Source organism: Misgurnus anguillicaudatus, chromosome 3 (genome assembly GCF_027580225.2).
Source record: "Misgurnus anguillicaudatus chromosome 3, ASM2758022v2, whole genome shotgun sequence".
NCBI classification, from domain to species: domain Eukaryota; kingdom Metazoa; phylum Chordata; class Actinopteri; order Cypriniformes; family Cobitidae; genus Misgurnus; species Misgurnus anguillicaudatus.
Window position 1 is genome coordinate 37,357,037 of NC_073339.2, and position 288,358 is coordinate 37,645,394.

Below are 288,358 nucleotides of genomic sequence, written 5' to 3' on the forward strand. Positions count from 1 at the left end.
CATCACATACAGAAAGCGCGCACGCATATAGATATGTTGATTGTGTTTCAATGGCTTATAATAACTTGTTTTAAAACTTTAATACATGTACAAACGTTACGTTTCCATGACCACACGCACAGGAGCGGGACTTGAGACGATAGTCCAAAATCTCTACGGTTGACAAATTTCTACCGGTTAATTATGTCTACCGGTTTATCACCCACCCCTACTCGCGCATTTCCCGCAGCAACGCTCAATTCGCACCATTCGCGAGAACTAGACGCGTGTCAACGCATCTTCACATTGACTAACATTAAAATCACTCACGCTTGACGTCTCTGCCATGGCTGGTCTGAACGCAGCATTACTGTGGGTTCATACCAGCTGTGTTTGAGGCGTCAAATTCGCATCTACCACGTCTAGTTTGCCGCTTGAACATTTTGAGTTTACTTGCTTCATTCACGTGTGAAAGCCGTGCATGAAATTCTAGTCATCGACATTCACGCAGAAATTCGCGTCATGGGAGGGGCTCGATCGCTTTCTGTAATCACATCATTACTAGAGCAAGCTCCTGATTGGTTAACACGGCGCGTTTTTCTGCCAAAGTTCAAATTTTTCAATTCACGCGTTTCCCGCGGCAAACGGTGAATTCGTGCGACCGACACGTGCAAATGAGGCGGAATTGTGTCTACCGCGGCAACGCTAAACGCCTCATTCCTCGAGACGCGCATCTACACATTGACTTAACATTGAAATCACTCACGCTTGACGCCTCTAACGCGGCTGGTCTGAACGCAGCATTACTGTGGGTTCATACCAGCCACGTTTGAGGCGTCAAATTTGTGTCTACCACGTCTAGTTTGCCGCTTGAACATTTAGATTTACTCGCTTCATTCACGCATGAAAGCTGCACATGAAATTCTAGTCATCGAGACTAGAGCAAGCTCCTGATTGGTTAACACGGCGCATTTTTCCACCAAAGTTCAAATTTTTCAATTCGCACGTTTTCCTCGGCAAATCTGAATTTGCGCATACTACACATGCAAATGAGGCGGAATTGTGTCTACCGTGGCAACGCTAAACGCCTCATTCTAAACGCCTTGCGCGTCTACACATTGACTTAACATAGAAATCACTAACGCTTGACGCCTCTACCGCGGCTGGTCTGAACGCAGCATTACTGTGGGTTCACACCAGCCGCGTTCAAATTTTTCAATTCGCACGTTTCCCACGGCAACGCTGAATTTGCGCATACTACACTTGCAAATGAGGTGGAATTGTGCCTACTGCGCCACGCTAAATGCCTCATATGTGCTGTGAGACCTCCAGACGCGCGTCTACACATTGACTTAACATTGAAATCACTCGCGCTTGGCGCCTCGGCCGCGGCTGGTGTGAACGCAGCATTAGACCTTTCCAATTAATTATATATATTTTATCATGGTTAAATAAAAATGTAATAGTGATAAATTAAAGTAAACCTAGGTGGTACACAGGGGTGGGCATTGCTGGTCCTGGAGGGCCACTTTCCTGCAAAGTTTAGCTGCATCCCTGATCAAACACACCTGAATGTCATTTCCAAGTAATCATGCAGCCTTTTATTAGATTTGTCAGCTGTAAACTTTGCAGGACAGTGTCCCTTCAGGACCAGGAATGCCCTCCTCTAGAAAAACGGTAAAGGTTAAATACACAAAGCATTGTTAGAAAAGTAAAAACATGTGCATGCTATTCTTTAGAAGGAAATGGGAAATGCCCAGTAAAAAAGATAAACTTTTCAGACAGTGTGAGTCAGATACACATATTAGCTTTTGGATTAACCAGTAAGGAGTGTGGGTGAGATGAAGATAAATTGGATGACATCAGTCCCGGAATGAAATCAGTGGAATGAAAAATGTTAGCAAAGGTCTGTCTGTGAGGGCTGTGACCTAAGACCTGAAAAAATACTTGTGTATGTGACTCCAACAGCAGACCTTCTTTTGAGGCTGTTTACACTTGGCATTAACATGCGTTTTGGTCGATCGGATCAAAAGTGGACAACATTAATGCCAGGTGTAAACGGTGTTCAAAGCGTTTTGAACGCGTGCACTTTCGACCACTTTCAACCACATTCAGAGGTAGTCGAAACCACTTTCGATCGGATCGCTTTGGAGTTGCGGAATGCACATGTGGTTGAATGTGTTCGAACAGCCACACGCAACCACCTTCTCTCCGCCCATTTATCTTATCTGAGATACTGAACACAATGTTTTATGTCTTTTCTGACATCTGGCGAGAACTCACAGTGAAAAGCGCTATTTTTAGCCTTTCATTGATAAAACTAAAGCGGCTGATCTCAACAGTTTCATTTTGCAAGCGTGTGAAAGTTGCGCAATCCTATTTCATCAATTGCGCTGAAAATTCAGAGAAAGCTCTAATATAAACATGTACAAATCACTGTGCAGCATGTTTACTTGCTAAACAAGCAGTGGACTCTGACATAATATTAGTTTGCGTCCATATAAACTCAGAATTACTCCCGCTCGCGTTTGTATGACAGCAGAGCGACTCGCCCACCGTCTCACAGACTACCCACTCACAGTATTCAGGACAGAAGCGGTCAAGGCCGCCTTAATGCACGGGCTTACCTGGGCTGAAGCCCAGGGGCCTCCGAAGTTCAGGGGCCTCCAATGTTCGCGTTCATGATGAGCTGAAAATGTCATTTTGTTTTGTTACTTGTCAGGTTTCTGTCAATCACTCTGCACGTTACATGTCTGCTGATTGGTCCGTGGTAACTTACAGTGAAATAAAATGTCAGATGTAACAGTCAGATTTTTCTATTCCACATAATGTATTAAGTGCCCGTTGTCAACTTGGCATTCCTGCATGTTAGACCAGTGAGGTGCAGGTCTCTCTCTTTCGCGCGCATGCTCGCTCTCTCTCTTTTTCGCGCGCGCTCTCGCTCTCTCTCTCTCTGTGCTCGAGTCTCTGGCATGCAGAAGTCTTTCCAACCGTGCGCAAGAAACTGTGCCGCCAAATAGAGAAAATAGTTCCCGCACATAAGGCTGTTAGTTGTTATAAAGTTTAAGTTTAAAGGTGCAAGTCTTAGAAAGTAAAGAGAGACAAGACCATCTCAAAACAGACTCCATGATCATCCCCTGATAGCACCATTCATATTTATAATCTCCTTATCTAAAGATATATACAGGTATGTTCCCTGTCTGTTTTGTGCATTTTCATGCTTGTTCGTTTTACATGCTTATGTATGCATAAATACTAAATACAATGCAGTCTATATCTTCAATATTCTAAAAGCTAAATAACTGTTTAAAAAATAAGATTTTGTCTATAAAGACTTATCTTTTGTTATCATTAATGCATTTTCACTTTAAAACTAACTTTAACTTATTATATTTTTAAAACTGTGCTGAGCATTTGGTTAGTGAGTGGCAATGAATTTTCTGCAAATTTGTATATTCCAAAACTATATAAACATAAAGCTTATAAACATATATACTTTCACACATTTTGGTTTTATTATCACCACAAGTTGCTGTGTATGGTTGTTAAATAAAGTGTCTTGTGTTTATGCTCAAGTAGGCTCAGTGATATGTTAATAATAATGATATTATGGTGTTTTCTGGGTCAAAGAGGGAAAACTCACTGTTGTATGTCTCAAAAGAAACTAATGCATTTTGTGATATAGATTACCTAAATATTACACTTTAAAAAAAAAAATAAGACTATAAATCGAGGGTATGGGGGGCCTACAAAACCTCTCAGCCCCAGGGCCTCACATTAGGTTAAGGCGGCCCTGGAAGCGGTCAAAAGTGGACAAAAGAGAGGGATTTAAATACCAGGTGTAAACGTAATGTGTGTCTCTCTCTCGTCCACTTGTGATCGGATCGACGAAAACACATCTTAATACCAAGTGTAAACAGCCTCTTTAAATCATTTTGATTTTGTACAGAAATTCACGAATTGAATTAGTCTAATACTTTACAATGATATCAACAGCTGTGTATCTCTGGAGCATGACACAAAAGGGGCATTAGACAAGGCTGCAACAGCTCACCCTTATTTGCTGAACTGCTGTCTTTTATGATTAAAGGGAACAACTCTGAGGGCTTTATCATTATGGGAAAACACATCATAACAACTTAATTTGCAGACGACACTAATGAACATTAATGCATGTGAAATTCTTGCGTTGCATAGGTGTGTGTGTGCGTGGTAATTATCACGTTGTGGGGACCAAATTTCTCCACAAAGACAGGAATACCAGTAAATTTGTGACCTTTTGGGGACATTTTGAGGTCCCGATGAGGAAACAAGCTTATAAAACAAACAGAATGATGTTTCTTAGAAAAAATCGGAAACACAGTTCCGTGATGGTTGGGGTTAGGGTTTGGGTTAGGGGAAGGGAATAAATTATACAGTTTGAAATGCATTACGTCTATGGAATGTCCCCACAAAACATGGAAACCAGAATGTGTTTGTGTGTTCACTACTTGCAGTGTGTGTGTTCATTTCGAGTATGGTTTTGACAAGCATGTCACATTTTCACTTTCAAATATTTGGGCATAGCGGTGACCAGAAATAAAGACATTGTTAGAAATATTAATAAAGGTAAAAATACTGAATTTGTGGCTATAAGGACATAAACATTTTCCGCAGGGTTTTACTATCCAAGATGGAGAGTATATCAAGAGCCCTTTACAGTACCCTGCCTTTTCATTGGAAATTTCAGAAAGCATGATTAAATAATTAAAGGATTAGTCAATTTTCTTAAAAATAAAAAAATCCAGATAATTTACTTACCACCATGTCATCCAAAATGTTGATGTCTTTCTTTATTCAGTCGAGAAGAAATTATGTTTTTTGAGGAAAACATTCCAGAGTTTTTCTCATTTTAATGGACTTTAATGGACACCAACACCCAACACTCAACTCAACACTTTTCCAACGGAGTTTCAAAGGACTCCAAACGATCCCAAACGAGGCACAAGGGTCCCATCCAGCGAAACAACTGTCATTTTTGACAAGAAAAATATGCACTTTTAGGCTATGTCCACACGAAGCCGGTGCATTCCCTATCCGATCATTTTTTTTCCTTGCTCTAAAAAAATAATCCGTAAACACGAAACCACTGAAACCGACTGAAAGCGGTGTAGTATATATGCCGGACCAGTATGGGGCGCTGTAATTCTGCCACAGATATACACTATACACGGAGAAGAAGACTTTGAGCATGCGCATACCCAACGTATGGTGTTGTCCATTATCGCTTGTTGGTCACCACAATTGCACAGAAGCAATAGATTTTGCTGTAATAAAGCTAGTAGGCTTTAGTAGCTTCTGTAACACGAACACAATCACGTAGTCCGCCGTTATTGTTGTTGCTGTTACGTGTGACGCTTCCGGCACGTGACGTGATGACGTTTTCGCTTCACAAAATATACGGATTGGCTGTACAGACGAAACCGCAAGGGTGTCGGTTTCAGATTTATCCACTTTAGGACCCGGTTTCAAAAAATAGCGGATTCAGTCTCCAAAAACGCCGGATCAGTGTGGATGAAACGCCAATACGATAACAAATTTATACGTATACGGTGATACGCGTCTCCGTGTGGACAGCCCCTTAAACTACAACTTCTCGTCAATCGACATCTGCATATTTTAAATGTTTTGGTGCGGTTTGCAGACAAAATGTGTTATTTTGAACATGAGTGCCACTGTTTAGCTGTGTTAACTGTTTTGAAAATGTGGAATTTAAGTTGACAACTGCGTCAAAGCAATCAAGAAAAACTGTAAATACACAAAAAAGTAAATAAAGTCTTGTCATTAGGGAAATGGCAGACTGAATGATAGTGTCTCTGTCATGACTTGACATGAAATGACTTGACTTGGCAAATGTAGACTTCACAGCAAGGCTACAAAGCTGGGGCAACAGGTCAGGGGAATAGAAGAATAACAAGATAATTAACGTAACGACAGTGTTGGTGGTCCGTAAGCACTGCCTTACACACTTCTTCTGTCAGTCCGATTTTTTACTAGTTGTTAGATTATTTATTGCAGAGAGATAAGAAAAATATTCCCATCAGGGCCAGGCTTCCAGGGAACTTTGCTTAAAACAAAACTGCCATGAAAATGACATGCTTGATGATCATACTGTATTGTTTGGAGTGAGCAGTGCGCTAAACAGATAACGTACAAAGTTATCTGAGGCAACATCCTTTAATACTGTACTTTAACAGTCATTAACTGCAATGGTGCATTTTAAAAGGAAGTATTATTAACATATTTAAGCAGATTATATACACATCTGCCAGAACCAGACGGGAATGATGGGAATGACTCATAAATGTGAGACATTATCTACTATTGTAGATAAAATGAATTGCTTCAATGTTTTTCTTATTTTTTAGCATTTCCTTAATGCCAGAGCTAAGGTCTTAAACGTGTCTATTCTAGATAAAGAATGTGCATGTTTGGTCCTATCCATATCATTATTAGGAAATGGGAAATACCCAGTAAAGCAGTGACACTGCGTGGCTGTAAATGTGAATCAGAAGTGTATCTGACAGATGGGTCATTCTACAGAAAAGGTGGAATTCGGGTGATGGAAATTTGCTTAAATGAACTTCTTTCAACATACCCAAAACTTCTTTAATAGCATTAATTAACTTGTCAAATCTATGAATCCGAAAAACGGGGAGCTTAATCTATTTTTAACTTTTTAATACATTTTAATAAAGAATCAATGAGTCATTTATTTGTCATTGGTGTTACCTTTGATTTAAACAACATTAATGTTGATACTAAATATTATTTCTTATTACAGCTTGTGTATTTAGTTAAAGGTTGAGTAGAGGAATGATAACAGCAATGAAAATAATTGATTATTAATATTTGTTTAATTAAATTCTTCATCTTTACCCAGCATTGTATGAAATTATTTGATTCTCAGATTGACTTTTTTCTTTAAAACCAACAAAAACAAAAATATTCAACCAAAAAGGCTTTAATGCAAAGACTGAAATATCAACAATGTCTTACATTCCATATCAACAACAAAATATTACTAGAAAGTACAAGAAAATACATTCATAACACCAAAACTTGATTTAACACCAATGACACAATGTAACACCAATGACAAAATTAGAATATAATAATAGATAATGAATATGATAAAACTTAAAAAAATTTCCATCTTGTTTTGTTTTTATGCTTTTATGTTTGTTCAGTTAAAGGAATAGTGCTTAGGAAGTACTCATTAGAGAAGTAACACTAATGACAGTAACACCAATGATGGTAACGCCAATGACAATTTACAGAAAAAAAATATATTTTAACAAAATGGCTGTTGTACATTTCATGAGAGATGTAACAATCACATACTTATTCAGTATAATGTATTTTTATGTAAAGATCTTAACACTCCCAGCTATAAAAAAGAGTAACACTAATGACATCCAAAAAATCTTAACTCAAAATTCTTAGATATATCATGATATTTTAGACAAATAAGGTAAGACATCTCAAAAACCTTTTGCCTTCCTCCACTGCACTTCTTTCACTGACCTCTTGACCCATGAAAAACTTCAAAGAGCTGATGCATTGTTTCAAAATAAAAGTGCTTTGGGTACGGTAACACCAATGACATAAATTTGGGGGAAAAATATTTATTTGATATTATTATAGTGTATTTTTACCATTTCAGTGTTGTAGTAAATTCATACAGGGTTAAAGGGAAATATAAATTAGATTTGTTTTATAAAAAACATGGTTTTAAATAATAAGTACACAGTTCAACTTCCATGTATGATCAAAAGGGACAGGTCAATTTTCAGGACCAGACATATAAAAAAAAGTTTCAAAAAAGGAAAAACAAAAAAATTAAATAAATAAACTCTTTCGTCATTTCAAGGACAGTCTATATTTATTAAATATATATCATTATGGGATTATTGGGTCAAATTAAATGATTAAGGGGTCTGCAAGGGACAAGCATTTCCACCTTTTTTGTAGAATGACCCAGATGTCCGTTTCTCTTAGACTATATTCATATTCGGCACATGCTCATTCAATAGATTTATAAAATAAGAATACATTTTTGGCTGATGTTTGTTTGATTGCTTATTGTGTTTTTAATGAACATTCTTAGTTTAATAGTATTTTTAGTAAATATACTGAAGTTGTTTTATTGTTATTTAAATATGTACTTTTGTACTCTGGCATATCGGCTTAAATATTTATTAATATGCATTGTCCCTGTAATAAATAAATAAATAAAATAAAAAATAAAATAAAATGGATTTTACAATTACAACCTTTTTTATATATATTTTTGTTGAAGCATAAAATGTTTAATATATGGTCAGATATATGGTCATGTGAGGTCCTTTTAATAACGTAAGTAATAATCAGTGTTGGGGAAAGTTACTTTTAAAAGTAATGCATTACAATATTAAGTTACTCCCCCAAAAAAAGTAACTATTGCATTACTTAGTTTTTCATGGAAAGTAATGCTTAAGTTACTTTTAAGTTACTTTTGCGTTACTTTTCCTTACTTGGCTGAGACCTGATCTCTTTCAGGCATTTTATGTGTTTTTTATAACTGAGAAGTTTGGCATTCAGAAATTGCATTTTCCATCGCAAAAATGTCAAGCTCTGACCTGCCATCTCTGTTTTTGATTCAAACTATTCCCACTCGGGCGGGCACGCATAGTGTGCGTTATTCTACATGACTATGTTCAGTTTAATTCAGTACATTATATATGTTTTTGTAATTGAATTAATTAAACTGAAAAGTAACTTGCATTATTTTTTTAAAAGTGACTCAAATATTAATGTGTGCATTTATAAAGTAATGCATTACTTTACTCGTTCAGAAAAAGTAATATTAATATGTAATGCACGTTACTTGTAATGCATTACACCCAACACTGGTAATAATGACTAACATTGTTGTTATATGATGACACTGCCACCAGTTTCCCTATATTTTCCCCGAAACATGAGGAAGTGAAACTTTGAAAATTGCTTATGCCCAAAAAATGCAGTTCCTCTGTATGGTATATTTGTTGAAGCTTGAAATGTTTGATTATTGATATACAGTCATATATGGTCCTTTTCCGATGTAAATGAGTAATAATAACTAACATTGTTGTTATATGATGACACTGGCCACCAATTTCCTTTTAATTTTCCACGAAACATGAAGAAGTGAAACTTTAAAAAATAGCTTATGTCAAAAAATGCAATTCCTTTGAATATTATATTTGAAGCATAACATGTTTGATTGGGTAATGGTCAGATTTGGTTCTTTTTTATTTAAAAGAGTAATAATGAGATTGTTGTTATATCACACTGCCCACCAATTTCCCTTTATTTTTCCCCGAAACATGAGGAAGTGAAACTTTTTGAAAACAGCTGTCAAATTTGGCCTAGATATGGCATGGCTGAACAGATGTGGGCCAAAGTGTATATTTGTTTTGCCAAATGTTCTCTTGGTTCATTTTGAAAATACATGAGAACCACATCTGTTTTAGATATGGCACACCGTTGTGGTTAACATTTGGGTTGCACATTGAAAACACATTTTTGTAAACCAACCCCAGAAGTTATAGCGGGCCACTGCTTTTCTCATCAAAAAGCCTATCTGTTTGCCTCCACAGCAATATAGACTATCCTCATATATGCTCCTGTGGCTATAGAGCATTGAGCTTGCAACGCAAAGATTGTGGATTCAATCTCTAGGAAACAAACATTAATGTACCCCTTGAATGCAGTGTATTAGATCACAGTCAAATATCGATTTGCCAAATGTGTATTTTGGTTGTCAAGTACAGAGATGAGGAAGGGTGGTAGGGTGAATAAAGATACATTTAGAGACATATGTTTCTGAGAGTAATCAAAAATATGAGCAATATGTGAATGCTCCATAAACTGGCCTTTGTGGGCTTAACAATAATGCCATCTTGTGGTGAAAAAACAGTACTGCAGGAAATGCGCTCGTCATATAATTTAATTATAATTATTGAGTAGGTGCTTCCATTAGAAAATAATAATACTTGAGAAAATTGCAATGTTACGATTTTTTACCTTGTTACACAAAATCATTGGTTTAATCCCCGGAAACACATTTTTACTATAGGTAAATTCGCATTTGTGATTTTGGGGGCACCTACAGGCAGACAAGGGTACTGCAATACTTTGAGATGAGAGAAAGAGTGTTTTGAATGAATTAAAACTATTTAGCATTAAGTTACTCAGTCTATCGATTAAAGTATTAAGATTAGACAAATAAATAACGAATCATGATTTCTATTTCATCCATAATTCAGACAAAATCACGGCTCTGGTCTGGGGGGGGCAAACTCCGCCTAATATCTTTAGAGTAAACCTTTGAATGAACGGCAGCATCTGCCAAACACAGTACAAAATACTGTATCGTATTTTGGTTGTTCAAGTGCATGGACTATGAAAGTGGTAGGGTGAATAAAGATACATATAAAGACACCCTTTTCTGAGAGAAATTAAAAATGTGAGTGCAAGTGTATTGAGCGGATAACTGTTTTCCTACGACGTGAAAAAGATACTGAAAAATTACCATAAATGAATCTTCAGCAAGCTGATTGAAATTTTTAAGATTGCCTTCACAACAAGGACCTCGTGTGGTGAAAATACAGTACTGCAAATACATTGGCGCTCTGCACGTGGGCTTCACAAAACATGATAACAGCAAGGATGTTCAACTTCATGCAGCGCTGCGTAGACACACTGTAGTTTGACATCTAAGTATCGCGAGAAGCACGGCTCTCGAATCACTCTCGCTTTGCTTTGATGTCGTACTGCGATCGGTCTGCGCAGAATCGCATGGAGTCAACCCGCCAGGTGTCATGTGTGCGTCATCTGCATGTGCGTTGAGGTCATCAGTTGAAGTCAATATATACAACTTTTAAACATAATATTATGTTCAAAAAGTCGTTGGAATTTTTTTTTAGATGTGATGTATTTCACATTTGCCTGTGTTTTGTTCAAATTCGAAAACTTATTTATTTTTCGTGCATTAGAGATACACGAACCAATGCCGAGTACACGTTAATTTATTATTAATAGATAACATAAAGATTCATTTTTCTTATTTTCAAAAAAAAAAAAAAAAAGAATTTAAGTTACACTATTGACCACCAAGACTTTTATTTTTAATATTCCGTTTTTTACAGTTTTTGAAAATATATCCCTACTTCGATAAGTTTCTCAATTAATATTAATGATGTCATATAATTTGCATGCATAAACTAGATACTATATTATTACAAATTTTTAAGGAATAAATAAAACATTATAATGCCTTGTTTGAAAAATAACGCAAAAAATGATGTAAAACTTCAAAGTTATGCATAGTCTATGATGACCTCACACCTTTTTTGTTTTAATTTTATCATTAATTATTTTATCAGTTTTGTTATGCCATATTTTAGTGGTTATTGGTCATAAGTTGAGCTGGCAATAAAAACGCTACATTATATTTACACATTTGACCCTGTTCCATTTTATTACAATCATGCACTAAACTCCACATATAATATGATCTTTGAGAAGGCGGAGCATTGCTTTTAAGGGAGGGGAGAAGGGGAAGAGGTGCTGTATGTGAACACGTCCAAAAGAGAGATGGCAACGTCAACGCGCATAATGATGAGCCCATGGACCCGTCGGATGTGAACGCGCTTTTTCTTCCCGTTGCCGATCGACCCCTACGTGAACATATCTGATCATCTGACATCGATCGGCGCATCTCACCTCAAGTGACCAGAAACCCTAGCCGACCACAAGGACATTTCTTCAAGTGCTCTCCTTTCGGCGTTTAGGAGGGACGAGAGGAGACCGTCTGCGCTTCTCCGCATCATCCTGCGATTCCCCATCACAATGGCTCTGACCATTTGCACCAGATTTACGGACGAATATCAGCTTTATGAGGAGCTCGGAAAGTGAGTGCTGTGTTTTCCCGTGCATTATTATTGTGTGCATGTGCATTTGATGTTTAATATGCCACGCAGATGTTGCATTTCTTGCGAAATGTATGTGTTTATTAACCGAGGTCTTGGCATCATGCTGAACGCACAATGAAATCATGCCATTGCGAAGCGTCTTCTATTGGACAGCTCCGCTATAATTAAAGCCTACGCTTATAATAACCTTGCCACGGGCGCTTGGTTGCATCTGCAGGGTCTCAAAACCTAGTCAGCTGCCTTTGCAGATATGATTTTTGGCCATTACAGGCGCGTTTGACCGTGATGATGCCCAAAAATGCTGCCTGGATAGGCAGACTGCTGGTTTAAGACTCAAACCATCACGTCAGCTGGAATAATGTACATTTTTTGGAGATTAAGTGGTCACAATTTATCACATTTTTTTGGGGGGAAGGGGGTGGGTATCGGCATTTTTCCCCGGAGACAGAAATACTCATGGCAATGCGACAGCGCAGACACATGCATTCCCGTGCTGTTAATTATCGCGTTGGGGATTCCTCGCGTTCCGTTTGTCAAAGGGGAGGGGGCTGTGGGAAGAGGGGGCTGTATGGTCAGAGGAGGGACATGTAATGTGAGGGGATGGATCTGGCTGTAAGGTAAGGAAGGGGGGCTATAGGGTAAAAAGATGGGTCTTTATGTTGAGAGGAGTCTGTAGAATGAGGGGAGTGGTCTGTTGGATGAGGGGAGGGGCTGTAGGGTGGGAGGAGGGGTCTGTAGGGAAAGGGAGGGGTCAAGGTGAGCGGGCTGTAGAGTAAAGCCCTGGATATAGTCCTTTTTCTTACGCATACGCGACAGTCGAAAGCACAGCCTTTTCAAAGCATAGTTCATTTGACTCATACACATGCCCTAACGTTCCACGCCTGTGCGTTGCGACAAATTGCAATACCTCTTCTGGCCTACATACTCCTGTAGCCGCATACGTGACCTACACGTACAATGTACGCAAGGTTCCAAAAATCCAGCTTTTCTCATGACGAAAACTGCATCACTTGCACTGAACGCGGACCCTTGCGTACACGCAAAAAACTGGACCATACTTTAACCTTAAGATTGAGAGGGCAATAGGGTAAGAAGTATCGTAACATGAGGGGCTGATAGGGTGAGGGGATGGATCTGTAGGGCGTGGGGACTGTAGGGTAAGGGGAGGAGTCTGTAGGGTAAATGGATATGTCTGTAGTGTAAGGAGAGGGGTCTATAGCATATAAGAGGAGGGATTTAGAGTAAAAGGGGAGGGGTCTATAGGGTGAGGGTGGGTCTGTAGGGTTAGGGGAGGGGTATGTAGTATAAGAGGAGGGGTCTACAGGATAAAGGGAGGGGTCTATAGGGTGAGTAGATATGTCTGTAGGGTTAGGGGAAGGGTATGTAGTGTAAGGGGAGGGTCTATAGGGTGAGGGGATGGGTCTGTAGAGTTAGAGGAGGGATATCTAGTGTAAGAGGAGTGGTCTATAGGGTGAGTGTCTGTAGGGTTAGAGGAGGAGAATGTAGTGTAAGTGGAGGAGTCTAAAGCATGAGATGAGGTCTACAGGATAAAGGGAGTGGTCTTTAGGGTGAGTGGATATGTCTGTAGGGTTAGGGGAGGGGTATGTAGTGAAAGGGGAGGGTCTATAGGGTAAGGGGATGGGTCTGTAGGGTTAGAGGACGGATATGTAGTGTAAGGGGAGGGGTCTATAGCATAAGAGGATGGGTCTACAGTATAATGGGATGGGTCTATTGGGTGAGGGGGTGGGTCTGTAGGGTTAGGGGAGGGGTATGTAGTGTAAGAGAAGGGGTTTATAGCATAAGATATGGGTCTACAGTATAATGGGAGGGGTCTATTGGGTGAGAAGGTGGGTCTGTAGGGTTAGGGGAGGGGGATGTAGTGTAAGGGGAGGGGTCTATAGCATAAGATGGGGTTTACAGGATAAAGGGAGTGGTCTATAGGGTAAGTGGAGATATATGTAGGATTAGGGGAGGGGGATGTAGTGTAAGGGGAGGGGTATATAGCATAAGAGAAGGGGTCTACAGGATAAAGGGAGGGGTCTATAGGTTGAGGAGTGGTTGTGTAGGTTAAGGGGAGGGGGATGTAGTGCAAGAGGAAGGGTCTATAGAATAAGAGGATGGGTCTATAGGGTTAGGGAAGGTATCTGTAGATGAGTGGAGGGAGCTGTTGTTTAATTCACCCTGCATGCAAGTGAAACTGACACACCAGAGGGTGTATTTAAGGTGATGTGTAATTAACCCCTCATTTCCAAAGAGTACAGAGATGGGTTCCGTATGCATGCGGCCAATGATTATGCAAAACAATTGAAAACACCCCCACACGCTCATCAACCACCCACACTCGTGAACAAACAACCATTGAAAACCATAGTTGTGTAACCTTGGAATCGCTTAGGCTGAGTCTCCATCATGGCACACATTTGACTCTCTGTGCCATATGCTCTATCCTTTCGGCATTGTGCCCATTTTTCCTCACAGTTTCTTCTCTTTGTATCTCTCTTCTTCAGGGGAGCGTTTTCTGTTGTGAGACGATGCGTGAAAATATCATCCGGCCAAGAGTATGCAGCCAAAATCATCAACACCAAGAAGCTGTCAGCCAGGGGTACGTCACCATTTTTATTTAGGACACTCCTCCTGGTGGTAAAAAACAAACAAATGATTTGAGTATAACTGATGGAGATTATAGTGTAGCCAAACGTGACAAGGTTCTGATGTAAGATTTACAGTAAAGTACAGTTAAACCGAGATAACGCGTGATCCTTTACGTCCAAGCCTCATCTGTGCTGACGTAACATTTGATTGTGTTTAAGGTCGCTGTGAAAAGTGCCTGTCAATATCAATATTTGTGTCTTGTCAGTGGACACTCATTGTTTACATATACATATATGTGTACAGTAGGCGTATGAGTACAGGGATATAAATACACTGCGCTTACATTTGTATTATACTGTATGTGTGTGCTTTTAAAGGCTTTGGCTGGCCTTATCCCCTATTGGAAAGTGTGGGCATAGAGCGACCCAGTTCTTTCAGATCCGTCACTGTAATTGTTGCTGTTGGCCTGTTTGCCTGCAGGCTCTGCTGCTATAGGGCAAAACAACCAATGGGTTATCTTCCTACCCCCAGTTCAACCAATCAAATCTTTTCTTCACAGCATCTTTTATCCTAAGAGCCAGTCATGTCTGTCATGTTGCCTTTTCTCTGAATCGCAATTATATAATTTCACGTAACGTTTCATTTGGGTGTGAAAATAAGAGTATTATCTGGATCATTAGGCTTGAATTACAACCCCCTCCTCTTTTTGCACAGTGGAGTCGAAATGGACACCTAGATTCTGGGATCAGTATCACGGCACTGATGCATGCTGGGATAGCGTTTCCAAAAATACAGCATTGGGTGCTGTGGTCGTTTATGTTGTCTCTCTCTCTCGCTCTCTCGCTCTTTGATACTCGGCACTGCGGTGCTGTGCTACACTGGATGCTGTGATGTCAGAGATGGTCTTAACCTCTTTTTGACGATAAGCTTAAGAATCTGAATTGAGATTGTGACCTTTAGCTCTTGATTATAGGATGGTAAAGGGTGACATTTAAGGAGGATATGGTTATTGACAGGTTCAAATCTTGCTGGTCTTTATGGATACCCTTCGAAAACAGCAATAATCAATATATTTTCTTTTCGTGTACGTGTAAAAAGGGATAAATTATATGTAAAACTGAGTACAATTAAAAAAATCTTGTTTTCAGAGAATGTATCATTAAGTTCAGAATATTTCTTGAATATTTGTCATAGTTACAAGTTTTTTTCACTCATGTGATGTTTGTGAAGAGATCTTTGATCATCTTTAAAATATCCAGTCCTTAACATTCTGCCATTTGCATTTTATGAAAGAAATATTCATAGATTTTTGGGCAAACTATCCCTTTAAGACATATTCTCTGATTATGTCTTATAATTAGGGCTGTCAAAAGATTCGCGATTAGTCACATACAAAATAAACGTTTGTGTTTGCAAAATATATTTGTGTGTGTAATGTGTGTAATTATTATGTATATATAAATACACACATATATGTATACATTTAAGAAAAAGTTTATTTATGTATAATTTTTTAAAAATTTATATATAATATAAAAAATATAAATAAATAAATACATGCATGTAAATGTTTCTTAAATACATATATGCATGTGTGTGTATTAATATATACAAAATAATTACACACAGTGCACACACATATACACTCACCTAAAGGATTATTAGAAACACCTGTTCAATATGTTCAATATAATTATGGTGTGGGGGATGTTTTCTTGGCACACTTTAGGCTCCTTAGTGCCAATTGGCCATTGTTTCAATGCCACGGCCTACCTGAGCATTGTTTCTGACCATGTCCATCCCTTTATGACCACCATGTACCCATCCTCTGATGGCTACGTCCAGCAGGATAATGCACCATTTCAAATTCGAATCATTTCAAATTGGTTTCTTGAACATGACAATGAGTTCACTGTACTAAAACGGCCCCCACAGTCACCGGATCTCAAACCAATAAAGCATCTTTGGGATGTGGTGGAACGGGAGCTTCATGTCCTGGATGTGCATCCCACAGATCTCCATCAACTGCAAAATGCTATCCTATCAATATGGGCCAAAATTTCTAAAGAATGCTTTCAGCACCTTGTTGAATCAATGCCACGTAGAATTAAGGCAGTTCAGAAGGCGAAAGGGGGTCAAACACAGTATTAGTATGGTGTTCCTAATAATCCTTTAGGTGAGTGTATTTTGCAAAAACAAACTTTTTTTGTATGCGATTAATCGCGGTTAATCTTTTGACAGCCCTACTTATAATCTTATTCCTTTTTTCCTGGTTAAAATAAACACTTGTGAAAAGAGGAGAAAAGGGCAGACTGTAAACAAGAGAACTAGACTAAGAAAAAGGCAAAAGAGAGGTCAACAGACAAGCGGCACACAGATGCATTACGTAAGGTAAATGCTGCACAGAACCGCAGCATGAAATGAAGAAGACCTCAAAGAAAAGAAGATATGAAGTGGAGCTGGATGAAGAGGAGGAGACAAAATGATCAAGCAGAAATGAAGCAGACCGATGTCTGATAAGAAAAATAAGATGTACAGTGTTCATGTAATAGTGCTATGTGTTTGTTTTATGTCAAATGAATATTAAAACAAAATCTGCTCGTTTATTATAAATATGTTCATAACAATGAGACAAATATGACCTCACCTGGCCCTATTTAGTACTCTTGCAGCAGCATTGTGCATTGCAGTACACTCACAAAAAATATAAAAAATGGTGCTAAATAGTACTAAGTGCCCATAATCATAGAGGAACCATTTTTAGCGCTACATATCACCTAACTAGCACCTCTGTAGAGCCATAAGTGGTGCTAAAGCATGACTAGAGCACCACTTATGGTTCAACATAGCACAATATGGTTCTACCAAGGTGCTACATAGCTACCCAGTCTCATGAAATTATGTACCTATAGTCACGTAATTTTTTTATTTTTTTTCGTGATACTGTCACGAATTCCCATGTTTCTATTGTGATCATCACGAATTTCTGTTTATGTGTCATTGTCACATTTTTTCTGATTTTTAGATATTTTATGATTTTTAAACCACTGTCACCTGGCGTTAGAGTTGGGTTTGGGTAAGGATGTCATTTAATGTAAATCTAACCCTAAACCGAAGCAACAATGGTAAGAAACAGTTGAGTAACCAATATTTGACAATGACACATGAATAGAAATTTGTGATACAATCACAAAAAACATGGAAATTCGTGACAGTATCATGAAAAAGAATAAAAAAACTATGTGACTATAGGTAATTTCGTGAGACTGGGTTGTACATACTGTAGATGATGCTTAGCACTTAAAATGGTTCCCCTATGATTACGAGCCAGTGAATCACTTTTGGTGCTATTTAGCATCATTTTGTAGAGTGTATAATGTGCTCAGATGCACCTGTATTTTTATAATCATTAGTTTATTGTAATATGACATTTAGGGCCAGATTTACTAATAGAGGGAAATTAGTGCGAGAGCGCAATTCCAAAAAAATAGATGCAGATGGGAGTGGTAATATCTGCAGGTTATTTACTAAAAAGGCCCAATTAATTAAAGGCGCAACAGCTGATTTCCATAATGACCAACACAATCTGCTTAGAGCAGCGCAAATTAGTTCAGGGTCGCAAATAAGCAGAGCTGATGAGGTGCGGGGTGATCTACTAACGCCTGATGCCCTTGAGTTCAGCACCACGAACATCCCAGCAAACAAAGCCATAGGACATTAAAAATAACTAAAGGACAAAAAGATGAAGGTTTACAGGAAGTTTTAAAACAACTTTATTGTGTGAGTTCTCCTTCTCTTTTATTTTATCCAGCAAAAAATATGTTATTTAAAGAATATGTTTCTTTGGCATTCCAAATAAACTCTTATGTGTGGTAAAAATCCTCTGCCTTGTACCACGCACTCTCAGATCTCTGCCAAGCCTCCTATTATCAGCTACACTTGCAGCTGCAAGTTAAGACATGCTTTTTTTGGTGTCAAATAGTGCAAATACCAGTACTATCACACACGCAAACATTAGTAAATCGCGTTGCGTGAGTCATTTGAATAATCTCCTCCCATAAATTTGGCGCCTGAAAGCGAAACTCCTAGAAATGCATATGCAATAATGTCCGTCACAAAAATAAATAGACCACACCTTTTTAGTGCTAATTATCCACTGAGCATCTTTAGTAAATCCCGTCATTCGTTATTTAATGCCAAATTATGGTTTTTCGCTGACGCAAGCTGTTAGTAAATCTAGCCCTCAGTCAAACAAAAAAAAAGTTGTTCTGTTGTTTTACATGGGGTCAAATGTTAAGTTTCCTATAGTATATACCGTATTTTGGCGGACTATCCACACTATTCCTGACGTAAATGCGGGCGACGCCATTTTGAGCTCAGATGGGTAAAACTTCCGGTGAGCCACTACAGCTCCTATTGCGAGGGATACGAGTCTGCCGTTTTGACTGGCATTTTAATGCTAATTATGAAATCCAAGAAGACCGGCATAATTTGTGCAGTTAGGAGTTGCCATAATAGATGATACAAACGCAGTAAATCTTTACAAAACAATTGTTTTAACTATAATACACGCACAAGAACTGAATGTTTATGTGGCGCACGTGCATCTATTAACTGTATCCACACATCCATCCAGTAAAAGCTTTCATAGAAACTGACAGTAAACAATAAATACAATAATTATTCAAAAACAACATATTATGCTGATAAAAATGTGCTGATTAATTTATTCTGCTACTATATATTATTACAAAAATGAGATTACAGTATATAATATTATAGCCTACGACATTAACTGCTTATTAGTTAATGTTTAAAATAGTTTGTGATGTGTTTATGCATACCGTTACTTTTGTTATGTTTTAAATTATTTTTTAAGCAAATAATTTCATAAGCTCATGTCTTATTTACTGTATAATATTTTCATAAAACGAAAACAATACTGAAAACATGTAATAGGAGTTTATTAATTATTATGGTTTGTTTAAATAACTTACATTGTGTTGAATGAGAAGCGTAAGTTACTGATGCTGTTGGAACGCGTGAAGCTTGATGTGTAGCCATAAAAACTCGATAAGTCGATTAAAAATTGCCGTATTAAAAAAACCTCACACCAGGGACAGTTGTGACATTTTAAAACATCACCTGAAAAGGTAAAAACAACACTGTAGAGATACGGCATGTCTCTGTGCTTTTATATTTGCACATTGAAGACCCGTCACCCCTGAGGAACAACATGAAACGATTGAATATATCTTGATGTATTAGGACACTTCTTAATTTCATCCTCACACTGCTTCATACATGAAATTATGACCGTAATCATCATGGAAATCGCCGGCTCTGGTTCAGTGACAGTATGCGCCGGTAATCGCACCCATAATTCGCGCAAAGCGTCATGGGGCGTAGGAATAGTGTGGATAAGGGTCACACTTTTTTTCATAGTTTGGCTGGTCCTGCGACTTATAGTCAGGTGTGACTTGAATGTCAAAATAAATTCAAACTGACTAACATGAACCCAAAGAAAACATTGCCATCTACAGCCACGAGAGGGCGCTATATGTTGCTCATGTAACTGTTACTACCGAAACATTAACTTAAAGACAACAAAAAAAGACTAAACAAATAAAAAAAAGTTTTCTAAATAAATGCGACTTATAGTCCAGTGCGACTTATATATGTTTTTTTCCTCTTCACGATGCATTTTTTGTCTGATGCGACTTATACTCCGGAGCGACTTATAGTCCGGAAATTACGATAGTAGCTCATTTGGTAGAGCTTGGTGCTACCAACGACAAGGTTATATGTTCAAGTCTCTGTACTGTAAATATTAGGATATCAAGCAAAGATGTTCCATCAAGATATTTAAATTTCTACCATAAATATATATAAAACTATTTTTATCATTAGTAATATGTGTTGCTAAGGACTTAATTTGGACAACTTCTTCTCAATATTTTAATTTTTTTGCACCCTCAGATTCCAGATTTTAATTAGTCTTATCTTTACAAACCATACATCAACGTAAAGCTTATTTATTCAGCTTTCAGATTATAAATCTCAATTTAAAAAAGACCCTTAAGACTAGTTTTGTGGTCCAGGGTCACAATTTTCACACTGAAAATGACATTTTATAGGATCTTAAGACAATGCAACCCAACCCGCCTAATCCATAATACTAACAAAAATTGGGAAAACCGCTAGCAAAGCCATTCCTATGCAAATTGACACATCAATCTGAACGGACAATTTACATAAGAATGGGTTTGCGAACAAATGAAACAAAATAATTTTTGAGTTTCATGGATGAGCCCGATTGAACGAATTGTATTCTATACCTGACAGCCTATAAAAACAATATTCTCCAGGTATCAGCCAGTGAAAACTGTTTATAATTATGATCGTTTTTTTTTAGCATTCAGCACACAAATACAAAAGAGGCAATGGTAGACTGAGTAGTTCAGTACTACTGTAATTTTATTTTTAAATGAAAATTAATTGACATTGTCACATGAGTCATGTTAAAAACTACATTCTCTTTACCTATTTATATCATCCATCAGATCCAGAGTATGCCAAAGACATTTTTCACATTTCATCATTCTTTAAAAGATCATTTGACAGAGGAGTCTGTATTTTTTTTCACATAATAAATTCATAACAAGTGATTTGCATTAGTCTTGACGTTTCTTCAACACAGGCAATAAGGGTCAGAGATGGTATTAAACAAGACATGAAATGAGCTTTGTCGGAAATGTTGTTCAAGAAGCAACATTCACCACCTCTGAATCTCCTTGACCTACAATGAGTCATTCACTCTTGGGGGGAGAGAGAGAGAGAGAGAGAGAGAGCGAGAGAGAGTATGATCACATGAGAGGATGGTGCTGCAAAGCTAAAAATAAACTCATTGGTTTCACAGACAGCACCTTGTTCACGTCCACACACACACATACGCGCACGAATGCAAGAATGCATCCTCGATAACCTCAATACATGGATGAACTTTGTCAGATATTCTGGGCCGTTTGTGCAAAACTAGTAGGTCAATGCTTAGACACGTACTGTAGAAGTAAAAACTGCACACTTTCATAAACTAGGCCAATGAATTCTGAGGAGAGTTAGCTAGGGCACTTTTAATTAGAGACACGTTCTCCCTGTTCCTATCTCTCAGGTGCTCTTTGACCAGTGGTTCAGATTCTCTAATGGGCTTTAACTCGCTGGAGTGTCTGTGGTCTCGTAAGGTTGAAGGGTCACTCACCTGAGGGTTCTTCACCTCTGTCCCCGAGCCAGGAAAGAAAGGAACTAATCACAGTTTGCCGAATAGCGTTTGTGATGTTTCTCTCTGCACCAGCAATTCATGTAGGACTGAATGTTCTGTCCTAAGCTCTTGCCTGGGTGGATGCAGTAGTACATCCTTAGTGTGCCGTGTCCTTAATTGTAATGTGCAATGCATGTATATCATTTTATATAGTGATAGCACAGCCATATGAATAGTTAATTTAGGTGATCTGATACCAGTTTTTAAGTTGAATCAACTTGAATTTACAATTAATTTCAACTTTCTTGACTAGTGAGGAGTAGGGTTGTGCCGTTAGACGATGTTGTGCATCGACGATCATCAGACTTATCGCTTATAGCGGGCTTTCATGACGATAGTTGGCGATAGTTATAATTGTTATCATCATAGTTTCACATTAACATGCGCATTGCATGCTTTTCCTTGCATAAGAGGGTTTGTGGGCTTCACTTTGTGCGAGAGAGTTTGTAATGTGCGCAGATTCTTTCTCGCACGCACGTGGACTTAATGTGCGGCTCTTGGACTCTTGCTCGGACCTGAATGCTTGCGGCATGGACTCCTCCTTGGACCTGAACTTGTAATATGCGCGGCTCGGACATGTTCTTGCACTAGAGAGGTTATTAGGTGCGCAAAGGGTTAAAACCAGCCAGTTTGTTGTTCCCACTCCTTGGAACGCAGGAAATTTTAGAGCACCTGGACTTAATGACGCGGATGGATTAATGGCATCAGTTATAAGAAGGTTGCGGTCATGACAGTGTTGCCCTTGCTTCTTTTTTGTCCACCAATCATAGACTGTAAGAAAAGATGGACGGCGCCCTTTCGCTCTTTTCCATTGGTGAAAAGTGAAGCCGTCAGTGTCCCGATACGGCGCTGACATCTTGGGTCTTGAGTCTGCGCAGTAGCGAATTTTGGGACCAGTCCAGCGCAGTAGTGAGCAGGAAGAAAAGCCGCGAAATCAAGTCCCCGCCCTCGCTCTCGCAGAATGCGCATATTACAGCTGTCAATCATGACGTGACACCACTGTTTTTATAGCATTTAATAATTAACTAAAAACAAACTTCTTTTATAAACAAACACTTGAATTTAAATCAGCGTGATAAAAACTACAGTAAATGACAAAAACCAGCTTCGAAAAAAAGATAATTGAAGTGTAGTTAAATTGTTTAGTTGGTCTCAAGTCCCATTGAATAACATGGGGAAGGCGGGGTTCTTGACCTATACTGGGACCAGTCACTGGGGGGCGATCGAGAAGTTTTGGCTTCACTTTTCAGGGCTTGGGCGGCACGGTTGCCACCAATTAAGTGACTTGTCATAAATAAGTAAAAATAAATAAATAAGTAAACTACTGCCCCGCCCCGCAATACTATCGCGTATCTGTGTTCTCACAGGCTGACAATAGGACGATCTCAAAATGGGGCATATCGTCCAACACTAGTAAGGAGTTGCTTTAGTTTAAATAATTTTAACTTCAATAATTTATAAAAATTTCAAATTGTAACTTCAAATTTATTCAACTAAAAAATTGAAGTGCAACAACGAGTTTTTACAGTGTATGCTTAACCGTAACCGTATCCTGGTATGGTAGAGGTGGTCTCTAGTTCGGATAACCATGCCGGGGGGTGGATCTAAAAGCTTGACGTCAGATAAATTCTCTTCAAACAGCACTTTGGTCCCAGAACTTTTCCGTAAAATTGGCAGAGAGGATTCTGTCTGAACAAAAATACGTCCCGTAAATGTCCCGGGATCGCTCCCATAAAGAGGACCTAGTAACATTTACAGAATACATCCTGTGTGTACAATACAGGTAGAAATAATGTGTGCCATCACAATGGTTCAGCTCTTTGACACAGGGATTTAAACACAGATCAACATTCACTACCAGAAATGTCGGCAAATTGGCCTGAAGCAGAGATCGGGTAGTCACTATCCGTGCTGTAGCTGAGATCATTAACCAGCATGATAAAACGGCGCATCAGGCTTAGGCTCCTTATAATCTTGTCATAAACAAAAATGCACGCATGTGGTTTCTCAAGAGAGAAATCACGGATAATTACCAAACTTCAGATGCTGTGGAAAAAACCTACCAAGGGCAGGACATTGTATAAGTCATGTGACTTTAGGGGATCTTTACAGCATTCCATATTCAGATTCTGGAAAATCATTGGCAGTGTGAATGAACCAAAACACGATCTCGACATATCCCGGATGCATTTTCTGTGTATTTTCCGTAATCTCTGTGTGAAAAGGCTGTTATGCGACTGTTTATATCCTCCCTCAACTTCAACTGTCACAATAAAATCTCTCCTCATACGTACAGCATGATTACGTGCAACCGCACATCTAAATCGACCCCAAATAATAGTTCGACTTCATGCGTTGCTGCACAGACCGAATGGTTTATGACATTAAATAAACACGCAAGAGAGATTTAAAAGCACACCAGTCTGCTCTCGAATCACTCTCATGTTACTTGAGAAATAAATTTGCACAGCGCTGCATGAAGCCAAATACACTCAATAAACCGCAAACGTATAATTATAATAAACTCCAATGGGCTGACTCTGATGAGAGAGAAAGCTGAATATCTTACAGTTTTTGTCCACTTGCATCAAAATGCACCGTAATACCAAGTTTAAACAGCCCCATAAAGTGTAGTAGAGGGGGGACAACGGCATTTGGGTACAGTTCGGTACCATACAGTAAAAAGATGTATTCAACTACTTATGTTTGACTGAAATTTAGACTCATATTAGGAATATAAATGCTCAGTCCGAAGTCAAATGTAAATAATAAGTAAAAGTTTACAATACATCACAGTTTTGACTAACTATACTACATGCTAACCATAAATATTGCAATCATATCATGACCCAAGTATTCATAAAATATTTTAGCGCTTTGTCGATTCCTGCTCCTTGTGTGTGTGCATTTGTGATGCTTTTCTGTCATCTAATCAAAAGTATCAAAAAACAATATCTTATCAATCATATTTTGTGATTTTAAATTGTTCTGCATTGGCAGATTAACAGAACAGCTGTTTGTGCCAGTATGCTTTAAGTTTTTAATATTTTTTAAAGAGTAAGCATTTGTAAAATATGTTACATTTCTGCATAGACATGCACATTTATTACTTTAATAAATTGCAATCACACAGAACATTTTACTGTAGTGATTGCATAGCAACAATCTTAAGAGGTGAGATCACCCTACATGTAGCAACTGCATTGTAATTTTTTGTAAGTAATATAAATAAATGTAAGAAACTGCAGCGTTTTGCCTTTGCACTTGAATTATGTCATAATATATTCATGCACAAATAAATGCAAATGGAATGGAAATAAATGCAATAGCAAAAACCATTTTCAGTTCCTTATGAACGTGGATTTAAATTAAGCAGTACTTATTGTTAAAGTGCTACGATTTGTCCCTAAATCTGCATGTGCACTGTATGTGTGTGATAGAGGTAAGATAAAATATTGATATTTTTTTAAATATAAAATATAGGGGAGAGTGGGGCACAACTTAACGCTTTTTGGTTTTGGGCCAAACATTAAAAAAAATATTTAAGTTTGATTTATTATATTTTCACACACGCAACACACACATCTCTGCTACAAATTAACATTTGAAGTTTGTTTCTAGTACTTACCATTCTTGGAAAATTACACCAAACATGACAGAAGTGCAAACGTTACAACTTACCCCATGGGTGGGATTAACAGGCAGGGGGTTAGATGTAACACTTGCTAAAAAATTAAGTTCGCAGGCAAATATTTCAAAACTAATTTGTCAATATACTTGAAGTGGATATTGTTTATATATCTGTCTATAATAAGTCCCTTTCACACATACAGTCTTTACTGGTAATTTACTGGTAAATTGCAGTTAACATGTCATGTGTGAACAGAACCTTTCCGGTAAATCAGTTCTCCCAATTTACCAGTAAGACAGGTTGTAAGATTAACGGTAATTTACCGGTAAGCGCTGTGTGTGAACGAAAAATATAGCATTTTTACAATTTACCAGAATTATTGTGTGAAAGAGGCTATAGACAGGTGTCTACACTATTCATCCCTCATCTAACAATAGTTTAATTATAAATAGATACAAATGTCTAAATATGTGAGAAAAAGCAGCACAATTATGACAAAAAAATTAAATGTGACCCAGTCGGTAAAAACCATACAAAAGTCTCAAAATCAAATTCTGAAATAATGAAAATCAAAGTCTGATTTTAGCCATTCATTTCATTATGATTTCAATCTTTGACGTGACCTTATTCAATCAATATTAAAGATATGAACAAAAGTTTATTTTGACAAAATTTTTGAAAAGACAGGCACATTTATTTAGTTGGCAGCCAGCAATCATTAGTGTGTAGACTATTTAAAACAACGGCAAGAATTATGCTAACGTTAGCAGTTTTCATATCGTAAGTGCTGAGGGGTTAGTTGTAACACAGCGTTACAATTAACCCCGCTGGGTCAAAATATTTTAAAGCCTACCAAAAAAAGTTGCTAAGAGCTGCAGACATATTTCAAAATGATGATATGTTTCAGTCAACAATAGGGCTGGGTTTCGATTCAGATATTCCGGATCGATTCTTGGTTCGATTCCGATTCTCTGACCGATTATTATACTCGATTCTCGATTCAGCTCAATATAGATTCAATACAAATACTTTATTTATATAAAAAAACCTGTGAAAAATAAGTTGGTAAGTTGGTAAGGTGGGTAATTAATAAAAAGAAATTAAGAGCCACCAATCTGTATATTACACTTTTTTATTTTAGGTACACTTGGGTACAGTAAAACAGAACCCATCTCTAATTTTCAAATGCATACAATTATGTTAAATACAATAACATTTTGATGCAAGATGAAAAATGTATGCTGAAAAAAGTCAAAACAGTCCTTGATCAAACAGGATCAGGTTATTTCATAAAAAAAAAAATCGATTCGTGGCCTTTGAGAATCGATTTTTAATCGACCACTTTTAAAAAAACAATTCATCGAAAAATCCATTTTTTTTGCCCAGCCCTAGTCAACAAGACAATGATTAAGATGACATAACATTGGTTTTGGTATCTAACACACCCAACTCAGAAACTGAAAAATCATATGATGAAAATATTTACTTACATGCCACCAACAGTCTTTCATTAATAACTCTATTGAAAAACATTATACCTTTCCATAAATTTGCGGGAGACCGTCTTTTGGCAGCGTGAAAACAATACGGAAAAAACAAATTGCATAATCCTGTGCAACAATGTAAACAGTCCGTGTTACAACTAATCCTCTTTTAGTTTTTGCCCTGCGCACCCCTACAGTTTTTTGCAATTTATTCATGCACAAATGCAACAAATGCAATGGAGATTCATGCAAATGCAGACAATTCCTTATGAATGTTGATGGGATTCAAATTAAAGTGATAGTTCACCCAAAAATGAAAATTCTGTCATATTTTTCTCACTCTCATGTTGTTACAAACCTGTATAAATGATTTTTTTACTGATAAACATAAAGGAAGATATTTTGAGGAATGTTTGTAACCAAATGAAAAAAAAATACTGTGGAAGTAAATGGGGCTTATGGACAGTTTGGTTATAAACATTCCTCAAAATATCTTTGTGTTTATCAAAACAAATTTATACAGGTTTGTAACAACATGAGGGTGAGTAAATGATGACCGAATTTTCATTTTTGGGTGAACTATCCCTTTAAGCAGTACATATTGTTATTAATAAAATGTCACTGTTTGCTATTTTTAACTGGTGCAGAACGTAAATCGATCGTAATCTGTGATATAAAGAAAGCTCTGGGTGAACTTCTGTTATTTCACATCAGAAGTGAACCACCCTTTTATTTATTTATTTATCAAGCATGATTGCTAGAGCCAAGCCAGAGGATGAGGTTTGGTCATTCTTGTCTCTCTCTCTCTCTCTCTCTCTCTCTCTCTCTCTCTCTCTGCCTCTCCCTGATGATCTCAAATCTCTCATTAATCTCCTGGAAAAACAGTACCAAACATGAAGGAATACTCTCTATCACACACACACACACACACACACACACACACACACACACACACACACACACACACACACACACACACACACACACACACACACACTGCTGCAGTGCGGAAGGCTTCATATAGCAAGTGAAAAAGAGAACAGCTGAAATGTGTGTTTATGTGTAGGGGGTGCTACTGTCAAATATAGGCCTTTTCTACAGTCTCTGTTATAGACATATTAATTATAAATGTGTATTATTCATTATATAAGTTCATTATAGACACACCTAGTTTTACTCTATATAGTGTTGTTCAGTATACCACAGTACACAATGACGGGACCCACAAGACTGCTGTCTTCCTGCTGTCATGTCACACGTATTCATAGCTTTGTTTGTGGTTTAGATAATGCAATGATTGATAGCCTGGTTGTTTGGCCTTGTCAATTTGAACAGAGCGTGCTAGTGGCACGATAGCAGCGCATATCAGTGAAGCGCGGTCACATGGTTGCCCATACATGTCATGTGATGTTGGTATACAGGTGAAAGCCTACCACTTTTAATAGCAAGATAACATGTTTTGGCTGTGGAGAATATGCTGAATATACAATTAAAAATGTAAAATAGTATGCATTATGCAACGATAAACATCCATGCCATTGTCAAATAACTTTATACATTTGTATCAGATGGATAGATAATAGGATGGTTAGTTGACTGTGTACAAAATGTTATTTTATTCGATTCTGGTGGGTGTTCTTGTCCAAAGCCACATTAATAGTACTGATATTGTTCAGCAGCGTATAAAAAACTGGCCATCTGTTACAGATCTGAGCATTTTTCAGTTTTTGGATGCAGTTCCTGCCTCAAAATGTTGTTTTATTATGAAACACAAGAATTAATTTGACATGTAATTGTGAGTGTTAAGTTATAATAGTTTTAGTGTCATTTATTTTGACACTTTTACTCTGAGATGGTTTTAAAGTTTGAATAATAACTTTAAAAGTTGTGCTGGTGTTGAGATCTGGAGTGCTCTTATATTTGCATGCAGGCCTGGTTCCACTGCGGAGGGGAAGAGAGGCCTTTGCCTTCTGATTGGTGGAATGGTTGCTAGACAACAGATGTCTGGCCGGTTGGTAGGTGGGCTACCTGTGGAGCTTGAGGGTGATGGGGGCGTTTATTAGTGATAGAAAGTGAGAGAGGGAGAGAGAGAGAGAGAGAGAGACAGTTGTGCGGGACTGAAGTGAAAGATTGCAAATGAAGATAGACCTCAGCTGATACCTGATAAACTCAAATGACTGTTCTTCACTTAAAATGAGTGATTATGCATCTTATTTATCCCCCTCATCCCCTCTCAAATTAATTTATTCTATCCACCCTAACAAAAATCAGAAAAGGAATTTAATGTGGCCTGGGATTGATCATCTATGCTCCAAATCCTCATTTAAATTTGAATAAGTTTTATTTTTTGTATGATTGACTGGATTTCATTTCATTATGAATCAGCTGTGACCTTGCTATTTTTGGATATCATAGTACCATACTATACATACGAGTTTTACAGTAAATATGCAGTAGTATGTTGTGCACAGTATGTGATTTTTAATAATCTGTTATAAATAGAATATATGATGTGGAATATTTATTTGAATATATAAATATTAAAGGTGCAATGTGGGGTTTTAGCAACATCTAGCAGTGAGATTGCGAATTGCAGCCAACAGCTCCGTCCAGAGCTCACCCTCAATTTCGAAACGAATACGGTAGCTGCCACATGACAAACATAACATATTGTCGGAGGGGACAAAACGCGCTCTATAGAGCAGATTTTCCATTAAAGGAATAGTCTACTCATTTTCAATATTAAAATATGTTATTACCTTAACTAAGAATTGTTGATACATCCCTCTATCATCTGTGTGCGTGCACGTAAGCGCTGGAGCGCGCTGCGACGCTACGATAGCATTTAGCTTAGCCCCATTCATTCAATGGTACTATTTAGAGATAAAGTTAGAAGTGACCAAACACATCAACGTTTTTCCTATTTAAGACGAGTAGTTATACGAGCAAGTTTGGTGGTACAAAATAAAACGTAGCGCTTTTCTAAGCGGATTTAAAAGAGGAACTATATTTTATGGCGTAATAGCACTTTTGGGAGTACTTCGACTTGGCGCAGTAACACCCTCCCTCTCCCATTATGAGAGTGAGAAGGGGAGCGGACTTTTCAGGCGAGTCGAAGTACTCCCAAAAGTGCTATTACGCCATAAAATAGAAACATGTAGAAACATGGCGGTGTATGCAGATAAAAACGGCTCATACTAAGGTAATAAAAACAATGCAGTTCATTATTTAAGGTCTTTATACGCCAGTCTAAATATAGTTTTGAATTAAATATTGCATTTGTGTCAAGAGATCCTTTTAGAAGTCCTACATTGCACATATAAAGACAAAAATATATATTAACTCATTAACTTATATTTTGAAAAGTTCCCTGCCAGCATTTGTTTGTGATTTTCACAAAGGTTTCACAAAATGCCTTCCAGGAAAAATTTCTTATAAAAAATATATAAACATACAAATATATCAAATGAAAGAACAGACCACCTGCTTTCAAACAAACAAACAAAACGGGGAAAAAACGTTTCATCCTATCTATATTTTTTCTCTGCTTAAAAACTCTTAAATATGGGTATTTTTCTTTAAAAGTAAAATTTTTCTAGCAAAAGCTGAAATAATTGCATTTTTGTGAAGGAATTTTGTTAGAGATCAGATTCATAATGTTTATCAAAACCAACCCATTCTCACCAAGATGCGTACAAATGACACGCAGTGTTATTATCGTGCAATAGATACGCCAAATTCTGCTTTTGCGTGCATATGATATGCCAGTCCTTCCCATTCAGTTATATGGCGAATCGTTTCGTTTCGTGTTGTTTTATTTATTGTTTTCTCATTTGTTTTCTGTTTTTTTGCTTGGGTTTAGGGTTAGAACAACTTTGTGTTATATAAAAACGACATCCTAACCCAAATCCCATCTCTAACCCCAACTCCAAGCGACAATAGCTTAAATGTAGACAAAAACATAGAGAAACCTGTATATTAAATAACCTGCTTAAACAAATCTGAAATCTAACCCTAAACCCAAGCGAAAATGGTTTAAAAACAGAAAACAAATGAGAAAACAATAAATAAAATGACACGAAACGATTCGCCATATAAGTGAATGAGAAGGACTGGCGTATCATATGCACGCAAAAGCAGAATTTGGCGTATCTATTGCACGATAATCACACTGCGTGTCATTTGTACGCATCTTGGTGAGAATGGGTAGATCAAAACATACACAGAGTTTAAAATGAGTTAATAACGTTTTGGCTTCAGTTTTTTCATAAATTGGGTAAGTCGCGGTATTGCAGATTAACATAAAAATTCACCAGGAACACGTTTTTTATTCAAATGATTTCTTGGCATGTGTATTATGTGCATGCTAGGTCACACACAGACCATTTACTTTAAGAATAAATGGGAAGCAAATGAGAAGAATGGAGAGGTAGGATGTCTGTGTCTTAAAAAGATATTAATATGCATTTTCAAATAATAAGAGGCTTTTGTAAAGTCAGTCAAATAAGTTTCAGAGGTGGAGCAAAATATTTTATCAAAAAAGAAAAAAAAATCTGATCACAATAGGAATGTGTATCAATTAGGTACAAATAAATACATTTGATAAAATGTTGATCACTAAAAGGGATTTTTTCAAAGAATTATGGTTTTTTAAGAGTTAAGTTTAGTTTTTTTTTAAACATCGGATTAGTACAGAAAAGAGAAGAGAGCATGTGATTATTTATTTATAGTATTCTGCAGGTCAGGGTTCCATCTGCCTGGCATACACACTTACAGATATCTGGCACTGTCCCCTGGTGGCTGAGCAAAGATCTGCAGACATGTGCTCTGACAGAAAGAATAACACGTGATGAAGCGCCTTTTCACGAACAAATCTGTTCACAGTTTAGATACATGCAGCGAAAAATATGCCCCATATGTCAGCCATTGTCATAAACAAATCTGTTTTTGGACTTGCTTTCAGATCACCAGAAGTTGGAGAGAGAGGCCAGAATTTGCCGTCTCTTGAAACACCCGAATATCGGTAATCTCTTTAAAGACATCCTTACTGTCATTTGTATTGCCTCATGGTAACTAAATATGAGAAAATGACCAAGACAATTTTTTTTTTTTTTTAGTGCGACTTCATGACAGCATATCGGAGGAGGGCTTCCATTATCTCGTTTTTGATCTGTGAGTATACAAAATAACATTAAGCTAGTCTTTATATGTTTATACAAGTTTATAATATATTTGGTTAGTATTAGATTTTCCCATTTATAAGTGCTACAATTTATGTGATAGCAGGATGAGGCCCAGTGGGCTAACCTCATGAGACCACCCTTTCATTTTTAACTTTAAGGTCAAAGGTCATTGTATGTTGCTATGCTGGTCTGGTGCTGGACCAGCTGGTAAACCAGCGTAGCTTTCATGTACACTGGCAAATACTTATAATAACTGCATAGTGTATGAGGTGGCTGACTGGAAATTTCTTATTAACGTCCTGATTTTCTAGTTATGCAAATACGATTCCGGTCAGCTTGAATGCTCTTCCATTTTCCAAGTTTTGTTTTTTATAACGTACCAAATAACACTAAATATTTCCAATAAAATTAAATGCCTTTATTTTACCTCATATAAGAGCCCATATTGAACATGTGATATTAATATTCACCTGTTATACCATCTAACATTACCTAGCTAACCTCCTTTATCCTCCGAAAACTCACTATTGTGGAGATCCCTGCAATTTCTGTTTCCATGGTAACGGCGACATCTCTGATTGGTGGATTTAGCTTTATCATTTAACAAGCTGAGAGCTCATTGTCGTTCTGCCTTGCCTTTAAATCTAAAAATCAATTTGAACCTTTGACTTCAGGGTTACCGGAGGTGAGCTGTTTGAAGATATCGTAGCACGGGAATACTATAGCGAAGCCGATGCCAGGTAAGAACACACACGCATACACAAATAGCCAAAGGTAGTTTATTATTAGATTCATTAATGTCAAATTTTTTTTGCTTACGGGCGTTTTTTTTAGGTCGCATAATTCTGTTATAGGGTCCGAGGTACCTGTTTTTCTTTTTTAACGAAGTTATTTATATAGATGATAAATTATACACTACGTCCTCCTTACGAACAAGCAGAAGTGTAATTTTGCATGTGTATAGGGAATTGTGTGTGCGTGTCTTCGGGCTGGGCATAATGAAAAGAAGTAGCGGTGTTATTTATAGATGATTAATGATGGCTTGCATACACGCAACATACAGCAATTTATTCAATAATAAGAGGGTGGATGTAGTTGCTTTTCTCTCTGTCTTTTTACTGATTGTGTTTCTTTTTTCCCTATTGTCCTTTCTGTCTTTCATCATTGTATTCCTGTCTGTCTTACCTTTAATTGCCTCTCTCTCTTTCTCTCTTTCAGTCACTGCATTCAGCAGATTTTGGAGAGCGTTCATCACTGCCATGTCAATGGGATTGTCCACCGAGACCTGAAGGTCAGGACATACACACACACTTATGCTGCTCCAGACAGCGCCAATGAGTGTGGCCGAGTGCAGTGCCAAATTTAGCACCATCTGACGTGGCCGGATCCTGTATTGTCTGTATTGAAAATAGCTTTTTATTGAATGCTGCTGTGTCTGAGAGTATATGATATTTTATGCTTTAGTCTACTGAAATCTGCACAAAAGCCTTTTAGTTTGAGATAATCAATCTGCATTTGTGCGGGAACGGTTCTGACTATGTGACAGATTTAGCTTTTGTTGTAATTCTTACAAAATGTCCTGTCTTTCACCCTGGAGAGAAGAAGCGAGTCATTACAGCCCGGGCCCGCTATTGAATAAACCAAAAGAATCTTTTGTTCAATCAATAGCTGCTTTCAGAACAGCCCATTAGCTAGTGAGAATGAATATTATTCACATATATACATACATGTGTGTGTGTGTGTGATTTTTATAGCCTGAAAATTTGCTGTTGGCCAGTAAGATGAAGGGAGCTGCAGTTAAGCTTGCTGACTTTGGTTTGGCCATAGAGGTCCAAGGTGATCAGCAGGCATGGTTTGGTAAGTATCATTATTATTTAGATATAATCAGGCTGATCTATCCTGGTTAGTCCTAATTTAGCTTGTAGACCCTCGTTCGTAGCCATGCTATTAACTGTGAGATCTTTACTGCAAAACTGATTGATGAAAGAAGTTTTGTTGGTTATATAAGAGCTCAGATGCAAAAGCCATTTAATGCAACCTTCATGAAAAATGAGATAATGATATTAGCCTCTTTCACACAATAATTTCGGTAAATTACCATGAATTTACTAGAATGAATTACCAGATATCATTCACACATCAGTAACAAAATATCATTAAACTCGGAGAAAAAGGGGAAGTTAGTGGCGCACGGCGAGCTCAGTGTTGTATTTGTAAACAATGGCGGGTTATGACTTCATATCCACAGTCCGTATTTTGTTGTTTTCACATCTGTGGCAAACGCTGACGGTCACAAAGTCGCTCAGGAGCAAACAACATTACATTAGGCGTCGTCAAACGAAACCTGCGTCTTAAACAACAGTACTGTTTACATATTAGGCTTCACAGAGGGTGTGCCAAGGAGGACGTTGGCAATTCGGCAAATAGATGGTAAGCTGTTTTAAACAACTTTGGTGAAGAAATGTGGACGTTAACTTCCAGGTGTGCTCGACTTTTAATCAATGTCTTTACACAGTGCGGGGGTAAACGCGTCATCTGTATCAAAACATTATGATTGGACCAAACCGGTCAGTGCAGTCCGACGTTGTCCGTTCTAAATGCCGGTAATCTAAATTTTTTGTTCACACATAGCGCTTACCGGTAAATTAGTGGTAATCTTACAACCTCTCTTACTGGTAAATTGGCAGCACTGATTTACCAGAAAGGTTCTGTTCACACAAGACCTGTTAACTGCAATTTAACCACCAGTAAAGACTGTGGGCCCTATTTTAACGATCTAAGCACATGGTCTAAAGCGCACGGCGCACGGTCTAAACGGGCGTTTCCGAACCAACTTTTGCTCATTTAACGACCGAAAAAATTGTTTATGTGCCAAGCGCATGGCCTAAAAGGGTTGTTCCTATTTTCGTAATGAGTGATGGGTGTGTTTTGGTTGTAACTTACAATAAACCAATGACAGTCTCAGCTCTCATCCCCTGTAAAAGCCAGTTGCGCCTGGCGCCATGCCTAATACCTATATAGGAAGCGGAAATTATAAACTGAAAAACTAAGCGGAGGTAGAAGACCACCAGTTTAAGATTAATGTTAAAAAATTGTGTTGTTTTTATTTGTATTGAAATTATTATTATTTTTGGATTAAAAAAGAGGTTTTCTTCAGTCATGGAAGTAAAAATAGAAGGCTTTTAATTGCTATAAATGTATTGATATCCTACATAATCATTGTAATCTCATAAAATAATTTGCAAATGTGCAAGAAAAGGTTTGTACTGTAAAAATACATTATTTGTAACAAACAGAAGATAAAGAATTTACAAACGTGCGGAAAGCCTTCAACACTCAGATAACGCCATGGGTTTTTTAAAAGCATTACTTAAAAATGTTTCTCATCTCACCATATCCACAGGTATGATTGTCATCATATACAATAAATCTGTGTGATAGCATTTAAAAAAACATTTAAAAATAGATGCTGTTTAAAGCAAAGCATTTATTTACTTACCAGGTTACAGGTGAAGCAGCTCTTTACGCCTCATAACAGACAGTGTCTCATAATCGGTGCTCATTTATGTCCAAGAGACTCAATAATAATATTTTATTTAATTTTTCGTATTTAAAAGCGTTTTTGTGCTGTTGCGCATCCAGTGTGTGATCCCGTTTATAGACGCATATTTCTAACACGCTCATTATTGTGCCATAGACTTTAGACCATGTTTTTGTTGGTCAATGGCGTAGTCTATTTTAGTTGCTTCAAAATAGCAACGCGCCAACAATGTGCCTGAAAACACCTCGTTTTCAGACCAGAACGTCCATGGGTGCAAAATTGGGCGCAAATGCATTTGCTATTTAAAAAACGTCGCACTAAACGTGAAAATGATCATTGCGCTGGGTTGAAACTAGCAAAAGATACTTGCGTTGCGAATTGCGCTGCATTGCGCCGGGTGTATGATAGGGCCCTGTATGTGTGAAAGGAATTAATGACTGAATGCTCTACTTTTGAGATAATCCATTAAACGCCACAGCAATTTTTCAGCATAGTCCTCTTAGTGCATGAAAGATGAATTGGATGAACAACGCTGTGCGTGCGTCATGGCGCAAGTGTTTTTTTCCACGTTTGAAGGAAGTTTACAGAATATATTACGATAATGACCCTATATTTTTGAGCCTTTTATCTTTTTCAGAAAGTTTTTTTTAGATTTTTGAATGTGTATTTAGAAGGTTTTGCAGTGAAAGACCAGTGAAATGACTAAAGTGGCAGAAAAGTACACACACTGCAGGATTTTTAAAACCCCTGCTTACATTGTATGCGTTGGTCGCGCATGCGCTTACAGGAGAATGTAGCATGTGGCCAAGGAGATGCATTGCAATTTGTCGCAATGCGCACGCGTCAAATAAACTATACTTTGCAAGGCTATGCGTTCGACCATGCATGTGCGTTTGCATACCCATAAAAACAGACTATACTCTATGTGTCGAATTTATCGAAACTTTTGCTTTATTTTGCTTAACCCCTTTCTCTCCAGGTTTTGCTGGTACACCAGGTTATCTGTCTCCAGAGGTTTTGAGGAAAGATCCTTATGGCAAACCCGTAGACATGTGGGCCTGTGGTAAGTGAATCACAGCCTCATCACTTTGAGTTGCTTTGATGGATGTCATTGTTAAAGCTCATTTACTGATTATTAAATTATTGCAGGCTGATAGAGTTTTTGAGCAGCGTTAAATCTAATCAGCTAAATGGAGTGCCTCTGCTAAATCGTCTTTCTGTTTTTAGGCGCAAAACTAGTTAGTCTCTTTCAAGCAGTAGAATTAACGTCTGGATTTAGTGTTGATAAAATTAAAATCTGTGAAAATATATCTTTAATATTGACTGAGTAGGGCCATGTTAAAAATTTAAATTAAAGTGAAATAAAATATTTATGCTCCGAATTGAGACGTTAGCCTGGTAGGGTGACATAAAATTAATTAATTAAATAAATAAAATATATACATATATAGAAAATACATCACAGATGCAGTCACCTTTTGATTCATCTTCAGCCAAGTGGATTCAACCGTACTCATCTCTCAAATTAAATTACTTTTATATTTAGACTTTAAAGCGGCGTCCAATAGTATCTGTACAATTCCCCTGTGATCGTTCCGGTAATAGGGGCTCTGTTTCATATAGGTGTAATTCTCTACATCCTGCTGGTTGGATATCCGCCATTTTGGGATGAAGACCAGCATCGCCTATACCAGCAGATCAAGGCTGGCGCCTATGACGTGAGTCTGGCTAACTAAATTTCATTTGATTTTTGCAGCCTGCAGAGTATAGGCACACTTAAAAGAGCTGACTATGTTTATCCTTATTGTATTGTATTGTATATGAAAACTCAATTTCCTTCATTCATAAGAAAACATCTGATAAATTATGATGTGTACATGCAAATTCAAAATCAGATCAGATCAATCATTTCTACAGTTTTAGTTTGATGAGGTTACTAATAACTCTGATAATGATCTGCAAATCGTCCGACTCTCTCTGATGATAAATTGATGTAATTAATTTTCAGTATCTTTGGTTCCCACCCTGACAACTCATGCATAGTCATTAACTGATTCATTACTTATGTTTTGATAGTTTCCCTCCCCGGAGTGGGACACAGTGACCCCTGAAGCGAAGGACTTGATTAATAAGATGTTGACCATCAACCCTTCCAAACGCATAACGGCTTCCGAAGCTCTCAAACACCCCTGGATCTGCGTATGTCTTTCGACACGCATACACAAACACACACAAAAGCAACATTTCCTAATCTTTACTAAACCATTACATGTGTTTCTCTCGCTCTATAGCAACGTTCAACCGTAGCCTCGATGATGCACAGACAGGAGACCGTTGAGTGCTTGAAGAAGTTTAATGCCAGAAGAAAGCTCAAGGTTTGGTTGTTTTTGATTTTCTTACCTCCTCCTAAAACACATTTTTGCAATGTCGACCTTTTGCACTTCTGTCTTACTCACACTCCCATTTTTTTTACTGCAACCAGGGTGCAATTTTGACCACTCTGCTGGTCACAAGAAACTTTTCAGGTATGTTTGATCTGTTTATGTGAATGTTCATGAATTACTTGGGCATTTTTCCAGCATAAATTTAAACTTTATTTTATTGCATTGGAAAAATAATGCAAACGTTTGTATATATCTTTTAGTTTTTTATTTATTTATTTGGTGTTTACTTTTGATGAAGGGTGTTTTAAAGTGAAATCTTTTCAGAGTTTTCATTTAACATTTCTTTCCTGTTCATCGTTGCTTTGTCTCTTTTTTGGGGGGGTCCTGTGTTTCGTGTGAGGTAAGAGTCTAACTGGACTTTAGAAGGGGATGTGTTTTTACTCTAACCAGTCAGCTGGTTTGCTTGTTTGACACACTTCCCTGTTCCTCAGATAACCGTACCTTTGTTTGCATGTAACCAAACAGATTACATTCATAAAGTCTACCAACGTGTAATCTGAAGTGTAAGATCTTTTTTAAAATAAAACAAATAAATCAATGCAGCAGAAAATGTCAATGAAGTGTTTCATTTAATAACATTATAGCAGTGCTTTATGAATGTAATCACATTAATAATATACAGTAGCCTATTTAAATAATCTGAAATAAATGTTTCCTGTCTTGCATATAGAATAAATATGCTTGCTCATTCTCTGGTTACATTTCCATCTGGATATTATGTTCATTTATATCATGGAATGAAACATTTAATTATATATGTTATATTGTTCAAGTTTAACGTTTATATCAGCTGTTAGCCAAAATGTTGTTTAACTGTATGTTATAATCGAATGATAGATTAGCTTTGAACTAACTTAAAGTTGTATGGTTGTCTGCACTGAATTTGAGATAATCTGTCTTCAAAGCAACTCTTTCTTCGAGGGCAAATGTGTGTGTGAGACTATATAAAATCTCAACTACAATAAAAACTAATATAAAACTACAAACTAAAAAAAATATAATACTTTTACTATTATATAAAACACCATATACCATATGATGTTTACAGTTGGTCACCACATTTATGTACAAGTAGTGCTTGTGTCATTACGGTAAAACTTGACCTCTCTAACTATAAGAATAACACAAGATAATATATTTATTTATTCAGTAATAATAATAACAAAATTTATTATATTGCTTTCCAAAATAGGCATTTTATGTGTGGGAACTCAAGCTTGGAAATTATTAATAATAAGATTTTTCATTTTAGAAAATAAATTGGTATCTTGCACTAAATATATTTACTGCAAAATGTATAAAAAATGCATGTAAGTAAATGGGTCAGTGACAAAAACGGTTTGGCAAGATGAGAAATTCAAAAATATTTTTCAAAAACTTGTTTTAAAAGCACGCATCAGGTTTATTTCAATGCACATAGTGTATTTATGTTGATTTCATGCAATAAAAATAAAAGTTAAGACTGAATGGACCTGAAAATGTCAAATAACCACCAATTGCGCCAAAGAATGAGAAATATATATAAAAAAAATTCAATTTGATGGCATGTAAGCGTAATCATAAAATCATTTTAAAATATCGCTTTAATTATTTCTAAATGTATATTTAATGCGTCTTTGTAATAATTGTCCTGACATGTTGAAAACAGCTTTGTTTTCTAAATAATCTTTGAGAAATGATGTAAAGATTTATGTAAAAAAAAAACATATTACACTAAACTAGATGATTTTATTTAATACCACATTTTTTATGAATATATTTATATTTTCATTAAAAAAAATACTAGATACACCAATTGACACAGACCGGTTACACCACATTTTTGCAACTATCCCCCAAATATTCTTTCAAAATGAAATAAAACCAGAAATTTTTGACTTGGTCCTTAAAAAAATGTATGCAAGTAATCTGCAAATTTATTTTGAAATTTTAACCCTTTTAATTAAACCATACGGACACAAAATAATTAACGTCAAGTTATTGACCCAAATACAGAGATAACAATATGTTAAAAGTGTCATCTGAAGACAAATGCTAGACGTATTTTATTTATAATATATTTTATATTAGTTATAAGCAGTGGGATATTTGTATACCTTTTTAAACACAGACACACATCTCTAAGAATAGAGTTGCTTACGTCTGGTTTTGAATGAGACCTGGGTTTAATCTTTTTGATCCCTTAGCATTGCTTTATGTGTGCCGAGCAATAGAGATCCTAAAAACGAATGATTTGTATGACTGTGTGAAGTGTTTCCTGCCCGAGGTTTTGTGACACAATAAGGAGAACGAAAAATCCCAGAATGCCTGCTGCATGCGTCTTCATGGATTTGCAATGTTTTAATATGTAAATATTCACATTTTCCTTTCGCTTTAATCTAACAGCAGCCAAAAGCTTGCTGAACAAGAAGCAAGATGGTGTGAAGGTGGGTTAAATCTGTTTCCTGTTAATCTTTTGGCTAACCAAGATGTATAAAGCACATCGGTACTTGGCAATGTAGAGCAGGAACGTTGTGCATCCTACAGATTTGCTTTTTTGTTTGTTAGATGTTTTAATTGGATCACTTTACAATTCAACAACAATGTAGTTTCAATAAGAGATATTTAATTCCGGATCAATTCTAATTTTTGGGTTCGAATAAGGAAATTTGGATTCAAAAAACGAATCTGGATCTTTTAGTCATTAATGGAATGTTCAGTTAATTCCAGAATTTGCTGGAAATTCCAACGCTATCTCACGACAATTCGTACATATTTTACGAGTTTGCTAAATCGTATTAATTCATACCACCACATTCGTAAGTTTTGGTTATGATTTGCCTTGACCCCTGTGACGTTAGGGTTAGGTGCGGGGTTAGGGGTTCGGTTTCGTTGTTTTTATTTTAATGAAAATTGTAAGATTTTGCAAGATTAACTTCGTATGAATTGATACGAATTAGCCAACTCGTAAAATATGTTTGTTTCTCGTGAGATCAGGCTGGAAACTCTCGTTTTTTATTTATGTGTTTTGATATTTTTAAAACTGACTATATGGGGGAAACTTACCAAATCAAAATAGTTAGTTATTTCAATGTACTGTTGCATTGTTTTGCAAAATTAAAGTCTAATTTGGGAGATGTGTTTGCAGATAGCCAGTGACTAAATGTTCCCTTTCAGTCGGTCACTACGACGTCACGTCGTGACCGACGAATTGGGAACTCGCTTAGAGAGACCAATCTGCTTCGAATACTACTAAAACGCCAATGAACTTGGCATTGAGATATTTGCATAATGCTGGCGCCGCCCCGCCAGGTGCGTATATAAGGAGCACGTGCAAATAGGGAAATCAGCTTTTTATCGCTTCGAAAGCCGACAGTATCTGCTACTGAGAAGCTACTTTACTCTGTTGGGATCGATTGCGGAAGTTGGTTGGACTGGCAGTACCACAGCGGACGCTTCGCAGTATTCCACAGGCTCTACATCTTTTTTGTTTTGAGTTTAGTGTGTGCGTTGCCTTTCCCTGTGCGCATCATCAACTGAGCATCTGAGTGAATTTCCCTAAAAGAGTGATACGGAGAGCTTTGTGCCTTGTTAAAGGCAGCCACTCTCTCGTATATCCGGAGATCAGCGTCCTTTTCAGGATGGCTTTTCGTCCGTGCGATCTTGGATGCGGAAAGTATATGGGTCCGAAGGACGGTCACGAGCGTTGTCTTTCATGCTTGGGCATCGAGCATGCGGAGGCAGCGTTTGCTGGGGGTAAGTGTTCTCACTGCGAGAACATGTCCCTTGTGGATTTGCGGAGACGGTTGTCTTTCCTTCGGGAAAAACGCAACCCGCGTCCGACGAGTTCCGGACGCCGCCACGGAGCGGCCGTGAGGCTCTCGAAGGATGATCTCCGCATCACTGTGCTAAGCTGGTCGGGGGATTCGTCCTCCGGCTCTCAGCCTCCTCATCCACAGCCGGTTGATGTGCCGATGGAGACTTCAGCGTCGTGTTCTGCGATGTCTGTAGAATCTGTCGTGCCTCCCTCTGGATCCACGGAAACCGCAGCATCCGAGGGTGGGCCCCCTCCCTCTGAGGACCCCGATGTCCTTCCTCCCTCCGGTCGGGTCGTGACGCCGGAGTTTGATCCAGAGATGGTGGCCGTGCTCGCTCGAGCGGCGGAGACCGTAGGGTTAGAGTGGGTTCACCCCCCTCAGCCCGAACCGTCCCGCCTGGATGATTGGTTCTTTGGAGCTGCCCGGGTTTCACAACCCTCTCCGCCGGTGCCATTCTTCTCCGAGGTGGGAGAGGAGCTGACTAGAACCTGGAAGTCGCCGTTTTCTACGAGATTACGGCCGTTTCAGCCCTCCCCCCTCACCTCCCTCACCGATGGAGCCGCTAAGGGTTATTCGGGGATCCCCCCGTGGAGCGTGCGGTCGCGATGCAGTTGTGTCCGGCCACCGCTCCCTCCTGGAAGGACCGCCCAACCCTCCCCTCCTGTGCTTGCAGACAGTCCTCCGGTTTAACGGGTGCTGCCCACCAGGCATGCGGAGAGGCGGCTTCAGCCCTGCACGCAATGGCGTTGCTGCAGGTTCATCAAGCCAAGGCCTTGAGGGATCTGCACGAGGGAGGACACGACTCGCCTGTCCTTTCGGAGCTCCGGGCCGCTACGGATCTGGCTCTCCGCGCTACTAAGGTCACAGCGCAGGCGATTGGTCGTGCCATGTCCACGATGGTGGTCCAGGAACGCCACTTATGGCTATGTCTGGCGGACATGTCGGACGTGGAGAAGAACAAGTTCTTAGACGCTCCCATGTCCCAGGCTGGTCTTTTCGGTGAGTCGGTGGAGTCTTTCGCCCAGCAGTTCTCCGCCGCCCAGAAGCAGATGGAGGCGATCGCTCAGATCATGCCCCGGCGCAAGCGACCTGCATCTCACCCTCCAGCGCCGGCTGCCCCGTCTGCTCCTCGCCGAGGGCGCCCTCCGGCGGCTGCCTCCGCCCCCCCCCCGCTAGAACATCTTCCAGGCCACGGAGGGGGAACAGCCATCGGCAGCCCGCCCCGCCCGCCCCACCCGCTTCCCGTGGCAAACGGAAATCGAAGCGGCCCTGAGACGGGCGACCTGGATTTGGATGGGATCACTCAGCGGGAGACGGTGATGGCACCGCTCCTTCCACCGGTAGAGGGCCGGGTGGAAAATCTTTGGTTTCGTTTTGTTTCTGTTCCGCCGGCTTCTCAGCCGGCACCCACAAAACCACAAAAAGAGTGCATTCCTATTCCTTCTCCAGGTCTCCAGAGGATCGAGAGAGATGTGAGCGGGCAGTCAGATGCTCTTCCTCCCTCTCCTCTATCGCCAGCGGGTGTTCTGAGGAGTTCGAGTTCTCCACTGCGGAGACCGGACCACCAGCAACCCCTTCGGAGTCTGCGTCCTCCGCTGAGGAGACCAGACGACCGTCTCCCTCAGCGGGCTCAGGTCAGTGTCACACACACACATACTGTAGATGCTTATGCTGTCACAGCAGACGCACCGGCAGTCCCACCTGTCTCGCTTCGCTGGCCCACCGCGGGTACACCGGTAGTGCCGTTAATTCCTCTCGTACGGTCTCTGGGGGCTTGTCTTCAGCTTCCCAGCCCGTCTCATTGGGTTTTACGCACGATCCGCCTCGGTTACGAAATTCAATTCAACCGGCACACACCCAAATTCTCGGGCGTACGTTTCACCACGGTGAAAGCGTCCAATGCACATGTACTGCGTGCAGAGGTCGCAGTCCTATTGGCGAAGGATGCGATTCAGCCGGTCCCTCTTACCGAGATGAGATCGGGTTTTTACAGCCCGTATTTCATAGTACCCAAGAAGAGCGGCGGATTACGACCAATTTTGGATTTGCGCGTCCTGAACAAATCTCTTCAGAAGAGGTCTTTCAGGATGATTACACCGAAGCAAATATTCAGTTCAATACGCCCCCAAGATTGGTTTGCAGCAATAGACCTGAAAGACGCGTACTTTCATGTGTCCATTCTCACGGCTTCGGGGGTGTGGACAGCACCCCAGTTGCATTGGCATATCAATTGCCGCGAGTTATGGGCAGTATATCTGGGACTCGTACGCTTCGCTACGGAGCTGCGAGGGAAGGATGTACTAATACGCTCAGACAACACTGCGACTGTAGCGTATATCAACCGTCAAGGCGGTTTGCGCTCCCGTCACCTGTCGCATCTCGCTCGTCATCTCCTCCTTTGGAGTCAGAAGCATCTGAGGTCCCTTCGTGCCATGTACATCCCGGGCTCGCTTAACACAGCGGCAGATGCGCTTTCCCAAGGTGCGCGCCCCGGCGAATGGCGACTCCACCCCCAGACGGTCCAGCTGATTTGGAGGAAGTTCGGTTGTGCGCAGATAGACCTATTTGCGTCGCCGGACGATACCCACTGTCGCCTATTTTATTCACTAACCGAGGGCAGCCTCTGCGTGGATGCGTTGGCACACAGCTGGCCGCGGGGCATGTGCAAATACGCGTTCCCCCCAGTGAGCCTAATAGCACAGACCCTGTGCAAAGTCAGGCAGGACGAGGAGAGCCTTTTAATGATCGCCCCATATTGGACGACCAGGAATTGGTTTCCGAGTCTACGAGACGGGCTTACGCGTTTAAATGGAACCTTTTCGTCACTTGGTGCTCTTCGCAACGCGAGGACCCCAGAGAATGCCCTATTAACATCGTGCTTTTATATCTTCAACATAGGTTAGACGGTAGGCTGTCACCCTCCACTATTAAAGTTGATATCGCCGCTATATCTGCTCATCACTCACTTATTAACGGCAGATCAGTTGGCCAGCATGATTTGGTTATTAGATTCCTGAGAGGCGCTCGTAGGCTAAACCCCTCGTGCCCTCCTTCTATTCCTCCCTGGGACTTGTCCATGGTGCTGAAAGCACTCCAAGGACCGCCATTCAAGCCTTTGCAGTCTGCGAGTCTGAAGCTTTTATCAATGAAAGCTCTGACCCTGCTAGCATTGGCCTCAGTGAAAAGAGTAGGGGATTTACATGCATTCTCTGTTGACGATTCGTGCCTTCAGTTTGGTCCTGCTGTCTCGAGCGTGACATTGAGACCCAGACCAGGCTACGTGCCCAAAGTTCCCACCACTCCCTTCAGAGATCAGGTGGTGAGCTTGCAAGCGTTGCCTTTGGAGCAGGCAAACCCAACCGAGGCTTTGTTGTGCCCCGTACGCGCACTGCGATTCTACGTGGACCGCACGCAAAGCCTCAGGACCTCAGACCAGCTCTTTGTTTGTTATGGTGGCCAGCAGAAAGGGAAAGCTGTCACTAAGCAGAGGATGTCTCATTGGATAGTTCATACTATCGCCCTGGCTTATAATCTTCAGGGTATCCCTTGCCCTTTTAATTTAAGAGCGCAGTCCACACGGAGTGTTGGCTCATCTTGGGCTCTCGCTCGTGGTTCCTCGCTAACAGACATCTGTAGAGCTGCTGGTTGGGTGACACCTAATACGTTCATTAGATTTTACAGTGTTCGTATCGAGCCTGTATCCTCTCGTGTCCTTTCCTCTCCAGGAAGGGCACGGAGAGCAGACTCGCAAGTCGGCTTGCAGCCTCCGACTGAGGCTCCAAATTGAGTTTCAGTATGGAAGGCCATCAGAGCAAAAATGCTCTTCCTCCACTGCCTTGGCAGCCTTTGTTGCGGAGCATTGGCTGTCAGCCTTTCACTAGCTGTATTCTTACGAACCTACGTGTTTGGCCAGCGCCCCACATTGTGTCCCATCGGGTTCCTTTGTGAGTATTATTCCGTGGGGTTAATCCTACCAGCCCACGTTTCCCTTAGCAGAGCACTGCTTTGCTGACACAGCCACGGCTGTCCTTATTACTGTTTATTAGTCCACCATTAGCCCTTAAGAGGGGCGGTGGCTTCCGCAGCGTTCCTATCCCGCTCTGGTAGGGCGCTTCCCAGTCGCTGGCACTACTGTGGGGTTAAAGGAACATCTAGTGCCCGGCCTTTCTGCCTTATCCTATTCTCCATTCCCTTAAGGGGATTTGGAGGGCTTTTTGCAGACACTGGAAGAGGTCAGCCCCTAGTGGCGTTTTGGTAGGGATTCCCAATTCGTCGGTCACGACGTGACGTCGTAGTGACCGACTGAAAGGGAACGTCTCGGTTACGGATGTAACCCTCGTTCCCTGAAGGAGGGAACGGAGACGTCACGTCCCATCGCCACAGGTGCTGCCACCTGCTGTTACGGCCGGTCACCTTTCCGGCTTTCTCAGCGAACAGAAGCTGATTTCCCTATTTGCACGTGCTCCTTATATACGCACCTAGCGGAGCGGCGCCAGCATTATGCAAATATCTCAATGCCAAGTTCATTGGCGTTTTAGTAGTATTCGAAGCAGATTGGTCTCTCTAAGCGAGTTCCCAATTCGTCGGTCACGACGTGACGTCTCCGTTCCCTCCTTCAGGGAACGAGGGTTACATCCGTAACCGAGACGTTTTTTGTGCTTCAATATTGCACAAAAATGGTGCAGTTTTTTTTTATTTTCCCCTATTTTTATGCAGTGTTTCAGTTTTTTGTCCAACTCGGTTGTCAGATGACAACAAATTTTAATGGCATGAGTAACAAAAGTGGTTTTACACACTGTCCTGTCATCATGCGTCTTCTGTGTTTACTTTTTTGTGTCTAATACTGAAGTAAAAAAGAAAGCTTTCAAAGGTTGATTTAAAGTTAATATTTTATGCATGTTTTATAGATAAGAATTAGAAAAAATGTCAATATATATCAGTATAATATCTTACTTTAATATACCTTTAATTTGTTTATTATTTGTGGTGCATTATAAATGTATAGTTATGTTCATCACGTGAAGTGTAGGATTCTGTTGTATTCATTTCATAAATTGACCCCATCCTATCATACACCCTTAGCTCCTGCATGTGTATCTGTGTCCGTCGGTATATCTGTCTGTTTCTATTCGTGAACCTTCTCCACAACTCCTTTCTTCCCAGTCTTGTCTTGTTATCTTGCGCTAGTATAATACAGTAGATCCCTCAGTGTGATTTTTGGTAATGTGTGATCTACTCCTCATCCCACTTACAGGTTAACAACAAAACCAACCTAGCCAGCAGCCCCAAAGAAACAGGGCCTGCCCCAGCACTGGTACCCACGACAACAGCCCCACCCCATGCATGTCATCTCCCCATGTAGTCCCTCTACTTTTAACCACTGAGCCATAGTTGTATAACCTTTTCTAAGGGAATTGACCAAACCAGTACCCTGCTGACTAAATAGACAGCTAACTAATAAGGAAACGTTGTATATAACGTAAAAATATTGGCGTAAATACTTTTGTATTCAAATTGATTCTATCAATATTGTTTAGTGTTATCTTTAGTCAACTATATTCTTAGGTTTGTGTGGCATATTCATGGCCGGACTTACCATTGGGCTTGAGTGGGCTTGAGCCCAGGGGCCCCGGCCAATAGGGGCCTCCGTCCCGGCTTGCGTTCGTTTGATTTGTTCAGTCGTTTTCATTTTTTATTTTACAGCCTATTGGTTGGTGCTGCATTTAATTCGTTAATATATGTCAGTCATCTTGGTGCTGAATATGAAGCGCCGAGTTTACTGCTTTTGAAACCCATAGATGCTAGCGAATACGCAAAATGAGAGTCATAATGAGCTTTACAGATAACGAGAAAAGAGCAACGCGAAAATGAAGCGCTCCGTGTGAAAGATTACTAGAGTAGGTCTTGTAACTCTGTTTTTTCTTGTTTGTTTGTAATCTAACGTGATACGCAGCAGGTATACGCAGTATACCCACTAGTAAGGGTCAAGGATTTCCGTATACCCATTTAAAAAAGCGTGAAAATACTTAACAGTGTGTGACAAACCTTTGACACTTTCATTCATAAATTGACATCTGAATCACTCACCATTCGCATGCTCCATATACAGTCGGCTATTTGATATTTGGTACATTTGACTTCATGCGGCACTGCGCGATCCAATCATTATATGAAATCAAATTATCACGGCGCAAAAGTGACTGTAAAGCAGACGGGTGTATTCATGTGGTTCAACAACAGCCAAAAGAATGACATCAGAGTACCGCGAGAGCGCTTCGAGAAATCACACGGAGAAGTCTGCCTTCTAATCGCTCTCGCGGTACTTTGACATCATCACCAAGCGGTCTGCGTAGCGCCAAATGAAATCCAATCTGCTCGCAGTCTGCAGCTCACACGACACTGTAACCAAACTGTGAACGAGTGGAGCAGAGCTACGAAACATAACAAAATCCGGAGAATTAACCATGCACATATGATTATGTCAACATTTAAATCATCAGTCCAGTTTATTACTTCATCTGGAGGTGAGGATTCACTAAATCATGGCCATGTTGATGTCCTGATGCTTTTTGATATAATCCACTAGCTAGCCTACCTGTAGTTTCTCTTTCAGCATGTTTGCTTGTGCTTAACAGAATCACAGTTTAAACTTCTGAAAAGTGTTCATTTTTATATCTACGTTCAAGGTTTTAATGTATTAACGTTCATATCAGACGCAAAAATTAATGAATGATCATCTTCTCCACTTTGGTTTTTGGTGTCTAATATTACATGATGGTCTTGTCATAATTATTAAATAACATCCTAAAATCTTTTCTTTTCACTGCACCACTTAGGCTATATGCACAAAATACGCTTGTTGATTATGTTTATAACTTTATATGGTGTGTAATAAGGTGAATGTTAATGAAAACATATCATTCTCTTCTTAAGCTAAGTCTAAGCACAATGATTTTAAATGTTGTTATGGGGTATTTTTAATGTGCATGATTAATTTGGATTTGTGAATACATGATTTAATTTTAGGTTTATGTTCTGCTATAGAGATATAGGGGCAGTTTCCTAGTCTGGTCTTATCCTAGTCCAAGACTAAAATGCATGTTTGATCTGTCTTAATTTAAACACATCTTGCACTGATATATCTTAACATATATCATTGTCATTGTTTTGTCTCAAGACGCACACCAGTGATGTTTTTTGTAAGGTTTGTTTGTAAAAACTAATTGAATGCCCTAATATAACCTAGCAATAGGCCTAGTGCTATGTTAATCTAAACCCTGTGGGGAAACTTCCCTAAAATATAGTTCTATGATATATTATTTATTAGGGATGCACCGATAGGATTTTTTTGGGCCGATACCGATACCGATTTAAACAGATAACTTCTGGCCGACACCGATGCCGATACCGATTTTTAACACTTGTATACAATACTATACAGTTGGTCTTTTAGCTAGTTTATTTCTGCATCAAATTATTTTTACTGAACATGGATTGGATCTAATTAACATTCAACTGACCAACATAATAAGAGAGGCACAAATTAAGCTAAAACAAATATAATAAGACAGCATGACAACCTTCAAAGGTGGTTTTTGCTATTCAGCATTTATTTTATTAACAAACTTTAACTAATTTTTTACATATAATGGATTTCTTTATGCAGTTAATTAATAAACGGTATCGGCCTTTCTTGTGCTATTGCCGATATGCCGATGGTTTCAAATTTATCAAAAATCGGCCGATAAATATCGGCGGCCGATACATCGGTGCATCACTATTATTTATTTTAGGTTGTTTACTGTATGTGCACTCTCAGAAGATAATTTACACAAGCTGTCACTGGGGTGGTACCCTTTCAAACAGTACACCTTTGTACCTAAAGAGTGCATATAATGGGTACAAATTTACCTATATCTGTACCTAAATGGTAAATATTAGGACCCATTTAAAGGGTACCGTCCCAGTGACAGCTTTTGTACCTTTTGTTCTGATAGTGTAGGGCCCAAAATTTATTCAAGCCCAGGGGCCTCCACCCTGTTAAGTCCTGCCCTGGGCATATTGGATGCATTTTTCACAGAGTGCCTTATAAATGAAAGATGTGCAAAGCTGCGTTCGAATTTGGCCTTAACTAAATATCTTCGAAGGTTGCATAAAGTTGCCTTAAAGAAACACGCCGACTTTTTGGGACTTTAGCTTATTCACTGTATCCCCCAGAGTTAGATAAGTCTAGATATACCTTTATCATCTCTGTGTGTGCCGTAACTCTTTTTGACGCACCCACCGCTAGGCTAGCTTAGCACAAAGACTGGAAGTAAATGGCTCCAGCTAGCATAATGCTCCCAATAAGTGACAAAATAACGTACAAATGACAAGATTATATGAGACACAGCCATCTTTTAACCGTATACATACTGGGAACCCCAGTATTGGATAAATTTTTCACAGAGTGCCTTATTAATAAAAGATGTGCAAAGATGCATTCGAATTTGGCCCAAACAAAATATCTTATGTTGCGTTTGCACCAGCAGCGGTAGAGGCGGCAAAAACGTGCTATTCACGCGTAGTTGGACGCTTGAACATTTGAGTTTACTCGCTTCATTTGCGCCTGAAATTCTAGTCATTCGAGACATTCACGTGAAATCCGCGTCATGGGAGGGGCTTCTGCGACTCTACTGAGATCCGCCGAAGTTCAGATTTTTCAACTCACGCGTTTCCCGCGGCAATGCTCAATTCGCGTTCCGCGCCGCACCTACCGCGTGTACCACGCAACAGGATGCCTAATCGCGTCTTTGCATTAACTTAACATGTAAATCACCCACACTTGCCGCCTCTACCGCGGCTGGTGTAAACGCAGCATTAGAAGCTTGCATAAAGTTGACTTAAAGGACATGCTGACTTTTTGGAACTTTAGCTTATTCACCGTATCCCCCAGAGTTAGATAAGTCCATATATACCTTTGTCATCTCTGTGTGTGCCTAACTCTGTCTGGCGCACCCACCGCTGGCCTGGCTTGGCACAAAGACGAAAGGAGGTAGATGGCTCCAGCTGGCATGGTGCTCCCAATAAGTGACAAAATAACGTACAAATGACAAGACCATATGAGACACAGCCATCTTTTAACCGTGTACATACTGGGTACTATATTCTCAGAAGGTGAAGGACTGCTATTTGGGCGGAGTGATTTGCTCGCAGCATCTGAAAAGCCCCGTGGTCAGGAGGTGAGAGTTTGCGCAAGTGTTGTGCTATCACCCCGCCCAAGTAGCAGTGCTTATTTTGTAACTTATTGGGAGCGGTGTGCTGGCTGGAGCCGTTTGCTTCCGGTCTTTGTGCTAAGCTATAGCTACAGTAGTGGTGGGTGCGTCAGACAGAGTTACGGGACGCACGGAGATGAAAAGCGTATGTATGGACTTATAGTCCCAAAAAGTCGCCGTGTTCCTTTAAAGGAACAGTTCACCCAAAAATGAAAATTCTGTCATGATTTGCTCTTTATTTCTTTACTCTGTTGAACACAAAAGAAAATATTTTGATAAATGATGGTAAGCACCATTTTTTTTCCTACTATAAAAGTCAATGGGTACCGTCAACTGTGTGAATACTGTGCCATTATTTATCAAATATCTTCTTTAAGTTCAACAAAATAACGGAACTTAGGTTTGGAAAAACATGAATTTGGGATAAACTATCCCTTTAAATTGACGTGTGATGCCTTAAAATGTAAATGCGTCTCTTTTATCTCATTGCAAAACAAGTCCTGTATTTTCTTGAAAAATATTAAGTCTCACAATAACATGTATCCTGTCAAATTATTTAAAATGTATGCAAATGTGTGCCAAAAATAAAACAAACAGGTGCTTAATAAATAAAGGATTATACATCTGGCTCTTTTGGTTTATCCTCCTATTCAAAGTTCCCAAAGCATGATAGCCCTCATATCACCTTTTTATCACATATACGTGTTGTGATTCTATTTAATTACACAAAATTCAAGTCAAATAATCTCTGAAACATCAGAAGCAACAGCTTCTTATTGATGTTTTGTAGCTGTATCTCTTTATAGCATCTCAAACTATAATGCTTGTGGCTTTGCATCACAGTCATGGTGCATTGCCATTAGTCTGCTGCTGCTCCCCTCCTCCATTTTCATTCATTTAAAATCGAAATCTTGTTGAATCAGGTCCCAGCTCTGTTTTTTGGCAAAGGCATATTTGAAATGCTTGGAGTGATTGCTTTGTAGTGCATGGCTGGTGTTGGCATTGCTTTGATGGGTCATGCGGCTTTCCAATGTGTGTGGCTTATCGTGGCTTGCCCCGCCTAATGACGCAGGCTTACGCATAAACATGCATGTCTGTCTGAGTGACGACTCCGTGACGCACTTGGACTGACTCTTTGGCACACACACACGCACACACACACACACACACACACATATTCAGAAGGTGATGTTTCTTAGACAACTGACATGCGCTTGTGTGTAATCTTCTCTAATCTGGTGCTGATTAGACAAAACATTACGATCAATTCAGCTTAGTCCCACTTAAACACCACCAGGCCCATTAATTACACAGCCCCATTGGGTATGTATGTAGGATTTAGAAATGACATCACAGCAGTGAGAAAAGAGCTTATTGCGGGAGAAAACAGATCTGACGCTTTTATATTTTTTGTGTTTTAAGTCAGATACTGTATGTGACAACACTTTTAGAAATAAAACTTCTTAAATGCAATGTCTAATCATATCCTTGTTAAAGGGAAACCACTGTTTTTCAATATTTTACTATGTTCTTACCTCAACTTAGACTTATTAATACATGCCTATCTTTTTTCAATGTGTGCACTTAATCTTTGTAGGGGAGACCGGGGTTGGCTGTCACAATTTTTACTCATGCATGAATTGCTCATCTTCAAAAAATCTTTCAGCAGTAATTCCTACATGAAATGAAACTTTGGAGTCTTGGCTTTAAATGTGTATACTGTTTACTTTTATAATGTATTGTAACAGGAAGTAATTAACCATCAAAGACACTCTGACACAATCACGGGGTTGGTTGTCACAGGGTATGGGGTTGGTTGTCCCTATAGAGTTTCAATAGGATTTCAGTGATAAATTGGGATCTGAAAAGATAATGTGTAATTTTTTTGTTTTTTAAGCTAGAAACTGCAAATAAGTTTTAATATGAATCCACCCCTATGATAGTTGTTATTAATGCCCCTTATGTTTAAACAATGGGATTAAAGTGGGTGATCAGTTACTTGAATTGGCTTTATGCCCAGCTGCACTATGAACTTCAGCCAGCTCCTTGCTTCCCGCCTGCCACCACCGGACAAACTGATCAATCCAGGCGTGTCTGATTATTGTTGTTGTGACTACTGAGGTCAGGCACACCTGGATTAATCAGCCCGTCCAACAATGGCAGACAGGAAACAAGAAGCCGGCCGAAGTTCAGGAAGTAGTGCAGCTGGGCATAAAGCCCATTGTCTACTGTGTTGAGAAATAAAATGAAATAATTTTTAGTGTTAAAACCTCTTTATTTAATGCTTTATTTATTTTATTTTAACAGCAAACAAAAACAAACAAACACACAAACAGTCTTAAAAGGTCTACATGTCCAATATTCTTATGTGACAACCAACCTCGCAAGCTATGTGACAACCATCCCCAACTGACTTCTTGACAAACATGATAAGCTAGCTGCCACACGGCTTTAACTTGATAGCTAAAAGATGACTCAAAATAAAGCTACTACTTTTAGCTTTTTAATGAGTGTTTTGTTTTTGAATGACTAATATCCTACAAGATCTCAACACAAAAACAACACCAACATGAAAATTTACTCTGACCCATAAAAATAAAAAATTGTCTCCTAACCTCAATGTTTTGTGTCTGCTCAGCAAAATTTCAAGTGCAAATGAGTAAGCTATTAAAGGCTAACAAATTGATATCAAAATTGTACCACAGTGCCATGTAGTATGTCTGGAATAAGCAGTGTGACAACCAACCCATGAGACAACCAGCCTCGGTCTCCCCTACAGCGCGTCGTGAATGTGTTGGCATTTGGCCTGGCCCCGTTCATTCCTTGGGATCCGGACGGGGATGAATTTGGGGGCCACCAGGCGCTTCCATGTTTTCCCTGTTTGGGGACTGTTACATGAGTAGTTACACAGGTGTGGTTGAACAAAATAAAATGTTGCGGGTTTTTTAAGCTGATAAAAATGAGAACTATATTGTATGGCGGAAGAGCACTTTTATCCTTTAAAAAAGTCGCCACGTTTTATTTTGTGCCACCATACTTACTCGTGTGGCTACTCATGTAACAGTCTTTGAATGGAGAGGGCGTGGAGGTGTTTGGTGGCTTCTGGATTCATTCCTGTTTGGATCCTAAGGAATGAATAGGGCTAGGCTAAATGCTAACACATTCACGACGCGTTATACAAAAATTAGGTGCACGCATTGAAGGACGATGGGTTTGTGTTTGTTTGTCTGGGTTGAGGTAAGAACATAGTCAAATATCGAAAAATGGTTGTGTTTTCCTTTAAGTATGATGTCATGCACTGCTTCCGGGTCCAACCAATCTCAAATGCGTTAGGGAAAAAAATCACACTAATATACACTCGTATCATTATGCAAAACTACCAAAAACATCTGATCCTAATTTATATCTCCATAAAAAAATCCAAGATGACCAGAAATGGACTCATGGTCACGGATTTGATTTATTTACAAATTATTATTATATTGCTTTCTCTGATTACATGATACTCGAGAAATCAGTGAACACTGAGTTTATACATTTATTCGCGTAAATATGTAAAAAAAATAAATAGTGCTTATAAATGGCTGTTTAAATAATATTCTCTATTGAAATGAGTGGAAACAGTATTTCTTACGTCACGACTTAACAAGCCTATAGTAGGACTAAATGCTATTTTGTGCTTTTGGTAGATTATATTAAGATATTAGAGATTGGCCAATAAATCAATCAACTTCTAAAATATTAGACAAACAGGACACACAGAGGTTTCAGATACTGCAGGTTTATTTATAGAGTACTGTGTTTGCTGAAGTATTAGCAGAGGTACATCATCTGTTCTCCGAAAACACACACATGCTGTATAAAGATCACAGCACATACACTACATGATTTCATCATTGGTGGTTCGTTGCTGTTCATGATAATACATTCTATTTTGATTTTAATTGGTGATTTTTTTTATTTATTTACGCTTACATGCATGTGGTGTGAGTTGCATGAGCAACATGCTTATTTATTAATGTGTACAATAATATTAATTTCCATTTTTTTACCTCAATTAATTTATTTAGGAGCCACAAACTACCGTGATTCACAACCCAGTGGATAGAAACAAGGTAATTATTTTTTATGAGTTTATGTACTTTTCCAATAATTTATTTTCAGAGGTGGAAAGTAACAAATTACATTTACTCACGTTACTGTAATTTATTAGTTTTTTTGTGTACTTTTACTTTTTTGAGTAGTTTTTAAAATCTGTACTTTTACTTTTACTTAAATATGTTTTATTTAAAGTATTGTACTTCGCTACATTTTAAATCATATCCGTTACTGAGTAAAAAAATAAAAAAGCAAGGTGATAAAGATGCAACGGATGATTGATGGGCGGGGGGACGCGCAAAAAGAACCATGGAGACAGACAAGACAGGTGCGGCGCTAATGCAGACCCGCCTCAGTTTAAATCTTATGAAAGAAACCCCTGGCCATATTTAAGCGACCACTGACGCGAAAGCGAGTGTTTCTTTCATATGAAAGGTAGGATTCATGCTCTTGAGTACGAAATTGCAGACCGAGTTTTTACCGCTCATTTGCACGACGCGTTTTAATAACATGCGCCTTATCTTCCGAGGTCTAGCAGCTTCGCGTCAAGTCAAACACAACTTCAGAACGTCCTCGAGAATGCGCAGGTCATCAAACATTGCAGAGAGAGAGAGAGAGAGAGAGAGAGAGAGAGAGAGAGAGAGAGAGAGAGAGAGAGAGAGAGAAGAATAAAGGTCTGACATCAAGTACCCAGGTCAGGGAAGCTGGAAGACAATAAACGTCAAAAGTATATAGCCATGGCACTCATCTCATTATGCTAATTTAAACCATATGTAACATGAGGGTTCCTTCTAAACTTTACAGTATATATAGTTTAATAAAATAATGTATGTTACCAGCAATACATCAATTACAACCTTACTATAGTGATTGTATTTACTAGCTGCTGACCACCTTCAAAAGTGCATAACTCACATGTAAAAATCATTAAACAATTCCGTAAATGTTTCTAGTTTAAAAAAGCTTTTTATTTTATTAACTTTTTGTTGTTGCACTTTAATTGTAAAGATGTTCCTACAATTAAAAACAACTAGTTTTGAACTATACTAGAATCCTCCACCTCTCCCCGCTTTTTACTTTTACTTGAGTAGATTTTTAGACCAGTAACTTTACTTTTACTTAAGTAAAATATTATTAAAGTAACTTTACTTTTACTTGAGTACAATATTTTATTACTCTTTCCACCTCTGTTTATTTTCATACAAATTCGCCACCTCGTAAAATAATTACAAATTCCTATGATATCAGGTTGTCTGTTTTGTGCCTCACATATTTGACCTTGGACCACAAAAACAGTCATAAGTAGCACGGGCAGTGGCGACTGGTGACTTCTTTTTTCGAGTGCGCTCAATGGGAAGTTCATCACAAAATGTATGTAGCCCGTCATGTGTGTGGTTCGTAATTTCAAAATATGTGTTCTGCGCGTCGAGTGATCCTGTGTGCATCACGTGTCTTGTCAAAATAAGTGCCTGCTGCAGACGCGTCCAAAGGGTTTATGATAAAAGAGACGCTCGCGTTTACCAGACACTTGCATAATCGCGTAATCAGAGTTTACTGTTAAGGGAGTGTCTTGCGTGTATTTTGTGAACATGAGGGTCTCTTTTATCATAAACGGTTTTGACGCGTGTGCAGCAGGCACTTATTTTGACAAAACACGTGATGCACATGTTTCACATGACGCAACAAACACATATTTTGAAAACACAAGCAACACATATTTTGAATTTGCGCCCCTCGGAAGAGCAGTCGCAAGCCGCCACTGGAAAAGTCCTTAGCAACACAGAGGCAATTACTAATGATAAATAAATTTTTGATACAGTATATTTACGGTAGGAAATTTGTAAAATATCCGAATGATTTTTGGCATAAAATAAAAAAATATTTTAATTAATAATTTTGACCCATACAATGTATTTTTGGCTATTACTACAAATATACCCATGCTCAGTGGGGGCTCGTGACTGCTTATCCGAGGGGCACAAATTCAAAATAAGTGTTCAGAGTGTCATGTTTGTTGCTTGTGTTTTCAAAATATGTGTTTGCTGCGTCATGTGCATCACGTGTTTTGTCAAAATAAGTGCCTGCCGCACACGCGCCAAAACCATTTATGATACAAGTTTACAAAATGCACACAAGACACTCCCTTAACAGTACAATCTGATTACGCATGAGATTATGCAAGTATCTGGCAAACGCGAGCGTCTGTTTTGTCATAAACCCTTTAGTCGCATCTGCAGCAGCTTATTTTGACAAGACACGTGATGCACATAGGATCACTCGACACGCGGAACACCTATTTTTTAAAATTACGAACCACACACATGACGGGCTACATACATGTTGTGACGAATTTCGCATTGTGAGCCCTCGAAATAAGAAGTCACCGGCCGCCACTGGACTTTTCTCAAAAGGGCGATTTTCTCAATATTTTGCACCCTGAGTGCCAAATATTGGTATAACAAACTGTACATGAATAGAAAGCTTATTTATTCAGCTTTCAGATTTATAAATCTCAATTTCAAAAATGTACACTCATGACTGGTCCTTTTGCGATCCAGGGTCACATATACAGTATTATTTTTTATTTCCCCAGGAATCTACAGAGAGTGCCAATACTACTATTGAGGATGAGGACCTCAAAGGTAAGACTCAATGTATCTCCGCTTATCCGTATACATCTGTCTATAGATCTGCCGTTGTCCCTCCTCATTGTGTCTTTCACATGTGCTTCTTCTTAGTCACGCGTACGCTCTTGTTTATTTCCACCACCCGTTCGTATTCATAATCTGCCCGTTGCTGAGCGCTCCATCCTCCCCTTCCCTCCCAGTTTATTTTCATTCTTCGGGTTGTCTGATTCTGTAAGTCTTGTGTTAGTGTGCTATTTGAAATGTGTTCTTTTTCGTTTGTCCTGCTCCTGTTGTTTCTTCCTCTCATTGGTTCAATGTACAGCCAGACGATTTGGAAACCTCTGCATTAATTCAATCTGGCAACCCGCGGGGCGCCCACAAAACTCCGAGCCCAAGCAGGCGCCCAGCTCCTCGGCGCAGCGTAAGGAAAGAAAACCACCCGGTCCTCCCCCCGACATTGTTCAAATGCTCGACCCCTCCTATGAATGAGAGCGCCCCTCAACTACTCAGATTTACCCTAAGGATCCTCAAACTTCATCGCTCATCAATGCTCGGAGTATTTTAATCCATCCAGCTATTCTATAAAACGCACGTTTGCTTCTCTCTGTCACTCACCGAATGTGCTTTTTAGGATTTTTGAAAGCCTACGAGATAAATCGTCATAAATAGAGAACATTTGGCGTTAGCATTAAGATGATTTTTTTAATCTAGTTTAATACATTTCAATAAAGCACAGCGAGCTCCAATCTGTGAAGGACAGGGGGTGTATATGTGTGTAGCATGTGTAGAAAGGCTTGATGGGTTAAAAGAAAATCTCTAAATCAATAGAAAGATGCTCAAGTAAATGGGAAAATACTAAAACGCTGCTAAATATGTTTTTCTTTAAATGCCCTCGATATCAGAGAAAAACCCCTTTTGCCACTAGCGTTGTTCAGTTTTGACCGAATTGCCCTTAAAGGGATAGTTCACCCAAACATGAAAATTATGTCATCATTTACTCACTCAACATGTATGAGTTTCTTTATTCTATTGAACAAAAGAAGATATTTACAATGATTTAAATGATACCACATAGTTGACGGCACCCATAGTTTTCCTCCTATGGAAGTCAGTGGTTACCGTCAGCTGTGATTGAACAAAATATTTTATTTTGTGTTCTACAAAATTTTCATTTTTGGGTGAACTATCCCTTTAAGCTCTCTATTGGCACTTTTCCATTGCACAGTGCCCCACAGTTTGGTTTGGGTCAGCTTACTTTTGTGAGATTTTCCACTGGGTGCAGTATGTAGTACCCCATACTTTTTTTAGTACCACCTCGGTCGGGGTTCTAAGCGACCCGAGCTGATACCTAAACGTGACACGAAAACACTGTTGATCACTGATTGGTCTGAGAGAATCGTCACTACCATCGCTATAATGTAAAAGATTAGCTTTACCTTCATGCTAGCTTGCACTGTCTCGAGCAAACCTGTTGTCATCTGTGCTCTGCTATAAGTTTCCAAACTCCATTTTAGCGAAGAAAAACATCCACAGGTTGAGAATCAGTAACACCATACTAAGTTTTTCCAGACTTGCAGTTTGTGGCGGCACATTCGCGACGGGCACGTCCCCATATATGCTTAAATGCAACTTAAAAAAGGCACAGCGGACCGCGTCGACTGATGCCACGGGTGTTTGTACAGAAACTGTCATGTGAGACAGAGGTGGTGATAAACACGATGTGCAAACATCTATTTGTGGTGGTCAATTTTAATCTTGTGGCGGACTGAGAAATAAATAAATGTATGGAAATGTACAACAACGCTCTCACTTATGATGTCACAGCGCAAATATAACGACACGCCTATAATCCCTCCCACTTCGAAGTGTTACTAAACTTGATGGAAAAGCTAACCAAGCCAAAGTGAGGTGAGCTGACCTGACCCAAACCAAACCGTGGGGTGCTGTGCAATTGAAAAGCGCAATATTAGTGCTGCTAGGGAACGTCTGATGGCAACACAAGAGATTCAACATACATGTATATTTAGTTACTGCATTATCCTGTATTGCACCCAACATTCCTGTTATGGATATATCCGCTGGACCTTGAATGTGCTTGCTGTAGCTCCCCAAACCCGCTTCATGCCTGAGATCCCCCAACCTGACTAATAAATACATATTTAATTTAAATATCTTTCTAGTTGGTGATAGTTCACCGGTAGAGTCACTTTGAATTGTTAAACATCAGTAATATGGAATGAACCCAAACTAGTATTGAAAGGACACAAGATTGTTTTTCAACGTCAGATATTTTTTGAAATCGAATATTTAATGTCGACGTGATCGTACCACATAATATTATACACTTTCCGTTTTTTGTGTTTCTGTCATTAAAAACACTCACAAAGCTCATTATGCTGAAGAATGAAAATGATGTTGAAAAAAGTCCCATGTTACAAAGCATGTCCATTGTAAGAGAAAAGAAGCATTGGATGAAATGCTTTTCTGAAGAAAAGTGAAGCCCTCTTTTTCTCATTTGAAAGCCGCAGACCCTTTTCCATCTCATTTGTCTTTCGGTGCCTTCCGGGCAAAAAACATCAGCTAGAAAACGAAACCATTTCTTTTATCTTTTCATTTATTAATTAGCAGACACCACAAACCCAATGCTGGAGAATGACTGATTTAATGATACAATTAATAATTCACATTAAATGAGCTGTTAAATATTAAAAGTACAAAGTACATTTAACGTCTTTTTGCCCGGTGGCCTGCAGTTATTATGTCATCATCAGTAGAATTAGAGACATTGCACTAGTTTTATTTGGTGCTTTCATAAGAAATTGCCTTTTTTTGACCAATTATGAGCCATCTCTTTGCTGTCCCTTAGCTTGCCAAGCTATCAATAAAGGTAAATTTAAACTTTAATACTTTGAATGAAAGTGTTACCTGTGACTTTCTACCAGTAAACACTGCTCATTCTGAAAGTCAACATGAAGAACTGGAAATAGTGGGGTACGATTTCCTTTAGGTGCCCTCTGTTGTAAAGTGACACAATATCAAAGACAAGATATTTTAAAGTCCCCCTGTGGTGAAAATGATGTTTTTATTGTTGTTTATGTCTATGTGGTGTTTGCAAATTCATCATTCAACACCATTGCTGAGTGTTTTCTCCATAAAATTGGAGTTTTCCAAAGGCTTGAAATGGCCAAAAACATGTAACCAATCACAGTTGAATGAGTGAATCAGACCTATCGCTAAGCAAACACAAAAGAGGATCGCTGATTACGTTTCCCTCTAGTGGGCGCAATTCTACTAATAGTAGTACTCTGAAAAGTTGCCTGCATCCACTTTTGTGTCTTTAAACGCTTGTTTTTTGGGGTCGACAGCTTATAAAAACTTATTTCGGGGTTTTTTGGCTTGTTAGCTGTACACCGTGTCACAAAACAGCGTTTAGGCATTATTCTATTTTTTATTATAAGCCAGAAATGACAAGGAGGCGGCCTCTTGCAATACAAAAGTCGATGGAGACGGATGGATTGTTTTCCCCCCGGTGGGTGTAGTATTTAGGTTATGACGTGTTGCGCTACTTCTGTGATGCTCACATGTGCAGTATTAATATAAAGAAAATAAAGATAAAGATAATTTATATGCATTTATATGCATCGTGTGAAACCGGACTTAGCAGTTGTGTGTCTTAAACTGCCAAATTTAGCATCTATTTACATGTAGGGACTAATTCACATATTCATGTTTTAAAGGATTAGTCCATTTTCTTAAAAACAAATCCAGATAATTTACTCACCACCGTGTCATCCAAAACGTTGGTGGGTTTTTTTGTTCAGTCGAGAAGAAATTGTGTTTTTTGTGGGGAACATTCCAGGATTTTTCTCGTTTTGATGGACTTTAGTGGGCCCCAGCACTTGACAGTTTTAATGCGAAACGATTGTCATTTTTGCAAGAACAGTGAAAATATGCACTTTTGAACCACAGCTTCTCGTCTTGCTCCGGTCCTGCGCCAGCGCTACCTCACATAATACGTCATCACGTCAAGAGGTCAAGGATGACGTATCGAAACCATAAACTGTAAAAAAACATAGATGACGCGACGTCGCCTCCCTCCATTGTAATGAATTGAAGCCAAAAATGTCCGACCATGGTCGCCGCCATGTTACGTAAAAACGTCAGTTTGGAGCCAAGGCATGTGCAGAAGAAATCATCCGTGGAACCAGAGGCGGAGGCATGGTATTAAACTTTTGCCCAAATGCTCGCGCGACCAATTCAACCACGCCAATCATAACGGCACGCCCCGTTTCTATAGCATCAAATTACTACATAAAATTAGGGCTGTCAATAGACTAAAATATTTAATCTAGATTAATCGCATGATTTCATGAGTTAGGTCACTTGCTGCGCCTCAATTCATGCAGCTGTGGGACAAACAGAAATTATGTGTTGCAGTTAATCGTGCGTTAATAAAATTAGTGCCGTTAAAATGAATTTGCGTTAACGCATTATTAACACGTTCATTTTGACAGCCCTAGCTAAAATTAAACTTATCAGAAAAATGAACACTTGAACATCATATCAGTGTGATAACAACTACTTAAAAGGACCAAAACCATCTTTCGGAAAGTTTTATTGGAAGTGTAAATAACTGTTTTATTTAGAGCAAAGTCCCGTTTGTTTGAATGGAGAGGGTGGGGTTTATGACTTGTACTGCAGCCAGCCACCAGGGGGCGATCAAAGAGCCACCGGCGAGAGTGTCAAAGTGGCCGGAAGTCATTCATTTTCAATGAGAGCCAGCGGCGAGCTCCGGCGAGCAGCGGCGCGTCATGCACAGCGGGAGCATCGAGGAGAGTTGAAATCAGCTCAACTTTATGGTAATGAGATATGACCCGGTTCGGCGGCAACCAATCGGAAGGCGGAAATGTTCGGCGGCAACCAATCGGAAGGCGGAAACCTCCGCCTGAGAGGAATTCAGAGAATGCATTCGAGTGTCCACTATACCTTTTCTTTAGCGTCGTTGGCAGGGCAGCCAGAGCTTTTATTGATGCTCTGACGTCTGAATGCACAGTTATGAGGCACACCTGATCGAAAATAAGCCCCAGTGTTTTCAAGTGTGGAGAAAGAGGAAGGTTCCAACGTTGTTGTATGTCAAATGATACTAATTAATGTCTTTGTGTCAGTTTATTGTTTCAAATGGTCCGCAAATATGCATTTCACAATAGAACACATGACCTTTCGACGTCATTACGCAATTACGCGAGGTCGCGCTGCTTCGTCAAACAGCTGGAGGAAGACGAGAAGTTGTGGTTTAGAAGTGGATATTTTTTATTTGTCTTGCCAAGGATGACAGTCGTTTCGCTGGATGGGACTCTTGTGCCTCGTTTGGGATCGTTTAGAGTCCTTTGAGGCTGCGTTGAAACTGCAAATTTTAACCGCATTAAAGCTGTTAAGTGTTGGGGTCCATTAAAGTCTAGGACTAATTATTTAAAACACAAAGTTACTGTCACAGGAAAAACTTTTACATATGGTATTTTAATACTCAATGATGAGTTTAAAGCGATAACATTGACTACAGGGGGACTTTAAAACTTTGTGTATTGTCATTATGTAATGTGTTTAACCTCAGCATAAGCCAGCTAGGGCTGGGCGATAGGTTTATGTCAATACTTTATATATAGCACTGTCAAAATGAATGGTCAAAAATGGTCCAGGCTGTCACTGTACCCTTTGAAAAGGTCCTTATATGTACCATTTAGGTACAGCTATGTATACATTTGTTACTAATATCTGAGGTACTCTTTAGGTGCAAAGGTGTACTTTACGAAAGGGTACCGTCCCAGTGACAGCTAAAAACCATTTTTAACCATTTTTTGACAGTGTACAGTTTAAATGTTTAGAGTCACTTACTTTTTTCATGTTTTTTCACATTTTAAACTATCGTATTTTCTGCCAAACTATGATAAAAGTGCGACTTATAGTCCGGAAAATACGGTATGTTAATTTTGCACCTTTGCCTATGAATTTTAAAAAATGTAGGCCTACTCTTTGGATTTTTTTCAAGCAGTTTGAGATATCACCTTAAGATGCTTTTTAAAGTCTTCAAAGCTTAATTCAAACATGACCTCAGTTTAAGTGACCTTAAACCTTTGAACGTTAATGTATATATTATTTTTATTAGTTTATATTATTTTAGTTTATACTGTGTACATCATATATATCTGTCTGTCTGTCCGTCTATCTATCTGTCTGTCTCTCTCTCTCTCTCTCTCTTTCTCGTTTATTGATTCTTAACTGATTTACTAAATACAGATAAATTTTACAGTATTTTACTGTAGATCAGCAAAGTCATTGGAAATATATCTTAAAAAGTTGATAAATAGCAGATCTCTAAAACCGACCAATGACATAAAAGACCGAAGCCTTGTGGGTGCAGTATAAACTTAAAAATGTTATAAACGTATACATTTTGTTTCCTGGATTTTTTGGACTGCGTCATTTCGTACACCTATGTTAATGAATCATTTGAATTGTCGTGCTGGGAGGACAGCCGCCTTATGCCATTGACTCTCTGTGTGTTTCAGCCCGAAAGCAGGAAATCATCAAGGTGACCGAACAGTTGATTGAATCCATCAACAACGGCGACTTTGAGGCTTACGCGTGAGTGAACGCTCAGACCCGTCTCCATGACAACCACATCACCTCCGAGGAACACTGACGCATTGCTTTATTTTTCTTTGATTACTGAGATTATACTTAATGGTCACCTGTCCTGTTCGCAACAGGTGCTTGGTCTATAATTAGTACCAAGCCTCACTTCATTACAGCTTTTGATTGGCAGATAAGCGACCAGAAGAAAATTCATGTCTACATTGCAGATGCTTTGATTCTTAATAGTTTCCAAATTGTGAATCACACCATGCGTGTTTGTTTTTGGCTCTTATTTCCACAGAAAGATTTGCGATCCTGGTTTAACTTCATTTGAGCCCGAGGCACTGGGAAACCTGGTGGAGGGACATGATTTCCACCGGTTCTACTTTGATAACGGTATGTAGATCAATAACGTTTCATATCATTTAAAAACCACAGTCACTAAAAACCTGAATATATAGAGTAAGACACATTATCTGTTTTTATTTTTAGCATTGTCCAAAGGTAATAAACCTGTCCACACCATCCTGCTGAACCCCCACGTGCATCTAATTGGTGAGGATGCTGCGTGCATCGCGTACATCCGTCTGACTCAATACATGGACGGGAGCGGGATGCCACGCACCATGCAGTCCGAGGAGACTCGCGTCTGGCACCGCCGAGACGGAAAGTGGCTGAACATTCACTTTCATCGCTCTGGAGCCCCCAGTGTGCCCATCAATTAAGACTCAAAGTGCATCCCTACTGAGATACAGAGATAAATGCTAATTAAACGGCAATCCTGTCTTTTTTCTGTGTATTTCTGTATAGTTAAGCTTCAGTTTCCCCAACCGAGGAGTACCATCAGCAAAAACCCAACTGTCTGTCAATCAAGCTGGAGGTGTGTCACATAAGCCACACCCACTTCCCTACAACCACACCCCCTTCCTCTTCGAGAGTCGTTTACTTTTATCGCACATGGACCAGAGAGTTCAAACATTTTGCTGGAGGTCATCACCTACACCAAAAGCCGTGGGCCATTCGCATATATGGACATTAATAAAAAGGAGTGTATTTTTAACATTTTATTTCCGTTTCTTTTTTTAAGCCGTTTTGGTATGCATTTTAAATGTATAGATATGTAAAGAGAATCACCTTTCCCCAAGTCTGTACTGTATTTTTATGTCTATTTATGTGTGTGCAATATATCACATTTTGAAAGATACGAATGTTAATATCGAGCTTGCTATCGTTCTGGTGATGTACATATGTTGTGATCGTTCAGATAAAAACGATAAAATAAAAAAACTTTATCTTTAAAAATATGGCTTACAGCTAACTGAGAACATTTTAGTAAACGCCGTCGAAGAGCTTTGTTTATATTCGCTAGCTTACAATGTTTGGCTCTTTAACGATTCCAATTTACTTGATTTATGACAAATGCAAAATACTAATACGAACTGTATGTTTACCTTTATGTCATAGAATATGAAAAAAACAGATATCGAAGAGAATGTAGCATATATGATACATCAAACTGACAAGTATTGGGTATTGCATGGAGGACTATTTTTCATCATTTATTTATTTATTTATTTGTTATTTTTGCTCTTATGATATGTAATTGTTTCCTTATATTTAATGTTTTTTATCAGTAACAAACAGATCTGTCACGGTAATGATAATGGTGACTATATTATCATTATGACCAACATATCTACAGATCTGCGTAGCTTAATTTTCCTATAATAGGTGTGTGTGTGAAAATATTATCCTTTGACTTTATATCATGGCTTGTATGAGAAACCAAGTAGCTTATGAGAAACCACGTGTATCATTTTCACGCATATTTGTGCTTTTTATTTATCCTGACGTTGTTTTGCCAATAGCAAAAAGAGCAAGATTGAGCCAAGGCCGATATTCAAGCATGCACACTGCCCCTAGTGGCGACATTGTGTCTGTGCGCCACTACATTGGAAGATGATGATGTCATAGATGGTGATGTCAGATGGTCTTCCTTGAGGAAAAACCTCACCACTACTGGACTATGCCAATGCCATTTCTGACATCTCATTTCCTTTTTCTCTCTTCTTAAAAGGATATTTCCTCTGCTGATATCTACGGAAACCTCAAGGCCAATATGAGGGTGTGAACTACCATAATTCGTTGCCATGCTGGCACTAGCAAATCAACATATTTAATGAAAAATACAATAAAAGTGTGATATGTACTGAATATATGTGATGTCATGAAGTTATTAAGTGTTGTCCCATCACACACAAACAGACAGATGATGCTTCTTTAAAGGGGACATATCACGAAAATCTGACGTTTAAGTGCTATAGTTGGGTCTCCAGTGCTTGTATAATCTTAGAAAAAGTGAAAAAGAAAAACCCAGTAAATTAGTTTTGGTAAACCATTCTCTGCAAGCATGTGAAAAAATAGGGCATTGAAATTTGGCTCCCTTTGTGATGTCAGAAGGAGATAATACCGCCCAGTAATCTGCACTATCCAACCACAGCGCAGCCATTTAGTGCAGAGATCAGCTCATTTGCACTTAAAAGGACACACAAAGTGGCAATTTTAACATGTTATTATAAATTATCTGTTCGGTATATTGAGCTAAAACTTCACGTATGCACTCTAAGGACACCAAAGATTTATTTTACATCTTTAAAATGTCTGAAATGTCCCCTTTAACTAACTAAAAAAAAAATGCTGGGTCAAAAGGGGACAAACCCAGCCATTGGGTTAAATTAACCCAAAAAATGTTTACAGTTGAAACCCAGAAAATGTTTACAGTTGACCCAAACAACCCAGCATTAAACATCTATTAAGTTGCCCATTAAGTTAAAGGATTAGTCAATTTCTTAAAAAAAAAAAAATCCAGATAATTTACTCACCACCATGTCATCCAAAATGTTGATGTCTTTCTTTGTTCATTCGAGGGGGAATTGTGTTTTTTGAGGAAAACATTCCAGGATTTTTCTCATTTTAATGGACTTTAATGGACCCCAACACTTAACAGTTTTAATGCAGTTTAAAATTCCAGTTTCAAAGGACTCTAAACGATCTCAAACGAAGCATAAGGGTCTTATCTAGCGAAACAATTGTCATTTTTGGCAAGAAAAAAAAAAATGCACTTTTAAACCACAACTTCTCGTATTTCTCTGGTCCTGTGACAAGCCAGCGCAACCTCACGTAATTGTGTAATGACGTGGAAAGGTCACGTGTTACATATATGAAACGCACATTTGCTGACGATTTTAAACAATAAACGGACACAGAGACATTAATTAGTATCATTCGACATACAACAACGTCAGAACGGTTCTCTTTCTCCACACTTGTAAACACTGGGGCGTAGTTTCGCATATATCATCCGTGACCTGTTGACGTGATGACGTATTACGTCGCATTACAGGACAGAAGGAAGACGAGAAGTTGTGGTTTAAAAGTATTATTTTTAATATTTTTAATTTTTCTTGCCAAAAATGACAATCGTTTCGCTAGATAAGACCTTATTCCTCGTTTGGGATCGTTTAGAGTTCTTTAAATTTGCAATTTTAAAACTGTTAAGTGTTGGGGTCCATTAAAGTCCATTAAAATGAGAAAAATCCTGGAACGTTTTCCTCAAAAAACATAATTTCTTCTCGACAGAACAAAGAAAGACCTTAACATTTTGGATGACATGGTGGTGAGTAAATTTTCTGGATTTTTTTAAAGAAAATTGACTAATCCTTTAATATACCAACAGAAAAAGAAAAACCACCATAACATGCAGGTTATGACACTTGTACACCTTTATTCTCGTTCAGCCATATACACACATTGCAGCCAATGTATAGCGTTTAAATGTCTTTTTTAAAAGTTGTATAGTAAACTAATACATGCCTTTATGGATAGATATATATATATATATATAATATATATATATATGTACTATATATATATTTATGCATATTCTTATCTCCACAGACACAGAATGCAGATTCAGTAAATCAAACGTGGGCCAGTCACAGTGAAAGTACAGTAGTAGCAGTGTTCAACCTATTTCAAGGATGACATTCGACACTGTTCCGGGGCCAGTTGTCCACATCAAAATTTCTAATTTTAACTATTATGAGGGAAAAAGCACAGCTGGCCTGGGATCAGCACCAAAAGGAAAAACCTCTACTGATACAGCTGCATTCAGAAAAACAAGCTACTAGATAAGTGGACGCCAACTTTTAATGTTGAATCATAAAGGGCACGTGAAGTGTACATTAAAATGCACAGATTCATTCAGTTTCTATCTGACATTTAGTTTAAATAAACTAAAGCATCTTTTTAAAAACCAACAAAAAAATTGTAAGCATTCACCATCACAAATACCTCAGAGCAAGATACTTGACTCTGACAATATACTGATATTGAGCAATATATACACAACAGTGAAAGAAATATAAATTTTTTTAAATAAAATCTCAAATGTATCTTTCTAACATTCACAAGCACACTCGCACATACCCATAAAGAAAAATAAAAGGGTCATTTCACAAAAATATTCAAATCTGAGAACATTCCAGATTTCCAAATCCCTCTTTAAACTGCCACGTTGCCTGCGTTGAAAACCGTAATAATACTGTATTATAAGAAAAAATGAAATATTTGACCTTCGATGATGATGATAATGATCAAGCTAGGATTGCTACAGATCACAGACACACACACATAGCGAGGGGTGAGATAAAAGATACGACAGGTGTCTAACAATAGAAAGAGCTCGACATTAGTAAGTGAATGCTGCTAGCTAAGCATGCCTGCTAATATCCTTACAGGTGGCTAATGTGCTCTATACTGTCGTTTAAAAATGCATATATATATACTTTCTATGGACAGATTACACAGACGCACGATACCCCGACAGCTGATAAAGAAGGCAAAGTTTCAGATCTCAACGGATGAGATCAACAGAGCATGTGTTGATATAATGTGGTGATGATAAGTTTAATAGTTGTGTTAGGCAGTGCAATACAACTTTTTTAAATTCAAGCTTAAATGTTTGAGTATGAACAACTTAAAAAAAAAATCATTTTATGATCGTGTTTGTTTGTTTGTTTGCATACACTATAGCTACTGATTCATGAGAAGAAGAAAATATGGAAAGAAAGAACACCCATTGGTCACAGAGTAAAAGGCAGAAGATAGACGCACTTATGGGGAAATAAAGTGAGCAGGAATATCGTCCATTTACTTGAATACAGTTTGACTGGACGGGAAGACTGTGTTAAGTGGCAGGAAGGAAAAGTGCATTCTGGGATTGCATGAGCATGGTGCATAGGAGAGGTAAGGAGAGATGGAATATAAGGAGAGGAAAATAAAGGGGAGGAATCCATCACTCCTTCTCTTCTGCTTCCTCCCTTTCTTCCTCTCTGTTGTTTTGGGCACAGTAGTGGTGAATGAAGTGATGGAGGCGATGCTGTAGGTTGTCATGGTGCTCGGAACGATCGTCTATCTGCTCCATGCGCACTCTCTTCTGTCCTCCAGCATCCCTCACTGCTGTCCTCCTCCTGGTCCTAGACTTCTGCATCTTCGTCCTATAGGTCAACAAAAAAATGTGATTCTTACGAGACTGAAATTAAGATCATTCATTGTTTGTTTTAGCTCCTCCTCCAAGCGGTTGCTTTTTTAAGTATTTGGGGTAAAAGGCATCCTTATTATGCACCCTGATCATGGAAGATTTCAATCTGAATTTGTTTTTGATTTGATAAGGCAACCTTGGCCCTTGTGAAAGAGATTATAGATCTAAATGGGACTTTTTGTAGTTTTTGTAACCTCATAGAATTGTAATGTGGAGGTGACATGGTACAGTGATGGTTCTGGTGGTAATACTGTGGTACTTTAATATGTACCATTGTACTGGATAATTATATTGTTTATTTATGGTATTTATTGTACATCACACTCCAAGGCGCTTAAAAATATCATGATATTAGCGTGGTATAAAGTCCAAAAACTTGGTAATAATATGAAACATTTGTAAGTGTAAAGTCAAAAGACTGATAAGAAAAAGACAATCAAGCGAAATGCACAGCAAAAATGTCAGTCAATCCGAAATAAGTAAAAAATAACTAAAGACATGCCTTGTTAGTACAGTACACACATCACACGATATTTATAAAACCTTTAAAAACTGTAACCGTGACTTTTATAATAATTAATTACCATGTACACTTATTTAAAGGTGCATTGTGGGACTTTTAGCAGCATCTAGTGGTGAGACTGTGAATGGCAATCAATGGGACACCCCTCGAAGCGCATAGTGAAGCTACGAAAGCCGCCACAGGACAAACACATCATTGTCTGAGACAAAGTAGTGACAAAACGCTCTATTGAACACTCTTGTTTGTCCTTTTAGGGTTGCTACAGAAACATGAGGGCGCAAAATGGCAACCTACATGTAAGCGGACATGCAGTGTATATAGATAAGGTAATAAAAAACCGATATAATTATTATGTAAGGTCTGAATACACCACCATGGGTGCGACGAATCACAAAAGTCACGGTGCAGATCACATTATGGTTTTTGAGGCACGGATTGTATCCTTTTTAAGATCAGCAAAAAAAAAAAAAAGGATGGGAAAAATCAACAAATCAAGAAATTACAAACATTTATAAAAAAGAACAAAGTTGCACATTAAGTAAGGTGTAAAATTATCATTCGGTACAGAAATCGAATCAAATGAATAATAACACTGTCTTAAATGCATTAATTAAATGTAATTATTATTTTTTAGAGCTTCAGAAGTGTTTTTCTCTTCGTCTTTGGTTGTTTGATTAACATTAATGACACAAACTTAGGTAGGTTAATTGAGGTTACTGTCTCTTTAAGAAGAAATAGGCACAGACTGGTTTCTGACTGTAATCTATAAACCATTTCAAAATTCATTTTGTTTGTATGTGCCCTGTCAATAACAAAAAGATTTTATGTTCTCTTGCTTTTTGAAACGCGTCTCTCCGTGTGTGCAGTAATGAGCACCCACACACAGACAGAGGGCGAATTACAAACGGTGCAGCATAAACAGTCGTCCCACATAAAAAACTCTACGTTGTTTTTCAGTGCTCTATTAACCAAATGTATTTTAAAGGTGCTGTGTGTAAATTTAAAATTGAATTGCTTTTGAAACGCATAGAAAACCTATGGTAGCCACCATCCGGAAAAACATGTCATAGTTGGAGACAACTTAGTAAAAAAAGTTTGTCCGTTAAGGGATTCTGTAGAAACATGGCGGCACAAAATGGCGACTTCCCATTGGCGTGTCCCCAAAAAATTACTGGTATTACTATCTTTGTTGGGACATTTGGTCCCCACACTATAGGGATTACTAGGCACACACACACACACAGCAAGCTTGTTTCCCAAACCTCCTGATCACAGATCCATCAGGCTGCAGTATTTCCTGCTCTATCACATGAGGAATCAAAACCTTCCTAAAGCCACCAACGTAGCCTAGAGCCTGATGGAATGAGGCAGAAACTACATTAACACCAAATGATTCATAAGTGCATGCGTTAGACTCATCTTGGACTTAAGTATCAATAGCAAGGGTACTATAGGTTCTGTAAATTTGTGTTTATTAACTCATACTCCTAAATTGGCAAGGTATGACAGGTCATGAGGATCTGGGAGAAGTCCCAAGCTAAAAAAGTAGGAATCTTCATCATAAATGTAGATTTTATGAGGGGGGGGGCTATCTTTTAAAAGCAATCATAATACTACGACCCTTTATTTTTAACTCTTGATTACAAAGCAAAAATAACAGGCATGATGTTAGGATTGAATAAATGTACCATTATAATAATGATAATTTTCATCATATGATGTTGTAATGATGGAAAGGACTGACTGCTGTGATTGACAGCTCACCTGGGTGAAGTCATCCCGGGCAGAAGAGATGTCTGCAGCGAGCTCAGCATCACCCTCTTGTTTCTCCAGATGTTCTCCATGTACCACTGTCGTCTGGAACACCTGCCTGACCTGTGAACCTCCAGCAGTCTCCTCCTTTGAAGATGACGTGACATCTCGTTCATGAAAAGTAACCTGAAACAATCAAAAATGGTTAAAACGTGTCTGCAAAACTATTACCACATTTGGATTATGTTAATTTAGTTTAAATTTATTTAGTTTAGTGGGTTTTTAGCGGCATCTAGTGGTAAGATTGTAAATTGCAACCAACAGCTACGTTTACAGCCCATTCCTCAATTTCAAAAAGTATAGTGAAGCTACAGTAGCTGCCACAGGACAAACATGACGTTGTCTGAGACAATGTAGGGACGAAACATGCCCTGTAGAGCAGTTGGTCCGTTTAGGGCTACTGTAGAAACATGAAGGGACTTTGGCCCTGGCCCAAATGGCACACTCTGGACATGTGGACTTCCTCAGACTCCACACTTTGATGACATCATGTAGTGCAGACTTTAGGGACCCTTGACACAAGTTCAAGAGGGTGCACCAGAGTCGTATTTTTGGACCGACTCGAGCGTCACGCCGGAAATAGGAAGAGAGATTGCCCATCAGCGTGAACTCTTTCCATCTGTCATCTGATTGCTCTTTCTCAAGGACTTCTGGGTTGGTAAAGTGCGTGGAGCGTGCAACAGTGCAGGCTTCACCGAAGACCGAATCAAGGATGCAAAGGTGGTGTTGATGAGCACACTTCGGAGCGTAAAAATGACAGGTGGGACACCCTACGGACTCGTAGACTAAGCGAGCACGCACAATTTAAAGCCACGTGACCGAAAGCCCACATGCCAATTTGGTACAGGGCCTTTCATGTAAGGAGACCCGCTCTGTATGTAGATAAAAACGGCTCATTCTAAGGTGATAAAAAACAAATACAGTTCATTATATTAGGTCTTTATACATCACTGATAACATAGTTTTGTATATTATATTGCATTTCTGTCAAGGTATCCTTCTAAAAGTCCCACATTAAATTAAGATTACGTTGATTTAGTGTAATTTACTTTAATTAAATTATAATTTAGTCATCTTGTTCCTCATTATGAGCAGCAGCAGCATGATTTAACATTACATGTCAGAATTTATATCTGTCACCTTTACAACTCAACTAGTATGGACATTGATCAGTGAATGGGTTCTGCTTTAACTAGTCATGGATTGCTCAATTTCAGTTACACTTGCTCTATGTATGGTAAGCAGTGGATAACATTTTTATATGATAACCCAACCTGATCTCAGGGGAAACGAAATGTGTTTAGAGGGTTGATTTCGTATGAAATCATATAAAATGCATATAATTTTTTTAGAACAAAGCAAGAAAAAAATCAACATAAAATCAAGACATGCATGTTTACCCCTGTAAATGCAAGATTGGACTCTGTAAAGACTACTATTTTTGCATGGAGTATTACAAAAAGGTAAATATTTACCTACTACCCACTAGTCTACTAAAAACAATCAGTCCCTAATTTTAATTGTGTATTTTCTTATATTCCAGATCTTTTCTAATAGCACTTTATAAACTAAGAGATTTTATTTTTTCCAATATAGATGCAGAAGAGCTCGATCACACACCTCTGTCTGATGTCCTTCACTCTTAAGTACTGTCCTCTTCATCACTCTGGAGTATCCATCCCCCTGCTCCACAATGACAGGGTGTTGTTCAGAGCCCTCCACCCTCACCTGCTCTCTCTCCACCCCATCAGATGAAACACAACGACGAATCACCTTCCTGGTTACCTGAACAGGTAAAGAGTGTTTATTTAGAAGAACATGATTCAATGTAGATGGATCTGGTATGATTTAGTATATTTAGTATATATCATGAATTTATATTTGAACGGTTGAAAGCAATGAAATTTAGACCTTTAAATACAAAAGAGCTGAAATTGAAAGAGAAATTAATGAGCTGTTAGTATGTGCTGTACAACATTTGTAATGGATGGATATAAGCAGGTAGCAAACAGGTAAGCAAAGCAAGATTTATTGTTTATGTAGTACAATATTATTATACACTAACCTAAAGGATTATTAGGAACACCATACTAATACTGTGTTTGACCCCCTTTCACCTTCAGTACTGGCTTAATTCTACGTGGCATTGATTCAACAAGGTGCTGAAAGGCCCATATTGATAGGATAGCATCTTGCAGTTGATGGAGATTTGTGGGATGCACATTCAGGGCACGATGCTCCCGTTACACCATATCCCAAAGATGCTTTATTGGGTTGAGTTCTGGTGACTGTGGGGGCCATTTTAGTACAGGGAACTCATTGTCATGTTCAAGAAACCAATTTGAAATGATTTGAGCTTTGTGACATGGTGCATTATCCTGCTGGAAGTAGCCATCAGAGGACATGGTGGTCATAAAGGGAGGACATGGTCAGAAACAATGCTCAGGTAGGCCGTGGCATTTAAACGATGCCCAATTGGCAATAAGGGGCCCAAAGTGTGCAAAGAAAACATCCCCCACACCATTACACCACCACCAGCCTGCACAGTGGTAACAAGACATGATGGATCCATGTTCTCATTCTGTTTATGCCAAATTCTGACTCTACCATCTGAATGTCTCAACAGAAATCGAGACTCATCAGAACAGGCAACATTTTTCCAGTCTTCAACTGTCCAATTTTGGTGAGCTTGTGCAAATTGTAGCCTCTTTTTTCTATTTATACTGGAGATGAGTGGTACCTGGTGGGGTCTTCTGCTGTTGTAGCCCATTTGCCTCAAGGTTGTGCGTGTTGTGGCTTCACAAATGCCTTGCTGCATACCTCGGTTGTAACAAGTGGTTATTTCAGTCAAAGTTGCTCTTCTATCAGCTTGAATAATTTTCGTCCACAGAACCGCCGCATACTGGATGCTTTTCCCTTTTCACACCATTCTTTGTAAACCCTAGAAATGGTTGTGTGTGAAAATCCCAGTGACTGGGCAGACTGAGAAATACTCAGACCGGGCCGGCTGGCACCAACAACCATGCTACGCTCAAAATTGCTTAAATCACCTTTCTTTCCCATTCTGACATTCAGTTTGGGGTTCAGGAGATTTTCTTGACCAGGACCACACCCCTAAATGCATTGAAGCAACTGCCATGTGATTGATTGATTAGATAATTGCATTAATGAGAAATTAAACAGGTGTTCCTTATAATCTTTTAAGTGAGCGTATATATCATGAGTCAGTGTTTGTATATGAAAAGTATTTGTGATGGATAGATCAATGTACCTTCTTCACTACTAGGTTTCCCTGTGCATCTGTATATTGCTCTTCTGTCACGGACTGTGGAGGAATATCTGGAACATCGTCGCCCTATTTAAGAGACAGATCAATCAATCAGTACATGTCACCAGCTAAAGCAGTGTACTCCATATGCCAGCTTCCCCTGGAGTTGGGTAAAGGTTAGGGTTAGCAAAAGTAAAAATGATACTAAAAATAGTATTACAATTATATAAAAAGGTGCACACTTCTCATAGAAGTTGTCCATTTTATGGTGCTCAGGGTCAACAACCTCATTACAGTGTTCTCAGGTTAACTCAAATAACATTTCATTTGAGTAAAAAATGGACAAATTCTACCAAAAACTGAAGAGCAGGGAGGTTAAGCCACAGTTGCAGGATTTTAAAGTAGTTTCAGTTTCAGAAAAAGACATTAGCGCTGTAGACATCAAAGAAAACAAAAAAACATCAAGGGAATAGACACATTTGAATACAGTCCTCCAGACGGTCTCTAACTGCTCTGTAATATAACCATGTCCAATTATTTGTTACCCAACATTTCATTTTTGATCTCCACCCCTTTATCCCCCAAATTAAATATTGTTTGATAGCTCATTCCATTAAAACTGCACCAATGACAGTTTGGAAACACTAGAGATCAGTTAGAGACCATTGTGCAACAGTTTGAGGAAGGGTTAGTGAGTAGGCTTTGGCAGCCAAACTTATTATCTAGTGTACTAAGTTAGAACACCTTTGAAACAACTGAACCTCCAACATGGAGCAACCAACTCCCAGTCCCAATTCTAAGAGCCCGGTTTTCAAGGTCTGTACCTGTATAATGACTCTTCTTCGCACCACTCTGGTGGTCAGCACATCTTCATCAGAACTATCTGACAGCACACCTAATGCCTCATCAATCTCCTAACCAAGCAGTATGTGTTAACAGTCATGATTTTATTCAAGAATAAATGTTTGAAACATACAACATCTAAGATAAAACATGCACTGCTGGGTTGTTTTAACCCATGGTTGGGTAAAATATGCACTCCATAAAATGCTGGGTTATTTTAATCTTTGGTTTGGTTGGTTGGTTGGTTAACAATCTTAAAGAAAACAGGACAACAAAACCCTTATATGCATGTAAAATATAGAGATATATCAAGAAAATGTTATATTATGCATCACAAATGCAACTATTGTTATCTTATTTCTTGCTGTAATAATCTGCAATGTCAAATATTATACTTGCAGCACCACACACAAGCCTCAACATCAAGCCTTAAAGTAAGCCATCTACTTTGCTGTTAAGTTGTGAATGTGACATGACCATCTGTTTATTTCTTGCAACGCAAGTCGACAAAAATCAATCTAGTGAGTGAAATCAATCACCATCCCTATACTGTAGAGCAAACTCAATCAGCCGGAAATAAAACAGGGTAGCTCAGTGAAGGATGGGGAATGGGAGGTCATGCTTAGGACTCTTACCCTCCTCAGACCACCATCATCATCATCATCATTATACTCAGCCCCTCCTCGAGGAGGAAGCTCCTGAGGAGGTTGTGAAGAAGAATCCCGAGTTGAAAAGTAAACATCTTTCTCCTCCTCACTGGGTTCATGGATGGTAGGGGAATCCTCAAAATCGTCACTATCTGAAGACTTTATAGACCAGTGAGGGCTCTCATCAGATGGCACATGTGCTGAGGGACCACTAAGATCTACTTGTTGTTTCAGTTCTTCAACAGTAGACTTCAGGACATTCTTACTAAGGGCTATTGGGTTTTTCCATGGCTCGTCTTCCTCTTGTTCAGAGTAGTCTGATGTGGTCTGTTTGCAGTCGAAAAATGTCTCCAGATCAGAGTCATCATGTTGATCAATGAGTTTTGGTGTTGCATCTTTGCATGGCTTTGGTACATCAGTGGTGGAATCCATCTCTGTGCCCTCCTCTAAGTTTTTGTTTTCAGGCAGTTGAGATATAGTATCCTCCACTGATTCTTTTGATGTTTTTTCAATATATGAATCCTCTTGATATACACCAAGATGGCATTTTGCACTTTCAAATTCAAAAACTGGTAAAACATCCACCTCTGAGATGGCAGGTTGATCAGATGATGAGTTCTCTGTTTGAGCCATATTCTGCAGTTCATCAAGCAGTGGATTATTAACACTGTAGGGTTCAGAGGTCTCAGAGAGAAAACGACCAGAACAACTTTCTGACGGTTGGGATGTTAAACCACACATATCTGATTCAGACAGTGGCCGTTTTGAACTTTGGGAAATTGAAACTTTACTTTTATCATCCTCAGAAGAAGTCCCCGAACTTTCTTGAGAAAGCATTGGTTTCACATTTACAGTTTCTATCAAGTGTTCAAAGAACCCAGAAAAAGGTTTTTCTTCTGACTGTGGGGATGTTTCACCGGACATAAACGATTCTGACTCTGGGTGTCCTGAGTCTTTTTCAATTAATGCCTTGCCACTGTCATCCTGGGAAACAGGTTCCTCGAGCACTGACTTGGTGAGACTACGTGCCAAGGATTCAGAAGTCCCAGAGAGACACTGGTCAAAAAGTTTTTCTTCTGAAAATAAATTCTCCTGGGATAAAGGTTCCTCAAATGCTGAATTCATGTTTACCAGAGGTTGAGAAGAGTCAGATAGACTACGACCAAAATGCTTTTCATCTAGCTGATGGAATGATGCACCAGACATAAATGATTCTGACTGTGGCCGTATTGAACATTGGGGTGCTGTGGGCTTGCCAGGCATTGAGTCTTCTGAAACAGGGTTTTCAATACTTCCTGATCTGAGTTCAGAGGATTGCTCCTCGAAGTCAAAATGTTCAAAAGCTATGACTGTTTCTGGTGTTTGTGGACTGATGTCAGAGCTAAAGAAAGGAGACGATTCACTCAACTGTGTTTTTCCAGATTGAATCCATGTGTCTGAGTCAGTTTCAGACTGGGACAACAGTTCAGTTCTGAAGCCGTGAGTGTCATCTTTAAGAGGTTCATGAGTTAAATTCAATTGTGTATCTATTTCATGCTCTTCTTCAGGACAATAGCAATCTTCATTCTCATCCCAGTATTCTCCTAAGGTTTCTGTTTGCTCTCCGGGAGAATCTGATAGTTCATGAGAATCAGTCTTGGGATCAGCTTTAGACAAAATTAGCTCAGAGGGTTGCTGTGAAAAGCTGATGTTTTCAGATTGCTCTTGATTCAAAATTGTAATTTCATTATTGGTAGATGATAGCAGCGATGCAGTTGCAAGAAAAGTTTCAGCAACATTTTGCTGTTCTACCTCATAGCTTTGCAATAATGCTGATGTGTCTAAATCACTGAACTTTTCTTTGTTGTCAAACACCTGATCTGATTCTGGAGAGGACTTAATAAGGTCTGGAGTAACTCTGGAGACTTCTTGATATGTTTCAGGCCTCTGTAAAAAAGTGTTATCAGCCTCATTTATGGTACCAGTAAGAGCATGAAGAGAAGAAGGAGGACTGATATTTTGGTCAGACATTTGGATTCTCTCAGGAAGCAAACTATCACTTTCAGATGATCTGCTTTCATGACATGGAGAGGACTGTGGGGTGTCTGACATTTCACTGGATTCAGAGAGTTTTGTCTTTAATGACTTTTCATTACTTTCTAAATCACTTTTTTCATACACAGGTGACACTTGATCTAAAACAACAGAACTTTCATCCTGACACTTTGGTACTTGGAGTTGAGATTCTTCATCTTGACTGTCTGGTGAAGTGTGTTTCAGTAGGTCGGGTACTATGTTGCCAGTTTCAACTGTTGGCGAAACAGCTGCATTATCACTTGATGAAAATCTGGCAATAGTTACCTGACTAAAATCAAAAACATTTTGAGATGCCTCTGATTGATTTAGTTGAGGAATTTCTGACAAACTGTTCAAACCCATGGGTGATGGAGATGGACAGACATTTTCATGGTCTGAAAGTTCACACTCAGCTTCAATATCCTCCTCAGATGATGAAACCTAGGGCATAAATTATATGAGGTATGGAAAGTATGATAAAAGAAAACAAGAAATTGAAGGGATATTTTGAATATTGAATGAGAGATAAACAAGAAACCAAAACAGAATATGCAACAGGTTCAGTTAATAGAGGCAAGTTCAGAAACATTTCCATGTGCAAGAATCCTGCAATCATAAATAATTAATGAGAGTCAGAAGAAAGCTGTCTGTTATCATTGTTGCACCCATTGGCTTTAGAGAATGATCATGATTTTGCCAAGTAGGATGGGTTTCTAGGTCAACATGTTTTTAGGTCATGTATCAACACTGGTGTAAAAAAACACTATCCCAAACCTTTGTCTTGTCCAATCTATTACTGTAGCTTACAAGGGAACTGACAGGCATTGATGGAGCAATAAAAACAATAAATCAGCAATAAACCCAAAACTCTATTAGTAAAATGTTGTTCAAGAATAAAAGAAAGATGTTGATCACACCCAAGCTTGTCAAAATCATAATTATCAGCTGTATAGAGGCCAAGTAATGGTTAAGGATAACATGTTATTATGTTAACTACGGTATGACCCTATACTATGAATGTTCCCAAAGTCAATGTCTGCTCAAGCTAAATGGTAAAAATTAAAGACCCAAAACAAAATGTTTTCCCAAGACTTGACAAAATTAGCTGTTTATGAGGGTTGTAAATGAATGTGATTCTGAGTCTTCCCTAAGACTTTAAACATATCCAATGACTGGAAAACCTGATTGTACTAGTTTCATATCTGTGGTATTTGAAACATCCTGTTTTATTTCACCTTCACCAAGTAAGAAACTTACTTCTGCAGCTTCATTTGTAGGTTCTTTCTTGAGTTCTTGGGATGGCCACTGATTGGTGAAGTTGTCCCTGGGAAATATAGACAGGAAAGTTGTAAGGCTAATTTCCTGAAAGAAGCCTGTAAAGATAGCCCCTCACCAAAGAGCACAGCATGGTTGCCCAATGGGGGCCCTGGGAAAACAGCTCTCTACGGATTACAGTGTACTTCCCACAGAGACCAAATTTGGTTTTCAAACATCACTGATACTCTCAGAACAGAACAAACTGTATATGAAATGCTACATTTTACATGCACAAATAATCTGAAACTGGTCTTGTCTGATATCATTGGAAATGTCTCAGTGCAAATAGTACAATGGGCTCATTCATATAACAACAGAATTCAATGTTAAAGTGAAACAGTACATTAAGCAAACTTCACTTAATGTTGATAGACACCTCCCACCTTAGACATAAACCAATTACCCTCTGTATGCAAATTAAGGAAAGCTCTGAGTTTACAACAACCAATCTGTACCAAATTCCTATATGCTTTGTCCATTCTGTATATTTAAGGAAAGTTTGTAAATGGTTCAGGTGGGATTTTCTATATTTAGAAATGTACCCCATGTAATTTTATTTTGCTTCGAGGAATCTGCAGCCAGATCTTTATCGTTTGGCCAGGTATGCAATGTTTTTTCGTTTGATTGTTTCATAATTGAATTGGATTGTAAATTGGCTTCTGAATTATGATTTTCCTACCTGGCTAATAAATTGTTACATTATTGACTCTTCTAATTTACTCTAAAGTATTACGAAATATCCTTTGTCACCATAAATATACAACCGGGGTATAAATTCATGCTAATTGTCTACAGCGCTTACTAAGATGTCCAGCAATTGCATTACTGTGGGCTATCAGGTGATAAGTCAGGACCTCTGATCATGATCTCTACTATAATTAAGTTGTTGTATAGTATATGATTCACTATATCAAGCTAGATGGTGCTAGCTTGAACCTCTGATCATCGTATGGGCTTTGCACTAAGTTGTATATAGATGATTACAGTGACCAGTGTTGCCAGACCTAAGTGTTTCCAACAATATAAAACGTATAATTCCGTAGACATGAATTGATTACCATAGATGTAATTACCCAATAGTCTCTCTACTCAAAAGTAAATGTGCATATCACTCACTGGATGATCTCCAGTTCCTCCATTAGATCCCCATGAATGCTCTCTGAATGAGCATTTCCCATTGTTTCAGCCCATGATGGAATGTCAAGGAGAGAGGCCACAGATAAGTCTTCTTCTGACACAGCTGGAGGATGCCTTTGTGATGTCTCCACCCTCCGCACCATCCGAACACTGTCAACATCCTCTTGAACTGAGGAGAGAGCTACAAAGACAAAGTACTCTCACTGATAATCCAAGACCTTGAATCTCTATATTATTCAAGAATGTGTTAATGCATTGCTCTACCTTCACTGTGGTCCAGGGTTTTCTCGATCTCTGCATATGTTCTTGAGGTTTGCTCTTGGACTGACTTGTGCATTTGAATCTCAATAAGATGAACAATGTCCATGCGGTTTATTTTGGTAAGTCTTTTAATCAAAGTATCTTCTGTGGAATTTAAGACAATTAAGGGATATTTAAATATTATGATTTTAAATTAATTTGAGCACTCAAATAGCAAATTTTTACTTGACTGTAAAGGCTCACCAGTTGCATGCTTTCCTTCTCTCTCTACCCAGCGCTGTAAAAGGGCATGACTCTGTTCTTGTAGTGAGTTTGGGTTTTCAGCACGCACTTGCTGAATCTCGTCCACATTAAACTCCAACTCTTTGGCTAGCTCTGTAAATATTTTGAGAATTTAAGAGTTCATGCTGGTGAAAGACACTTGTACCACACGTCACTTAGCATCTTGTTGTTTCACAAAGAAAAAATTACAATGTTAGACCACTACACATTCTAAACTATATATTTGATAAATAAACTTCATCTTTATAGATTTTGAAGAGATTGTCAGAGGTGCCACCCTCTCTTTTTACTTATTTCTCATTGAAAGTCATTATCATGCACCAAGCAAAAACCTTAACTCTTTAAAAACCTGCAGCATGTATACTACTTTGTGCTAGGGTAAAAAAATACCCTATTAAAATGATATGGGCGGCACAGTGACTCAATGGGTAGCATCGTCGCCTCACAGCAAGAAGGTCCTTGGTTCAAGTCCTGGCTGGGTTAGGTGACCTTTCTGTGCATGTTCTCACTGTGTCAGCGTGGGTTTACTCTGGTTCCCTCCCACAGGCCAAAAACATGCAGGTTAGGTGAATTAGATATGACAAATTGCGCTTCCCCCAACTTGTGTGGATTAACTTGTGTGTAGATTACCCAGCTATCGGCATGAAAATACCAATAGATGCTAAAATGGGGTTAAGAATAAAATGTAAGTGTTGGTCTGCTATTAACTTACCTGTCCAGCTAAAACCTAGAAGGTCAGCAATGATGGCCAAAGTTTCTTCTTTCCTATCTGCATCATCATGCCAATCCGCTGTAAACATTAGTTAAAGTAGAAACAACAAATAACATAAAAACAAGAAATTCCCTTTGATTTGCTATCTGGATTATTTGAAGTTGATAGTGGTCCTTATCACCCTGCCTAAAATGTCTAATAATAGAGCATAATCAACTATTGTGTCAGCATTTTGCAGCAGCATGAATGAAAAGTGACTAAGTATCCACTGTAATAATTGACAATATGTTAAATTAATTCTTTAAACATATCCTCCATACGACAGCATAGGTTGTTTGTCAATTCCCTCAGATTCGATCCATAGGAGCGTTCACAAAATGAGCACTCCTATAGACTGCGCAGGCAATGCCACATTAGCTATTGCTTTAAACCAATGTGGTGTTTAATCTGCAAGATAATTGGGCATTGCTGTGGCTTAACTGGTTGAGCACTTTGTTAGCAGCATCAAAATCGTGGGTTCGATCCCACATGACACATACTGATACCGTACAAGGTAAACCTTAAATGCAATGCAAGTCTCTTATCCAAAGTGTCTGACTAATGCATAAATGTAACAGCAAATTTTGAGAACTATTGGGAAATTGGTGAGTAGGGGACTGTGTAAAAAGTTCAGACACTGCATATAAATGAACCCACATTTTGATGGACAGGTACGGTCAAACATCTTTTCATCATGACACACCACTGTCATTTTATGTAAACTAGATGGTACCTTAAAATGTAACTATAGGTAATAATAAGCTGCTTGTACAAACAAAATATGAGGTCGTTTTATGGAGGAGGAAAACCCCAATTATTTTGGAATTATAAAAAATTTTTTTTTAGATTTCATTGAACTTTTAATTTTTTGCTACTTCTCTATAAAACATGCAGCAGTGGGCATGCATTGCACAGGAATTATTAGCCAACAAATGCAGAGACTGTCAATCTTGAGATTTCAGTTCATGTAAACATTGATATACAAATGGATAACATGACATAGAAAGTTACAAAACATAAGACACACACAAATATTAGGATAAGACAAAATACAGCACAAACCACAGGACAAAAAAATAACAAAAAAGACATCACAAAAGACAACAAGACACAGCAAAGAAAATACAACAAACTTAAAAGAGGAAACTTGTATGGAAATAAGGTACAATTTGGAGTAAAGATTAGGGGGGCAAGAGCCAAGTAGAGATACCTTTACATTGGTCTGGAGTGGTGCTGTCTGAGATTCTCTGCATCTGTGTCTCCACACTATCTTCCCAGTTGGGTCTTGTCTCAAAGACATCCTCACCTATAGATGGGGGTCGAACTATTTTCAAATTACTTTCTATGTCTGAGTCAAAAGAAGCTCTGTCTCCCTTGATTTTTTCATACTCTGTCTTTGTTAGGTCCAATTCCTGAGAGCATTCAAAAGAAGGTTCGGGTTGATTGGATGGCTGTGGTAAATCATCTTGATCCTGTGGAAAAGGCAGCTGAGAGGATAAAGTCTTTGGTTTGGGGAAATCTATATTAATGTGATCTTCTGCGACATACATGGACCATTCTGAATGATCAATATCAGCCTCAGATTTAGGCCTTTGACTTCGCTCAGTAGAGTCTCCTTGCCCTAAAGTTCTGTCAAAACTAGCTGCTTTTATGTGTATTTTTGGTTTGGGGGTTATGTCTTCCATTTCAGTAACAATTTCTTTGGACTCTGTGGAAAACGAAGATAATGACTGCTTCTGATTGACAGTACGGTCTGAAACACTAGTTGAATCAACAGATTCTTGAGTGAACATGGGCATTTCAACAACAGAATGCTGATCATCTTCCACTGAAGAGTCAGAGGATTCCAGATCTTGCTCAGAATACACAGTTCGTGTTACTGTAGATGTGGCAGTGTCAATATTTGGTATAAGCGTGTCCTCATAGATTAAACGATTCTCTGTGGGACTCTCTTGTTCACTTTGCATGGAAAAATCGATTGGGTCCTGAAATTTGGACTGCACAAGATCCTCAGTTTCAGTTTCACTAAAGGCTTCAGATTTTGAATCAGCCTCATCTGTAATGTGGTCTTGCTGCATTATACCATCTAAGGGCAGCTCAAAAGAAGCAACAGATTCACTGGTATTGGATGTTGCTTGTTCAAATGTATCTTGCTCAGTTGGATCTTCATTTATTTGGAAAAAGACTCTTTCTTCATTGTCCTCTACGGTCCTTCTGGTCATGTCAATAGCTCCACCTCTAGTCATTTCAAACAATTTTCCCTCTTGGAAAAGGAATGGATTTGGTGTCCCTTCTTCAGTAGGTGTTCGTCCTGGAGTTGTGTCAGGTGTGGTTTCACGAGATCGTCTGTCCGTACACAAAGCAAGTATTTTCTGCTCTTCAGCCTCGATTCGTGCATCAAATGCTTCATCATCTTCTATTTCAGCACTCCAGGGAACTAAGTCTCTTGGTGATGATGGCATTTCTATTGATATTCCTTTATGGTCCTCTTCATAAATGCATGCAACTGCTTGGGTTTCATCCAGCACTTTATTTTCAGCAGTATTAGTACACATAAGATCAAGTGGGGAAATTGGTTCAGTGATATTTTCAGATGTTTGGCTCTCACCAGGAGACTTATTTTCAACATCACTGGCTATCTCAATTTCCATTTTGATCTGTAATTGTGATGTAACAACTACATCCTGCTCTGTTGCATCAGTAGTGTAAACCTCACCAATTACTGCATTATAGTACTCTGAATGGATCTTTTCATAATCTTCCTCATTTTCTATGTGTGTTTGCACAGATGGTCTATATGTGCATGGTTGTAAATCAACAGTCCCCAAATGGCTATGATCCTGTTCATCTTCGTCCATGGTTTTTAAAACCTGGATGGTTTCTTCTGAGACCTTGTGTGATGACTTAGCTAAATTAGGGCTGTCATATTCATCACCTGATGATGAGGAAAAAAAGGGTGATACTGGGCCAGGTGGGTCAGATTCAGTAAGGTTCTCTATCCACTGTTCTTGTGATTCATTGGTTAACACTGTGTTAAAGTCCAATGGACTTTGTTGTGGTGATAGCACTTCTTCTTTTGGTTCTTTAGAAATACAATCAAAATCAAATTTGACTTTTTTCTTTTTTGCTTGATCTTTTTCCATTTCATCAAATGTTTTGATCTTTGCAGCCATCTTAAACATCTGCTCTTCTGGAGTAAATTGTCTCTGTAAGGCATCAGTATCCTCAAGCTCATCACTGTCGCTTTCTTTTGGATCCAAGGTCATAGAAACATCCTCCATATTTGAGGTCTGCTTAAACATCTGCTCTTCTGGAGTAAATTGTCTGTGTAAGGCATCAGTATCCTCAAGCTCATCACTGTCACTTTCTTTTGGATCCAAGGTCATAGAAACATCCTCCATATCTGAGGTCTGCTTAAACATCTGCTCTTCTGGAGTAAATTGTCTGTGTAAGGCATCAGTATCCTCAAGCTCATCACTGTCACTTTCTTTTGGATCCAAGGTCATAGAAACATCCTCCATATCTGAGGTCTGCTTAAACATCTGCTCTTCTGGAGTAAATTGTCTCTGTAAGGCATCGGTATCCTCAAGTTCATCACTGTCGCTTTCTTTTGGATGCAAGGTCATAGAAACATCTTCCATATCTGAGGTCTGCAAGGTCCCTAATGATTGGAATGATTCACTTTTCTTTTGACTTTCTGCATTTTCTACAGAATCTGCAGTATGTGAAATTGAAGTCTGACTCGTTGAGAAGACCCTTTCAATATAACCCAATTGTCCAGATACCTGAAGATCATGCCCTTGCCCTGTGGGACTTCCATCTAAAGAGTCTGGACATGGGGACTCCTTGATTGGACTTGGCTCAATAGAGTCTGGGCTTTTATGAGATGACGAATCTTCTTTCACGGGACTAGTTTCAAGTGAGTCCATTTGACAGAAAGTTTTGGAGTCAGTCATGGTTTTAAACTCCAGTGAATCCAAATTAAGAGGTCTATTTGGTGCATCTTCACTGTGAAGACTATACTGAAGTATCCCCTCAGGCTCAGTGATTATCTCAGAATCTTTAGACTTCCTACTTTCACTACAGACCGAAGTACTTTCTGTATATGTACTTTCTGTACTTTTCTGTATGGTTGTTTCACCGCCCATAGACTCCATATAGCTGTACTGCTTAACTTGAATTGTGTCTTGAATTATGATGTTAGAATCATCAGGGGATGGTAAATCAGCTTTGGTAAATGATAAGAGTGAATCAATTTTAGAATCATTAGGGGAGGGTGACTCAGTCTTTGTGGATGGAGATGGTAAATCAGTCCTGGAGTCATCAAGAAATGGTGATTCAGTTTTGTTTTCTAGGGAGATTACTCCACATATAAAATCACTCTTGTCACTCTCCACTCTTTCATAAGATGTTACAATAATTGCCTGTTTATTTGTACTTTCTGTCTTCCCAGTTTCCATTCTGTCTCCAGTCAGGGTTTCTACAACTCTAGGAGACACATGAACTGATCCGAAAACGGGTTCAGATATACCAATGACTGCATCTTCATCTAAAGACTCTTCAGACTGACTCCTACTCATTCTTTCCAAATCAGCCTCTGAAGTGCCACTTCCAAACTCTCTTGCTGGCATTTTTACTTCTCCCAGATGATCATGGGTCAGAAAATCCTCTTCAAAGCTTTCTTGAACAATATCTACATCTTGTAGATGGCTAACTGGTATTGGTGTTTCTTTAAGACACTGTTCTAAATCACTGCTGAGATGTGAAACCATATCTGACATATCCCTTTTAGGAGGAGAAGAGAGTATAGTGTCTCGTTGGATTCTGACTTCCTGTTCAGTTGTGTCTTCAGTCTCCATGGTCTCTGGATGTCTGTCTTCTGGGTTTTCAATTTGAGTTTCTACAACTCTTGAAGACACAGAAACTGATCCAAAATCAGGTATTGATTCACCAATCACTGCATCTTCATCTAAAGACTCTTCAGACTCACTCCTACTCATTCTTTCTAAATCATCCTCTGAATTGCCACTTCCAGACTCTTTTGCTGGCATTTTTACTTCTCCCAGATGATGTTTACTATCATGGGTCAGAAAATCCTCTTCACAACTTTCTTGAACAATAACAACTTCTTGTAGATGGCTAACTGGTATTGGTGTTTCTTTAAGACATTGTTCTAAATCACTGCTGAGATGTGAAACCATATCTGACATATCCCTTTTAGGGGGAGAAGAGAGTATAGTGTCTCGTTGGATTCGGACTTCCTGTTCAGTTGTGTCCTCAGTCTTCATGGTCTCTGGATGTCTGTCTTCTGGGTTTTCAATTTGAGTTTCTACAACTCTTGAAGACACAGAAACTGATCCAAAATCAGGTATTGATTCACCAATCACTGCATCTTCATCTAAAGACTCGTCAGACTGACTCCTACTCATTCTTTCCAAATCAGCCTCTGAAATGCCACTTCCAAACTCTCTTGCTGGCATTTTCACATCTCCTGAATGATGTTTACTATCATGGGTCAGAAAATCCTCTTCAAAGCTTTCTTGAACAATATCTACATTTTGTAGATAGCTAACTGGTACTGGTGTTTCTTTAAGACACTGTTCTAAGTCACTGCTGAGATGTGAAACCATATCTGACATATCCCTTTTAGGAGGAGAAGAGAGTATAGTGTCTCGTTGGATTCGGACTTCCTGTTCAGTTGTGTCCTCAGTCTCCAGAGTCCCTGGATGTCTGTCTTCTGGGTTTTCAGTTGGAGTTTCTACAACTCTTGAAGACACAGAAATTGATCCAAAAACAGATATTGATTCACCAATCACTGCATCTTCATCTAAAGACTCCTCAGACTGACACCTACTCATTCTTTCCAAATCAGCCTCTGAAGTGCCACTTCCAAACTCTCTTGCTGGCATTTTTACTTCTTCCAAATGATGTTTACTATCATGGGTCAGAAAATCCACTTCAAAGCTTTCTTGAACAATATCTACATCTTGTAGATGGCTAACTGGTATTGGTGTTTCTTTAAGACACTGTTCTAAGTCACTGCTGAGATGTGAAACCATATCTGACATATCCCTTTTAGGAGGAGAAGAGAGTATAGTGTCTCGTTGGAATCGGACCTCCTGTTTAGTTGTGTCCTCAGTCTCCATGGTCTCTGGCCGTCTGTCTTTTGGGTTTTCAATTTGAGTGTCTACAACTCTTGAAGACACAGAAACTGATCCAAAATCATGTATCGATTCACCAATCAACGCATCTTCATCTAAAGACTCGTCAGACTGACTCCTACTCATTCTTTCCAAATCATCCTCTAAACTGCCACTTCCAAACTCTCTTGCTGGCATTTTTACTTCTCCCAGATGATGTTTACTATCATGGGTCAGAAAATCCTCTTCACAACTTTCTTGAACAATAACTACATCTTGTAGATGGCTAACTGGTATTTGTGTTTCTTTAAGACACTGTTCTAAGTCACTGCTGAAATGTGAAACCATATCTGACATATCCCGTTTAGGAGGAGAAGAGAGTATAGTGTCTTGTTTGATTCGGACTTCCTGTTCAGTTGTGTCCTTTGTCTCCAGAGTCCCTGGATGTCTGTCTTCTGGGTTTTCAATTGGAGTTTCTACAACTCTTGAAGACACAGAAACTGATCCAAAATCATGTATCGATTCACCAATCACTGCATCTTCATCTAAAGACTCGTCAGACTGACTCCTACTCATTCTTTCCAAATCAGCCTCTGAAGTGCCACTTCCAAACTCTCTTGCTGGCATTTTCACTTCTCCCAAATGATGTTTACTACCATGGGTCAGAAAATCCTCTTCAAAACTGTCTTGAACAATATCTACATCTTGTAGATGGCTAACTGGTATTGGTGTTTCTTTAAGACATTGTTCTAAGTCACTGCTGAAATGTGAAACCATATCTGGCACATCCCTTTTAGGAGGAGAAGAGAATATAGTGTCTCGTTTGATTTGGACTTTCTGTTCAGTTGTGTCCTCGATCTCCAGAGTCCCTGGATGTCTGTCTTCTGGGTTTTCAATTGTAGTTTCTACAACTCTTGAAGACACAGAAACTGATCCAAAAACAGGTATTGATTCACAAATCACTGCATCTTCATCTAAAGACTCCTCAGATTGACTCCTACTCTTTCTTTCAAAATCATCCTTTAAATTGCCACTCCCAAATTCTCTGGCTGGCATTTTTACTTCTGTTTGATAATATTTACTACCATGGGTCAGAACAACCTCTTTAAAGCTTTCTTGAACTAGATCTACATTTTGTGGATGGCTAACTGGTACTGCTGTTTCTTCAAGGCACTTTACTAAGTCACTGCTGAGATGTGAAACCATATCTGACATATCCCTTTTAGGAGGAGAAGAGAATATAGTGTCTCGTTTGATTCGGATTTCCTGTTCAGTTGTACCCCCAGTCTCCAGAGTCCCAGGATGTCTGTCTTCTGGGTTTTCAGTTGGGGTTTCTACAACTTTTGAGAACACAGAAACTGATCCAAAAACAGGTATCGATTTACCAATCACTGCATCTTCATCTAAAGACTCTTCAGACTGACTCCTACTCATTCTTTCTAAATCATCCTCTAAATTGCCACTTCCAAACTCTCTGGCTGGCATTTTTACTTCTGTTTCATGATATTTACTACGATGGGTCAGAACAACCTCTTTAAAGCTGTCTTGAACTATATCTACATTTTGTGGATGGCTAACTGGTACTGCAGTTTCTTCAAGGCACTGTACTAAGTCACTGCTGAGATGTGAAATCATATCTGACATATCCCTTTTAGGAGGAGAAAAGAGTATAGCGCCCTGTTTGACTCTGACTTCTTGTTCAGTTGTACTCTCCAGAGTTCCTGGATGTCTGTCTTCTGGGTTTTCAATCATGGTTTCTACAACTCTAGGAGACACAAAAACTGATCCAAAAACAGGTACAGATCCCCCACTAACTGCATTTTCATCTAAAGACTCATCAGAATGACTCCTAGTTATTTTTTCTAAATCCTCTTCTAAACTGCAACTTCCAAACTCTCTTGCTGCCATTTTTATTTCTACCGAACGGTGTTTACTATCACAGGTCAGAACAACTTCTTTACAGCTTTCTTGAACAATATCTACATCTTGTGGATGGCTAACTGGTACTGGTGTTTCTTTAAGACACTGTTCTAGATCACTGCTAAGATGTGAAACCATACCTGACATATGCCTTTTAGGTGGAGAAGAGAGTCTAGTGTCTCGTATGATTTGGATTTCCTGTTCAGTTATACTCTCCAGAGTCCCTGGATGTCTATCTTCTGGGTTTTCAGTCAGGGTTTCTACAACTCTAGGAGATACAGAAACTGATCCAAAAACAGGTACAGATCCACCACTAACTGCATTTTCATCTAAAGACTCTTCAGACTGACTCCTGCTTATTCCTTCCAAATTATCCTCTAAACTACATCTTGCAAACTCTCTTCCTGGAGTTTTAATTTCTGCTGCACGTGTCAGAACAACCTCTATAAAGCTTTCTTGAACAATATCTGCATCTTGTTGATGGCTAACTGGTGTTGCTGTTTCTTTTAGACACTGTTCTAAGTCACTGCTGAGATGTGAAACCATATCTGACATATCCCTTTTAGAATGAGAACAGAGTATAGTGTTTTGTCTGATTCGAACGTCCTGCTCAAATGCATACTCTATGTCTTCTGCTGTAGTATCCAAAAAAGAAACATGGATTTCAGGATTAGTTTGAGGGGTTTCAGCAAGTCCCTCATGTTTGTCACTGTCCCCTGTGCTGGAGTGAGGTGTCTTGGTCCCTGTACTATTGACAGGAGAGTCTGCCAAAGCCTCGTGTTTGTCACTATCAGGGCTTTCTTTCAATTCTTCATCATGCATTTCACTCAGAAGTAAGGGCTCACCTTGCACCACTTTACTAGTAAATTCAATGTTTGCGTCTGCATCATATGAATAAGAATCCATAGTTGCCTGGTGTGTTTGTTCTTCCTCATCCTCTGCAGAAATACCATCACTGCACATTACATATTGCTTATTTACTGCACCAGAGATTTGCTTAAAGAGCTGATATTCTGCATTGTCCTCTAGTTCTGCCTTAATGTCCGCACTGAAGTCCTCTGACGGTTTCCTGTTTGGGCTGATCTGGGGTTCTACAGACAATCTTCGGTCTTGGGATATGATATAATTTACTCTCTCAGACATCAACCCCACGTCTTCATTTATAACCATTTTTGAAGTTTTTTGCAGTTCCTCACTCTCAAATCTGACTGGTTCCTGAGATGGTTTTTCATTATGATCAACCATTTCATTCGTAGACTGGTTTTCTGGGGGGCTTTGCTTTCCAAAATTAAAAATTACTTCTGAAATAAATTCAGCTTGATCACTTGCTTTATTTTGGCTGGGCTGCGTACTATCTAGGGTCATCACTGGTGTTCCGTGATCCAATATCGTTGACTCATTATATTCAGTTGTGTCAATAACACTTGATTCTTTGCAGATCTTGTTATCTGCTACAATTTCGTCTTGTAAATGTTGGGTTGTAACTGTCATTTGGTTATCGTGTGGGGGACCTTGAATTACAACAGACCTTGCAGTTTCAGAGGTTACCGTCGTAATTGCTTTATGTTCAAAAAGTCCAGACTTGCATTTTGATGGGTCCTGCCCAGTCTGAAATGCCCTCATCAGGTCTTTAACAGACATGGTTTCTTCTAGCCTTTCTGTCTGAGATCTTGGAGACTTGGGGGATTTTGGAGAAATTTCAGTCTCTGTCACATAAACCTTCCCTTGAGAAGCACTCACTTTTTGAGGTTTCCATTTTTGAGTCTCCACGTCCTTCTCCTCTTCAACCTTGTTTTGCAATGCCTTAATCTTGTCTTTAATGGATCCAATCGGGGTTTCTACAACTTTGGGAGACACAGGAACTGATCCGAAAACAGGTACAGATATGCCAATAATTGCATCTTCATCTAAAGACTCCTCAGACTGACTCCTACTCATCCTTTCCAAATCATCTTCTGAACTGCCACTTGCAAACTCTCCCTCTATACGTTTTCTTCTTGCTGGCTTTTTGATTTTAGCTGGACGGTGTTTACTACCACGGGTCAGAATAACCTCTTTAAAGCTTTGTTGAACAATTTCTGCATCTTGTGGATGGCTAACTTGTACCGGGATTTCTGTAAAGCACTGCTCTAAATCAGTGCTGAGATCTGAAACCATCCCTGACATATCTCTTTTAGGAGGAGAACCGAGTATAGTGTCTCGTTTGATTTGCACCTCCTGAAAGACCGTCTCTGGAGCCTTTGTGATATTTTTGCTTTCTAATTCATCAACATCTGCTTTACTGAGAAGTATCCACTCTTCATTATCAATGCTTATGGATTTCCCAGCTGCACCTCCTCTTGTTTCATCCCTTGTTCCTTTACAGAGGATCTCTTCTACCTTCTCCAAATCCTTTTTCACTTTTTCAACAATCACAAAGGGCTCATCCGCCTCCTCATTCCCTGTTTTTTCTGATTGCTGTCCTGATTCTGTGGAAAACGAATGTTCTGATTTTTCAGAGGTCAGAAGGACTGACATTTTAATCAAGTCTTGCTTCATATCAGACACATCCGAAAGCAGATCTGGACTTGCAAGTGTAGCAGGATCATGGACGATTTGCAGCATGGAAAATTCTGTTGACTCAGATCCATCATTGTCTTCCATTTGAACAGCAAATGGGGTTTGTAAAGAATAAAGGGGAACATGAAGAGGACAAAAGACATTGGAAAAGTAGTCAGGGCAGGAGCATACAAACTGTCTTCAGTTTAGATGATGAGGAAACTATCTGACAAAATGAAGATGACTAGGCTTAACTAGACTGGATCCAAAGAATTTCGGGAGGCATGGGAGCAGTTAAGCAAAGCAAAAGAGAGTTACAGAGTGAGGGGACAGAATAGGCAGGAAATAACTTGCTTAAACATGTCATACTGTCTCAAGTATCCACTCATACACTTACACAAGAGGGGAAAGTATAAAGAAAAACAAAGTATAATAAAAAGTAACATAAAAATCTGTGCACAAAGAACAAATGGTAAAAGTATCATAACACAGAGTGGAACCGCACCAATGATGCATCTCAAGATTGTTTTCAGCATGAAGACCTCATGTCAACAACACAAAGACAGATACATTAAAGCAACTTAAGCCCTTAACAGCTGCACTGAGATATTGTAAGATCAGGGGCTTATAGATTATGAAATGCTATGGCTTATTTAATCATGTAAATCATTGAATCTATCATGGAGTTCTTCAACAGAGGAACATTGTTATAAGGCTAAGGTAAATGAGAAAAATAAACACAAATGTGAACCATAATAACGAAAAAGGTGACAAATAAATCATGTATTCACAAAAATGATATCCACACATCCAGGCTAAGCAGACACATTCACACACATATACAATAATATAATATGTGTAAGTCAAGTTATTTCCATGCAATGGAAATGATCCATGCAAAGGTGAATTTTGGGACAAGCAGGTGATTTCATTACAGGCAAAAATATGTGGAGTTGCCTGATCAGTATGACTTTGTTGTCAGGGAAAATGATTTGGTTTCCAGTATCGTCTTTGGCATGTATTCCATTTTACTGTAAACTGCATTAAACATTTAAAAAAAAAAAACTTCATGCCAGAAGTAGATACTGTTGGGGAATTGATTGAAATTGAATGTAATGTTTTTTAACAGCAGACCATTCAAATTAAAATTGAAGAATGAAAGGGATGTGTACACACCACTAAAAATAAAGGTTCTAAAAAGGGTTCTCTTCAGTGATGCCATAGAAAAAACATTTTTGGTTCCACAAGAAAAAAAAACGTTGAAGCAACGTTTCTTAACCATTTTCTTTTCCATTAATCTTTACAACCTGACAAAGAACCTTTCAGAAACCTTTATTTTTAAGAATGTATCAGCCATAGCACAGCAATTAAGGATCCACAAATACAATTTCTGTAAGTAAATCAGATAATAAAGACATCTTCCACATTATTTTACCAGTGTGCTTATTCTGTGGAGACTAACAGCCTTGCTTATACTTACAAGACAAGTAGTAAGAATGGAAGAAAAAGCAGTGTATATCATTTAATGCACTGCAATATTGCTTACATTTCTCTTGAGTCTTGTCACTCTGCAAACGATTAAGATACAGAAAACATTAATACAGAAAATAGTCAGGATTTTAAAAAGAAAAAATGATGTAATCTATAAGAAAATTTTATTTAAAATAGGATTTTACCTCTTCATCTCCATCTTGGTCTGAATCAGAGTCCTTTAATAGAATAAATTAATTCAATTAATGGCAACTTAAGTACAATACAACTTAAATAAAAATAAACTCGAGTTTATGTGGCTGTTATTGTAGGATTTTTGTATGTGTTTACCTTTGAGTAGACAGGCAGGCAGATGTTCAAATTGCATATTGCATTGAGGTTTAGTGTGCGATATGTTCGTGGCTCTTTTGTAAAAGATAATCTGCCACATGGTTCTTGATTGCTGTCACGAATCTGTTAAAAAAACACAGCCCTTGGATAGTTAGAGGCATGATAATGTTGACACCAGTACACTAGTTATCTTTTATTTGCTACTAAACTACCAGAATGCCAGATAACAAATGCTACAGAAGACAAAAAACAGATTCCTTATTTATATATGACTCTACAAATAGGTTGTTTACAATGCATGGTATGATGCGCTGTGATTTGCTGAGCGGATTTATTGCATTCTGCAGAGGAGGACTGCCGTTTATTCCGTTTTGGGAAAAAGGAGAAAAGATGAAAGAATAACACGGCGGATATCAGATTTTGCGTAAAATTAAGAATTTACTTTTTAATACTGACCTGATACAATACTGATTTTGGTGGTAACAAATTTGTTTTAATTGGCGTTTATCGCATTTTTAAATATTTAATACTGAAAAATACACATCCCCTTTAATCCATTATAATAATAAATGTGTGGCATCAGAAATGTGTGCTTACTTTGATAAAGAGAGAAAGACGGTTTTCCTTAAAGGCATAGAAACTGAAGACGTGGTGCTGTCCACTTTTGGTCAGCGGTACAAGATTGCCAAAGCAGTCAGCAAAGATTGGCTTTCCTTCTAGTACCTCAAAAATAAAAACAAACAAAATATAGGTACTTTTATCTGTGACACTTGGACAATAATACCAAATTCTGGGTCTGCAGATACAGTAGATCTCCAGAGTCAAGATTTTTTTCTGCTGTAAATCAAGAAGCATGTGGCCGTACCTCAACATCTCGGCTTCGGGCCACCTCAGTAAAGTTTTCCTGCTGCTCCAGGGTTTTATCCATCTTATCATCTGTCATACAGAAGCAGCGGAGTCGTGCTTCAATGGGGTCCAGTGTTTTGGCAAATATGACAAATTTGGCCATATAGGGAACACAGATGATCTCACGATACAACTGGCTAGAGAAGTTCACAGATTCTTGGATCTGACGGCAATCTATGAGCCAGAACCTGTGAGGACAAACAATAAATTAAATCAAGTACACTTCAGAGTCCTTTTAAGTTAGAGATTTTAACAGTCTTTTAATTCTCTGTAATTAAATCTGGCGTTGTTAACCCCTGATAAAATCTCAGTCGGTAAATACTCACCTTGCTGAGACATTAGTGGTAAATGAGACACACTGGTTTATGAATGTTAGAGGCGTAGATCCAGTTATGTCTTCCCATTGAGCTGGAGTTGTCCCGCCTAAAAATGCCACATTATTAGATATAGTCGCATTTTCTAAGAATGTAAGCATTTTAAGTTTAAATCTTATTTTTGTCCTCACATACCAGTAATGCTACATAGCAATCGCAGGGTGGGTGTATTGTTGGTCCCGTCACTGGTTTGGCTTTTGGGGACAGGAATTGTCATGGTGATAGGCTTGTGAAACTTGCGTCTTCTGGGCTCCAAGGTAACAATTGGGCTAAATGTGGCCTTGCTGCCCAAAATCTTCCTTACCAGCTCCTCACTGATTGGTTGGGACTGTGAGAGGATATATATATAAAATAAGCTTCTATCTTTCCATATGTCTCTACTGCCTGTACGTATACATAAGGGTGTCACGATCGAAATTAAGTCACAACCTTGAACTTTGAATAAAAAAATGGAATCGCCAATGCTACCACGCCCCCATGTCACGACCGGCCGGCTTGTCAAGCGAAAAAAAACACTTGTTGAGTGCTGCGAGTCAACCTCCTCTAACTTAGCTAGCTACAGCCAGTCAAAAGATAGCATGGCAGATGCAGAAGACACCACGCGAGCTGCTCTTTACATGGGAAACCAAACAAAAGCAAGCACCTCCCGCCTTCAGCTTATGTCAGTTGCTTAAGAGTTATGAAAACAGCATTTAAACATGAGTTATTGGGGTATAGTCTCACAATCTCGTCTGATAAAAAAATAAAAGCGCGTTTTTTAAATTTCAAAGTACTGACAGGAATGTTCATCTGACAGGACGACTAACACGGCAGGGCATCTCAGGGTTCAAGGTCAGATATTATATTTCATAAAAGTTTAGTGAAAAATCGAGAATCGAATCGAATCATGACCTTAGAATCGAAAATGTAATTGAATCGAGGATTCAGAGAATCGTGACATCCCTACGTATATAGTACATATTTACTGTAAAGCTTTTTTCCAAACAATGCAAAACTATGAAAAATGCTATAGAAATAGATCTGAGTTGAACTGAATTGAATGAGAGATCTAACAGATTTCCCTTGATCTGTGTACTGTGGTGTACCAACCAGCTGTGATCTGAAATCTATACATTTTTATTTCATCCTTACATAAGCCACAGTTTTAGGATATACAGTACACATCAATCTCCATGACACTAAAAAGCCCATACAGTACATGCTGTTAGTAGCATTGATCTAAATAAAATGAGCCCAATTGGGAAAAGCACTTAAAAATGCACACATCAGGGCACATCATGCCATGACACCAATAATAAAGTTTGCATGGCACATCTGAACACTGTACCTGTAGTCCCACCCGTATTCGTTTGGTTAATGCTCCCTCTGGGAACACAGCCTGAACCTGTGGAACAAGCGTGCTGCTGAGCACTCCACCCTCTGGACCAATCAGGTGACTGTCCTGCTTAATTCGAGAAACCACTGCAAAGTATTGCGGGAAATCTCTTGTGATGATGCGGCAGATTCGCTTTTTCTCCAGCTCCTCGGGCGGGTCTAGTTCTGGTGTAAAAGTGATGAGTATTAATAAGTATTAATTTGTCAGTATAGCAAGATGCTGACATCACACTTTGCTGGAATTGACTACAGTATGATTGCTAGTTAAGTCATAGAGTGCCGCAGGGATGACATATTTTTGTAGGCAAAACCCGGAAGCGAGTTAGCATTTTACACTGAAAAAATGACTTTCTTTCTTCGTATTTTTCCCTTGTTTTTAGTTAAAATATAAAAATAAATAAAAACAAGCAAAAAAATCTGGCAATGGGGTAAGCAAAAAAATCTTGAACATTTTTCCTAAACACTAAATTCAAGAAAAATTTAAGAAAAATTTGCTTAACCCCATTGGCAATTTTTTTTTGCTTGTTTTATGCCCAAAATCACTTAAATTTGATATTTTTGGTCTAAAAAGGAGACTTATTTTCTTGGGATGTTTTGCTCATCAAGAAAAGCATCTTGGTTGAGGAATTTTTGGATATTTTTGCTGAAAGCCGGACAAAGATACTAGGATTTTTTTCTTGAAAATCATTTTTCAAAATCAAAGTTAATGGTTTTTTAACCATTTTTATATATTTTTTTTTGGTTAAACTCCTTAAATAAGACATTGGGTTAACATAAAACCAAGACATTTTCATGTTTTATTCTATAACATAAAACACATATTTTTAAAGCTTTATGTGTTTTTTAAAGGGTGGTTGCTAACAAATTGCTACATGGGACTACAGACTTTGTTTCAAAGATGCTTCTGTGGTGATGACGTTGATGTCGAGAGACTGTGGTGTAGTTGCTTGGAGCCAAAGGTTAGCTTCTGATTTCTAATAAATGCATTTAGACTTTAAAATTCATAAAAGTTGTATTCATCAAAGAAGATTATGTTGTTGGACAAGGCGAGCAAGCATCATAAACTTTTGTTAAATGCAGAGCTTATTCTTTGCTATAATCCAAATGTCTATGGGTAAAATAAATGGGATTTTGGCAAGGAAACCAGTGTCCTAGCCTACAAAATACAGTCATCCCTGCGACACTTGATTAGTCCACTTTACAATTCTAGCTCTATGTGCAGTACAAGTAACAAGTAGACAACAAGGCGGCTTAATAGGTTAAGGAACAGAGCTAATGATATACAGTATAAAAAACACACAATATATAAATACACTATCAGTATTCACTTACCCTACATGGTGGACATTTATGCTATTAGATGCTTTAATCCAAAGTGACTTACGGTATTATGCATTCAAGCTATACATTTTATCAGTACTTTAGTGTGCTTTATCATTTTATCACCCTGGAAATCTAACAAATGACCTTTGTACTGTTAGCGCACTTTCATTGTCATATTATTCATCACTTTGGTATGAATCACTTCTTCGTTTTCCTCTTAAATAAGTCGCATTTGGATAAAACAATCTGTTAAATGCCTAAATGTAGCTGCAATTATTTTGACTGAAGCAGTAAATTCAATGTAGATCAGACAGGTGGCTTTACACACTTACCCTCGTCCATTCCATTGAGTATCTGATTGAGATCTTCTTCTGTGTGTTCACAGTGATGTTCCCTCCAGCTCTCGCCCGTCTCACTTCTCAAAATCACCAGCTCTCTTTCTATACCTCGCAATGCGGCAAAGTGGGGAATCTCCACTATTACAGGCCTGAAAAACAATACAGTACTTCATTCAACAGACGGCAAAAACAAATGTATGGGTTGCAGTGTCACTTCATCATAAAGCATTCAGAAACAAAGTAAAGTACATTTGTGGAGTTGCATTTAAAAGGGAATAAATAAGGTGAAAATAAGGTAAACATGCGATAAAAGTTTAACTCTAAAAACTACACAGTTTAAACCTAAAAACACTTTAAACCACAAACATTCATTAAATAACCAAATTAAATTCCAATATCTAAAAGAAACAAGGGAGAAAGGTAATTTCATAAATCAGGTTTGAAATAAAAACCAAAAAATAAAAAAGACATGACATCATACAAACATAAGACAGATGGATATACAAAAATAAGTTGGGGAAGATTTGTAACTTGTATCCAATGGATACAGTACGTGGGATTACGATCTCTCCTACCCGAGGAATTTGGTGCCGGGTGGACCCAGCTGCAGAATTCTGCTGACAAGACTCTCGCCCTCATTTAGAGGAGGAGGAGCTGTAGGGAGGTGGAGTTTACTGTTCCGATCGCAGCGATTCAAAAAGATTCAAAAAGACAACCGGAACATTGTTGTTATTCCTCTGAACTAGTGGTGACACACAGTGTTGTTGTTTTTTTAAGGAAAACAAAATAGAGAACACAAACTAACCGGCTCTAAATACAGATACACACACGCATAAGTAGACAAAAACGTTCATGGTGATACTAAACATTTCTTAATGCTCTCTCCCTTACCCAAGAAACTGGGCTCCAGTGGGTCCAACCTCAATGATCTTGCCTGCGAGCCCTTCACCCTCCACCATAGGGGGCATGGAGGCCAACCTGTGCCTCTTTACCAGGCGACATGTTACCCGTGTGGGGGCCGAGCACTTTCTAGGCGGCACAATAATCCGAAGTCCGTTGTGACGACAGCCACGCATGGCTCCGCCACGGGCATCCACCATGAAACTAACAAGGAAGCTGATTACAAGAATAAAAGAAAGTAGAAATAGAGTAATTTGACACTATGAACACCACAGATGATGCAGCTCCATTATCGCTATGTTGAGACCAATGACTGCAATAAATACAGTACGTTAGTATTTAAAGGCACACTCCACCTTTTCAAAAAATATGCTCACTTTCAAGCCCCCCCAGCGTTAGACATTTGATTTTTACCGTTTTGAGATACATTCAGCTGGTCTCCGGGTCTGGCGGTACTACTTTTGGCATGGCTTGGTATAATCCGTTGGGTCTGATTGGACCATTAGCATCGTGCTAAAAAATAACCAAAGTGCCTGAAATAACTTGCAGTGCCCGAAAATAGTCCCCTTGGTTACTTTCAATAGCAGGGGGCTATTTTCAGGCGGTGCATAATATCATTGTGCCTGCTCCAGCCATTTTACAGCAGCACATCCTTGATTATTACGCCAGAATGAGAGTATAGTCCTAGCCATATCTGCCTAGAAAATCCCAACTTTTCATTTTCAGTCAGTCTTAGTACACAATATAACTACAGAAGAGTCAATTTTTAAAACGGAAAAATATCAAACTCTTTGGGGGTTTTTAGCGCGATGCTAATGGTCTAATCACATTCAATGGATTATGCTAAGCTATGCTAAAAGTGGTACCACCAGACCCGGAGATCAGCTGAATGGATTTCAAAATGGTAAAAATCAAATGTTTAACTTTAGGGGAGCTGGAAAATGAGCATATTTTTAAAAAAGTGGAGTGTCCCTTTAATAAAAATAAGACTGGTCAAGTGGAACAGTCTACCCAAAAATGAAAATTATGTCATTTATGCGTCGTTCCAAACCCATATGACCTTTAGTCATTTTACTAAATGTCCTAGCCTCTTTTCTCCATCATATACCAAATATGAAATTGCCGAAGTCTATATACATTTAAATATATAGTGCTTGGACACACGTATCCGTCCCTTCCACATAAAAAAGCCATATCAGTTTGGAACGACTTTAGAGTTAACTTTTTTAAAGATGGTGTTTACATTCAAGTTGCCAAACTTATGAAAGCCAGTTGAGGTTTTACATTACTATTATCTTTATCTTATGGCTTCGGTTGGCTTTCATATGTTTGGAAATAGTCATTATAGCTACTGTATGTCGCATTACATCTCTACAGCTAATGCTGTAGTAGTAATCAAACCATCAACATTACATTACTGTCTAAAATAGCAATGTTTTTGGTGTTGGTTAATGTACGTATTGTTCATGATGCTTCCATAAGCTCCTGCTGATTCAGCATAGAGTAAGAATGAAAACTTTGCACATGCTCAGTAAAGGTTATAAAGGAATGCAATGTGTCCAGTTTCATTCCAGCCCTGACACATACTAAATGTTATTCATGGGGTTCTCTATGAAGACTGAAACATGTCAAACATGCTTGTTACAATTTCAATAGACACAAGGGCCTATTTGGAAAATTCAGTCTGTCATTAAAACGCATGCAATATTATAATAAAAGTAGATGAAGAGAAGAAGCAAAAAGGGCAGAGAGAAGAGAAGTGAAGGATCACCTGCTGTTGTCATGGTCTAGGCATGGGGTTGATCTACTAAAAGCAAAACATAGGACACACATCACAAACACCAGAGAGAGAGAGAGAGACAGAGAGAGAGACAGAGTGATTGAGGGAGATGAAGTGAATAAGACAAAGAAAGACAGAAAGAAAGAAAGAAAGAAAAAAGAAAAGATGGTGACTATAGTTGCCTATTGCATGCAATGAAATGACATCAGAACCAGTGTTGGGGAAAGTTACTTTTAAAAGTAATGCATTACAATATTAAGTTACTCCCAAAAAAGTAACTAATTGCGTTACTTAGTTACTTTTCATGGAAAGTAATACTTAGTTACTTTTGCGTTACTTTTGCATTACTTTTTCTTTCTTGGCTGAGGCTTGATCTCTTTCAGGCCTTGCAGTTGTTTTTTTAAGAAGTTCTGCATTCAGAAATTGCATATTTCCATTGCAAAATTAGTCAAGCTCCGGCCTGCCATCTCAGTTTCTGACTCAAACTGTTCCCGCATAGAGTGTGTAATTCTACATGACTACGTTCAGTTTAATTCAGTACATATATTTTTTAAATCGAATTAATTAAACTGAAAAGTAACTAGCATTACTTTTTTTTTTAAAAGTAACTCAAATATTAATGTATACATTTATAGAGTTATCATTACTTTACTCGTTACTTCAGAAAATTTATATTATTACATAATGCACGTTACTTGTAATGCGTTACCCACAACACTGATCAGAACACTATATTTATACAGTGAAGGTGAAGGCAGGGTGCATCTCTGTGCATGGTCACTTACATTTATACTACATGTGTTTAAGTCAGTGTAAGACCTATACTGACCCTGACTGCAGAAGAGTGCTGGTGAGCACCACATTATCCAGATGTTCAGTACCCCAGCTCAGTCGATACGAGTCTTTTTCATTCTCTCGAGCGAAAGCAGACACCTGACAAACAAATCCGTTACATAACATCAAAAAAATACAAATAATAGGCTGATGATGTGTACATATGTACATATGGGATGTATTGGTTCACCCTGCTAAGCTGGTGACTGGTGATCATCTCCTCAATCAAAATTCCTTCACTTCTGTAACCAAGATGACTGGGGGTCTCATGCGACCTGATGTGGGATGACAAAAAACAACCAGCAAGATGACACACTGTGTGCATACTTGTTAATTTAAACATAAACTGATGAAGTTTGTAAAAATGTCCACACATTTTCAATATAATAAAACGTGACAATGTACACAGTGTACACCAGTGGTTCACCCCACGCGAGAACGCATCTGTTGCGTCTTTGCATTGACTTTGTATGTAATCTACTCGCGCAAATCGTTGAACTCGCGTAACAGTAATGCTACATACACACCAAACGCGCGGCATCGCATTACTCGCGGGATTTAACTTCGTGTCATGCAAATTTTTAGCTTGAGTTAAATATTTTCAACTTTGACGAAGCATGTTTGACGGGAGAAGCATGTGTTTTTGCTGGAAACACGCCGCCCATATCGCGTCACTTGCATCGCCCATGCGAAGAAGCGTCTGATCGCGTCTTTGCATTGACTTTGTATGTAATCTACTAGCGCAAATCGTTGAACTCGCGTAACAGTAATGCTACGTACACACCAAACGCGAGGCATCGCATTACTCGCGGGATTTAACTTCGTGCAAATTTTTTGAATGCAAAATTTTTTGTTTTGCTTGAGTTAAATATTTTCAACTTTGGTGAAGCATGTTTGACGGGTATAGCGCGTGTTTTTGCTGGAAACACAGCGCCCATATCGCGTCATTCGCATCACCCCACGCGAGGACGCGTCTGATCGCGTCTGCATTGACTTTGTATGTAATCTACTCGAACAAATCGTTGAACTCGCGCATCACGTTACTCACTCTAAGGCTGCGTTCACACGGTGCCATAATACGGTTGTCAAACCCGCATTTGATTCCTTAAGACGGTTCCGTTCACACGCAGTTCGGTCATTTACAGGTTTGACAACCGCATTCTATAACCGACCTCACACCCGTAACTTTTCGGGTTTTACAACCGTATTTACAGAGAAGCTGTGCCATGTGAACGGAATCGCACTGGACAACCAGTTGTCCGTTACGTCATTTATTGCTCTCTGTTTTAAGATAACGTTACAGTGCAAGAAAATGACTGCAAACTATGCAGCAGCATTGCTCCATAAGGTTAATGTGATATTATATTAACTTCATAGACGCCACAGAACATATTACATAACGCATAGAATTGCGTGCAGCCCAGTAAGTGAGATATGTAAAGTTTAAACCTTAAACGTGGACAGTTAATATAATGTTAAGTGTATAATAAAAGGGATATAAAAATTAGCTGTTTATTTACTCACCTTTTATCTTCAGTGAAGCAATAAAGAAGATATTTGGCAAAAAACCCATCTGTGATTCATATAATTTAAGGCAAAAGATCCGTCCCTTTGAGAGCTCAAAAAGCAGATATATCCAATACAAAAATAATTCCCCTCGACTCCTGGCGACATTTTTTGCACCTTGTAAAGCAAATCGGTTGGTTTTTGCAGGATAATAACATTATTTACAACATTATTAGTGTCCATACAGAACCATGGAAACATATAAAGTGCGCTTTTACACTCCCGCTCTGTAGGTGGCGCTAAGAGGCTGGTTTTGCCTGCAGTTGGCAAACCACACTCTCTGCGCCACCTACAGAGCGGGAGCGTAAGCGCACTTCCTATTTGGCTGCGTTAATGCTTTAAATAAAGTTCAATTTCTTGCAAAAACGGATCATTATGATTACTTTTGTATTGGATATATCTGCTTTGGTAAAACGTCCAGTTGCTGACACTGATTTTATGTTCATTCATTTTGGAAATTAAAACTTTAATAAGGAACCACCCTTGTTTAATTTTCTCTGCACAAGCCAGCTGTTTTTGTTAATTACATAAATAAAGTTTTGCCCATGGCATAAATAATACTTTTTTAAATATTTACGTCCATCACTATGGTTACAGGCGCCGCGTGTAACTAGCATACGGGTTTGAGGTCGGTTGCTCGTTCATACAGGCAGTGTTCTATTTGTGTCTTTAATTTGCTGTGTGAACAGGACACTTCCAGACTCACACCTATAAGTAAATACGGTTGTCACTCCCAAAATTTTGTCGTGTGAAAGCATCCTAAACTACTCGCGGGATTTAACTTTTTTGCTCGAGTTGAATATTTTCAACTTGGGCGAAGATGTGTTTGAGGCGAAAAGCCTGTTTACGCTGGAAACGTCAGCCCATATTGGTAATTCGCATTGCCCCACGCGAGGGCGCGTCTGATCATGTCTTTGCATTGACTTTGTATGTAATCTACTTGCGCAAATCGTTGAACTTGCGTCTGGTGTGAGCCCAAAGTAAAGGTTTTCATAAAGGTTAATGTAGAACCAATAAAGGTAAGACTGTAAGCACAGCTTATGTGTGTTTCTGTGGGGCTTGTACATACCGGTCTAGGTTGTGGTTGTAGCTCATGCCGTCCAGGTAGTGTCCAGGCAGGGAGTCATCACCCAGTTCTCTCAGGTCTTCTGCTCTGAGATACTCACCTCCATCACCTGTCATTGTGTCCTCACCTGTACAATCACATGCAAATGACAGACTCTGTGATTGACTGACTGGCTAAGTGACTTTTGGCTGTAGTTTACTAAACATCCCAAATCTTAATTCATTTGTATTTCCATATACTGTATCTGGGCATGCTGCACAAACAATCATTCCTGACCCCACTTAAATGCATATTAAACAGCGTGCTTTGTTAACACATATTTGGGTCTATTTACATTTAATTAATTATTTTTATTATGTTATCTTAGTTAGGAAGATTAGTCAACAACAACTTTAATCTCACTTAACTTCATGCTACGTTATGGGTGTGGTTGCTGTGGCATTACTACTGTATGCAGTGGTTGTTAGCGTACTTCTACAGTATGTGGTTGCTTAATTGCAATTGGTTGCCTGCTTCAAGTAAAAAGAGCCCATACCACATCCTCAGTGGTCCTAAGTTTGATCCCTGAATAACACATAAGGGCGCACTTATATTATCCTTAACCCAACCAAACTGTGCACGACCGTCCCCCCCTCTACTCCACTACTACTGTATATACGTAGCAGGATTGCTACGTATATACAGTAGTAGGGGAGTAGAGGGGGGGACAATCACAATCGAGCACAGACCTTACAGTGATTTTTAAGTTTTTTGACATCCGAACATTAGTTAAAAACTGAGTGCAAAGTTAGTTATCCACATACAACTCGTGCCTCGATCCATTAGCACAAAAACTACAAACCGCACGTTTAAATATATACAGAACAAACTGCGTCAGATCTGATCACTCGATATCTATACCCTATATACCTTTACATTCCATAGAGACTTCAGTTATAGCTTCCTTCTCCATCTCATGTAGGGCTATAGAGGCACATGAGCTTTAACACAAATGCATAAAGTCCATAACGAATTCTTTAAACGTTAAAAAAAAAACAGTACACTTTACCTTCCTCATCAGACACATCCAGAACTTCTGTCATCGTTTCTGGGACGTTCATTTTGTGTTTCTCTGTCACCGTCTAGAATAGTGCAGATTAATCTTATGCATAAATCTGCATAACTTAATATGCATGTTCTTAATATACAAAGGCATGTTTACGCACTGTTGTGGTTGTGACGATTTCCTCAGTGACAACTTTCAAAGTGTCCACTACTGAGATGTACCCAAGACGCTTAGCGATAGAGAGTGCAGTGTTTCCATTCTGAGAAAAAAAAATTATATTAAATAAAAATTATACAAAATGAATATTATTTCTGCATATAAGTATCTATTGTATGTTTCTGAGTGTCTCTTACCATGGTGACAGCATTAGGTTTGGCCCCATTCTGCAGTAGGACATTGATAATGTGTGTGTTTCCCTGTTGAGCAGCTTGGTGAAGTGGTGTGTAACCATTCTGAAATATAAAAAAATGACATTTAAATTCTGCAGATCTGTTTATTCATTAATGTACAGTAGGGCTGTCAAACGATTAATCGCAATTAATTGCATACAAAATAAAAGTTTGTGTTTGCATAATTTATGTGTGTACATATATACATGTAATATATAGGGGTGTCCTCGACTAAGAATTTACATACTCAAATCAGAATTGTCGAATCTTTCCATAGTCGACCGATAGTCGAATCATCTATGTGTGTGTGTGTGCATGGGTTGGGAGGGGGCCAGACCAGGTACAAATGGTTAACTTTTATTTTCTTTCACAAGCAGCACACAGAAACAACTTTCTGATAAAGTGACCAAAACTGTCTTTCAAGTGATAAACAAAGACAAAATTGACGATGCATTTATATATTTTTAAGGTAAAATGAAAAGCAACATAAACATTTGTTAAATGATTCTTCATAACATTTTAAAGCTACGATCTACGGAACATCACACAAAGATATAACAAAAAAATTTGATAACTAAACCTAAAAAAATAACAAATGTGATCCTGCCTTGGAAACCCAAGCTACAATTCAGTGTTTTTATTTAATTTTACGATTTAGCGCGTCAAAGCAGTCATGACCAAAAAAGACAAATGACATATAATTTGTGATTGTTACAGTAAATGATAAAAACTAAGCTTAATATACAATTCATTAAACGTTAATTTATAACAAGAAAAACACAGAAATTAATGATTTTATAGACACTACGCATTATTATTTAGCACAGAAATACCTGCTTGCTTACTTTGACTTTGATCATCTCTATTCACTTAAGGTACAGAAACACCTAATAATTTTTATATTATTTATTTCAGGAATCTCTTTTCTATCATTTGAAAGTGGACACTGACTTAATATTAAATCACAAGAAAGACAGTCGTAAATATAGGTGCGGTACAGATATTTTTTGTGTGTCATCACCGAAATTTTAAGAAACGGCTTACCTGTTTTGTAGTTTAACTTTTGCCAAAATAACCACCCTGTTTTAAATAAATTTTAAAACTTATACCCGTCGAAAAACATCCGTTTTTTATGTTTAGTTTGATGAACTCCTAAATATGAGACGCAGAGGTACCTAGCATGTTCGGCTAAATTGCATGCGCCAGCATCATGGCCAGAACGCAACAGCGCAACATCGATGCAATCCAAAATGTACAGACTTAACTTAGATCAGAATTCATGTTTATAATAAATAAAACATTTTAATAAAATAAGGTCAGAAGTAACAAGGTGCAGAACATTTGTGCAAAATGCCTGAAGTGCACTGGAAACAAAACACAAGCCAAATAGTTAAATCAGATAACCCAGATTTATAATTAAAATAAAATAAAGAAATTATTAAAATAACGAAAGTATAACCAGAATTGCCAGCTTTGTCTTTTAAATGTAGAAACAAAGAGGCAATGGTTTATTAACATAGAAACCTCTGGACGTGTCACAGGAGTTGTTGGAGTTGTTTATAAATGCATTTCAAAAATATTTATTGAAAAGTTGTTGGAGTTGTTTGTAAACGCATTTCAAAAATATTTATTGAAAACTACTTCTTCACATATTATTTGCATATATGTGGTATATTAATATATTGGGAGAAAGCTGTTATATGTGAAATCAGATAATGTGCACCCATATATGGCCAAAATTTTATGATCCTCATTTCATAACACATATGAGACGATTCGACTGTGAGATTGATAGTCAAAACAGGCTTCTTCTATCGATGCATCGAATCTTCAACTATTCGGGGTCACCCCAAGTAATATACATAAATGTTTCTGTATTTATATATACATAATAATATCACAAAGTTCACACACATTTATTATGCAAACAACTTTTATTTTGTCTGCGATTAATCGTGATTAATCGTTTGACAGGCCTAATGTAAAGTTATTAGAATTTTCAAATTATGTGCTTTTAAATAATTGGGTTATAGCACAAAGATTAAATAATAATGAAATAGATATATTACCTTCGTTTTCCCATTGACATTAGCACCGTTTTGCAAAAGGAAGTTCACCATTTTGACATTTCCATAGTGACAAGCCACAATGAGAGGTGTGTAGCCCAGCTGAAAGAAACAAGCAGTATTCAATTCAACTTAAGTACAATACAGAGCACATGTTTTTTTTCCTCTCTAAATGGTTCTTTAAGCTTACTTTAGTCTGCTGGTCTACGTTTGCCTCATGCTTGACTAGTATTTCTGCCACCTGGACCCTGTCCTCCTGTGCAGCTAGATGAAGTGGAGTAAGACCACTCTGAAAACAAAAACATTAATAACCTTTAGTGTATTTGGAATACACTTTAATCCGAAGCCTTTACCCGATATACAGTGTTTCTCTACGTATGATGCATACCTTAGTGGCAGCACTGACATGTGCACCTCTCTCCAGCAGCAGGGATGCCATCTCTGTGTGGCCCTCCTGAGATGCCAGGTGTAAAGGACTCACACCCTGCTTGGTCAATGCGTTGGTCTCTGCTCCATACTGCAGCAGGGCAGTGGCGATCTGAGTCTGGTTCTTCTTGGCCGCAATGTGGAGTGGTGTATAGCCATTCTGCAAAGAGATAGAGATTTAGCAAAAATAGATTTGGTATGGAATAAAGGTTCTATCTAAACTATTCCTTTAAATAAGATTGGCACCTTGGCAGTAGCATGGGGTGAGGCTCCTTTGTCTAACAGCAGCATCGCCACCTGCTGGTTATCATAGTGAGCGGCTACATGCAAAGGTGTGAGACCATACTGTCGAGCCGACGAAAGAAAATAAATGTCAATAGTGAATACTTATATGTAAACTTAAGAAAACCAAAGCACTGGATATTTTTGTTTTTTCACCTTTCCAGGATCATCCAGTACTGCTCTGCGTTGTAGGAGGAGTTTTGCCACATCCAGGCTTCCATACTTAGCAGCAACATGTAGGGGAGTGAACCCTTTCTATTTGAGGGAACATACATTTTTAGTATTGCATGAAATTATAGTGGACATAATTGAGTGCACTCATTCAACCCCACAATGCACTGCAAATGAACTCATTCACTAAGGCTCGCGCCGAATGAATTCTCACATCTCGGCGTAAAATGACGCCCACAGTTCTTCTAGAGAGCTCAAGTGTCTGAATTCACTCACGCAAGTGAACTATATAAGTAGTCAACTAATGTAGGGAATAGTGAATGAGGGTATATAGGGGGTCTAGGAGGGTATAGGTCTAACTGTGTTGAAGAAATATTCTTATGTGTGTAACTTTAAATAAATGTGTTTATTTCAGATGCAGTCTGACCTTTGTGGCAAGAGAGTGAGATGCTCCAGCCTCCAGCAGCACCGCGGCTGTCTCCAGCTGCCCTTCGCGGGCAGCGATGTGAAGAGGTGTGTATCCATTAGTGGTGGAGGCATCAGGGTGTGCCATGTGTTGCAGTAGCAATTGCACAATCTCTGTTTGGCCCAGACGCGACGCGATGTGTAGAGGGGTCTGGTCCTCCTGGAGGAAGGAGAACACATACAGAAAAGTAAGACACAGAAAACACTTTGATGTTATACTAATACATTTACTGAATTTATATAGGGATTCTCATTAATATCTGTGTTTCAGGGTCAGAAATGAACCAGGGCTCAGGAAAAATAACACAAACAAAACAATTACATTAGAAAGCTATATAATCTGTCATAATGACTTTTGAATACAATGTAAATTAGATATTTGGTCCCGTAACAACCATAATTCTTTAAATTGAGAATTATGTTAAATAAAAGGATTAGTCCACTTTTTATAAAAAAAAATCCAGATAATTTACTCACCACCATGTCATCCAAAATGTTGATGTCTTTCTTTGTTCCGTCGAGAAGAAATTATGTTTTTTTAGTAAAACATTCCAGGATTTTTCTCATTTTAATGGACTTTAATGGACCCCAATACTTAACAGTTTTAATGCAGTTTAATATTGCAGTTTTAAAGGACTCTAAACGATCCCAAAAGAGGCATAAGGGTCTTATCTAGCGAAACGATGGTCATTTTTGGCAAGAAAAATAAAAAATATGCACGTTTAAACCACAACTTCTCATCTTCCTCCTTACGTAATACGTCACGTAATGCAAAACTACGCCCCAGTGTTTACAAGTGTGGAGAAAGAGGACCATTCTGACGTTGTTGTATGTCAAATGATACCAATTAATGTCTTCATGTCAGTTTATTGTTTAAAATGGTCCACAAATGTGCGTTTCATATATGCAACACGTGACCTTTCTACGTCATTACGCAATTACGTGAAGTCGCGCTGGCTCGTCACACAGCCGGAGGAACACGAGAAGTTGTGGTTTAAAAGTGCATTTTTTTTCTCTTGCCAAAAATGACAATCGTTTCGCTAGATAAGACCCTTATGCCTTGTTTGAAATCGTTTAGATTCCTTTAAAACTGCAATTTTAAACTGCATTAAAACTGTTAAGTATTAAGTGTTGGGGTCCATTAAAGTCCATTAAAATGAGAAAAATCCCGGAATGTTTTCCTCAAAAAACACAATTTCTTCTTGACTGAACAAAGAAAGACATCAACATTTTGGATGACAAGGTGGTGAGTAAATTATCTGAATTTTTTTAAGAAAATGGACTAATCCTTTAATTGATTCAGCAAAATTATTTGATGGACAGCCAAGCTTTTTTAAATATAGATGTTTTTTATATGGCTGTGGATTTAATTATGTGACGTGGTGTTAATGAGGTATTCAGTCATTCAGTTTGATTGGAAATTGATGATTCTTCACTGTGATTGATCATGTTATCATTTTAAATATAATGGAGTTTGAATAGTATGTTTATGCCTGATGAAGATCATGCGATCGAATACATTTTATATGGTTTTGCAAGCAGATAGTGTGCAAATATTTCCCTAATACATACATTTCTGACCCTGGAATGTGTTGTTTATATTTTGTGTTGTTTATTATGTTTAATGTTAACTGACTCTGGCCATGGCATCCACTAGAGCGCCGTTTCTCAGCAAGCATCGCACCACCTCCATCTGTCCTGCCCTTGCAGCCATGTGCAACGCCGTCTCTCCACGCTTGAGGACACACACACAACAATCAGAACTACAGGTGTAAAAATTTTATATAATATACAACTTTTTATAAGCTCTCAAAAACAAAAATTACTATGATTTTCTTAAGTTAAAAGAATTCATTTTTTTTTTGCTAGCAAGGTGTTAAGAGAGGAAACCCAGATTTGTATTATCACAACTTATAAGTTCATAATGATAATGATGTACAGTACTCACGAATATTACAGATATCAGGTGAGGCTCCATTCTGTAGCAACAGGAGGACAATATTGAGGTGTCCCATAAATGCCGCAACATGAATTGGGGTCAGACCAGACTAAAAAAAAGAGTAATGCAAGAGCTTCAATAATGACATGAGCAGGTTGCAGTTGAGTCAGCAGAACAACAAGAGAAAGTCCTCAATGTGTTTTAAATAAAAGTGAGTCTAAACTTGGTGTAGGCTTGCCATAAAAAACTCATTCAAACTCTAAATAATTCTTGGTTAAGTTAAATTAATGGTTCAGTAATATATAGACAACCACAACCGATGGGTTTAAATCAGGGTTGTTTCAACCCATGGTTGGGTAAAATTTTAAGTGTACTATTAAAACTCTACTAAGTCATATGCTGTGTCCTAATTCAGATACTATCTATCCAAAAGAGTAGAAAATATTAGAATAATATCCAAATTACATTGTGATGGACAACGAAAGGGTGTCCAAATAATACAATTGAGGAGCTCAAATGCAAAATGCGATAAACGGCACCTCTGTCAAAAATTAGATAATGATAAGTGGGTCCTCCCCTTTTAAAAGTGCAAAATGATGTCACAAATATTGTTTATCCGTATTAGAGGTTTTGAATGTCTTTATGCATAGCAGACTGGTATACCAAATACCAAAAATCTTAAATGCATGTATTGTTTATTTCACTTATGAGTCAAATCATTCTGTTGATAATTGCTAAAATTATAAAAATGATTACATTAATATTAAAATTAGACTTACACAATTAAAATAAAAAGACTGTTGTATGTCCCAAAACTTTGCACTTTCTTTTCTTAATATTTGCCAGTCCAACCCAAATTTTTTGGTGATTGTTGCGGGCAAAAATCCCTGATCTTGCGAAAAATGCGATGGAATATGCGGGATATTTATGCAATTTTATGCGATGAAATTGCAGGAACTTGCAAAAATTGTGGGAACTTGCAAAAACTGTTTGCAGCTTTTGTAGCTTTTCAATGATGTTCACATAAACACGCCACTTCATAACGTTCCCATGGCTGCGCTTGTGTGAAGTAAATGCAACATTTTTTAACTTTCTGCTAAGATATATATGATTTTTCCTACGAAAATGCGGGGATTATGAAATCATGCAAGCCTCGCATATTCGCATATTTTGCGCACGGAAATCTGCAATTTATGCTGCAAAAGTGTGGCGTATTTTAAAAAAATGCGGCCCTTGCATAAATATGCAGACTTTGGCTGATTATGCGTTGAATCATGCGATCGCATAATCGTGTTTTTTCTGGAGGGACTGACATGTACATTCAACTTCTCTATCAGTTTCCCATCAGTTATCATTGCACAGACTACTACAAATACACTCCTACCTCAGTGATAGCTTGAATTGATGCACCATATTTAACCAGCAGTTCCATGACTTTCACTCTGTTCTTTTTGCAGGCAATATGTAGTGGAGTGAAGCCATTCTGATAATAAAAAATAAAACAGTCAGACTGATCAACTGACATACACATATTTAATTACTAGGCCTCAATTATAAAAAATAAATAAAAATACCAGCGCTCTGGCATTAGGGTTAGCTTTCTTATCCAGCAGTAATTTGGTGACTCTGTAGTGTCCACAGTGGGCAGCAACATGGAGGGCGGTCAGGTAGTCCAGTGTGACATCATCAACCGGTGCTTTGTGTTGCAGGAGGTGTTTAACACACTCGACGTGATCACCCTGGGCGGACATGTGCAGTGGGGACAACCCGTTCTTGTGTGCGAATGCGTTTTGAGAGAAACAAACACAGATCAACACATACAAAGATTAAAAAGCATTTTATTTACTATATATATTAGGATAACCATATAAAATCTGCAGTGGTTTAAACACAATTAAAATCAGCAGGGATTATATTTTTACCAACTACAGTAAGAAAGAGCGGGGTAAGTTGTCACACTTTTAACATTTACTGAGCACATCAGAATGGTATAAATCTCATACCAAATGAAAGAAGGAAGTCTTGGACACATATGTTGTATTCATTGCATTTTCTTATCTTATCTCATTACGGAGTTATAGAATAATGAATAGAGAATGTTCACTTGAGACAATTGCTCCATTGGCGGGTAAGTTGTCACTAGATTATCCAAAAAGAACACAATTTAATTGTGATTACTGATTTTAATTTTTAAATTCAAACCAGAACTGAAAATATTAACCCTGGGTTATCTTCGTTCTAAACCCTGCTTTTAACCCTAGGTTAAGGATCGTTTCACACTTGTAATTTAGAAGCGGGGTTATTCCTGAAATTAAAATTATCAAAAGACACATTATTGTCTCATCTACTTTGTGCAAAATAATAGTTTTTAACATTCATACCTGGGTCAATGATGTGACGTTAATTATTTTGTGTCCTTATGGTTCAATTAAAAGTAAAAGGGTTAAAATTTCAAAATAAATGTTCAGATTACTTGCATACATTCTCTTTTTTGAGGACCAAGACTAAAATTTCTGGTTTTATCTCATATTTGTGGAATATTTGGGGATAATTGCAAAAATTTCAATGTGGTGTAACCGGTGTGTGTCAATTGTGTAACTAGTATTTTTTTTATTAAAACATAAATACATTCATTCAAAAAGGTGGAATAAAATATAATCATCTAGTTTAGTGTAATATGTTTTTTTACATACATTTTTACATCATTTGTCAAAGATTATTTAGAAAACAGAGCTGTTTTCAGCATATGTCAGGACAAATATTACAAAAACGCATTAAAATTTACATTTAGAAATAACTAATAAAATGATATTTTAAAATTATTTATTTTTTGATTACACTTACCATGAAGGTGGATAAAATATTTAATATTTCTCATTCATTGGCGCAATTGGCGGTTACACCATTTGACATTTTCAGGTCCATTCAGTCTTAACCTTCATAAAAATTGTGCAAATGTATTTTTTATTGCATAAAAATAACATAAATACACTATGTGCATTGAAATAAACCTGTTGCGTGCTTTTAAAACAAGGTTTTTAAAAAGATTTTTGAATTTCTCATCTTGCCAAACCGTTTTAGTCACTGACCCACCTAATAAAGTTGTATTGCATAAAATTTAAAGTGCATATTTTTTATTTTATAAATACAGAATTGTGCTAAAGTCAGATTAGAGTGATCTTGACCACGCATGTGTGAACACGAAGTTTACTATAAAAGAAGTCGTCACACAAAGTGGCTATTTGATACAACTTATCCAAGTGACAACTAACCATGCTCTCCTCTACATGTCCCAAAAATCATACCAAGGTATTTTAATCATGCACAGTACCTTTGTCCTGGCCAGTATAGGAGCTCCTCTCTCCAGCAGTATCTCAACAGCCAGGTCATGTCCACTCCTGGCTGCACAATGCAGAGGTGTCAATCCATCTCTGTTTATCCAACACAAGAGGCAAATACTGACAAAACTGCATATCACAAAACACACCACATACACTTTATACATAACTAGTGAAAAAAACGCATATTTTACAGTTAACAGTCGATATTAGTATTTATGTTTTATAAAAAGTGTGAAAATCTGTCATATAAATCACCAAATGTACATATTAAATATGTCTTATTAGCTTTAGCTTCTCTGCTACAGAAATGAGTTCCTTCTCTTGCCCTATGTGAACTGAAATTGAGGCACTAGGCGGTGTGTGATACACACTTGTTTAATAGTAGATAAACTAAAAAATACTCACTCTGGTTTTGGCATCAATCTGAGCAGTCCTATCCAGCAGCAGGGCAATCATATTGTTATTTCCCCGTTTGGAGGCCACATGGAGAGGGGTTATGCCATTCTAAACAAAACAAAAAAGAGTACATTTTGTAACCATGAACAAATACAATATTTTGAAATCAGAGACTGAAAAACAGTTTATACAAATAGTTTAAACTACAACCACTATCTGCTAAAATAACAGAAAAGTAAAATGTCCAAAAAATGAACTGCGGATAGTCATTTGCTTTGAGTAAAAGACAACATATTTAAACATAAACAGATTCAATGTACTTGGTGTTAGCTGCAAAGGCAATTCTATCATCAACTTTTTATACTCATGCTCATAGTTCTTAATTTTTTTTACTATTGGATTGTTTTAGTGTTACACCATCGCCAATACACCAATGACAAATATCAAAGATTGCATAATATTAGTACCTCAAAGATACATATTGGTACCAAATGTATGTACATATCTATACCTAAATTGTATTTAAAGGAACAGTATGTAGGATTGTGGCCAAAACTGGTATTGCAATCACAAAACTTGTGGCTAAAACTGGTACTGCAATCACACAACTGGTGGCCAATACCCAAAATGACAATATAAACATCTGTTGAGGGCTGCAACTCCACTTTTTAAATGACAATATCCTGGCCAGACCACTGTTGTCAGTGATATAAGTATTTGAAATAAAAATTATTTCTTAATGTCTAGTGACATATAAGGGCCATTTTATGATTAATTGATATAAATTTCTTACATACTGTTCCTTTAATTGTGATGTGCCCTTTTTAAAGTGTACTGTCCCTGTAACAGCGTGGGACAATTTTTTGACCATATTTTTTGATATATGATGTATACAAAACGTAACATTTCTGTTTAAAGGTGCACTGTGTAACTTTTAAAAAGATCTCTATAATCTTCATAACTATATTATGGGTGCAAAAAGACTTACAAAATGAACTGTATTGTTTTTATTTTCCTTAGAATGAGACGTTTTTATCTACATACACTGTCGGACCCCTTACATGGAAGTCGCCATTTTGCACCGCCATATTTCTACAGTGGCCCTAAACGGACAAACTGCTCTATAAAGCGTTTTGTCATTACGTTGACTTAAACGACATCATGTTTATCTTGCGGTGGCTACCGTAGTTTCTCTATGCGTTCCGAAAGGGAGGGGTGAGTTATGGACTTAGCCATTGCTTACAATTAATAGTCTCACCACTAGAGGCCACTAAACGCTAAAAATCTTCACAGTGGACCTTTAAACTGTACTTGTAATGTACAAATGTTACAGTATGTATACTATTTACCCTATTGGAATAAGTGCATTTAAATTCATAGTGCTGTTTGTGCGTGCTTCAAAATTTATATTACCCACATTCGCTTGCACCACGAGCATGAAAATACAGTAGGTTATGTACTATTCAATGAATAGGGGATGTAACTAAAGCACAATTTTGAAAAATAATTAAAGGTGACATAGAATGAGTGAACAGAGTATTTATCCTTGTTCTGTGATGTGACATGTAGACAAACATTTTTTTGTTTGGGTCTGTAATGCCTTAGAAGCTTCCTAAAAACCTCTCTCAGATAGCTCTATTGGGGTGGGGGATTTTAAACAAGTAGTTTTGCACCTATTTGGCTCCCCCTACTGGCTTAACTTGCAATCTCATTACTGATTGGCTGACTTTGCTGCCACTCAAAAAATGTAGCCAATTATTTTAAAGTGGATGGGCAGTTAGATGCCTGTGATGTCATTAGCATCAGTTTTTCAGATTGGGCTGTTTTCTGGCTGACATTTCTAAAAGAGTCATTTCTATGAGACTGAGATGTTTAGCATGTCTAGCACTTTTTGTATGTATGTGAATGTGGGTAGACTACCATTATTCAACAAAGACAAGGTAAGAATGGTTTTTCATTCTCTGTCCCCTTTAATTAATTTACTTATAATTTTATTTTTTAAAGGAAAACACCACCGTTTATTAATATTTGACTATGTTCTTACCTCAACTTAGACAAATTAATACAAACCTATCTTTTTTCAATGCGTGCACTTTGTACAGCGCGTCATGAATGTGTTAGCACTTAGCCTAGCCCCATTCATTCCTTGAATCATCCCTTCTAAAATCATCCCTGTTTGGATCCTAAGGAATGAATGGGGCTAGGCTAAATGCTAACACATTCACAACGCGCTGTGCAAAGATGAAGTGCATGCATTGAAAAAAGATAGGTATGTATTAATTTGTCTAAGCTGAGGTAAGAACATAGTCAAATATAAAAAAACTGTGGTGTTTTCCTTTAATAATTTTTAAAAAAATTTAACTTCTCTTTCGCGTTTAAAATGAGTTCAAATTTAACAAGAGGTGACCCAGCTGACGTTGATCTTACTGTCACATGTTAAAAACAGAAAGAGAAAAGGAAAAAGTGTTCTGAAGCACAGAACAGATAAAGAAAGAAGTAATGTTATTATACTACTACTAGTCGATTTATAAAGGTGATTGTAGTAGCAGGTGATCGTACCCTGGCTGTGAAATCGACAGCAGCCCCTCTGTTAAGCAGCAGAGTCGCTACATTTACATTGCCATAGTGAGCAGCAATGTGCAGCGGAGTGAAGCCACTCTGTTACAGAACAATAAGGGAAAAAAGAGAAAGAATAAAGTGAAGGACAGAACAAGAAAAGGAGACAACGAGAATAAAGGGAAGTGTAAACATTTGACAACTGATTTAAGACTCGTCTTCTGTGATCTACCATGCAGCATTCCCATGATTCATCACATTTGTGCAAAAACTAAAGGAAAGAATGGAAAAGTATATCAATGGATTCTCAGCTGCTACTGTACAGATGGATCCAACCACAGCATGCACTATAGCGAGAAAGAAAGACATTGATAAAATAGAAGAAAAGAAAAAGAGTGCGTTCGTAATCAAATAATTCATATATGAACACAATCCCGGTGCCATATGTGGTTTTGAGAAAGATGAGAAGTTACAATAAAGAAAGATGAAAAAACAAAACTCTGAAACTGATCTGAAAATTCATCAGCAACTACTCACTACATGATGAACGTATAGAAAGGGGTTTTACATAGATAGGTGTCTGTCTTACTGAGTTTGTTTAATGATGAAATTTTTTCCTTACCTTTCCATTCTGACAGACATGGTGCAATTTAAAAAACAGAATTAACAAAAAAGTGCAGCACAATGTTGACTTCTACACAGATGGTATGATTGACAACACTAGTAAGTATAAGTAAGCATGCATTGCTACAAATTTCTGTAAATCTTGTTAGTAAAATTGGGTAAATAAACTCTTAACTTCTGCTCAAAATGTCAATGAAAATAAAAATAGCATAAAAATATTTAATGATCAACTGCAATCTGCCGTAATAAGGAAAAGCTGTCGAAGAAGCAAGATGTTCCTGCTAAAACAAAGACAATGTATCATGCACTACATCAGTGTTTCTCAACCGGGGGGCCGTGGCCTCGACAAATTTCCAGTGGACCTCGAGGTGAATGATTAAAAATAAGACAAAACAAGCATAAAAATATACATCTACATTGTCTCTATTATATTTTTACTTTTTTGTGAAAAGGGGGGCCTTCAATATTGCTGTGGGCAATAGGTGGGCCTTAAAGTGAAAAAGGTTGAGAACCACCGAACTACATCATTTGAAAGGAAAATGACTTTTTTCTTTCATGCATTTAATACCTCTGTAGTCCTGTTGACCATCATCTGAAGGTGTCACACATAGGAGGAGGAAGAAAATATGGCACAACATTTTTATCTTAGAGCAATTAAAATATAAGCAAGGGATGGAAAAAGTCAAGCAAGTGGTTTAAAAAGTGAATTCACCCAAAAAAGACATTTATGGCATCCACTAAATTAAGTTGCCCTCTACCTTAGATCCTAAATATCACACAACATGTAGGCCTACAGCACAGACTTATGTTCTAAGACAGAAGAACTAAAGATATATGGTGCCATTGAATTAAAACTTTTATTTTAAACACGCAATATTGGAAATGTGCATATCTAAAAATGTGCATATCTTAAAATGTTATTATTTTGTGCTTCACAGATTATATAACAAAATTTTCCTTTTTGGATGAACTATATCTTTAACTCTTTCCCCGCCACTGACGAGTTATCTTGTCAATTAATAGAAAACATTTGCATTAAAAAAAATGCATTCCTGATTAATTTTTATGTTAATCTTCAATACCGTGATTATCCACTAGATGACGCATTTACTCAGTTTATGAAAAAACTGAAGCCAAAACTTTATTTAATAATTTTAAACTATGTGTATGTTTTGATAATCAATATGAATGGGATTTCTTACAAAATTCCTTTACAAAAATGTAATTATTTAATAGCTTTTTGCTAAATCATTTGTATTTTTAAAGAAAAATACCCATATTTAATAGTTTGTAAGCAGAGAAAAAAATACTGATTATGTTTGTTTGTTTATTGTTTGTTTGAAAGCAGAGGGTCTGTTCTTTCATTTGAAATATTTGCATATTTATATAATTTTACAAGAAAATTTTCCTGGAAGGCATTTTGTGAAACTTTTGTGAAAATCACAAAAAATGCTGATGGGAAACTTTTCAAAAAATGGCTGGCGAGGAATGAGTTAATATAACTGCCAAGAGGCATTATTTTAAAATGCCTAATGTGAGATTGCATAAAATTATACAGATTTATCATCAAATAAATTATTCTGTATGTACATTCCCAATTCCTTAAAGGAATAGTCTACTCATTTTCAATATTAAAATATGTTATTACCTTAACTAAGAATTGTTGATACATCCCTCTATCATCTGTGTGCGTGCACGTAAGCGCTGGAGCGCGCTGCGACGCTTCGATAGCATTTAGCTTAGCCCCATTCATTCAATGGTACCATTTAGAGATAAAGTTAGAAGTGACCAAACACATCAACGTTTTTCCTATTTAAGACGAGTAGTTATACGAGCAAGTTTGGTGGTACAAAATAAAACGTAGCGCTTTTCTAAGCGGATTTAAAAGAGGAGCTATGTTTTGTGGCGTGGTGGCACTTTTGGGAGTACTTCGACTCGCCTGAAAAGTCCGCTCCCCTTCTCCCTCTCATAATGGGAGAGGGAGGGTGTTACTGCGCCGAGTCGAGGTGCTCCCAAAGGTGCTGTTGCGCCATAAAATATAGCTCCTCTTTTAAATCGCTTAGAAAAGCGATACGTTTTATTTTGTACCACCAAACTTGCTCGTATAACTACTCGTCTTAAATAGGAAAAACGTTGATGTTTGGTCACTTCTAACTTTATCTCTAAATGGTACCATTGAATGAATGGGGCTAAGCTAAATGCTATTGAAGCGTCGCAGCGCACTCCAGCGCTTACGTGCACGCACACAGATGATAGAGGGATGTATCAACAATTCTTAGTTAAGGTAATAACATATTTTAATATTGAAAATGAGTAGACTATTCTTTTAAAAAAACATTGTGGTCTAAATAACACGTCTTAAAATTACAAAAATACCATTTTGCATTTAATTAAATGTATGAGATAGTTCACCCAAAAATAAAAATTCTGTCATAATTTACTCACTCTCATATTGTTACAAACCTGTATGAATTTCTTTGTTCTGATGACCACAAAGCAAGTTATTTTGAGGAACCCCATTGACATCCATTGCAGAAAAAACAATACTATAGAATGGGGCTCATGATCAGTTTGGTTTCAAACATTCCTCAAAATATCTTCTTTTGTGGTTATCGAAACAAAGAAAATTATACAGGTTCGAAACAACATTAAAGTAAGTAAATAATGACAGAGTTTACATTTTTGGGTGAACCATTTCTTTAACAAAGCATTCTAGTCTTTTTCTCTGATAATAATTGCGGTGACGAATACAGGCACAAGGGGGAGCTGTGGTACAGACTTTAAGCATAACTTATTGATGTTATTGACAGAAAAATCCCATATCCTTGCTCTCTCACCTTGGACTGGACATCAGCATTATGGTCGTTCTGGAGCAGCAAAGCAGCAGACTTTGTGTCATCTTTACGGGCAGCGATGTGAAGGGCAGGCAGGCGGACTTTGCCTTTGGTGTCATGTTCCAGAAGAAGAGAGACCACCTGATTGTGACCCTGCTGCAGAGCAATGGCCAGAGGAGTGAAACCATCCTAAAATCAGAAAGAATTTATATGAGCACATATAGACGAGCTTCATATAAACAACAAGCTCACTGGAAAGAAAATGCATTGCAGCGCATATCAACTTATAAAGATTTATGGAACATGATAGCTGGTTCACCCTCCATAACTTGCCTAACAAAGCTTTGCCAGGCTAATAGGCAGGCTAAGTATGTTAAAAGTTCTTTAGTATGTAAAGCACTGTCAATCAACAGCTTAAAAATGCCACATTTTGTCTCAAAGAGATATAAGCCATATCAATGAAGCGTGCATCACTAGAGCAGACTTTTAATGCAGGGCTTTGAGAAGAAAGACGACAAAGAGCCGCAGCAGTAAAATTGTGAGGGAGACAGACTTAACTGTGCAGTAATATTAAAGCAACACTATGTAGTTTCTATGTAAAAATGACTTGCAGCTCCCCCATGTGGTTGAAAAGCGCAACAGTGCCTGGTATCAGACACTCTTCTAGTGGTAGTGGCTCTACCCAGGTAGTGGCTCTACCCTCCACCGCCACTTTCAGAGTGTGCTTGTATCAGCTAGGAGGCTGCTCAGGTTGCAGCAACAGTACAATTTGTCCAGTTAAAAGTTGTTCTATCACTGAAATAATTTTAGAGACATTATTTAAAGGTAAAAAAACTACATAGTGTTGCTTTAAAAATTGAGGATGCAAGCATTGTGATGCTTTGTATACTATTGTGTTCTTTAGTATTAACTATAATTAGGAATTAGGAACCCAAATACTGTAGTATACTTATATTTACTATATTATGCTATGGTAAGTATCTTTTATTTTTGGCAGAACAGACGCACAATAGAGATCAACAGCACAGATATGTGATGACAAACCTCTGTGGCCGTGCTCTGGTTGCCACCATTTTCCAGAAGGTATCGCACAACCTCCAAGTGATTCTCTTGAGCAGCCATGTAAAGTGGAGTGAAGCCATTCTGAATGAACAAACATACCGGATTCATATTAAAACATGGAAATATTGAAACATTTACTATTAGACCAGTTTATTTGGTATTAGACCTGCGATTGGGCGTTAACATCGGCTGCTCGTTTCACCAACAGTTTTGCAACTTGCTTCTGTCCAGCCAGACAGGCGATGTGCAAAGCAGTGTTTCCTTTCTGAAAGAGCCAGTCAAAGCAGAGACATATTGGTTACATCAAAAAAAGAAAAAAGAAAAGACGGCTGTGCACCTTGAAACATGCCAAAGCAAGAGACAGATGGACAAAATACACCCATACTGTAGTCAAAAAGTTTCCCTTTCTACCCTTTAACTGCCCGGGACACTGACCTGATTCACTCATTGGTTGCATTGTAAAAAAAAAATAGAAGTATCTTGTTCTTAAATATCACATAAAAAACTATCACGTTTCTTACTAAAATAAACTCAACGCAAAGCGTTCAAATGTCATCTTTGGATATACAGTATCAGATGCTTAATGCAGTAGTTTGCTGGTCATGTGTGTTATGTGTCTCTTTCTGTTTCACCATGTGCATCAGATGACAGGAGTGGCCAAAATCACTCCTGTAGTACTTATCATACCATAGTGTTGGATGACTGGCATTCCTCTCTTAGACTAACTCTGTCCCACCAACTGGTGCCACATGCCCCTCCCTCAAAACATTTTGTAAGTGTTTATGTGTATTAAGCACCTTGGTTGCAGAATCCACAGCCGCACCCCTGTCCAGAAGTTCCTCTACCAGCTCCACATGGCCCTCTTTTGCTGCTAGATGAAGAGCATTGAGTCCATTCTTCATGCAGAGGGAGACATAATCAATATCATTAACATCAGTGCACGTTTGCATAAATCCTCTTATTAGTGAATTATAACCCATAGTTATAATGGCAAAATCAGCTTAAATGTCTGAGATATTCTTGTTTCTAATGACTAATAGGCTACTGTATGCGTCAATATGATATTTTACAGAGGAAGTCCTATACAGTTGGGCTTTTCATAATGGAGTGACCTTGTGTCTGTATGATTACAGTGCCTAAAATGGGAGATATTATGAAATAGTGTGCACATTAACTGAGATTGTATTAAAGGTATACAGTGTGATAAATATCTTCAAGTGACAATACTAAAAAAGTTACTAAAAGTAGATTTTAGATATAAGTGTGCACTTTTTTCACTTAAGATGTACAGTATTTTTGTCAATTATGGGTAAATAGAATAACAAATTATTATGAGCTGGACTCATCCATGGAGCGCACACCGTCAGAAATATTTTTGTCAAAAAGTGGTACTTAGCTGTTACCGGGGCAGTACCCTTTCAAAAAGTACATTGGTACCAAATGTATACTCATCTATATCTAAATAGTACATATTAGGAATTTTTAAAGGGCACATATTATGCCCATTTTAACAAGATGTAATTTAGGTGTCAGGTGTGCCTCGAATGTGTCTGTGAAGTTTCAGCTTAAAATACCCAACAGATATTTTTATAGCGTGTCCAAAATGCCCATATTGGAGTGGGAGCAAAAAAGCGCTGTGTATCTTTTAATTGTGTGTATCTTTAAATGCAAATGAGCTTCAGCTCCTCACTCCCTTCCCAACAGACAGTGAGAGATTTTGGTTAAAAATAGATCTGATTCCTGTGAATACAGTCTCAGACAATAGTATATTTAGTGCTAACAAACACATTTAGAAAAGCTTTTGGGTAAAATTAACCAGTCAGTCAGGGGCCGTGGACAGGGCTTTATCAGTGTGATGTCACATTAACAAGAGAAACAAAACAGCATGTCTAATGAGACTGCTTTGGTTTAATGGGGATTAAAATAGAAGGAAAGGGTGTTTTTTTATTGTAGGCAACACACGTTTATGTCCAAACACCTTGTAAAAGTAGATTTTGCATAATTTGTGCCCTTTAAAGGTACTGCCCCAATGACAGCTTCTGCCATTTTGGACCATTTTTTCTGACAGTGTACTGTGGTTTAATGTGTTGAAGCCACATCTGCTGGGCCAAATCTCTAATGTTTCTAATCTTAAATCCTTTATCAGAAATCTACTCTAATGTTTCTAATCTTAAATCCTTTATCAGAAATCTACTGTACATAAGCATTGGATACACGTTAGATATAAGCAAAGCATGATCTAACATAAAAAAACAATGGTAATAAATGGTAATAAAGTTGTGTTTGTTAAAGGGAACATTTCAAAAAACCTTTTTTAAGATGTAAAATAAATCATTGGTGTCCCTAGAGTAGGTATGTGAAGTTTTAGCTCAAAATACCATATAGATAATTTATTATAACATGTTAAAATTGCCACTTTGTATGTATGTAGCAACAATTTGGGGTTTTTGGGTGTGTCCTTTTAAATGCAAATGAGCTGATCTCTGCACTAAATGGCAGTGCCGTGGTTGGATAGTGCAGATTAAGGGGCGGTATTATCCCCTTCTGACATCACAATGAGAGCCAAATTTCAATGACTTATTTTTTCACATGCTTGCAGAGAATGGTTTACCAAAACTAAGATCTTTTTCACATTTTCTAGGTTGACAGAAGCACCGGAGACTCAATTATAGCACTTAAACATGGAAAAGTCAGATTTTCATGATATGTCCTCTTTAACATTAAAGGGGGGGTTTAATGGTATTTCAAGCATTCTGACTTATTAACACAGTTATAGAGTTGTTTCCTCATGCTAAACGTAGGCAAAGTGTCAAAACCGCAGTTGGGCGTGTTTCAGAGTATTTCTGTGCCGAATGCACTTCGCCAGGGTTCGTACAAGTTTCGGCTAGTTTTTTCGATTACAGTTCTAACTGACGTTTCAGGGGTTTTCGATACGTATCACTTCTTTATATGGGCTTCCGCCGGAAAACTTCCCCCGGAAAACCCCGCCCAGCCGTCAGTCAGCGGGAGACGCTAGAGCTTGCTAACAGCTTATCACGCCACTCAGCTTTGTTTAATTTCAAAAGTCAACAATGGCACAACAAGAAGTGTGTTTTTGGATGTAAGGAGAAGACATCCAGCCTTATGGAAACAATGGATATACTTTATTATCCGGATTAGCAGCGGAGTTTTGCGTGTGTGTTTGATGCTGTGGATTTTCAGAACCGGGTCATGACGAGTTACACATGGTAAGTAAGACTTCTGTCTTATGTTGGAAATAAGCGCGTGTATATTATATAAATGACACGAACATGTAGTGAATCATAAGTTAAAACAGTGTTGTATAGTGTTGCATGACTCGTACTCGCTCCTCCTGCGGTAGTAACTCCTCCTTCTTCATTTTTTCGTACGTTATCGGAAAGATTCGGTAAAGCTAATCTTTCTTTTATAAATCTGATTAAACTAAAGACTCTTCAGAGATATAAAGGATGTCATACTACTCTATAGGTACTCCAGATTAACATCAGAAATGCAGAAACAGCGTGTGTTACGTGAGCTTTAACATTAAGTAAAGTAACAATAAGCAATATAGGTTTTCATCATTTATTAATGTTTAAAAATGTGTTAGTAAATGTTGAAATTAACATGAACTAAGACTAAATGCTGTAGAAGTATTGCTCAGTTGTAGTCCATGCTAATGCATCAACTAATGTTAACAAAGTGTTACTAAAACAATTCAATTATTCATTTACCCATATCTCAGAAGTTACTTATTTTACTAAAAATATAACAGGGGATTCTGTATTTAATATCTTTTGTTTAAGCTGTAAATGAGCATTTCCCCTTGTTTAAACATCACAATCTGTCATAATAATTTAGTAATGAACCCTATTGTCTGTCTGATGGGGAAATCGTGACACAGTGAATGCTGTGCAGCTGCAGCCGGTCACACACATCAGCTTGAGCAGAGAAAATTAATGGGACAAACTCTAATCTCATTTATTTGGATTATGAAAGCTGGAGGAGGTTTTTTTGCATCAGGCGAGAGGGATTCTAGCAAAAGGGCGGAAAGAGGCAACAGATAAAATGTGCAGATTAGATTTCAATATCACTTAGAGAGGATCACAACAGCAGGTTTTCAGAGAGAACAGCATATAGACAGAGAGAGAGAGAGAGAGAGAGAGAGAGAGAGAGAGAGAGAGAGAGAGAGAGAGAGAGAGAGAGAGAGAGAGAGAGAGAGTCACCGTTGTACTGGCAGACCCCTTTACTGGTGACTCCTGATGACATCATATTGGATAACGTTACAGTAAAAGCTATTATACATCAGAACAAGGTCAAACTTAACCTATTACATAATTATACGTAATCCTTTCAATAAATAGTTTAGGTTTTTACCATAGACTGTAAAAAAGATGAATTTAGTGTCCGTGACGTCGCCTATAGGTTTCTGAAGATAATCTTAGTACTGTTAGCAGAATGTATTTTGTCTGCCGTGCATTTCACTGCAATATACAGTATATGGCATAATCAATGCATTTTAATGGTAAGTTGGTAAGTGTAACGGAGGCCAGCTATTGTGTAAAATCAGTGCAGTGCATAAAATATCACTTTGCAATCTTAGGTACTGTTTTTTGTGACAGACACTAAAGGCTGTGGCTTTAAACCTCCTTGTTGGATCAATCACTGGTACCTGCTGGGAGTGCGTTCGGTTAGGCCTGGTTACATCAGGACAAGGTATGGATAAAATTAGCAGTGTTGTGTGTATGAAGGAGTGTTTGACTATGCAGAAGTTACAGAAGGTCGAGGTGTGAACAGCTGTTGGAGACAAACAAGCGAACTGCTTTGAAATGGAAAGAATTCCTGCACAGTGCAGGGTGAGGATGTCAAGAAAGCAATAAAGATTTTTTTTAATGAATCAGAGGTAAATAAATCTCTCTTTGGCATAATAAGAATGTTGTTGTCTGGTTAAAACAAAAAAATAAATAAATTCTCCTAATCTTAATTCTTCTTCTTACAAGAATTGAGTCCAAAAATGTCTAAAGTGAGCATACTTTAGATCAGTGGTTCCCAAACTTTTTCAGCGTGCGGCCCCCCCTTGTGTACGGAGCATTCCTTCGCGGCCCCCCAAAGAAAATTTGTGACAAAAAACTGTTCTAAAACACAACATTTTAATTAAAAATCATTAAATTGTACAAAAAGTAGTGCTTTTGGTTAGTAGCCTTATTTTTTTAGGTTTAATTACACAGAATTCATGATAAATTAATGTATTTCATAAAATGTCATAAAACTGGGGCCCCCCTAGCATCATCTCGCGGCCCCCAGTTTGAAAACCACTGCTTTAGATAAAATGCAGTTGATGCAGAACGTCTCTTGAAGTGAAAAACAAAATGCGTCCATGTCTGTGAAATCCAGACTAGTCTCATAATCTATTTATGAGATGCTTAGGAGCATAAAAGTTTGATTTAAATCATTGATTTCAGTTTTTGACATGGCCTTACTCAGTCAATATTACAGATATCAAGGTTATATTTTTTCCAGAATGTTCTGTACATGAAGAGTTTCGTTGCAAATTATTGTTTTGGTTGTGCATTCCAATTAATATCAATTCAACTGCAGTTGGTTTGTTTTGATTTAAACCTTCATAACTTAAAAAATACAGCTAAGTAGCACTATAAAACAAAATAATAACATGATAACATAATAATAAACATGTTTTGACAAAAATGTTAAAAACAGATTTGTCTCGTTTTGCAATTAAACTTTTTACATTATGTAAAATAAATGGTTTTCACAGGCAGGGTCACAATTTGGGGTCACTCGCTGCTTTGAAAACAGTGGCCTTAATTCAGCATAGCCCATCAGAGGCTAATAAGAGCCTGCACAGTTTAAAATTATACAACCGATCTAAACAATGTAGAAAACAGCAACCTGATGGATGTCCACAGTAAATGACAGAAGAGAGCAACTGTAAACATAAATTAGGTTTTTTTAGGAATAATCTATACAGTAATTCACACACAGCTTACAGTATTTCACTTTATTATGATTTTGTCAAAATATTGCATGTGAAGTTACCTGGTTGCAGGTGGAAATATCCTGTCCGCCCTTAAGGAACTCCAGAACCTTTTCGATGTTACCTGCCCGGGCTGCTCTCAGGAAGCTGGTGTTACTGTCCGACTACAAAAATAAAAACAGGAACAATTAGAAAACAACAAACATTTTTGTTCTGGTTGATATGTACAGTTATATAACTGTGGTGTAATACAGAAGTACCACAGCCAGGTCCACACATAAATGTGCTCAAAAGGTTTGTCACAGCGATGGCACAGAAATTCTTTCATACCATTTTATAACCTAAAGAAGTTTTTTGGAAACAGAAAGGCTCTTGGATGTTAAAGGGGTGGTTCAATGGTATTTCATGCATTCTGGCTTATTAAAGGAATATTCCATTTTCTTAAAAGAAAAATCCAGATAATTTACTCACCACCATGTCATCCAAAATGTTGATGTCTTTCTTTGTTCAGTCAAGAAGAAATTATGTTTTTTGAGGAAAACATTGCAGGATTTTTCTCATTTTAATGGACTTTAATGGACACCAACACTTAACACTTAACTCAACATGTAGCAGTTTTTTTCAACAGAGTTTCAAAGGACTATAACTTTTTGTCTAGGTCCGGTCCAGCGCGACCTAACGTAAATGCGTAGTGACTTAGGGAGGTCACGTGTTACATATATAAAACGCAAATTTGCGGACCATTGTAAACAATAAACTGACACAAAGACATTAATTAGTATCAGTTGACATACAACAACGTAGAAACGGTTCTCTTTCAACACACTTGTAAACACTGGAGCGGAGTTTCGCGTTCGTCCTCTGGGGCCCCTTTTGACGTCATGACGTATTGCGTGGGGTCACGATGGCGCATCACGACCGGATCTGGCCGAGAAGTTGTGGTTTAAAAGTGCATATTTTTCTTGTCAGAAGTTACGGTGGTTTCGCTGGGTGGGACCCTTGTGCCTCGTTTGGGATTGTTTAGAGTCCTTTGAAACTCCGTTGAAAAAAACTGTTAAGTGTTAAGCATTAAATGTTGGGCTCTATTGAAGTCCATTATTAATTGAGAAAAATCCTGCAATGTTTTCCTCAAAAAACAAAATTTCTTCTCGACTGAACAAAGAAAGACATCAACATTTTGGATGACATGGTGGTGAGTAAATTATCTGGACTTTTCTTTTTAAAAAAATTGAATATTCCTTTAACACAACTATACAGTTGTTTTCTCATGCTAAATGTAGGCAAAGTGTCAAAAAAGCATTTGGCCGCGTTACAGAGTATTTCCGAATGTTTCGGAACACGTTTCTAAATTTTTTTCGATCACGAGTCCAGTTGACGTTTCAGGGGTTTCTAGACGTATCACTTCTTTTTATGGGCACTTCCCCCGGAAAACCCCGCCCACCCGCCAATCAGCGGGAGACGCTAGAACTTACAAACATCACATCACGCGACAGCTTTGTTTAATTTCAAAACTCAACAATGGTATGAAAGAAGAAGTGTGTTTTTGGATGTAAGGAGAAGAAAGCCAGCCTTATGGAAACGCAAGTTTTGCGTGTGTGATTGATGCGCTGGATTTCATTGAAAAGTCCCAACGGGTCATGAGTTGCAAGCGGCAAGTAAGACTTCTGTTTCAATTCAATTCAATTCAATTCAATTTTATTTATATAGCGCTTTTCACAATACTCAATTGTTTCAAAGCAGCTTTACATTAATAGAAGCAGTAAAAGCACAGAAAAATTACAGATAGCACAACATAATACACAATAGCATAAGTTGTCAAATTTGCTGAGGCTATGACTCGACATTATGAACGAGCGTATTACTAATGTAACGTCTAGGAGAAGAAGCTAAATTAAGCCCAAGCAGGCTACCTCCCCGGGGTAAAAAACCCCCTAGGAGAAAAAAAACAAAAACCCCGGGTTGTTGAGCCGAGGAAAAAAAAATAAAAAGTCCTAGGAGGGAAAAACCCTTGGGAGATATATATGTATATAAACACATATAGACGGATAAGGAGATTAAGCGGGGATTAAGCGGGGTTTAAGCGGGTTCTGCCGGTGGTCGTTGGTCAGGCATCAGCTGGGCATCACAGTGATGGACGACCAGTAGATCAGAGGTGAGTCGACTTTCACATCTACCGGAACTGGGTCTGTTTGTCCCATTGTCCTCAGGGTCGAGGACAGGACAGGGAGAGAAAAACAAAATCATATTAGAGTAGGGGCCGTTCACATGTAATGCAAGTGTCACACAGTGATGTGGTTTAAACAGCTTAGTTTCAGACAGACTAACTATTGCTGCATAATTATATTATCCACAGTTGAGGATTTTGCATATTGGGGGCCCACTGCGACGGTATATATGGTAACTAAGGGTCACCTTCTGATTTTTAAGAGAAAGAGAAAATGAAACCTGTCGACCCGTTTGACTAAGGCCTGTAACCCCACTGTCGTCGTTAATGCAGGTTCAGTGGCAAACGGGTCTATATTGCATGCTATTTACAAGATCACGAGAAAACGCCAACATCGCAACCTGACCATACGTGCCAACCCGTTTGACTAAGGCTGGAAGCCCCACTGTCGTCGTTAATGCAGGTTCAGTGGCAAACGGGTCTGTATGGCATACTATTCACAAGACACAAAAAAGCGCCAAAATCGCAACCCGACCATACGTGCCAACCCGTTTGACTAAGGCTGGAAGCCCCACTGTCGTCGTTAATGCAGGTTCAGTGGCAAACGGGTCTGTATGGCATAGTATTCGCAATATAAAGAAAGCGCCAAAAGCCCAACCCAACCGTACGTGCCAACCCGTTTGACTAAGGCCGGATGCCCCACTGTCGTCGTTAATGCAGGTTCAGTGGCAAACGGGTTTGTATGGCATACTATTCACAAGAACACGAAAGTTCCAAAATCGCAATCCGACTATACGTTAAGATAAGGTTTTTATTTATTTATTTGGTTGGTCTGTTTTATGACCGCGAGTGCTTTGTTCGGTACAAATAACTATTTCGAGTTAAGTACTTTTACTAGACAAATTATGCGAATGCTTTGTTGAAGAGAAAAGTTTTAAGTCTAGATTTAAAATTATCGACTGTGTCTGATTCTCGGACATCGGTTGGTAAATCATTCCAGAGCTTAGGGGCTAAGTAGGAAAATGACCTTCCACTTTTAGACACTTTTGATAGTCTAGGGATAATCAAGAGACCAGAATTTTGTGACCGTAGTGTGCGTGATGGATTGTATTCTGATAGTAATTCTCTAAGGTATGAGGGTGCTAGGCCATTTAAAGCTTTGTAGGTGAGTAGTGATATTTTAAATTGTATGCGATATTTAACTGGTAGCCAGTTTAAAGATGCCAGAATTGGGCTTATGTGGTCGTACTTTTTAGATCGAGTAAGTACCCTTGCGGAAGCGTTTTGAACTAGCTGAAGCTTGTTTACTTGATTTGCATGGCATCCCCCGAGTAGCGAGTTACAATAGTCTATTCTAGAGGTCATAAAAGCATGGATAAGCTTCTCTGCGTCAGATGTAGACAGTATATGGCGTATTTTCGAGATATTTCTAAGGTGGAAGAAAGCTGTACGGCAGACGTTGGCGATATGACTATCGAAGGATAAGTTGCTGTCGAACATCACACCTAAGTTCCTTACCGTGGAAGATGGCACCACAGTGCAGCCATCTATGTGCAACGTGTAATCTGACATATTATGTTTGTAGCGATTCGGTTCAATAATAAGTATCTCTGTCTTATTGGAGTTCAGCTTAAGAAAGTTATGTGCCATCCAGTCACTAACATCGCTAAGGCAGTCTGTTAGCTTAGAAAACGTGTGTGTTTCGCTGGGATGTGAGGAGATGTAAAGCTGGGTATCATCCGCATAGCAGTGAAAACTTATGTTATGTTTCCTGATAATGTCTCCTAGAGGTAACATGTATAACGAGAACAGGATAGGACCTAAAACCGATCCCTGCGGTACACCGTATTTAACCAGGGAGTGATATGACTCTTCCTCGTTTACATAAACAAAGTGATAGCGATTGGTTAGATACGACCTAAACCATGCTAGCGCCTGACCACTGATACCAACATAGTTTTCTAGTCTATTGAGTAAGATTGTATGATCTATTGTGTCAAAGGCTGCACTAAGGTCTAATAATATAAGAATTGAGATTTCACCACGATCGGATGTTAATAGGAGGTCATTTGTAACTCTAGGCAACGCTGTCTCTGTGCTATGGTGGGGCCTGAATCCTGATTGGAACTTTTCATATGTACTATTATTTGTCAAAAATGTGCGTAACTGGCTTGCCACTACCTTTTCTAATATTTTCGAAAGAAAAGGGAGATTTGAGATTGGTCTAAAGTTATTAAGCTCTCCCTGATCAAGCTGTGGTTTTTTAATCAGCGGTTTAATAACTGCTAGTTTGAAAGATGTTGGAACGTATCCTATTTCTAGCGATGAGTTAAAGATATTTAGAACCGGGGTTGACACTACAGGAAATACCTCTTTAAGTAGTTTTGTGGGAACGGGGTCTAATATACAGGACGATGATTTGGATGACGTTACTAGTTTAGAGAGCTCTTCTATTGTAGTAGGTTTAATGTTATGTTGGAAATAGTCGCGTGCATATTATATAAATGACACGAACATGTATTGAATCATAAGTTAAACAGTGTTGTATAGTGTTGCATGACTCGTACTCGCTCCTCCCGCGGTAGTAACTCCTCCTTCTTAATTTTTTCGTACGTTATCGGAAAGATTCGGTAAAGCTAATCTTTCTTTTACCAATCTGATTAAACTAAAGACTCTTCGGAGATAAAGGATGTAATGCTACTCTATAGGTACTCCAGATTAACATCAGAAATGCAGAAACAGCGTGTGTTATGTGAGCTTTAAAGGTTCTTTATGCAACCATTCTAACAAAATTGGTTCTTCTATGGCATGGTGAAGCCCCCCTATTTTTAAGAGTGCGGGTTTCTAAATCAAAGTTATTTTAAGCATTTTTGTTCTCAGAAATATAATGAAACATACTGGGTCAGTTTCCCGGCCAGGGTTTAGTTAATTCAAGACAAAAAACAATATTCGTGTGCATCTTGAGACAAACAATGGAACGGATATATGACAAGATATTGATGTTAACATGTTTTTAAATTAAGGCAGCATTTTAGTCTGGTACTAGGATAAGCCCTCTCTGGGAAACCACCCCTATAGAGTAACATAAACAAAGGCTCCTAAATAGTTCATGCTTTTAAACATATTTGAATTACTGTAAGCTTGGGGGTGGTGTAGGCATATAGTAATAATATCTGTGTATGTATGTGCCAGAGAGTGGGTGCATTTTATCGGAAATGTGTGTTTGACTATGACTGCTAAATATAGACAGCAAACAGAAAGACAGCTGACAACAAAACACAAACAGAGAAAGCCTTGTGCAATTATGTGCGAGTGTCCAATTATGCACCAACACGTTTGTGACAAACCACATAAACATCACAACGCTTGTTTGTACTGTTTCAAGTTTCATCAACATGGCTCTTTTATTAGACCAGCAAAACCTGAACACATTACCATAGTAAACACTGACAATATATTCTTAAACGCACTGTGTTAACATCTAATCTGCACTATTTGTTATATTTTATTGTGATACTTTTGGTAAAACTTGACAATAAAGATGCTTTTGTGAATATTAGTAAATACAGAAACATGATCTAACAATGAGCAATATAGTTTTCACCATTTATTATCTTTATAAGCATTGTTAAAGGGATAGTTTACCCCAAAATTAAATTCTGTCATCATTTACAAACCCTCACGTTGTTACAAACTTGTATATATTTCTTTGTTCTGATGAACACAAGGAAAGATATTTTGAGAAGAAAAAATAATACAATGGAAGTGAATGGGGCTTCTAATCGGTTTGGTTACAAACATTCCTCAAAATATCTTCCCGCGTGTTCATTAGAAAAATTATACAGTTTTGAAATATCATGAGAATGAGTAAATGATGACACAATAATTGTTGTGTTTACTACGGTATCTAACTGTTAGTTCATGGAAATACAATTGTTCATGTTCACTGTGCATTGCTAATGCTAAAAGTTACAACTTTTGCTTTGAAAACATTAGTAAATGCTAAAATTAACATGAACTAAGATACGTAAATAATGTAGCAGTATTGTTCATTGTTAGCTAATGCATTAACTAATGTTAACAAATACAACCTTATTAGAAAGTGTTATCAAACTTTCAAATTAGGGAGACCTTTGTAACACAAACAGTTTTTCAAGTTTACACTGTAAAAAATGTCTGTAAATTGAACAGTAAAATACCGTGTAAATGCTACAGAATATATGTGATAATCGTAGGATTCACTGTAAAAAACGGTAATTCGTTTTACAGACTAAGACCTTAAATTAAACAGTTAAAACATATAAAAATACGGTTTATTGCAGTAAAATTAACAATATACTGTATTACCATAAAATGAAAACTTTTTTTTTGAGCAATTTCAGCGTAATAGATATGATATTATGCGTTATTGATGTAACATAAAAATTCCTAGAGAATATATTTGTAACTGATATACTGAATCATCTGTTTATATTTTACTAAATCCTTGTTAACGGAAAAGGTACTAATAATTTATTTTACTGATTTTTTTTACAGTGTAGCATTTAAAGGCGGAGTCCACGATGTTTGAAAAACCCTTTGGAAAAGGAGACGGGCCGACTACCAAAACACACTTATAGCCAATCAGCAGTAAGGAGCGTGTCTACTAACCGACATCCTTGCCGGGTTGCGTATGTGTGGGGCGGGTCTATCAACAGAAGGTCCAGATTCTATTGGGGTAGGGGCGTGTTTGTTTAGGTGATTTCAAATATCAACATTGGCTTTCAAACATCATTGACTCCGGCTTTAAATTAGACAGTTCTGAGCTGTAAAATAGATGGTAATGAACCGTAATTATTACAACATAAACCTTTACATTACACAGTAAATATTACAATGTAAACGCAGGAATTTGACAGATATATACTGTGTGTTTAGCAACATAAACATGTTAAATGTTTATATATACAGTTATAAACCGTAAAAATGCAATCCCGTAAAACCAATAATGTTGCCACTGTATTTTTGACGGTGAAGTTTTGGCAACTACAGCTGCCAGTTTTCTACCGCAAAATGTACATTTTATTTTTAAAAGTGTACAAAGCTGAAGTATTTTAATTGAAACATGAATTCATCGGATAAAATAGAATTCAAAGGTTTGGTGGATGTACAATATTTAAGATTACACATTAATTTCACTTGATGAAAACCAGCCTCTCTGTGGTCGCGTGGAGAGTAACACGTGAATGTGTCAGGTCACCACAGGCTTTTCAACACAGTGACCTTTCCCACGGCTGGGTGAAGAAATCACACCAATACGTGGCACCTCAATAACCAGCATCCCACACCAAGACCTACACACTGGCAATGCACACTAAACTCCAAAAAGTTTTTGTTTTTAACCCAGGGCTGGGTCAATTTTGGACCGCACACACTGCTGGGTTAAAGTGACCCAATGCTGGGTCAATGCTGGGTTGTTTCAAGCCATGGTTGAGTAACAACAACTCAGCACTTTTTAGAGTATACAAAACTGCTAAAGAAGTCATCCTGCATTTACAGTGTGCATTAAGATATTGAGCCCTGGCATTCATGCGGGTGACACAAGGTTGAAAAATGTCTGCTGCATTTCAATAAACAGCTTTACTGAGTCTAGAGCTTTTTGACCTTACCAGAATGTCCTCCACAGAGCAGTAGTAATGGTCCAGGTATGGATCGCTTCCAATGGTCCGCAGGCCTTTATCTGAACTGCATGCCTTACACATTGCTGCATTGCCCATGGTAAAATTTACTCCAAAGCTTTTACACAAAAATCAAACTGCTCTTTACATCAGTGATGGACCCTCTGTGAGATAATGCACTCGCTGAGTCTTTTCCAACAATAACCAACCGCTGAACATCAAATCACTCCTCTTCAGATTGCTACCAATGTGCTTACATGCACTTAGCTTTATGGCTTTGCATTATCCTTAGTCTTCAGGTTGAAACCAGGAGACCATTCAATTATAACTATAAGAGCATCTATCCAGCTAATGCAAATCTCCCCAACTTTCATGTCTTCCTTTGGCTCCCCAGGTTTCTAGCATCATCTCTTATTTGCTCCCTCCAATCCTTGTCCTGTTTTTCTGTGAACATCAATGTCCTGTATGAGTGCAATAGATCCTCTGTACTCCTCTTCTTCCGTCTTCCCGCCTGTCTGTGGGATCAACAACTGTGGCCGTAAATGTGCCATTGCTATATCAGGCCGAATGTCTGCCTATCCAGGATCCAGCCCTGGGTTATTTTTAACCCATCCAGGTCCAATGTTAGGGAGCCGAGCTCAGCAAGTGGCAGCCCTGCTGGGGAAGAGCCAGCTGGAAAACCTGTCATTTCCCTTTTGAACTCCAGGAATGAAGAATTTTAAGGACAACTGAAGTCAAAAATGTCCTACAATTGCAATACTATGGAGCAACATATTCTCATGCCTGCTCATGAGTATGAATAAAAGCATCAGCTAATGTGAAGCAGCTCAAAGTTTATACAGCTTAAGTACTGTGAATGAGAGATTCCTCGTCTCTGGGTCATCTTTGGCCTGAGGGTGAACGCATTGACTGCATCATGCTGTAGCATCAATGCAGATCTGGCTTCGACTACAGACATCTGACATTTTGAACTTCCATTGACTGGCCTGCTCAGTGGCATGCCACTGTTATTAACATATAAAACTTTCACTGCCATTAATGGGGCAATAATGATGAATGAGTGAAGTTGAAAGGCACAGACCACAACAGGCCTTTAAAAAGTGAACTGTTATTGTGCAGGTCCAGACTTGATTAAGCTGTGTTTTACATGTATTACAGACCGCTCTAGACTTAAGTACAGTAAATGGGTCATTTTCAGGAAACAACCATTTGTAAATCAATTGTGTCACTACAACTTACTACTGATTTAATTAACACGATATTGAACTGTGTCACATGAGTTAATGGATACATTTCTTTGTATGTCGTGTAATGCCAAATAAATGTTAAAATGTTTTGTTGTAAACTAAGTTGCTGTAACTTAAATGTAACTTTATTTTATAAGTTACAAAAACATTACTAGTCAAGATAAAAAAATAAAAGTTGAAATGACTTGTTGATTATAATTAAAAATTAGTGCTGCCTGCACGATTAGTTGCGAATAATTGTTTGTAGAATAAAAGTTTTTGTTTACATAATATATGTGTGTGTTCTGTTTTTAATAATTATGTATATATAAATACACACACATACATGTATAATTTTAAGAAAAAATATATTTATATAATAAATATTTATGTGTGTATTTATACATAATTATTATACACAGTACACCCACATATATTGTGTAAACAAAAACTTTTATTCTGCAAATGATTAGTCGCGACTAATCGTGAAATGCAAAATGTAAAAATGTAAGTGAAAAAAATGTTTTACAGTATATATATATATATATACACTTTAATTCGTTTATTTATTACCGAGCCCCTAAGGTGACATTGGAGTAAAACAAAATCAAAAGTTTCGTTTCATGTGCTCACGCGAAACCGTCATGTGCAGATTTTTTTTTATGTTTAGTTTCGCATGCTCATGTGAAAATTTTGCGTGCTCATGTGAAACTTTCGCGTGCGCACATGATAGCTTCACATGCGCACACAAAACTAAACTTTATTTTATTTTTGCTCCATGTCCCCTTAGGGGCTCCGTAATTTATAGTGTATACCTTTTTCACTTTAATTTAGCACATAAAATAATGTACTACAAATCTACTTTTAAGTGTACTTTACACTGTAAAATTAAAGATTACATTGATTATTTAAGTTTTAAATAAAAAAATCAATTTATATGTTTAAAGGGACACTCCACTTTCGACTTTTCACAATCGATTTTTACCGTTTTGGAATGCATTCAGCCAATCTCCGGGTCTGGCGCTACCACTTTTAGCATAGCTTAGCACAATCCATTGAATCTGATTAGACCATTTAGCATCGCGCCCAAAAATAACCAAAGAGTTTCAATATTTTTCCTATTTAAAACTTGACTCTTTTGAATTTTGTACTAAGTTTTGCACTCGGGCGCGTTTGAACCCCAAAGCCTGGTTTGTTTGACTAGTGTGATCGTTCTGTTCCGCGCCCGGGCGCGGATTGGTTAATCGCACCGCGGCCGGGTTGCAGAGGTGGGCTGGAGCGCGGTTCACTTGGGCTCAGGCGCGGAAGGCTGTGGTGTGAGCGCAATCGCGCCTGAGCGCGATTCAAAAGGTGAAGACGTCAGTTGCATGACCACTCACCTTCATCTGCCTCCGTAAAAACCTTTTGATGCGCGCAGCGGGGTTACGTGAATGTCCGAGCTGCGCACGTGACAGATCAACTAAGCAATATGATGACATGTGAGAGGGCTGTCTGTAATCGCGCACCAAACAATTCCAAATAAAAAACACAGACTTATCATTGCGGTGGGTTCCAGTGTTAAGAGAGAGCTTTACTTCCTGCTTTTTTCAAAACAATCGCATCTTAATGACGAAAGCGCGCCCGGACTCGGATCGATAAAAAGTACAGTGTGAGTGCGTGCACCTGGGGTAGTAGGGAGGGGTGACAATCGCGCTGGGGCATGGTTTGGTTTGGTTTGGATAATGTGAGTGCACCCTAAGATCGACAGAAAATACTTTAAGTTAAAAATTTAAGTTAAAAGAAGTTAAAAAAAGTTGAACCAACTTTTTAAGTTGATCCAATGTTTCACTTTTTGCCATGTATTTGTACCTGGGTTTTCTGGGGAAATGTATTTTTAACTCTAAAAGTTCAACAAAAAAGTGATGTCATCACATATTTAGCAAATGGAATTCTGCTCTAGAGACAACTCTGCATACAACATGATCCTATTTTCCTAAGCCTCTTCCAGTATCTATGCTCAAAACAGGTGGAGAACAGCTGACTACAGGACAAAACCACAAAGCTCAACCGCAAAACAGTAAATACTAAAAAAAAATGCAATCATATAGAGAAACGAAAGATACCATTGGAATTATATTTAAATGCAGTATGGAATTAAATGCACTTTAAATAATTTAATTATGCACAAAAAATTAAGCAACAATAAATAAACAATAAGCAAAAGTAAGCTGATGTTTTCAGAATATACATTTAATTACTATATTTATGGTGAAAGTATGTGTGATTTGTTGTGTGACTTTGGAGATAAGTTTTAGAATTTTATAATAAAGAATGAGACATATGATTATGGCAATGCAAAAAAAAATGTTATATAAAGCATCCATGTGGGCTTCAGGGAAAATGTTACTGATTGGAATTAACTTATGCAACATTTGACATTCTCACATCCATTGACCTCCATGAACCTCTCGTGCATAACCTGCATGTGAGAGATTAACTTTCCAGGTTAACATCTGTTACACTCAGCACCAGAACTAACAATTCACAACAAACACATACAAATGGAGAACTACATGAATGGATTACTAGATGTAACATTTGCATCCTACGAAAGATATTATTCACAGAGCAGGGTCCAAAAAATAAAAACCAGGCTTTGTTTCATGTAAAGAACCAGTATATAGTTTTGAAAAACATTTATGACGTAATATCAAGAAGACAATAAAAAGATTCTGCTTTTTTACAAATGCAAATATATTTTAAAGGGATAGTTCACTTTAAAATGAAAATTCAGTCATCATTTACTCATCCTCATGTTGTTCTAAACCTGTATGAAATTTTTGAGATATTTTGAGAAATGATGGTAAACACACAGCAGTAAGTGACCGTTGACTTCCATAGTAGGAAAAAAATATTTTGGAAGAATTGTGATAATTGATAAAGAAGATATTTTTATAAATGATGGTAAGCACACAGTTGACGGTACCATTAAATTCCATCATATTTTTTTATTCCTACTATGGAAGTCTATGGTCACTATCTGCTGTGTGTTTACCATCATTTCTCAAAATATCTTTTGTGTTCATCAGAAAAAAGAAATTCATACAGGTTTAAAACAACATGGATGAGAAAATGATGACAGAATTTTCATTTTAAAGTGAACTATCCCTTTAAAGCATTTTAACTTCATACAAAAAGGTCAAACTTCCTTGTGGCCATAAAAAGCACATACAAATCAGTACATTTTCCGATCTGGATTTTAAAACATGGATCATAAAGTTTTGCAATTTATATAAAAACTTATTTGCATTTATATATGTGTCAACTCAAGTGCATACTCTCATTAAAGGTTAAGATGTGAATGCAGGCACATGGAAAAATTGTTGTGTCAGACTTTTGGATCCAACAGTAAATTTTAAAGTTAGTATTTTGTCTGTGTTTTGTCTTTGGCTTGACTTGATTACTCAAATTGTAAAGATTTATATGTTCTCATTTTTATGATTTTATATTTTTAAATTTTTATTTCTAATCTATGGTGTTGGTAAGGATTTGTAAATATCCGTACCTTGCGTTTCCGCTCTGCTCTTTCTCTATGTCTTTTGCGTCTCTCTCTGGCTTTGGCGAGAGCCTTTAGCTCAGGGAGTTGTTCCAGTTCCCGAGCCTTTTTCAGGTGTGCCGCTGCATGTGCCATAATTCCAAAACAATGCCGAACCTCAAACGTCAAGTTAACCACAGGTGCAAAGATCCCATGTTACAAAAAAGTAAGTCCCTTGCGATGCTTTTCCAGATGGTTCATATCTGCCATATCTATCCAAAAATCTCTCTAAATATATCTCTTTTTAACTTTGCTGCTCTACAGTCAAACTCTGTGACATCACTGGTTGTTAGATAAAAGAAAGCCACGCTTGCTGAATCCGGATTTCTATCTTCATGTGTGAACAGGGGACTGAGAGGCTGAATGAGAAAGATCAAAAGAGAGAGTGGATGGGAGTAGACCCTGCCTGTCCAGATTGCAGATGTGTGTAGTGCTGAGTAAAGCTTAAGGTTTGAGTATGTGTGCGTTCAGGAATGTATGAGTGTGCATAAAATAGGAAACATAAATAATGCATAAGCTTTCATTTCAGAGAAAAATAATGAAAGTTACAATAGTGAGAGCATGACAAACACCTAGTCTACTGGGAGACATGTGGCACACCGTGTGCTCCTTGGGGAGGAGTTTGGGGGAAGACCACAGTGGAGAACTCAGGGAAGAGCAAGACACAATGCACTACAGCATTACAAATGGACACAAATCCAGCTAGAGAAAATGGTACACCTCGAGATGCAGTTACATTGCAGTATAAGCATCATATGGTGGTGTGGTCTAATGATAAGTGAAAGTTTACGTAGCCAATCATATTTTACACTATGCTCTCTCTCTCTCTCTCTCTCTCTCTCTCTCTCTCTCTCTCTCTCTCTCTCTCTCTCTCTCTCTCTCTCCATAGATTTGTGTTAACAGTTGTCTGTACCAATCAAAATGTATGTACCCCACCTTTTGGCCTCCATGAGTAACTACATCTCTGTAAATAAGATATCAGCACACTGACATCTGGTGGTTCAGTGGTCAGCAGACACACTGTTAAAGTCTTATACTGTACTACATAGATTTGTAAGTGGGTTCCTCCTTAAAAGCTCCTCTGGTGTCCCATTAGTTTATTTAAGCAGGAAGTGTACTTGTTAACATTAGTAAATGCATTTGCTAACATGAATTAACAATAAGCAATATAGTTTTTCCAGCGTTTATTCGTTTTTGTTAATGTAAGTTAATGCCAGTACAATTGTTCATGTTTGTTCATTGTGCATTAACTAATTACAACTTTTGCTAAAATCAACAAGAACTAAGATTAAAAAGCTGCAGAAGTATTATTTTATATACTTTGTGCTAATGCATTAACTAATGTTAATACAACAAACAATTTTTGTAAAAAATGTAAATCAAATTTGAGTTTTCCCTGAGCTGTCTGTGAACATTTTCTGAAGGTTGCAAATCATTGGAATTGGAAACAGCTCAGTTTCCTAATACTTAACAAAAGCTTAATTACTAACATTAATGCATTAGCTATCATTAACTAACAAAACAGACATTTTACAGTACTTACTTATCTTTCCTCATTTTAGTTAACTTAATACAAATACAATTGTTCATTGTTCAATTATTTCTCTGTGCATTAAGTAAGAGATAATATTATTATCGAAGTAAAAAGCCCCAACAGATTAGTATCAGTGTCTTGTATCACACTGAAGGGGTTTATTTCGCAAAAACAACCGGCAGCCTGTACATTAACCTGCTTATTACATGGCTATTTACCTTTGAAGTAAGGTAAGAAACATTAAATATTGACGTGAAATATTTTATTTACTCAACAAATGCAGACCCTCTGTGAGGAAAACCTTTCAAATGGCTTTTAAATGTCACAAACACACTATTTGGTTTAATCATTTGTAAATATAGGGCTCTATCTTACACCCTGCCACAATGCAGCGCAATGTGTCTTTTGCTAGTTTCCACCCTGCGCAATTATTATTTTCACGTTTAGGGCCACGTTTTTTAAAAAGCAAATGCATTTGCGCCACCTTTTGCGCCCATGGGTGTTCTGGTCTGAAAATGAGGTGTGTTCAGGGCAGGCGCATTGTTGGCGCGTTGCTATTTTGAGGCAACTAAAATAGACTACGCCATTGACCAACAAAAACCTGGTCTAAAGTCTAAAGTCAATTTGCAATAGGTTTTTTTGTTATTTAAAGAGCGCATTAGTAATATGCGCCTATAAACGGGACGACAAGCGGCTTTACTTATCACATACATGAATGCGCAGCAGCACAAAAACGCTTTTAAATATGAAAGATTAAAGGATTGAATGTAAAAGATTATTATTGAGTCTCTTGGACATAATTGAGGACCAATTATGAGACGTTAGAAGGCGCAAAGAGCTGCTTTACCTGTGGCCTGGTAAGTAAATAAATGCTTTGCTTTAAACAAATGCATGTTTAAAAAATATATATATCTTAAATGCTACCTCACAGATTTATTGTATATGATGACTCTGTACCTGTGGATATGGTGAGATGAGAAACATTTTTAAGTAATGAAAAAAAAACTCTGCTTAAAAAAACGCTGTCCAAGTGCTGAAACGTGCGGAGAGCCGTTTGTAAAATCTTTATCTCCTGTTTACAAAGTATTTTTAGAGTACAAACCTTTTCTCTTATACTTGTAAATAATTTTTATGATATTGGATAGCCATACATTTAAAGCAAGGTAAAGCCTGCTTTTTTACCTCCATGACTAAAAGAAAACGGGTTTTTAGGTTTTAATAAAAAAATAACAATTTCAATACAAGTGAAAAACAACACAATTATTTAACATTAATCTTAAACTGGGGATCTTCTTCCTCCGCTTAGTTTTTCAGTTTACAAAGTCTGTCAACTAAATAGGGATTAGACATAGCGTCAGCGCAACAGGCTTTTAAAGGGGATGAGAGATAAGATTCTCATTGGTTTATTGCACGTTACCCCCAAAATACTCCCATTACTCATTAAAAAAATAGGACCAACCCTTTTCGACCATGCGCCCTGCACTGAAAAAAATGATTCATTGAATTTAATCAATTTTTTAAGGTAAGTGGTTGCAATCAATTTATTTAAGCTACATTTAAACAAAAAAGATTAGTAACGTAAAATAAAATATAAAACTTTTGTTTAAATGTAGCTTAAATAAAATGATTGCAACCACTTACCTTAAAAAAATTGATTAAATTCAATGAATCATTTTTTTCAGTGTGCGCACAAACCTTTTTTCCTGTCGTGGATTCGGACACGCCCATTTAGACGTTGCGCTGTGTGCTCTAGACAATGCGCTTAGATCGTTAAAATAAGGCCCATAATGTTATATATGTTATTAAACTGGCCAATCAGAATCAAGCATGTCAACGAGCCATGTACTAATCAACAAATACAGCGTTTTATTTTTAATATGTACAAATAAATATTGAAATTAACGTAAGAAGATTAATAAATGCTGTAGACGTATTGTTCATTCTTAGTTTTTGTTCATTCTCTAATGTTATCAAATGAAACCTTATTGTAAAAGTATAACAACATTTTCTGGCAAAACACTAAATTTGGTGTTAAATATTTATTATAAATATATATATATATATATAAATAAATTTAATGTTTAATATTATATTTGTAAAACACCATAAACATATTGTATATGTCACGATCGGTATTAACCGGATTGTGGAAATGAAAGGAAGAACCCAAATGCAAAAGATGTATGAAAATATAACTATGATTTAATAAAACAGAACAAAACAAACCCACGTGGGGGTAAAACATAGACACTGATATACAACAACGCACGCACACCACACAGAGAACATGAGGGCATTAAATAGACAGCACATCAATGGGGAACAGGTGAACATAATTAATCACTTAAGACACAAGTACATAAGGGAGTAGGGTAAAAGTGACAAGACACTGGGAACACGTGTTACACATACATGATGTGAAACAACACGTATTCCCACATAAACACCATGCTGCCATAGTCTTGCCCTCTAACATACCACCTGGATAATAACCAGGGTCAGGCAAGACTATGACAGCCACAAAACACTGGGAACACGTGTTACACAGACATAACGTGAAACACACGTGTTCCCATGTAGACACAATGCTGTCATGATCTTGCCCTCTAACATAGACCTGAACTTATACTAAGGTCTGGCAAGATCACGACAGCAACAAGACACCGGGAACATGTGGAAGCCACACACACAATGTGATTCCACATGCGCCCACACAGAACATGATACTGCCACGGTCCTGTCAGATGCACTCAGATCAACATCTAGCACAGATGTCTGACAAGACCGTGACAGTATATTGATAAATTCCATATTAGATTCCTGTAAAGGATTTTCTCCATCTCGCATTATTTATATTTAACCTCCTAAGACCTGGTGTGTCCACATCACATCACATTTTTTGTTGTTTGCACCATAATACTTAATTCTGTGTAACTGGAACCTTTTGTACACAAACGTGGACAATTACACTGCTTCATGTTAAAAAAAATGTTGTTTATTATATTTATTGGTTCTTCCTAACCCCATATAGTTGGAAGAAATCTGAAAAAAAAGACAAACCAAAGCTCGGGTCTTAGGAGGTTAAATAGACCGAACGGCAGCAGGTCAGAAAAATCTATAAAACATTGATCCTGTATGACAACTGATCCTCTCCAGAGCAAAGCAAGAGCTAAGCAGCTAGCACAAATATACAGTAAAGTAGGGCAAATAGAGGGAAGATCAATCAAGTCCTCCAACCTGCCTATTGATCATTAGCTTTTAGATAGAGGCGGTCATATCCAACGATATATACTGAGGCATATATCAGTACTAACCTTATATGATATTGTTTTGTTACTTGATATAATAGCTTTTTGTAAGTGGGGATTGCCTATTAAAAACGGTGACCACTATGGTATTTGAGGTGTTTTCCAGAGTGTTCTCCTTCACATGCCACATGGTTTGATGTATCATGTCTGAAACAGTAAGGTGTGTTTTTTTCTCATTTTATGATGATGCTTCCATTAGCAAACACCACTTAAAATAAATCACTGTGATGGGGTGAAAATATTACAGTGACATCTGTATGGTGACATCATACTGCAAGTATAATGATATCATGATGCAGCAAATTACAATCAGGCTGTAAACACTGTGTAAACATGTTAAAACCACCAGAGAGAAAGATTATATCTGACATATTGTTCATTTGAGCTTAAACAGGCCCTGTAAGATCTGTTGTGCTGATAAATGGACAAGCACAGGACATAATCAATAAAGTGATAAACATGAGCAGTTTGTGTGCAGGCGCCAAGTATCACATATCGGTGCTGAGCGGCCGGAGCTCTCACGGGACTCCAACTTATTATCATCCTTACATTTACTGAACATCATTACACAGTATTGCCCATCATACAATAGTTCTGTTTGTGCTAAGGCTGGTAAATTGTGCCGTGTAAGCAGAAAAACAATAAGAGCTTTCTGCATGCGAGCGTGTGTACTAAGTAGTCATTTAGTGGATGACTTTTATCCAAAGTGACTTACAGTAAACCTTGGAGTAACCTTCAGTTAAGTGCTGTACTCAAAACACAATGTTTGCAGTTTATAGATTAACCCTTGCCAGTATATTCCAACAGCCTTTTAGTAACTATATCTGTGTATTGATGTATATTTGTGCCTGTGCTCTAAAAGTTCCCACTAAATGTTTTGGATGCAGAATAATTGAAATCCCAATGAAATCAGAAATTGATGGACGTGTTTTAATGCAGGCCATATGCAAGCTTACAGCTGAGTCTGCACTTTTCAACAAACATCATCTGTATCCTATTTAGTCTTGGACTTCTTACAGGCATTTGACATTAAGCCATTAGTCAACACATCGATCTTTCATAAGCGCACACTGAGAACTGCTTCGGATCTCTTTACTTAAATGTACAAAATGTACAAACATGCACTGATACAGAAATGGATGACAATATAGGCAATATATATTTTTAAACATAGTGACTTATATTACTTTATGTTGGTACCCAAAAACTGCAGGCCCCTAGAAGTTATAGTTTAGTATATTTAAAACCTAGCCCAGGTGAAAAAGTAGTACATTGTCATAATGTACTTAAAGTGCTCTATTTTCATGCACTAATTTTGTATTTAATATACTAAAAAATCCAATTTAATCTTAAGAATATCTTTTATTTTGAGATACCATGAATATGAACTAAAATGTGTTTTTAACCAACATGATTTCATGAAAAGTCGTGTTATAGTCACGCAAAATTTGGCACGAAATTCAGCTTTTTTCGTGACTTGAGCACAAATGTCTTTTTCATGACACTCGCATGAATTTCTATAAATAGTTTCATGTGTCTATGGCACGACTTTCTTTCTCATGTAATTTTATGTATTGTTTCCTCTCTTTTTTTCCTATTTTTAAATCATATTCGCTTGGGGTTGGGGTTAGATTTGGGGTTTGGGTTAAGATGTACTTTTATGTATTGGTTTCTACATGTTTTCTTCCGCTTTTAAAACTATTCTCGCCTGTAGTTGGGGTTAGAGTTGGGGTTTGGGTTAAGATGTCTAAAAATGAAACAGAAAGTGATTCTAACCCCAACCCAAAGTGACAATACCCTCTTTCACACAGTAATTCTGGTAAATTACCATGAATTTACCAGAATGGATTTACCAGTAAATACAAAAATGTGCTGTTCACACATGCAGTGACGTTCCGTCTTTTTACCAGTAAGACATCATTCACAAATCAGTATCAAAATACCGGTAAACTCAGAGAGAAAGCGGAAGTTACCTGTGGCGCGCGGCCGGCGAGCTCCGTCCGTGTCGTATTTGTAAACGGCGGGTTATGACTTAATATCCACGGTCCGTATTTTGTTGTTTTCACATCTGTGGCAAACGGTCGCGAAGTTGCTCGTGACCAAACAACATTGCGTTAGGCGGCGTCAAACGGATGCGCGTTTGCACATTAGGCTTCACAGATGGTGTGCTAAGGACGTCGGCAATTTGGCAATTAGATGGTAAGCTGTTTTTAACAACTTTGGTGAAGAAATGTGGATGTTAACATCAGGTGTGCTCGACTTTTAAGCAACAAGTGTGTGGAAACGTCCGTAAACAGTCTGGGGGAAACCGCGTCACCTGTATAAAAAACTTTCTGATTGGCCCGCCCGATCTGTCAGTGCGGTCTGACGTCATCTAAATGCCGGTAATGCTATATTTTTCGTTCACACACAGCGCTTACCGGCAAATTACCGTTAATCTTACAACCTGTCTAAAACCCCATTCACACAGACCTCTGGTCCCAGAAAATACCCGTAAAATTGCCAGACAAGCGTCTGTGTGAACAAAAACTCGTTCCGTTTATCTTCTGGGATCGTTGCCGGAAAGAGGACCTAGTAAGATACGCGGGTAACCCTCTGTGTGAACAAGAATGCCGTAATGGGCGTGTCGAAGTGAGGACGCGCGCGTCATCATCACAACACAAGTTATGGTTCAGCTCCTTACAACGACAGATAACATGCATATAAACATTTACCACGAGAAATGTTGCAAACTAGATTGAAGCAGTTATCAGGAAATGATATATGAGACGCATAAACAATGACGCACGTGCTGTAGTGAGGACGCGCGTGTCATGGCAACATGAAGTTGGTTCAACTCTTTAAAATAAGGGATTTACAACATTCCCTACGAGAAATGTCAGCAAACTGGACTGAAGCAGATATCAGGTAAGTTAGCTCTTTACTTACTGCGTTGAAACGGAGATCGATCAGCAGCATAAAAGAATATCGCGTCACGTGCTCATTTGAGCTATAATAAACGAAAATACCCGCATGTCATTCCAACGAGATATATTGTCCAGCTCCTCAAAATGCGGGTTTTAAATGTATATAAACAATCACGATGAGAAATGTCTGAAAACTGTATCAAAGCAGAAATCAGGGAGCTCGTCAAATATCCACTCTGAAGCTGAGATCATTCACCAGAATAGAACTGTGCGTTCACGCACTCCTTTGTAGTCTTATTATAAACAAAAATGCACGCGAGTTGTTTCTGGAGAGAGAAATAATATATAATATGCAAACTTCAGACGCTGCGTAGAAGAGAGGGCGGGACTTTCAACATGTCACGTGTCTTTCCGGGACCATCAGATGCCGTGTAATCTTGGCAGTGTGAACAAACAAAAACTCTAACTATTCCGGAAAAATCCAGGATGCATTTTACGTGTATTTTATGGAATTTCTGTGTGAAAAGGGCTTTACTGGTAAATTGGGAGCACTGATTTACCGGAAAGGTTCTGTTCACACATGACATGTCAACGGCAATTTACCAGTAAATTACCAGTAAAGACTGAATAGCCCTTTTCACACAGAAATTCCGTAAAATACACGTAAAATGCATCCTGGATTTTTCCGGAATAGTTAGAGTTTTTGTTCGTTCACACTGCCAAGATTACACGGCATCTGATGGTCCCGGAAAGACACGTGACATGTTGAAAGTCCCGCCCTCTCTTCCACGCAGCGTCTGAAGTTTGCATATTATATATTATTTCTCTCTCCAGAAACAACTCGCGTGCATTTTTGTTTATGATAAGATTATAAAGGAGCGCGTGAATGCACAGTTCTATTCTGGTGAATGATCTCAGCTTTAGAGTGGATATTTGACAAGCTCCCTGATTTCTGCTTTGATACAGTTTTCAGACATTTCTCATCGTGATTGTTTATATGCATTTAAAACCCGCATTTTGAGGAGCTGAACAATATATCTCGTTGGGATGACATGCGGGTATTTTCGTTTATTATAGCTCAAATGAGCACGTGACGCGATATTCTTTTATGCTGCTGAATGATCTCCGTTTCAACGCAGTAAGTAACGAGCTAACTTACCTGATATCTGCTTCAGTCTAGTTTGCTGACATTTCTCGTAGTGAATGTTGTAAATCCCTCATTTTAAAGAGTTGAACCAACTTCATGTTGCCATGACACGCGCGTCCTTACTACGGCACATGCGTCATTGTTTATGCGTCTCATATATCATTTTCTGATAACTGCTTCAATCTAGTTTGCAACATTTCTCGTGGTGAATTTTTATATGCATGTAATCTCTCGTTGTAAGGAGCTGAACCATAACTTGTGTTGTGATGATGACGCGCGCGTCCTCACTTCGACACGCCCTTTACGGCATTCTTGTTCACACAGAGGGTTACCCGCGTATCTTACTAGGTCCTCTTTCCGGCAACGATCGCAGAAGATTAACGGAACGAGTTTTTGTTCACACAGACGCTTGTCTGGCAATTTTACGGGTATTTTCTGGGACCAGAGGTCTGTGTGAAAGGGGTTTATGTGTGAAAGGGACTATTGGTAAGAAAACAGGAAAATGGTTAGGAAAAAACTATGAATAAAATTTTGCGTGACTATAACACAACTTGAGATTGTGAGATCAGTCTGTTTTTAACATACTATCTATGTTAAAAAAAAAAAATTAGGCACTTTTTATACAAAGATGGGTTCAAATTTACTACAAGTGGCAACTAAATAATTTTTTTATATAAATATTAGCACATTTTAGTTCATATTCATGGCATCTCAAAATCGCACAGATTGGTACACTTAGATGTTCTTAAGATTGTATTAAGAAATACTAAAGAAGAGTTTTTAGTATAGACCGTTTCAGCAGTAACAACATAAACAAGCGGCTGTCGCGGTGAGCACGTAACTTCCGGTAAACTCCGCTAAGAATAAATAACAACAAAGTTCTTTAAACATAGTTTATTTATATAACAAGCAAAAAATAACACATAGATTACCTAGGAAACCAAAACATTTGTTATTTTCGATGAGGCATTTGTTCAAGAGATCAGTTTAGCAACTAGTCAGACCATTAAAAAAAAAATGAAACCGGAGGTAAGGTTCGGATCCAGACGTGTATCACGTGCGTCCGATGAAACCGTCTATATTAAGTACAAAATTTGTCAAATTTAAGTATATTAAGGAAATGTACTTTTTTAACCGGGGCTATATATTTTTAGCCTGGCTCCGCCCTCCTACGTGCTTCCACTTTTCATTTCGCTTCAGTACTACGTCTGGGAGTGCTGTGTAGAGTTTCATTTTCTCCTTAAAAAATCTGGAGGTCCAATCAGCGAACAGAGGGGGGTGGCTAAGAACGATGCCGTTGAGGTCGTGCGTCAGTTTGAGTTGTAGTTCAGTAATGGCAGCAGAGAAAGACGTGAGAAAAGCTATTCGGTCCGCTGTTGCAAAACTGCCGAATATACAGAAATTAAAGCTGGAGCAAGAACATTGTTTGCTAAGTTTTGTTGGTCTGATCATTCTGACTTGTTGTTTCCGACCGGTTTCGGCGCATGATATACGTCACGACCACACGTTAGCGATTGACTATGGCAGATCCTGAGTGACTCTGGGCAGATCCAATAGTTTTAAACTTCAGCAGAGGGACCCTCCTTAACGGAAATAACGCTTTGCAATGCAGCGTGGCCAGAATCTCTGTACAAATTAAATGAATGTACGAGAGTCTGGTTGGACCAGAATTTTGCATTAAAATATTCAAAAATCACTAGTGTTCACATGTGTACTCGCAGTATCTCAAATGTTTTCAACAATGTTTGAATTCAGAGAATTCAAAGTCTTTTTGACAAAAATACAGATTTTGAGGAACAACTAATTGTTTGAAGATTGTTAGTGGACGTTTCTGAGTAGTAAGTTTGTGTTTTTTTCAGTATGGACCTGCAAAATGTAACTGTAAAGTAGAACTTCAGCCTAAATGCTAGCATATAGCACTAATTAGCATGTAGCGCTAACTCAGCAGTCACAACTTTGATTTTAGTATTTTAACACATTTGTACTTAACTTAATGTGAAATTTAATGTTGAGGTGTACATCTCAACTGCGAAGTCACAGTTGGTGATATGTTGAGATTGGCCTGTTTTACAGCAGTCTTTTGCGTGCATAAGGTTTACATAAAAATTAGGAAACAAATGCGTTTGAGGCTCACAATATGTCATTACTTTGTACAGAGCTCTTATTATTCATCTATGCCTAGATAAATAGTTTTTATTCTATGGCACCTTTAATGTCACATATTCTTTGCATCCATATTAACAGACAGGTTTGTAAAACTGAAGCACCCAGACCCAAAGACATTTTGGATCAGTCTGAGACCTTTTAATGAGCTGCGTGCCTAGACAGCATTTTTGCCGCAATCCCTAAATACACCCCAAAATAACTTTTGGCTAAAATTAGAGTCAATAACTCCTTTGTGATTTCACACCGCTTCGCAAGTCTGTGTGCAAATACTGCTCAAAGAAATCTAACCAGAATTGAATTGGTGGATAACCCCTTGATAATGTAATGTAGACAGATGCCTTCCTCTCGATCCCTCTGTTTGAAGTGTAAATGTCATAAAGTTGGCGAGGGATCAGTCCCGACGCTTTTTACCCTGCTCATCCACACACAAACACAGACATGAAAATCCCAATAATTAATTTTTCATGCTAGAACATTGAGCAGAAACCTTTCTTTGCCTTTTCAAATGTCACAGACACACAAAAACCAATTATCACAGACTCATCCATATTAGCAGAGACCACACCCAAACGCACCCTGACAGATGCACAAAGAGAGAGAGAAGAATCAGTAAAGAGCAACATTTTAGTTTAAAACTACTGGACCTGCACCATTAATACAACATTCACTAAGACATTTCATTTCCTATACACTTCATTAATGTGCCAAGCTACATAAATATGATAATTAATCAGTACTATAGTATTAACATCTGATGGTTGCATTGTATTTATAGTATGTGTTCTTACCCAACAAAACACTGCCTACATATACATAACATATAGGTTTGGGATTAGTTTTATAGCTGAAAGCTAGTAATTACACAGTTCCACTTTAAGTATATGGTACGTTTAAGAAGAACAGGATTGTACCCATCTGATCCCATCACATTTTTGTAGGAGAGGAGCAATTTAAAGACAAGAGATTAATCATCCATGGCATATACTTTAATATTTGTCATCTGTTCTTTACTGCATTAAAAACCATTGAATCAGGCCTGAATTATAATGCATTAAGTCAGAGCCCGCGGTTGCTCTCTAAATCCAAGACATTCATTTACGGGAAACAAACAGCAGTAAAGCAGGTGACTCTGAAGTTAATTTCTCTTCCCAGCTCATTTCATTCTCCATGTACTCTGCTAAAAAGGCCATGTGCAATTTAAACAAGTGAGGACTCTATAATATATTATGCATGGTACATTTTTTAAAGATTGGTTTTTAGTTTCCATGCATTTGATAGAAGCTTCTGTCCAAATATCAGTATGTAAGTTTACCGGGAATCAAACCTTATGAATTTTTGCGCTGCTAACACGATGCTCTACCAACTGAACTGCAAAAACAACAGTGGCATTAAAGGCACAATATGTAGGATTTTTACCACTAGGGGTCTTTATGACTTTATGTTAAGAAGGGAAGTGGAATAATGGGAGATGTTGTTTTCACCTAAAATTGACATTGCTTTGAAGACACAGAGGGAGAAAGGAAGCAGGTGTTTAATATATTCCAATTTCAAATACTTGATATTTCAATACAAGCAAGCATATGTCTCCCATTCAGAGGCATATGGAATTCATATTTATGAATGAGGTAAAGAATTAATGTTATAAAACGGGCAGTTCTTGTTCTTCATTATGATTGGATGAATCGGGTTCTAAGCCGTGATAAAATACACCGGTAACATCACGGTTCAGACCTCATTACATAATTTAAGTATAACTGTTCCACTGTTGCTGCGTACTGATTTATGAAAATAAAACCCACAGTCCTTAATCATATTTTTAATTTGTCTACAATTGCACAATTAATGGCGATATCCAGATAAATGTCAATAAATATTGTTGAGTCATCTCGTCGATAAAGAGAAAACGTTGTCTGAGGAGTTTATAACTCAAGTTCATACGTCCGCTATTATCCACTGGGTGGCGATCTTACCCAACTTAAACACTGACGCATTTACTCAACAACACTTAAAACAGCGTGTTTTCATCTGGCTCTTAATCTTATCTCTTACAAAAGTTCTTCAAAAAATTGGATTTATCTCCGCTTTTAGCTAATAAATTTTATTGGTTATAAGAGAAAAAACGAAGGTAGGATGAAACGTTTTTTGTTTGTTTTTTTGTTTGAAAGCGGATGGTCTGTTCTTTCATTTGATATTTTATGTTTATTTAAAGAAGATAATTTTTCTGTAAGGCATTAAACTAAAACTGGGTGGCAACTTAAAAAAAAAAAAAACGCTGACGGGGAAAGAGCTCAGCATGCTTCCAAGCATATTTGATCATCACTTCAACAGTTACACGATATAAATGTTAATGTATAAATTAGATGAATGGTGATTTATAAAAATAAACACCACAGTCTTAAATCATATTTTCATTGTGTCTTTGCTGCATCTCTGTTGGTTGTGAACTGCGCTCTGTTTCAGTCACACTTGATTCTGAACTACTACTTTGTTTGGTGGAAGAGTAATATTTGTACTAATATAATTACAACTTATTTGTGTTTTATTTTATAAAATCCCGCTAACGTTATATGAAGTAACCGTTTTATAAACGCAATAAACCCCTCGAAGCGTTGGGTTACCAGTACATTTTATAACATCTAAGGGGGTTTTAGGCACTCCGCTTCGCATCGTGCCTAACAACACCCCTTAGCTGTTATAAAATGCACTGGTAACCCACTGCTTCTTGGGGTTTATTGCTTTATTTTATTACCTGTACGTTTAATCACATTCTTTTATACCATCGTAACAAAATAGCTGCGTGTTAGATGTTGCATGATGGCCACTTTACTGTAAAAAATTACTTGTTGCATTAAATTTTTTTTAAGTAGAATAAAGTTGAAATCTTTTGTAATTTATAGCAAATCCTCACTAGTCAAGTAAATTCAAGTTGATTAAACTCTAAAATGTAATAAAATGCAAAAAAGGATTTTGTATACAGTGTTCTCTTTTGTCTTATCGTGTTGCCATTGTTTCTACACCCAGAAACTAAGGATAGCGTGAATGCTAATTCACTGAAAGGGTTGCAAGGGCCTCAAGGGTGACAATTACTCTCTAAGAAAGGATGTGTTTATTTTTTACACATTTTTGTGTTATGCTATTTAACACATTGGGCCCTATTTTAACGATCTGAAACGCAAGTGCGAAGCGCAAATCGCATTTGACTTTGTGGGCGGATCTGGGCGCTGTTGCTATTTTCCCGGCAGGAGAAATAACTCTTGCGCCAGGCGCAAATCAATAAGGGGTTGTTCTGAAGTAGGTTCATTATTCATAGATGTGGTTTGGGCGTAACGTCAAATAAACCAATCAGAACGTCATCCAACATTCCCTTTAAACGCAAGTGCGCAAGTTCCATGGCGGGTTGCTATTATTATGACGGATTTACCAGGCGCACGCCAGGAGCGGTTCACAGCGGAGGAGCACGACGTTTTTGTAAGAGCAGTCAAAGACAGAGAAGTTGTTTTGTATGGGGATGGGAGAAACCCGCCCAAATCAGCGTCGGCGTGGAAGGAAATAGCCACAATTGTCTCATCAGCTGGCATCCCCAGGACGTTGCGCCGCAAGCGCTACGATGATGTCAGGAGACGGGGGAATCCCAAGCTTGCCAGCATAAATCGGGCACGCCGTGTAACGGGAGGTGGATCTGCCTTTACACAGGACCTGATGCCAGCAGAGGACATTGCTGCATCCACCCTCACCGCTGAGGGTGGACGCAGCGTTGAAGGGTTTGGGGGCTTTGAAATCGGCACCCAAGAAACGCAAGCATTCCAAGCCCAAGGTACACTTACAAATCAAGTTCACATACATTAAGGTTTCTTATGAAAACATTTTAAATTATTATTTACACAAAATAAACGTAATACAGCCACACAACAAACTTATGAAAATATTTTAATCGTTATTTGCACAAGAATTTTTTAACGCAGCCACACAATAAATAAAAACTATCACCACAATGCTCACCACAATGATTTCCCTTATCTCATGTGTTAATATTTTTTATTGTAACAATTTATGATTTGCAAAAATAACTGTTGCATCTGTGTAGATTAGAAAAGTAAAGTGTGTGCATCAGGGATGGTTTGCGCCGGAACACGCCTCCTTTTTGCGCTGAACCGCCCATGGAGCGCAAGTTCATTCCCTAGTTTGCCGACGTGCGTCTGTGGAGGGAAAAACCCGCTGTGCGCCGGTGCAAAATACGAATGATACATGCGTCACTGACAAAGTCAATTGCGCTGGGAGCAAGATAGGGCCCATTGTCTCATTTTAACACATGATGTATTGTTTTTGTTTTTTTGTTAAACAAATTTGTATTTAAAGTAACACAAAATGTGTTGTTCCAATAATAACACAGAGATGTGTGTATTCTGTGATAACGCATTTAGTGTTTTGTCCCTAAACTAACAATGATTGTGTTGTTTTTAAGATGTACAAAGGAGAAAATGGAAAAGCCATTATTTAAAATAGGAATTTCTCAGGATTTAAAAATCCTTGGGAACTTTTGGGATAATGCAAGTACACAACTCCATGAAATAGATTACACTGTCCAAGTGTTTTTTGGATATTTTATTACAAAAATGTTACATATTGTGCCTTTAATAGCACCTACTTCACTCTAGCAAAGGCTCAAAATGGGACGAACCCAACCCATTGGGTTGTAATGTAACCTATGTTGGGTTGTTTCAACTATAAACATTTTCTGGGTTAATTTATCCCAATGGCCGGCAAACAATATAACATACTGCAGTGTAGCTAACGTTATATGTTTATATGAAGTTTTTGTGAATGAAAATGCAATTTTTAAGAGTGTACACATTTCCCTTTTTTTAAATATACATGCAAAATAATTAGAGATGCACTTATATTAAAATTGTCCTCCGATAACCGATAATTCAAACTGATATCTGCTTATACCGATAGTTTGGTGGTTTATTAACTTGCATTAACTAAATTCTGAAGATTACGTTTGCTGAATGTTATTCATTTATATAATGCCCATAAATATTGAACATTAAACTGGTGATGTTTACATTTTCTATACACAGAGCTCACCTGACACCAATTATTGACCAATATATCGATGCATCTCTATAATTCAAAATTATTACTTTTTGAAAAACTACAAAGTAGACAGATATTAATAAAGCTAAATTCCTAAAGCACAGCAGTTTTGTTTTGCAACCTGATTTTGACTCAGCAATTCTCAGATATCACTAATGTATCAAGTCATATTGATTTCAAATTTGTGAATTTTTTAAAAGACCTTTTTCCCCTTTACACTATGATAATAGTGTTTGCTGACTAAATGTTCTGCAGTGATGTGAGATGGTTTACAAAAACATCAAAAGGTTTTAGTGATCCATTGAGCAGCTGAGAGAGCCGCACCCTAAAACAGCTGATAAATAATAAATCACATGACCTAAAACTACATTGCCTGCATAAACCTGACGAATAATGACAAAATAACTAAATGTACCTGCCATTTTTTAGTGGAATAATGGAAAAAGTGCAGGGCATTATTGGAGAGAGAGAGCGAGTGAGCGAGAGCGAGAGAGTGAGAGAGAGAGAGAGAAGGACGGATCAATAAAAGTATGCAGACAGCAGACGGGACAGCAATCACATCAGAGCATCAGGAAGCCTTCGTAAACACACTCAACTCAATTAGCTCTCTGGTAAGGACATGATATTGTGCACGCGTGCAGTGAGCCATTCAGTCTGACCTCTCCTTACAAATAACTACTGCAACACTGTGCATCACCTTGGCAGACAAATAAGTCATGGGATGTTTTACATCTGTGGAGGGGTCTTAGTGTAACCTGTCTTTAGCTTAATATGCACTAGGCGGGTCTTACCTCACATGAAGAAAACTGACCCAAAAACTTTCATTCTAGTGGCATAGTATCCATTTGAAACTTTTTCAGAGACTAAGGGAGTGTTATCTTATGCCCTGTGAAATTTAGCATTGGCCCTGGATCAAGGCCCATTGCGTTTATGCATCCACAACAACTTCAAATCATACCTACACCTGATCCATCCATCTGTTTATATCCATCCTCAAGCCATTATTGATCTCATCCATTTTCTACTCTTGCAGAAAGCCCTCATTGGTGTTTCATAAATATTTAAAAGCATGAAATACATTTCCCAGCCATCCCCCAACTCGAACAAAAAAATAGCAAATCAAAGGACTCCATTAGCTAATACACACAAAATAGACTTCTGTATACTCTACAAGATTATACACAAGCCTTTAAATACACCATAACATATGGTGTAGCATGATGTTTAAACAACTTAATTATGTCAATTCAACCTACTTTTTTAAGTTTTGACATAATTTAGAAAAACAATAGTGGCGGCCGGTGACTTCTTTTTTCGAGGGCAAAAGCCCGTCATGTGTGTGGTTCCTTTTTTCAAAATATGTGTTCTCCGCATCGAGAGATCCTGTGTGCATCACATGTCTTGTCAAAATAAGTGCCTGCTGCAGATGCGTATAAAGGGTTTATGATAAAAGAGACGCTCATGTTTGCCAAATACTTGCATAATCTCATGCGTTTCTCATCAGAGTTTACTGTTAAGGGAGTGTCTTGCGTGTATTTTGTGAACGTGAGCGCCTCTTTTATCATAAACGGCTTTGACGCGTGTGCAGCAGGCACTTATTTTAAAAAACGCAAGCAACACACAAAACACTCCGAACACATATTTTAAATTTGCGCCCCAGGGATGAGCAGTCACGAGCCGCCACTGAAAACAAGTTAGAATTGTTTAACTTAATTTGTAAAGTTATAGTAACATAAAAAATATATGAGATCATTTTTTACAGTGTCGGCTTTTTATGCTTTTTTCTTGATTGAAATCCTCGGCTGTGGCGTGATTTAAAAAAAGAAAAAATTATCACTGTTCTTGGTACAGTATAGTTTCATTATATTAGCAGTAAATACACAAAGAAATGTTACAGCCCAGTCAACTTATAAAGGTAAGAATCGTCTTTAAATTTGTCCTTGGTGTCACGTGTGGCAAACACATGTATATTTTAACCTACTGCGGCTAATGTCAACACGCCTTTATAAAACATTTTTGTGAATTAAAAAACGATGATAATAGATGATCATGGTCAATAATAATGACTGTTTTAGAACATGCAGAACAGCACAGTTGAAATGGAAACAATCTTCAGAGGGCAAATTCGGCCGGGCACCCACTACCCACAATGCAACAGTGTGCGGCTGGGTAATGTAATAAAATCCTACTGCTCCATTACAGGCTCCTTCCTGTATATCACATCATACCACTCCCATAGAGAGAAAAGGGAGAGAGAGAGAGAAAGAAAAAGAAAGAGACTATTATAGACAGACAGCAAAAATTAGAAGGTGAGCAAAAAAAAACACTACTAAAACACAAACATATTGGGACCCGTCCGGTTAGATTTTTTGGCATACAATAAGTCACGGTCATGTCAAAAGTGATTCGAAAGGTTTAATGCAGCATGAATGAATGAATGAATGAACGAACGAACGTTGACAGATGGAAAGGGTGTGGCACATGGCTGTTCCTATATAGCAGCAATGACATAATATTCTCTGCATATTATGTGTACTATGCAAACATTTTGACAATATTATTCCTTTTTGATCTGACTTTTTGGTGTTAAATTACATGACTGAGTTTTTCCTCTGCTGTCTATTTTTTGTTTCAGTAACTTCACACCCAAACACGGCGTAAACAAACATCTTTCTGTCTACATAGATCTTGTCAAATAAGATGCTAAGTGGACCAAAGTTTATACTGACAATCAAAAGTATGGCTGTGCACAATGATCACATTAATAAACACATGGAAATTTTGTGAATCCAGTTCACCTGTAGTTCACTTGGTTTCATGTAATTAAACATTGCCGGCTCATGACTCATCCGAGGGACGCTAATTCAAAATAAGTGTTCGGGGTGTCGTGTGTTGCTTCCGTTTTCAAAATATGTGTTTGTTGCATCATGTAAACCATGTGTTTTGTCAAAATAAGTGCCTGCTACACACGTGTCAAAACCGTTTATGATAAAAGAGACACTCACGTTCACAAAATACACACAAGATACTCCCTTAACAGTAAACTCTGATTACGCATGAGATTATGCGAGTATCTGGCAAACACGAGCGTCTCTTTTATAATAAACCCTTTAGACGCTTCTGCAGCACGCACTCATTTTGACAAGACACATGATGCACACAGGATCACTCGTTGCAACGTACACATATTTTGGAAAAAGGAACCACACACATGACGGGCTAGTGACGAACATTGCATCGAGCGCCTTCGAAAAAAGAACTCACCGGCCGCCACTGTAATTAAAGTGTCCCAGGTACATCCCAGGTAGATGAGTACCGCAAAAATTTCTCTGCTGGTACAAATACACTACCCACTCCTAAAGGGGAACCAGAGAATAAAAGCAACTAAACTGATGGTAGCCTTGCAACACTGGATGACCTATCTACCCCTCTGGAACGCACCTCCCTATGCTTTTGTTTAAACAGCATTTTAGGAAGCGCACACAGGCTAGTACACCAAATTTGGGCAAAGACTGCTTTAAAATCGAATTGGATAAATTCAGTATTACTTCAAGTATTGACATCATCATCATCGCACAGTAACACACCTGTCAGGGACATCCATGTTGGATATATAGCCATACGCAGGTAAGTCTTAGCCAGGGTACAAAGACTTTATGAGTGCTAAAATGGGTTTCATGCAATAAGGTGACGCCTGTGGGTATGTGTATGCGTGTGCTTTCAGTTCTTGGTCCATTACCGGAATCAAATTATCCAGAGAGAGCCTGACAGCACTCCCTCATTTCATAACTCATGCAGGACCCAATAGGAAACTGCATTAATGTGTGTGAGTGACTTTGTGTATGTGTGTAGACTAGAGACAAAGATATTGTGTGTGTGTTTTCTTATGACAAACAGGAAACAGCATTAAGTTTCACAATTGACAGCAGGTAACAGGCACATGCGGGCATCTGTAACAATATTATACTCCTTGTCTATATTACGCACCCATGCAAAGCATTGTTAAGTTCGAATGATACAACTGTGACCGTCTACGTCTTTCATCAGTTCCATCAGCATTTGGCACAGAATCAAAGAATGATGTCAGAGATGAAGGATCGAGACTACTTATGTAGGATATGGCAAAACAGAGAGATTTGGTGTATAAATGTAGCTTAAAATTCTCTATAGGCATGACGTTCTGACAGCTCTGATAGTAAAAGAATAAAATAGTGAAAAAGATATCTAGGATGGCTCAAAGGAACAAATCACACCGACTACACATCATCTCAAGTTTGAATGACATAGTAGGGCATCTATGCATTCATGCAGACAAACTAATGTCCTACATGACTCAGCCAAGTCATCACTTATTTATATATAAATTGGCTGATAAAATTGCGAAGAAGTACACGTACTGGCTGTATTACCAAAAGGCAATGTTAGTAGTGCTACTGTTCGGACATTCTTTCAAGTCTGTGATTCACGAACAAAGACACATTGGTTGATGAATCTTAAGCAGGAGCACTTGGGCAACATGCCAGAATGGCACTGTGAACCCTAACAGTCTAAACAAACAGCATCTTCTCTAACTGTGCAGTTTGTAGGTGCTAAACCTCACTGGCAGTCTACACACTGTCGCAGTTTCGACCCGGCCTGAGAAAGAATGTGGCAAAAAATGGGTGAAAGCAGACAGACTGACAGATATACGGGAATTAACCATTATTTTTTTGTTTATATTTCAAGTAAAATCATAGTGATCTGGTCTCACAATTAACGTCTCACTACAGGAAACACAGTGTAACCAGGACATTTATAGTTGAACTGTGGTCATACAAATGGCATCTGAGATAGATTAAAATAGACAGATTTACAAAAACAAGCTACAAGGCTACATTGCGATAGTCAAAGGATGCGTTAAAAAAAATTGGTAACCAGGACAACGCCTCTCATCCTCCGCATCATGGACCACAAGACGCGAGTCGTCGGTGTCAAGCTCCCCCACAAACATTTAACACCAAAAACCGGTACGTTTCGTCCAGTTCACACACTGACCTGACGGATCCGGTTCTGGTGGGGCGGAGAACCTCCTTCAGGCGAGGAATTGTTTGAAGCCATCCTCACATCTCGGACGGAGCCGCCCCTGCTCTGACTTTCTATCGAGCTTCTTGACATTACGACTTAGCGCGTGACGACGTCCACAAAAGGTACCAGATGATATAGTCAGTTCGGTTGTCGTCGAGACCCGTGCTCCGGCCTCAGTTATCGGGGCTGAAGCTCCAAAACATGTTTTTTTGACTGAGTGGGCTCGAAACAGTCAAGTGTCCGGTGGCGTGAGCGCGCGGTGCGGGTCTGCGCAGGAGGAGATGCGACACTCCTGCTCTGTTCACGTGCAGCGATAACGCAGCAATTCAGGTTTTCAACACTGACCAAGTAAAGAATAAATGAATGAATGTCTCTACCGAAAAGGCTGAGGTAAACATATGATGAGAGACGCTATATGAGCAATGTTCTCATCGCTGTGTTGAGTAACCTCCTCCTGTTGTACCCCCTCTCTCTCTCTTTCACTCACCCACCCCCTCCCCTCCTTTAAAGCCAAACCTTCACTTACACATGACGAGGCAAAATCAAAACGGCCTGAAAATACGGTGGCCTCAAAAATATAGTTTGGTAACTGAATTTCACGCATCAGATGCAATTTATCAAAATAAAGCCCCGTTCACAGACGATGACTGTAAATTCTTAATTTCTGTCTATTTGGCAATACAGGACAATGCACATTCAGCTGGTTGGCATCTCAAAATTAATTTCTCTAGGGTAATACAAGAGTAACAATACCACTCAATACCAATTACCTGACTTTATCCATTATTAAACGGCTCATTGGAATGCTTGATTCTGATTGGCCAGTTGCAACATTTGCAAGTTTATTATTACACAAAAATTATATTATGTCTTACAACATATGACATTATTTTTTACAAATTATTAAACCAGAAAAAAAACTGAATGTAAATGGGTTTTCCCAGGGTTCCCATGGGTCTATGAAATCCTTAAAGGTTTGTGAATCTGGAGGGAAAAATTCAAGGCCCTGGGAAGTTTTTGAAAATATACATACATAGATACAGGTCATTGAAAGAGCTTGAATTTATTTTATGCAAGTTTTTTTGGGGGGGGGATCCATATTATTCCTTGTGTAGTGTAGGATAATATCTTTTAAGCACTTTTTAGACTGTTTAAGCACACGTGCTAAATTGTTCACTTTAAATGCTTATATCTTCTGTATGCGAATGTTGATTCATACCAAAATGCTATTTTGCATAGTTGTGTTTGACACATGAAAATGTCTTGAGTTACGTGTGTTACTGTTGTTCCCTGAGAAGGCCTTTATGCTTATTTCTACGATAAGAACCTTCTGCCTATGCATACCTCTTAATTATTAAACTATAGATGCAAAAAGTCCCTTAATATTTATGTATAAAATATGCATAGCTTAGATGCTACTACATAAAGATGGAAATTTCCACATTTTAAAGTAAAACCCCACGACAAAGTCACTGCGTGGTATAGACTCATTCACCCCATTTCCTAAATATAGTTATCCTGCTTTGTGTGAACAGGCCTTAAATAATGGCACATTTTCATCTAACATTCAGGCCCACTTGATGTGGTTACAACCCTCATTTAACAAATCCCTCCCTAGGCAATTTGAGTGAATGTATGCGACTAGTTAACCTTAAGTTCATAAAATCACGCTAGAAGAGTAACCACAGGTGTAGACCACCAAGTTAACAAGAGCCATAAGATCTGTATCACGTACATTGTAATAAATAATCAAACTGTTGAGAATGTATGACCACTAGCATATAGTCAGAACATTAACACATGGCTGTTGAATGCTTTATTCTGATTGGTTGAGAAATCTTCCATGGGTGTTGATTATTTTTCTGTAAATCATACAACTTGTAAAATGTCTTAGAAATAGGCACCAGAGCAATGTTTGTGGTAACTGTGGTATAAGCCGAATAATTAACTCCGGTCCTTTTAATCAGGGTTACTTCCCACACCTTAGTTAACTTCAAATTCAGGGACCTTTCAAGGACTTTCCAGGTCCAATACCCTCAAATTCAAGGACTAAATGTGTGGACACATTTCAAGTGAGAGCAAGGTTACATCGTGTTACCTTTTAAGATACATTGTTAAAGGGAACTCACGCTGCGTCACTGCGATGACACCTTGGGGACGCCTCCAGGGGTAAGTGCGTCTTAATGTGTATATTAAATTCAACCAATGATGCGCCTTAATGACAAAGACAGGGTGACGTGAGAGCCAGGAAGTATATCGCTATCTGAAATATTGCCAAAGACTGTTACAGGAATGCAGGAAGTATGGCAAGGGAGACGCAGTGTCTCGTTCCCTTCTCAGGGAACAACAGTTACATACTTAACCAGAGATGTTTTCATGTGTCAAACACAACTATGCAAAAAAGCATTTTGGGATGAATCAACATTCGCATACAGAAGATATAGGCATTTAAAGCGAACAGTTTAGCACATGTGCTTAAAAGTCTAGAATTTTTATGATATTATCCTACACTACACAGGGAATAATATGAATTTTTTTTTCAGAAAACTTCTTGCATAAAATATATTCAAGCACTTTCAATGACCTGTATCTATGTATGCATATTTTCAAAAACTTCCCAGAGCCTTGAATTTTTTCCTCCAGATTCACAAACTTACAAGGATTTCAAGGACACGTGGGAACCCTGTTTTAATTATTCGAAAGAAAAAAAATGCACACCCGGAGTGCATTACCAACTTGGGTGTGCATTATTTTCTTATAATTCATCGACCTGTTGTTAATCATTCCTTACATAATACTGACAATAGTCTTGTTTGGGCATCTGGCTGTGTTAAACAGATAATACCTTGAATATATTTTTAAATTCACTTAAATTCAATTATGGCAATTGATTAGTTTGGACTGTAAATGTATTTTAAGTGTATTTTAGATATATATCAGTTTAAGTTTCTATTTTCAAGCAACACAGGAAAAAGGGACACCCGTAAAAATATACACTTTATTAAACATCTACTTTACAACAAGAATAAGTACTGGGTGACAATAAGGGAATATCAATACTCAACAAAACTTTTACACTCTTTGGGTACCTTTACAATCATAAGCATTAAGCAGGCAACAATAGGGCCAAGATTCAAACTGATAATTAATAATTAAAGTACAGAACATTCTTGTTTTCGTACTAATAAACTTAAACGAAACATGTGATGCTGTATGAAACAACAGTTCCCAAGTTGCTGATCAGCACTGCAGAAATCTGGATTTGCCTTACAGATAAATCTTTACATAAGAACCTTTTGCTTTTAAGCAAGTGGGTTATGCTAAATATGTTAATGGTAGGGGTGTCACGATTTCGATTTTAAATCGAAATCGATCGAAATTAAATCACAGCTTCGAACTTCGAATTAAAAAATGGGATCGTCGATGCTGCCACGCCCCCATTTCACGTCCGGTCGGCTTGCCAAGCGAGGAAAAAAACTCTCAGAGATGCCTTTAAAAACATCTGTCCAGCGGAACGCGATCATATTTTAAAGACGAGGGATGCTACAACTCATTGAAATGCATATCATAAACAGGATTACCAGTGATCTGACTTTGGACAGAGCGCAGCTCTCTGCACGTGCGCGATAGTGAGGGAGGCGCAAAGATGCAGCGGGTTATATTAAACAAAAGGATAGTTTGCCTCAGCTTGCATGAAACGCATAAAACTGAACAAATACGTAAGGATTACTACTTTAGTTTATGTTCAGACGTCGGACAGATGCGAGCACGTGCACGTGAGACAGAGAGAAGCGCAGCTGCTTATTATGCTGGATTTATTTCAGATGCTATGAGTCCAAGACACGCGCATTAAGTCCATGTTAGAGATGCGCGGATGGACTATTATTTCATAGCCTGCACTGGTGTCATCCTGATTTACCACGTTGTAAAACTTATTCCAGGCAACCCTTTCTCACATTCTATTTCCTTTGTTTTTAATTCTCATTTTTTGAGTTTGTCACGTTCCTCCTTCGCCGGCGTTGATAAGAGCTGTGTCAAAATGCGTCCTCATTTCTCCGCGCTGTTAAAGAACGAATGGATCCTTAACAGCCGAGGATTTCCCAAACAATTAAAAGCTTTATTAAATAAAAGTGTGTATTTATTAGAAAACTTTTTCTTGTCACTGTTTTAGTATTATAAGTTATGTTTTGTGTTAATATTATTCTGTTTATGTTGCGTATATTTCTAGGTTGATTATTTGATATGCTGTTAAATAGATTAATCTACATCAATGTGTCATATGTTCTGAAATAAATTAATATTTTTCTGATTACATATTTATTTTAATAAGTCAGAAATGTCTCCGCTGTTTTCTGCTGAGAGGCGCGGTGGGCGCTACTGGGGGCGTGTGCAGCAGGTGACGCAAATTTTGGGTCCTCAGAAGGCTAGACCGTCTCATTTCAGTTATCTTCTTGAACTTCTGAGGCTGCCACTATGAAAGACAGAGATGTCGCATGCTTAGAAGGACAGAGCTAATAACTAGCAGTCAATTCGGCACCCGCCCGAATTTAATTAAAATATTATTTTTCGTCACGTCATCCGCCCGATCCATGTAACTGCCAACCGCGCATAGTCATGTGCGTGCAAGAAGGAATCCTCTCTCTACAAGCTCTCGCGTTAAGTGAAGCCCACAAACCCCAATGCGAGTTTTGCAATGTGCATGTTAATGTTAAAGTATTATAATAATAATAATAATAATAAATAATGGCATATAATTTTTGTCTAAATTATATGCCATATAAAAAATATGTAAAAATCGAGAATCGGATCGAATCGTGACCTTAGAATCGAAAATGTAATCGAATCGAGGATTTGGAGAATCGTGACACCCCTAGTTAATGGATATGGAGAAAGCATACTCTTAAATAAGTAATGTAACACCACTGAACTTCCAGGAGTCATAGTTCATTTCTCTACGGTGCAGTGGACTGACAGTATATTATAAAAATGAGGTAAAGACTAAAGAGCATCTTATCGTGTAAATCTAAACCTTTGTGAATAAACTAAACCAATTAAAATTATGCTTGAGAAAATATTCAATTGAATGCATAAAATAATCAGCTGTCGCACCTTTAATATAAGTAAGAGTAATTTGTGGGTTGGAGAAAATAATGCTTTTCAACGTAGTCTTGGGCTTCACATCGTTTTCAATTGAGAACACCTACCGGCAGAATTTAGTGCAGTGTAATATCTGTCACAGCCACCACCCCAACATGTTTTACTGCAAGTCATTCTGAACACAGCCTATCATCTTCTCGCAATACATCAGACAACGGCGAGCTGGTCAAGGTTGTCGTGGGAACGACTGGTGAGATGCGCCTCCAGTATCTCTCCAAACAGACCTCTCTTCAGCAGACTGTATGCCATTGGGAGCAGCTGACGTACCACTTTATAAAAATAGTGCCAAAAAAGAAAAAAAACTGTAATAGCAATTTCTGATTTTTAATAAAGTCTTTGCGAAATACTAAAACACAATATACGAATAATACTTTTAAGTTACCGTATTGTCCCTAATACAATTTTTTTTTACGAAAATGCTTCTTAATAAACAATTTTGTCTTATATTCAAGTTCTAAATGATTATATGTAAATCATGCTGTACAGATGCAAAAATGTGGTAGGTTGGACTGAAGCAACCAGATAAACTCCAGTCGTTAACAGTAAGACAGACTTCTACAGTTAATGACATATTAACTGGCTATGGGGTGGTTTCCCAGACAGGGATTACCTTAAACCAGGACTAGGCCTCAATTTGATAAGAAAATATAACTATTTTTAACAAACATGGCCTTACTAAAAACACTACTTGTGTGCATTTTGAGGCAAAACAAAGGGCACTGATGTATTTTTTTAAGATATGTCAGTGCAAGTTGTTTTCAGTTTGGACAGCTCTTAAATTTATTTTAGTCTTGGACTAGTCTAATCCCTGTCCGGGAAACCGCCACTATGTGTTTTATCACAATGAGCTGGACAACCTAAGATCATTTTAATTATATCCAGATGAACTGCAGGTTATATATGGTACTGTATGCCATATGAAAAGTATTAAAGAATGTGGGGAACCAAACTGGTCCCCTTTGACTTGTGAAAAGTATTTTCAAATTTAATTTTCTTCATAAAAGACAAGAGTTGGTCTTCAAAAAAGTACACTTTGAAAAGGGGGGCCGGCTTATAATCAGGGTTGTCTTATATTCGGGACAATACAGTAGATTAGATTAGTTTTTGGAAAATGTTCCCCCTTTTTCTATTGGCCTTACTTGCAATTTTTTTATTTGCGCAATTTAAATGGTAATGGAAATGCACCTATAGATCACTTTAATTTGTCTCTTGATTCATTAAAGGATTAGTCCATTTCCTTAAATGAAAAATCCAGATAATTTACTCACCACCATGTCATCCAAAGTGTTGATGTCTTTCTTTGTTCAGTCAAGAAGAAATTATGTTTTTTGAGGAAAACATTGCAGGATTTTTCTAATTTTAATGGACTTCAATAGAACACAACATTTAATACTTAACTCAACACTTAACCGTTTTTTCAACGGAGTTTCAAAGGACTATAAACAATCCCAAACTAGGGCGGAGTTTCGCGTTCATCCTCTGTGACCTCTTGACGTGATGACGTATTGCTTCGGGTCACGCTAGCACATCACGACCAGATCTAGACAAGAAGTTGTGCTTTAAAAGTGTATATTTGTCATTTTTATTGTCAAAAATGACAATCGTTTTGCTAGATAAGACCCTTATGCCTCATTTAGGATCGTTTAGAGTCCTTTGAAACTCCGTTGAAAAAAACTGTTATGTGTTGAGTCAAGCATTAAATGTTGGGCTCTATTAAAGTCCATGAAAATTAGAAAAATCCTGCAATGTTCTCCTCAAAAAACACAACTTCGTCTCGACTGAACAAAGAAAGACATCAACATTTTGGATGACATGGTGGTGAGTAAATTATCTGGATTTTTCTTTTAAGAAAATGGACTAATCCTTTAAGGGGGCATGTACACCAAAGCATTTAAAACGGTAGAAACGCCAGGCGGATGCCAACTGTGGGTGCTTGCCAGCATTTTTCAGGTGGGCGTGTTGGGCTGCGTTTACACTTGGCATTAACATGTGACCCTCTATCTGGATGTTGTCCACATACACATTGAAAACACAAGTGTAATCGCGAATGTTATCCGATCAGTGGGTCCTGATGCAGAAGTAGTCGAGGACGCTTTGTGATCGAATCTCAGTGTAATGTAAACGCAATCCAGCCATCGTATCTGCATTTACAGGTCAACGTCACAAAAAAACCAATCCACTATTATTACTCCTCTCGTCTCACTGACAGCTGTCAAAAATAAAGAAAGTTAGGTCATGAAGTGCAGGTGAGAGACGCACAAATTCATATGTGTGTAGGAATGCTAGCTAAGCTTGAAAGTATCTTGAAATAAATCCATATGCAAAAGGCATTACGTGAATGTTGCGCTTCTTTCTGGTCAGTCAGTAGTTTCTTGAAAACACGTATAAACCATAATAACATTATCCAAATACATTTATTCAGTGTTGGTTTTATGCAAAGTAAGTTACTTATAAATGCGTTTGTAAATTACATTACTTCACCTGCGTGGCGCTTTCATTGGAAACAATTGAAAACATACATCATGCTTTGGTGTACACACCCCCTAATACATAAGAGTGAGATGTACATCGTTTACATGTTTCTGTATTTGCTTCACAGTAGAAAGTCATAACCTAAATGACTGAATAATACCTTTTGGTTGAAGCATTCAATTATTCAATTAATACCCCTGTAATAAGCTGTTGGTTAATTTTTTTTTGGTGCAAAGTGGTGTTATGTGTGCATTTTAAATCTTACGTGCGAGCCGTAACAGAAGAGGTCGATCCCAAGCTCATAGCCCATGCCGTAATCACATTCATCATTGGCAAACTGAACATATGTGATCATTTCCTGGATGGGTGCGAAGGCCTTTATTCTTTCCTCATCGTTTTTGGCCTCTGCAATTGCTTTGCAAATCTTCTTCAGACTTGCTAAAAGTCAAGCAAATTTAGAAACAATCCATTTGTGTGTCATTTTATATTAGCAAGACATGTTTTTCATGAGATTTCTAGACTTACAATCGGTTTCTGGTAATTCTCTGTATCCAACATCATTTTTATCTACTGGAACCACAATTCCTGCTCCATGAAATGTCTTTGTGACCACCTGTAAAAAGCGAAAAAGTGACAAGATTGTCAACAATGCTGACCCAGAAATGTAACCTCTGCATTTAACCCTTCCCAGTGAGTAGCAAATAATGCATTGCAAGTCATGAACACATAGACACCAAAAGCAGTCTTTTTTTTACAATTCATCAACTGTTGACACAAGCAAAGCTAAAAATGCACATTACCTCCAAAACATTCTAGAGATAATGCGAAATTATTTTAAATAATTGACATCACATTATTACAGGTACCTTTTTCTCTCTTTGTTTCATTGCTTTAGTTTTCTGGTCCAGAGGCAAGCCCAACCTCTCTGCTTCTTGTTTCAAATCTTCTTCTAAACTTTCCAAAGGCGCTTCATCCTTCTGGCATCCCTTCTCCTTTCTTTTCTTCTGCAAAAACAGCCTGATTGGTGTGGTGGGAGACATAATAAAAAGGGAAATTTAAAAGGCTTTCCATATCATTAGCATTTTTTAATTACATTTCAAAAACATCTGGTTAATTTATGGTCTGAAATTATCATAAACCTAAATTTACTGTGACAAATACTATATACTATATAGATTGAATATAATTTTACCTCTCCTAGACACTTACAGAACTGCCGCAAATATGTTGTCCCCCATCTGTGTGATTGTATAGCCCTTCTTGGCTTCATTCTCCCCAATGAAAACAGGCAAAGCATCAGGTGAATCTCTGAACAGGGAGGCAAAATGACATTTAAAGGTTAATGAAGTTTGCACACAGAGACTTATATTTTTGACGTTAAGGGTGACGATAAAAACGCATGCAAAAATTTCTGATTTCAGTGTGCAAAGATCTTAAGAGTTCACAGAAATTATCCATTCTCTTATGCACATTAGACATAAAGGTTTACTGTTAAAAATATAGCAATCTACAATCTCAAAGGACATTTTGACCATCCATTAATCTTATTATAAATTAATAAAAACTAATTATGCCTGATGAAACACATAATCACTCTAAAATATTGTCAAATGTTATTAATACGCTGCCTGTTTGCTCTGCTATTTTAAGGTAATGAGTCACCTAAAGTAGCCCATGTGATGTTGTGTGTCTGCGTTGCCCTGTATGATCGTCTGGAATTCTGGGGGATCGTAAAAGTAACGCCAATGTAGATTGAAGTTGGGCTGGGTTGAAGATGACCGTTTGTGCTTTTTGGCCAGGATATCAAATGGACCGACTAACTGAAGCCCGAGCGTTTCCTTTAGGGCATCTGTAAAGTACAAAAACACAACATGCCAAGTAAATAACATGCTGAGTAAAATGTTGCTCTGCAGGACACCGGCCCTCCAGCACAGAGTTTGGCACCCATGGTATAAAGCAAGATGGAAACAAACATGACTTGTCATCAATGCAAAAACATACCTTGTGGACAGTCTGCACAAAGTCCCTTGCAAAATTTCCAAAACTGGTAGAAATCCTCAGGCATGCGTAGTTTGTATAACCTCTCCACCTCCTCTCTCAACTCTTCTTCAACCATCTTTCCATCCGTCTGGTCTTCTTTTGCTTTTTTTACATATCCATTCAGCGTTTCTGTCTACAACGGACAATATCTAAAGTTAAAACTGTTTTAGAAATAAGCCAACTTTGTGGTTCATATAAACACGTAAGAAATAACGTACATTACCTATATAACCTAACATAATTTTCTTATAACCATCCTGCTCCTTTCAATGTAAGTTAAGTGCTCCTTTTCAAATGTAATTTATGTCATTGAAGCAACCCGTCTAAGATTATCAGGTCTGATCAAATAATTGTATAGTATAATGTACAGAAATGTTAAATCCACTCAGCAAAACATAAAGTGATTAATTATATGGTTATTTTCACCACATATTTGAATAGTCTGGTAACTTAATGATATTGTGTGCCTCAAGACTTTGTGGTAGACTATCAATGAGTCCAGCTAGTGAACACACGTGTTGAAAAACAGATTTAAAACGAAAAATAAGATTTACATGGTGATTACTTGCATACTGTTAAATCAAAACAGTTGCTGAGTTAGATGCATAAGTTAAACAAGTGCATTTACAATACAAGGCAAAGGTACCGAGTTGTGAGTCACGGCCGCTGCCAACATCCAACAATGACTTAAATTATACATTTAAATATATTACAATAACACAATATTCGTGCACCGATAAGTGTAAAGTGACTTTGTTATGTACCTGGGGCAAAGATTTGGGTTTCCTTTTCCCGCGTCCCGCCATGCCTGTTGTTGTTTTTTCCGCGCGAAATTTCCGACCGCTGCAACCATAGAAAAGTTCTCAACTTCCGGTAGATTTAGAAGCAAGTTCAAAATAAAAGTTTCGAATCTCTTACAATATGTAGAGTTGTGGACAAAAAAACTGGCACTCTTGGTAAAAATGAGCAAAGAAAGCTGGGTGAAATAAATTTGCATTGTTTCTCCGTTTTATATTTAATTTTAAAAATTAAAAAAGTCCGATGTTTTTTTAATGAAATATATTTATCACATCATAATTAGTTTTTTCTCAAATACGCATTGGCCACAGTTATTGCCCCTTTCATTTTATACTCTTTTTTTTTCATTTTATACTATTTGATGCCTCCATTTGCAAGGATAATAGCTCAGAGTTAGAGTCTTATTTATATTTTCTGATGATATTTATTGCAAGTGATCTTATATTATTCATCCATAAAGAAATTTCTCCAGACCCTTCAGATGTTGGTGCTCTCTCTTCTTTAGTTCACCACAGTCGTTTTCTGTCCAGTCATTCAACCTTGATGTTTTGTTGATTTTGATGTTTGTTTTAAACCAATGTCTTGATTAAAGATTTCACCATCACCTATTATAAGATTTATAGGAGAGCAAGTCAGGATTTGTGCACGAATGCCATCTTTTGTTCCTGCTGCAAAGAAACTATTTTTTGTGTCATATGACCGCAGACGCTGTCCTGTTAAAAATTTCAGTACAGCAAATAAATATGATGGAGTTTTGCATGAGAGCCGATGTTTTTCTGATTTAAAAGCTTTCTGATTTTTTTAAAGCTAACTGATTTCTAAAGTTCTCCATCTGTTATCCGCGGAGAGTCTTTGGCCATTAAAATTATTCTCCTTGCTGAGCATTAAGACAATATAGAGAATTGTCCTCTTTCAGGCAGATTTGCAACATCTCCAATGGTTTAAAACTTCTTCATTATTGCACTGATTGAGGAAATTGATTTTTTTATGGTTTTAAGTATTTCCTTACAGCCACTTTCTACTTTGTCTAGCTCAACAATCTTTTGCTGCACATCAAAACTATATGTGGTTTTATCCATTGTGGTGAATGATAAAGGGGATTTGGACTTAGTGTTATGACTGGACAACATCAAATTTTTTTAGTCACTTTGGTGTGCTAAGAAAATGTTAATATCAATAGGAATACATTTCAGAGATATTTTACTCATAAAAATGTCTAGGGATGCCAATAACTGTGTCCAGTGTGTATTAGAGAAAAACATTTATTTTATAATGTAAACCACCCACACATCATTTTAAAGGTGACATAGATACGGGGTATTTATCCTTGTTCTGTGATGTGACATGTAGACAAAAATTTTTTTGTTTGGGTCTGTAATGCCTTAGAAGCTTCCTAAAAACCTCTCTCAGATAGCTCTATTAGGGTGTGGGATTTTAAACAAGTGGTTTTGTACCTATTTGGCTCCCCCTACTGGCTTAACTTGCAATCTCATTACTGATTGGCTGACTTTGCTGCCACTCCAAAAATGTAGCCAATTATTTTAAAGTGGAGGGGCAGTTAGATGCCTGTGATGTCATAAGCATCAGTTTTTTAGACTTGGCTGTTTCCTGGCTGACATTTCTAAAAGAGGAATTTCTATGAGACTGAGATGTTTAGCATGTTTAGCACTTTTTGTATGTTTGTGAATGTGGGTAGACTACGATTATTCAACAAAGACAAGGTAAACATGTTTTTTCATTCTCTGTCCCCTTTAATTGTTTTACTTCAATAAAACATAAAAAATAAGCTTGAAAGTAGAAACATTGTAGATGTATTTATTTGCTCATATTTACAAACAATGCCAATATTTTTGTCCACAACTCCACTGCCTATCTGTTCATACATATGGTTAGTGCTGCCTATCCATACAGTATTTATTGGTAATTATACATACACAATAATAATAATATTGCCAGATTTTTTGTAGCTTTATGAATTCTGCAATAAAAGTGTCTGTTTCATTGATTGTATGGTCATTAATGTTGTCAATGCACTAAATAAAGTGGCAAAAACAGATTTTTTTACACAGCATAAATCCTTTGCGATTTGTAGTTCAATACAAAAGTAAAACTGCTAAATATACTCAAAAACTAAATGTTTAATGTTATTTTTAGCTTATAGAGAGCAATACTACTACTAATATTATTCAAAACCATTTAATATTTTTGACCTAACTAAACTAACAGTTCACTGCATTTGTAATCACTAACAAAAACATCTTTACATTGTGTTAATATTATTTCTAGAGCACGTGTAAATAATGCATGACGTGTAATAAAGAATCATAAAACTTTTTATAATATTTGTTTTAATATTTGTTAATATTGTTATAAAATTATTGATGTAACTAAAACATGTTTCTGCATTTTTGGCAACCGACAAAGCATTTTTACAGTGTGTTTATAGTATTATTTCCAGAGCATGTGTACATAATGCATGACGAAAGAGGGAGGTGACAGTAGGATCTAATAGGATCAGGCTCGCTCAGTCAAAAACTCTTATTGCAGCTGTGACGATGTTCTGCAGAACGACCTGGGCCAGGCTCGCACCTCTGACACGCAAAACACTCTCAAATGGTAAGAAACAACTATTTATCTAACCATAAATCACTCTCATTATTCAATACATTTTCATCTTTAAAAATGAAATGCACAAATAAATAGCCTTTTATGGATTGATCCAAATCCAAGTATAAAATATATGGAAAGAACTTGATTAAAATGTTTTGAAATATTTGGATCAATGTAAGTAGTAAAGGGTGTATCAATGCTGTTCCATTTTACCCCAACCCAGGACATTGAGTTCTGGTGTTTGTGTTATGTAACAAGTGAGATACACTTTTCAAATCTGTCTTGACATACGTTAAATATCATAAATGTAACTCAAAGTCAGTTTACCATTGCAGACAGCCGGGGTGTGCATACTAAACCCTGCATGCTTCAGTGCATCTGTGGGAAATTGCTGGATTTGATCTTGTTTAAATTTAATTTCCTGTAAACAGATGTACTCAGTTTGAACTGGCTCCAGCCTTTATTCTTTTAGCATACCCGTCATTGTTGAAACAAAATATCAAGATGTTTAAAAAAATGTTAAAATGGCGCTTTTACCTCTGAGGTCTAATCAGTTTATGTGCTGGTGCACTGTATGCATGATTGAACTAAACTGATGTATTCACACAACCTGCTCAGGCATTTCCTAAAATTATCCAGATAGTTGAAAATGGCCACAGGGTTTACTGCCAACATGGGTTCTGCCACCCACTGTATTAAACCAATATACTAACCCTAACATAAGCTAGTGTTTGTGTGTACAAACATATAACCAGTAATGCAACTAATTTTGTCGAATTGGAAACTTGTATATTGACACCATGACTGCACATGTTGTTCAGATGTCCTGCAAGGAAACTATCTTCTAATAATCTGTTGATGCACGAATAAATGAGATTAAGTGTATTGCTGCAGTCGCCTTGTTATTGCAATAGCTTTGAAGCAGCAGATCCCAAGCAGAAATTAGTGGCATTAAAGACAGAAACGGGTACTTTATGTGGGCAAGGTCAGAAGTCATTGTAAAAGATTTTTAACCTGAAGGCTTGCGAAATAAAATATGTAGATGTATATGGAGATAATTGTTCTACTCATAAAAATACATAGGAACCATTTGAAGTGTAAAGCTTTCTGGCAGGCCTGCTTGTTGCTGATATGGGCTTCTCTTTTATCTTCAGCAGCTGTCCCAAAACGACAGATGTCCTCCGGGCTGCCTGTATCAGGTACAAACATCGCCTTTATGGTACTTGGTGGAGGCTCACTGACGGCTGCTCTTTATGTGAGTATTTTTATTTTCTCTGCCCTGTGCCACAGTATTTCAGAATGCTTTGATAGCAAGGAGTCAGATTTGTACTTTTCAATGCATACACTGTAAAATGCAAAAGTTGGATCTACTTAAAAAAATTAAGTGAAAAATTAAAGAGTAAAAACCTTTTAAAAATTACACTGTAAAAAAAATCTGTAGAAATTACAATGTTATTGCAGCTGGGTTGCCGGTAATTTACCGTAGATTTAAATTGATGTTATTTACTGGCAAGAGTTTGTTCAAAGTTAAATACATTTTAAATATTAACAAGTCTTTATCTTTACAGAATAAAACTATACAACAGCCTCATGCAAAGCATTCTGGGAACCAGAAATCATCATCAACCTTTTTCTGTTTTTTGCTTCAGATTTTGTTTCCCAGAATGCTTTGCTTGATGCTGTTTTTTTTTAGTTTTACTCTGTAAAGACAAAGACTTGTAAATTTTTAATGTTCATTTAACTTTGAACAAAATGTTCCCAGTAAAAACATAAATTTATACCTACGGTAAGTTACCGGCAACCCAGCTGCAATTTCTACTGAATTTTTTTTACAGATAAAAAAACATAAGTGAGAAATTTTAAGTTAAAAAAATTCAATTTGTAGGTGTTACCATTTGAAAAAATTGAAGTTAATCCAGTTTATATAAAAATGCATCATTTCTTCTACTCCTGTGTATTTACCTCCCACCTTTCTTCATACAGGCTTATAAAACAATAAACTCTGACAGTGCGAGGTATAATGACAAAATCGCACAATATAAAGCCAAATCTAAAAGTAAGTACAGACAAATCCTGGATTTATTTATTTAGTTGGTTAAGGTAACTTGTAAATATCAATAATACACTGTCAGAAGAATGGGCAAAAATGCTCCATATGGGGCAGTACACTTTTAAAAGTTGCAATATGTACCATTGAGATACTAATATGAACTCTTTAGGTGCAGATCTGCAATTTTTGAAAGTGTACCTCCCCAGTGACAACTAGGGGCCATTTTTTATCTTTTTCTGACAATGTATCAGTGTAAAGGTTTTTGTTTCTGGGTTTTTCAGTTAGTCGTCACCATTAGTCTTTGAACAGTAGTGATGTGGAATAATTTATACTGACAGCTTAGATTAAATCTTATTGAGAGTTATTTTACTTTTGGATTCACATTGGATTGACAAGGGCTATGTGGCTGCCTTTGTTAATGTTCTGGTATGTCTGGTTCCTGTTACTGTATGCCTAGATTATCTCTCTCTGGGTTTTGCGGACATTTAAGGTGCAGTGTGTAATTTTTAGAAGGATCTCTTGACAGAAATGCAAAATATTATACAAAACTATATTATCAGGGGTATGTAAAGACCTTTCATAATGAACCGTTATGTTTTTATTATAATGAGACGTTTTTATCTACATACACCGAGGGTCCCCTTACACGGAAGACACCATTTTGTGCCGCCATGTTTCTACAGAAGGTCTTAATGGACAAACTTTTTTATTAAGTTGTCTCCAACAATGACATGTTTGTCCTGTGTCGGCTACGTAGCTTCTCTATGCGTTTCAAAAGCAAGGGCTGAGCTATGAACTGAGCTGTTGCTTGCAATTTTCAACCTCACAACTAGATGCCGCTAAAATTTACACACTGCACCTTTAAACTAGCCAGCTATACATTTAGAGGTGGTTTTCACCTCTTTACGTCTTTTGATTACATGTTATTAACTAACTTTTTGTTCTTCCATTAGGTGAGGGGGGTAAGTATAATTTTTTTAAATAAATGTTGTCATAACAGCATGTCTGTCTTTGTGTGTTTGATAACACGATTCAATTTTATTTAGAATAAATACATCTGTTGCATGCAGTTTGAAATTAAATTCAAAATATTAGAGAGGCTTTACCCTGCCCCTTCTTGGGTTGCCAGACACATACATGAGCGCAACTGCTTTTGTTGTCTGCAAATGACAAACCTGCTCATGTGGACTTTTGTAACTTAAAGGCGGGGTGCATGATTTTTGAAAAACACTTTGGAAAAGCGAGTCGAGCCGAGTACCAAAACACACTTGTAGCCAATCAGCAGTAAAGGGCGTGTCTACTAACTAACATAATTTCCTGGGTTGTGTATGTGTGGGGCGGGTCTATCAAAAGAAGGTCCAGATTCTATTGGGGTAGGGGCGTGTTTGTTAAGGTGATTTCAAATGTCAACATTGGCTTTCAGAGATCATACCCTGCCTTTAATCTGCATTTCAATTCGAAAGATGCGTCCACCAGAGAGGTCACTTTTATGGGCCACACACAGACCAAACAAATCGACCAAGCAAGAAGACTTTAGTTTTGATTTCAAAAACAGGGTCACATTTATATACCGAAAATTTCATTACCATTACATAAATCACATGTTGAGGAACATTGCTTTCCCTATTGTGCAATAAGGAAAAACTTTTTTTAATGCTGCTGCATTATCTTTCTGTATTTTGTATAGGAGCAAAGGTTGCAGTTACAGCAGCAGAAGCAGTTGCAGAAACTGCAGCAGTTGAACTCACCACTGTTGAAGCTGCAGCAGAAGAACTGATATCTGGGGTGCTTGCTGCTGCAGGTTCTCCTGCAGAACATTCGGCTGCTGCGGCAGTGGAGGTCGAGGTGGCAACACCTACTGTTGCAGAGGCGGGGACACCTGTTGCAGAGGAACCTGCTACACCTGTTGCTGAGGATGTTGCTGCTGATGCTGCCCCTCCAGTTGCCGTGACGATGGGTGAAACATCTTCTGCTGAGGAAGCTGGCTGAATTTGCATCAAACTATATGTTTATGTGAAATCAGCATGAACTGTCTTCAGCTGGAGACTTAGCACAGCTGTGCTCCTTTAAATTGAATAATTATGTGGTCTGTGTCCTCAAAAGTAGTGTCCTGTATCTCACTGTGAAGGGAATGAGAAGGAGAGATTTAGAAAATAAGAGTTGAAGAATTCAATAAAATATTTTAATAAAGAAATATTTTATTTCTTTTAACTGTGTTAAACTGTTTTTATAAATGGTTTTTAACACTTAAGTGCTGATCTTGACTTCTTTAGCCCTACTGTTTGTGCATCCTTGTTTGTGTATACATGTGCAGTAAAGCATGTTCTCTCAAATAACTTTTTGGTAATTTTTCATTTGGAAATATACACACGTGCCCTAATCTAAATGTATAGTTATTTTGGAGCTTCTTCCCTCCAAAATGGCTCCTGTAATTCTGTAAAAAAGCTTTTAAGTTTCCTGTACATGCTTTACAAACCGCTTTGGCCTTATAAGCATTATTTTGTTGTATCACATATTTTTCCTGTATCACAAGAAACATAAAGACAACTGTTGTTTATTATAACCTTTTGTAATGATAACTCAATAACTTTTGTTTGTTTAAACGTGCTTGACCAAATCTTAAAATGTAAGCGGATTAAATATGGGGAAGTGTTTAGAATAAAGACTTAAAATGTGATTTTACTCTGACTATGCTGTTTTTCTGTATCATTAGAGGAATTTCTGCATGAAGTGTTAGTTTAGCTTATCTGCTATACATTTTTCCCTTACCAGGCTTCTATAAATATTAAAGGAACAGCGTGTAAGAAATGTATATCAATTAATATCAAATACTTATATCACTGACAACAGTGGTCCAGCCAGGATATTGTCATTTTAAAAGTGGAGTTGCACCCCTAAACTGATGTTTATGTTGTCATGTTGTGTATTGGCCACCAGTTGTGTGATTGCAGTACCAGTTTTGGCCACAATCCTACATACTGTTCCTTTAAAGCTCACGTAACACACACTGCTTCTGCATTTCTGATGTTAATCTAGAGTACCTATAGAGTAGTATTACATCCTTTTTATATCCGAAGAGTCTTAAGTTTAATCAAATTTATAAAAGAAAGATTAGCTTTACCGAATCTTTCCGATAACGTACGAAAAAATGAAGAAGGAGGAGTTACTACCGCGGGTGGAGCGAGTACGAGTCATGCAACACTATGCAACACTGTTTTAACTCATGATGCACTACATGTTCGTGTCATTTATAATACGCGCCTATTTCCAACATAAAACAGAAGTCTTACTTACCGCGTGCAACTCATGACCCGGTTGGGGAAATCCAGCTCATCAAACACACACGCAAAATTCCGCTGCTACCCCCGATTATATCCATTGTTTCCATAAGGCTGACTTTCTTCTCCTTACATCCAAAAACACACTTCTTCTTTCGTGCCATTGTCGAGTTTTGAAATTAAACAAAGCTGTCTCGCGTGATGTGATGTTTCCAAGTTCTAGCGTCTCCCGCTGATTGACGGGTGGGCGGGGTTTTCCGGGGGAAGTGCCCATATAAAGAAGTGATACGTATAGAAAACCCCTGAAACATCAGCTGGACCTGTAATCGAAAAAAACTTTCCGAAACTTGTACGAACCCTGGCGAAGTGCATTTGGCACAGAAATACTCTGTAACAGGCCCAACTGCTTTTTTGACACTTTGCCTACGTTTAGCATGAGGAAACAACTCTATAACTGTGTTAATAAGTCAGAATGCTTGAAATACCATTTAACCTCCCCTTTAAGATATTCCTTATGTTACCACAAGCATCCTAAATGTTGCTTTTAAAAGTCTATTGCATCCTATGGCATCATGCTGTGGTGTCTTATACAGTAATTGTTTTGATAGCAGAGGCAATAAACATCTCTTACGGTTATTCTCTGCAAATTACTAGTCTTAGAGGATTATTATACATAGGGTTATCTATGTTTAAACCAAATAAACAACAGCTATCCCTGTGTCTGACCTGTGTCCTGAGAGCACTGTGAAAATCATTGCTGCATTGTTAAAAATATTTGAGTCGACTATTATTTTTATGTCAAATCATCTTAAAATTTTAAGGCAAATCAGTTAACTTACTTTTAACTAACGAAGCATCATGTCATAAGACATCCTCATAAGATATTAATACAGCATCATCAGCAACCCTGGCTGGAAGAAGATCTGCAGGGCACACCAGATCCTGGATCTCCACACATGCATTTTATTATGTACACCGCCAGATGTCACCATTAACACTGTGTCTTATGTAGCGTACAGTGTAGTAGGAAAAAATATAGAAATATAGAAATCACATAATTGTGCATCCACTTGTTGCCTTTATAAAAAAGTGAGAATATAATATTGTAAAAGTATTGGTTGGCAAAAAATTAAACAAGGCTTACATCATGATGTAACATCGGATCTTCATTTTTTCTGTAATAATTGCAAATAGTTTCTGGACGAATACCGGTTCTTTGTTCAAAGACTCCAAGCAATATTAAAATATCAAGATTTTCATTAACCCTTTGGCAAACAGCTTTTTCCTGATTTAAGCAAAACCATCACACAATTCTTTTAGTTTTCTTTGAAATGAATACATAAAATATACTATTATATAATTTCTCTTCTTTAGATAATCGTGTTGGATAGAATATAAAATAAATGTGCTATCAATTACTCAAATGACAATTTATATGAATATAAAATGAACAGAAGATACACATAGATCCTTCCTCTGACCCCAATCTACTGCAAACACAAGCTTCTGGTTTATCAGTGCTGTGTGCGCGCGCGAGCGTGTGGGATTGTTTGTGTGTATGTCGATCAGGTGCTTAGCTGCTAGCAGTCAGTGTGACGGGCTCTCATACATCCACCTCATCTTATATCTGTCCAAACTGAGAAGGGTTTTCCTGCGGATTTCATTTGGACAAACGACTTTTCAAGGTAAGTAATCCATTTTTACGTTTTCATTTTTTTTATTGAACTTTTAACAGAAACTGTGCGGTTATGCTAGCCTAGCTCTGTGGTATGAAGCTAAAAGGAAACTGGCGCTGTAAAGGTGCTTTATTTAGTTTTGCTTTATATTAAAATGAGAATTCTGGCATAGTGACATGTGTCAATGTGTTGTATCGTTTATCTAATTAAAAGTGTTAATATTTGTCGTGTTTTAGCTCATCTGCCTCCTATTTGCTAGCTTACTAAGCTAAATGCTAGCAGTGAGTTGATAACTGAGCAGACTTGTTAGCTGTCTTTTGGGGTTGCATGAATTTAATGCAATTTAAAACGTAGTTTTTCGCACCTTCCTGTTAGATGCTTGTATTATTAAATTATAAATGTATGTATAGACAGACAGACAGACAGACAGACAGATCGATAGATGCATATATTCATAGATGGATGTATAGATTCATAGATAGATTGACAGACAGACAGATGATGGAAAGGTGAAATCAGGTTGTCTGGGACAGCTTTTGACAGTCATCTCAATATATGTTTAACTTATTGTTAATTATTTACATACTGAACTTAAAGACACACACAACATGTAAACTCATGAGTTGTTTTAATACATTTACAGAACACAATAGTACTTTAAATTGTGCTTTAAAAAAAAAACTGAGATACTCATACTGTACTGTTGCTGTGTTTCCTCCAGTGTTTATATTGTAATGCTCCCTGATTTGGACAGAGTACAACAAGATCAACTTTGTTGTAATCACTGCTATGGTGTATGTGTACTCTTACTATACTGTATGTAGATCTGTGTTTGCAGCAGCAGTCACAATAAACCTGCATCAATGATTACATGACGTGTGAAACGTCAGTATTTCTAAATTTTTTAGTAAGGGATTAAATTGAACTTTCCATGCCCCTGATCCTTATGTTTACACTGCTGAGAGTGAAGTGAAGATAACAGCATGGACTTGCACAGGACTTTGGTCTATCTAATCAGCAGTTGCTGATTTTATAAGATAAGTTGTGTGAAAGTGCCAGGCCATAAAAGCATCTGAATAGATTTCCACAGCATGGTTGTAAGTGTTGCTTTAGGCTAAGGGAAAAGTGGAGGGATGAAGTCAAATAGGGTGGAGTGTAAAAGCAGGTTGGTGTATGCAAACATAGTGGCTGTCCTTATGAGTAAGGCGAGTCTGTTTATGCAGAAATGAGCTCAGTTTTTTACTTACTGGCATAGTAATCACTGGTTGTTGTTTCACTGGATGGCTGATGACAAATTATCCCGTGCTGTCATGGAAGAATAGAGAACCTTTCCCATGAAAAATAACTACAGTTGACTTGCTCTGGAAAGTTAAAATTAAGACTGGAATAATGTGGACTTCCCTGCTCTTTGAAATGTTCAGAAATGAATAAACATGATAGATTTAATGCTCCTGATTTTGAAACATTATTCTTAAACGCCTGCTCAACGTAGATTTACATCTGTGCCAGACTCTTTTGCTAAATTAATTATTTAGCTGAGCTCTAATAGATATTTCATGAATAAGAAATCTTCAGTCCCCTGCTTGGGCTTTCAGTTACATACATGTAATTATAAAGTTTCTTGGTTTACTTGGTCTTTTAATACTTTACTACTTAAGCTATGCCGCAATAATTACTTTTTTCCAACTCATTTAAGCCCATAGCTGATAATTAATATATAAGCTAGGGATGCACGATAATTTGCATGCGATATCATGCGCATCTCCTCAGTAAAGCCGGTAGGGCTGTAACGGTGGCGGTTTTTTACCACCGCGATTGTAACGCAGAAATTCACTGCGGTGGTTATAGATTTTGTGTGTGTGTGTGCGTGCATGCACGTATGTGCACGTGCACATTGATGCATATATGTCTTATACATAATGCATACATATGAAGAGCTCTTTTCCAAAACGCTATAAATCCATTTCAATAGTTTTCAGAAAAAGTAAATTTTTAACCTAGACCCACAAATTTTGTGAATATTCAATTTATTCTGTTATTCTGAACATGTTGAATAATGATTATTAAATCAAACAACAATATTGTTGATTATAAATTCAAAGTTAATTTAATTTTTTTTCAAAACGCTATAAATCCATAAATGTTTTCCATAAATTGATGTTTTTTCTTTAAAAGACAAAAATAAGAGAACATGCAACATATACTCAGGGACTCTTCATACTATAAATAAGTAAATTATTCAGATTGTGATATACATTGGAGCCAGTATGAAATAAACAGAATTACACATAACTAACTTGCTATTACTCCCTCCACCATTTCAGTTTTCTCCTTAGCAGGGCGTTAGGAACCTCTTTTGCTTAAGATATTTCACATATCTCTCTCTCTCTCTCTCTCTCTCTCTCTCTCTCTCTCTCTCTCTCTCTCTCTCTCTCTCTCTCTCTCTCTCGTCTACACACAGTTTGTAACCTCACACGCACACACAGCGAGCTCCCCTCGATCTGCTCTCAATGACATACCATGTAAAAACGCGTTCATAATGTCCAATCCAAAAAGCACAACTTTACAGATGTCCCTGCATTGTTCACTAGACAAATTTTGTACTTTTCCACTACACACAATCTACAATAGCAGCTTATCATGGTCAATGTATCAAACGCCAGTCTGTCTATCAGCAGCCTATCGAACTATTCAGTAGTTTTCATGTTACGTTAGCAGGCTTCTTCACAGGAAAAAAACTTTATCGCGAACGTACAAAACGGTATTAAACGAGCCAGTTCTGAAACGAAAGTTTTACATACCAAACACTTTGATGAAGATCGCCTTGCAAACAGGTACCTTCTCCGGATGATGTATTAACATGACATTAATCCTCATTTTGATGAATGAATGAACATAAACAAACAGAGCGCCGCCATTGAATTGCGTCGAACGCTCGTCGAATTCTGATTGGTCGAGAGGATAAATCGCGTTTAGGCTAAAAATAGACTCCGGGGCTATCGCGTTTTGGAAAAGAACGGCATCTTGTACCTACATTTTAACAAGGAAATGTAGTGATTTGGCATGAAACGTTCATGGAGCAGTGAATAGGTTCAGTACACAGCCAAATGACATGACAAACTCATTTTTAAAAAAATGGCGTTTATCACGTTTTGGAAAAGAGCTCTTCATATATAAATTTAAACGAGGATCAGATATACAGTTCTTAACAAATGTGCGTGTTCTTAGGAGTCAAATTCTTTCTCCGCCGGTGGGTGCTTGTCACAGTGACAAGCAATGATTAGGTTACTTAGCAACAAAAGACGCTCTGAAGCACCCACGCGATTTGAAGGGGAGGTAAGCGGCGCTGTCACATTTTCAGCGTGGTTTTAGATGCAAAATGTGAAGCAACTGTGCGTATGTGCTTGGCCATTTCGGTGACTGCTCGAGCCGAGCTCCGGAGGACCCACTGGATCGGCGCCTATCTGCGTGTTTATTGGAACACTTTCTTTTGTCAAACAACAAGTGAGAAACCTTTTAGGGGTTATGTTTCCAGCCTGACTATAAACGCGTTCTGATGGTGTACTGGTAGCGCAGATCAGAGTCCTGCACGGGTCCATTTTTGGAGACCCGTTCCCGTCCGTACCCGCAAAGTTCAGCACCAGATCCGTCCCGTCACCCGTGATAATATCACAATTCAATCCGCACCCGCCCGGACCCGTTAATATTTGGCCCGTTACCCGACCCGTACCCGCATAAATCACACACGCTAAAATCATTCCAATTAAAGTGCTTTCTTTTTTTATCTCGTACTTCTCTCAACATCACAACAGCGTCATGAATAGGCTAATGAAACAGGCTAAAGTGTGCTCTGTTTTGTGCCATTTAACTCTTTCACCGCCAGCATTTTTAAAAAAAGTTGCCAGCCAGTGCCAGCGTTTAATGTCTTCCAGAAAATGTTCTTCTTTATATAAACATACAATATACCAAATGAAAGAACAGACCCTCTAGGGCTGCAACGATTCGTCGACGTTGTCGACAAAAATCGATAATAGAAATAGTCGACAATGAATATCGTTGTCGACGTTGTCGCCAGACATGTTTTTTTTTTCGACCGAATGAGGCATCTCTCTTCATTACAATCTCTGCCGAGAGTCGCACATGCACATTAGCTTCTCTGCTCATCGATAACACACAGAAATGGCAGCGTCCAACGTAGCAGCTGCGCGTACCAAAACATCTGAGGTTTGGGAGCATTTTAGCCTGGATACGGCGAATAAAAAGATTACCTGCATGGTTTGCATAGCAGTCTTTGCGTTTCACGGCAGCACCTCGGTCATGCACTAACATTTAAAGAGAAAGCACGCCGGACAGTTGAATGAAAGAGTTTGACTCGCCTCGGTAAGATTTAAATAACATGGAAGCCAATACGTTTTGTTTTGGATGTACATTGTACATTTTATATGCGTATTTTCGCTTTAAAATAAATAAATAAAGGATTTAACGTTATGCCCGACTGTGCCTGACAAAATTTTAAATTAAATGCATGCAGTCTGAAGAAGAGAGCCACGGACGCCTTTCTGCAAAAGAAGCAGACGTGCACCCCACAACAGGCGAATGCCCTCACTGATATATATATATATATATATATATATATATATATATATATATATAACTCTGTTTTTTTTATTTTTCAGAAATCTCGTTTTTTGGTTGTGCATTCAAATTAATATCAATTCAACTGCAGTTGGTTTGTTTTGATTTAAACCTTCAAAACTTTAAAAATACAGCATATATATATTTATATATATAAATATTAGGGCTGTCAAAATAAACGCGTTAACGCAAATTCATTTTAACGGCACTAATTTTATTAACGCGCGATTAACGCAACACGCAATTTCTGTTTGACCCACAGCTGGATGAATTGAGAAGCAGCAAGTAACCGGCGCTGTCTAGATGTTCGGAGCTTTTCATAAAAATAAGAACATTAAGCTCTCGTCTAGCGAATCCAATGCTCTAAATGGTCAGTAAACATCTAAAATTATCTTTATCTGCACGTTTCCTGAGAGGTGTACCGTCCCAAATCCATATAAAGCAAAGATGCGTCTTCTTTCACTTTTTAGTTTCGTTTTTAAAGCATTCAGAAATGATAGAAAATAGACTGCAGGACTTGCTTGATGTTAAAATAATTTTTAAGAGAGATAAAGTTCGGGACCTGATTGATGTTAAAAGATTTATTAAGAGTGACAAGGCTCAAAAGCGATGTCTGACGCAGACGTCTGAAGCGCATGCACACAAACATGCGAGTGCGCGACCCAGATATATATAGACATCTTGCACCGAAGTGAATGTTCGGTTAACTGTTAAGGAAAAGTATCTGTTGTGTCATTATGTTAAACCCTTGCATTAGCCTACAGGATCTTAAAGCGGTCTGTCTCAATGTCAAAATTAAACAATAAAAGAAAAACATATATGTAACATATATTGATATTGTTTTTGCTCTGCGTAAACAGGTGTAGTTATGTCATGCTTTGTCAGATTCCAACAATTGTTCCAATGGTTTTGAAGTTTTTTAATAGAGAATGTTAAAATATAAATGACTAATTTTTGAAAATTTGCACAGGTCACAAATGATGCAGCAGCAAACAGAAATAAAGAAAGAACATGGTCTTCTAAAGGGAAAATCATGTATAAAACTATGGCTGATGGTTCTGTTGAAAATGTAAACAGGCTGTTGTAGACATACATTTTCATATAGCATATATATTGACCAAATCCATGCTGATTAGAGCATTAAAAACTTGAAAAGTGTTACATTTAGGTAAATTTAGAACAGATAAAAATAATTTATTGACAGCCCTAATAAATATATATTAAAATAGCTGAAATACATAACTTCGTTTTGGTAAAATCATAGTAGCTGCAATTATTAAAAATGTAAAACTTGTTTTCATTAAATGTAAAAAATGTTCTTTGAACTACCCCCTTCTTTCTTGTTTACTATCATTTTCCACAGAATTAAAGCAATATCATGCTAAATTTTTAGAAAAAAAAATTATTATTCGATTAGTCGACTAATCGTTTCAATAGTCGGTGACTAGTCGACTATTAAAATAGTCGTTAGTTGCAGCCCTACTTTCAAACAAAAAAAAGTTTCATCCTACCTTCAGTGGTTCTTTTGTAATCAGCTTTTGAATATGGGTAGGTTTCTGCAAAAACACCACATTTTGAGCAAAAAGCAGGGATAATTCCATTTTTGTGACAGACTTTTCATAGAGATCCCATTCAGAGCGATCTTTAAAACAGACACGGACATGCAGGCGCTTGCCATAGGGCAATACTTCCGGAAGTTGCGGAAGGGCGCCACCTGGTGGATAATAGCGGTATTGCGGAAAGACGGAAAATCTCGTCATTGGCGGGGAAGCGTTTTCTCTTAATAGACGAGATATCTCATCAATGGCGGTGAAAGGGTTGAGTAGCCTATCGGCACAAATGGAACCTGATAACTATACACAAATAGACATATTAATAAAAAAACCAAGAAAAAGAACAACCTACCTACACAACCCCTGCTGTGCTCCTAAGTCTCGTCTTGAAATGCTTTCTAAGAGAAGACGTTCAGCTTCCGGCTATCAACAGCAAAACTTTATGCCAGAGTCCTGCAATGCTCGCTCCAACTAGGCTACGAGAAGAATCAACAAAGGACGCGCACTGTTGTAGTGGTGGTGACGTGATGGGTCAAATGTCATATGTTGAGCGTGTAATGGTAATTAGGGCGTGCACACCAAAGCTTTTACCCCCGCAGCCGTTTTTCAAATAAGCTGGCGGTCAGCAATTTTTCCGTGCTCGGCACTGAGCGTCGATAGTTGAAAGAGATTCAAGTTTGGGTGAAATGCTCAGCTCGTCAATGTCAGTTCTTACACGGCTGTCCAAACACGGTGGAGAAGGGGCGGGACAAGTATCACAACAACCAACCGGCTCACAGCTTAAGTATCACAGCTAAAAAGCGATTGTCTGAAAAAAAAGACGTGTATAAAAGTTTGGTGTGCACATCCTTAGACATAAAAATTTTGCACATATTTTCATTTGCACTACTACCCGCCCACGGGTACCCGACCCGTTGCAGGACTCTGGCGCAGATTGATACTATTCGCAACTTTGAGTGACCAAGAGAGAACGGCCGTTTCTCAATACGAAGGTGGCTATGTTAAGAAATAAGACAGTCTTGATGTATGCAGCTTACAAATGCGACCTCAGGAGGCTGCAGCCTTCGGATTGAGAAACGGCCAATATCTTGCCTCATTGTTCCGCCCCCAGTTGCCTTCCTTTCGGCTGGCCGTTTGCATTAACACGAACCTGAAGACATCTCACTGGGCGAGATTGTAGTTTATATTTTTCATAGTTTGTGACGTGCACACCACGACAGGGCTCACTTCCCCACCGCGGGTTGCACTTCACGTCCACGGTGGTTATTACAACCGTCCCAGTCCTAAATGCCGGTTCCTTGATTAGTAGTAAATCGCCATCACTTGCTATTCAGATGGAGTGACATTTACTACACAAAATGTTTGTCAGTGAACTACGGCTTTGTGTAGTAAATGCCACTCCATCTGAAAGCAGGGCAACTTATAAAACCCGGAAGTATCGCCCTAGGGCAAACAGCTGTATGTCCGTGTAAGTTTTGAGGATTGCTCTGAATCTGATCTCTATGAAAAGTCCTTCACAAAAATTCTATTATCTCAGCTTTTTGCTCAAACTTTTGTGATTTTGAAAAAACTTACCAATATTTGAGAGGTGATAAAAATAGAACTAACAAAGGTAGGATGAAACATTTTTGTTTGAAAGCAGTGGGTCTCTTTCATTTGAGGGGTTCACAAACCAGAAACAACTTCCCTGCATTCAAGGCCTGCTATCTGAAGACAAAACATGAAGGAAGATTCAGGTACAGAGGATGGTAACATCACATTGCCTTCCACATATATATATGAAGGAAGATTCAGGTACAGAGGATGGTAACATCACATTGCCTTCCACATATAGACCGTTTCAGCAGTAACAACATAAACAAGCGGCTGCACGTAACTTCCGGTAAAATCCGCTAAGAATAAATAACAACAAAGTCCTTTAAACGTAGTTTATTTATATAACAAGCAAAAAAACAACACATAGATTACCTAGGAAACCAAAACATTTGTTATTTTTCGACGAGGCATTTGTTCAAGAGATCAGTTTAGCAACTAGTCAGACCTTAAAAAACGAAACCGGAAGTAAGGTTAGGATCACGTGCGTCCGATGAAACCGTCTATATATATATGAAGGAAGATTCAGGTACAGAGGATGGTAACATCACATTGCCTTCCACATATATATATGAAGGAAGATTCAGGTACAGAGGATGGTAACATCAAATTGCCTTCCACATATATATATGAAGGAAGATTCAGGTACAGAGGATGGTAACATCACATTGCCTTCCACATATATATATATATGTATGTATATGTATATATATGTATATGTATGTATATGTATGTATATGTATGTATATGTATGTATATGTGTATGTATATGTGTATGTATATGTGTATGTATATGTATGTATATGTATATATATGTGTATATATATGTGTATATATATGTATATATATATTTATGTATATATATATATGTATGTATATATATATATATATATATATATATATATGTATGTATGTGTATATATATATATATATATATATGTATGTATATATATATATATATATGTATGTATGTATATATATATATTATGTATGTATGTACGTATATATATGTATATGTATATATGTATATATGTATATATGTATATGTACATATATATATATATATATATATATATATATATATGTGGAAGGCAATGTGATGTTACCATCCTCTGTACCTGAATCTTCCTTCATGTTTTGTCTTCAGATAGCAGGCCTTGAATGCAGGGAAGTTGTTTCTGGTTTGTGAACCCCTTTTGTTCCAGGTCAGTTAACAGTTGCCCTGTGTTTGACTCAAATATTGACCCATCTTGTGTGCCATCTGAACTTGTGTATAATTTGGTGTTCTTTACATAAAAAGTGAATGACCGTATATGTCTTGCTGTTGTTAACATTTCATTTCGACCTTACAGTATTTTGTAAAACTGCCATATCTTCAAGGGATGCACCAAACACAATTCAGTCGAATAAAGCAAATAAAGTGTCCTGGTTTGCCTTGGAATTAATGGGTCCCTAATGAACAATTCACCCCAAAAATAAAACTCATTTACTCGCCCTTATGTCATTTCAAACCAGTATGATTTTCTTTCGTGAAACCCAAAACATGATGTTGCTGTTTCCGACCACGGGAGGAAAACCTCAAAGAAGATTCTCCGAAAACACCATAAATGTTACACAAATCATACAAATTGGAAATAATAATCTGTTAATAATGTTTTAAGTGTTTTGGCCATTTAAAGTAAGAAATGAATCTTGTAAAAGCAGAAGTGGTTTTGGTCAGTGCAGTGACTTGCGTTTTGACGGATGGCTGATGCAAGCAGTCTCCCGTTGAGTAATAATTTGTTGCATCTGAAGGGCGGTTGGGTGGAGGCTGGATTTTGGCGTCCGTTGCAAGTGTGTGTGTGTGTGTGTGCGTGCGTGTGTTTAAAGGTGGGACATTGCATCACTGGAGAGTCTGTTGAGGACACAAAAGCAGCTTTGTGCATTGGTCATGTGATGCCTGTTCGGAAAGCACAGACCATGTGATCGTGTCTCACAGAATGCTGAGTCGAACTTACAAACTCTGCCTAAGCCTGTAGACACGAGAAGATAGATTGCAAAGAAACTGAATCTTCAAAGAATGTAGAGAAACAGGTGTGGAAGATACAAGAAACAGAAAACGAAAGCGTTAGGCTGTACATCAGCTCTAAAAAAAAATACAGGCTGTTATTCGCTGTACATTACTCAGTATTTCTTTGATGGTGTCCTGGGCAAAACGTCTGGATTCTGTGGTGTCAGGTTGTTGGAATGCAGAGATTTTGGAAGAACAGGGAACCATGGTTGAAGTGGACCGGATACCTTTGTTTACGGGAATGTCTTGGACTGTTTCCTGGGAATTGGAATGCATCTTGGAGGGGGAACATTGTGGGATTTTTACAGCTGCACCAGAAACTAAAGGTGGGAAATGGATGAATTCCTCAAGCTTTCATGGTAACATCTAATAGCGCAACTTTTGTGGAATTGATACTTGAAGTAATACTATACCCATCATCAGAAATGACGATCAGACTGTGGTCTTGTATGCTAAAACCTCATATAGTTTGCAAATTATTTGGTCTGTTTTAGATTTGCCACATGGTTTGTGAATGTCATGTAATTGTCAGTACTTAAGACATGTGGTGCTAATCATTGGTTTTGGGGGAAGGTGTGATCATGGGGAGTTGAAAAATACTTGTCATTTTGTGATTCGCTGATAAAACAATCCAGATGCATACGTGAGGAAGTGTGTGTATCAGATTTAGTCGTCACACCCCCATCGTCCCTGTGCAGATTTTGTGACTGCTTGCTATAGTAACAGGGCAGGACCTAACAAAGCATTTTAACAATGTAACAGTCTGACCTGCTAGTTTGTAACAGTAACTGCTAGACTGTCACTATGGGTGGTGCAATTACTTTAATTAACCAATGATGGTACTGTAATTGTGTGTGCCCTTAAAAGTTTAGGCCTATTTCAACTTAAAATATTTTGGATTAACTTTCTTAAAGGTCACGTTCTTCCTGATCCCATTTTTTAAACTTTAGTTAATGCAGTGCTTCTCAAATAGTGGGGCGGGACCCCCAGGGGGGGCTTGAAGCGACACCAGGGGGGGCGCACGAGCCCCCGGGGAAGTGATTTTTTTTGCACCGTCACTTAAAGACATTACACCCCAATCACGCTGATAAGCCACTTGATTTTTTTATTATTATGTATTGATTATATTTAATTTAATTTCTCAGTATCAAATGGTCAAAAAATATTATACTTTATAAGGATTGATTTTTTTATTTCAGGCAAATTGATGCATTTTAAGTCTTTTCTGTTACAGACTAAAAAACAATGTTATTCTTTGTTGTAAGTTGATCGATATTTCTTTTTGTGTTTTCTCAATGTTAATAAGGATACAATGTTTTGCAGATGTGTAATTTTATAGACAAATTATACTATTTACAGTTGTGGCGGAGAGTTCGGGGGGCACGAAATGTTTACTTCTTCTTAGGGGGGGCGTGACAGAAAGTAATTGAGAAGCACTGAGTTAAGGGCTCGTTATAGTCGTGCGTAGGTCCTACGGCGTAGGTTCCGCGTCGGTTTTCATTTATACTTTTGCGTCGTCGTCCGCGTCGACGTGCAAACACGCGCGCAGGCCGCTGGTAGGCAGTAACTTGGCCAATCTTTGTTTTCACCATCGCAAACGGAAATACCTATGACGCAGTTTTTTTACCTGACGGGAGGGGTTCTGGTGGACCAATCACAGCTCTTGCGGTCCACGTAGAATTGACGCGCTGTTAAAAATTTTGCGCGTCAGGCTACGCTGAGCTACGCACAGGCTACGGATAGCCTACGCCGTAGAACCTACGCACGACTATAAATCACCCTTTAGTGTGTAATGTTGCTGTTAAAGTAGGGATGCACAATATATTGGCCGACATATCGTTATCGGCCGATAACTGCTTATTTGTAATATTATCGGTTATCGGTCTGATAGCAAAATTAGGCCGATAAATGAAAGCCGATAAATGATGGATTATTTTGGTTTGTTGAACCACTTCACTTGCTCATTGCTGCTGGCCATGTGGAGTTTTGATTGGTGCTTTCTGTGACATAGCACGAAGATGACACGTGTTGCGGGCTTAAGAAGAGTATGCTAGTCTAGCGCAAAGACAAGATGTCCGCAGTCTGGGAGTTTTTCATTGTGAAAATAATATGAATATTTATCGGCCCATATATATTGGTTATCGGCCCCCAAATATAAAGAGTTATCGTATCGGCCAAAATTTCCATATCGGTGCATCCCTATGTTAAAGCATAAGTAATACCTGCAAAATGATAAAGCTCAAAGTTCACTTTCAGCGCTATATTTTCTTTAACAGAATATCCCCAGATATTTTTAATAGGAAATGAGATGCATCGTCACAGCCCTAAAAACTGTAAATACTAAGTACATAGTACAAGTAGGCAAATACGGATGCAGCAGTAGTAGTATTGATGACTTTACAGGTATTCTAAACAATGCAGTTTTTTAAACCCATTTTTATCATCCAATCATTATAATATTACAATTGTACAGCAATTACAGTGAAGTCACTCAATAATTCAGCTATCAGACCCCAGTTGTCTCCTGTCCTTTGTTTCTTTAATGAAATTGTAATGAGGAGGAGGACTCAAAATTTGGGAGTGCCCTGCTGCTTTGAGTGTTCACTTCACAAAGCAAAGCATGTTGGTTGTTACCATGGTGTCAGTGTTCTGTAGACAGGCTTCCTGTTTTGGTGTTCTGTTCCTTAGCAAGGGTTTCCTGTTTGACCCAGACAAGCAGACAGAGAGGAGGTCAAAAAGCTTTGGCTTTGCTTGTAACATCTATGGATTTCAGGAATATGCTGTATGAGTTGTAACTTGCCAATTGCACAGTGATTGTATTATTTACATTTTTAAATTGCTAATTGAGTATTACATTTATACAAAACTAATTTTTTGTGCTCTTTGTCTGCAGTTCTGGAGGTTGCCACAGGGGGTCAGCAGAGCGTGGGGTATGAGTCATGACATCTGTGGTGCTCGTAGACAGTGGAGGAGCTGTGGTGGAGTACGTCACTGCAGTGGATGACCATTTACCGGTAAGTTTACAGCTACAAAGGTCCAGTTTTAGGCTTTACATGCTGTTGTTGAATGTCTCAGTCCCAGATGGCTCGCCTACAAAACGGTCACATTATGTGTGAGTCATGATGCCCAGGTTTTCATCAGTTAAATGATAAACAAAGTTATGTAAACTTGACATCATGTTGTTACAATTAGCTCAGAAGAAGATCTAGTCACTGGATCTGATACTTTGCAAATGTGACGTTTTGGTACCATTGGATATTTAAAGTATGCTTGAGTAAACTTCTTATTTATTTTAGTTTGTTCTCAGTGTTATTTCCAATTTACCTGCCGGTATATAAAATCTATGATTGTTTGTTTACAAGAATTGGGAAGAATGCTTTGCAGTCCTCCGTTAATGACAAGCTTGCTTAGCTTATAAGAGCTCAGATGCAAAAGCCGCTAAACACCACCTCGGTCAAAAATTAGGTAATGAAAATGACTGAATGCTCCGTCCCGGCATGTATTATATGTTTATCAAATACTTCAAATCCCCTTAAACCCGGCCTCAGGCTATTAAGAATTAACGTTTTTTTTACCTGGTTGAAGTGTTAAATACTAAATTTATTAGGATATTGACAGATTTTTTTTGTCTTTTACCTTTATTTAGAAAAGGACAGCGAAGAGTGACTTTTTTGGAGTGAAAATTCTTGCATGATGATTTTGCAGTGAAGAACCAAATTTGTTAAATATCAATTGACATTTGTAAAATTAAAGCATTTTAATTACCAACTATTAACATTTATTTGCCATTATAGTAAATTACAGAGCATAAACATGAGTGCCTGATAAAAAAATGCTTATTTACAAGAAAACATGTCAGACGCAGTTACTGTACGTTCACACCGTCGCCGGCGAGAGCGTCAAAAAAGGCTCTGGCTGCCCTGCCAACGACGCTATAGAAAAAGAGTTGTTAACGCTTGAATGCGTTTTCTGGAATCCTCTAAAGCCGATGCCTTTCGATTGGTTGCCGCCAAATGTTTCTGCCTTCTGATTGGTTCCCGCCGAACCGCGTCATGGTACATTACCATAAAGTTGAGCTGACTTTCCTCGACACTTACATCGTCCAAGACTAGGAATGCACTGAATATTCGCCCAGCCGAAAGACTTTTATCACCAAAACAATATGGCCGAAATGTTGTGATGACGCAAACAGAAACCGCGACCTGCACATGCTTGTCTGAAGCAACGTACATGTCTGCAGTGTGGACGTATTTCAGTATCCCTGTGTCTCAATTTGTTCCCTAGCTCCAGAGGTTGTGAGTCAGTATATTGTGTATGCAGGGTGTATGCAGGTTTGGGCACTGGTAAGGACTCTAGCTCACTTGACATTGGGACACTGTTCACTTATTATCCTGTGACGTGGCTGCTTAAGCGAGTTGTGATCACATACATTTGGCGAATAGAGCAATAAAAAAAACAATTATGTGGAGCGATTGTTTATGCTCCGGCGTTTGGAATTCGCCCTCTGTCTGTGTGTGTGTGTGTGTGTGTGTGTGTGTGTGTGTGTGCGTTTAAGTGCACTCAGTAGTGCATATATACGGAGAGATGCATTTCAAAAAGCAAGCTAACATAAAGTCTTTTTGTTATTGACAGGGCACATACAAACAAAATGATCTCCACAGTATTCTTTTTCTAATAAAAATATTTGTTTATGTCTTAAGTGTATGTATAGATTACAGTCAGAAACCAGTCTGTGCTTATTTGGTCTTAAAGAGACAGTAACCTTAATTAACCTACTTAAGTCTGTGTCATTAATGTTCAAACAACCCAAAACAAAGAGGAAAATCACTTCTGTAGCTCTTAAAAAATAATAATTATATTTAATTTATACAATAAAGACAGTGTTATGATTCATTTAATTTGATTTCTGTACCTAATGCTAATTTTAGACCTTACTTAAAGGCGGGGTCCATGATGTTTGAAAGCCAATGTTGATATTTGAAATCACTTAAACAAACACGCCCCTACCCCAATACAATCTGGACCTTCTGTTGATAGACCCGCCCCACACATACGCAACCCGGCATTTGATTTGATTTGATCGGCTATAAGTGTGTTTTGGTAGTCGGCCCGTCTCCTTTTCCAAAGCGTTTTTCAAACATCGTGGACTCCGCCTTTAATGTGCAACTTTAAAAAAAAGTTATTTTCTATAATTTATTTATTTGTTATTAGATTTTTCCCACCCCTTTTATGCTGATCCGAAAAATAATCTGTTCCGCTCCTCAAAAACTGTAATGTTATCCGAACTGTGAGTTTTGTGATCCGTCACACCCCTAGTAAAGTTAGTACACAGTCATAGCCATAAATAATTATAAGTGGCATAATTTCTTTCGGTGTTTCGGTTTTTGGCCAAGAATTTTCATTTTGGTGCATCCCTATCCAAGACACGCTGCTGGCTCTTATTGAAAATGAATGACATCTGGCCACTTTGACGCTCTCGCCGGTGGCACAGTAGAGGGTGTTGCATCTGAGCTCTTCATATAAGGTTTGAGTTTTCAGATTTGATTGTTTTCATGAACACAGTGTCTCTGTTTCTCTTACAGGAGGAAGGAGTGTGTGAGATTGAGGGGGAAATGGAAGGAGAAGTGGAGGGGGAAGTTGAGTATCCTGCAGTGATCGTGGAGCCGGTACCCAGCGGGCGGATGGAGCAGGGATTCTCTGCTCAGGTGCTGGTTTATGATGATGAGACCTACCTTATGCAGGGTGTAGCCGAAGAGCAGGAGGTGGAGACAGAAGTGCTGGAGACAGGTAAGAGTCACACAATGTAAAACAAATACTAAGTAGTTTTTAATAATCATTTAATTATGATGTTCGACCCTGTATGAGAACACGAAAAGAAAACTTTATTATTTATATGGTTTCTAATAATACTCACCATCCCTTTGACTTCAAATCAAAATGTTTTTTAATCCCGTGATTTCCAGCATTTGGTTTTGGCAGTAAAACTTTGTGAAGCCACTTTTTAGGTACTCTATAATATAGAATACTTTGAGAAAGTAACTTCTTTCTTGCTTATGTCTCAGATATTTCAGTGGCTGTTATATTTGTGCAGTATGATGCTATATGTTGTATTTAAAAGAGCGTCCTTGTGGCCTGAGGTTTTAGATGGGAATCATGTATGCATTATTCTTATATAAAATACCCATCTGGCACAAGGATGACTTAGTATCATGTAGCTTATTATTGACTTAATAGGGTTTTTAGATGATCCTGGTTCTGACAATGACTACATTATTAGTTTTTTGCTCAAGCAAAGATTTAGTGCTTTGTGATGAATCTCCACTGCCCTCTAGTGGACGTTTTAATGAAATGCAGTACAGAAATTATTAATAAAAAGATTAAAATTACTTTACCAATTGAATCTTCCAGAATATTTCACATATTATTTGTTCATAAATAAGATGCTTAAAATTGACATGGAAAGTATTCAGGGACAGATTTTATACAAATGGCACAATAAAGGGGAAAAAATCACACAAATTATAAGGACAAATTCTAAGTTTTAATTCTAGTCATATTTGCGACTGACTGTCGATAACAATTACGTAAGCTGATTTGATTCGGTAAGTGCCTAATGTTTGTTTTTATGTTTATGTGACACACACGTGCGCAGTTTTCTAATCGCCCTAGACTTATAATATGCGATAATTATAATATTAAAGTGTCACTAAAAGACGTTTTTTGGCACAAATCCTTCGGTTAAGTGTATAATTCTCCCCGCTACTGACGCAAATTGAACGTAAAACCGTGCGCGGAGGATTTCCTGTGTGTTCAGCGCGGAAGGATCCGTGCGCGCCCGCGGCGTACTGCTGAATTTGTGGAGATTTCCTGTGGAGGCGGAGTGATTTGCAAATCGTGCGCCTCTATACGCTTTCAATGCGAGTCAATGTGAATCTGCACCTCTGGACGAAACATGGCGACGTCGTTGCATGAGGGACCCGCTAACCAGCTCGATCTGCTTATCCGAGCAGGTAAACACACAAAAGCGCTTTTTAAAACTCGGGGGTGAGTGCTTGTTAGCGGTGAAGCGATAAAGCTCAGCGGCGCTGAGATCCGTGAAGTTGTGCTGTAAAGTAATGGAGGGCATTTCAGGAAGTGATCACCTTGGTTGGCAACCTGCATGGCGTTGCCTAATTTTCTTAAATGCTTATTTGGAGTGTTACAAAGTAGTAGTGTACGTGCATGTTGAGTCGTATTTGCTCACTGTGCACAGTGTAGAGTTTGCACGGCGTTTAATGCGTTTTAAATGTGGAGCGTGTTCAAATAACGGGTTTCTCTGGAGGTGGTGCGCTGCTCTGAAACCAGGAAGTGGGAGAGATGTTGTCTTTCCTACGTCTTTGCCACGCTGTCTGGAGTCGAAAGGACACAGAGTTTTATTTTTGTGGCATAAATACGGCTTACTTAAATGTAAACTTTTTATTACCTTTTAGTAAATTGATCCCCTTGATGAAATAGAACACGGAAGATTTATATATATATAATGTCTGTAAATACAAACGTCTCGTGCTCAAATTAAATGTGGTGGAAATACACTTAAACTAACACGCTTGTACATTTAAAATTAGATTTATGTACTATTTTGAGCTGTATATAGAAAACATTGTTTGTATTATAAAATGCACGTTGGTTTATTGTCGCAGATGTCCCGTTATCTAAACGTGGTCGCTGTTTTCCGCACACACGTTTTAGCGTGCTTTCACCACTCACTACGAATCACATCTAATACCAAATTCATTCTTTATAAACGTCTTTATTGTACATTAAATTCAACAGGTGTTGTTGTAAAAGTGTCGAGTTGATATTTTGAGTTTTGAAGTAAATGTGAAATTCGATGGCGGAAGCATTGTTATTCCGCTGGCCTGTCTAAACTATGAGTGACAGCACTCGTCGTCCAATAGAATTCGCGCGCTGTTCGAAATCTCAAAGCGAACCAATCGTCTTGTCGTTTTCTTGGGGCGTTCTTTACAGAGGCGTCCAATCAGATGCAGGGCTGGTGTTGAGTTGCAGGAAGCTCAGTAAGAACTGGAGGGAAAGCTCTGACGACTGTAAACACGGAAGTGATGAGGGACAGCACTACTTTCCTCTGGACCGCTATTTTACTGGCAGTTAAATAGTACCACAATAATGTGTATTTATTGGCTTTTTATTATACATAAGGAGTAATAACGTAATTGGTTCAGTTGATTAATGCTTAGTGTAATATTTTATACTCATTTAATATTGTGTTATAAATACATACATATACACACTCTAAATTAACATGCCTTTTAATTTGATTTTCATAAATATATTTTATCATCTAGCAGGACCGTATGTCCAGTAATTTGTAGGCTAAAAAGAGATTGTTTTAGATTTGAGTAACATTTCCTGACTACTTTTTATAATATGGTGACTGCACCTCTTATTGCCTTAAAATAGAAGAGAATCAGCCAGATAATTCGTATTATTCCTAATTATGGATTCAGTTTCATTTGTATCCTGTCTCCAAGGGCAGATTTGTCTGAATACAATATCCCAGTGGATGCTGCTGGGTCACCTATTCTTAATGGCACCATGCGTATGTGTTTATGACTGGCACTGCCTAAAGATAGCCCTCTGTGTGGCAACAGATACACATTCCCAAACATGGACAGGGTCGGCTTGTAACGGGAGTGGAGAGGGGGCTTGGATAGACTTGCACAGGTGCCTGTCTGTGTCAACGTCAAACTGACGGGGCTGCAGGTTCTGCCCTGTACACGCCTGATTTTGCCTTTCTCAGATCAGCTTTTAGTTACGCACCTGTCGCTATCTCAGACCCACCAGGAAGTTACTTGTCATTTAGCAGATGCTTTCATCCAAACTGTCTCACTGTGCATAAGGACATTGTAGGATGTGAAGATTATAAAATGTGAATGTAAACTGCTGAGCAACTTTGCATCACATTTGAGCATTAGCTGACGGTTTTATCCAAAGCGACTTACAAAAAGCAAAGAAAGAACAGATATTTTTTGTGTATTACAATCGGATATTGTGAAGTGGATATTATGTTATGTTTTTTACACTTCTTATTCCCTTGCACTAAATGTCTCCCCCTGAACACTTTTTTGGGGATTATATGTGACCCTGCATGGGAAAACCCAGCTAACGTAATTTTTTGTGATTTGCTGTTACGGTCTACATAATCCTCCTATATAATGTAAAGAACATTCTGTGAAATATAACCTTGGTATTTTTAATATTAATTGAATAAGGTTGAATAATTATAAGATTATGAGACTATAACCTGAATTTCACAGACAGGGTTCACATATCAGATCAGTTTATGTTGTATGCATTGAGAGATTTGTTCATTTATAAGGAAGGTAATCTGAAAACACTTAGTTTTATTTTAAAGTGCACTTTGATTTTGCCTCTTTTATTTGATGGATGAAGTTTCTTATTCAAATCTAAATACATGTGATCGTTCAGCCAGTACATCTCATTTAAACGAATTGAGAAGAATAACAAATTATATATCACCAAATCTGTCTGCCATCAACATTTAAGAATACATATTTTATTTTCCTATTTTGTATAAACCAAATTGCTTATTTTGATCTCCCTGTTTCCTGTTGTTTGAAAGACATATTTTGCCTGTACTTTTGTGCCACCCATGCCAAATTATGTTCATCACTTTCTGAAATGTAAACCACTGTGATTGGATCATGATTTTGGGAAGCCCAAACTGCACAAGTTTTGCACACAATGGCACCCTCTATTGGCATTTTAGTGTAAAAACATGATAACATGAATACAAAAGCAGCTTTATATATCAACTTAGACTCGAGTATTAAATAAAAATTAAGTTTTAAAACACATGCACATCTATTCTGTATTCAACGTTATATACAGATAAACATACAGTACTGCGCAAAAGTCTTCGGCCACCATGCCACAATTAGATTTGTTGTTTTTGCAATGTTATAGTGATCATATATAATTGTTTCTCAGTCTCTTTAAAAAATACATCCAGAAAATGCAGGAAATATGTATATAGTATTAAAAATTGTATAAAAATGTAAACTGATTTGTTGAGTTTTAAGGGTAAACTCCCTTTCCACTTGAGCAGTAGCAAAAAACTGCAGGATCTCTTAAACCTAAATAAAATTAAACCCTAATTTCTTATTTCAAAGAAATTAGTCTTTTTACTTAATTTTGCTCGAAAACGCTCACGATATGTTTAGTGCCAAGAGAGGTCACACTATACACCGATGATGATGCCTAAAGACATTTAAAAAAAAAATTTTTCCTGTATTTTCTGATAAATAGATAAATAAAAATGGATGGACATTAAAACTTCTAAAACAACAAGTCTTTTGCACAGTACTTTGTTGTATTGAAATCTGCCAAAATTTATTACAAAAAGTATTACTTTAAAAAGTGACTGTCACAAAACATTGCAAAACCCTAACTATACAATTTTGTTTCATAGTAAGCAAGCATGCATGCATGCATGCGCACACACACAATGCAAACACAGTTGATAGGAATATTAACCAGTTTGTGTGTTTTCCTCTATGGCAGTGGAAGCATCAGTTCATGGCTCAATTGTGCATTGCTCAGACAAAACCATTGAGGCTGCAGAAGCTCTTTTGCATATGGATTCTCCCTCCAGCTTACGTGGAGACCGGAGCCCAGGTAAAACCTTTTTCTCTATCACAAATCATCACCATACAAGATGTCCCTTTTGAGGTTATTTATGTGTTTGTCTGCTTTTCTGGTGTGTAGAGGTCTTCGTGCCTCCATGTGTCAACACTTCCGAGTTCCTGCACGCCGCCATGCGACCCGACGTGCTGACAGAGACCGTGGTAGAGGTCAGCACGGAGGACTCCGAGCCTATGGAGATGGTCACGGTTTTTCAGGAACCCGAAGTGATGGAGACAGAACCCGCTAAGAGAAGAAAATGTGAGCTTGCAAGAACATTGCTGTCATTTTTGACACAGGAGTGAGAAATCGCAGCAGCTTCTTAATTGTCGTTTGTATTTGTTATCCTTTCAGCCGGGCGGAAACCCAAACCCCATCACATTTCAAACGGATCTCCGGATCTGGGCATCAAGAAGAAGTCTAGAGAAGGAAAAGGTTGGTAACTTTCAAGTGTTTGTTTAGTACGCTTAATCTCACAAAGAAACATCTGAGTCATACGTCAACCAAAAAACAGATTAAAAGCTTATTATTCGTAATTTAAACTTTTTATTTTACAGTGCTGAGGTTTTGTACAAACAAACTGATGTATGTATGCTTTTATGTAAAATGTGATTTATTTTTAATTATTTATATATAACATTTGGGCTAAAATATGTACCGTTTGTTTGATTCTCGACTTTACATATTTTTAATGTGACCCTGAAGTGTAGCCAACCAACCATACATTGTATGCGTTAAAATGATTGTTTTTTATGCTAAAAATCAATTTTTAAAAAATTATTTATCATTAGTAATGTCTTGCTAAGCACTTTAAAAAACCTTTAAAAAGGTTTATATATTTTTTATTTTCATCAGACTCCAGATTTTCATATAGTTGTATCTCGGCTAAATATTGTCCTATCCTAACATCATACATCAATAGAAGGCTTATTTATACAGCTTTTAGATGATGTATAAATCTCAATATCATAAAATTTACGCTATATGAAAAATAGCTATACTAATACTCTTTTTAATGTCTGTTTATTTCTACTCAATGGCTATTAATTGAATTGCTCAACTCACACAATACCTTTTCTGTTACCTATAGGAAGCACGTATCTGTGGGAGTTTCTATTGGACCTGCTGCAGGATAAGAACACCTGTCCCAGATACATCAAGTGGACCCAGCGGGAAAAAGGCATCTTTAAATTAGTGGACTCTAAAGCTGTGTCAAAGCTGTGGGGCAAACACAAGAACAAGCCGGATATGAATTATGAAACCATGGGCAGAGCGCTTAGGTGAGATGTTTGTGTAAATGCTTGAGTTTTTTTTACATGTTTAATACTTATGCTGTGCTGTGTGATAATTTTTTGCAGAATTGGGCATGCCTAAATTAAAAAAAGAGTCATCTACCCAATTAATTCAGGGTAAATTGATACAAATGGTCTTAATTTACTGAAAACTTTGTGATCCACACATTTTTTTGATGATGGAGTTTTAGGGTTAATTCACATTTAAAGTTATTCTTTTATTTAAAGTGTCTTACAGTGCATTCGAACTATACATTATTTTACCAGGAAGTGTTCCTGGGATCAAACCCATAATCTTTGCATTGTGAATTTAAAACTGTTCCAGTTGAGCTACATTTAAAGGCAGGGTGCGTGATTTTTGAAAAACACTTTGGAAAAGAGAGTCGGGCCGACTACCAAAACACACTTGTAGCCAATCAGCAGTAAGGGGTGTGTCTAGTACTAACCAACATTGTTGCCTGGGTTGCGTATGTGTGGGGCGGGTCTATCAAAAGAAAGTCCAGATTCTATTGTGGTATTGTGTTTGTTTAGGTAGGTTATTTCAAATATTAACATTGGCTTTCAGAGATCATGCACCCCGCCTTTAAGCACATATTCTATGTAAATTTTATGATCTGTTTATTTATTTTGTGTTTTTTCATGCAGGTATTACTATCAGAGAGGAATCTTGGCTAAAGTAGAAGGTCAGAGGTTGGTGTACCAGTTTAAGGAAATGCCTAAAGACATTGTAGTCATCGATGACGAAAAGTGTGACCCTGGTGATGACATAAGTGGTGAGAAGACCTACGAGCGTGTTCTTCCTTCATCTGACACTCACATGTTGACTACTGACCTCTCCAAATCTCCGGCCATCTTGAGAGGTGGTGGTAGGACTCTGGTCCATCCAGGCTCCCCAAAAGCCAAATCTGCGCTCGCGGCATCTCCCATTCAGCGTATTGTAACGGTCTCCGCCACACCGGACTCAACGTCCCATACCATCATCTCCAATGCCAGTGCACCCAGGTAATCAAAGTTGATTTAGGAATTTGTGTACAAAAGTTGGTTTAGAGTTTTAAATGTTATGTCTTATGTCCAGGACTGTGCGGGTTGCTATGCAAGTGCCAGTTGTCATGACGAATTCTTTAGGACAGAAGATCTCCACGGTGGCCGTGCAGTCCGCAAATCCGTCGATCCTCACCACGGCACCCACCAACACCGGCACAAACGCACCCAAAGTCTTGTTCCAGACCATGCCAACAATGGTGCCCGCCACAGCAGAGAACGGTGACAAGATCACAGTTCAACTCGCTAAGATAATCACCATTCCCGCTTCCCAGCTAACGCAGTGCCAGCTTCAGGGCAAACCTGGCAGCCCCACAGGCATCAATTTGATGGGCGCTCCCCTCGCCGTCCGAGCCCTCACACCCGTGTCTATGGCGCCAGGCACGCAGGTGGTCAGACTGGCAATGCCTGCCCACCACAGTCCAGGTCAGACAAAGACACAGGTCCCCATTTCAATCCAGACGCAAGCTCAACTCCCAATCTCCGTCCAGACGGCATCCCATCAAAGCCCGGCACAGGTCACGATACCCGCTTCAGTTTCTGTTCAGAATCAAGTGTCAGTTCCAGTTCAGATCCAGATTCAACAGAGCAAGGTTTCTCCGAGACCAAGGAGCACCGACTCCAAACCGGACAGCACTTCGATGGAACGGGTGATTGTGGTCCAAACGGGACCTGAGCAGGACAATCCCACACGAGTAGAAGTGGTGGAAGATGTAAAACCACAGTTCGAAGCAGTGAAAGCAGAGAGCTGAGGAGCGAAGCATCGTCAGACACGTACTTACACCGGTTACTATTCAATCACACGCTGGGTGTTTTTGTACCCCGTACCAAACTAACTGGAGATTATTGTACAGTTTTAGTTTCATTGTATAAAATATCACCAGGTAAAAACTCAACAAGCAGGCATTGTGGCAAAGACTGCATCAGCGCCGCAATTCGCACATCATGTGGATAAAATCGACGTAAACGTCAAAGAATTATTGAATATCTGTTGTTTCAATTATGAATTGGTATAGGGACCAATGTAAAGATCACTACAGTTCTCCGACGATATTTTCGACACTAACCCTTAAACAGAACACTAGAGTAAATAGTAAAGTCGAAAAGTAAATGTGAACTTTCGAGGGAGTGTAAATTTGACTTTTTATAACTTGTATAAAGAATTTTTCTTTTACGTTTAAAATTATAACGCGAAACCAGCAGTTTCATTTGAAGATCACTGTGAACGCGCGCGGTTCTGCCGGCGTGCTGCCGTTTCACAGGAACTTTGAGTCGATTCTTCCTCCACTTGTACTAAGGGAAGAAATTAAATGAACTTTGTATATATGAATTATACAGTTTACTGAATTTATAAACAATGCAGCCTTAGAATCGTATTTTTTTCGGTCTTGTTTTTTTTAAGTCAAACTTATTAAGCTTATGTTGTGTTAATCTCTTGTTTTTCCCACACGTCGTACCGAGCACAGTATTATTGGCAAACAACCTTTTTGTAGTCCATTTTTGAAGCTTTTGGACAAAAACAGTCCGTACCATTTGATTCATTGGTGTCCCAAGTCTAGAAGACTTGACCCTGTGGCAATTTGTTGTCACTGAAGTACAGTAAAAGGTCAAGGCAGCATGCACCCTCACTGCAAATACAGACGTTTCTTGCGCATTTTCTTTTGCCATTCGCTTTTTATTACTCCTTTAGAGAGGGAGAACCGAGATGTTTGTGTTCAGAATAATCTAGTTTGTATATTCAACATTTGAAGTATATTCTATTTTGTTGTACTCTTGTTTCAAAGTGTACTCAAGTAGATTTTACTCGAATATAAAAAGTATTCATGACATTTGAGCTCTTGTGGTGTTTATTGACTAACTGCATAACTTTGCTAAGATGTGTTGCTGTTATATAGCCAAAAAAAACAGGGCCATACATTTTTAAATGAAAAATGTTATTGTTTTGAAACACGTTTATGTTATGTTGTGATGTAAAGAATACAATTTCCAGTCCAGGCTTTACTCGCGCCATATGAAACTACAATCTCAACAGAGCGCTATTTATGAGCGCTGTTTATTCATATGACAACTTTTGGGCTATATTTTTATAAACTTTCAGTGTATGCTACATTCTCCAAGCTTATGACCCAGATAACAATACTTTAAAAGGGTACATTTCACAAGACTTCTTAAGATGTCAAATAAGGTGTTCCCAAAATAAGTATTTTAGCTCAAAATACTCAACAGATAATTTATTTTAGCATGTTAAAATTGCCACTTTGTAGGTGTGAGCAAAAATTTGCCATTTTTGGGTGTCCTTTAAAATGCAAATTAGCTGATCTCTGCACTAAATGGCAGTGCAGAGGTTGGATAGTGCAGATTAATGGGCGGTATTATCCCCTTCTGACATCACCAAGGGAGCCCAATTTCAATTAGCTATTTTTTCACATGCTTGCAGAGAATGGTTTACCAAAATTAAGTTACTGTTGATCATTTTCACATTTTCTTGGGTGATAGAAGCACTGGGGACCAAATTATACCACTTAAACATGGAAAAAGTCAGATTTTAATGGAATGTCCCCTTTAACACTTCATGAGATTAATTACTTTCTGACTATCATGGATTTCGGTATGGAGATAAATATTAGGATCGCAAAATTTTTGGTAGTGCTTATTAGTATAGGTTGTTGTTTCTGATGGAGCTGAAGTGGACCAAGACAGAAAAGAAGATAAAATCAGAATAGCTCAAATAATTTATTTACACTTGTTTTTATCCCTTTTAATGCCTGCAAACCCATAATTAGGAACATCAAAGTTTTATATATCAATTAATGATTTCATTTGGATGTTAATTCATGATCTTACTCAAACATATCAGTGTTATATTTTCACTAATTTATAATTGTTGCATCCCTAATGTAGAATGATTTTATATAGAAAACATCACAAAAAAATGAGCTGAGTTTTTACAGGCAGGGTCACATGGCCAGGGTTTTTTCCTGAATGAACTCTTATCCGTTTAAGTTCACACAGGTAGCAGAGTAGCCACCAGGCTTGTGCAGAATTCAGAATTGAATTGAGAATGACTCCTAAATTCCAATTCAATTCTTGAATTTGAATTGAATTTGAATTTGTGTCAAAAACAGGATCCAGAATTACAATTCGAATTTGAATTAAAGGAAGCAGAATTGCAATTCAATAGAAATTCAAAGAAATTCTTATACATATTATACAGTAAGTGAAGTGTTAAAAATGAAGCTTTCAGTATATGTCAGATATGATTGCATTACATATTCTATAAATATATTCCTTTGTACAGATTATATTAACAGGAAATGTTTTCCCCCAGCAATTAATATTAAAAACTCTAGTCACATAACAAATAATTAAGTTTGATTTTTTGCAATTGTAATTTTATGGAACACGATGTAATATGACTTAATTTCCCAGAATGCTTTAATTTTACCAAGTATTTAAAATGGTTGCCAAACAATTTTCCAAAGTTACTTTCCTAACACTGAATGTATGTGAGATTCTTTCTGTTGTGTGACTGTGGAATTTCTTTGAATTGCCATGAATTTAATTCCGCTTCCTGTCGTTCCAATTCCAATTCGAATTCAACTTCCTGTAGGGCGGAGTCAATTCAATTCAAATTCCAATTCATGAATTGAATGGAGGCCAATTCTGAAATTCTGAATTGTGCACAAGCCTGGTAGCCACATGTTTGTACCTGTACTATCTTTAACAGAAATGCCAAATGCACTTTAAAATAAGTGCATTAATGTTAAAGATAGTATAAGTATACTTTTATATATTTTATCATCTAATTCAATGACATTTAAATTTTAAAGGGGACATTTCACAAGACTTTTTTTTTTTTAATTTAAAATAAATCTTTGGTTTCTCCAGAGTACGAATGTGAAGTTTTAGCTCAAAATACCCCACAGATAATTTATTAAAACTGCCACTTTGTAGGCGAGAGCAAAAATGTGCCGTTTTGGGTGTGTCCTTTAAAATGCAAATAAGTTGATCTCTGCACTAAATGGCAGTGTCATGGTTGGATAGTGTAGATTAAGGGGCGGTATTATCCCCTTCTGACATCACAAGGGGAGCCAGATTTCAATGACCTATTTTTCACATGCTTGCAGAGAATGGTTTACAAATATTAAGTTACTGGGTTGATCTTTTTCACATTTTCTAGGCTGATAAAGCACTGGAAACCCAATTATGGCACTTAAACATGAAAAAAGTCAGATTTTCATGATATGTCCCCTTTAAAGTTTAGTCAAAATGCTTAACCTGCTGTATATGTTTATGTGAGTTACAAAACATGGCAAAATTGGTTCTGGAGTAATCAAGGCAATAAAAAACATTTAGACAACATTAGGAAAAAACAATGATCACTAATAAATAACTACAGTATATAAGTAAAAAAAAATCCAAAAATTGTTCAGACACCAGACCAGGTATATTTTTGTATATTTTTTACAAGTGAGTGCAGAACACCATAGCCATTTTAGGATAGCAAAATAATGTCAAAATTTACACAAGAAAATATTCAGACACCACGTCCCGATTATGTTTTGTTCAATTTTTTTTTTTTTTAATTGCAAATGTCACTTTTCACACCACTGACTGAACAAAATAAAGCATTGTTTGGTAATTATCTAATTGTGTACTTAAATTTAACAGCTGACAGCTATTCAAACTACTGTAATTAATTCTTGAAACAGTCTTAACAGAAGGATGCACCTGAGAAACATCAAGAAGTTTAACTCTGAATTATTTTCAAATTTTATTACCATTATCTAAACTCCAGAGAATAAACTGTGTTCATGTGAGAAATGTTGAAGATGTCTGAATAAATTTTCATGTATTGGTGACAATTTCAGTCCAATGTCTGTTGATTTCCAACAAAAGCAGCAGCGATAACAGCATAAAAGTCACCCAACAGCATAAAAGACTCAGAGCAAGACAAGACCCATTAAAGGAGTTATTCAATCAAATATTCATTTTTGAATTGCTCCTAAAATATATACAAAACATTATCATTGTGTTGTTAAAAAAATGAATTTGAACTTGTCTTTGTAGTTATCAAGATCTGAAAAAAAGCAGATTAAGTTATTTTGAACCCCCCATTTAAATTTTCAGTAAATGCAAATATTTTATTTTTCAGATTTTGGCAGTAATGTTGACAAAATGACAGGATGAAACAAAAATCGTTACTTAAATGCCTACCAATAAATAGTAGATTTAGAAAAATTGAAATGATCTTGAAGTGGTCTCTAATTATACTAATGGCAGTAAAGCAGTGATTCTAAAACTGGGGGCCCTAAGATGGTGCCAGAGGGCCCCAGTTTAATTTTTTTATAAATTAATTTATTATGAAGTCTGTGTAATTAAACCTCAGTAAACTAAGGCTGCTAACCAACAGCACTACACTGTATAATATAATATGTTTTGTTTAATTTACATTTTGGGCCATGAAGGGATGCACACCTAAAAAGTTTGAGAACCACTTTACTAAAGAAATAAACGTGTATTTGAGTATCTTATAATGCACCTGCAGTAATACGTTCTGCCACAGAGTAGCAGTGTGGTTACTTAAACAAAATGTCCTTTACAATTCTCCCAAATATTAAGTTTATATATGATTTAAAGCTCAGGTGACAGGTACCCAATTTTTGATATGCCATTTCTAAATGGTCGTCTTGTAGCTGACCAACAGACTCTTGTGAAGCTATTCGGAGCATGTTACATATGAACGTGAAGGCAATGATTTATACATTTCTGACAAGTCCATGAAAGACAAACTGTTTTTGTTATTTTGACACTGTCCTTGACTTTATTTTCAACACCTTGCAACCGAAATACAATACATTTGCTTGATATATTGTATACAAGCTTTACCAACATAAACCAAAAATATTTGCAAGATGAATTCTTTGACTTTTTTTAAACCAACATTCTCAAAGTCAGGAACACACAATAGCAACAGAAATATTTCACCAAATAAAAATACTGTTATCATTATTTTCCATTTTATGTAACAAAGTAAACAATTTGAATAATCTACAGAATGGGTTGAGAACAACATGTGTACTGTCTCTTTAAGGGTGCAATGACTGCACTTATTCAGGAAACAACATGTTATGCCAAATGGCAACTTGGTAAATGTCTTGCACAACATTTAGTGAGTCTACGTGTTATGAAACAGGTGTCACATCCTTAAAGCTGAGGTCACAGACAAGAGAAAGGTGATCTGATGGGTAGTTATAAGAAGGCAGCCTGTTTGGTCCGATTTGTTCTGCTGTAGGAAAGTCCAGAAGCGCATTAACATGAAATGCTCTGTGGGAATACCACACGTAATCCAGCGTGTCACAGCTTTCCCCACTGGTCCGGATCTTCCACGTTGTGTAAGGTGGCTCTGTTTTTCCATCCGTGCTCAGACGCTTGTACGCACTGTCCAGTCCAAGACTCGATGTTGCGAAATTCCTGTAGACATCCTCCGTTGGCTCTGCGTTAAAATCACCACATACTATCAGAGGAATGTCGGAATCGGCACTTGCGTCCGTCTCTACTTTCTGCGCGACGTTCCTCAGGTTCCGCAGCAGATCCGAACCCTGCGCGCTACGTACGACCTCCCAACCGCTCCTTGCCTTCAGATGCGTTACAGCAACGCAGAATGCCCGTCCCGTTGCCTGGCAACGCAAAGTAGCGATGATCGCTACCTGATTGGTTTTTAGCATCATGGCGGACAGTCGTAAGTTTGTCGTGTTTATCAACTGGAAGCGTTTGTGATTAAAAAACAAGGCACAGCCGTCAGGGCCGTTGTTGTTTTTCACATCCAGACATGGGGACCACGGTTTGGGGCAGAAACTGCACTGGTAGCCTAAACTGGAAAGAATGGGCTGAAACATGTCAAAGTAGTGATCGACTTCCTGCAGACAAACGATGTCAGGTCTGTAGGTCAGGATCTCTTCAAGGATCAAATACTTCCTTTCAGGCCAGTTCAAAGCATCCAAAGGGCACTTGACAAAACTGTCCATGCCTTCACCAAGGGCTGCAAAGAGACAAAATGTGTTTATTCATTTAGCAGATGCTTTTATCCATAGTGACTTAAAGGGATAGTTCGGCCAAAAACGATATTAAACCCATGATTTACTCACCCCCAAGCTGTCCGAGTTGCATATGTCCATCGTTTTTCAGACAAACACATTTTCGGATATTTTAGAAAATATTTTAGATCTTTCTGTTCATTAAATGTAATGTTACGGGGTCCAGCAATAGTCCACGACCTTCAAGTCCAAAAAAGTGCGTCCATCCTTCACAAATTAAATCCAAACGGCTCCAGGATGATAAACAAAGGTCTTCTGTGGGTAATCCATGCGGTGTTGTTGTAGAAATATCCATATTTAAAATGTTATTAACGTTATAAACTACCTTCCGGTAGGGCCGCCATCTTAGACTCAGGAGAGAGTATTAGCGTAGTGTACGCACTTTTCTTAGTGACGTATGACAAATTCGGAGGGCGGGGGCACAGAGAAGCAGCAGAGAAACTCTGTACGCTGCGTAAGCTCTCATCCTGAATGCGCATCACTCCAAAATGGCGGCGCTACCGGAAGGTAGTTTATAACGTTAATAACATTTTAAATATGGATATTTCTACAACAACACCGCACGGATTACCCACAGAAGACCTTTGTTTATCATCCTGGAGCCGTTTGGATTTAATTTGTGAAGGATGGACGCACTTTTTTGGACTTGAAGGTCATGGACTATTGCTGGACCCCGTAACATTACATTTAATGAACAGAAAGATCTAAAATATTTTCTAAAATATCAGAAAATGTGTTTGTCTGAAAAACGATGGACATATGCAACTCGGACAGCTTGGGGGTGAGTAAATCATGGGTTTAATATCGTTTTTGGCCGAACTATCCCTTTAAGCATAAGAGAGCATTTCTATGTTTGTCACCAACAGTAGGTGACACATTTTTTGTATGCCAACTCGATCAACTATAATGGAGATGTACAAAAAGAGGAGTGCTGTCGGTCCGAAATCTCGTTTCTCCATATTTAGCGTTACCCGTTATGTTTGTCAGTGGGTTTTACTAATATTTATCCATATATAAAAAAGAGCAGACAAAAAACATTATATGAATGTTAAAAAATGGATGTTAAATGCATTAAATCAATAACACTTTTGCCCCCTTTTTTAATGTAATTTTTCCATTATGGTGATCCGTGTTTACTTTAGCTGGGTCATTTTTTCATTCTTTTTCACTGCTTATGTGTGTTTATGTAAAAACACATGTGCATTGAGTAAGATATTGTTATTTGTGGTTAGTTGCTTTTCAAGCTGAAATAACATTTGCATTTGTTCCATATGAAGAAGTTGGTCTTATTGTGACAGTTCTGCTTTGCAAATGCATTGTGACAATGCAGAAAAAAATGCTGACGTCAATTTCAACATTACACATCCCAAAAACCCTAACAATAGTTACAATCATCAAACTAATTCAGATAAACTGATCAACTGCAACGCATGCTGGGAATCATTGGAGTTTAGTAAATGTTACCCAGCATGCATTGAAGCATGAAGCTTACTTCTGTTGATTGTCACCATTGTTGAGTTCCATAAACTGATTCATGATGTCAGAGATTGATTCCTTAGTGTAACCTTTTTGAGTGTATTTTTATAAGAATATAACAGCCATAACACTGCATTCATTTAACACTGCAGTATTACACATCATTAACACATCTTACTCTTATTAAAGTAAACTCGCAATGATTAAGTAGCATGGTCCCATTAGATCTTAAGTTTTCTTTGCAAAAACAGATGTATTTTAAAACACTGTTACAACAGCAAAAACTTAAAATAAAAACAAGACTCAACAGCCGAACTAAAGCAAACACTGATCACCACGATTTGTGAAAAGTACATATTTTTTCAAAATTAATGACTCGTACAAACGTGATATTGATTCAATGCGATTAACATTGACAAATGAACAGTTTATTGCTGCCTCACGATTAGTCATGAGTAATCGTTTGCAGAATAAAAGTTTTTGTTTATATAATATATGTGGGTGTACTGTGTATAATAATTATGTATATATAAATACACACACATACATAATATAATTTTAAGAAAAATTTATATAATAAATATTTATATAAAATATAAGTTATATTTAAATATAAACATGTATATACACATGCAAATGTTTCTTAATTATATTGTGTGTGTGTGTGTGAAATTTATATAATAAATATATAAAATATAAGTTATATTTAAATATAAACATGTATATACACATGCAAATGTTTCTTAATTATATTGTGTGTGTGTGTGTGTGTGTGTGTGTGTATTTATACATAATTATTATACACGGTACACCCACATATATTATGTAAACAAAAACTTTTATTCTGCAAATGATTAGTCGCGACTAATCGTGAGGCAGCACTAGAACAGTTTTTAACATTAATTCACTGGTTGCTTTCTATCTGGTTAACCAATATAAAGCAAAAAAGTGTCTTTTAACTTAGACAACACAGTGTGTAATGGTTTAAAAACAAGGAGCTTCTTTAAAGGGACACTTCATCCATTTGCATTAAGCTTTGTATAGTTAGATCCCCATTCATGTTTTTGAATATTTGTGCATCATTTCCTCAGTTTCCGCTGAGACAGGAGAAATGCAGATTTCAGTGTTGCACTTCCTTCTTTCAATGATGTAAAAATCATCATTTTGCATCATTGAAAGAAGGAAGTCCAATATCTTTGTTATGGAGTGAGACTACAAACACCCCTTTTCTCGGTCAAATAGGCACCAAATTCAAAATGTATGTTACATTTCGACTACAAATATGATGCACTTTCAATAAAGATTAATGTTTCTACGGGTGAAATGCTCCTTTAAAAAAAGCAGTAAATTTGGACATACAAGCTTTTCGAAGAACAGTGACAATATAATTTACAGCACAACATGATTTACCAAAGTATGTACTTTGATCCCCAAACCTACTTCTAGAATCAGAAGCTGTGATTGGCTGAAAAGGATGTTTCTAAAGAACAAACAAAATTTGGCCCAACTGTCCTGTGTATTTAATTTTTGACCCTGCTTGTGAAAGGATAAAATCATCCTATACATAATGTAAAGAACATTCAGTGAAACTATAACCTTGATATCTTTAACATTGACTGAGAAAGGTCATGTCAAAAATTGAAATCAGAGTGAAATCAATAATTAGATCATAAGACTTTATCCTGGATTTCACAGATAGGGCCTAGTACAGAATCAAATGTATACCTTGTGCTAGTACGTTCCACTGCATAACCCTGATCGTCATCTGCCTGGGGTCTCCATGCCCGGTCTGAACGAAAGTTCTGTTCAGTCGGGCTGGCCTGTTTCTCAGAACCTCTCTACATTCCTGCAACAGCTCCAAAGGGTCCACCGGGTCCTGAACCAGATCCAGGTCGCTATTGGGACTGTATCCAGAATCACACGGCTGGGGGAGTGCAGGGCTGCTGATGGTCTTAGACAGGGCACTGAACAATCCACTAATGCTGCTGCCCATGGAACATGCTTAAAGAAATAAAACATATATATGGCATATTAAGATCTTTTATCGCGAGGCATATGCTCACAAAGAGCAATTTTTTTCAACTTTGTATACTGTGCTTATAGTAAGTCTTCCTTTAGCTTATTTGATTATACACAGAGAGTTGGAAGTGAGGTGTTGGTGATACACACCCACCGGCACTTAAGAGCTGGAAGGCATTCATGCATGTAATAGCCCCATTGATTTCAAAGTCTCAGTTACATATGTATTCACAGGTGTAGCCTTTATCTATTCCGAAAAAATCATGGTTGTTTACACCTGAACTCTAATGTGACCTGAATCAACCAACATGGGTGAGATCGTATGTAGCTGTTGATTCACGACTCTGTAGATCAGTGTTCCTCAATCAGGGGTCCACTAGGGGCCTTAACAAACTTTCAAGGGGGCCTTAAGACAAAACTACCGTATTTTATAGTCAGGTGCGCCTTGTAAGTCAGTATGAATTAATTTTGACATTGATGAGGCAAGAGACAACATTACCGTCTACAGCTGCAAGAGTCTGCTATATGCTGCTCCTGTATTTATGTAATTCAATGGATTCAGTGATGCAGAATGACGAGTCTGTGAACTTCATGCCTAGATGGCTTGTTCGGTTAATTTAGACTATTCATTCAACCTTCCAGGTAAGTTCTGTATCTATGGTTTAAGTAACTGATAATATATTACTTTAACGTACAGACATCTATTCAGCCTGCTGTTCCGTCTGCTATTGTTTAGTTGAATAACTTGCCTTTCCAGATAAATGTCTGTTCTTCGGCTTGGATTTTGTGAAATAATTTTCTAAATAAACGCAACGTATAATCCACTGCGACTTATATATGTTATTTCGTCTTAATGGCGCATTTTTGAATGATGCGGCTTATAGTCCGGAAAATACGGGAGCTATATATATATTTCCAGTTATGCCAAGCTCTTGAATATTTTATTTGGTAGAAATGTGAATATTGTTATGGACAATAGGGGGGCTTTGAAGTCTAAAAGGTTGAGATCCATTCATGTAGATGACTACGAATTTCTGCTGCTCACTGTTGAGAAATGCTTTAGGACAAGTTGAATGTCCAACAACTATATAAAAAAATTATACAGATTTGAATGTAATACTTTTCGGTAACTTGGTAATACTCAAATACCTTGGATATCCATGTAAATACTGTGTTGCATAGATTTGGTAATCATTCAGTGACACCATGGTATTTATCAAAGTCTGGCATGGTATCATTTTGTAACATATGGTGTTACCATCTGATACCATCAGTGTACCATGGTACTGCCATAATACTTTCACATAGCAAATATCAGACCAACAGCTGAATCATTCATCTGAATAATTGATCTGTAAATGATCCACTCTTACCCTCCCACTACTAGTCCTTAAAGTACACAGGAGATTACTATCCAAACTCAATGTTAAACCCAGTGGCCATCGGTGACTTTTCTTACGAGGGGCACAAATTCAAAATATGTGTTGGTTGCGTCATGTGAACCATGTCCCTCATGTGTCTTGTCAAAATAAGAGCCTGCTACACACGAGTTGTAAGTGTTTATGATAAAAGAGACGCTCAAGACACTTGCTCAACACTAAACTAAACTAAACTAAGATTAAGTAAATATCTGGCAAAAGTGAGTGTCTCTTTTATCATAAACCCCTTTGACGTGTGTGCATCAGGCTCGTACTTTGACAAGACGCATGAAGGACATGGTTCACATGTTGCAACCAACACATATTTTGACTGTAAATACATGTTGTGATGAGCTTGACATCATGCTCCACCTTGAAACAATAAGTCACCGGCTGCCACTGGTTACACCCCAGATGCGTAGGTGAACAACAAACCTTTAAACAGCTGAAGTAGAGACTTTAAACATCATGAGACCATATGGACTCACATATGCTGAGTGCACAGATCAGGAGGTGTTTACGGGGTACATAATGTAACCAGGTTACCACATGTGATTTTAAGCATGTAACATAGCCAAACTAAACACATACCACATGCCACTAAGAAAAGTTGTAATACCCACTCTTGGCTAACAAACCACATCTTGGGTTCTGATAAAGTATGACAAACGTCAATTTCCCCACATATTGTGTTATTAAAAAAATGACGCATGGCATACAGGAAGCTGTGCAATGTTGCAACATAAGTGGTTTGTTCAGTTACAAAATCAGTCTTATATTAGTGTAAAAAAAATGTTATTCCTCTCTGCTTTTTAAAATAAAACATCTACTGTATATATTCTCAATTCATTATCTAATTTTACATTAAAAAGAAAACACCACCGTTTTTCAACATTCCACCATGTTCTTACCTCAACCTTGACCAATCAACACATACCTATCTTTTTTCAATGCGTGCACTTTCAACATTTGCACAGCGCCTCGTGAATGTGCCAGCATTTAGCCCAGCCCAACTCATTCCTATGGCTCCAAACAGGGATAAATTTAAAAGCCACCAAACACTTCCATTTTTTCCCTATTTAAAGACTGTTACATGAGTAGTTACACGAGTAAGTATGGTGGCAGAAAATAAAACTTTTGTTTGGAGCCATAGGAATGAATGGGGCCAGGCCAAATGCCAACACACTGAAGTAGCACTGCACAAAGACCAAAAGTGCACGCATTGAAAAAAATATGCATGCACCAATCCATCCAAGTTGAGGCAAGAACATAATAAAACGCTGAAAAACGGCGGTGCTCTCCCTTAAAAACCTACAAAGTAATACAGTGTTTTTTAGATAAGTACCATTATGGTAGAGCCTACCCAGCAAGCAATAGCCATCATTTCGCCGTATTTTTTCACACACATTTTCTTGCCACAATAACTTGCGAGATGTATATTCCATCATGTAAGCAAAGTCAAAGGTGATTACAAGTGTTTGGATTTATTTATTTTTGGGCTATGGCTAGGCGTCTATTAATTTTATTTACTAACAGACACAATTTTGCCTTGCTTTAGCCTTAAAGGGACACAAGGCAAGTCTGAGTATTATTTCTCTACTAGCTCCCCCTAGTGTCTGGGAGTAAATGCTTTCTATATCTGAGACTTGACGAGACTGAAGGACACCGGGTCGGATACAGCGAACTTGCAAGTGGGGTATTCTTCCTACAGACGGTAGGGGCGGGTGAGAGAGTCTTCATTCGTCATGTAATGAGTCATTTAACCATATACAGACTTACGAAGATGGTTTATTAACATAAAAATGCTGCCTTGTGTCTCTTTAATGTCTGGGACTGTTTGGACACATATAAGACATTTTTTTTTATGCAAAATTGCTTGTTTGCTTGGTTGGTATTCCCTAAAAAGCCTTTTCACAGTCCAATAGTAAACATACATTTCTTTTTTTTGTATTTACTGTTGCACAGCTCTAAAAAGTGAGTTTTTGACCATTTAAAAATCCTTTATCTGTAACCATGAACAACTACAAATTCATTCAACCTCAATAGAAATTACTTTGTATTTTTACCATGGTTTTCATAATATGGTAATCGTTCAGTCCCATAATAAAGTTACAAGACATGTCATACCATCACTGTACCAGGATTTCACCACAGTACTTTTACAGCTCTGCAGATAGAAAACAAAGGCAAACCCTAAACATACTAGTCCTCCAGGAACTTTTGACCTAGGCATGGCACAATGTTCAGATAAAACATGGGAACATCTTGTACTTACAGTATTTCAGAGCAATGCCAATAACAATCCCTCTGTTCCTCTTTGCTTTGTGTGTCCTTTAACTTGAAGCTTGAGGTCAATGCTTAAAAGTCACAGATCAAAAATAGCTTCATCAACACAAACAGAATGAGTGGAAGTGCATACAGCGCTCAGAGATTAATTAAAATTCAATCAAATAGTTCATTTGAAACTAATCCCAATCACTCATATGTCTATTCATCAGATCTCCTGAAGTTTAACCCCTTAGTTGACCTCCTGCTATACTTGCCGTAAAAGCCGTAAATGGCAGCTGGAGAGGTCGTGGGAAAAGCATACAAGATAAAATACATGAGCTTTGTGTCAGGGTTCAAAAAAGCTCATCAGATCTGTATCAGTGCCTTGTTTGATTGAACTCATCAGAAAAATTGAATCTTCACATCTGGGATTTGGGAATGCACTACAGTATTGCATACACAAAATACATTTTAATAACCAATATTGGCAAAATATTGTAAGCGGATAAGATCTTTTTTGCAGACTTACATGTTTTTTTTTTCTGGTTACAGAAGTACTAAACTTTGATCTTGTCTGTTCTACATTAAACACTTAATAAAGAATATAATATATAATTATTTTTTATTGAATACAAATGATAATAATTATGAATAAAAATATTTTTAAAATAAAATAATGATTCAAAAATACATATTAAAGGTAGACTATACCCAGATTAAATGTTTACTTTTTCCTTCAACCATGAACCATATGTTTTTTGGCGTATTGGCATAACAAAACCATTTTTACTACAGTAATCATCCATGCTTTTTTTTTTAGCAAAATCATTGTTACCACAAATTAACTAGTTTAACTATAGTAACATGTTGTTATAGTAAACCGTTATTTAGTTTTAACTGTAGCAAACATATTGTTAATTTTCATAATGGCGCTGTTATAGTTACGCGCATGCGTAAATTATTTTTTTCAATACGTAGGTAAATTAAAGTAGATTTACCGTATAATATCTTCATTATCGCATACGCTGCCACAATTCCATTACATATATGGATTTGGGAGACGCTAAAGCATCTTTTATTAATATGCGTTTCTTGGGATCGAACCCATAACCTCGCGTTGCTAACACAATTACACAACTACATAGGTACAGAAACAATGATTTATTACATTATGATTCGTAACACTTAAGTATTTAAAGTGGTGGAGAACACACTGTTTCTGGTATATAGGCTATAACTTGTGCTCTGCTGGACCGAAACAGAAAGCACACGGAGAGAAGAAGTGATAAAGGATTACAGCTATAGAGTTATATTAAACGTAATGGTGGCTATTCATAGCCTTATTCATCACTCACCAGATTGGCGTATACTGGGGTTAAACTGGTCCTCTTGTCGGTCTGTGTTACTTGTGTGTATCGATGCGAACTGCCTGCGTGGATATGATCACGCTCGCTACATAAACAACTGTAAACCAAAGCAAGGTCATAGGACGAAAGGATCTCGGATCAGCGGCGTTACAGTGCCATCTACCGGATTAAGGCAGCGTTGCATAGATATAAAATTATCTTCCTCGAGGGAGAACAATCTGGGTGCATGCAAAATTTGCAAATCTCTTAATCCTTTGGGAGACATAGTATGTACGCTGGAAATGTATGTATTTAATTCTATTACTTTAATGAATTAAAATCCACCCAGTAATATCTTTGAAATGATCAACAAAAACTGACCAACCACAAACGTCTATAATTGGTCCTTCACGTGCATCGCTGTGAAAAGTAACACAAGTGTGCCAACGTTAAGAACCGGATATTACCGTACACTTAAAAAAAGTCACAGAGAAACATTTAAAGCAATTTTATTATAGTTCAGACGTTACATTTAATATACTGGCAAAAGTTAAATAAGAATTAATTTGTTTGAAGACCATCGTACGTGACTATTGGACTAATTAGACACAACATTGGGGGCGAATCTTTAAGCCCCGCCCATATGGTTTAATGACGCACATATCAGATATTTTGTTACCTTACCTGTAATAAATACAGCTTTTGTCATTTGAATTATTTACGCTTAAAACCCGTTTTGATTGGAATAACATCTTGCTTATAAAAATACAAAATTGCTGGAGGTCAAAAGATTTCAAAAACATTTCCACAGCAAATAGTGAGGTAAGTTTGATCAATTTATCAAAACAAGCATCGTATATGTATTGCTTTAACCTTTACATGTCTGAATTTAAAAAGTGTAGATTTAACATTGTTCATTGTGGTTAATTGTGACCTGTGGCTCAGCTAACTGGCTTTTATGTTCCTTGGGCATGATTACCAGCTAAAAAAAGACAAAAACCTCTCGAAACCCTACCAAAAATTCCAGCAAAGACCAGCATAAGTTGGTAGCTGGGTTTAAGGTGGCAGTAGCTGGTCTAAGCCGGTCCTCCCAGCCTGGCAAAGCTGGTGGGTCAGCCGGTCCTCCAGCCCAACCGTCCAGCTAGACCAGCTTAAAAAGTGACCAAAACACAGCTAGACCAGCTCAAAAAGTGACAAAAACACAGCTAGACCAGCTTGCTACACCAGCAATACCAGCTAAAACCAAGCTGGCCCTGCTGAAAAAACAGCATCAAACCAGCATGGACCAGCATGGGAAATATGCTGGTCTATGCTGGTTTAACTTGTGATCACCAGCATACCAGCACCAAAACACAACATTTGCTGGTCTTGCTGGTATGACCAGCAATGGAATGCTGGTGCTAATGCTGGTTTGGTGCTGGTTTAGCTGGTTTGGTGCTAGTTTAGCTGGTGCTAATGCTGGTGCTGATGCTGGTTTAGCTGGTGTTCACTAGCAAACCAGCACCAAAACACAACATATGTTGGTCTTGCTGGTATGCTGTTTTTTTTAGCAGGGGGAGACCAGCTAAAACTAGCTCACCAGCTTATGCTGGTCGTAGCTGGATCTTTCTTTAGGGAACCCAGCCAGCTACACCAGCTTAACCAGCTAAAACCAGCCCAAGCTCAATATGGCAACAACAAAGGTATGTCTCTCATCTCCATTAACAAAAAAACAACAACAGACAATCGCATAGCTGTGCAAATGTATTGCATGATTTTTTTGGCATGCTTGTTCAGGTGGGCCATGATCTCTAAAACTAATTTCTCTTTGTATTCCACTGTGTGTATAGCTTATGAGGTGTAATGAAGCATATGGACAAGATGGAGCCAGATTTATAATAACAGCGAGGGGCATGATAAATGATAACACATTAAGATAGCTAAACCATAATGTATTAGAGCAAGACAAGGGAATGGGATAGTAAATCTATGAATTAAAAAAGGTAAAGAAATGGGAATAAAACATGAAAAATAATACAAGACGAACTCTGAGCTGAACGTGGAATGGCAGTGCATGGTGGAGTGCGAGAATGGAGTTTAGATTGAGATGTTGCATTTATTGGTCATGACAATATGGAGATGATAAGAATACTCTGCTTGGCCATAATTGGCCGATTTGTGATCAGTTTAAAACTAGCAGCATATCGGCTATAGCATGAATAGGTTGCGACTGAGGTGCCCGTGAGCGTTGACCTTAACTCCATTTGCTCCCCCGGTGCTACTGTGTGTGTGTGTGTGCTCATGATTTGCAAACCATGCACTGTAATTTGCTTTGGACGAAAGTCTCTGCCAGATGCATAAAAAGAAATTGGTAGATTATTTAATGAATTCATATATTGAGTAACAAGGTTTGTTTGGGCCGGTCACCACCATGCTTCCAAAAAGCATCTTTAAAGGATAATTTCACTTTCATAAGAAAATTTCCGGATAATTTACTCACCCTCATCATGTCATCCAAGATAGTGGACGTCAGTGGACCCCAATGGTTTGAAGGTCCAAATTTAAGTTTTAATGCAGCTTTAAAAGGCTGTAAACGATCACAACCGAGGCATAAGGGTCTTATGTAGCGAAACCATCGTCATTTTGGTCAAAAATATGTACTTTTTAACCACAGTTTCTCGTCTTGCACTAGCCCTGTGATGCACCTCTGCGACCTTACGTATCAGGGTTTCCCGCAGAAAATTTGTTAGTTAAGGTGGTTTGGGGCCGAGGGCGTGGCAATCAAAGTCAATGCGTCATTATGAAAATTTAAATATTTTTATTTAAAATTGTAAAAACTGATTATTTCCCACTATTAATAACATTATCTTGAAGGAGTGTAACTACTGTAGCATGTAAATAATGCACATAAATAACGTGAGCAAGAGCGCTCAACAATTATATCGAATCAACAGACACGTGAAACCCTAGCAGGTTGCTCAAACAACAAAATTAGCAGCTAACTTAGGCTACTTTAAAATTGCAAGAACAGACAAATACAATAACAGGCCTAAATAACCCCAAAACATAAGTCCACTTACAGTTCTCACCGACACGTGTTTTATCAACTGGCTATCCTCCAGACATGAAGGACCACATCTTATCTCATTTCAGCCGTGTGGTGCGCGTGCACGCCTTGCGGTGTGAAGCGCGTCCGCGCTATTCTCCGAGATGTTTTATCACCTGGTTAGTTATCTTCCAGACAGTGATGGTCCGGACCACGTCTTTCTTATTTCGGCCTTGTGGCACGCGTCCCTGCTCGCGGTGTGATGCGCGTATGCGCTATTCTCTGAGATGCACTTGACGGCCTTTTGTGCAGCGATTTTTTTTTTTTCTTTTTGGACGACCTAGTTCAGACAGTAGGGTTTCCAAGCTTAGGCAGGGTTGCCTAAACTGAAATGTGCTGCGGGAAACCCTGCGTATTATGTAATTATGTCGAAAAGTCATGCATGACGTATGCTAAACGCACACATACGGACACGTTATAAAAATAAACTGACACATTCATTTGTGTCATTCTACATAAACGGTTTCTGAATGGTCCAGACTTGCAAACACGTGTGACCTTTCGACGTGATTACGTATTATGTAAGGTCATGGATGCGCATCACAGGGCTAGGGCAAGCCGAGAAGTTGTGGTTAAAAAGTACATATTATTGATATTTTTGGCGAAAATTATGATCGTTTCGCTAGATAAGACCTTTATGCCTTGGTTTGGATCGTTTAGAGCTCTTTGAAGCTGACTGAAAATGCAATTTGGACCTTCAAACCATTGGGTTGAAGCCCACTATATGAAAACAAACGTAATTTATTTTCGAATGAAGAAAGAAATCCATAAAAATCTTGGATGACATGGGGGTGAGTAAATGATCAGAAAATGTTCTTTTAAAAGGGAACTACTCGTTTAATCATTAACCTTTCACTTCCCTAAATTTGGAATTGCTGTCTTGGAAATGTATGTTTTATCTGGCAGTTCAAAGTCTTGCAGCATTTCTTTAAATGCTGTTTTTTCCACTGTATTGAATGGCTATGGCTTTGATTTTTTGCGTTACACTGTCAGTTAAGGAGCGCTATCTCATTTATACAGGCGCTGCAGCTCCCCCTTGTGTTTTTTAAAGAGATGTGCAATCATTGCGGTGATCTGAAATCATCACGATGAGGTCAAACAATCGCGATGAGACGATTATTTAATAATTGTAACAGCACTAAAGTAGACAGCCGTATTTTTTTCACTGTCAGCTGCCTTTGACATCCAGCATTAGGACAGCCGTCAGTAAAGGGCTCAGGAACAGTGATGATTCATTCAAACTGATTCAGGTTTAGTACACCTTCCCATTTAATTACCTGGATAAACTCATTTTAAACTTATGGAACCCTAAAGTTGAAATTATAAGAGCTTTTTTCTTGAATTCGACAGAAGATAATAGTGAAATATATATATACGTAGTGAATCTGTTCTCTCATGCGATTCCCCCTTAAGCCATCACTGTCACTGCTACACTAATGACTAATGCCTGAGGCAGGATAATAGTGGGACATGACCTGTGTTTTGACCCTTCCATGCTCTCTTCTCTTTCACACTCCCTCCATTCCTGTTCTCTTTCATCCCTAATCCTTTTCTTCTGACACAGCTGACAGGAAAGCTGTCAGATTATGCTGAGAAGAGAGTGGAGAGGTTGTTAGTTAACCATGAATGACAGAGAGACTCTAAAGGACACGGAGGAGAAACACACAAACATTTGAGTTATGTTTCTAACCTTTGTTTTAAATCTCTGCCATAATATAGTATTATCTGGTTTTTATACATTATAGATGTTAATAATACCATAGTTTTATTACTTTGTAAATTATGTGGTATTATGAATAAGGGGTGTTCATACTGTACCATAATATTACCATCCTTACATTTTATAAAAGGCTGTTGTGTTCTTATGGAGGGTTTCGTCATGCATTTTCATTATAGATTTGTTTTCTCTGCGGTTGACTTATGTAAAAAGTATTTTACATTGCACCACAAGAAGTTATAGTTTAGTTTTTAATGAATATTTTTCATGCTTTCTCTCTCCTTTAGTATGAAACAGCATTTTTTGCTGTTGTGCCTTTAAGCTGTCGAGTCCAATATAGTTTTTAACTGCCTCATCCTTCAACCTCTATTACTTAGTGACAGATTCGCAAAACATCAGGGACCTTGTTAAAAATAATCTTCAGCCTGTTTTGCCATTTGCTGTAAACAACCTGAACTTCATTATCTCATCGGGACTGGGTGGCCGAATGTTTGGTAATCCAATAGGGTAATGTTGATGTGTGACTCTGTCTGAAATAGCCTCATATACCCTTATTCACTATTTCTTACATTAGTCACTAATATATTTCACTTAAAGCTCACATAACACGTCGGAGCCAATGGTGTAGTGGGCAAGTGCTCCGACAAATGGTGCGGATGCACTTTTGGCGACCCGAGTTTGAATCCCCGCTCGAGGTCCTTTGCCAATCCCGTACCCCTCTCTTCTCCCACAAAAATTGAATTTCTCGAAACACTAGCATAGACCGAAATCCTAGACGTAGTACTGAAGGAAAATAAAATTGAGTGGAAGCCAACGTTATGGAAACAATGGATATAGTTTGTTATCCAGGGGAGCAGCAGAGTTTTGCGTGTGTATTTGATGCGCTGGATTTCACTGAAAAGTCCCAACCGGGTCATGAGTTGCATGCGGTAAGTAAGACTTCTGTCTTATGTTGGAAATAGATGTGTGCATATTATAGAAATGACACAAACATGTAGTGAATCATAAGTTAAACAGTGTTGTATAGTGTTGCATGACTCGTACTCGCTACTCCCACGTTTTTTCGTAGGTTACAAATCTAATCTATCTTTTATAAATCTGATTAAACTAAAAAGACTCTTTGGAGATATAAAAGATGTAATACTACTCTATAGGTACTCCAGATTAACATTAGAAGTGCAGAAACAGATTGCGTTATGTGAGCTTTAAATTTTTTTCAAAATATAGGGATGGGACGATAAATTCCGATGCACATTAATGTGCATCGTGTCTGATAATGATTCTGAATTGCACAGCCAATATTATGCCCAACTATGGCTTTTGATCAGTAGGAAGTCCTTATCATTCTAAAACCTTCTCAATCTGTTAGTTTGAGTCGTTTGTATTATGCAAAATCATCATACATATTCTTTATTATCATGAAAATACCTGAAAAAGTTTGAAGAACAGCAATATAGATATATCCTTAAGCCATTTACTGGAGATGCGTGTAAATTGTTCTTCTTCTGCGGCCCATATTGAGTTTCTGCACGAGAGTGCCCTCTGGATTTTGGATGTAGCGGCATTTCACCGCAATTCATTGAGAAGCATAATTAGCTACACCGGCCAATATATCAGCTCAATATTATCAAAATATGTACCCTAGCTTTCACTGGGGCAGTACCCTTTTATGTATACATTATGTAAACCTCTCGTACCTTTGAGGTACTAATATGAATTCTCAAGCCATTTTGCAGCTTCACAAGAATGTTATTAGGCTGGAGCAGGGTTGCCAGGTCCATGACAACTTGATACCTGCCCAAAAGAAATGAAAAATAGCCCGATTCACAGTTGACAACTGTGGGATTACACAAATTGCTGTAAATAATCTTTTACTATTGCTTTTAATGTACTTTCCAGGTGAAAGTGTACTTGAAGTGCTGTATTTTCACACACTAATTTTGTACTATATACAAATATTCTCCTTTAGTACTTCTTAAGATTATGTAAGTGTACCCAACTGTAAGTGATGTAAGTGAGACACCATAAATATGAACTAAACGGTGCTTTTAACATCTGTATTTTCATAAAAAAGTTAGCACTTGTTACCACGTGGTACCTAAATAATTTTTAAAAATACATTTTTAGTTCTTTAGGTGTCTCAAAATACCGTAGCACAGTTAAGTACACTTAGATGTTTGTAACTGTACATAAGTAGTCCAAGGCTAAACTGCTCTATTTGCTATGAAATCAAGTATATGTCTAAACAGTAAAAGGTGAATATGATGTAAATAAGGATATGAATATTTATTTTTTAAATATTAATCTAAATATTTGTATATGTTTAATGTCTTAACATAGACAATTTACCAACTCAACGGAACAACACATTTGTATTTTAATTCTTCTATCTAACGTAGTCATGTTTAGACCATTGTCCACAAGTGTTAAAGGTGCAGTGTGTAAATTGTAGAGGCATCTATTGGTGAGGTTGCGAATTCCAACCAACGGCTTAGTCCACTGCTCACCCCTCACTTTTGAAACACATAGAAAAGCTACGGTAGCCGCCACCGGACAAACATGTCATCGTCGGAGAAAACTTAGTAAAAAAAATGTGTCTGCTAGGGGCTTCTGTAGAAAAATGGCGGCACAAAATGGTGACTTCCATGTAAGGGGACCCTCTTAGTATGTAGATAAAAAGATCTCGTTCTAAGGTAATAAACACATAACGGTTCATTATGAAAGGTCTTTATACACCCCTGATAATATAGTTTTGTATATTATTTTGCATTTCTGTCAAGAGATCCTTCTAAAAATTACACACTGCACCTTTAAGTAATAAACTGTATCCTGATGCATTAATTGCTCAAACATGAAAAGCACAGAATGTGTAGTATCAGTTTAATTTATTACTTCTGACAGTGTTGCAACTATTTTCAATGGAAGGTAGTAGCTAACTTGTGTGTGTGGACTAACTAACCAGTTCTCACCATGAATTTAGACCTGGAAGCGGCATGAAATAAATAATCAAACAAACATGCATATTATAATTTACCTCGGCCTCGTAACTCTCAGTATAGACATAACTCCTCATGTAAGGTAATTTCTTGTTTCTGATGTGAATTTAAGTGCAAAACGCGTCCCTCCATTCACTTTTCCACTGACTTGCTGACGCTGCAGAGGTCCTTTGGTTGCCAGGTATTGCTTACTGGGATAAATGCATATTAAGAAACAAAAGAATGATCCTTTTATAAGTCTACAGATACAAAAAAATGTGCAGCCGCGGCACATTATAAAACTAATTAAAAAAAACCTCTGAAATTTTTTCCGCGACCTTGGCAACACTCGGCTGGAGGCGCTTTTAAGCATCAGTATGTTTTCATAGTAAATGGAAGCCTTTTATCTCGAAATATTTTTGAGATAAAAGAAAATGAGATTCCTTAAGATATGAGGCATTTATATTTCTTTAAAAAATTCTGCTGGAGGGATTAAGAGAGAGAGAGCACTCAACAAATCTGCATTCAGCTTCATTTACAATTGCCGAATATGCAATCGAGGCCTGAGGACAGCCTGTTTTGATCTCGCCCGAAATGTTTCTGATCATTTTCACCAAGTCAATACAGCGTAAGATCACCGCTGGAAGCTAAGCAGACTGCAGAGAGTGCAAGTTCACCTGCAGTTCAATGGTTTGACTCTTCCCTACTACTACTAAAAATGTATCTATGCTCACTTTAGAGCTCTCTGTCTCTCATCCATCAGATAAAGGAGGACTTCTTTCATCCAGAGAGTTCTTTCTCTCCTTGTCGCTCACAGAGTCAGATGAAAGAGAGCACAGGGGCCATCTGGTCATCCGGATAAAGTGACAGTAGATCAGAAAGGGCAGGACTGAAAGATTACAGATTACCTTCACCTTCATCTTCCCGGGCTGTCCCTTAACAACTCTCTCTCTCCGTCTCTGCCTTTCTGTGTTTTACACTGTCCACACCAGTTAACTTAAGCTTCTACTTCTTCTGCATTATAATCAGCTCTCTTTATCCTTTAGATGCCAATCAAAAGTTTTCGTGCTCGCTGTATCAATTCCTCATAGTGGAAATCAATATGATGCTGTTGCTACTGGCAATAACAGCAGAGCTTCTAAATAAGACTGCTGTGAATGCGTTGAAGTGCATGTCCCTGTGTCACTATTTAAACCACCCCTGTCCTTTTCTCAAGGATGTAGTAATTGATGGGGTACGAGGACACACACACACACACACACCCACACAGGCACACACTTCATTACTTTTTTACACTCTAAATCCAAAGCATCGATCTATAAATGACAAGCCCTTTATTTTCCAAATCAGACATTTATGTTTTGGCATTTCCTTGCCCGAGGCCAACCGCCAATCAAAACCGATGCGTTTACGTCCGCAGACAAGCCCTCAGGCCGGATTAGAGTTTTTGATCAAACTTGATGTTTAATTTGTCCGACATTTGTAAGACAAACCGAGTGGAGCGATCTAGAGCTTAACTAACTCGTATACTGGCTGACATGTCGGTTTCTTTTTTCTCTCGTTCTTTTCATCTGCTAAATAAGCTGATACAGTACAAGCCGCCCCAAAATAACCACATTCAAATAAACGCTCCATTATCGCATGTCGCGTAATTAGTTTTGCATTGTTCGGCCTTGATTCCAAAAGCCTTTTGTGCGGAGCCATAAAGCTTTCATTTCGAAATCAGTCAACGTTAATGTTGCTTTGGAATCGGTGTGAAATGAAACCGCAGGGTGGTGAAATCTGTCGGGGATTGTTTTCTTTTTAACTTTTCATTAAAACGGCCTTCCTGTAAAGTAAAATAAGCCTTAGATCTGTTATTTTATTATTTTTGGACAGCTGATGGATTTTTTTACCTGCAGAGGGCACTGTAGGATTACAAAGAGTCTTTACCTGTACCTGTATCTCTCTCTCCCCCCCTGTCTCTCCTTTTCTCCTCCTCTTGCATTTCCCCTTTCTTTCTTTCTTTCTCATTAGCTACTCTTTTCTGTAATTTATGCAGTTCAGTAATCCTTATTGCAATGTCTCAATGACCCTTATATCTTTCATCTCCCTCTTTCTGTCTTTTGCGCCGCCTCTATCTCTTCCTCTCTTTCCACTGTCATTAAAACTTTACACCATCTCTTCTGCCCTGTGTCATCTCCGGCTCACGCCTTCAAAGCAGTCGGCTGTGTCATTTTCTTTTTATTTCTGCCCAATTTTTTTCTTGTTCCTCTCCATCTCACCTATCTAACCTTCATGACTTCTTGATGTACTCCTCCTATCATTTTGTTTCTTTGTCATCCCTTCCTTGTTTATTTTTCATGCCCTTTCATTTATATTGGCTGGATAAGACTAGGGGATTTTCTGAGTACTGCGGAGAAAAATATTTTTGTTCAGGAATTGCTCAGTTATGTCTCATTTAAGTATTGACTCGCAGATGTTTCTCTTGAAACATTATAGTAGACAAATAGACACACAAACAAAGTAAATGTTGTCATATGTGAGTGACCACAAAAACAGTTGAGTAGCATGGGTATATTTGCAGAGTTTGGTTCCAAAATGCGATAAACGCCATTTAAAAATTTGTCATCACCAAAATCAGTATTGTATCAGATCACACAAAAAAATAATTAATTGAATTTACTCAATTTTTATAAGGTAAGTGGTCACTTTTTAAACAAAAAAAATTAGAAATACAAAACAAAACAAAAAACTTTTGTTTAAATGTAGCTTAAATAAATTGATTGCAACCACTTACCTTAAAAAATTTAGTAAATTCAATTAATCATTTTTTCAGTGCATATTAACTCTTTCACCGCCAGCGTTTTTTTTTTAAAGTTGCCAGCCAGCGCCAGCGTTTTTCATGATTTTCACAAAAGTTTAATGCCTTCCAGGAAATGTTCTTCTTCAAATATATAAACATACAATATACCAAATGAAAGAACAGACCCTCTGCTTTCAAACAAAAAAAACCAGTTTCATCCTACCTTCAGCAGTTCTTTTGTAATCAGCTTTTGAATATGGGTAGGTTTCTGCAAAAACACCACATTTTGGGCAAAAAGCTGATATAATTCCATTTTTGTGACGGACTTTTCATAGAGATCCCATTCAGAGCGATCTTTAAAACAGACACGGATATCCCTTTTTTCCCAAAATGCGATAAACGGCAGTCCTCCTCTGCAAAATGCAATAAATCTGCGTAACAAATCACAGCGCACCATTCCACGCATTGTAAACAATAATGGTGGTGCGTTGACACACGGAATTGTAGTTTTCCCCATCTACTTTGTACTTCGTGATCAACAAACAAACAAAAAACAAAATAATACTTTTGATAGCATTGATAAACCTGTGGTCGTTTTCTGAGATGGGAAAAAAATGTAAGCCATCAAAATCGAATAATTTACGTGAGAGGCACTCGGGAGATGGAAAATGCCAGCTGTTGCTTGTTTTCACACGGCAGGATCAAGCTTCTGTCATGCTTACACATTGACCTCAGGGGATCTTATGAAAAACGTTCCATTATTTTACTCAAAGACAATGAAAATCAAGCAGGACCAAAACATTTTACAGCTGATCGCTTTCAAAAAAGTTCAGCATCGATGTCACAAGAATGACCCCAGCAATGACAGTGTTATTAATATGACAAAGTAAGTGTTTTGATTAATGCCATTAATGTTTAATTTTTTAATCAGTATAAACCACTTGTCAACTAAATTAATATAACATAGATGAATGCACATTTATATATTGATTCAATAGATTTATTGCTTTTTGTGGGAAAAAAATCGTTTTTATAATAAATCTTTGAAAATCAAATTATGGATTTGAATTTTTTATGTTTTTATAACCTAAAGTTGCTATGTGAAAGTTTGTAACAGAAAATAGTGGTTTTCATCTTGTCACTTTCTTGGTATAGAAAACACGTTTTTACAAAAATTAGTCATAATGCATTTGTTGCGTTTTTGAACCGAACTCTTCATTTGTATCAATAGCCAACAGTATAATGTATCTATTTTTTAATGCCTAAAATCTTAGTATATTAAGTGAAGATCATGTTTCATGAAGATATTTTGTAAACTTTCTACCGTAAATAAAAAACCCACAAAAATGTGTTTATCATTAGTAATATGTGTTGCTAAAGACTTCATTTGGACAACTTTAAAGCTGATTTTCTCAATATTTTGATTCCCCACTTCAGATTTTAAAATAGTTGTATCTCGGGCAGATATTGTCTTATACTAAAAAACATACATCAATGGAAAGCTTATTTATTGAATAAATTATCCTTATGATTGGTTTGTGGTCAAAGTATAGAGGTATAAATTTGACATTGATCTGTTCATTCTGGTCTTGGAAGAATTTGCTGAGAAATGTTCATATTAATTTTAAATTGCATATATTTGCCAAGATTCCAAAATAAGCACAGTGACATTTCTGAAACATCCGAAAGACATTCAAGATTACTGAAGAGTCTTTTTCTTTAGACAAATGTGTAAGATAACGGTCTCTCTTTCTCATTTATGCATTCATTTTCCTGCAGGTTTATTTTAAGACACGAATGAGACATTAATCTATAAAATTGGAGATGGCATAACTCAGATCCAGTTTGAAATGATATATGTAAATGTTCAAATGAGTTGAAATTAAAATCTTTGACCTTTCATTGCAGATTTAAGACTGAAGCTTTCAAGAAAGACACATTACTGTAGACTGTCATTTGAGAAAAATCTTAAAAGCAACCTGACCATCACAAGATTTATCTGGTGTTGTCCTCCAGCATTATATCATCAACATCCATCATATGTTAGCTTTTAAAACTAATGATGATCAATAGCATTTAATTCAGTCTGACTGACCATTGCAGATGACAACACATCACACATTCGCTTCACGCTTTTGTTTAGTCACAAATATGCAGACAGTTAAAGAAAGATTAGTCTAGTATCAATGTCGATAATCGTCCAGATCGATAATCGGTCAGATAGATAATTGGTCGATCCTTAATAGAAGCAATAGGGCATAGCACTTAAATGTGGAAAAAGCAGATTTTCATTATATGTCCCCTTTAAATCCAGTATAAATCCAGCCTATGATGCTCGAGGTTTGTGGATAGAAATTGCAGTTGATAAAGTATTTTTGTTCAAAGTCAAAATTAATTTTTCAAATTCAAACAAATGCCTTGGTGTTTTTGGGAAGAGACTAGATTAAGAGATATATGTGTGTGTGTGTGTGTGTGTGTGTGTGTGTGGTTTTTGCCTTCTTTTGAGTCTCACTGCAGGTTATATAAGTGATTACATTTTAATCTTTTGCTCAGACCTAGGTGTGTGTGTGTGTGTGTGTGTGTGTGTGTGTGTGTAAGAAAGTTAGATGGATGTGGCGAGAGTGGAGCAGAAGGCAGTATAGATTAAGAATTTCTCTGCCTGTGATTTAATCTCTTACTTTCTGATGTTTGGAACCAAAGTGTTCTGAGAGAGAGGGTGCGGAGCCGACTTCTTATTGGCCACTTTCTTTTTCTGCATGCGTATTGCTTAGGACAGACTCTGGGTCAGATCCCAGGCCTGACAGATGGTGTATTCCCCTCTCTCTCTTGCTCTCTCTCTCTGTCATTTCTTAAGTTTGGCAGCTTTCTATTCTGCAACATCTTTGTCTCCAGAGGAAACTTTACTGCTTACTTAAAGGGATAGTTCACCCAAAAATGAAAGTTTTATCATCATTTGCCCAACCTAATTAATACCTCTATGAATTTCTTTATTCTGTTTCAACACAAAAGAAAATATTTTGATAAATGAGAGTTGACAAAACCCATTGACTTCCAAAGTAGGAAAGGCAAACACTATGGAAGTCAATGGGTACCATCAGCAGTGTACATTGATATATAATCAAAATTAATATTTTTTCAACAATTTAACAAAACTCAAACAGGTTTAGAACAACATCAGGAATTAAAGGGGACATTTCACAAGACTTTTTAAATAAATCTTTGGTGTCCCCAGAGTACGTATGTGAAGTTCTAGCTCAAAATACCATATTGATAATTTATTATAGCATGTTAAAATTGCCACTTTGTAGGTGTTAGCAAAAATTAGCATTTTTGGGTATTTCCTTTTAAATGCAAATATGTTGATCTCTGCACAAAATGGCAGTGACATGGTTAGATTAAGGGGCGGTATTAACCCCTTCTGACATCACAAGGGGTGCCAAATTTTAATGACCTGTTTTTTTTCACATGCTTGCAGAGAATGGTTTATCAAAACTAAGTTACTGGGTTGATCTTTTTCACATTTTCTAGGTTGATAGAACCACTGGGGACCCAATTATCAGATTGCCATGATATGTCCCCTTTAATGGAGCTCCCAGTTTTGTTTAATATAAATATCAAACAAAAAGTTGACCAAATATAAAGTTTTCTTCAAAAGCCTTAGGCCACTATTTGATTTGTTGTTAGTGGTAAAGTTGGTATAGTCTGACCATATAGTTATATATACCATAGGACTTCACTCTTCTCAAATAAGTTCAAGTTGTGTTAGTGCCAAAACAGGTCACAGTAAATACTGACTTTTTGTGTACATATTTCCTGTATTTTCTGTTTGTAAGAGAGTAAAAAATAAATATGCTAAAATAGCTGGTGTTGGCCTAAGACTATATGGTGCACAATACTGTATAGGTTTTATTTGATATGTGACATCGGTTGCTAAATAAGCTTAAAACATTAAACGCATTGTTTTGGTTCAGAACACATATGGGTGATTCTCACGAAATCCAGATTTAGAAGGTGTCCAGCATCAGAATTTTGAAGCCCTTTTGTTGCACATATAAGATTAAGGTCTGACTTACTATAACCATTATTTTTAGAGGATTTAAAAAAAAATCCTATATAATTATTTACATTTTTTAGATTATCATTATCAAAAACTATCATTACCGGAACATGATATTACATTAAATATATGCATTAACAAACTCATGTTTTGGTAATAAGAACTAAAAAGTTGTCTATGACAAAAATTTCAACTTTTATCTGGAGAGAAAAAATAAGAACTGCTTACCTGGTAGCCATCTTAAGTGTCACAGTTAATAATTATGTCCCAACAATTTTTTTGAAAATGTTAGTTCATTGAGGGCAATGATTGAAAATTGTTGCGGAGAATGAGAAAATTGGTCTTGGACACATTTATCGTCCTTATTATTGTCTGTACATTTATCAATGATCACCAAATACCGCATGTTTCTTTACTGTAAATGTTTATAGTATAACATGCACTGAAGCTTTTTATTTTTTAGATTTTTTTAATTATAAATATTTCCAGGTCAAAGAAACAAAATCCAGTCATGGACACGTTGCGGTAATGAAAATTTTCTCTTTAAATGTTGAAAAAACAACAAAATTGGTTTGTATGATGTCAGTTGAAATCATGTGCAAAACAGTACATGAAGAGATGTTTGTAACTGTATGCTTCTTATTTTGATAGCATTTACTTTTTATGGAAATGTTTTATGACACCTCATAAGTCTATTTCGCAAGAATCACCCATATATTAACCTTCTGATTTACTTTAATGATGGATGTATCTGCTTTTTGATGTTGGCTACCATTTAAGACTGTAACAAATATATTTATTTTAAATGACTTGCTTTGCTTAACTTGATCAGCTGAGGAGAGGAAGTCCTACACACCTGTGCATGAGGGAGAGCAAATTTTGAAAACATTTCGGTGAATTATTCTTTTAACTTCATCTTGTATGTTTGTCCTTGATTCCTTAAAGGAACAGTATGTAGGATTGTGGCCAAAACTGGTATTGCAATCACACAACTGGTGGCCAATACACAAAATGACAACATAAACATCAGTTGAGGGCTGCAACTCCACATTTTAAATGACAATATCCTGGCCAGACCACTGCTGTGAGTGATATAAGTTTTTGAAATGAAAATAATTTCTTAAAGGAATAGTCTACTCATTTTCAACATTAAAATATGTTACCACCCCAACCAAGAACTGTTGATACATCCCTCCACCATCTGTGTGCATGCACGTATAAGCGCTGGAGCGCGCTGCGACGCTTCGATAGCATTTAGCTAAGCCCCATTCATTCAATGGTACCATTTAGAGAAAATTTTAGAAGTGACAAAACACATCAAAGTTTTTCCTATTTAAGACGAGTAGTTATACGAGCAAGTTTGGTGGTACAAAATAAAACATAGCGTTTTTCTAAGCGGATTTAAAAGAGGAACTATATTTCATGACGCAACAGCACTTATGGGAGTACTTCGACTCGTCGCAATAACACCCTCCCTCTCCCATTATGAGAGTGAGAAGGGGAGCGGACTTTTCAGGCGAGTCGAAGTACTCCCAAAAGTGCTATTACGCCATAAAATATAGTTACTCTTTTAAATCCGCTTATAAAAGCGATACGTTTTATTTTGTACCACCAAACGTGCTCGAATAACTAATCGACTTAAATATGAAAAACGATTATGTGTTTGTTAACATCTAAAATTATCTCTAAAGGGTACCATTTAATGTAAGGGGCTAAGCTAAATGCTATCGAAGCGTCACAGCGCGCTCCAGCGCTTACGTGCACGCACACAGATGATAGAGGGATGTATCAACAATTCTTAGTTAAGGTAATAACATATTTTAATATTGAAAATGAGTAGACTATTCCTTTAATGTCTAGTGACATATCAGGGCCATTTTATGATTAATTGATATACATTTCTTACATACTGTTCCTTTAATTATTAAAAGTCAAAATAAATGAGACGATTGTTGACACATCCCATGGAGCTACAAAATCGATGTAGAAAACATAGATAATGCATAATTTTTGGACAATTTTCCTGAACAATCAGGATAAGTCCGTATTTGCTCTCCATTTAATCTCATGGCTTCCGCAATTGAGATAATAAAGTGAGATCTCATATACAACGTGTCTTTCCGACGAGTCCATTCCCTTTAAAAGCATCCTCTTCACTTGAATTCATTCAACCATTTAATTCAGGATATGGTTACAGTACTCAAGCGTCCCAGCTGCAGACTAAACAAGCTTGATCAGGTTTGCGATGTGATGCGTTCTGACCGAGGATGTGCCTGAAACAAGTTTCAAAGCAGCAGGCCGGAGTCATATCTGTCAACGCTTTGTTGCTGTGCTGTTAGCAAACAAGAGCTTCTCCTGAGAGGCTACTTGAAGAAGCTTCGCTATGCCAACAAATTAGCAAATGCCTGGGCCGCTTGGCGAGCGTGTGTCTTGTGTGTCTTGACAGAATTCATTTATGGAAGTGTTTTGTGGCACTGCATCTGTGCCAAAATCTCTGCAAGGCTTTTGGCAGCGTACAAGTGTGTGCGGGTGAGAAAGTAGAAGGATTTTTGCTTGCCGCTAAGAGGAATATGCCCGACGATGTCTGTATCTAGAAGTGCGTGTGGGAACCTGCTTGTGTACTTATTGTGTTTGTTCTCTGTGGTGCAATGTGAAGGTGGCTTAAGGTTGGTGGATGATGTAGGTTGGTGTTGTTGAGTGGAGGCAGATAAACACACAATGACCCGACCATCTGCTTTTGAGCTCCACAAATAAGACCAAGATGTTTGCGTGTACATTGCCGCCGCAAGCAGTCTGCTGTGAGATTCTCAGATCCTTTCCCCTTGGATTTCCCTTTTTTTCTGTTACCTAAAACACCAGCGAACGCTCTAACGCTTTCACACTCGAATGGGATGCCCTCGCATGAGCGTTTGCCATTATTATAGTTGTTTTGCCTGGAGTCACAGTGGCTTTTCATTGTAATTGGTCTCTAGTTGACAAGTTTTCGTTTTTGATGCAGATGGTTCATTATCTTTATTTGGTTTTCCTGGTATTACTGTCTTTGCCACAGCACCATTTTCAATCAACATTTTCATTATGCCACCGTTTAAACTGGATTTCATGAATGTTGTTGTTATTCTTAAAGATCTTGGTGCAGCCTTTCCTATATTTTAGTAAAGGTTTTGAAGTGAGAGGTAGACAAGTGTGCTCTCTCTTTCTCGAATCTTTCCCCAAATGTCACCTATTTCTCCACTTTTCCCTTTTGTTATTTTTAGATGTTTTGATGGCATTTTGTCTTTGTCTCTAGTGGTGTATAATAAATGGAAAAAACCTGTTGCTGAACTTCTCAATGGGCACTGTGTGAATACATTCACCCTGCATGTTATGCACTCACAAGGCTATGACATTTGATGTTCTGAGTCATTTTTTAGTGTGCTGCTATGTGATTATGCGACTATGCTAAGTGCCCATGTGGGTGATTCTCACGAAATCCAGACTAAGAAGTCGTCCAGCATCAGATTTTTTTTAAAAGCCATTGAAGCCAATTTTTTGCACATAAAAGATTAAGGTCTGAAATTCCTATAGAATTATTTAAATTTTTTAGATTATCATTATCAAAAACTATCATTACCGCAACATGATATTACATTAAATATATGCATTTACAAACTCATGTTTCGGTAATGAGAATTAAAAAGTTGTCTAGGTACTATGAAAAACAAAATTTCAAGTTTTATCTAGAGTGAAAAAATAAGAACTGCTTACCTGGTAGCCATCTTGAGTGTCTTGTTTTTGAAAATGTTATTTCTTTGAGGGCTTAAACAATGATTGAAAATTGTTGCGGAGGATGAGAAAATTTTTATTTTTATTTTATATTTTTACACATTTATATTCCTTATTGTCTCTACATTTACCAATGATCACCAAATTCTACATGTTTTTTCACTGTAAATGTTTATAGTATAACATGCACTGAAGCTTTTTATTTTTTAGATTTTTTAATTATTAATATTTCCATGTCAAAGAACCCAAATGCAGTCATGGACACATTGCGGTATGCGGTAATGAACATTTCCCCTTAAATGTGGAAAAAACAACAAAATTGGTTTGTATGATGTCATTTGAAATCATGTGCAAAATAATACATGAAGAGATGTTTGTAACTGTATGCTTCTTATTTTGATACTCTAACTTTGCATTTACTTTTTTTTATCAAAATGTTTCATGACACCTCATGAGTCTAATTTCGCGAGAATTACCCAAGTGGGTTTGGTATTTGCTTACTGTTGCCCAAGTGTCTTTGATGTTTAGGTTGTTTGCTAACATTCATAAGGTCTTACATGAATTTGTAGTGTTGTCAAAATTACCGGTATGCTTACGACTTAGCGTAGTCGCATAATGTTTTCACAATTTTGCCCTCAAATCTGTAGACAGAAAATGCATCAAAAAGCTATGCATTTCAGTTTTATCTTGTTATGGCGCGCACAATAATGTATCAAATGCTTATTTCACAAAGTACACAGCAAAGACATCACATATAAATTAAAAAGTCAAAAATAAAGTCACATTATATTTAAAGGCAGGATGCATGATTTTTGAAAAACAGTCGTAGCCAATCAGCAGTTAGGGGCATGTCTACTAACTGGCATCGTTGCCTGGGTTGTGTATGTGTGGGTCTATCAAAAGAAGGTCCAGATTCTATTGGGGTAGGAGCGTGTTGGTTTAGGTGATTGTAAATATCAACATTGACTTTCAGAGATCATGCACTCCGCCTTTAACATAAATATAAAAATATAAATGGGACCTACATTATATTGAAAATATAACCACACTGTAAAAAATGCAGCATGAAGTTTAAACAACTTGCAAATCAATTCAACCTATTTTTTGACTTTGTTGACATAACTTAGAAAAACAAGTTGAAACTTAATTTGTTAAGGCAAAGAAACATAAAAATCTATGTTGACATTATATCATTTTGTTTATAGTGCAGTATTAGAAAGTATAAAATATTTAAATACTAAGTGTTCAGGAACTATGTTTAACTCTCTCCCCGCCATTGACGAGTTATCTCCTCATAACGAGGTTTTCCTCAATACCGCTATTATCCACCAGGTGGCGCACTTCCGCAACTTTTACAACTGAAGTAACACCTCACGTGAAAGAGAAAGAACTCCGTTGCTGCGTCCGAAACCGCCTACTTTCATACTATATAGTACGTGAAAAGCAGTAGGCGAGGCGAGTAGTATGTCCGAATACATAGTATTCGAAAAACAGTATGCGAAAAGTACCCAGATGACCTTCTACTTCCAGTTAGATTTTGCAGTGTGCATACGATGGACACTTCACTATCCCATGATGCCCGGGAGAGGAGTTATCCAACGAAGAAGAAAAGGCATGCGGCTGTTTTCGCGCTGAAATGACATGACGTGATGACGACGTATGTAACGTGATGTAGCAACATGGCGGATGTAGTACGTTCGAATCTCATTCATACTACCAGGATTCATACTATACAGTACCTACTGTTTCTTATTCAGTACCTACTGTACAGTATGCAGTTTCGGATGCAGCCCGTGTATGTTTTAAAGATCGCTCTGCATCTGATCTGTATCAAAACTCCTTCGCAAAAATTTTATTATCTCAGCTTTTTGCTCAAAATTTGGTATTTTTGATGAAACCTATCAAGAACTAATGAAGGTAGGATTGATTTTTTTTTTTTTTTGAAAGCAGGTGGTCTGTTCTTTGATTTTGGTATATTGTATGTTTGTATATTTAAAGAAGAAAATATTTCTGGAAGGCATTAAACTTTTGTGAAAATCATGAAAAATGCTGGCGCTGGTTGGAAACTTATTTTAAAAATGCTGGCGGGGAAAGAGTTAGTAGTAATAGTATTAGTTGTGTCTGCCATAGCTTCATTCTTATGTTGCGTAAACACCCAACGCAAAGCAAAGCATCCTCACTCAAGATTACTTGCGAGATTTAACTTGTCTCATGCAAATATTTTGCTTGAGTTGATTATTTTCAAGATGTGTTTTGAAGTAAATAGCGTGTGTTTTGTGGCAAGCTGTTATTTAAAGCGATTTTAATTCAGTCAGTTTGACATCGCTTTTTATCTAACCATGACTGCTGACATCACAGATATGCAAATTAAAACGTTAATACAGGGTTTATGAATGTACAGTGTGTAAAGTCAGAGTTATAAATACTGAGGATTATCTCTTAACCCCTGGTTAAGTATGAACAGTGTGAAACATGAAACAGATAACCCAGGATTCAGTTTTCCTGGGGTTTAGAAACTATTTCAAGTTTTGTCGAGGATAACAGTTTTCAAGCTTTTTTCCAAACAGTTCATATTAGCCTGAGCTGATTAAAATGTATGCAAGCAGGTGGACGGATGCTAATCTACATATGGGAGAATTGTATTCAGATGGGACTAGTTTTCCCTTAGGTGGTCAAGTAAACATTTCACAGAAATACTAAATGATTTTAATCCCATCTGAATAATACACATCTGCTTTTTTCCACTCACGCAACCCACAATATCAATTACAGAGCAAATAATCTGTTTTTTGACTTGCACAGGGTTTCTCTGAGAGAATTGATCTAGTCTAGATCGGATGTCTGTTATTGCTGAATGTAATTTTTTATCAACGTTTCTCCTCATTTATTTTGACCTTTAATAAAAATGCTGTAACTAAAGCTAAATTCCTCATTGTGTTGCCTGGTGCACACTCATTATGGATTTACATATTTTTCCAACTTCTTGTTCCAGTAGCTGAATTGGTGGAGCAATGTGTTTCCAGCACATAGGTCAAGGGTTCGAATCCCAGGGTATACACATACTAACACAAACTTGCGGCAATTGGAAACTATTTTACGAGGTAGCCAAATTGTTTAAATCGTACAATCCCGTTTATACATTTTAGCACAATCTGCTTTTATCCTGTGACATTGGGTTTAGGGGCGGGGCTCCAATAAGGCTTTTTTAATAATTGTACGCTTTTGTGCGATTCACTTCTAATGAATTTATATGAATTAGCTACCTCATACACTCACCTAAAGGATTATTAGGAACACCTGTTCAATTTCTCATTAATGCAATTATCTAATCAACCAATCACATGGCAGTTGCTTCAATGCATTTAGGGGTGTGGTCCTGGTCATGACAATCTCCTGAACTCCAAAGTGAATGGAGTCAGAATGGGAAAGAAAGGTGTTTTAAGAAATTTTGAGCATGGCATGGTGGTGCCAGACAGGCCTGTCTGAGTATTTTACAATCTGTTTAGTTACTGGGATTTTCACGCACAACCATTTCTAGGGTTTACAAAGAATAGTGTGAAAAGGGAAAAACATCCAGTATGCGGCAGTCCTGTGGGCAAAAATGCTGTGTTGATGCTAGAGGTCAGAGGAGAATGGGCCGACTGATTCAAGCTGATAGAAGAGCAACTTTGACTGAAATAACCACTCGTTACAACCGAGGTATGCAGCAAAGCATTTGTGAAGCCACAACACACACAACCTTGAGGCGGATGGGCTACAACAGCAGAAGACCCCACCAGGTACCACTCTACAAATAGGAAAAAGAGGCTACAATTTGCACAAGCTCACCAAAATTGGACAGTTGAAGACTGGAAAAAAGTTGCCTGGTCTGATGAGTCTCGATTTCTATTGAGACATTCAAATGGTAGAGTTAGAATTTGGCGTAACAGAATGAGAACATGGATGCCTTGTTACCACTGTGCAGGCTGCTGGTGGTGTAAGGGTGTGGGGGATGTTTTCTTGGCACACTTTAGGCCCCTTAGTGCCAATTGGGCATCGTTTAAATGCCACAGCCTACCTGAGCATTGTTTCTGACCATGTCCATCCCTTTATGACCACCATGTACCCATCCTCTAATGGCTACTTCCGGCAGGATAATGCACCATGTCACAAAGCTCGAATCATTTCAAATTGGTTTCTTGAACATGACAATGAGTTCACTGTACTAAAATGGCCCCCACAGTCACCAGATCTCAACCCAATAGAGCATCTTTAGGATTTGGTGGAACAGGAGCTTCGTGCCCTGGATGTCCCGCAAATCTCCATCAACTGCAAGATGCTATCCTATCAATATGGGCCAACATTTCTAAAGAATGCTTTCAGCACCTTGTTGAATCAATGCCACGTAGAATTAAGGTGGTTCTGAAGGCGAAAGGGGGTCAAACACAGTATTAGTATGGTGTTCCTAATAATCCTTTAGGTGAGTGTACAATACTTAAGAATTCCTGTAAGATCAATTTGCACATACTTGTGCAATGTAACCCCAATACTAAATAATTTTTTGTGTATATTTTTGGTGAAGTTGTTATTGAAATCATAATTGTGCTCTGTACCCGATTTGCGCTTTAGTAAGAAGAACAATTTGTCTCAGGGGAACAATAATAAAATTTACCCTCTGGACATTGCTTTATATAAAGTCTGCTAACTTGGAAACTATTCGAATATTTACCAACCTGTGCTGCATAAACTATAATTTGATGCACTCGGTAGGCAAAATTTACTAAGAGGCTTTGCTTTGTGTGTGTGTCTGTGTGAATGCAGAGCGCATCCTGCTGTGTTAGTATCTAATCCATATTGAATCCATTTGCAATGGTATTTTTCTTTCACTCCCTCTCTCTCTCTTGCTGTCTTTCTAATCTTCGTTATCCATCTCTTAATTAGCCTCTGCTTCCCGACTGCTCTGACAAACACGAAAGCTTGATCTCATTTCATGCCGTCTTTTTTGTTTTTTGTCCCATCGCTGCATTTCCTGTCGCCGACTTTTCAAAGTGCCGCCCATGCGGAAAGCTGCCAGGGCTGCTGGCCTTGCTGATGGGAAACGTGGCGCGGTTCCCAAGGACAGTTTAGCCCGAGCGGGGATCATCCCGCTCAGGCGGTCTCAGAGCGCCACAGTCACCTGGACAAAGACCAAGATAGCAGATTTGTCTCGTGCTCAGCAGCCCTTTCTCTCCTTTAAAGTGTAGGATTCCCCTGAGCCGTGTGCGTGTGTAGGTTTAGCTATACTTGTGGGAACCGAATTGATGAAAACGATTTCACAAATTCAAGTAAACCGTGTCAAAAAACAAGTTTCAAGACTGTTTCAAAGGCTCATACATCAGCTATTTGCAATTTGTCCAAAACAATTTGCTTTTATATTGTGCACAACTGACTTGACTTGATGATGTGGAGGTTGAACAAAGTGTTTGAATTTTTTTTCTGATCTGAGAAATTCTCTAATGCGACTGACAAAAACTGTAATTTTGCATATCGTTAACATGTATTAATAGACACACACCAAAGAAAATGCAAAATCATGAATGGGAAAATCGGTGCACTATAAGTACAAATATTTATTTTGCAAGTTCACTGAAAAAAATGAATAATTCAATTTACTCAATTTTTTTAAGGTAAGTGGTTGCAATCAATTTATTTAAGCTACCTTTAAACAAAAAAGATGAGTAAAGTAAAATAAAATAAAAAACTTTTGTTTAAATGTAGCTTAAATAAATTGATTGCAACCACTTACCTTAAAAAATTGAGTAAATTGAATGAATAATTTTTTTTCAGTGTTCTCAAACTAAAACCTGCATGTTTTTGCTACAAAAATTTTGCCTTTATATAGATCTGTGCGAAATGTTTTGAACTTTGAATCTTTTGAAGCCAGACCACTTAATTACTGCATTTTCGTAATCGATCGTCAATATCATTTCCGAGTAAGTACTCTTCGTAGTAATTAGTAGACGTCCATTCCTAATAGAAACCACAGGAACACATTGCAGGATCTAATGGGAATTTCGATAATGCATTTTCCTGTAAAGGTGCTTCGATGAACGTGACCACTCCTCACTTAGAAACTGAAGAAGAGAAGCCGGTATTATTGCTCTGTGAAAGCTTTCGCGCACAAACAGAGCTGCGGAGGGAGCGGTAATTAAGTGTTGGTCTGATGGTTGAGATACAGTAATGAGGAAGCGTATTGGGAATATAGAAATGAAGAGGTGTTGTCTCAAATGATCACACGCACTCCGAGCACAGACACACGGTCGTTAACTAAGGTCCTATGAGACCACATTTGAGCTTAATGATAACATAATATCCCACTTTCTCTCTCGTGCTTCTTTTTGTTCTTAACCTCCCTTCTTCGTTGTTACCGGCACTAAAATTCAGCTATTTTTATGCTCCCTTGCTCTCTTCTAGCCTAAAGGGCATGTGACTTCCACAAATATAAAACTTAAAGAAAAGCAAACAAGTCCTTGACTTTTATTTATCGATGGTGGGGGTTGTTTTTTGATTGCATGTGTGAGATATTCGGGCTCTGTTTTCTCTTGGGTGTTGTATTTCGTCGGCTGTTCTGCGGTCCCTCAGGTGCTCCTGTTCTCTATTAGAGGTTCTATACTTCAATCATTCCCACTTCACAAGGACAAAAATCGCTCTCAAAAGCCGACCCCTCTGTGGTCCTGCTTAGGTCTTCTCGAAAATGCCTCAATTACTGCCGTAAAAAAAGAGAAAGATGGATAAGGTTGGAGTTCCATCTTTAAAGTGGTAGTTCAACTAAAAATACAAAAAGTCATCATTTATTTACTTGCAATTTTTTATATTTTACATTGGAACACGTTTAGCAAAATGTCAGTTTATAGTGCAATGATAGTGGAGGGTGACCAAGTTCTAAAATGGACTACAAAAGATGTATGAACTTAAAAATAAAGCCCAATTTATAGTCCCGCATAAAGGGACTGCTTTAGGCTTTTAAAGGGACACTCCACTTTTTTTTGAAAATATGTTAAATTTATACCATATCTGCCTAGAATATCGCAACTTTTAATTTTCTGCCGGTCTTAGTACACAATGTAACTACAAAAAAGTCAAGTTTTAAATAGGAACAATATCAAAACTGGGGTCCCCCAGAAGGTTCCAAGGGGTACAAAAGGCCAATTATTTAAGTTTATAAATATTTTGTTTTAGGGCTGCCAAAAGATTGATCACGATTAATCGCATACAAAAAAAAATGTTTTTGCATAATATATAATTAGTTTAATTAATTATTTTGTATATATAAATACACACATACATTTAAGAAAAAAAAATATATATTTTTTAATCTATATATAATATAAAATATATCAAAATCTAAAATTAATAAATACATTTGTGGGATGCACATCAAGGGCACGAAACTCCCGTTCCACCACATCCCAAAGATGCTCTATTGGGTTGAGATTTTGTGACTGGGGGGGTCATTTTAGTACAGTGAACTTGTCATGTTCAAGAAACCAATTTGAAATGATTCGAGCTTTGTGACATGGTGCATCATCCTGCTGGAAGTAGCCATCAGAGGATGGGTACATGGTGGTCATAAAGGGATGGACATGGTCAGAAACAATGCTCAGGTAGGCCGTGGCATTTAAACGATGCCCAATTGGCACTAAGGGGCCTAAAGTGGGCCAAGAAAACATCCTCCACACCATTACACCACCACCAGCAGCCTGCACAGTGGTAACAAGGCATGATGGATCCATGTTCTTATTCTGTTTAAGCCAAATTCTGACTCTACCATCTGAATGTCTCAACAGAATTCGAGACTCATCAGACCAGGCAACATTTATCCAGTCTTAAACTGTTCAATTTTGGTGAGCTCGTGCAAATTGTAACCTCTTTTACCTATTTATAGTGGAGATTGGTTTGGAGTTCAGGAGATTGTCTTGACCAGGACCACACCCCTAAATGCACTGAACTAATGAGAAATTGAACAGGTGTTCCTAATAATCCTTAGGTGATTGTGTATATATATATATATATATATATATATATATATATATATTAATCTTTTGTCCTTATAATACCAGAATTACTGTTTATCTAGCACAGTTTAAATGTTTCTTTAGAAAAAGATGGATATATCTTTTAGTAGAGTGGTCCCTCACTATAGGTTCATTATGTGGTGGTGCGGTGCCATCATAAAGTTTGAAAACCCCTGCTTTAGGCTACTTTAAGACTACTGTTTGTGTTGTTTTGAACAACATCAGGGTGAATAAATGATAGAGTTTTCATTTTTGGAATAACAAATCCCAGAAGTGCTTCTCTAAAAATCTTATATTTTTATACCGTGATATATTATATACACTATATGTTGAGTAAATGATGATTCTATCAGAATGAAAAATCTTCCTCACAACAACCAAAAGCAACCTGGCTAAGTGAAAATGCCCAGCCGATATATCAGCATATCAAAGTCTCAGTTAAATATAAAGTGCCTCCATATCTCAGCGTCTCAGTCTTACCATTTTCTCAAATGGAAATTCTACCCATGTCCTCCAGCAGGGGTCAGATTTAAGATCAATGCTTGCCAACTCAACACGCCGCACGATTGTGTTCTGTACTTCACAGAACGTCCAGAGGATTGAGACGTGCCTTGAACAGATATCATCCATGCTGAAGGCAGAGCAATGTAACATTACTCACGAGCAGTAAGACTGACATGAGGGTCTTTCAAAACCAATAACACACGATTGTTAGATACAGTGGGGTTTAAAAGTCTAAAAGTACTAATGCTTTTGTTTTGCATTTTTTACTTTGTACGTTTATTTCTTTCAAATAATCTATTGTCAACTTAAGTAATTAAATTATCATTTTCATATTTTATAGTATTTGATCATATGTGTATGCATACACTTCAGCTGGCATTGGCACTTTTCTATTGCATTGTACCCCAGGGTTTGGGTCGGGTCAGCTTACTTTTGGGGGATTTTTCACTGGGTGCAGTACTTAGTACCCGATACTTTTTTTTAGTACCACCTCGGTTGGGGTTCCAAGTGACCCGAGCTGATACCAAAACGTGATTGGTCTGAGAGAAATGTCGGTTGCACTTTATTTTACAGTACGTGTATTTACCTTGTACATATATGGTAAATAAGTTGTACTTACCGACAAATATGTGGTACTTTTAGGTATCTACATGGTAATTAATTGGTATCATTACTGTACTTAACAGTAGTACATACTTGGTAGTCACCATGCAACTCTAGGTAAGCACTGTGTAATAACAGATACATACTTATAGTGTAGGTATACTGTAAACATTACTGTACTTACAAATAAATGTACAATATAAGCATTTAGTATTTACAGGCAAGCCAGGGTAAATGACATTGATATTTATAGTGTACATACATGACAACCAACATCAAACACCACTATACCCACAAATTTTATATACATGATAAGTGTGTGGTACCTGCAGGCAAGTGTAAGTTATACTTATAACATACGTATAAGAACAAACATTACTGATGTGCCATTTTGGTACTCAGACTCTGTATCTTTGTCCTTTAAACCAAGCATTAAATAACCGTATGCCTTAACTACTGGGTATTCACTAGTACGTCCATGGTTACTGCATGGAAACAGGACTGTGAAATAAAGTGTTGCTTTTTACACAGTTATTACATAGGACCTAACACCTAAGATATAGCACCATATACATGTTACTGTGAGGCAAACCCAACCATTGACTATCATACGCATTAACTACTGGGTACATTCACTAGTACACACTTATTGTGTATATACAATTATTAAGTTCAGAAGTGTTTGATATTAGTTATCATATATGTACACTATAAATACCTGTCATTTACCCTAACTTGTCTGTAAATACTAAATACTTAAATTGTACATTTATTTGTAAGTACAGTAAGTATGTATCTGTTATTACCCAGTACTTATCTAGAGTAACATAATAACTACCAAGTATGTACTACTGGTAAGTACAGTAATGATACCAGTTAATTACCATGTAGATAACTAAAAGTAAGTACCACAAATTTGTCGGTATGTACAACTTATTTACCATATATGTACAAAGTAAGTACATGTACTGTAAAATAAAGTGCTACCAAAATGTCACTACCAGCGCCATCGCTATAATGTAAAAGATTAGCTTTACCTTCATGCTAGCTCGTGCTGTCTCGAGTTAACCTGTTGTCATCTGTGCATTGCTGTAAGTTCCCAAACTCAATTTAAGCGATGAAAAACATCCACAGGTTGAGAATCACAAAAAAAGTTCCCAGACTTGCAGTTTGTGGGGGCACTTTCGCGAAACGCACGTCCGCATATATGCTTAAAGGGCCATTTCACCGATAGGAACATTAATCTTTATGGAAAGTGAGTCATATTTGTAGTCAAAATGTAACATAAATGTAGAATTTTGTGCCTATTTGACAGAGAAAAGACAAAATGTGACTTTAGAGCACATTTGTATGAAAAACTACAACTGCCACTATGCACCACAATGCACAGCTCTGCAAGCCACTCCCATTACTCGGAACACGGCTCAGACATGCTATTATGTACATAAATGCCATGTTAGTAAAACAAAGAAAATAGCCACCACCACTGTGTCTGACTGACACCATCATGATTTACTTTTAAACGTGATGTTACATTGTGGTACACACAATAACACTCTGGCCTGGTGTCTAGCAAAGTCTTATTCAAACAGTAACGTGCGGTTTCAGATCCACAGTACAAATGTCTTTTCAAGTACTAAAAAAAGGGTATGCATTTTAAATGTTTATTTAGTTTTACCAATTTTCTTTTTGTCTCTTGTTTACTGTAATTACATTTGTGTTATTATTGGCCTCACTGCTCTCACAATATAGACATATAAAACACCACTCAGATATGCTATTGTGTACATAAATGCCACGTTAGTATAACAAAGAAAATATAAACACTCACTTTAGTCAGACGTCCGTTTATCCCTGCATCCTCCACACAAACGCGTCCCCTGCATAATATCTCCACAGACGCGCTGCCTCAGCTCTTGGAGCTTGTGCTCGTAAACTGAAACACGTCTTTGAAATAAGCACGCGACCAGAAACATTCACAAAACAAACGTCCATATCCTTATCTGATCCAGAAATGTTAAACCGAAAGCAAACGGCGCGAGTCCGTCCAAGCTTATATACTCCGCAGCGCGTCTGCTCGTAAACCGAAACATGTCCGTGAAATAAACGTTCCAAACGCGCGCAAAGTTCCTCTCTTGCATAGAAACCTTCACCAAACAAACGTCCATATCCTTATCTGATGCAGAAATGTTATAAAGAAGCCACACAGCGAGAGAACAGGCAAGCTTCTCTACGCAGCAGAGGCCGATGGTTGCTGCTTCTTCACCGGGCTCCTCTACCCAGCCGACGCCCAGGCTCCGGCCTACTCCTCGGGCTTCTGTTCCTACATCTGCCTCAGCTCTTTGCTGTATTGTGGCTCATAAAGGTGCAATGCACAGCGGATAAGAGCATCACGCTTGTAAAATCACCCTCTTCCATGTAATATTGATTAACTTCCACTGTTATTGTAACATGAATTCTGGCTCGCTCCACAACTTCTGTTTAGCTTAGCTTAGCATAAAGATGGCGGCTGGTCGTTTTTTTTCGGTCTGTGTTCGTATATTTTCGTAAGTCCCACCCACTTATCTGTAATTGGTCTGAAGCGTGAGTGGGTCCCACCCATAGCCCCCACCTTGGAAAAATGAGGAATGAGTGTCTGTAGTCTTTCACACTCAATAGAGATACAGGATTTCCTTCTTTCAATGACGCAAAATGACGATTTTTACATCATTGAAAGAAGGAAGTGCCTCACTGAAATCAGTATTTCTCCCCTCTCAGGGGAAACTGAGGGAATGGTGCACGACCATTCAAAAACATGACTGGGGTTCTAACGGTACAAAGCTTAATGCAAATGGGTGAAGTTTCCCTTTAAATGCAACTTAGATGAGGCTCAGTGGAGCGCGGCGTCTGACGCCACAGGTGTTTTTACAGAAACTGTCATGTGAGACAGAGGTAGTGAAAAACACGATGTGCAAACATCTATTTGTGGTGGTCAATTTAAATTTTTTGGCAGACTGAGAAATAAATAAATGTATGGAAATGTACAACAACGCTGATGTCACAGCAGTAGGCAACGCAAATATAACGATAAACCTGTAATCCCTCCCACTCCGAAGTGTTACTAAACTCAATGGAAAAGCTAACCAAGTCAAAGTGAGGTGAGCTGACCCGACCTGACCCAAATTGTCGGGTACTATGCAATGGAAAAGCTCCATATTGGGTGGTTTCCCGGACAGGGCGTGTCCTAAAACAAAACATCTTGCACTATGCGTAGCATTAACATACAGGTGCCATTGCTTGGTCTCAAGATGCCCACCAGTAATGTTTTTTTTTGTAAGGTATATTTGTAAAAACTATTTAATATTACTAAAGCCTAATCCTGGATTAATCTAAAACCTGCCTTAAAGGTGCAGTGTGTAATTTTTAAAAGGATCTCTTGACAGAAATGCAAAATAATATCCAAAACCATATTGTCAGGGGTGTATAAAGACCTTTCATAATGAACCGTTATGTGTTTATAACCTTAGAACGAGACCTTTTTATCTACATACACCAGGGGCCCCCTCTACATGGAAGTCACCATTTTGTGCCACCATTTTTCTACAGAAGCCCTTAACGGACAAATTTTTTTACTAAGTTGTCTCCGATGATGACATGTTTGTGTCTCTATGTGTTTCAAAGGGAGGGGTGAGAAGTAGACTAAGCCGTTGGTTGCAATTTGCAACCTCACCACTAGATGCTGCTAAAATTTACACACTGCACCTTTAAATTCTTTTGCAAAAACTTGATAATTGACATTGTGCCAGCATGATTTAGAAAAAAAAACAGACCTTTGTATTTCCTTCGATGAGGGAAATGAAATCTAAGCTTAAAATGCTTCACATCACTTCGCAGATTAGTTTATTTTATTAGTTTAATCTTTATAACATTTCGTTGAGCTGTTTTTTCTATTCTTTTTATTTAACATTAGTATGGTAGACATTATAAGCTTCCTACTAACCCAAATCTCTTTAACCGCAGGGATTGACTTTTGAAATGAAACATGCACTATTTCTGTTTTTAAGAACTCTTCGGCATACAGCGTGACCTTATCAAAAGCAATGCATTCATCTCAAACCACTGCCTCTCTTTTTCTATCTGTGGGTGTGAGTGTACAAGTGTTAAGGGAGAAGTGAATAAAATGACTTACAAAAATGAGATTTTCTGTTCGCCCTGAGCTTCTTTGCAACATTGGAATGATTCAGAGAGGAGGAGGAGTGAGACAGTAAGGGAGAGAGAGAGAAAGAAAATGGGGGAGAAAGGGGAGGACTGAAAGTACTCCATCCTCACTCTGTGGAGACTAGACAGTGTTTGGAGGTCTTTCGTTAAACCCTTTGCCTCTCTCTCTCTCTCTTATCAGCTTAAACTATTGACAGTCATTTTTACTGCACAGACCAAATAGGATTAACAGTCTACGGAGGAAAGAGGCGGCCAACTACACAGATGCGCTCACGGTCCCTTTCTCTCTCGCTGGCATAATACGTCTATTCAGAAACATGAATAACGGGCTGTTATCAGAGTCCCTTTTCAAATCTGTCGTGCGCATGCACCATCGCAGTCAAATTGTGGAGAACCCCTGGAGGTTTCTTTGGAGTACCAGAATGCACTCAAAAGGGACTTGCTTTTAGGAGTGTTGTTCTAGTAGCAGGCGTCTCGCAATCAAGTCACGCTTAATAGCCAACTAATCGTGCAACAAAACCCAAGCAAGCGCCATTTATTCAGCCGATATGTTTAGCAATCATTTGATAAAGTGGACGATTTTCTGGAATGATTGGCTGAGAGGGACTTTAAATGGGAAGTGATGGATTTTGACAAGGGCGTATTAGGGCAGCTATCCTTAATAAACTTTGCGTAAACATCATGGAAATTAGTCAATAAATAATTTAGGAAAAATTCATAAGTCATTTGAATACAGTTAACAAGGGGGGAAGATGATGTTACGGGTGTTGTTTTCAAACAGTAGGGGGAGCTCTTGACACACCAAAGAAGAGAGGTGAAATGAGTGAGTGAGAGAGGGAGAGCAAGAGAGGCACTTCCAAGAAATGAGTGCTAAAAGCTGTTTTGAAAGAAGACACCCTCCCTTATCGGAGAGGTTTCGTATGCACCGTAGAAAATGGTCTTGGTGTTGTTCACAACCTTTTGCTCAGAGTGTACATGTAAGAGAGAGACAGTAAAGAGGGCAAGACAGGCAGATAGAGAGAGAGACAAGTACATGTCTGGGGCCGTTTCTCATATATACGAGTAGAGCGAGGTTGTGCTTTAAGAGTTGGTGTTTATTAGTCGTTAGTGGTCAGTCTGCCATAACAAGGCAGTTCTTTCTTTGTGTGGGAAATCATTGCAGAATCCCCACATACAGTTACTGCATGGGTAAACATCAAGCACCTCCCTAAACACACACATGTAAACATTTAATGCCACCTGTGAGCAGATTTACACTTCTTACACACTTCATAAATTAGTATGGTTGTTCTGGACTTACAAAGTCTTTTGGATGGATAATTGGATGGACAGATAGACTGGTTGACAAATGGATAAATGGATGGATAGACAGACAAAGGGATAAATAGATGGACAGACAGGCAGATGAATGGACAGAATGATATATATGGATGAATGCATAGACAAATGACTGATAGATAGACAAACAGACAGACAGAGAGGTAGATAGATGATTATATGGATGGATGGATGGATGGATGGATTAATGGAGAGACAGAGAGATGGATGGATGGACGGATGGATAGACTGATAGACAGATGTATTGATAATTGTATGAATAGACAGATGGATAGATGGATGGATAGACAGACAGTTGGATGGATGGATTAATGGATAGATGATAGACAGACAAAGATATGAATAGATGGACAGACAGGCATATGGATGGATAGATGGACAGGTGGATGGACAGACGGATATATGATGAATGGATAGACAAATGGACTGATAGATAGATAGATAGACAGGCAGACAGAGTGAGATAGATGAATATATAAAATATAGAAAGATAAATTGATAGAGTAATGGATGGATGGGTGGATGGATGGACGGAGAGACAGATAGATGGATGGATGGACGGATCAGTGGATAGACTGATAGACAGATGTATTGGTAGTTGGATGAATAGACAGATGGATAGATGAATGGTAATAGACAGACAAAAAGATGAATAGATAAACAGACAGGCAGATAGATGGACAGGCGGATGGACAGACCGATATATGGATAAATAGATAGACAGATGTATTGATAATTGTATGAATAGACAGATGGATAGATGGATGGATAGACAGACAAAGATATGAATAGATGGACAGACAGGCATATGGATGGATAGATGGACAGGTGGATGGACAGACGGATATATGGATGAATGGATAGACAAATGGACTGATAGATAGATAGACAGGCAGACAGAGTGAGATAGATGAATATATAAACAGAAAGATAAATTGATAGAGTAATGGATGGATGGGTGGATGGATGGACAGAGAGACAGATAGATGGATGGATGGACGGATGGGAGGATAGACTGATAGACAGATGTATTGGTAGTTGGATGAATAGACAGATGGATCGATGAATGGTAATAGACAGACAAAAAGATGAATAGATAAACAGACAGGCAGATAGATGGACAGACAAATGGACTGATAGATAGACAGACAAACAGAGAGATAGATGAATGTATAAACAGAAAGATAAATTGATAGACTAATAGATGTATGTATGCATGTATGTATGGATGGATGGATACAGATGAATGAATGGATGGATAGACAGACTAATAGATGGACAGATGAATGGATGGATGGGTAGACTGATAGACAGATATATTGGTAGATGATGAATAGACAGATTGATAAATGTATGGATGGATAGACAGACAGTTTGATGGATAGATGGATGGATGGATAGATGGATAGACAGACAGACAAAGAGATGAATAGATGGACAGACAGGCAAATGGATGGATAGATGGACAGGTAGATGGACAGACAGATATATGGATGGACAGACAGACAGACAGACAGACAGACAGACAGACATATTAATAGATAGACAGATGGATAGTATTGGTAGATAAATAAAAAGACAGATGGATGGATGTATGGGCAGGTGGATGGAGGGACAGACAAATGGATGGATACACTGATACACAGATAGGTGGATAGACAGTATTGGTAGATGGATGGATGGATGGACAGGTGAATGGAGAGACAGAAAAATAGATGGATAGACAGACAGACAGACAGACGGATGGACAGACAGAAAGATGAATGGACCAATTGGATGGACAGAAAAATATTTACTGGATAGAGAGACAGATGGATGGATAGATGGACAGGTGGATGGACAGACATATATGATGAATGGACAGACAGACAGACAGACAGACAGACAGACAGACAGACAGACAGACAGACAGACATACATATACATAGATAGATAGACAGACAGATAGATAGACAGACGTATTGATAGATGAATAGATGGACAGATGAATAGATGGATGGATGGACAGATGGATGGAGGGACAGACAAATGGACGAATAGACTGATAGACAGATAGGTGGATTGGTAAATGGATGAATAGACAGACTGATGGATAGATGGACAGGTGGATGGAGAGACAGGCAAATGGATGGATATACAAACGGATGGGCAGACAAAAAGATGAATAGACAGATCGGATGGGCAGACAGAAATTTACTGGATAGAGAGATGGATGGATTCAGACAAATGGATGGATTAGACAGACAGATGAATGCAGATGGACAGACAGGCAGATGGATGGATAGATGGGCAGGTGGATGGACAGGCATATATATGGATGAATGGACAGACAGACAGACATATACATAGATAGATAGACAGACAGACAGGCAGATAGACAGATGGATAGACCGACAGACAGATAGATAGACAGACAGATGGATACATAAACAGAAATATGTATTGATAGATTTGGATAGATGGACAGATGAATAGATGGATGGATAGAGGGACAGACAGACAAATGGATGGATAGACTGATAGACATATACATAGACAGACAGACATATACACAGATAGATAGACAGACAGACAGACAGACAGATAGATAGATAAACAGACAGACAGACAGACGGACAGATGGATAGACAGATGATAGATAAATACATAAACAGAAAGATGTATTGATAGATGAATGGCTGGACAGATGAATAGATGGATGGATGGACAGATGAATAGATGGATGGATGGAAGGACAGACAGACAAATGGATGGATAGACTGATAGACAGATAGGTGGACAGACAGTATTTGTAGATGGGTGAATAGACAGACGGATGGATAGATGGACAGATGGATGGATGGATGGAGAGACAGACAAATGAATGGATAGACAGACGGATGGACAAACAGACAGAAAGATGAATAGACAGTTCGGATGGACAGACAAAAATTTACTGGATAGAGAGACAGATGGATGGATATACAGACAAACAGATGGATTAGACAGACAGATGAATGCAGATGGATAGACACACAAAGACGTCTGTTTACTCGTCTGTCTTTCGATTTAGCATCATGTCCTGTATTTGTGAAGTACTGTATCATGTATTTGAGTGTTCCCAGACACATCCTCTCCCTACTTTACCACAAGTTGATATTCTTTTGTGCGTGTACGCGTCTATGTCCATTTCCCCTGCCGCTCCTGTCTCATTTAATGGGGAATTCAAACAGACTCCATGATAAATGGACTACATATGGCAGCCATCAATCCTGTCACTGACTACAACTCCCAGAGTGCAACGCATCACTGGTGCAAAGCAGGAGATTACATGCTCTGTAGATCCAGGCACTTAATTACAGTATTGCACTGCTGCTGACAGACAGGCTTGGACACAATGGGCTAATACCTACAAGAGCCTGCTAATAATTTACCTACCGAATTGACTACAGTTACTGTTGGATTCTTTCCCACAAGCTGTGATTCTGTGCAGCATGCAGGCCGTGTATTAATGCCAACCTTCAAACTCAACAGTGATTTTCTGCAGGGTGCGTTTGATATATACATCGCTATTTTAACAATTTCTGAATAAAAATGCATGTATTGAATAAAGCATGCAAGGTGATGGTCTTGTGACTTTGCTGACAGCATACTGTTTTACATTGTATTCATACATTGCATACTAATGCATACTATTTCACATACTGTTTAAAAGTAAAATCCAGCATACTGATACTAGCCTTTATTGTTGCGTACATACACTTTCATCTACTATTTACAGCATTCAGTAGTGCACTATTACTCCATTCTGGAATCGAAACGGATATTGGAAACTGTCATGACAGGAGCGTGACAGCCCACAACCCTGCCTGATGTTACAATCTGTATTCGGCAGATGTTTTTACAAAAGCTTCTGACCCTATAAAGCAAAGTAGAGTGTATTTAGGTTCAGCTAGAGAAGATACATTTGAATCTGTCTTCTGTGAGGTGCATAACCAACATCAGGCTGCCTCTGTGACAGTCATTCAGCAATCCGATTTGCTTGCGTGAAAAGACAGACGAAAACAAATAAAAAAACAAACCCATCAGGTGTATATTTAAGTTCAGTGGTGCGGACTTAAACACTTCAAACAGCAAACAAATCCATGTCTTGAGACATCCAGTCGAGCAGTGATTAAATTACAGGGTTGTCAATTGAATTTTAATCGAATTAATTACGTACGCTGATAAATCAATGAAATGAGTTGCATATACTGAGAAAAGCTGTCAAATGAATGTAATTTCAAGCATTACGTTTTTAAGGTAGACCAGTAAATCGTTCAAAAGACGTGATGAAAGTCAGTGTATTGTTTGTATTGCATCAATGAACAAACGTTTTGTTGGCCCACAGTCCATTAAGTACTAAAGTTTGTCAGTCTTTCCCGGTTTTGTTCACACAGAACGGTAACTATATTATTTTGGTTTGGCAGTATGATACCCAGATTCCAGTATTATTTATAGATGGTTTCAACAACACAACTTCCGGTAGACATCCACATCCTGTAAAAGCATTAACAACAGAGTCATTTTAAAGTAGTTTATTTCTGATAACAATGGAAATGAATGACATGTAAATTACCTTTGTTCATATATCATATCTAACGTGCATCAAATATTACACTGAGCTAACGTTATTGTTCAAAATGGATGTATATAATGTTAGCTAAAGGTCCTTGAATTCTTGCCTGGCTGCCAAACCTCTCCGCACAGTTGTGATCCATGCATGTCCTCTCATCTCTAGCGAACCAAGGTATTCACAGATCAGTTTAGACACTACCCAGACAGAAAAACAAATACATACAGCCCGGGGGTCCACTTCGATTCAATACCGCGAGTTTGGATAGATAGAGCCTACTTTCAGATGCAAAATATGTGTTTGCAGCCTTTACTTAAAGGAATAGTCTACTCATTTTCAATATTAAAATATGTTATTACCTTAACTAAGAAATGTTGATACATCCCTCTATCATCTGTGTGCGTGCACGTAAGCGCTGGAGCACGCTGCGACGCTTCGATAGAGATAAAGTTAGAAGTGACCAAACACATCAACGTTTTTCCTATTTAAGACGAATATGGAACTATATTTTATGGCGTAATAGCACTTTTGGGAGTACTTCGACTCGCCTGAAAAGTCTGCTCCCCTTCTCCCTCTCATAATGGGAGAGGGAGGGTGTTACTGCGCTGAGTTGAAGTACTCCCAAAAGCGCCACCACGCCATAAAATATAGTTCCTCTTTTAAATCCGCTTAGAAAAGCGCTACGTTTTATTTTGTACCACCAAACTTGCTCGTATAACTACTCGTCTTAAATAGGAAAAACGTTGATGTGTTTGGTCACTTCTAACTTTATCTCTAAATGGTACAATTGAATGAATGGGGCTAAGCTAAATGGTATCGAAGCGTCGCAGCGCGCTCCAGCGCTTACGTGCACGCACACAGATGATAGAGGGATGTATCAACAGTTCTTAGTTAAGGTAATAACATATTTTAATATTGAAAATGAGTAGACTATTCCTTTAATGAGTTTGTACAAATATATATAGTGATTTAATCTTAAACTATGTGAGTGGCACTCTGTGGCACGGCAGGGATTTGAGCAGCGTCTAGTCACAGCGGACAGCCGCTGTCAGATGCAGCCAGTGTGTGTACATTCATAGAAAAGAATGTGTTTTAGATACATTGCGCAACACGGTGAGGTGCTCCGCACCCGGTGTGCGACCTCCTTTACTTCAAACAAGGCATCTTGTTCGGGCAGTGACAAAAAAGCACCAAAGCTGTGTCTTTATGACCAGCATCGTCTTTACAGTAATGCAATGTATTTCACAAACTAGTTAGCAACTTAATGTTAAGTTAATAAATAATGACTGCATAACTTTACCTTTTTAATATAAGTCCATTCCTTAAAACTTTCTTCTCACTCACGCTTATCACATTGGTCACATCACATTTCCGAAGTCAGCTTAGTTTGTCAGTACTGTCAGTAACGCAGCAGATTGAAAATATTTGAAGAGTTTGGTTCCAAAACTTTTTAAATGTTTCAAAAATCTTGTTTTTTGATTGTGCATTCCAATTGATATAAATCAAACTGCAGTTGGTTTGTTTTGATTTGAGCATTCATAACTAAAAATACAGCTAAGTAGTCAAATAAAACACAATAAAAACAAGATAACATAATAATAAACATATTTTGACAATCTTGTTTTGGAACCAAACTCTTCATTTAGTCTAATATAGTTTGTTACACTCTAAGAAAGGATGTGTTTTAAATGTTTGTCCTTACACCACATGCGTTGTTTTAAAGGATTAGTCAATTTTCTTAAAAAAATCCAGATAATGTACTCACCACCATGTCATACATGTTGATGTCTTTTTTTGTTCAGTCAAGAGGAAATTATGTTTTTTGAGAAAAACATTTCAGGACTTTAATGGACCCCAACACTTAACAGCTTTAATGCAGTCCAAAATTGAATTTTCTAAACGATCCCAAACGAGGCATAAGGGTCTTATTTAGCGAAACAATTGTTATTTTTGGCAATAAAAATAAAAAATATTCCCTTTTAAACCATAACTTCCCTTCTTCCTCCAGTCCCGCGATGCGCCAGCGCAACCTCACGTAATACGTCATCACGTTGAGGTCAGGGATGACGTATTGAAAGTACGCCTCAGTATTTACAAGTTTGGAGAAAGAGGACCGTTCTGATGTTGTTGTATGTGGAATGATACTAATTAATATATGTAACACGTGACCTTTCAACGTCCTTACGCAATTACGTGAGGTCACGCCGGCTCGTCACACAGCCGGAGGAAGAAGAGAAGTTGTGGTTTAAAAGTGCATATTTTTTATTTTTCTTGCCAAAAATGACAATCGTTTCGCTAGATAAGACCCTTATGCCTCGTTTGAGATCGTTTAGGCTCTTTTGAAACTTCAATTTTAAACTGCATTAAAACTGTTAAGTGTTGGGGTCCATTAAAGTCCATTAAAATGAGAAAAATCCTGGAATGTTTTCCTCAAAAAACATAATTTCTTCTCGACTGAACAAAGAAAGACATCAACATTTTGGATGACATGGTGGTGAGTAAATTATCTGGATTTTTTTTAAGAAAATGAACTAATCTTTTAACGCAACCGTTTTAAGAGTGAATATTATTATTTCCGTGATGCAGAAAATGAATCGCAAATTTAGTCATAAAAACGGCATTTACTGTATGAAGCGGAATTTCATGGAATTTCATTTGTTTGATGAATAAAAAAACAACAGGTCAGTACACTTAACTTAAATCACTATATAGAGTAGTGTCTGTGAATATTAAACTGCAAAAAGACTATTTAAATACAAATCCTCATGTCCTGCATGTTCATTTGATTAGCTCAATCTTAAAATTGGTTGTTTGTATTAATTCAATTAGTTACACATATTTTTGTGTTGTACCGTAAATACTGTATTCTATATAGGTTACAGTACCAGTCAAAAGTTTGGATCCACAAATGGGTGTGTCCAAACTTTTGACTGATACTGTACTATATATATACTATATATAAACATAAAGAATCTCAGCTGATATATCAGCATCTGCCCCCCCCCAAAAACATATCGGTCAGCCTCTACTAAATATGCCCCATTAAAGGCACAATATGTTATTTTAGCTGCTTATCATAAAAAACAAAATTGCAGATTGATGACGTTAAAACCTATAAACCAACCCATATGATTAATTAGGTCATTTGTCTATTCCCCAAATACGACCCAAAGGTGTGTTCACTAAATTAGCGCCTCCACCAGCAGCAGGTGAAACTTAATATATTGGAGTATGAAATATTGGAATATAATTTTGCAATGATGACATGTATTGGGATATCATTTTCAATTTAAACTGCCAGGATTCATTGTACTATATTACCCATTACATTATTCAGGCATTTTGAGCAAACAACGTACCCATTTATTTATTATATTAAATAAAGTATAGCATACAAAACTATCACCCTTTTTTATATTCCAAGTGCACCAAGGTCAAAAAATCGATGTATATGAGGAATTCATGCAAAATCAATCACTATTTTTCTGTAAATCTTAGATTCGGTGTGTTCAAAAACTGCCGCAAGCAAAAGCAATACATCATCTTTGATTGTGAAATAGCATTGGCTTTTGTGTGCTCGTGACCGATTGCATCATTACGTCAGCTAGGAATGTAAAACACTATTGGCTCTCGTGACCGATTGCATCATTACTTCCATTTAGAGCCAATACTGAATGGATGCATTTTAGCATTTTAGAGTCTTTTCTAAATATATAAAAATTATGTTTAAAAAACTGATTAGAAAACAGAACAAATTTTTTTTTCATTCTCACTTTACAATAGTTTTGTTTATAGCATTTCTTGTTTTTTGCCAGACAACAGGTTAATCTTATTGTGCCTTAAAGTTTGATAGGCTGCTGTTTTGCTTTAATGTAGTCATGATTATATTGCACTGGCTTTCCCATTTCATTTCGCTGTGCGGAGTTTATGGATAACTGTACCTCCGTGGTAGTCTAGCATTGAAGTGGATGAATATCCGTGTGTACGTGATCTCAATCAAAGCGATCTGAATTGCATCTGGCCCTCTGATGTGGGGATGATGGATAAAAGGCAAGTGGAAAAGAGCAAGAAGACACTAATGTACCAGCACTCAGCGAAAAGTAATGAATGCTGTTATAACTTTATTGGCCCAATTCTGGACTTGCTCAGAGAAGAAAAAAGAAAAAATTCAATCAGTTCTGCCCGGCGAGTTCTTCCCCCACTTTGCAAGATTAAAAGATCCAATTCTCCTAGCCCAGTCCAGCTTATCATACGCATCAGCCGTGTTTCGGGTGGGACGTGATGCGCTAAGATGCACGGGATTTTCAATGGAGAGAAAGGGATCTGTGTTTTTCCCCCTGTGTGCAAGCAAGGACGAGCAACTTTTGAGGATAATAATGCCTGGATGGCTTCTTAATGATAAAGTTGCAGAGGGGCATTACTTTGGAAGCGGTTCATACAAGTTTTCCTTACACTCTTTTTTTATTCATGGAATATTTATCTAAAATAAAAAAAATATTTTCCATAGACAACAAAAAGTAAATTTCAGTAAAATATCCTAAAAATATAATTTTCCACTAGAACTGAAATTGCATTTTGAAAACATTTTAACCCTGCTCTTTTTACCTCTTGCTACGTCTTCTGGTCTCAGTGTATGGTTGGATAAATTCAGTTCGGATGCTAAAAAGAAAAGCACTCCAAAATCCACTGTCAGTCACAGCTCCCTGCAGCTTGCCAATCATCTACCCCAGCCAGTTTCTTTCCATGCTCTTATCTATGTCTTCAGGCTAAGCTAATGTGATGTGTCTTTCGTGCCTTACGACTGGGGCACTGAATGCATTGGCCTCATATTAGTTCAGGAGGAGTTGCTTTATCATCAGACTGTATTTCTCACAATTTGCAGTACTGTACTTCTGTGCCAGTGCAAGAAGTCTAAAAGTTATTGCGTTTCCTTGGACCTTGTCTCGATTTATTAAGTAGCATTGCAGAAGCACTATGTTAAAATTAAAGGCTATTGGTTTGATTATTTGAGTATGAAGTATGAACACTATGGCCTTGTAGAGTTGTAGAGGGTCAGTAAGTGCTTTATTCTTGCTGAATATTGTAGCTGAACTGTTCTGTTCTAGATGTCTCGGTATGCATTCTTTTAAGATAGATGCAGGGTGTTTCGATCTTTTGGAGAGCTCTTTGAAAGTGAAGAATGTTTTAAATAGGTTGGATTCCTTGGCCCTGTACTTTATCTCTGACCTACTGTATGTTAAACACTACTTAATGTTTATACAGAGAAATGTTTCGGAGATGAGTGCAAGTGTCATTTTAGTAACCCTTATACATTTCATTTATGTATCATCAGTGCAAATGGTTCATCTGTGGAAAGAGATTTTTAGAGGCGTCCATCTATGCGTAAGCATCTAGCTGACCTTTGCATTTGGTTGTTTATTTATGCGGGTTGGACCGAATTCAACTTGGTATTTGAGATACCCAAGCTGAAATGTCACATTATTCCCTAGTAATAGTTTTCACACATTTTCATTGCCTTTAAAAATTTGTGTTGTTTTGACTTCTCTGAGAGAGAGAGAGAGAGAGAGAGAGAGAGAGAGAGAGAGAGAGAGAGAGAGAGAGAGAGAGAGAGAGAGAGAGAGAGAGAAAAAGAGAAAAAGAGAAATTAAATTTGGTTGGAGAATGGGTGTGCTTAAAGGGACACCCAGCACATTCAGCTGATCTGGGGTCTGGCGCTACCACTTTTAGCATAGCTTAGCATAATCCATTGAATCTGATTAGACCATTAGCATCGCATTCAAAAATAACCAAAGAGTTTTGATATTTTTCCTATTTAAAACTTGACTCTTCTGTAGTTACATCATGTACTTAGACCGACGGAAAATTAAAAGTTGCAATTTTCTAGGCCGATATATTTAGGAACTATACTCTCATTCTGGCGTAATAATCAAGAACTTTGCTGCCGTAACATGGCTGCGCTGGCGCAATGATATTCCGCAGTGCTCCAAAATACTCCCCTGCCATAGAAAGTTACTAAGGGGACTATTTTCGGCTGCTGCGTAGTATAACTACGCGTGCTGCAGCCATGTTACAGCAGCAAAGTCCTTGATTATTACGCCAGAATGAGAGTATAGTGTCGGTCTTAGTACACAATGTAACTACAGAAGAGTCAAGTTTTAAATAGGAAAAATATCGAAACTCTTTGGTTATTTTTGAGCACGATGCCAATGGTCCAATCAGATTCAATGGATTGTGCTAAGCTATGCTAAAAGTTGTAGCGCCAGAACCGGAGATCGGCTGAATGGATTCCAAAAATGTAAAAATCAAATGTTTGACTCAAGGGGAGCTGGAAAATGAGCAATTTTTAAAAAAAGTGGAATGTCCCTTTAAGTATTTGACCTTGCTAAGTTGAAATCAGATGAATTGATGGTGCCCGCAGTTTCGGGTGGTTAATGGGACTCCGCTGCTTAACCTGTTGGCGGCTGTTATCTACCCTAAGATAAGTCATCTCCAAATTGCTATCTCTTCCAAGCCTCCCAGGCCTAGTAATCAGGGGCAGTTTGTGCATCTACCTTTGATTCCTTTTAAGTTCTTAAGATTGGAGCAGGAGTCCTTTTATGTTTTTTAGGTAAATGCAGTGTGGTAAGCATCAATTTGCCCCAATCATTTCAGGTTCTAAGGACCCCCACGGCGGTGCTTTTGTGCTAAAGAGTTGGAAATACGTTTTAAGATTCGATCACACACATACACTACACGCTCTCCAAAGCATGCATACTCTTTGCCTGGTCAAACTCTCGCCTGTATAGATTGATCAAGTGGAGTAGTGCAGTAGAGCACAAAGTGGCTGTGTGCTTTCTTTTCCTCTCTGGGACAAGATTGATTGTTTTTGTTGTTCCGCAACTAAAGTAGAAAGATCGTTGTTCCTTCCTAGGCCTTCCTTGAGTGCTGACCAAAACAAGCCTAAAACAGCTTTTCCAGTCTACAAGCTGCCTTTAGCTTTTGTAGAATAGTGGAAAAATCAATAGAGTGAATGGGGGAAACATTTAAAGAGTATTGGCTGCTTTTGGAGAGATTCTGGACTGACATAAACATCAGCAAACATCGAGTGGACATCGGTTGCAGATGTCAACATTGCAACACCAATTAGCCCCGTATGGAGATCAATAATGTGAGTTGAAATGAGAGAAATCATTATTAGACATCCAGGGATAATGTTTTGCAATATGGGAGGAATCTCTGCTGTGCGTTTGCTTTCATGTTTTTACTTTCTTTCATCCTCATTCCCCATCTGTATCTTTTTTCTACCATTTTAACCCCAGTGAACTGCTTACATAGACAACATTGTTAACTGGAGTTATCACAGGCTCACAAGTATTTTCGCTATCTATTCCCACTTTTAATCCGAAGGCAGCATCACATGTATCTTTCTCAGAGAAGCTAATTCCATAATGCATTGTGAAAAATATTTTTTGTAATGTGAAAATGATAGGTCTTAGTTTAGTAAAAGAAGGCAGTTGAGTACTACACTTTGGGTCCTGCCTTAAAGGGACACTCCACTTTTTTTTTGAAAATATGCTCATTTTCCAGCTCCCCTAGAGTTAAACATTTGATTTTTACTATTTTAGAATCCATTCAGCTGATCTCCGGGTTTGGCGGTACCCTTTTTAGCATAGCTTAGCATAATTAATTGAATCTGATTAGACCATTAGCATCGCACTAAAAATAATCAAAGAGTTTCAATATTTTTCCTATTTAAAACTTGACTCTTCTGTAGTTACATCGTGTACTAAGACCGACAGAAAATTAAAAGTTGCGATTTTCTAGGCAGATATGGCTAGGAACTATACTCTCATACAGCCGTAATAATCAAGGACTTTGCTGCCTTAACGTGGCTGCGCTGGCGCAATAATATTACGCAGCACCTGAAAATAGTAACCAAGGGGACTATTTTTGGGCAGTGCGTAATATCACTACGCCTGCTGCAGCCATGTTACAGCAACAGAGTCCTTGATTATTAGGCCAGAATGAGAGTATAGTTCCTAGCCATATTGGCCTAGACAATTGCAACTTTTAGTCTTAGTACACGATGTAACTACAGAAGAGTCAAGTTTTAAATAGGAAAAAATATCGAAACTCTTTGGTTATTTTTTAGTGCGATGCTAATGGTCTAATCAGATTTAATGGATTATGCTAAGCTATGCTAAAAGCGGTACCACCAGACCCGGAGATCGGCTGAATGGATACCAAAACGGTAAAAATAAAATATTTAACTCTAGGGGAACTGGAAAATGAGCATATTTTCAAAAAAAGTGGAGTGTCCCTTTAAAAGTCAGTTTGCTACATAGCAACAGACAGCATGGGAGCTCAGAACAGCGATTATATCTTTTCTTGATTCACCCTTCTTTACTTCTGTCTTGTGGGCCTCTCTCACTTTCTGCTGGTGACTAGGTCGTACCTCCGCCGGGACGACCCATCGTCATCTTTCATCTCCCCTGCATGCATTAGCTCCGTTGTCATGGTGCTGACCGCTGTGACTGGTTGCCGTAGGGACAGTCTACCGTCTCCCAGACCCTGGAGCAGGTGATCAGTGAGTGACAGGAGCCCCCCAGGACGGGACCCCCCTCCACATCCCTCACATCGTGAAGGAGCGATAGAGATCAGGAGAACCGATAAACAACAGATGTTTCGACAGGGGAGAAAGAGAGTTAGAGCGAGAAGATTGTGGGGAAAAAGGAGATGGAGCATGAAGGGAGAGGAAGGGTATTGGAGAGGTTTAAAATAATTAAGGAGGTAGGAATTCCCCGGAGATACTCGAACAGAGGTCTTCCAGCTGCTGAAGGCAAAGTGCTGTCATAGCACCATGAAACTTTACTAATGTGTTAAACAGTTGGACACTCATGGACAGACGGAGAAGTTTTAGGCGTCATGGAGCTAGTGAATCAAAAAATCGAATTCACCCTAATTCACATATCCCCATCTGAGAAGCAAGATCACGTAGAAGTGGAGTTGGTTAAGTTGTGACACTTTTTACTTAAAATTTGAGTTTTTTTGTCTTCTATTTCTTGTTAGTAAGTTAGCAGAATCTATTGGCAGAATTCACTTTTAGCATTTATAGTGCTCAAAGAGGAATTCTAGGGTAATGGATGCGACATTTATTTATTTATCAGAGAATGTATTAAATATCAATATATCATGCCATCTGTTCAAATTTATTAAACCCCTGATGATAATGTCCATAATAAGGGAAATATACAAAAAGGACAAACGTTTTTGTGAGACAACATACTGCATAGGAATTCTGTGAATTAAAATGCACCAACCAGAAGCAAAAATAGGGATGGCTCTTCAAATAACAAATAATATTTATTATATTTTAATTTGTGTGTGCACATTTATATATAAAAAAAAAACGCGTTATGGATGTAAAATTTCTCCATTATGAATGTGACAATTCTGAAAGCTGCACTAACCTAACTATGGAAAATAATTGTTTGAAAACGTAAACCGAGACCTCGCACTGATATTTAAGCTACTAAACATTAAGATATTACCATAATTAAAAACTTTTGGTAAAAACTTTATATTTTTGTAGTAAGGTTAACATTTGCATGAAATATTAGCATGTTTTAGCACTGGACTATATTAATGCTCTTCCTTAGACCTTTGTTTGTAAATGCATTACCATATGCTGTTCTTTGTTTTTACAAACTGAGGGTCAAATCAATATTATGGTAATTGACAGCATATGTCACAGATTTTGCAAAAGAGCTTAACTTGTGCTGAACTCCGAACAGTAGAGTTATATCAGCATTTATATTTGCTAGTGTTCTCCTAAATGTTGGCAGAATTTGCTTTTAGCAAATCTTTGGACCAAAAACTTTGTTATCAGGAACAATGTTAACGCTCGTTCATAGACTTTTGTTGTAAATGTATTATTGTACATGACGTTTTTACTGTATTTTTTAACAAACCAAGGGTCGAATCAATATTATGGTAGACAGCATCAACAGCATGTCACAGATGCTGCGATAACAAAAACGAAAAAAATTATCGGAGCAATAAAATACTACTCAAATAATTTTTTATTTCTGTAATGTATTTTAATGCTTTGTAGCTCATTGAAAATTATTTCTTATCCCTAACCATTTCTTGGCAAACGTATGCTGTGTACACACCAAAAGCGAAGCTTTGCATTCCTCGCTCCACATTACTCGTGGGATTTAACTTGACGTCATGCAAATGTTTTGCTTGAGTTTCTTTCGCGTCTATTTGCATCTTTGCATTGACTTTGTACACTCACCTAAAGGATAATTAGGAACACCTGTTTAATTTCTCATTAATGCAATTATCTAATCCACCAATCACATGGCAGTTGCTTTAATGCGTTTAGGGGTATGGTCCTGGTCAAGGTATGGTCCAAACTGAATGTCAGAATGGAAAATAAAGGTGATTTAAGCTATTTTGAGCGTGGCATGGTTGTTGGTGCCAGACGGTCTGAGTATTTCACAATCTGGTCAGTTACTGGGATTTTCACACATAACCATTTCTAGTGTTTACAAAGAATGGTGTGAAAAGGGAAAAACATCCAGTATGTGGCAGTCCTGTGGGTGAAAATGCCTGGTTGATGCTAGAGGTCAGAGGAGAATGAGCCGACTTATTCAAGCTGATAGAAGAGCAACTTTCACTGAAATAACCACTCGTTACAACCCGAGGTATGCAGCAAAGCATTTGTGAAGCCACAACACGCACAACCTTGAGGCGGATGGGTTACAACAGCAGAAGACCCCACCGGGTACCACTCATCTCCACTACAAATAGGAAAAAGAGGCTACAATTTGCACAAGCTCACCAAAATTGGACGGTTGAAGACTGGAAAAATGTTGCCTGGTCTGATGAGTCTCGATTTCTGTTAAGACATTCAGATTGTAGAGTCAGAATTTGGCATAAACAGAATGAGAACATGGATCCATCATGCCTTGTTACCACTGTGCAGGCTGGTGGTGGTGGTGTAATGGTGTGGGTGATGTTTTCTTGGCACACTTTAGCCCCCTTAGTGCCAATTGGGCATCGTTTAAATGCCACGACCTACCTGAGCATTGTTTCTGACCATGTCCATCCCTTTATGACCACCATGTACCCATCCTCTTATGGCTACTTTCAGCAGGATAATGCACCATGTCACAAAGCTCGAATCATTACAAATTGGTTTCTTGAACATGAAAATGAATTCACTGTAATAAAATGGCCTCCACAGTCACCAGATCTCAACTTAATTGAGCATCTTTGGGATGTGGTGGAATGGGAGCTTCGTGCCCTGGATGTGCATCCCACAAATCTCCATCAACTGGAAGTCGCTGTCCTATCAATATTGGCTAACATTTCTTCAGCACCTTGTTGAATGCCACGTAGAATTAAGGCAGTTCTGAAGGTGAAAGGGGGTCAAACACAGTGTTAGTATTGTGTTCCTAATAATCCTTTAGGTGAGTGTATGCTATCCAATCACGCAAATTGTTGAAATTGCTTTTGATGTGTACCCAGCATAACACTTTCACATAGTTTTGTGCTGTTAAAAAGCTGCAATTGTATTACAAAAGTTTATATTGGCATTTCTTGGTTTTGTCTATCAAAAAGCACTCAAATTGTATCTTAAACTAACTGCTTTATTATATCAACACCATTTTTACACTTGTAACTTGCTCTGAGAAGAACAATCTGCCAAAAGTATAAAAGCTAACATACACAGCCGTGTTTGTGTGCATATGAGCATAATGACCAAATTCTGACGTTGTTTTGGATTAATCAGGCGAACAGCAAAGCATATTTGCGCACTTAGGAGATCCACAAGAGACACTTGACTTGTCTTAGATGTGTTTGTGCATGTATTTATGTGCTGCAAAGTAAGACATGCCTGAAGACACACATACATAATTCATGTGTATTTAGAGCTGTCGGGCTTTATTAACAAGGGTGGTGGGATTTCACTACTAGATTTTTCTTTTTGCCGTTTGTCTCCTGGTCTTACTTATTTAGTGTGTGTTTGTGTAGTTCGCAGTGTGTTTAAGTCAGAATACAGAATGCCTCAGTACGGTAAAGTTGACCTCTTCGCTTTGCCTCTAAGCCATATAGAGTCATACAGCTTTATGATTTGTGAATGTGCATTTCATTAGGGCTTTTGTGTTTTCTTCTGGGGTTTAGTGACTTTATAGTGAATACATTTAAGTTGAGTCTTTGCTAGTTTGCCAGCAAAGCTGCTATATCTAGCTTACGTTTGTGGCTGTGTTTTGAAACATGGTAGTTGGTTTCTGCCTGGTCCTAGCTGGTAGACTGTTGGACCAGGTGGACACCTGACTACCATGGGACCAGCTAATTAAACTCAGATACCAACTTGAGAATATGCCTAAAATGTATTGTTTTTATTAGCTTAGAATGAGACATTTTTATTGACATACACTTAAAAAAATGCTAGAATGTTATTTTCAACCTAATACATTTTTATTAATTGACAAATGAGCTCTATTCATGTGAGCAGGGATTTGACCTTAACCTATCAAATGATTTTCAAATCAGTTTATCATCAATTACTGACAGAACCGCGTTTCATTCGGCAACTATATGTGAGGAACATGTTCCGTTTCATGTTTTAATGTCATTGAAGAAACATTTATGCTCAGTCCACAAAGCAAGGTTCTTAAGTGTTTACATATTATGTGTATATAAAATACGGGAAAAGTGCGAATTATGACTCATCTATTCACCAATCCACACTATACGCGCTGCAGGGATGTGGTGCGCGCGTGCGCGACACGGATGCTGTGCTCGCGCGTGCAGTAAAGTGAAACTGGTTGATGATTTTTCTATTGAATGCCGATTCCAGAAAATTTGACTTTGGTACATAAAAGCAATAAAGCGGTTGACTGGCAGCAGGGCAAATTAGTCGGAAAGCTGTCGGGAATTGTCCCGGTGATCCCGATGGTCCAGGCCTGGACCAACATATTTTTTCTGTTACTTGCGAGATTAAAGGGCTTGTTATAGTCGTGCATAGGTCCTACGGCGTAGGTTCCGCGACGGTTTTCATTTAAACTTTTGCGTCGTCGTCCGCGTCGATGTGCAAACACACGTGCAGACTGCTGGTAGGCAGTAACCATGCGTGTAACCACAGTAGCAGCACGAACGTCAAAGAAGAAGCAGCTTAGCAAGTTAACCCACAAACGAAGAAGAAACATCAACTTGTTGTGTATAATTTGAGAAGACCAGCAATGATGGAAGTAAATAAACAACGACTTTTGATGCAGTTTGAGTTAAATCACTCCTCAACTTGGCTCATCTTTGTTTTCACCGTCACAAACGGAAATACCTATGACGCAGTTTTTTTTACCTGATGGGAGGGGTTCTGGTGGACCAATCACAGCACTTGTGGTCCACGTAGATCTTATGCTCTGTTACAATTTTTGCGAGGTGCACGTCAGGCTACGCAGAGCTACGCACAGGCTACGGATAGCCTACGCCACTTACGCATGACTATAAATCGATTGGTGGACTGCGATCGTCGTGTTGGCGACCACTGTTTTAACCCAAAATGCTGGGTTGTTTTAACCAATTTTTGCCTCAAATATAAACATTTTCTGGGTTAATTTCAACCCAGCTGCTGGGGTAGTCCCTTTTTTAACCAACACTTGCTTGAAAATAACCCTGTATTTTTACATGGAAGTCGCCATTTTTCACCACCAAATGGACAGACTGCTCTATAAGAGTGTGTTTTGTCATTATGTTGTCAAAATATTGATTTTGACCTTGTGGCGGCTACCATAGCTTCACTATGCATTTCAAAATGGAGGGGTGAGCTGTGGACTGAGCCGTTGGTTGCAGTCCATAGTCTCTCCATTAGATGCCGCTAAAATTCCCAGATTGTACCTTTAAAACTTATGCTGGGTACACACCAAAAAAATCCTAAATTTAACAGTTTTGCTCCTATTGTGTCATGATGTGTCAAAGACAGCATACCACACACGAACAGATTTTCAACCAGAGTCTTGACTGCGAACACAGGAAATCTCGCGAGACTTCAGAATACGCATGGCGGATGATATGCAGGAAGAAATTTCAATGATGTTTGTACTGATTTTCAGCGAAAATTCAAGGGAGAAAAAGAAAAGGGTTTGGGTGAAGTCGTGGAGACAGCGGGAACTTGGTCCATCTCTGCTGTCCACATCAACTTTGCTTTGTGCTGTGCCATGACTGCTTCCACTTTCCATCATTTCCATCATTTTCTGATTGGATATTGTTTCGTTTCACGTGATAATCTCAAAAGCGTGCGCGCATTCGTCCTCGGGGTTCCCCGACACCTCAGGATTTCTGATCGTTAAAGCAACACTAAAGAGTTTTTGCTCTTTGCTCCCCCTACAGGTTGGAAGCGGAATTGTCCATTACCACTGTCGTAAATAATTTAGCCTACTGCAGCAAAGCCGGCTCTGATTGGATTGTAGGTCTGCCGTAATGCAAGTTTTTGTAGTTTTCACTCGAACTACAGGACCGCGGCCCGACGGTTGGAAACTTCTTTAGTGCGGTTTCGGCCGATAGAGGGCTGCAAAGCGAATGTGAAAGTGCCGTTCACCCTGTTTCGAGTGGATGAACGACTGAAGCTTTTTTGGAAACGTTATTTTAAGGTAAATAATATTGAAATAATATTGCTTTAATATTAAACAGTTTAATATTTACGATTCGCGATCGGGGCTGCTCCGACGTTCTTCCGATCAGGTTCGGACACTCTTTTTATTTAAACTTTGTTTATTTAAATAAAAAACATGGTTACTTTACTTTTACTTTACTATTCCTATGTAGCACTTAAAAATAATTTGGCACCTGTTTTTGCCCCATAGGAGCCAGTGGCTCCTTAGTTTATGTATTTTTTGTGTGGAGCCCTGCAGCTACCAGTTTAAGATGGATTTTTCAGGTCACTTTTATCTATTTTTGTCTCATTTCCACCCCTAACATATTCTTACCGCTTATGTAAAATATGTCACAGTTCCAGCTAACACGTCTAAGTGATCCACCGTACAGAATATCTCTCCCACCAGAAGATTTAAAAAATTATTCCAATACATTTGAGGAGAGAAAGCTGGGTTGCGGGCTTTGGTTTTAAATACATATTTTTTATGTGTATGTGGGAGAGGAAATGCTTCATGTGTTAAGTTTGAAGTGTTGGCACAAAGGTGCCGGTCTCCTGTGTCCAATTAGACCGGATCGTCTCTCAGCGATTCTGGTGACACTGCGAGACATGTGAATCTGTGACATATAAAGATAAGTGACATAAGGGAAAGAGTGACAATTAAATGGAGTACTTTATGTTACAGAAGAGAGGCAAGCGGAGAGACCGATCTGTTCTGAATGAATGAATGATTAGTGCCGCAGGTGGTTGGCTTGCATGTTCCTCCCCAGCGGGAAACAAAGCGATACATAGTTTTTGGAAGTGCCTTTCATTTTGTTTTACTTTCACATTTTTTATATCCTTTTATCATGTCTTGTTTCCCTTTGGTGGTTTTACATTTTGTACAAACATATTGTTTTTGAATATGAAAATTGTGGGCTTCCTGGGAGCACATTCAAAACATCTCAAAATATTGCTTTTTAAGACTAACAGGCCCAGTTTTTGGTGCCGTGAAGCTCTTCAAACCACTGATCTACTGGCCTCCCATCATCATCAAAATTTTCTATAAATCTTTAAGATAAAGACTTGTTAAAATGTTTAATTTATTTTACTTTGAACAAACTCTTGCCTGTAAATAACATATATTTAAATCTACAGTAAGTTACCGTCAACCAGCTGCAAGTAACCGGCTGATTTGTATGGATATTTAAGGTATTGCAATATATATGAATATATTCATAGTCTAGAATAGATAACTAATATCCTGTTAATTACCAGTAAAAAAATAAAAACACAAAGATACTGATGCACATTATAATTTCTAGGAGGTGTTCAGCTGCAGTTTTTTTTATATGTTAGAGTTTTTGCAATGTTGTCTTTTTAATTTTACTCGTTGGAGAAAGCAAAACTGTTATCCTGTATTATCCCAAAAACGGTGGGTTTTTAAATAAATGACTGCATCCACAACAACAACAAAATGTACCTGCCTTAATATGTTTAACACATGTGGGTTTGCATAATTTCTAATTAAATTTAAACCATTTGTTAATTTGATAAAAATGAAAAGTAATAGGGAAAACATGTTTGATAACTGCAGTGCAGTGCTAAAAAAACACTCAATGAAACTTTCTCACATTATCACTACATTATTTTTGTTTTCTCTTGTTTTTATTAATGTAAAGCTGCTTTGGAACAATTAAAAACAATTGTGAAAAGTGCTTTATAAATACATTTTAAAATTAAATGTTTAAGCTCTTGACACGTTTTGTCACATGTACTATATATTGTTTTTACAATTCATGTAAAAATAAAAAGTTACTACTTAAAAAAAGTTCAACTTAAAAAGTTAAAAGTCCCGTTTTCTTCATCCCATTTTTCAAACTTTACTTAGTGTGTGATGTTGCTGTTACAGCATAACGTTGCTGCCCGATGAAACTCACGTATGTCCAAAACGGTTACTTTTCAGGAAGTGAAAAAAACCACCATATTTCAAAAGCAGTTGAATGTAGCGTTGTCATACCTGGTACGGCATCTTTACATGTAACCATATTCTTGCCAGTGTAATGATATAATCCACATTTGACCAAAATTGAGTTTAAATGGATCTACGTGCATATTTTACAGTAATGGTGGTCGATACGTGTTCTTCCGATCATTAATTAGAATGGCCCAGTCGCGTTTCATATTGACAGATGAATACGATTAGTTTATTAAATAGCCTACCTCTTGGTTTATTAAATACGCTTAGTTTATTTAATATTAATTATAAATGTATTAAATGTCTCTTGCAAACTAAGAAGGGACAATGAATCAATACACTGACATGGTAATGCTAGACAGATACTTTGTTTGCACAGTCCTACCGTAATTTTGTCACTCCTAGACGTACATCTGGCATCAGGGGGGAAACGTTCACCTCGATGAAGGAAAGTCATTGTCTCACCAGGCTATGTTTATTCGGCTATCCAGTGCTGAGCTTCGATGAAACTTCACGAGACCGGCGAGATGCTTCCACAGGGCGGGAGATACGCGGCGTGATTGACAGCTTTGACACCAAATGGATATATGTGAAAATCAGATGACATGATTTCACACATTTTCATTGACCATTTAGATATGTGAAGCATACTGTATACGGAAATGAACCTGAACATTCAATCTGTTAAAAAATCTCAAAATCGGCAAAATGGACATACGTGGTTTTCATCGGACAGCGATGATAAATAATACCTGCAAAATGATAAAGCTCAAAGTTCAATGCCAAGCGATATATTTTCTTTAACAGAATTCCCCTTTCATAGTCCGAATGGCCGGTTTGGAGTACAGTCCTTTACTTCCCGATTGAATGACGTCAATTAAACCGTTTTTGACTAAACTCCGCCCACAAGAATATGTCAGTCACCAGCTTTGGCTCAAACGGCTATGCTAAGTTAAGCTGGTGTCGAATCATAACGAACTAAACAAGCTACACAATCAAAACTCGTTACGTATTTCTGAAGGAGAGACTTCATAGAACAAGGAAGACATCAGCCCGTTTTGAGGACAGTGAAAACAGCGCTATACAGATAAGTAAATTGTGTGAAAAATTCCACGTTTTTTTACATGTGAAACATGAACACATGTTATATAGCACACTGTTAACACAATCAAAGCTTCAAAAACACAGAAAGACCGGGATCTTTAAAGGCAGCGTGCAAGATTTATGAAAAAAGCTTTGGAAAAGGAAGTCGGGCAGACTACCAAAACACACTTGTAGCGAATCAGCAGTAAGGGGCGTGTCTACTAATCAACGTCGTTGCCTGGGTTGCGTATGTGTGGGGCGGGTTTGTTTAGGTGATTTCAAATGTCAACATTGGCTTTCAGAGATCATGGACCCTGCCTTTAAAGGACAAGTTTGGTATTTTACACTTAAAGCCCTGTTTTCAGATTGTTTATGATGAAATAGAACGGTTTTGACTGAAATTTGGACTTTTGTTTACAAAGACGTGAAACTCACCGAGTGGTCAGGGGTGTTCACTGATATGCTCACACAAATATTGCGGCAAAAGTGCTTTCCAACAGGTGTTTTACTATTCGTTGTAAATTTGTGGATGTATTTTTCCAAACGCCTCACATCCGTATATTCTTCCGTTGAGAGCTTGAATAATAGACACTCCAGCCCAGTTGGTGCCGATAATCCGCCTTTGCCAATTGCAAGAATACAAACAATACCATTTCCGTTCCCGGCGGCGGAGTAATACCGTACCTCACAGCACATCTAATACAAGTCAATGGAGTTGGACAAAAACTACGATAAAACCTGTTGAAATGCGTCTTTTGCAGCGATTTTTGTGTGAGCATATCAGTGAACACCCCTGACCACTCGGTAAGCTTCACGTCTTTGTAAATGAAAGTTTAATGCATTTTAGGAAGGATTGTTCCAGTGCACCTATGCAGCCATTGTAAAGGTGGGGGGTGATACAACAAACACCTGAAAATTCTCAGGCCAGCATCATATGTCCAAATTTCAGTCAAAACCGTTCTATTTCATCATAAACAATCTGAAAACAGGGCTTTAAGTGTGAAATACCGAACTTGTCCTTTAATATGGCAATATGAACACTAACAGGAGAAAGATAAAAAATAACTGTGGATTGTCTTTGATTGTACTGATCAAGACAGTATTTATTAGCTAAAAATAAACTTGTCAGCAGCTGATGAGTGAAGGGATGATCCGCTTCTGAAAAGCATGTGCCATGAAGTTAGAGATTTTATCAAAGTGTTTCAATCTAACTTCCTTTTAATTTACCGCCGTGATTGAGAAAGTGCTCTTTTTCTTGCATTTCTCCTCCACGTTCTATTACTCCTGCTCATCAGCTCTCTCTCTCTTTGTCCACCTCTCCTCCGATAGGTCAGCTCGCCTCCGTGCCCTTAACTGGGATGTATTGGAACATATTGCCGTGCTAAGTGTTAGCGACAGCCCTGGCTGATGTACTGCTCCTCTCCACCCCTCTGATGCCCCCTGTGAGTAGCTCTGGACTCAGGAAGGAGATGAGCTTGCGTGGTCTGTCTGGTTTACTGAGCTCCAGGATGACTGTGGCTGGCTGAGGATGGAACCAGGGCTCCGTTCTCTCACACACAAACAGGTCCATTGATTCTCCTGTCTGTGCTGTCTCTCTTCATATCGTATATTACCCAGCAGCCTGACGCCTTCTCTCGCTGTCTTCCCGGACTGCTCGCTTTCTCTCTCTTTCATTGTCTTATGTTTTCTCTCTGTCTGTGTGTGTGACTTTCTCAGTTGGGCCCATATTTGCATTCTCCGCTCAAGCTTTTCTTCCTTGTCGTCTGTGTCTGGATCTTTTTCACTGTCCCCACATGCGCTTGTCAATTTCAACCTTCTTTCTCTATATCTCTGTCTTTCCATCTGTCACTTCCTACCTTCATCTGTCATTCCAGTTTAACATTCCTCTCCCATCTCAACTCCAGCCTCCTGCTTTCCTGAATCTTGCTCCAAAATCAGTAAGAGATAGATTGGTGATCTGCCTGTTGATAGGGTTTGCGAGGAACGGTATGAAGATGCAGAACGCAGGTACCCAGAGTTAAGAAGTGCATTTTAATGAATGTACACCACATGTTGCACACAAAAATAAATAAATAAAAAGAAACAGAATAAAGACAATCAAGCTTATTTTTAAAGACAGAATAAAATGTTATGCTATTTATGTGCAAATGTACTAATAAATTATTATAAAATTTACATTTTTAAAAAGTAAATAAGGTAGGTATGGGAAGGCAGGTCCACTTTTTATAAACAAGGCAATACATAACAAACATGTCCCTTTAAAGGTGCACTGTAAAAAAATCCGTAGAAATTACAGCTGGGTTGCCAGTAACTTACCGTAGATTTAAATTTATGCTATTTACTGGCAACATTTTGTTCAAAGTTAAATGAACATTTAACATTTACAAGTCTTTGTCTTTACAGAGTAAAACTAAAAAACAGCATCAAGCAAAACATTCTGGGAACAAAATCTGAAGCAAAAAACAGAAAAAGGTTGATGATGATTTCTGGTTCCCAGAATGCTTTGCATGAGGCTGTTATTGTATAGTTTTATTCTGTAAAGATAAAGACTTGTTAATATTTCAAATTTATTTAACTTTAAACAAACTCTTGCCAGTAAATAACATACATTTAAATCTACGGTAAATTACCGGCAACCCAGCTGCAATAACATTGTAATTTCTACGGATTTCTTTACAGTGTGCAGTGTGTAAATTTTAGCGGCATCTAGTGGTGAGGTTGCGAATTGCAACCAACGGCTTAGTCCACAGCTCACCCCTCGCTTTTGAAATGCATAGAGAAACTACGGTACACCAGACAAACATGTCATCGCTGGAGACAACTTAATAAAGAAATTGTCTGTTAAGGGCTTCTGTAGAAAAATGGCGACTTCCATGTAAGGGGACCCTCGGTGTATGTAAATAAAAAGGTCCCATTCTAAGGTATTAAACACATAACAGTTAATTATGAAAGGTCTTTATACAGTACACCCTTGATAATATAGTTTTGTATATTATTTTGCATTTCTGTCAAGAGATCCTTCAAAAAAATTACACACTGCACCTTTAAGGTAGTGAATGATAGATGTGATGCAAGTGAAAGACATTTTGTAATGGATGAATGTTGACTTGACTATGCGCGCGTGTGTATGCAATGGTCTGCTTAATGTTTGTGTAAATATATTTCATCTATAAGTGCGAGAGTGTAAGTCATTAAATCGACTGTAATTTCATTGTTACACGCGATAATCACATGCTGCATCATTTGCATAATTACAGGTGTTGTGTTAAAATATGTGCCAGTGTGACAAGCAGATGTTCATTGTGTCCCACAATGCTCCTCTGATGGCATTGCATAGCGTAACAAGTCACATGGTGTGTAATTATGGGACCGAGAGAGTAACAATTATTTTGCAGAGACAAAAGAAGCAGAGAGAAAGAGCAAAGCAGTTCAGGTTGGATTTTGACATGTCATTCATTTGATCTTTTTCGGTGACCGTATGGGGCTCCTGATGCAGTAGCTCATTCAAAAATGAAGAGCGAAAGTCATTTACGCTCATAAAAACCCAGTTTTGTAGAATTTCCAAGCTATTTTCCATATACTGTAGCAAAAGTGGAAAGTAACAACTATTGTAAGGCCTAGGGATTTCTTTGTCAAAAATGACAATAACATGTCCAATAAAAGTACCATAAAATTTTGATACGGCTCATAAAAATAATGACCATTTCTTAATAAGGTTTTCCTTCTAGTAGTCCCACTCCAAACTTAAAGAAGGGTTTGACCCAGTGTGAAGGGCGGTCCCAGGATTAAAAAGCTAAAAAAGGAATTGGTGGAAAAAGAAAAAAGGAAAAAAAGGAACAAGAAGGGAAAGGCAAAAGAATAGAAGAAGAATGGAAAGGAAAAGAAAATGGAAAGATGGGAAAAAGGAAGGAAGAACAAATAAAAAGAAGGGAAAGAAGAAAATAGGATATAAGGGAAAAAGAAAAGAAGGAAATGAAGGGGAAAAGGAAAAGAAGGAAAATGACTAAATCACAAAAATAAGAGTAAGTGAATGAAAAATGGAAATAAAGGCAAAAGGAAGGATTAAAAGCAAAGCAAAGAAAAAGGGACAGAAGGAAACAGGGTAAAGGGCAAAAGAAATGATGAACATGAGAGACAAATTAAAAAGAAGGAAAAGAAGAAGAAGGAAACAGAGAGTTAGAAAAAAAGGAAAAAAGGAAAGGTCATGAATAATAATGTTGAGCTCTGCTCTGATTGGCTCGGCTCTGCTCTGCTCTGAGGCTCATGCCAGTAGCTCACATTAGTAAACAGACCTTATGTTTGAGTCTGTATCAGAAGAAAATACATATTTTAAGGAACAACTAATTGTTTGGAGATTGTAAATAGCTGTTTCTGAGTTGTACATTTGTGTTTTTTCAGTATGGACCTGCAAAACGTACTGTAACTGTAAAGTCAATAGTAAAACGTCAGCCTAAACACTAGCATATAGCATTAATTAGCATGTAACGCTAACTCAGCAGCCACAACTTTGTTTTTAGCATTTTAAAGGGGGGGGGGGTTCAATGGTATTTAAAGCATTCTGACTTATTAACACAGTTATAGAGTTGTTTCCTCATGCTAAACGGAGGCAAAGTGTCAAAAAAGCATTTGGGTGTGTTACAGAGTATTTCTGTGCAAAATGCACTTCGCCAGGGTTTGTACAAGTTTCGGAAAGTTTTTTTTGATTACCGATCCAACTGACGTTTCAGAGGTTTTCTATACAGATCACTTCTTTATATGGGCACTTCCCCCGGGAAGCTAATCTTTCTTTTATAAATCTGATTAAACTAAAGACTCTTCGGAGATATAAAGGATGTCATACTACTCTATAGGTACTCCAGATTAACATCAGAAATGCAGAAACAGAGTGTTACGTGAGCTTTAACAACTTCGTAATTAATTTGTAATTTAATGTTGAAGCGTACATCTCAATTGTGACATCACAGTTGGTGTTATGTTGAGGACGGCCTGTTTTCCAGCAGTCTTTTACGTGCACGAGGTTTACATAAAATTGTGGAAACAAGCGCGTTTGAGGCTCACTATAAGTCATTATCAAGTACAAAGCTCTTATTATTTATCCATGCCTAGGTAAATACAGTTTACCATTCTATTGGCTGTCAATCTATTAAAGGTGCAGTGTGTAATTTTTAGAAGGATCTCTTGACAAAAATGCAAAATAACTTACAAAACAATATTATCAGGGGTGTATAAAGACCTTTCATAATGAACCATTATGTTTTTATTACGAGACGTTTTTATCTACATACACGAGGGTCCCCTTACATGGAAGTCACCATTTTGTGCCGCCATGTTTCTACAGAAAACTTTTTTACTAAGTTGTCTCCGACGATGACATTTTTCTGGTGGCAGCTACCGTAGCTTCTCTATGTGTTTCAAAAGCGATGGGTGAGCAGTGGACTGTCCGTTGGTTGCGATTTACAACCTCACCACTAGATGCCACTAAAATTTACACACTGCACCTTTAAACATTTTTTATCGGATTAATCACACCCGTTTCGTTTCATAAAAATTGCATGCTTATTGTAAAATTAAGAAAATACAAATATTTTTGTTAAACATTTTTGTCATCATTTACTATATGCCACAAAGTAAACCATCAGACTGAACAAATATAGTCACTTTGTGCATTTAAAGTTGAATACATCAGTGTGGTGTCTTTTGAGAGTAAAATAAATACTAGATTTATAAGGAATCTTAGATTCTTGTAAACATCTTTGCTTGCATATATGAATGATAATAGGTCACACATGAATTATAGAATAATTAGTGGGAGCATTTAATACAGATTTATTATTGATTACTAGACTCCACAGCAACCTTTGCTCCCTGAATTATAAGTGGATACTGCAACATTAAAGTTACATTAAAGGGTTGAACTTGGGGCTCTTTTAACATTTATTGTTAAGCCTGAATAGGCAAGCGCATTTGTAAATGCGATATGTGCACCACACTTGCAAAACCACTCCTGTAAAGGAAGGGCAAAGAAAAAAAAACGATAAAAGTTTGTCAGAATAACCTGATAATTAAGGAAATGTGAATAAAATAAAGCAATTGAAAGGAAATGAGAAAAAGCTCTTAGAATGTGAAGCTTCATGTCGTTTTTTTTGTGTTGGACTATAGAAAAGTAAGGAGCTGGAATTGGGAGTAAAAGAGTATATTAAGAAACCATGGAAACACACCATGCAAGGTTTAGAGAGAGAAATTACTCTCATCCACATCTCTCAAATTCATTCAGCATGCAAGGTTCAGAGAGAGAAATTACTCTCATCACATCTCTCCAGTTCATTCTGTATGAAAGAATGAAGCGTAGAAGCTACTGGCTGGAGGAATAAGAGAATAAGAGCAATAATGAGAAAGAGTTAGACAGAAAGGAAAAAAAGAGAAAGTCTGTATGACACCGTTGCGGTTCTTACAGAAGCCATTAATGTTTTTCAGAAGGTTATTAAAGGCGCTATTGTGGAGCACTTGAGATCATTGATGGGAGTCACCAGCAGTGTTAACTCTACACTCCACATCTGATCTAAACATGTTTTAACTTTCCCCTTACTGCTCTCCCAGAATCCCCATCTAATTAAACCTCAAAACCAGTGACAGTTTCATGACAGTGTCCTAACATAATAACATTGCTTTAGCTGTCCCTGGCTATAGTGCTTATTGCACACTGTACTGTACTGTAAACCTAATATTGCTATGTGACAAAGTATGCGGTAATCTTTTTTTTGTCACAAGACCTCCTAACGTTGCACATGTAGTTATTTTATGTGGTAAAAATGATCACGATTGAGATTCTTTAATGTGCGTTTTTTTTCTCTTCTGGATAACAAACTAAATAAAGAGCAAATGAAGAGTTTGGTTCCAAGTCGCAATAAATCCATGAATAATCCATGACAAGATGAAAACCACTATTTTCTGTTACAAACTGTCACATAGCATCTTAAGGTTATAATAACATAAAAAATTCTAATCCACAATTTCATTTTCAAAGATTTATTATAAAAACTGATTATTTTTTCCGCAAAATACTATAAATCTATTGAATCAATATATAAATGTGCTTTTATCTTTGCCATGTTATATTCATTTAGTTGACTAGTGGTATACACTGATTAAAAAAACAAACATTTATGGCTTTAATCAAAACACTTACTTTGTCATATTAAGAATGCTTTCATTGCTGCTGTCATCCTTGGGACGTCGTCGCTTTAAACAAAGGGTTAACAAATTTTCCAACATGGCTGCTCATGCGAGTCTTCAACAATCTTGGCTGTTTCTCAATGGCCCTGTCCCAAATGGCACACTCCGGACTTGTGGTCCTCCTCAGAGTCCACACTTTGATGACATCATGTAGTGCAGACTTTAGGGACCCTTGATGCGAGTCCACGTGGGTGCACCGGAGTCGTATTTTGGGACAGACTCGAGCGTCACGCCGGAAATAGGAGGAGAAGTTGCCCGTCAGTGTGAACTCCTCCCTTTCATCGTCTGATTGGTCTGATTACTCTTTCGCAAGGACTGGGTTTGTAAAGTGCGCAAAGCCTGCTGCAGTATCAAGGGGGCAAAGAGGGCGCTGATGAGCACACTTCGAAGCATAAAAATGAGAGATGGGACACCCTACGGACTCGTAGACTAAGCGTGCACACGCTATTTAAGGCCACGAGACCGAAAATCCACATGAAGTGCACCATTTGGGACAGGGCCAACATCAAGGAAGGATCATCAGAAGCCAGAATTTCGAGGATGCTACGTCATCAACATCCGTCGAAGGACTGTTCCAATGTCGAGGATCCTCGGAATTGCAACCAAGGACTGAGTCCTCCGTTCGAAAAATATCCCATATACAGGAAAGGATGCATATGTGTATCTTTCGCGCTTTTCGCGCTCTCAAATCACCCACAATCCTATGCGCGCAGCGCCGAAAGCACATCTTTGTACTGACGTAATGACGCAATGACGTGCACTTGCTAGCCTGTTCCATTTACGTGCTCTCCAAATTCTAAAGAGAATCCTCGCCTAGCCTCTGAAGGAAGTGACTTGGAAAGAACGGTCCTGCCAAGGACATTGAGAAACAGCCCTTGTGTTCATATTTACGGTCATGTTTTAAAAAAATTGTTCGCAAAAAAATCTGCTTAAGTTTGCTAATTGAAAAATAGTACAGCAACATGTAAACAAATGAACAAATGTAACCTCCCGGTTCCCCCAGTCTGCTCCCGCTCCAGAGGTGGCACACTGGGGAAAACTCCCAGTGCTTCAGATTGCCAGCCCACTACAGCGATTGTGAACAAACCGCGGAAAACCAGAACGTGAGTAGACGAAGGGGGAGAGCATCTGACTTGCTAACAGATGGGTGTGTGGTGTGCTGCTTTTGGGCTTCCAGGGCCACTTTTTAGGCTGTAACTAACTATGGGTGAAGGTGGCATCTTTTAAGTTTGTGATATACATTGTATCTACTTTGAGGTAGGATGTCATATGACGGTATTTCAGTGTTCCCATATTTTTATCCTTCCCCTTTTCACCTTATTTTTAAAGGAATTTTTGCCATATTAAACTATGTTATTACCTAAACCTAGACGAATTAATACATATCTATCTTTTATCAATGCGTGCACTGTACAGCGCGTCGTGAATGTGTTAGCATTTAGCCTAGCCCCATTCATTCCTATGGGTCCAAACAGGGAAGCCACCAAACACTTCCGTGTTTTTCCTATTTAAAGACTGTAACATGAGGAGTTATACCAGTAAGTATGGTGCCACAAATGAAAACTTTTTTTTCGGTACAATGGGAATGAATGGGGCTAGGCTAAATGCTAACACATTCACAACGCGCTGTACAGTGCTCGCATTGAAAAAAGATAGGTATGTATTAATTTGTCTAGGTTGAGGTAATAACATAGTTTAATACGGCAAAAGGGTAGACTATTCCTTTAAGGGGCGAGGGTTGAGGGGTAGGGGTATAAAATAGAATTGTGCCTTAATTGAAATCATACTAATTTAAGTCCCCCGAGGTATGAAAGAGCAACATCTGAGCCAAATATTCCAGGCTGGGGAAGAAGAAACCTGTTGATGTGGCACAGACAAATCATCAGTTGACTTTTATACAATGATGAACAGGACCTTTGTAACTAGGCTATATCATAACAAATGATGAGGCCTTGAATACAGCAGAAGTTACTTGAGTGAAAAGAATGCAATTAGATCCAAACAAAGCAAAGATAACATGGCCTTATGTCTGTAAGGTGTGTGTTGCAGAAAGCGACTTCAAAGGTAAAATGTGGAACAGCACATCTCCTAAAGGTACCGATTTATTATTTCCCACCCTGGTGACGTTTCATGGCACCCGACTCTTCATCAGAGCAGCTACTCTGACCAATGGTCTGATAAAGGTCCGGATGGCCAGAGAAGATAATTGCTTATTTTTGGAGCTGTCTTATGTTGACGTTTCTCCCTTTGAAGGTGCTCTTTGGCAAAGCACCTACGCTGAGGGTTGTTGCCTTTGGACGTGTATGGTTTTCATAATGTATATCTTTTGATGTTGCAGAAAGTAACAAATGAGACAATGTAACAGTATGATACAGTACATCTGATCTGATTTATGGTAACAAAGCAGTAATGATGCCAATACCTGTCAATGTAATTGTTTTTTCACTAATTTTAAACGTGTTGAAATGCAAGGCGCGCCACACTGCCTTTTTGGTCACTTTAAAAGAGCAGTGCTGCGCTGCTTTTTTATTGCTAGACAACCACCGAAGCAGCTGTCCTGTCAGTCAAATATTGAAGCGTGAGCGATCTTTTGCTGTTAACTGTCACATTAGCGGAAACTTTAAAAAGAGGAGGCTTGCTTTAACCGTGTTTGAGGGAAAGAGGTGCACAAACACGCAGTAGACAGTGCAATCCGGTTGTTTCAAACAACATAAACTTCCATCACTACAATGGAAGGCCCGCCTCCCCCCTCATTCGATTGGACAATGGAAAGATGCAAATGATGTTGGGTGCTTTTTGGCTTTTTGCCTTTCTTCAAAAACGTGTGTTGTTGCTGTTTAAAAGTAAATAAAGGTTACCATTCAGCTGCAGTGAAACTAGTTAATGTTTTGCATCAGATGGTTAAAGCTGTTTGATGCATTTACAGACCTCATGATTGATATTTAAACAGGAAGTTGGGGCTTACTGTTTATAGCCAATAGCCTTTGGTTTTTGTTAAAGCTTGAAAATAACATGACTTGCTTCTTGCTTTACTTACTGTTGTCAGTGACATGTGGTATTAGGAAGAGAGGACATTTTCTTTCTAGACAGCATTTTATTTAGGGTTCCCACGGGTCCTTGAAATCCTTGAAAGTTTTTGAATCTGGGGGAAATAATTCAAGGCTCTGGGAAGTTTTTGAAAATATCCATACATAGATACAGGTCATTGAAAGTGCTTAAATTTATTTTATGCAAGAAGTTATCTGAAAAAAACCCCCAAAACAAATCCATATTATTCCCTGTGTAGTGCAGGATAATATCATAAAATCCTAGCCTTTTAAGCACACGTGCTAAACTGTTCACTGTAAATGCTTATATCTTCTGTATGCGAATGTTGATTCATACCAAAATGCTTTTTTGCATAGTTGTGTTTGACACATGAAAACGTCTCGGGTTATGTATGTAACTGTTGTTCCCTGAGATGAGAACGAGACATTGCGTCTCACTTTCCATACTTCCTGCATTCCTGTAACGCCAATATTTCGGATAGCGATATACTTTCTGGCTCCCGCGTCAACCTGTCTTTGTCGTTAAGCCTCACCATTGGTTGAATTTGATATACACATTCAGACACAGGCTGAATCCCAAACCGCCTACTTCCATACTATATAGTACGCAAAGTAGCGCTTTTTACATACTATATAGTATGGAAGTAGGCGGTTTGGGATTCAGCCACACTTACCTCTGGAAGTGTCCCCAAAGTGTCACCGCAGTGACGCAGCGCGAGTTCCCTCGAAAGGGAACTGTAACAATGTATCTTAAAAGGTAACATGATGTAACCTTGCTCTTACTT

General features: G+C 37.9%; 5 protein-coding genes and 1 long non-coding RNA gene across 29 annotated transcripts; 3 read left to right on the forward strand and 3 right to left on the reverse strand.

Moving 5' to 3' along the window:
• Positions 1-11,593: 11,593 nt before the first annotated feature.
• camk2d2 (calcium/calmodulin-dependent protein kinase (CaM kinase) II delta 2) lies at positions 11,594-66,794 on the forward strand. Of its 10 annotated transcripts, none has more exons than XM_073866095.1 (21): positions 11,594-11,957; positions 14,486-14,580; positions 31,967-32,026; positions 32,121-32,175; positions 32,861-32,926; positions 33,405-33,477; positions 33,941-34,043; positions 36,707-36,790; positions 37,351-37,445; positions 37,804-37,926; positions 38,019-38,102; positions 38,210-38,252; positions 40,560-40,597; positions 47,223-47,282; positions 55,293-55,337; positions 57,914-57,962; positions 58,270-58,368; positions 60,814-60,834; positions 64,514-64,589; positions 64,882-64,976; positions 65,073-66,794. In XM_073866095.1, exons 1-21 carry the CDS (start codon positions 11,896-11,898, stop codon positions 65,303-65,305), a joined length of 1,659 nt encoding a protein of 552 aa, XP_073722196.1. In that variant the 5' UTR covers positions 11,594-11,895; the 3' UTR covers positions 65,306-66,794. The 10 variants fall into 10 exon arrangements, with proteins under 10 accessions (XP_073722196.1, XP_073722200.1, XP_073722201.1 ...); XM_055205782.2 differs by having other exon boundaries at positions 11,595-11,957; positions 40,557-40,597; XM_073866099.1 differs by lacking the exon at positions 47,223-47,282 and having other exon boundaries at positions 40,557-40,597.
• A 3,145-nt stretch (positions 66,795-69,939) lies between these two features.
• On the reverse strand, positions 69,940-163,873 carry ank2a (ankyrin 2a, neuronal). Of its 10 annotated transcripts, XM_073866123.1 has the most exons (50): positions 163,360-163,873; positions 129,609-129,710; positions 124,352-124,450; positions 123,721-123,819; positions 123,537-123,635; positions 122,496-122,681; positions 120,227-120,250; positions 119,038-119,136; positions 116,487-116,586; positions 116,073-116,170; positions 114,316-114,513; positions 114,126-114,224; positions 112,748-112,850; positions 112,439-112,533; positions 110,765-110,962; positions 110,323-110,421; positions 110,131-110,229; positions 109,847-110,044; positions 109,649-109,747; positions 109,462-109,560; positions 107,357-107,455; positions 107,164-107,262; positions 107,007-107,079; positions 105,962-106,085; positions 103,517-103,601; positions 103,322-103,425; positions 102,484-102,519; positions 100,704-100,928; positions 100,388-100,486; positions 99,807-99,961; positions 98,105-98,316; positions 96,913-97,105; positions 96,730-96,826; positions 96,363-96,591; positions 96,095-96,220; positions 95,498-95,620; positions 95,353-95,385; positions 95,223-95,244; positions 84,289-93,774; positions 83,040-83,117; positions 82,289-82,420; positions 82,049-82,189; positions 81,764-81,965; positions 80,588-80,654; positions 77,264-79,771; positions 76,610-76,699; positions 75,789-75,872; positions 74,138-74,302; positions 72,470-72,643; positions 69,940-70,138 (listed from the first exon to the last, which is right to left on the reverse strand). In XM_073866123.1, the coding sequence occupies exons 1-50, from the start codon at positions 163,477-163,479 to the stop codon at positions 70,118-70,120; spliced, it is 17,595 nt and encodes a 5,864-aa protein (XP_073722224.1). In that variant the 5' UTR covers positions 163,480-163,873; the 3' UTR covers positions 69,940-70,117. The 10 variants fall into 10 exon arrangements, with proteins under 10 accessions (XP_073722224.1, XP_073722230.1, XP_073722226.1 ...); XM_073866129.1 differs by lacking the exon at positions 120,227-120,250 and having other exon boundaries at positions 69,973-70,138; XM_073866125.1 differs by lacking the exon at positions 102,484-102,519 and having other exon boundaries at positions 69,973-70,138.
• A 4,393-nt stretch (positions 163,874-168,266) lies between these two features.
• On the reverse strand, positions 168,267-173,932 carry hpf1 (histone PARylation factor 1). Its single transcript, XM_073866136.1, has 8 exons — positions 173,823-173,932; positions 173,020-173,191; positions 172,681-172,867; positions 172,228-172,326; positions 171,885-172,035; positions 171,544-171,631; positions 171,284-171,456; positions 168,267-168,828 (listed from the first exon to the last, which is right to left on the reverse strand). Exons 1-8 carry the CDS (start codon positions 173,862-173,864, stop codon positions 168,694-168,696), a joined length of 1,047 nt encoding a protein of 348 aa, XP_073722237.1. The 5' UTR covers positions 173,865-173,932; the 3' UTR covers positions 168,267-168,693.
• A 2,383-nt stretch (positions 173,933-176,315) lies between these two features.
• Positions 176,316-179,112, forward strand: LOC141353636 (uncharacterized). 2 transcript variants are annotated; one of them, XR_012360737.1, is made up of 3 exons: positions 176,316-176,472; positions 177,624-177,721; positions 178,450-179,107. It is a non-coding gene; the product is annotated as an uncharacterized lncRNA (long non-coding RNA). The 2 variants fall into 2 exon arrangements; XR_012360742.1 differs by having other exon boundaries at positions 176,326-176,472; positions 177,621-177,721; positions 178,450-179,112.
• Positions 179,113-183,319: 4,207 nt separating this feature from the next.
• elf2b (E74-like factor 2b (ets domain transcription factor)) lies at positions 183,320-208,169 on the forward strand. Of its 4 annotated transcripts, none has more exons than XM_055205810.2 (9): positions 183,320-183,479; positions 196,195-196,315; positions 198,884-199,088; positions 203,883-203,996; positions 204,087-204,263; positions 204,357-204,437; positions 205,093-205,282; positions 205,940-206,296; positions 206,370-208,169. In XM_055205810.2, the coding sequence occupies exons 2-9, from the start codon at positions 196,241-196,243 to the stop codon at positions 207,085-207,087; spliced, it is 1,917 nt and encodes a 638-aa protein (XP_055061785.2). In that variant the 5' UTR covers positions 183,320-183,479; positions 196,195-196,240; the 3' UTR covers positions 207,088-208,169. The 4 variants fall into 4 exon arrangements, with proteins under 4 accessions (XP_055061785.2, XP_055061786.2, XP_055061787.2 ...); XM_055205811.2 differs by lacking the exon at positions 183,320-183,479 and adding an exon at positions 193,181-193,627; XM_055205812.2 differs by lacking the exon at positions 183,320-183,479 and adding an exon at positions 195,997-196,083.
• Positions 208,170-212,130: 3,961 nt separating this feature from the next.
• Positions 212,131-222,147, reverse strand: noctb (nocturnin b). 2 transcript variants are annotated; one of them, XM_055205816.2, is made up of 4 exons: positions 221,969-222,147; positions 220,621-220,702; positions 216,634-216,909; positions 212,131-213,377 (listed from the first exon to the last, which is right to left on the reverse strand). In XM_055205816.2, exons 3-4 carry the CDS (start codon positions 216,899-216,901, stop codon positions 212,521-212,523), a joined length of 1,125 nt encoding a protein of 374 aa, XP_055061791.1. In that variant the 5' UTR covers positions 216,902-216,909; positions 220,621-220,702; positions 221,969-222,147; the 3' UTR covers positions 212,131-212,520. The 2 variants fall into 2 exon arrangements, with proteins under 2 accessions (XP_055061791.1, XP_055061790.1); XM_055205815.2 differs by lacking the exon at positions 220,621-220,702 and having other exon boundaries at positions 221,969-222,143.
• Positions 222,148-288,358: the final 66,211 nt, after the last annotated feature.

Coding starts and splice junctions, on each gene's coding strand:
- camk2d2 (XM_055205782.2), top strand. CDS start 11,896: ATGGCTCTGACCATTTGCACCAGATTTACGGACGAATATCAGCTTTAT. Junction 32,176..32,860: donor CATTATCTCGTTTTTGATCT/GTGAGTATACAA, acceptor CTTTGACTTCAG/GGTTACCGGAGGTGAGCTGT. Junction 60,835..64,513: donor TTGCCAAGCTATCAATAAAG/GTAAATTTAAAC, acceptor TGTGTGTTTCAG/CCCGAAAGCAGGAAATCATC.
- ank2a (XM_073866123.1), bottom strand. CDS start 163,479: ATGTCAAGAAGCTCGATAGAAAGTCAGAGCAGGGGCGGCTCCGTCCGA. Junction 110,230..110,322: donor TACTGGATGATCCTGGAAAG/GTGAAAAAACAA, acceptor TCGGCTCGACAG/TATGGTCTCACACCTTTGCA. Junction 82,421..83,039: donor TCTAGGTTTTAGCTGGACAG/GTAAGTTAATAG, acceptor AAATATTTACAG/AGCTAGCCAAAGAGTTGGAG.
- elf2b (XM_055205810.2), top strand. CDS start 196,241: ATGACATCTGTGGTGCTCGTAGACAGTGGAGGAGCTGTGGTGGAGTAC. Junction 204,264..204,356: donor ACCCGCTAAGAGAAGAAAAT/GTGAGCTTGCAA, acceptor TTATCCTTTCAG/CCGGGCGGAAACCCAAACCC. Junction 206,297..206,369: donor TCCAATGCCAGTGCACCCAG/GTAATCAAAGTT, acceptor TCTTATGTCCAG/GACTGTGCGGGTTGCTATGC.
- noctb (XM_055205816.2), bottom strand. CDS start 216,901: ATGGGCAGCAGCATTAGTGGATTGTTCAGTGCCCTGTCTAAGACCATC. Junction 213,378..216,633: donor GTGGAACGTACTAGCACAAG/GTATACATTTGA, acceptor GTCTCTTTGCAG/CCCTTGGTGAAGGCATGGAC.
- hpf1 (XM_073866136.1), bottom strand. CDS start 173,864: ATGGCGGGACGCGGGAAAAGGAAACCCAAATCTTTGCCCCAG. Junction 172,868..173,019: donor TTGTGCAGACTGTCCACAAG/GTATGTTTTTGC, acceptor TGTACTTTACAG/ATGCCCTAAAGGAAACGCTC. Junction 172,036..172,227: donor AACATATTTGCGGCAGTTCT/GTAAGTGTCTAG, acceptor CACACCAATCAG/GCTGTTTTTGCAGAAGAAAA.